General features: G+C 37.3%; 3 protein-coding genes and 2 non-coding genes across 15 annotated transcripts; 3 read left to right on the top strand and 2 right to left on the bottom strand.

Moving 5' to 3' along the window:
- Positions 1-20184: 20184 nt before the first annotated feature.
- Positions 20185-97014, bottom strand: SS18 (SS18 subunit of BAF chromatin remodeling complex). Of its 7 annotated transcripts, XM_032602610.1 has the most exons (12): positions 96789-97014; positions 93877-93953; positions 85021-85105; positions 76603-76677; positions 59030-59183; positions 54787-55008; positions 42246-42413; positions 41463-41567; positions 38529-38621; positions 37692-37814; positions 35030-35163; positions 20189-21959 (listed from the first exon to the last, which is right to left on the bottom strand). In XM_032602610.1, exons 1-12 carry the CDS (start codon positions 96855-96857, stop codon positions 21933-21935), a joined length of 1332 nt encoding a protein of 443 aa, XP_032458501.1. In that variant the 5' UTR covers positions 96858-97014; the 3' UTR covers positions 20189-21932. The 7 variants fall into 7 exon arrangements, 5 of the variants coding, with proteins under 5 accessions (XP_032458504.1, XP_032458506.1, XP_032458501.1 ...); XM_032602613.1 differs by lacking the exon at positions 38529-38621 and having other exon boundaries at positions 20185-21959; positions 96789-97004; XR_004345375.1 differs by lacking the exon at positions 96789-97014 and adding an exon at positions 96571-96646 and having other exon boundaries at positions 37692-38621.
- An 11582-nt stretch (positions 97015-108596) lies between these two features.
- On the top strand, positions 108597-139864 carry PSMA8 (proteasome 20S subunit alpha 8). Of its 3 annotated transcripts, none has more exons than XM_032602618.1 (7): positions 108597-108698; positions 122894-122906; positions 127958-128082; positions 131475-131597; positions 137021-137140; positions 137256-137318; positions 139551-139864. In XM_032602618.1, exons 1-7 carry the CDS (start codon positions 108597-108599, stop codon positions 139641-139643), a joined length of 639 nt encoding a protein of 212 aa, XP_032458509.1. In that variant the 3' UTR covers positions 139644-139864. The 3 variants fall into 3 exon arrangements, with proteins under 3 accessions (XP_032458509.1, XP_032458508.1, XP_032458507.1); XM_032602617.1 differs by having other exon boundaries at positions 122894-123020; XM_032602616.1 differs by having other exon boundaries at positions 122894-123020; positions 127913-128082.
- LOC116739397 lies at positions 115541-115642 on the top strand. Its single transcript, XR_004345572.1, has one exon. It is a non-coding gene; the product is annotated as a U6 spliceosomal RNA (small nuclear RNA).
- TRNAW-CCA lies at positions 118207-118279 on the bottom strand. The gene has a single exon. It is a non-coding gene; the product is annotated as a tRNA-Trp (tRNA).
- Positions 139865-160435: 20571 nt separating the features above from the next.
- Positions 160436-286424, top strand: TAF4B (TATA-box binding protein associated factor 4b). 3 transcript variants are annotated; one of them, XM_032603618.1, is made up of 15 exons: positions 160436-161288; positions 172536-172681; positions 174162-174269; positions 179300-179461; positions 179569-179691; positions 181589-181678; positions 184497-185111; positions 193076-193208; positions 193876-193978; positions 213528-213697; positions 217664-217794; positions 222698-222823; positions 228307-228363; positions 254222-254332; positions 273451-275172. In XM_032603618.1, the coding sequence occupies exons 1-15, from the start codon at positions 160946-160948 to the stop codon at positions 273616-273618; spliced, it is 2586 nt and encodes an 861-aa protein (XP_032459509.1). In that variant the 5' UTR covers positions 160436-160945; the 3' UTR covers positions 273619-275172. The 3 variants fall into 3 exon arrangements, with proteins under 3 accessions (XP_032459509.1, XP_032459511.1, XP_032459510.1); XM_032603620.1 differs by lacking the exon at positions 273451-275172 and adding an exon at positions 286329-286424 and having other exon boundaries at positions 160481-161288; XM_032603619.1 differs by lacking the exon at positions 273451-275172 and adding an exon at positions 264182-264249 and having other exon boundaries at positions 160481-161288.
- Positions 286425-288358: the final 1934 nt, after the last annotated feature.

Below are 288358 nucleotides of genomic sequence, written 5' to 3'. Positions count from 1 at the left end.
GCCGTGAGGAAAGGGATTTTTGGTTTTTTCGTCACTCCTCTATCCCCAGTTCCCCGAATAGTGCCTAGCGCAGGAGAAACGCTCTGTAAATATTTGTCGAATAAAAAAGGAATACAAATCCATAAACAGCATACATATAAACACAATCTCAGCCACATTATCTGTGTAAAGTTCACACTGTAATATTCACTTTTCCCCTAGACTTTGCCTCATTAGGACTGAGCCTGTACCTTTTAACCTGTTTTCCTCTCTATAGAAAGGTTTGAAGTGAGAGAAAATGCATTTCCTAAACTCTACACTTTACTGGAAGTAATTAGTTGAGCTCCTTAAATGACTAGTCTATGCCTTTATTTCAACAGGCTCCCTCTTCAACTCCCGAGTGCTGAATTCAGTCCCCACCACACCACATAACAACCCTGAAATTCTTCTCACTCAATCACTAAATCCAAGTGGATGAGTTTTCACTTTTGTGTGTGTCTCTCTCTCATGGAGACTAAGTGGCCTCCCTCATGGAGGTTACATGCTGGTGGGTCTTACCTCACTTTAATTCATTCTCCACAATGATGTTAGAAGGACGTTCCCAACTCTTCACTCGTCCTTCAGGTCTGAGCTGAAATGCCACGTGCTCAGGAGAGATTTTCCTCATCCTACAGACTGGGTTGGATGCCCAGGTCAGATGTCTTCCTGGTGTCCTGCCTTTCTTCATTATGGTCCTTACCACTCTTAAAACTGCTTAAGGATGAAGTTAAACCAAAGTATAATATGTGGCTTTTACTGCTCACTTCTGCCATGTGCTCACAATTCATCCCCATCGTGGCAACTTATCAAACCCCCCTCTCCCACCCAGTGCACTGCATGCTCTCAGCTCTCTGGGCCTTTGCTCACAACAGGAACTGGCATTTCTTGAGGCCTGTTATGAATCAAACATGGTAACAGGTGCTTTTAATATATTATCTCATTCAGGACTTAAAACAATCTAAGAACTTTTGTTTTAATGGCAGGGGACAGAAACCCTCACAGAAATTGACTTATGCATAGAGAGATTTGATTCATAATAGTAGAGTGCAGAAGCAAAACGGGGGTCAGGCCTGACCTCACTGGGGTGACAGTGAGGACCTTGGCACTCAGTTTCCCTGTTCTCACTTCTGAGATCTGCTTTCCTTATATTGGCATTTCTGTGGGATTCAGATGGCTGTAGAAGGTCTAGCCCAGTATAATTCTAGGTTCAAGCCTCCCCAGAAAAAGTAGCGAATCAAAAAAAGACTCAAAATTGAATCTTGCTGGCCCTCAAGTGCCCATTTCTGGACCAACCATTGCCATCGGGAGGACACAAGGCATTGAGTGGCCCAGGCTGAAGACACACATGTCTCCACTTGAAGCTGGGAGTGAACCCTGCCTCATGAGTCTCACCCAAAGATGAGAGACGGGTGGTTTCTCCAAAGCAAAATTAGCATACAGTTATAACAAGAAAAGGAGGTAAATAATAAATAACCAAAATAACTAACACCCAGTATACAACCCCACGATCATAAATAATGCTTCCCTCTTTTTTTTTTTTACAGTTTTGGCAATAAAGGTCAAGCCACTTGGCCAGGATCACAAAGGCCAGGTCTCTCTAGTATGACCAATGCTTCCTAACATCTGTCTTCTCCCTTCACCTAGAAGGTTCTTACCCTATTTCTTCACGTGCCTAACTCCAAGATGTGCTTTGAAACTCAGCTCAAGTGTGACTCTCTTTTGGAAGCCTTTAGAGATGCACCTTCTCTCCTACCCAAGCTGATAAACTGAAACTCCACTGAGCAATCCCCCTCCTCCCATAATTTCCTCTCTGTTCTCCTTAAGCCTTGACTTCTTATTTTTCTTCACCAGAAATCTGTAATTTGTTCATCTGTAGAACCCAGTGCTTGGAGAAGTGCTAAGTTTGTTGAATAAAATTGAGCTATCAGGGTACTTTAAATGTCACAAAACCAAATGAGATAGGTTATCAGCTCCATTCTATAGGAGGAAACTGGAGGCTCTGACAAGTTATGTGTAACTCGCATCCTCACAGGGTCTTGGGTGAGCCAGAATGGGAACTAAGTCACCAAGGATTGGTGCTAGGGCTAGATAACTTATAGTTCAAAAAGGCTAAGATTAAAGTGAGTTTGAATCTAGGTTCTAAAGAATGCTGGGAGTTAAGAGGGGAAAAAGATAGAAAATTAGGATACTTGGAAGCACATGGACATAAACCTAGCAAGAAGGGGTCTGGGTAATTGCCACACAACAACAGAGCTGTTCACATTATCTCCAAGATTTATATTTACTGGCTGTTGTGTGGGATTGGTATGAAAATGTTGAGGAAAGGACTCAAGTGGAGGTCCTCTTCCTCAAAGTCAAATGCCATTAACATTGCTTTTTTATGTTATAAAGCTTTTGGTTTCCTTAATCCATTTTATGGATTGTAGATGTCATTCTCATCTAACAGCTTAATTAATAACTTCCTTGTGTAGCTCAATCTGGAAAGATGATTAGGAATCAGGAATATTTACTGAAGTAATTCATCTCCATGTTCATGCTAGTAGCAAAAGGGCAGGGGAGGAAGAAGAGAATTAGGATGTGTATGGCTTCAAATACCACGGCTAACGGGGGCACCCTGTGTTTTCTGGAATTCAACAGGGCCATCCTTTGCTGTCTAGTCTATTTCTGGAAGAGCAGCTGAAGAGCTAGCTGCTAACGTCAGGTGCATTAGTCTTACCAGGCTTTCCAAGAAGGCACTGATGCAGTGGGCAAGAAGACTGCCTTCCAGGAACGGTGAGTTACAGAGAGAAATGACCCTGTGTTTCCTGGGAGAAGGTAAAAATGAGGGGAAACATGAGTAAATACAACACAACAATATTTGGGCCCACTAATAATGTGACTTGGAGGACGTTTATATGATTCCTGTTTTGGGGAAACTGTTTTAAAATCTTTCACTGGCCAAGGCAGACCTGGTACTGTTAGCTAGACCGGTTAATTTTACATCTGTTCTAACATAAATAGCCAACAGGCATATTATTTCCAGATTCCTAAAATTTGGTGAACATCAGTGGAATTAATTCTTGATTACACATGAGAACATGCTCTCCCCCTACTTAAATCCCATCGTGTTTTTCTCCTGTAGATGGCACACAGCAGAGCTTCTTTCACAGTCCTTGATATCTTACTAAGAAGACCTGATCCTTTTGAAAACTTGAACTAAAAAGTTTTGGAGTTTCTATTATATGATTGCTATAAAAATTGTGGAATTCACCAAAACTGTGATCCTGGATTTGATTTAGATAAGCTCCCAATAACAGAGCTAAAGTTATTAGCCCTGTTAAAGTTTGGTTTTCCTCATGGAGTTTACTCTGAGACTAGATTCTCTATCCAAGTCTAACCCAACTAGGGGAAGGGGATATATATATATATATATATATATATATATATTTTAAGTATTTCATTTTGTTTGTTTAGCATTGAATTGAACACTATTCAGATTGTAAGACTAGCAGAATATCACTGGAATTTAGGCCTTCAGAGAATATGAAGATGAATTAATTATAGTCCCTGCCCCCAAGATGTTTATAATCCAACAGGAGGATAAGACAGCGGGCTTACATAAGAGAGCTTCAGACAAAATATAATGTAGATTCAAAAAAAAACTATGGGTTGAGAGCTAGAGGTTGTTGCATTTGAGAAGGTTCTTGAAGGATTTTATGAGGAATTTATTGAGGTGAGGGAGAGGAATACAGAGTTGTGGAGGATATCTCAGGGAGCAGGAAAGCATGGATACTCCCATCCCATTGCCCATGGTCCTGAACATTGATCTATAAGAACTGCATGACTTATTCTTCTCTGAAAAACCAAACTGAGTGTTAAAACTGCTCCACAGACTTTTAAAATTTTACTCTGTTTTAATCATCACTGCCTTTGATCACCAATCAGTAAGCAAATTCTTAATGTGCTCTGGGCATAACAATCAAAAGAACCAGAATAAATCAAGCTAATTTAATGACTAATGTAAATATACTGGATCTTCTATTCATGATTCACTTTGTTATTTGCCAGTTGACTCCTAAGTTGTGGTCCAGGAACAGACAACAGGTAAGGAGATCTCAGAGTCAGAACCTGGCTCTCAGGCCATGCAAAGGTACTGTTTACATAAGGCCGCTGCCTCAGCTTGACCAACAGATGATGCAGCAACCGCTCCCTTAAGAAATATTTGGAGTGACTATTTGTGAAGTTCTGTCACCTGATGTTCATCTTTCCTTTCCCACCGATATATCTTTCCATCAGTAATGTGCAGAGTAAAAGCAAGCATAACATAATATACAAGATCGTAACCCAGTAGAACTAACTATAACCAAGGAGAGGGGCTTCATCTAGTATGAGAGATGCAAGGGCTTAACACTTGAACTCTGAGATCCTCAAGTGACCGCCTTCTATATCTCTCTGTGTTGCCCTCCCTATAAAATGGGGCTAACTCAGCTCACCTAGATAACTCACAGACATGAAAGGAAGATTAATTATTCAGGGTTCATTGAGTGCTTTCAATATGAAAAGCACAATGTATGTCACAAACAGAGGGCTGTAACTTCAGGGGAGGGGAGACAGTCAGCAGGCACAGATGAACATTTAAAAAACAAAGGCCCTATTCTCATGTAAATACACAATAATAAAGGCTATGGAAAGAAAGCTGCAGGAAATATAAACAGAATATTTTCCATGAGGAGTCAGCAGATTTTATCAAGTTAATAAATTATTACAATAGAGTATATAAAATCAAACTCATGCAGAATCAGACCAGAGAATATCATGTGTGGCTGCTGGGATTATCTGGTGGGAAAGATCTCATTGATTTTTGTAGAGCATTGGATCTGAGAGATTTTTAAATTAGGTAAGGATGATGACCCAGTTTGGGTGGGAAAAGCTTAGAGGTTCCCAAGGAAGAATACAGTCCAAGAAGTAGTCTCTGGAGGTACAGTTATTTTTAACCTTTCAGACCTGCATGACATGAAGAGAATTCTGAAAACTGAATGCAAAAAGGAAACATTTTAAGAACTTCTGTATCCATTTCTCACTCTCATGATCTGAGCAAAGATTTTAAAAGGACAAAGTTTATTTACAATTAAATAGGGATTTAAGGAAAATAAAATTCAGGTTGCTTTTTTTATATTTACCAGTATATGAGGGAACAAAGTTGGGTGAATTTTCTCTTGGCCTGTGATTTGACTAAGAAAGCCCTGTAGGAAATAAAGACTATAAGCATCAAATACAAAACGAGGTAAGTATGCCAAATTAAAAAATCAGTGGAGACATTACAGGAACACTAAAAACTTTAAAAAGACATTATTTATCAGTTAGCTATTGCCAAAATAATGCTGCATGACAGACAACCACAAAAACGAGTAGCATATAACAAGCACTTGCTCTCATGGTTCTTGGGCTGGTTCTATTTCACATATGAGGCTGGCCTGTTCCACATGTCTCTAATTCTCCTTAAACCCGTGAGCTAGCCAGGGCATGTCCTTCTCATGGTTCCAGACTTCAGAACTGAAACTTCCACTCTATTCTGCCAGCCAAAGCGAGGAATATTGCCAAGCCCAAAGTCAAGGAGCAGGGAAGCACACTCTTTGTGTTATGAGGAGCCAGGATGTGAATGCAAGGAAGGATGAAGAACTGAGCCCAAGAATTCAAGTAGAATTTTGTTCCAAAGTTATATATCAAAAAGCTCTGGAAAAAAAAAAAAGAAGTCCAGAGACAGAGATCAAGGTGGACCTGAGATACAGAAGTACAACTTTTAACAAAATATTTATGAAATGATGACGTGTTCAATTTCTTTTCCATCTATGTGTATATGTTCACTTGGGCATATAATTCTAATGGCTGACATCAATCAATTCTCTTCTTACTGATAAAAAGTCTAAGGCATTTTTCTTTTTAAACTTAAAGAACTTCATAATGGCTCTATAATATGGAGAGCTTAGCTTCTTTGAGAAGCATTCGCCACGTACTGAAAGGTTTTGATAGTGTCATTTCTGTATATCACAAGTAAACTCTCAAAAAGTGTTCTACCAAGATTCTGTCTTCAACCGTAGAGGTGAATTCCATCTCCACGAATTTTGGCAGAGTTTCAAACTAATGAGGAGTGGAGGTAGCAGCCCCAGAATTTCTAAACCATCTTCATCAACTCAATAAAATGTCCAACAGGCTCTCAGAAAAGTTAACTACTAAAGACATTTTTTAACTCAGCTACTGAGAGAATATTTTCCACTTGCAGTATCAACTGTCATAATGTCAGTTTTCATCTTTTATCACCAGAATTGGTTTTTTAACCTTAAAATATAACTTTAACCCATCAGATAGAAATAGTGATAACATTCTGTGTGGGTAAAGAAACAAGCACTCTTGTACACAGTTGACTGGGAAATAAACTTACGCAGATTTTTGGAAGGCAGTCTGGCAGTGTGTATTAGTTAATTAACTGGTATGTAAAATTATCAGACCCTTTGACACAATAATTCTAGGAACTTATAGATAACTTTGATAACTTCTAGGAACTTACCTAAAGTAATTAACTAAGTAGAAAAAGGAGTATATATTGGATGTTCCTTATCATATTGTTTATAGTAATAAAAAAGAATCTACTTAAATTCTTATCAATGGGGAATTTGTTCAATGTCATGGAATATTAGGTAGCTATTAGGGTAAAACTAATCATGTTAAAATATCCAAGATGTAGTATTGACTGAAAAGTAGTAGATTAAAGACCAGAATATTACATATAATATTTTGCACATATTCATATATACTCGTAAATTCCATATGTGCTAACGTATGCATGAAAACTTATATACCAAACATTTACCAGTGATCGTCACTAGGAGGAAAGAGTTGCTTTGGTGCAATAGGAAAATGGTTACCTTTTGTTTTTCTTCACACACTCCTACGTTATTTGAATTAGTATGAAGAACATGTATTACTTTCATAGCCGTATTCAACAACAGAAAAACCTTTTCAACTTTTTTTTTAAATTATTTATTTATTTTTGGCTGTGTTGGGTCTTCGTTGCTGTGCGGTGTGCACGGGTTTTTTCTAGTTGCCGCGAGCAGGGGCTACTCTTCATTGCAGTGCGCGGGCTTCTCGTTGTGGTGGCTTCTCTTGTGGAGCATGGGCTCTAGGCGCACAGACTTCAGTAGTTGTGGCATGCAGGCTCAGTAGTTGTGGCGCACGGTCTTAGTTGGTCTGTGACATGTGGGATCTTCCTGGACCAGGGCTCGAACCCGTGTCCCCTGCATTGGCAGGTGGATTCCTAACCACTGCGCCACCAGGGAAGTCCCTCTTTTCAACTATTTTCACTTTCTCTGGCCTCAAAAATGCCTGTTCTAGTGGTTTTCACTTTTTCTGGCCTCCATACCACCTATATACAGTCCACCAAAATCCCCCATTTGCAGAAACCAAAATATTCAGTTGAGCAAAATGTGTTACTGTAAAGTTAATGAAAGGTCAGTGGAGGCTGCACAACTAACTAGCCACCAGTAGTTCTGGGTCAGGTGCTGAACCCAAATGTGCTTTGGTTGAGGTCTGGTTTGTCTACTAGTCTAGACAGTGTCTACTTTTGGTTTAAATATCAATAGCTACAATTCTGGGTTCATGTCTGGCTAGGATTTCAAAGGCAGTGCCAATAACCCCAGTTATCTCCTACTTAATTGGTATCCATTTCACAGCCACAGAAATAAGTCTAAGACACTACTGGGATGTGGCAACACACTCTTTTTACCACCCTGCTTCCAAAGATGAGGTTACCTGCCACTCCCCTGGCCAGGTCTCCATCCCAAACCATTGCCACCCTCTTGCCCCAGTACAAGAGACTTGGCCTGCCCCTCTTTGAAAATGGGGCTGAGTGAGGACAAAAGCCGATGCCAACCACTCTACCTGATTTTACTTACTGTGGGTACCTTGTTGCAGGCTTTACCATACTTCTAAATCACAGGTCTCTAACCAGATTGTGTTCATGCATTTTTTTCTCCATGCTTTTCCTACACTATCTCCTTTCATTTTCCCTCAGGGAGGTTTTTCTCCCCACTGGCCCTTCAAGAGGCAGTTCAAATGCAGTCTCGTTCACGTGGAAGTCTTTACTGAAGCTGTAAAAATTTACATCCTTAACTCTAAGAAAACGCTTCACTTTCTTCTCTGATCTTGCCCATACTTTGTACTTCCGTCATTGCGTGAGAACACACTGTCTCGTCCTGTAATGTATTGTGTACCTTTGTGCCTTCACAAAAGGTAGTAAGAGCCTTCGGTAACTCTCACCATCATCCTCATGCCTCACCCTCTTCTGCTTGCATTACACTTACGCAGCAAAATCCCAACACTGGGTCAAGCCAGCCACCTGCCCTTGCACTCCTACACTGAGACTGCTGAGGAATGGTTAAATAGCAATGCAGAGTGCTAGTGCTGTCAGGGTCCAGTGCTGTCTCCAATGGTAACTGGATCCTGACACTGCCCAGGGCAGCCTCTCTCATACTGCCTACATGCAGTAGCTGCTCCAAAGCTTCCCACCCTAGTCAAGTTCTCTGCCCCCACCAGGATCCTGCCTACCCTCAGCAGTTAACTTGGATTGCTCTTAGAGAGAGAGCCCGCTCACCAGGACCCGTCTCAATCTCTTCTCCCTGCCATCTCTCCCCACCTTACACCTATGCATGGATCCACACTACAGTGGAGGCTGCGGTGCCCAGATCCGCTTACTGGCAGGTGCTTTTGTCCCTCAGCTGCTCTGAGAGCTGGTTGTTTAAAATTCACAGTTATTGCCTTCCCTGGAGAACTGCCCTCGGACCACCAACAAGACACACCTAGTCTGGAAGGCTATGACCGACTCCCCTGGTGGGCAGACCTTAACCGATGAGTAACTGGCACAGGGGGAAAGCCCAGTCCCCTGCCTCAAGGTGGGTAACCTTGTGCTGCAGCCCCTCCTTCCACGATCAGACTGAACATTAGTTTCCAGTCAAGATCACACTCTTGCTTAGCTTTCTTCCCTACCCCATAGAGAAGATGCAGAGTAGTATCAGAAGAGGAAAAGATTTTAGGAGAAAAATGAGTTCTGTTTTTGACATGTTAAGTCTGAAATGCCTATGATTATTAAACTTCAAATGTTTAGTAGGCAATTGATATTGAAGGTTTCAAGAAGTGATGTGCTGGTAAACATACAACTGGCTCTTGGTGGGGAAGGGGGAATACATGCACACATACGTACATAAGTTTTTATACATTTTCCTGATATGAAAGATGTGTGGTGCCTAATCTACAAGTAATAATAACGTATGTAACACTGTTGTAAATTCCGTACCACCAATCAATACTCACAAAATGTTTTTGTTGACTTTTACCAAGTGCTTGTTGTATCATAGACAGCCTATAAGTGCAATTGACAAATGACTGCAGTTATGGTCTATATTTATGTTTATTTTATTTTATTTTTTTTGTGGTACGCGGGCCTTTCACTGTTGTGGCCTCTCCCGTTGCGGAGCACAGGCTCCGGACGCGCAGGCTCAGCGGCCATGGCTCACGGGCCCAGACGCTTCCCTGCATGTGGGATCTTCCCGGACCAGGGCACGAACCCGTGTCCCCTGCATCGGCAGGCGGACTCTCAACCACTGCGCCACCAGGGAAGCCCTATATTTATGTTTATTTTTTTTTTATTTATTTTTTTTTTTATAAATTTATTTATTATTTATTTATTTATTTAGGCTGTGTTGGGTCTTTTGTTGCTGTGCACGGGCTTTCTCTAGTTGCGGTGAGCGGGGGCTACTCTTCGTTGCAGTGCACGGGCTTCTCATTGCGATGGCTTCTCTCGTTGCAGAGCACGGGCTCTAGGCACATGGGCTTCAGTAGCTGTGGCACACGGGCTCTAGAGCACAGGCTCAGTAGTTGTTGCGTACTGGCTTAGCTGCTCCGCAGCATGTGGGATCTTCCCAGACCAGGGCTTGAACCCGTGTCTCCTGGACTGGCAGGCGGATTCTTAACCACTGCGCCACCAGGGAAGCCCTGTTTATTTTAAGAGAAAGTGAAACAATGAAGATGTGGGTCAGAATTTCTCTTGTTCATCAATGATAGGAGTAATTTCTTTGCTGAACTGGATAATAATTTTTGAGTATCTCCTCAATTTTTTGGTGTTACAGCTATAGACATGACACACTATTAAGCTTAATCTGCATTAACATTTTCTCAATCACCTTCTTAAGTCTAGACAATCAACAAAACAATAAATTAAGCCCTGACTTGAAGTATTTCCCAATTTCCATGGCATAAATATTCTCACTGTGGCAGTTTTCAAGTTACCGAGATGATATCACTGAATGCGAGTTGGAAGAGATGTGCAGTGATACACCACTATCGAGTCCTTTCAATATACAAATACAACAGACATCCCAAATCTCAAGAGCATTAATAGTTTTAAAATGGAGAAAAATTGTTAGGAAGTAATGAGTTTTAAGTATTTACTACCTCTGTTTTTACTATAATTTATTTTATCATAAATTTACAATAAAGGCTGGGTTTAGCAGCTGGCTTACAAAATTCCTGAAAATTGGTAGTTCCCTGGCAGTCACGTGGTTAGGATTTGGCACTTTCACTGCCATGGCCCAGCTTCAATCCCTGGTCGGGGAACTGAGATCCCACAAGCCATACGGGTCGGCAAAATAAATAAAAAATAAAAATAAATAAAATCCTGAAAATTTAACAGTCGGCTCTCCTGAGGTAGCACAAGCTGGCTGCCGCACACCACTGGTTTAAAGTGAAGTTGAGAGGTCCGGGCTGAGACGTTAAGTGTACAGATAGTCGTCAGACCAGGGATATGGATGAAATTCCTCCAGGATGAATATATTTAATAAGAAGGTAAGGCAAAGTAGTGAGGATGAAACCCTGGAGGAAACCAGCGTTTAAAGGCAGGTAGTAAAAAGTGAGCATGGGGAGGAGATGAGAAACTATGAAGGAGTAAAAAGGGTAGGAAGCAGAGGGCGGTAGGGGCAGGGCAAGGGCGAAGAGTGACATAAGAAACGGGGTGGTCAGCGGTACGAGATGATGCCAACAGGTGATCACAAGGAATGAAAAGTACCCATTCATTCACGGGATCATTTGTTCACTCATGCACCACTGAGAATTCATTTTTGCTGAGCACTCTGGAGTGCTTGGAAATCTAATATATTAAAGTGGGATCTGTTAGCCTTACTTGAGGCTGAGGACCAAAACACACTCCAAATAAGGTGCTAGCCCCCTTAGACACGGTTGGGGGATGTAGCAGCCTGGTGGCTGACTCACGCCAGGAAAAAAGAGTACACGTGAGAGGCGGGCTCAAGTGGTCTACAGCCAGAGCAGGAGGCTATGTTTGAGAAGTAGAACCTCAGAACCATTGAATGCATCCTGAGAAGGTTCTGCCAGAGGGCTAGGCGGTCTCCGCAGAAAGGCTGGAGGTGTATGTTTGGATGCAGAGATTACAGCTACCCATTTACTGTATAAAATGTTCTTTCCTTAGTTTCTGTGACATTTCTCACATTGTCTCACTAATGCTCCGTATCCACCCACTCCCCCCCTCTGCTTACCTCTTTAGGAGTTCAGTCCTCCTTATGTTACTGAGACTCCTCCATAAAATTATCTTCAGAAAGAAATACTACTTCCTAGTTAGAGCGGAATATACTATTTTCATCTAATCTAAGACTCATCTTAGATCTGAGTGTCCAAACTGAAGTGATGTAATACGGCTTATCCTTTTCAGCCTGAATTTGCATACATCTTCCTATCTCCACTGTGGCAAACTTATTGATGCGTCAGCCCAAATATGAGTGTACAGATCCCACCCATGCTAACCGAGGTGCTCCAAGGAGCTCTTGCTATCTATTTTTCACAGAAGACAAATTATAAATAATAATAAAGCCACGTCAGAAGCCCATCACCCCTCATGTAAGGGAACTGTCTGCTAGAGGAAATGCTTAGAAGCCAGAAAATGTTAATAAAGGAAACAGGTTTAACAGGCAACTGGATTGAACATGGTTGAGTGAATATTACGCAGTAAGGAAAGCCATTTGGAATGTAACAGTATGTTTGTGGAGGGTGATACAGAGCGGGGGAGAAGCACGAGGAAATAAAAGGAGCGTTGTTAAGGTAGAATTGCCATGCAGCCAAGGCTACAAGAGAGATGTGAAGTGGAGAGGCCGAAGGAACACATGATGATAAGATCATTATATGTATCATATAGTTGGCTGTATGGGTGAAGGAGCAAAATAGCACATATTTTCCTAGCAAGTTGTAGAATCCTAATGGTTTAGCTCTGGGCACAGAATAGAGGATAACAGAGACCAGTGAGGAATATTGTCATCAGTGTCATTCTTCCCACAAAAATAGACTCTCCTAAGGAGACTTTTTTTTATTAACAAGGGGAAATAAGACAAAGTTAGCTTTGCTTACCGTTTTATAACTACAAAATTATTGCAATACTCTAATAATTCATTAATAAATCACCAGCATAACCAGGCAACTACCCCTAGCCTACTTAAAAATGAAATGTATCCTTCTGCTACACATCTTAAGTATAGACATTGAAACAGGTTCACAATCCCTTATCTGAAACTCTTAGGACAACATGTGGGCATATACAGTATCTTACATTGGCACCTCAAGCAGAATCTGAGTCAGATAAAGACAGACTATAAATAACCTCACCATAAGTCAGGCCAGGTTTTGCAGCCAGATGACCTCAGGATAGGTCAGGATGGGGGAATTGTGGAGAAGGCACTGTGGGTCTGTTAAAAACCTGACTTTTATTTTAACCCATCTGTTTTATCACTTCATTTATGATTCCTTAATTTCTGCATACATCCTAATTCATAACCAAAATTCCTGATACTCTTTCAACTAATATTTATGGAACGCCCATTACATATTAAGCATTATTCCACGTACCGTGTGACCAGCAGTAGATAAAACCAAAGTCTCTCACTTTGGGGAGCTGACAATGACTCCCTTTGGGCAATAGGAAAATTCATAGATGAGCTATAAGTGATTAAAGAATTCAGTTTGATTGTTAAATCTTGTCATGGCTCCTAAAGGGGCCAGAGACCACATCCCACATCACACCCATCATATTTTGTGGTATTAATGCCAAATGTAAGAATTTTATGATTAGGCTTGCTATACAGCTTTTTTATAGTATAGTTTTAGCAAACTATTTGGAATATACACATTTGTAATCATACTCCTCTCTTTCTAAAACTGCTTCTTGTGCCTTAGTATTTTTTCTTTGTCAGATTATAGCCTTATGTTATTTTCAAGAATGCAGATTTGGTTCTTTTAGATCATCCTCTATTTTTTGCCTTATTAGTTTATGATCTTATCTTTATTATTCCCTTCAAAATTCTTCCTTATAGTTATATTGTTTTATCTGCATTTAGTTTTGGCTTCCTCATCCATATTCCTGAGTTGAATTTATTTTCCTTTTTTTTTTGTTTTTACATGAAGGTACTTAAGGCTATCAGTTTCCTTCTAAGAACTGTTGTATCAACACCTCACGAGTTTTTGATATTGACAGCTTTTATTATAGCTCAGTTCTAAATGTTTTAAATTTCCACTGCAATATTCTCTTTAACTACAGATGTTTATTAATAAATTTTGAAGGCTCCTGGCACATGTACTGTTGTCAGATAGTGACTTCTATAATATTGATTCTTTAAAATTTGATCAGACTTTTGTAAATTAGCATAAGGTCAATTTTTGTAAATATTAGATGTACTTGAAAAAAATGTATACTCTGTCAGGTATAGGATTTTATATTTACCTATTAGATTTTCTGCATCAAGACTATCCAGCATGGTAGCCACTAACCAGCTGGGGCTACTGACCACTTTAAATGTGGCAGATGATGTACTGTAAGTATGAAATACAAACTAGATTTCTAAGACTCACTATGAAGAGAATGTAAAACATCTCATGAATCTCTTGAAATAGCATTTGGGGCAGTTTGGGTTACATAAAATATATTATTAAGTTTTCCTGTTTCCATAATTTTAAATGTAGCTACTAGAAAAAATTTTAATTACATATGGAGCTGACATTACATTTCTATTAGACACAATCGTTCTCTATACTTATTGTTGTCTGTCTGAGCCGAGATTAAAATCCTTTCACTATGGTTTTGGAGTTTTACATTTTTGCTTGTAATTCTCGGTTTTTGCTTTATATATTCCAAAGTTATTAAATCTTAAGTGGTTTTCCTATTTGATTAACTTCAGATCCTTTTTTATTCCTATTATTGCTTTTGCTTATAAATTCTACTTTGATATCAATATGCCTGTTTACTTTCTACCTTTTTGTTATATTTTAGTAATATCTCAATAGGAGTTTAGCAGGGTTTCTCAATTTAATGTCTTTTTTTTTTAACGTCTTTATTGAATTTGTTACAGTATTGCTTCTGTTTTTTGGCCACAAGGCATGTGGGATCTTAGCTCCCTGACCAGGGATCGAATACGCACCCCCTGCATTGGAAGGCGAAGTCTTAACCGTTGTACCGCGAGGAAAGTCCCTAATGTCTTTTAATAAATAAGCTTAATCTGTTTATACTTATCGTGATTGATGTATTTATATCTAATTCTATGATATTCTTTTGTGGCTTTTTGCCACTCCCCCCCCCCCGCCCTTTTTTCTTCCTTCATTCCTTCCTTCCACTGAATTCATACATTTTCTCTATTTCTCCTCACTTTTTCCTCTTCCTCCTTCTTTCCTGGCTCTTAAACTTATAAAATATATTTGTCTTTTTAACATGATGACTCATATTTTTTATACTAACACTTTTAACATTACTCTTACAATTTCACCTTAAAATTTTCCAACAAAGTCTAAAGTTTTTCAGTCTTTCTATTCCCCTGAACATGAAAACCACTTGCTTCCTATCTTGTATCTTGTTTTTGTATCAGCTACCTATTGTTACAACAATGCTGCCAAACAAAGAAACATACACACACACAGTCAGGGGCATACAACAAAAAACATTTACGTAGCTTAAGAGCCTGTGGGGTCTAGCTGGTCTGGACTAGACTTGCATCTGTGGTCAGCTGGCTGGTTGGCTGGGGGTTCAGGGTTGTTGGCTGGTGTTGTCTATGTTGATTTGGCTTTGCCTCTTATGTCTCTTACATTCCTGGGCAGGTTATCCTGGGCAGGTTTCCGTGGCAAAGCTAGAGGTATAGAGTGGAAGCAGAACTGCACCAGTGCTTTTACAGGACTCTGCAAGTTACATCTGCTAACGTCCCACTGACAAAATCAAGTAACATAGCCAAACTCAGAATCAAGGAGGAAGAAAATTAACTCTGCCTCTTCAGTGAGGAAGTGCAAAATCACATGGCAAAGGTGCATGAACTCAGAGAGGGGTAAAGGATTGAGATCATGACTGCAACCAACCTACCACGTAGAACTTTACCTTTCCTTTCCATCCCAAAAAGGGTGATGTGTTTCCTATGAATAAATATTTGACAAATTTCATGTAATCTTTTTTTCATCCCACACCTTCTTCTGAATTATTATTTTTTTGCTGAAGTACATCTTCCATGGATGATAAACTCTCTTGGTCTTCGTAAGTCTGAAAGTGTTTCTATTTTGCCTTCACTAAAGAATGCTAGTTTTAGCTGGGAGTAACATTTAGGCTGACTTATTTTCCCTCAGTATCTGACTCCTCTGTTATCTTTTGATTGTTGCAGATAATTCTCTTGTCTAAATTTTATTTCCTTATAGGTAGTAATGTGTTTTTTCTCTCAGGTAGTTTTTACATGTTTTGCTTTTTGAACAGGATGATAATATATCTGAATATGGATTCATTTTCCTCTGTCCTGATTGGATTTAGGGAAAATTAACAATCTGAGTATTAACAGACTGAATTGTGGAAAACTGTCAGCTTTTATTTATGTATAGCTTTTCCAGCAATCCCTCCATTGTTTTCTTTTGGAGCTACCTTATTAAAACTCTGCATTCACTTTCACATCTCGCCAATGTTCCTTCATTCATATATATTTCAATGTTTTTCTTTCTTTGTGTTTTGGGTATGAGACAATTTCTCACACTGTCATCTAATTCACAAATTTCCTCTTCAATTGTGTCCAGCCTACAGTTTACGCCAGTTGAGCTTGTTTCATGATTGTATTTTTTACTTGTAAGATTCCTCAGCAGATTTTACATATGTTTCATTTCTCCATGTTTTTGTTTTGTAATTTCATATCCATTTCATGATGTGACTGGATATATTTCCTTTAGCATCTTAAACATTCGTATTTTAAAATGTCAGACCGGTATACAAAATTTAATTTTATGTGCTGGGAATACATGTTCTGCCAAGAGATCCTGACATATTTTGAAATTTTAGTTCATGGGCTTAAAGTAGGTTTCAGTTGTATTTTTATTTTTCTCTCTTCCCCACCCTTCTTCCTGTACTTCCATTTGTACACCTGGACCCCTACAGGGAGTCCAGAACCAAATCTTTGAGGACTTCTTTCCCTTCAGTGATTGTTTCAGGACTATTTTAGACCTAATTACCAAGCTTTGGGATACCTTGCTTCTGCTCCATATTAAGATGCTAAATATGTATTTTCTAGCATCATTATGCTTAGCTTCCTCAAAAGGAGGCCCTAGGTAGTGGTCAGCAGCAGCAAGCCTTTATGTGTGAACAGTTGGGAAGAGTCACATTCTAGCTGCCTCTGATGTCAAGCAGTTAAACTTGGCTCCAGTATCCAATCCTGTGTAATATTTCTAGTTTCTACTACTTCATAGGAACCAATTTCTTAAGTACCGCTATCTGCTTCTAGACTCAGAACCCAGGTTGTCCATGGTTTCAGCCTCACTCACCGATTTACGTTTTTATTCTGTTTTTGGTTCCACAAGATGCTTAGTTTGTTTGAGCCTGGCTGTCTCTGCTTTGGTTCACTTTTTTATCTAATAGTAGTAGTAGTACTAGTGTGTGTTAGGAGACAGTACATCAAAGCATGAACTATGCCTTCTTGATCAGAAGTCTACATGGAATGTTCAAACAGAAACCCACATATACTCACACACCCCAAAACAAACCATAAAAAACCCCATACACATTCTTTCTGGCCTTGAGTGACTGATCTTGTTCATTTTCTATTTCCGAAGAAACTTTTAAGTCAAATGACATATTTAGTGACACTAATGACTAAACATAAACTGTTACCTTCCAAAGACTGCTGTAAATTATGGTTCAAAGCCATTTAATCATGGGAACGTTTAGGTATATTTTATGTCAAAGAACCAAAGAGTTAAGTGCCACTGATTTGCAGCTTGGAATTCAGTTTCTTCTTATGAAAATCCAGTTATAAGTTACTAAAACTCAAAATGCTTTTGGAGGGGCATGGAGGATGAATGACTTTCAGAATAGCCTGAGAGTCGTGAATAAAGAAAAACATTGCTGTGTTTATTTAGAGAGTATTACCCCTTGGAGCCAGCGTTTGCAGTAATGCATTTTACATTAGCATGCCACATCAGGAAATCCTGACTTTTTTTGGTGCCAAGGGGGTAATTAATATCAGTTCATGTTCTCAAAATAGTTGTGTTTATGTGGGAATGAGGACTGAGCACTAACATGTTGAGCTTGAAGTAGTAAAGCTTGCTGTGAAGCAAAATCTTGGAAAAGAATGGAATACTGAAATTAATGAACAGGAAACAGGATTTCTATGGATAGAATAATATTAGGACCGAAAAGAAAGCCACAGCCACACTTCCTTGTTCTTAATTTACTAAGCATTAACAGAAATAACTCCCTAGTATAGTCATATCAATAGAAGATAAAATCCTTGATAGCCATGAACAGTATTTTGATCCATGATATCAGGAGTCTTAAAAGTGAAAAAATTTGATGTGTATGAAAAAGTATATGAAAAACGATCACTATTCCAAAATATCCTTCCATAGCTAATATAGTTACACCTCCTGTAGATAGTAAATTCTTTATATTTGACCTGAAGCTGAATAATAAGAGCTACTATAGGTGTAAAATCAGAATGCTTTTACTATTATACATCTTTTTTTTCCCCCAAAAGAAAAGTTGGCATGGAAATTAGAATCAATGTACACACTTCATATAGTGAAAATCAGAAAACTAAGGAAATATCAAGAAAACATTAGAGAAAAAAGTCCAAAGAACAAGTTAAAGCAGAAGAAGCCAAAATAAAGTTAAAAACCCAAGAGATTTTATAAAGCCCTACCTAACGTAATTCTCAAAATAAGTACTTAGAAACTATAAAGATGCCAAAAAAATAATAGTATGTATATTTTTCCCAGTATTTTAAAATTAACTAAATCCATTGTTAATAAATACAGCATTCAATTAGTTCACGTGATGGAAAGCAGAGGATGATCTTAAAGGAAATATAATGGATTCTGTCCTATTTCATTAGTCAAGAATATGAACTGAATGACCATGAAGTACACTCCACACACAATACACTAATCTGTCATTCCTAAAAACTGTGACCCCAGACAGACTATGTCGTAGGGTAGTATGAACTGGCCCTCCACTACGTGACCCTACGTTAGAGTACGGGGTTTGCGGCTGTAACAAAGAGCCTAATGTGACAGAAGTGTTACTTCTCTCATGTCAACATCCAAGCAGATAGGCAGTAGGGAGATTCATGAGGATGGCCATTCAGGAGACTTTTCATTCTATCTAGCTGCACTGCCATTCTCTGGAGTATTTTTCTAATCTAGAAGGCCAGACCTCCCCACTAATATGTCATATGCCAGCCCTTGGGAAATGAAAAAAAGAATATGGAGCACACTTTTAAAAATGTAATCTAGAAGCTACACATATCACTCCAGCTCACATCCCACTGGCTGAACTTAAAGTCATGACCACACCTAGCTGCAAAGGAGGCTGTAAAATGTAGTCACTGGGTAGGCAGCCATGTGCCCACCCAAAACCTGGGGATTATTTTTAAAAGGAGAGGAGAATATTGGGGAATAATCAGTATTCCCTAACAGAGACCAAATATATTTGATATCTCTCAGAATATTTCAAGGTTTTTCATTCAGGTATTTTAACATCAAATAATTATTTATAATGTACCATCTCATGAAAAACCTCTCAGTAGGTTATCACAGTTAAAGATTATAGTCTCAACATAAATGCACTGATCATATCTAAGTTCTGAAACTAAACATCTCTATCAGGAAAAAGATAAAAAAGAATGTACAGGCAACACAAGATTGGCCATGAGTTGCTAAGTGCATAAATTAGGTTTCTGGTACATGTGGATCTTTATACCATTCTCTCCACTTTGATGTATGTCTGAAAATTCCATTAAAAAATTAAAAACAAAACCGAAAACAATCTGTCACCACAACTCTACAGAATAATGCTAGCATCTTCTCAAACAACTAAACTAGCACAGTTAAATACTTTTAAATGTTGATCAATAATCACCCTGCTCTCTTCTTAGTAATATTTTGCTTCTGAAATTTCATGGGATGGTATGATATTTCTTCGTAATAATACATTTTGCTAAAATGAAACTTCCAGCTTTGGAATATATGTAGTCTATATGGCAGTGTCACACTTGGTAGAAAGCTATTGGTAAAGTTATTCTTCTTACGAGGTGTCAAAGGAGTAAGGTAATTTTTGTCACCACCAATTAAAAACTTTTACGAAACAGGACTGTTATAGAACAATTAAACCTTGCAAATGCACTAGTCTCCAGGAAGAAAGTCCTGGAGGAAATTCTGCTTATTAAAATTGCAATTTTAGTTTCCATTAAAAGAGAATAAGACAACAGAAGATGGGCTGGCAAGACAAATTATTTCTTAATGTCAGTTGAGCTTATTTCAAATGAGATAGCATATCTACACCAGGTTGGGTTCAGTACAATTTTGTCTCTTCAACTCATTTATCTAATTCAGTCATCTTGATTATGGCCTCATGGACTTCATTTTCAGAGAAAGAATTCTGTAACAAACAGCCCACACACATGCTGATTACTGAACAGTTAATTCTAATTAACTTGGGCATGACAGGAGAATTTTGATAAAGTCCTAGAATACAAATATAGTCTGCTTATACTAGGCTAACTTATATAAAAAACCCACAGCATAGTCTCCAGACAAAACAAGAGAGTCAAAGAGATCTAATTTAAAAAAACAAATGAGAAAATTAAAATCACAAATAATTTATTCTTCCGTTAGAGTTGATACAGTTTTAAATAGCAACAAAGTACACAGTGGTGGAAAATTGGCACAGAACCTAAAAGCGTTTCCATCACAATAAGGCTGTCCATGCTTTATGTGTTCAAACTTGATGTCCATTTTCTACTGACCATGTTGAAAAAAACCCTATTCTGACCTTAAAACACACACACACTCTTTCATACACACACAGAGACACATTAAAATTTCTCCTCTTGATTACAGTATGTTGAGAACAGTACATTTTGCTTATTCAGATTTATCGTACCCCTTCTGTTTTGTTTCCAGTTAGAAGTGGGGAAAAAACAATTCAATTATAAAGAATATACCTTATTCCCTGGGCACAGGCAACTGTGATGAAAATAGCAACTTACCTTTGGGCTAGATCTTTTCAGATTATGCTTAAGTAACTGTGGTTATAAACTTCTCGATGCATGATTTCCTGCCCAATGCAATATCCCTGAAATCACCTAAAACAGTCAGGCACAGGACAGCCTCAAATAGGATTAAGTATACCATGCTAATAAACAAAGTGATCTGAAATGCAACCTCTGTGCTTTTAATACAGATCAGAATAAACATCATCAATAAGCGTCTTCCTAAACATCTCTATATTAACCAACATAAAAAAGGGAAAAACTTAGAAGTGTTCCTTCCTTTATAAATGGCATTATTTCCAGTCAATAAGGGTTTGTAAAGTCTCCTGAACTATTCTTATCATACAAACCAATTATCCTTCTAATGTTAAAAAATAAAATTACTGAATCAACGTTGACTCTTCTTTGACATCATTTATAAAATGTTTTGATATTACTAAGTTCCCTGATTACTCAAATAAGGTAAAATTAACACTTTTCATTTTCAGTTATTGCTCTTTTAGGAGAGGATTACCACTTCATTTACATGAAACTGTTAGCAAGATTCTTCAGATCCAATATGAAGTAATTCTTATTGCCTCACATTTTAAAACTGTATTATAAATGATCTTTTATAAAAAGGTTTTAACCCACAAAACTGGAAAGCTTTTAAAAAATGTCTTTTTACTTAAAACTGTATCACAGTGCCCTTGATTATCTAACACATAAAAGGGATCTGAATTTTCTCTAAAGAACGTAACAGTGGACATATGGTGTGCTTTGTCTTCTCCCTCACCTTCAGCTTCACAGAACACCACTTTGAGACCAACACAATCAAGCATCCACCATGCTCCAATCCCCATTAACAGAGGACTTCTGATTCTGTCCAGTGCGTAGTGTACCTCCTTGCATATTCACCACATGAAATAAACATAATATACAAAATATTGCTGCTGTAAAAATTGTACATTTCCCTCTTCCCCTTACAAAAGAATCTGTGGAAAAGTATTAAATTCCCTTAACCTTCATAAACATACAAAGCTGTTCACACCTTTCAGTCTGTAACAGTCCATTTGAAATACTGTTCCGAAATCATTGCAAATTGGTTATGTCATTCTATTTTCTGTCCAATGTTGCCATCTAGAGTAGACATGTGAAATCAAGAGTATTTTTGCGCTACTAAAGCCTTTTGTAACTAAGCCACAAAGGCTGTTTACTGATGAAACAGCCACTTATCCACAAGGTTTTTCCAAAAACTAGATGGAATGGAAGGGTCTCTTCACAGGGAGGTGTCCACAGTGCTGAGGCGACAATATGGCTGCTAACAGATTCTGGCTATTGGAATGTAAGTACTTTTCACTGCTGGTAATTTCCATACTGTCCCTAAAAGATAAATTTAAAAATATAATTAGATCATAGTTTGCCCATAACAGTTTGGCACAGAAAATTACAAATCAATCTTAACACTGTCATACTGCAAAAGCAACTACAATCACAACAAACAAAAACCGTTACATATAATATTTAGGTACAGAGTATCTCTGTAATTTCTTCTGATATTACAGTCAACTGCAAATGGATTTCAAAGTCTATGAGCCTAGAACAGCACCTATCAGAGTGAGAACTTAGATGTTTGGTGAATTTTATTGAACTGAATCAAGAATGAGTGAAGTTCTGGTTCTAAATGCTGGCATCGCATATACTAGTGTGTCAATTATATTCTAGTACAACAAGTTTGTGACTGTTTAGATTATTATAGTGACTTATGAATTAACACCAAGGGTATCTGAGATAAGTAGCAAGGATGGACAGATATCTGGGAGGTAAAGGAAAAAGAACCTTCCAGCCACACTGTGGAATTTGGGCCTCTTCCCGAGGCCAATGAGGTATTCGCAGAGGTATTCAGACAGGCAGCTGGTACATAAAATCAAAGAAAGATTGTTTTTGATTTTGTTGCTTTTAGTAAGGTAGACTTGAAGGGCCTGTAGGCTGACAGGAAGGGAAAGAAAATGAAGCACAGGTATAAAAGAGGTAATGAATGAAGTAACAAAATTCTACAAGGGAGGTAAACAGTGTCCAGTATACAGCTGTTAAGGCTAGCTTTTGGAGAAGAGAAGGAACATCTTTTCCTTCAACAGAGAAGAAAGGTAGAAGAAAAGAGGAATGTACTAGAAAAAATTTATTTTAATAACAAAAATGTCTTAAATGTGTTTACAATAGATGCTCATAAGAGCACTTGGGCACATAATCAGTTAACTGTTTCCTCTGGCTAAATATCCCCCTCTAAGTCAAATTAACTATTTTATATCAAGAAAGTATTCTATAGTTGAAAGCCTTCTGTACAATAAGAAACAGTACCCTAAAAGTTTACACTTCCACAGAAGTAAGATATACTTCAAAATTTGTTGAATACCACTGTATCTAATGGAATAATGCACTATAAGTAGAATTAAGGTATTTAAAAAGTATTGATGTACTTTACATAATTATATTCAGAAAAATTTAAAGTCAATGCTCATCCTGAAATAGCTGTAGGTAAGATTTGCTTTAAAATACTCAATAAAATAGGGTGTGGGTATATAAAACAACATTGGTAAAATGCCGGTAATTGTTGAATTTGGTTGGTGGGGTACACAGGGATTCATGATGCTCCTCTTTTTGCTGTCTTTCTTGAAAAATTCCTATAATACCACGTTTAAAATAAGAAATGCTTAGCATACAGGAACTTACTGTTCAATTGTTACATTATCTAAATACTGAGTTTAAGTCCCAACTCTACTGTTGCCTTTTCATTTGAGCCCAAGGAAAGCTCTTTGAGATTTTCTTCACCTATAAGGTGGGACTGTAACATACCCATCCCTGGCTCTCAATTTTCTTTCTGTTTAAGGTTACACTAGTTCTACCTCATTTATTTGTTAGGACACTTAAATAAGAGAGGACATGAGAAAGAGCTTTCAAAAATTATAAATAAGCAAGCCTCAATGCTGGAAGGAAACGCTCCCGCAGTGAGTATGTGTGATGAGATATTAACAATGAAAGCGAGTTGCACATATTATGAATGATGTGAAAGCAGAAGAGAGGTTAAGAACTGGTGTGCTATATAAATAAAAGCTATAATGTATCTACTATAGCATGAATTACTTGACGATAGGGACTAGGTCTTATCCATTCTTATGCCCCAAGTATTGAAGAGTGCCTGACACATAAGACTTCTTCAATAATGTACACCAAATATGATATTCAAGCAATTACAAACATTTATTGAGCAAATACTATATGCTCATCACCATAATAAATTTGAAAAACAGGGAAGGTAAGACTTACAAATAAAGTATAATTGCAGAACAAGGTCTACAAGAGTTCAGAAAGGAAAAGGCTATCGCGGCTAAAATAATTTGAAAAATATTTCAGAGACTGTGAGAGCCTTAAGAAAATAGTAAAATTTGAATGGCAGAGAAAAGAAAAGGGGCACTTCAAATAGAAGAAACAGCTAAAGCAAAAGAATGGAGAAAAAATAGGTAAAAAATGCTTAGGGAATTGGAGAGTAAAAAAGAATATACAACAATCAGGACTAGAAGCTATTGATTATTTGTTAGCACAGAGCTTGAAGTAATGGATACGAGAAGTCTGGCTAACATCAACAATAGCCGACTCTTAATATATCTCAATAATATATCTCAACAATATATCTCAATAACTCTTAATATATCTCAATAACTCGTACCATGTGTCAAACACTGTAACAAGTGTTTTGTGTCCATCTGTTACCTGTGCAGTAAATATGATATCCATTTTATGGATGAAGAAATTGAAGCACTGAGAATTTAAGTAACTTGACCCACACCAGATCACTTTGCTAGGACAAAATCAAATCACAAGCAAGCCTAAAAAAATACTGTATATCTGCGACCATTAGCAAATTCCAGGGTTAAAAGTATGGGTTTGGGAAGCAGAAATCAATGCCTAGTTTTAATTCTCCCACTTACCAGTTTCTTGTCCTTGAGGCAAGCTATCTACCTTCCCTTTCTTGACTGTCTCATCCAACAAGTGAGGATTTCTGCTTCAAACAGTTGCTCAATAAGAAAAGCGCGACAGCACTCTGCAAAGTGCTGGTGTGGCTGGAGGCAGGGGCGTCGTGAAGGGCCCAGTCCCTGGGTCTTAGCCACTCAGCTCGGCCCTGCTTACCCATCATCTTGGGTGGATCACTCCAACTCTCTAAGCCTCCGTTTCTCTCTCTCTCTCTGCTTCTTCAGCTTCTTTGTAAATTACAAAATTCCTCTGACTAGAGTAAAGAATAAATGGGAAAGGAGGCAAGACAGCATGGGAGGATCCTTCATCCCATCATGAACTTAGGAGATGTTAATGGTCTAAACAAAGATAAGGCAGTGGTCAGAGAGAAGTGGATGGATTCAAGAATGTTGAAGGACGTCAGGCTAACAAGATTTTGTCATTTATTAGATGGGGAGAGGGAGGAAGTCTTAAGCATTAAATGTGGCACATGGCATTCTAGCTTGGCGATAGTGCCCCTCTCTCTAAGAGAGAGCATAGAAAGGAGGAATGTGTGGGTACAAAAACTATGAATTCATTTTGGTTATGTGAAATTGACATGATATTTCCAAGTGCAGATGACTACTAGGCACCTGACTTTCAGAAGAGAAAGTGAGACTAGAAATAGAGGTTTGAGAGTCAACAGCATGGTAAATTAAAACCATGTGCATAAATGAGATTTTCTAGGGAGTGTATGGAGTGAAGAGTCCCTAGACTGAGCAATAAACTTCTTTCTTAAAAGTATTCTGTCCCAGTACTTTTTAGGGGTTTCTTTCTCTATTCTTACAATCACCATTCAAATTTAATAAGTGAAGGCCCTACGTATTCACTCACCAGTATTTATTGACTACTCAATGTGTTCTACTAGGTGATGGAGACTCAACAGTGATAAAAAACAGATGTGGTGATGTCTTTAAAGAACTGACATCCTAGGGGAAGAGGGTACGATAATAAACAATAACTACATAATCTGTCACATGGAAATAAATGCTATGCTGAAAAATAAAAGCATCTAACACCATGTTTCATGAAATTTTCCTTCTAAGATCAGGAACAAAGCAGGGATGTCCCCTTCTCACCACTCTTTTTCTACACTGTACTGAAATTCCTAGTTTATGCAATAAGAAAAAGAAACAAAGGTAAACAGATTGGAAAAGAAGAAATAAAACTGTCTTTGTTCACAGATGACATGATTGTTTAGGTAGAAAATCCCAAAGAATCAACCAAAGAAACTCCTGAAACTAATGAGCAAGGTTGCAGGATACGAAGTTAACACAGAAAATTCCCCATACACTAGCAATGAATAAGTCCAATTTGAAATTAAAAACAATACCATCTACATAAGCACCCCCCAAAATTGAATACTTAGGTATAAATCTAACAATATAGAGAGAACTGTATGAGAAAAACTTAAAAAGTAATGAAAGAAATCAAAGAACTAAATAAATGCAGAGATGTTCCATGTTCATGGATAGAAAAATCAATATTGTTGCGACGTCAGTTCTTCCCAACTTGATCTAAAGATTCAACACAATCCCAATCAAAATCCCAGCAAGCAAGTTATTTCTAGATATTGAAAAAGTAATCCTAAAATTATATGGAGAGGCAGAAGACCCAGAATACCCATACAATATTGGAGGAGAAGAACAAAGTCAGAGGAATGACAATATTCAACTGCAAGACTTAGTATAAAGCTACAGCAATCAAGACAATGTGATATTGATGAAAGAACAGAAAAATAGATCAATGGAACCGAACAGAGAGCCCAGAAATAGACCCACATAAATATAGTCAACTGATCTTTGGCAAAGGAGCAAAGGTAATACAATAGTGCAGAGATAGTCTTGTCAACAAATGGTGCTAGAACAACTGGATATCCGTGTACAAAAAAATGAAATTTAGACACAAATCTTAACAATGAAAATTTTCTTCATTCAGAACATAAACTCAAATAGGACATTTACCTAAATGTAAAGTAGAAAACTATAAAACTCCTAGAAGATAACATGAAAAAAAATGTAGATGACCTTTAGTTTTGGAGTGACTTTATAGATACATCACCAAAGGCGTGATCCATGAAAGAAATAACTGATAAACTGGACTTCATTAAAATTGAAATCTTCTACTCTGAGAAAGACAATGTCAAAAAAATGAGAAGACAAGGCAGTATTTGCAAAAGACACGACTGATAAGGACGGTTACCTAAACTATGCAAAGAACTCTTACAACTCAACAATAAGAAAATGAACAACCCTATCAAAAAATGGGCCAAAGACCTGAACAGACGCCTCACTGAAGAAGATATAAAGATGGCAAGTGAGCATACTGAAAAGGTGTCTACATCACATGTCACTGGGGAAATGCAAAGTAAAACAACAACGAGATACCCCACAAACTTACTGGAATGGCCAAAATTCTGAACACTGATAACAGCAAATGCTGATGAGGATGTGGAGTTAACAGGAACTCTCATTCATTGCCGGTGAGAATACAATATGGTACAGCCACTACGCAAGATAGTATGGCAGTTTCTTACAAAACTAAATATACTATTACCATATAATCCAGAAGTCATGCTCACTCCTTGGCATTTATCCAAATGAGTTGAAATTTTATGTTCACACAAAAACCTGCTCATGGAAGTTTATAGCAGTTTCATTCATAATTGCCAAAACTTGAAAGCAACCAAGATGTCTTTCAGTAAATGAATGGTATATCCAGACAACAGGCTACTATCCAGGGCTAAAAAGGAACACTTTATCAAGTCATGAGAAGACTTTAAATGCATATTATTAAGTGAAAAGCCAGTTTTGTCATGCACATGATTCCAACTGCATGACATTCTGGAAAAGGCAAACTCTGCAGATCAGTAGGAAGGATAGAGGGATGAATAAGGGGAGCACAGAGGATTTTTAAGGAAATGAAACTCTTCCGTATGATATTATAATGGTGGATACAGGTCATTATATATTTGTCAAAATGTACAGACTGTACAACACCAAGAGTGAATCTAATGTAAATTATGGACCTGGGGTGGCAGGTTTATTGATTATAACAGATGTACCACTAGGGTGTGGGATGTTGATAATGGAGTAGGCTATGTATGTGTAGGGGTAGGGAGTAAATGGAAACTCTCTGTACTTTCTTCTCAATTTTGCTGTGAACGTAAAACTGCTGAAAAAAAAGTCTATTTTTTAAAAATTAAGTAGGTTTCTGGTCAAGACAGATTTATACTCCAGCCTGAAAAACACCGCAGGGCTTCCCTGGTGGCACAGTGGTTAAGAATCCTACTGCCAATGAAGGGGACACGGGTTCAAGCCCTGGTTCGGGAAGATCCCACATGCTACCTTGTGCCTGTGCGCCACAACTACTGAGCCTGCGCTCTAGAGCCCGTGAGCCACAACTACTGAACCCGCATGCTACAACTATAGAAGCCCATGCGCCTAGAGCTCATGCTCTGCAACAAGAGAAGCCACCACAATGAGAAGCCCGCGCACCGCAACGAAGAGTTGCCCCTGCTCGCCGCAACTAGAAGAAAGCCCATGTGCAGCAATGAAGACCCAACGTGGCCAAAAAAAAAACCCCCAAAACTACAAAAAAATATATGAAATACTTGTATTCAGGACACAGGACAGGAGGTAATAAAGAACAGCAATCTGTGAGAAATGGGAAACAAATGAGGCGAGCACTCTGATTACTGCATCTTACTGCACTGAGAGTTTCCACACTGCAGCATATGGAGAGGAAGTAAGGCTGGGTTTGAGGTAAGAAGATAAAGCTTAGAGTCTGAAGAGAAAAAAAGGAGCTAGAGTTCACAAGCCATAGTACCAAAGAGGAAAAAAATGCACAGAGAAAAGAAATGCACTGTGGAGATCTGCAGAGGAACCTCTTGAGTATTCAGCATAGCACTGATATGCAAATGCATGCAACGAAAATACCCAAGTCTAAGGAAAGAAACACCCCAACGGATTAGAGGAAACAATTCCTGCACTCACAGAGGAATGGAAATAGTGTTTATTCCCACCAGCCAGAGTGGAAAACCTCATAATTCCAGGGCACTGGGTTGAGTACCCAAAAGGGTCTTATCTTACTAGTGGGGATATTTAGCCCAGGACTAAACACTGTCTGGCCCTGCCTAACAAATCTTCAAAGCAATCCCCAAAAGATCAAGCTGTTTTCAAATTACTAAACTGCATCCCAAAACAAAACTCAAGAATGTTTGTAGGAATACAAATATATCCATCACTCAACAACATAAAAGTAATATTTGCAATTTCTGGCGTTTAATCAAAGATCATTGCACATGGAAAGGATGAGGTAAATATGACCCAAAGCGAGGAGGGAAAAAAACCAGTAGATCAAAACTGGCCCAGATGTTAGAATTACCAGAAAAGGATATTAAAGCAGTTAACATACTTGTTATTCCTCATGTTCAAAACTTTAGGCAGAGACATGGAAGATATGAAAAAGACCCATATCAAACACCTGGAGATGAAAAATACAATGTCTGCAATGAGACACATCTGGGAGTGGATTAAAAGCTGGTAAGACAATAAGCAAGATAAGATTATTGAACTTCAAAACACAGCTACAGAAACTACCCAAAATGAAACAGAGAGAAAAAAAAGACTTAAAAATTAAATAAACAAACAGGATCACTGAATTATGGCACAACTCTAAGCGGTCAAATACACATGTAACTGGAGTCTGGGGAAGAGAGATAGGGGTACAGGTGTAGAGAAAGGAAAAATATTTGGTCAGAATTTTTCCAAATTTGATGAAAACCATTAAGTCACAAATTTAAGAAACTATACAAACCCCAAGCATAAGAAAACACTCAAATAATTTGATAAGGGGAAAAATCTTAACAGTCAGAAAAAAACAAAATACACTAACAGTTTATCACCAGGAGACCTGCATTACAAGAACTGTTAAAAGGAAATCCTTCTGGCAAAAGAAAATGATACCAGATGGAAATATGGATTTATCATAGAATGAAAAGTACAAGAAACAGTAAGTACATTAGTAAATATGTGACTCTTTTCTTATCATTTAAGTATCTTTAAAGGATAATTGATATTTTAAACAAAACTAATTCCACATACTATGGGGTTTGTAACATATGTAGAATTGGAAATTATAACAATAACACAAAGGTTGAGAAGAAATGAAAGTAAACTATTATACTTTATATGAAGTGGTATAATATCACTTAAAGGTACTGATACATGATACAATATGGATGAACCCTGAAAACATTATACTAAGTGAGAGCATCCAATCACAAACACCACATATGCATGACTCCACTTAGCCTAAATGCTCAGAATAGGAAATTCCATACAGACAAAAAGTAAATCAGCTATTTCCTAGGGCTGGGTGTTTGGAGGGAAATAAACATACTTAAAAAAAAAAAAAAAAGAATGGTACATCTTAAAATGATGAATGGTATGTGAATTATATCTTAATAAAAACCATTTTTTAAAAACAGAAAAAAATTTAAAATAAGAAAATGAGGAAAAAGGACAAAGAACAGAAGGGACAAATAGGAAAAAATATCAAGATGACAGATTTAACCATTATCCATATTCACATTAAACATAATGTTCAAACTCCCTCCATTAAAAGGCAGAGATATGGGCTTCCCTAGTGGCACAGTGGTTGGGAGTCCGCCTGCCGATGCAGGCGACATGGGTTCGTGCCCCAGTCCAGGAGCATCCCACATGCCGCGGAGCGGCTGGGCCCATGAGCCATGGCCGCTGGGCCTGCGCGTCCAGAGCCTGTGCTCTGCAGCAGGAGGGGCCGCGACGGTGAGAGGCCGGCATACCGCAAAAAAAAAAAAAAAAAAAAAAAGGCAGAGATAGATTGGGTAAAGAACAAAAAAACGCAAGTCCTAAGTATACACTGCCTTCATGAAACAACTTAAACATAAAAATACAAATGTGTTAATAAAAGATTAAAAATATATTATCATTCTAGTACTAATCCAAAGAAAATGATATTACTATTAGACAAACATATTTCAGAGCAAAGAATATTACCAGGGATAAAGAAAGTTATTACATAATGATACAGGAGAAAATTAATCAAGACATAAAAATCCCTAAAGCATATGCACCTTAAAAATGTAGCATTGGGACTTCCCTGGTGGTGCAGTGGTTAAGAATCCGCCTGCCAATGCAGGAGACACGGGTTGGAGCCCTGGTCTGCGAAGATTCCACATGCCGTGGAGCAACTAAGCCCGTGCGCCACAACTACTGAGCCTGCGCTCTACAGCCCGCGAGCCATACCTACTGAGCCCATGCGCCACAACTGCTGAAGCCCACACACCTAGAGCCCATGCTCTGCAACAAGAGAGGTCACCGCAATGAGAAGCCCGTGTACCGCAGCGAAGAGCAGCCCGTGCTCACTGCAACTGGAGAGAGTCTGTGGGCAGCAATGAAGACCCAACGCAACCAAATAAATAAATAAAATAAATTTTTTTTAAAAGTCACATTAAAATACATGAAGCAAAAATGAATAGAACTGCAAGAAAATATAGACAAACACACAGATATAGCCAGAGATTTAATATTTAATATCCCTTTCTCAATAACTAATAGAACAGAAAATCAGCTAAGTCATAGGAGACTTGAACACCACTATCAAGCGGCTTGATCTAATTGACATTTACAGAACATCCCCACAGACCATATTCTGAGCCATAAAAGAAGTCTCAATAAATGCAGAAGAATTCAAGTCATACCAAGTATGTTCTATCAAGATGATGAAATTAAATGGGAAATTAGTAACTGAAAACTATCTGGAAAATCCCCAAATATTCAAAAACTATATACACTTCTAAATAACTCTTGGGTCAAAGATGAAATCAAAAGCGAAATCAGAAAATATTTTGAACTGACTGCAAATAAAGACACAACAGAAGAGGGAGCGGTAAATACAAAGGTTCTGAGCGAGAAACATGCTGGAAACAGGCCAGTGTGACTGAAGCAGAATGAATGAAGGCGGCTATAAATACAGAGGTGAGGTGGTGGGGTAGGGGCTGGGGACATGAGCTGAGCATGGCCTTCTAGGCCATTATATTACTCTGGGCGGAAATGAAGTCGCCACACGGTTATGCGCAGAGGGGTGGCCTAATCGGACTGATGTTTTTAAAAGATCACTCTAGGTCCTGTGAGGAGCACATCCTGTAGAGGAGCCAGGAGGAAAGCAGGAAGACCAGGAAGGAGGACAGTGCAACAGTCCAGATGAGTGAGAGTTATGACTGTGACTTGGGTAAGGGCAGGAAGTTGTGAAAAATGACTATAGATACGGCATGTATTTTGAAGGAAGAGGTGATGAGATTTGCTGGCTGACTAGATGTTTGATTTGCAAAAAGAAAGGAGTCAAGGATGACTCCGGGTTTTCCGCCTGAGGAAGTGGAAAACTGAGCTGCTGTTCATGGAGATGGAAAGACTGACCCGGGTGGGGGTGGGGCGCAGCCCCTAACAGGATTCTCTCTGCCCCTCTTTTAATTCATCCTGCATACTGCCACAAGAGTCACCTGCCTAAACACCACTATAATTAGATTTCTTTTCCATTGCCTTAACTATCTTGAAGAGTTGAACAACTTTCCCTAAAACGAAGAAGCCAACAGGTGTTTGGGTTGGGGGAATCCATGAGATAGATGTGGGGAAGCTACTAACACTAGAGTAGCTAGAATGGTCCCCTCCTCATAGCCTTTTCTAATGGGGAAGAAGATGTGGCTGGCAACTACCCCAACATCATGGGTCTTTTTCTACTGTATAGTCCCCAAATTCCTGAGGACTTTAAAGGGTGGAATAATTATCATGATAAAAGAAGAAACATATTATATATCTATTATATATGCCAGCCACTGCTATATACTTTAGATACATCATTTAAAACACTTTAAAGGCTCCACACTGTTATCAGGATAAAGCCCAAGTTCCCCAACGTGGCTTACAAGAGCCCTCCTAATCTGGCCCCAATTCACCTCCACTCTTGCCTCTCCTTCCCCACACTCCTGCTTTACTGAGCCACACATCTTAACACGAGTCCTTTGTGAGTGCACTTCTTTCTGACCAGAATATCCTTCTCTCCTCCACAACCAGCTGGCTAATACCTACTCATCCTTGGGCTCTCGCACTTATATAATACTTCCCAAGGAACACATGTCTGGGTTAGGAGCTCCCTTCCACAAAAATCTTGCCTTTCCTCATCCAAGTACTTCTCACACTATATCGTATCATCTGCTTACTTGTCTGTTCCCACCTAGACTTAATTTCACAAAGGCAGAGTCCATGTCGATCTTATTTCCCAATATAGCCCCATCTTAGGTACTTGGCATAAAAATGTTGCTCGAGAAACATTTGCTTAAGGAATGATGTTAAGTTTAGGAGACTTAGAAATATGCTGATCTAGAGAGAAAATGATGAAGCTGAGGAAAATGACAAGACATCCAAAGAGAGATGTTCTGCTCACAGCTGGAAAAATGGAGCTGAAGTTGGGTTGAGAAGAGTAGGCTAAGGATACTGAAAATGTAAGACAGGGTGAATATACAGACTGCGAAAAACACTAAGCCAAGGATTGATATCTGGGGAAAAGAAGATGAGAAACAAGTAAAAAATAAAGAAGGAATCACTGAAAATGTAAGAGGAACAAAATAGTACAGTAATATAGAAGCTAAAGAAGACCACTTAAGAATGAAGACAGGAACAGGTGTCAAATGCTAAAGTGAAGTCAAGGAAGATCCAGATAGTTGCTCCATAAGCCATAAGGACCAGGTCTGTTTTACTCATCTAGGACATAATATAGTATCCAGCACACACAGAAAATTAATAAATATTTGTTGAATTAGGGAGTAAAGGACCACTTTTCAGCAGTTAACCTGTGGATGTGAAGGAGCCTACATTTTATCTGCTCAAGGATCTTGTCCTTAGATACTCACTAGTCAACACTTATTTTACTTTTAAAATTTAGATAAAACTTCTGCCTACTCCTTTGATTTAGTTCTAGTGTATTTTTTTAGTATTACTTATCTGTCCATACTTTTTTTTTTAATTAATTAATTAATTTATGTTTGGCTGTGTTGGGTCTCCGTTGCTGTGCGCGGGCTTTCTCTAGTTGCGGCGAGCGAGGGCTACTCTTCGTTACGGTGGGTGGGCTTCTCATTGCAGTGGCTTCTCTTGTTGCGGAGCACAGGCTCTAGGTGTGCGGGCTTCAGTAGTTGCAGCACACAGGCTCAGCAACTGTGGTGCACGGGCTTAGCTGCTCTGCAGCATGTGGGATCTTCCAGGACCAGGGCTCAAACCCGTGTCCCCTGCACTGGCAGGCAGATTCTTAACCACTGCACCACCAGGGAAGTCCTGTCCATACTTTTAAGCCTCTTATATCTCTTTTATATTTTCCACTTAACTAGAACGTGTCAGTACAGGGGGTTGTAGACTTGAGAGAGCATCGATGAGAGAGCTGCTTATGCCTTAGAGTCTAATCAGCACTGCATACGCGTTGTTTCTCAAACCAGATCATCCCCACTGGTCCTGGAACCCTAACATTAAAAAGTAACCTATTTTAGGTAGCTTAAGCAGTGAAGAGATCAGATTCTCCTCACTAGAAAGTCATCAGACAAACCTGAAGTCAATTTAAAAAAAACTGCCAACATAATAAATCATTTTAATAATAATTTAGAGTATGTATGAGAAGATTCACAGAACAATGACTGTGGCACAGATTATTAAGTCTGAGAAATTTACTGATGAAAAGAAGGTAACACGAGGTTCAAGAGAATATAGTCATCTTAGGACGAGATACACTTATAGATATCTGAAGGTAGTAGAAGGAAAGATAACAGGGGAGAAAGAAAGATGATTAATATCTGAGATAATGGATATGTGTATGGAAGGAGGCAACAGAGACAGGTGGTGAGTATGAGTTTAAAGAGAAGGGATATCGTGCATGTGAGGGGAGTAGGGTGAATATGCTGGAGTGAAGACGAGAGCCAGGAAGAGCACTGCCTCAGATGGACTCCACATTTCCATAGGTCAAAGCACAGTCTTGAACAATAAACGTGAGGGACATCAGAGAAATTAAGGGCTTCAGAACACGGAATAATGTTTGGGATAGCGAAGGGAAGTATGCCTAGGGGGTAAAGCCCAGGGAGAGACTATGAATGAACAAACATGAACGAATGCTGGCGCTTAGAGATACGCCATGTTTTGCAGGCTACAGCAACGATGATTAACTGTGTCAGCATTCTATGAAGAAGACTCAAGAGTAAGTAACCACCTTTTTTCGGTTAACACTATAAACAAGAGGCGGGAAAAATGAATCTTCAGCTGAGAAACGTGCAACCTAGTCGAGAGTGAGCAAACAACAGGGCAGTCCCGGCCACCCGGGTAACTCACCTGGTCATACCCGTAAGGCCTCTGCTGCGGGGGCTGGGGTGGCCCAGGCTGGGCTGGTCTGTAACCTCCATACTGCTGCCCTTGCCCCTGTGGGTAGTTAGGGTACTGAGGACCTGGACCACCCTGCGAAGGACCTGTAAAATAATCAGCACACACAAAAGCCCAGGAGAAAATACAGTAAGTCCCTAGAATTCCAGAAGCGGTTTAAGATTAGATGTTACCATATTCCCTTGCAGTCTGGTATGTCGATTTTTCTTAAATGCGTTTTGAAATACATTCCAAAAGTTATAAGAAGTAAAAATACTGTTAAGGACACTACCATGTACCAATATGCTCTGATTCAGTATAACTATTGTGCTACGTGTTAGCCATTAAGATTTTATATGTCAAAATGAGTAAAAGAGACTCAGGAGTTGTAAAGCAAGTTAACACCATGATGTTAAGGAAATTCATCTATACCTCTAGTAGGAAGTTAACCAGTATAATAAGCAAGCAGTGGAAAGAAAAGGCAAGAAGCTGACTCAAATTGAAATACTGAAGTAATTTCTGAATAAAGTTTGGAAATCAGTGATAGTTACAGCTGTATAACTCTAAGATTTATACTTGCAATCACTAAAAGAATCACAAAGAATGATTTTACATGTAATTTCTAGATTTGCATTTGCAATCACCAAAAGAAAGCTTTATGTTCTGCACTGACAAACTCATTATCACAATATTTTCAAACAGAAATTAAAGAAGACTTGAAAAGCCACAGGCTGTATGTGGAAAAAACATGATTCAAAAGTTACACTCTGTGTACCCATCACCTTTAATACTTAACCCATATAAATGAATGATTTCAACTTCCAGAGATGACAAGGGACTAATTTGGCTTGCCAAACAAATACGTCTATTTCAACTCTACTCCTGTCTATTGTAAAGAATGCTTTATAAAGCATAAGCTGAAAAGCTTTGATACTTAAATATTTTCTATCACAGCCATTCAAATCCTGTTATAAAAAACACTGCAGAGGGCTTCCCTGGTGGCGCAGTGGTTGAGAGTCCGCCTGCCGATGAGGGGGACACGGGTTCGTGCCCCGGTCTGGGAGGATCCCGCATGCCGCGGAGCGGCTGGGCCCGTGAGCCATGGCCGCTGAGCCTGCGCGTCCGGAGCCTGTCCTCCGCGACGGGAGAGGCCACAACAGTGAGAGGCCCGCGTGGCGCATTAAAAAAAAAAAAAAAAAAAAAAAACACTGCAGAGAAAGATGTCAAAGAGAACAAGAAATTTTCAAGCTTAAATTCCACCAGTCTATTATTTTGTTTATTTAGTTATTATGCATCCAATTTTTAAAACTGTATTTTTTATTAAAAGCAAGTCTGACAGCTGAAACCTACAGATAAGCAAAATGGGAACGTCTCCTTTAGGGTGCCCAACGATGTCTGACACAACAGCATTTAACTACTTAAGCCAAAATCACTAAATTTCTTTTACTCTCTCTTTCCACTGAAAATAATATTTCTCTTAAATCAATAAACTTACCTGACTGATCCACATAATATTTGTTTTCATGCAAACACAATAAAACCAGAATACTCTATTTATTCAATGTACAAATATTTAATGGTCATGAAATGGAAATGCCATTTGAGAGGAGCAAGAAAGTCCCTTTGTAAAGACAACAAATGCATGGAGTATTTCTAAAGTCATAGCTGGAATTTGGGAACCAGAACTGATCATTTTGGGGAAAATTCCTGACACCCAATACCTGGCTGAATTCCAGTGCTTCTGTTGAAGATGCAAGAGAATTTCAGCCTGATCCTGGTTCTTAGATTTGTTATCACAGGTGGAAAGAGGTGCCCATAATAACAGCAGAGTTTAAACCAATTAATAAAAATAATAAGACACTACTAATGTTAAAAAAGAGGCCATGTTAGCAAAAGATGATGTCAGATTAAGCAGCTACTTCTCCTATCGTAGGAATCATATTTTCCTATATCTAAAATAGTTATTATAGAAGCAGAAAATTTAAGACTGAGACATCAGGTCTGTATTATTCCCCCCCTCCCTATCTAACAGTCAGATAGCCAACTAGTAGACATCATAGTGAGTATATAATAAGAAAAGATGGCTATACTTCTCCCAAAGTGTAAGATACATACCTGCAATAAATATACTCCTATGAATGTGTAAACTGCTATTTTAACAGAGAATGACAAAGGCATTTTATTTACGTGTTCCAAATAGATTTCCCTTGTACACTAAAAGATCAATGTTACTTTTCATGGTAACAGTCATTAGTTTTAGAAACAAATTTGCCAAGCAGATTATGTACATGTTGTTAATCATCACCCAACTCATCAGTTTTCCAAGCACATACAAAGCTATTGGCTGGTTGTGGATGCCAAATAGGTTTAAGAATTCATTAAGGATTTCATTTTGAGTGACTACATACCTTACCTTTGGTCAATGAACCATCTCTAGTTTATGTTTCTTTTTAAATGGATTACTAGTTTAAGAACAACACTTTAAATATAAACACTCCAGTAACAAGCTAAGCTAAAACTGTGAATTTTCAAAAATAATCCTTAGAAAAATAAACATTAAATATCCACGTCTGTATTATGAAAGAGTAATCATCACATTTTTTGGTGACAAGAATAAACTGCAGTAAGCCATTACCGTAGCCCTGCTGCTGTCCTGGGTAGCCCTGCTGCCCTGGGTACTGCTGCTGCTGGGCTGGATATCCCTGTTGGGGAGGTGGTCCTTGGTAAGCATCTTGCTGTTGGCCATACTGTGAATTCCCTACAGGATAATTGGAGAAGAGGAAAAAAAAAAAAAACTGAGAAGTTTGCTTAATTAACTTTTTTCCTCTAAGATGCATAGCAAACAACACAAGAACAAAATAAAATGCCATATTGATTTTTAAAAGTTAACAAAACAAAGAAAAAACTCAAACCAAACAGAAGGATTTCGGCCAAACAAACTGCAGTTAAAGCCAATTGTGCAAGGTTGAACTGCAGCATTTTCAGCGTCTCTGCCATACGAGCATTACATTTACTGGAACATCACAGTCATAAGATCATGACTATGCTAAATAAAATAAAAAAGACAAAATTAAAGACAGCTACAAGAGCACACACTAAGCTACACAAGATCAGCAAGCTGTTTCCTAAAGGCACTAAACTTATATGTAAAATTATACATATGTAAACACACACAAGAAAAAAAAATTGGATTGATGGATTTATGTTCAAATAGAAAATTTCCACTGAGGAAAAAATTATTTTAAAATGTTTTAGTCTTTTTATTGTTGTTAGAAATGGCAAGTCATGGTTATACATTTTAAATATTTGTAAGGAAATTATTTTGATTGTTCTAGGCTCCCTGCAACTTTCAAGACAGCCAGCAACTAGTATTCTACGAGAGCTTTGCGTGGGTAGAAGTTGCCTTATGCAAGAATTTTTGTTCCTGTAGAAGGGGATATATATGTGTATGTGTGTGAAGGTATATAGATACCTCCTTCGTAGTAATGTTGTGAGGAATCCTCATAAGGCCTATCGTAGCCTTGTTCAGGATACGACGGTTGCTGATAACCGTAATCATTATGACCTACATCAATTCGACAAGAGACAGGAAGAAACGTTAATGGCCACTGAGTGAAAACCCTAAATATATTTAAACTTTCAGATAAAATTGAAAAAAAGAAAAAGAAATGGAAATACATAAAAAATAATTTCAATTGCATTAGCCAAATATTTACCAAATGTGATTGTTTTCATATTGAGATAACGTGCAAATTTTTTTTAAAGCAAAAAACAGTTTTAGAAACATTACACTTAGTCTTAACTCTGACAGTCCTCATCAAGGAGGGAAAAAAAAACTTTATCTTCAATTAAAAAAAAAAAGAATGAAAGCATTTAGGACTTTCACATGTAAATAACTTGAATTAAATTAGAACGAACAAAGGAAGCAATTATATTTTGTCAAACACCTGTTCTGCTGGTCGCCAATTCCACGGCATATGCTAAAACAATGCAAAATATAAAAGAGCTCCATAAGTTTTTTTCCCCTAAAAGAAACTGAAACAAATTTTTCACATTTTCTATTAACTTGCTTAAAGTATACGTATCTCAAAGTATTTTCAGATGCAAAAATATATTGCTTAATCCTGCCATTCTAGGAGCCTTTAGAAAATATTTCTAGAGTATCATAAACATACACCTTCATAAAATTAATACTGTGTTAAGTGCTAGAGTACACCTTTAATTTTAAGGCACGATAAATTTACACCTGCAAGATGACCAGACTTTTAATGAAATCAATACTCTAGTCCTTTTAACTAAGATGCTCAAAGAAATCGCAGGAAATAACTTTTCAGTTAGGTAAAATCTGAACTAAATTTTAGAAAAATACCTAATTAAGTAAGGAGGAATATAGTTATAAATAAATGTAATACTCATTGCTCTAGTATTCCAATGTTCCCAAACCACCTCATAAATATCTATATTATGGATTGGCAAACTATGGTCTGCAGTCTAAACACAGCCAGTGGCCTGTTTTTGTAAAGAAAGTTTCACTGGAACAGTCATATCCATTCATATTTTCTATAGCTGTTTTCATGCTACCACAAGAGTTCAGTAGTTTAGACTGCGACCACATGATTTGCAAAGACGAAAATATTTATTTCCTGGCCCTTTACAGAAAAAAGTTTGCCAACCCCTAATCTACATATTTATTGACATAGTATCTAAGTATAATAACAAAATATCCAATGCTGTTTAAGAAAATTAATTGTTGTTATAAATGGAATAAATACTCTATGTAAATGTCAGACAAATATATTAATACACAGCTATGCAAAAATGATACCACTGAAATTTTAAAATTCCATTATGTAATAAAATGAATTATTTATAGCAACCTTAAAGTTCTGCTATTTACAAAAATAACATCTCTATTTTGAATAGAAAGTTCATATTTATAACAATACAAATTTCACATTTCAGGAAATACTCAGGACCAAAATAACAGTGTTAAATTCAACTCAATTACTTAAAATGTATTTTTAAAATTAAACAAAACAATCATTTATTTTCAGCAGACTTCCTAACGTATAATATTTAACAACCTAGAGTTCATTTCTTTAAAATATCTATAGTCTATAAATGTAACTAAAGTTTTTCATTAAAAAAAAACTTAAATAATGTCTACATGTGAAAGGAAAAAGAAAAAAAACTCCAACATTCTAAATAATTCAGGGCAAGTAAAACATTAAAAAACAATGTTGTCTTCTAACCAGAATTATCCATACATATCACTGCCACTAACAGATTTTGTGTGCAAAATTCTACAGGTGTTTGTTCTGCTTGTGTAAGCAGAATCTTTGCAGGAAAAAGCCAACGTCCCCATACCACTTATGCTTTATACACTGATAAAAAGTGGTGGACAAAATTATTTTTTAAATACACCAAATTATATCTTCTTGCTAGCTTACATTAGCTTCTAGTCAAATGGTCCCAACACTTTAGCTTGAAGTTCTTAGTTTGCCCAAGTTTTCTGTTAAGCAGTTTACCTTAAATACATCAAGGGAGCTTAAAATAAATGAAGATTTTGGCAAGTCCTTCCAAACAAGAAAAATCTAACCACCTCTATATGATCAATTTTATTTGTTTGTATTATTTTTTCTTCAACATTGTATCATAAAGTTTTCAAACATACAGGAAAACAAAGAACTGTATGATGAAAGCCTGCTTGTATGCTTGTATTACTACTAAGCACAGTACATCTTTTACTGACCACTTTTTCACAAGCCACCTTCCCACTAAAAAATAAACATACCATTAAACTAAGTAACTAAAGTTAAAATCTGGTTTCCAAATGCCTTTCTATTCTAACTCTATTATAAACAGCTATATTATGGATATGATTCAGTCTCTAAAATCTTTCTCAAGTGCAAATGCTAATGTATATAAACATAGTTCTGTTCTTTGAGACATATGCAACATTAACGAACATGATGAAATTTGGAAGAATACTCAAAACTATATTCTCTTCGTATTTATACAATGCATAAAAGTAAACCAGTGGGTGAACTTTACGGTATATGAATTACCTCAAAAAAGCTTTTATTTAAAAAAGTAAATCAGTAACACTTGCTTTGGTTCAAATGAACAATTCCAAATATAAAAGGATCCTCTTTTATATAAGAAAGGATTCCAATGACAGAACATGATTCCTGATGGTACTAATATGGAATAACCAAACAAAATATACTTTAAAATAGATTATAAACGAATGCTACCATTGATGCTTTAGATTACTGAAGTGTTTCTAAATTTGGAAGAAACACATTGTTAGTTTCTTCATTCTGATTAGAATGTTTTGAGTAGCTACCCACATTAATACTGGGCAGGGATAGAAAATGGGAAAGTTAACATTAGGAGAGATTACCATCAGGGTAATATTGCTGGTTCATGCCTTCTGGAGGACCTTGTCCACCATGACTGTACTGGTCCCCATAATAGTCTTCCTGGCCTGAGTACTGCTGTGGTGGGCCTGAAAAACCACAACCAGTCAAGATGTAAATAATTTGTTCTCCAGGTCATTCAAAGGCTTTCCGTCTAATCTGGTGTTATGAGAGATGATTTCTGTAGATTCCCCTCCCATGCTTTGGGGCATTTCAGATACTTTTGACTATTCGTATACACACACATACATAAACACACAGCAACACCACACACCACATTTCACAAAAATTAATGTTAAGACCATACATGCAGTATCAAACAATACCAACTCAAAAAAACAAACATTAACTTCCTAAAAAGAGATTCAAACTGGAAGAAAATTAATTTCTTTTTTATTTTGATATTAGAGCAGTTTGAAATAAATTAGGGTTTGTTTCTGATCATATATTTAGTAACTTCTCAAATTTAGTAACTTCTCAAAAATAAAACAGTATTTTCTGCTGTAAATTAGTAAGCTTTCGATATAAAATTTTGACGTAAACTTTTCCCAGAAAAGAATAAATAAAAGAAAGCTATAAACCAGGAAGTTCATATCCACTTTCTGTGACCCTTTGTACCTACTATACCCACTACCTTTTAAGAAAAATAATAAAATATGATTTTTAAAAATCAAGAAACAAAAAGCTCTGACTTTGCCTGTCTGAAAAGTTCATTAAAATTTAAAGCCTTTCGACTACTGTTAAAAATTTTCCAAATGGAATCGTACCCTGTTGTGGTGGTCTATAGGGAGGAATCTGTCTCTGTGCCATCATATGATTGCTCTGGTTAACTTGACCCATCATTCCCATAGGTGGCTGCTGGCCTTGGTAATGCTGCCCACCTCCCTGCGGCATATTGTACTGTTGAGAAGGAGGCTGCTGGTGCATCATTGGACCTGAAAACAGACAAAACATTATGCACGTAATTTTTGGCATATAATTTTAACATCTTAAGAGAAATACAAAAATCTTTTATCATATAATCCCTAAACTATATAATTTATATATATATATTTATATATTTATATATATATAATTGCAAGATAAACTGACTTCAAGTAATAAAAACAAATCTTTGAACTACAGTTCACATGCCTAAAATAATCTGCAAACAAGGGAAAACAAGTAATCCATGGTAGGTGATTTGAATTCCACTGGAGGAATACTGTAACAATTTCTAAAAAAAGAGTGGATACAATATATGAACATCCTGAAAGTATATATTTTTTTATTATGTACTATATAGTATTTATCTATGCAATCTTTCTAGGAAAGATAGAATCCTTATGCTACATAAGAACATATACCAAAACAAAGTAAACCACAAAATCACACAGCAAATCAGTAGTCGAACTAACGGAAAGAAATCTAATTTCAGTGTATCCATTTTTTTTTTCCTTTTTCAATGCCCAGTCATTATATAATGGTAGACAGGGAAACTACAAACACATTTATGAATATACTCCTTATACTGGTGGAATTTCATAAACAATTTTAAAACAAAAATCTAAGGGTCTTCTTTCCTTTTTCCAACTTTAAGATTTATAAACTAAAAAGGTCTTCCTGAAATCAAGACTATACAGTGCTTCTTAATAAGCTCTAACACACACATACACAATCAAAAACACCTAGGCAGAGAACTACACTAAGCCATAGACTTAGAAATCAGAACTATGCGGTTTCCAAAGCGAGTAATATCGAGGTAGCCCAACGACCACTGCTATAGTGTCACATTGGCAACAGTAAAAATATATCATATGATATAATGAACAATGGCCATAAAGTTCTGTGTTGTCATGTAAACATGTAAGCAGCTCTTCAGAGGTTCCCCAGGCTAAGTTATGGTATGGGGAGCTCATCATTCTACCATTATAACCATTACTATCTGAGAAGTATGTATGAGTCATCCCCCAGTTTACCGCCTAAAGAGCTACATACTCCCCGCCTTTACTGACTTGGGGAAAATTTAAGAAGAAAGTACAAAAGGCAAAGAACTAGAAAACTTTTACAGGCAAAACTGCCCAGATGAGCCAAAAGCTCATTATTTATATAAAAATTCAAAACAAAACATGCCCACCTCTTTAAATATGTTGCTGACCTACAATAGCAGCAACAATGTAAGCAGAAAGAACTCACTCTTCCAGTTTGAAGAACTGGTTATCTAAAGAAGTATTTTATCAGAGCTAACTCTTTTTCTCCTACTTGCCTTCTTCTGTTCTTCTACTTCTTTTTAAATTCCTTTTTCCTTCTAATTTTGACATAAATATAAACCTTTCAAAGGTTACTCTGGGACTTTTTTTTTCAACAATAAACTCCTAATAGTAGGGATAAGGTGGCTCAGTGGAGAGTGGAGGGGAAGAGAACTTGACACAGAATGCACTTAACACTACCAGACACGCTTTCACATTTATTTAATGTAAATCACTAACAACTACCAAAGGCAAGGATACTAATTGTCAAGTTTTTAGCCAAAGAATCCAAAGATCAAGATCATATAAGCTAATAGATATCAACTGGGAATCAGGCATAACTCAAGTTTGACTTCAAAAGCACATTTATTCTACTGTTCTTCATTGCCTCTACTGAAGCTATAGCAAACTTAGTAGTTCAGAAACAAATTATGCAATTTAAAAAGTTCCAAAACACTACTTTAACTGAGGTTACAATTTTTAAAATGTATTTTGTATATAATAAAGTACTGAATACTAGCATTCATAATATAGTAGGCAGCATGATTGGCCATTTATAGAATTCATTTTCAGTAAATGAAGGTTTTGCCTTGTCTTTCTTCTCCATCACTGATTAAAGACCTCTTGTCTTAAGAGAAGATAACTATAAAATTAAAGCATATAATATGCACTGGAAGCAAAATTAAAAATAAAGGAGAAAGAAAGCAAAAACACAATAGCTGGGGGGAAATCCCAAAGGATACAATAACAACAAAATTCCAAGCTCTGCTGTAAAGGAGAAAAGTAATTCTAGTTTAAGCCCTAGATAGAAAAGACCATGCCACTTGTGCTTTATCTTTGGGGACTGTCAGCACTTCCAATCCCAAAGAGCTCAATTACCACCCTTCTTTTATTCTCTGTCACTTCTCTCCCTCTAAGGATCCCTGACATCATTCAAGATCAAGCCTAAAACGGCAGAGAATGGAGGAGGAGAGCACTGCTAAAACATGGTACTTTTCATCTTTTCCCTTGAAGCCTTATCCATTAAAAAAAAATTCGACTTCAATTCTGATTGTTTAGGAAGCATATTATTTTTCTTATGATAATGAAATATGCTACACTGGCAAATAAATGTGTGTTATCTCTTGAGATACTAATGGAAATAAGAGAGCTAAATCTCAAAAGGTTACCCCCAAAATAAGTTCTAAAAATTTGTGCTACAGAGTGAAGATTATAAGTCTATTAAAATCATTTTCTACAAATAGTGACCTCACACATTACTGTATGCTTAAAGGTTACTCTTTATCTTTTACATAAATCATTCTGATGCTAAGATGAACTAAAAAGTGTGATACAAAGATCCTACTAATGTCTTAATTATAATATGGTTTTGTAAAAGTGTTTTAAAAGGACATGTCACAAATGTACATCACCACATTATTTCTTTCCATTTTGAGTTTCACACCCTAACAGATATTCTATGGAAACAATGTCCTATATCTTAAACAGATGTAAAATATTCCCAAATCACCATATTTTACATTACTGGAATTCTTTGCTCCAATGAGACAGTTAATACTTAGTTTTGTCTCAAGTTACTTGTTCAAAAAGAAGAATTTTTTTAAGACTCAACTATAAAGATAACAATAAGCTTTGCACAGCAACGGAGACCCAAAGCAGCCAAAACTAAACTAAAATAAATTAATTAAAAAAAATAAGCTTCAAATAATCTGTGAAGAATTTAGAACTATATAATTTTTAAAATTCTATATACATATAATATATACATACATGCATATATATTCATATCTTGAGATGCAAACCAATACACTAAAACTCTGTAAATCATACCATTAATCTATGAATTATTTTAAGTGAAGGTTAAAAATGACAGCTAACAGTTAATGAGCACTTATTAAGGGCCAGGCATTAAGCTAAGAGCTTTTTTTTTTCTTGTTGCAGAGCACGGGCTTTAGGTGTGCGGGCTTCAGTAGTTATGGCACATGGGCTCAGTAGTTGTGGCGCACGGGCTTAGTTGCTACACAGCATGTGGGATCTTCCCAGACCAGGGCTCGAACCCATGTCCCCTGCATTGGCAGGCGGATTCTTAACCACTGTGCCACCAGGGAAGCCCAAGCTAAGAGCTTTATGTCTATTATTTATCCTCCTCGAACCCTATGAAACATGTAGTATTGTTATCAACTTCACTTTACAAGTAAGAAAACTTAAGGCATACAAGCATTAAGAACCTTACCTAAAGTTGCATAGCTAGGAAATGGTGGTGAGAACTCTAAAGCCATGCTCTTAACCATTACGTGTACCTCTTCTTCGAAGTCAAATCATACTTCTCCCATGTAATATCTCCCAGGAAAACAGTTCTATGTAACATCATCACTCTAATAATAAAATCCTAGAATACAAGAAGTTTCTTCACTTCATCTATTATCTCTGTTATAGTGACCACGAAACCGCGTAGATAATACCTACTCCAAGCCTATTTTCTTGTTCATGTTTCATCATCTACTGCTCACATTTTACTACTTGTTCCTTAACCATTCAGTCTCAAACTAAACCACTTACAGCTCTCATTTGAATGTATTACTAATGGTTTATTTGCAAGAAAAAAAATCCCTGTATTCCAGTAAATTCAATTAGCTCACCCACCTATTAAATAGCCACTTAAAGCGAATAGGATTCTTTACTTACCAAAAACGTACATCTGTGCTCATCAAGAGTTTCAAGCAGTTCATAATACGACATTTAGATATAACACCAAGGATAAAAGAACATGAGCCAAGTAACTAAGAAAATCCCAGCAGCTTAGTAAAGTCACTGTTAACTAGTACAAACTTAGCTGAATTTCCTAGAAACCAATGAAGAAATAGAACCATGATAGATTTTATCTAGTAAAAAGAACAGTTCACTAAGAGATACAAACTTTTCATAACATGAATTTTTTAGAGAAATCTCATGAAAGTATTCAAAAGTACTGAAACATAATAGTATCAATCAGTAACTTCTGTTATTGTTAGTTTCTTCAGTAGCACAGACAATCCTTACATGTACTTCCTTACAGTAATTATTTCTTAAGGCTGTGATTTTCAACTGTGGGTGATTTTGTCCCCAGGGGACATTCAGTAAAGTTTGGAGCCATTTTTGGTCGTCGCAACTGGTGTGGGGGGTTGCTACTGTCACCTAGTGGGTACAGGACAGAAACACTGCTAAATATCTCACAATGCACAGGACAGGCCCCAACAACAAAGAATTATGCAGCTCAAAATGTCAATAGTGCTGAGTTAAGAAGTCCTGGATTCTCAAGGGCATAATTCAAAATCACAGGCATCTCTACAAACTAGTCTGAGAATTAGATTATGTATTCAGTTTTCTGGTGATTGAAAATTGGAAAAGGGATGTGTTGTGGCTTAATAAATCCAGCAAAGTAAAAAGCTAGGCAATCTCTTAGCCAACTTCTCTTAATAGTTTCAACTATACTATACAATATTAATTCGAAAACAAAGTCACTGTTAAACATCCATTGTAGAATGAAAGGTATTCCAAAAGCTCTAGATTTATGGGACACAAGTGACAATATGTTGTGAAAGTAAGGTCCTATCTTGTCCAAGTAGAAAGCCATGGAGATGGGCTATATTAGAACATATAGCTTTGTGTCACTTAGCATGAAAGCTGAAAAGTTATGAACCATCAGGTACAGAAGAAATGATCCTGCCTAGAAAAAACTTCTGAGGGAATGGACTGTAAGTAAGTATGAACTTGGAATGTTTGTAAAACGTAATTTCTAAAATTTACCCCCAGAGTTTCTGATTTAGCAGGTATGGGGTGGAGCAGACAAATCTTGTTTTAACAACTACCCCAGATGATTCTTATCCCGGTACTCTTAGGATCACACATTGAGACAGAGGTGTAATGGAAAAGAAGTAACCAATTGTCCCCTTTTACCATAAAAGCAACCAGATTATAGTTCATGCAAAATGGTTAAACTGGATTAGAACTGCATCCCATAAGGGCACCTAGGATGTTAGCTGTAAAATGAATCCCAAGGAGTAAATGTTACAAATACGTCAAAACCCAGTGAATGATACACTTAAGATTGGTACACTTCATTGCATGTAAATATTACCTAAAGAAAAAACTATTAAAAGAAAAAATTTTAAACGTTGAGCTCTAATGATATGCAGACTAAAGTATTCATGGGTAAAGTGTACTAACATCTGCAAGTTACTCTGAAATGCATTCTGAAAAAGATGCTATTAATGGATGAGTAGATGGATGGACAGATAGACAGTTAAAAAATAATTCAACTAGAAAATGGGCAGGAGACATTTCACTGAAGAGGATATAGAGATGGCAAATAAGCACATGAAAAGATGTCCAGTATCAATAGCCATTGGGGAGATGCAAATTAGGACCACAATGAGATGTAGCCTACTACACATTTTTAGAACAGCTAAGATAAAAAAGAAAAAAACTGACAATACCAAATGCTGACAAGGACTTGGAAAAAGCAGATCGCTCACTCATTGCTGGTGGGATGGTAAAATGGTAGTTACTTTGGTGATCACTTCGGCAGTTTCTAAAAAAACTCAATATATAACTTATGATATGACCCAGAAATAGCACTCCTGGTTATTTATCCCAGAAAAATGAAAACTAATGTCCAAACAAAAACATTATCATGTACACGACTGTTCAGAGCATCTTTAGTTGTAAAAGCCAAAAACTAGAAACTGAAATGTCCCTCAATAGATGAATGGTTAAACAAACTGTGGTACAGCCATAACATGGAATACTACTCAGCAACAAAAAGGAATGAACAACTGATACATGCAACAAGTCAAATAAATATTAATCATGCTGAGTAAAAAAAGCCAATCTCAAAAGGCTGCACACTGCATGATACCATTTATGTAGCATTCTGAAAATGACAAAATAATAGAAATGGAGAGGAGAGCAACAGTGGTTGCCAGGGCTTAAAGATGATTGAAAGGAGGATACACAGGATCTCTCTATATTACCTCTGCAACTTCCTGTAAACCTACAATTATTTCAAAATAAAAAATATTTTAAAATGAGTCATAATGAAACTAAGTTTATAATCTGTTGAATATAAATTCATCTGGATTCTGTCTCCCAAACCTGAAAGGTTTTGGTATAACTGACAATCATCTGCTTTCTCTGACAGTACGTGACAGGTTCCTCCTTTGGTTCATTCATGGAATGACAGCCAATGGATGACAATACAACAGACAAGGATGCTAGTTTTCTAATTTGTTACAGCAGCAGGAAATCTAGCTAATCTATCAGTTAACAAATAGGATAAAATAGTGAACAAAAACATGACACAGTTCCTGAATTCATAGAACTTAAAGAGTCTAGGGAAAAATAATAAAAACAGATATTTACAAATAATTATGTAATTACAGGTACTCAAACTGTTGCTACAAAGAGCCTAAGTACAGGTTACTTACTATCCATAAGTGGACTGTACCCTGTCTGTGGAGTAATTTAAAACTTATAGTGCAAGATTATATAGGTGATTTTATTTTATGCTCTATGCTTTTCCTTCTTTTCCAAATTTTTCATATTAAATATTTTATAACCAGAAAAATGTCATCAGTGGGGAAAGATTACAATCTTGAAAAACCCATCCAATATAGGAATAATGATCAAATGTTTAAACAAAGCATCTAGTCTGAACTACAATGTAATGGTTGTGTATACCTAAACTGTAACAAAAAGAAACTTGCCGTATTACCAATGTTGATTTACCATTTTTTTTTTTCCCCCGTACACGGGCCTCTCACTGTTGTGGCCTCTCCAGTTGTGGAGCACAGGCTCCGGGCGCGCAGGCTCAGTGGCCATGGCTCACGGGTCCAGCCGCTCCAGGGCATGTGGGATCTTCCCGGACCGGGGCACGAACCCGTGTCCCCTGCATCGGCAGGCGGACTCTCAACCACTGCGCCACCAGGGAAGCCCAATTTACCAATTTTTACAGTGAAGAAAGATGAGTGTATGCACAGTTCTCACTCAAATCCACTATGGAGGTACACATGATATTTCTATGGAATAAAATATTTGAAATAATTCTTTCATTTGTAGATATTCTATGTTGTACTTAAAATTCAGTATAATATCACAGTGCTTTTTTATATTGAAGATTTACTAAATTTATTAAACTGAGGATTCCTAAAGCTCCTGAACCTGGTTGGCGGGAGCTCTGAATCATGCCCAGAGGGACCAGAGACTGGAGACTGAGACAGACACTGTGAACAATCAATCAATCAATCAATCAATCAAATCTACATAATGGAGCCCCAATATAAACTCTGAACATTGATGGAGGTTCGGGTGAATTCCCCTGGTTACCAATACTCTGTGTGTCACACACTGGACCAGGAGAGCAAAGCATCCTGACTGCATGGGAAAGAAACTCTGCATTCATACGTCTTCTGGATTCTTCCCTTGGCTGACATTAATCTGTATCCTTTCACTCTAATAAATCATAACTCTAAGTATAACAACTTTTAGTGAGTTCTGTGAGTCTTTCCAGCAAATCACTGAACTTGAGAGTAGTTTTGGGAACCCTAGACTTGTAACTGGTGTCAGATATGAAGCCAACCTTGGGGACTGTTCCCGGTAACTCTGCAGTGGGCTAGACTCAGGTGACAGAAGTCTTGGGGACTTTGACCTCAAACTCCTCCCAGCAGCTCAAATACATTGCTCCTGCAATTGTTCCTTTCCTCACTCTCTTGCAGCATCAATTCCCCTCTCTCCAATGGATCATTCCTATCAGTATACAAACATGATTTATTATCTTCCCATCTTTAGTTCGAAAAGATGCTAGCTCCAAATTGTCATGATGTAACTGATGATTCGGAGCTAGCATCTTTTCTATAGCTTGGCAAATTGGCATATTCCTTTTTAAGTATAGACCAACTTCCAGGGCTTCCCTGGTGGCGCAGTAGTTAAGAACCCACCTGCCAATGCAGGGGACAAGGGTTCGATCCCTGGTCCCAGAAGATCCCACATGCTGCAGAACATCTAAGCCCATGCACCACAACTACTGAGCCTGCGACTAGAGCCCGTAAGCCACAACTACTGAGCCCACGTGCTGCAACTACTGAAGGCCACGTGCCTAGAGCCTGTGCTCCATAACCAGAGAAGCCACTGCAATGAGAAGCCTGTGCACCACAATGAAGAGTGGTCCCTGCCCGCTGCAACTAGAAGAAGCCCGCGTGCAGCAACAAAGACCCAATGCAGCCAAAAATAAATAAATTTTTAAAAAAGAGAGCAGATCAACTTCCAACGTTTTATCCTTTGCGCTTTCAATGTTATGAAATGTCTCCAAGACTTTCCTTAATACAAAATATTTTGCTAGTCTCGCTTTCTCTGGGACATCTTCGTTCTTTCATCACAGCCAGTTTCCTCATTTACATCAGCAAGTTCACCTTCACTGAGGACCTGCAATGCAGATCTAGAGTCTCTCAAATGGCAGCAGTGTCAACATTCCCAAGGTCAGCAATTCCTTCTCTAATTCTACTTACAAAGGACTTGGATTTATTTCCCGCAGTGTTACTTTTCATTTCTTTGTTAGACTTTTTTTAATCTTTGTTGGCCAAGGCCCTCTTTGAATTATCTATTTTTATAAAATAACATGTATCTCTGGGAGCCAAGGAAGCAACACAACTCCATGCTTTGCTGTTATGTGCATAACGGATGGATGCACAGTGATCAATCACTGACAGAATCTGAAAGTGACGTGAATGGTCATCGATCATGACAATCATAAATACAGTGATTTGTGGACTGAGGAGACAGCAGCCAAGTTTGTGCTTTATGCAACTACTCACAGTTAATATACCATGGTAAGTGAACTCTGAACCACGTTGTTCGGCAACAGGTATTATTTAACTAAATTGTGGTAACAGAAGTTCATGCATATCAGAACTTTGCAACAGCAGGCCTGCCTGTATTTCCAAAGGATGTGTTTCCTCATGCACGGAATGAGGATAATAACAGTAGCTACTAACCCAAAGATGTGTACAGCTCTGATCAGATAATAAACCACTGTGTAATAAGAGTAAATATAACAGTCCTGGCTATGGTAATACATACTTTTTGCCCTTCATATTTACAATAATAAAGGTACTGAAAGAAAAATTTCCCACTACTCTAATTCCAAGCCTCTAGATCAGATCATTATCACTTGCAACTTATTAGCTAAATGAATCAAAACTTTCTTAATACTATTCAAACAAAATTAAAGCCAGAAATAAATTAGATCTTATGGTTAAAAAAGACAATAGCCAATAAACTGATCTTGAGTTTTTATTACAAAAAAAAAAAAAACTACCTTGTTTATTCTAACTGATTTTATGTAAACTATACAATTACCAAATTAGGATTTTTAAATGCTATCATCTCACTTAATCTTACTTAAAGAAACTGAGTGAGTGAGTCAAAGATCCCACACACGGTAATCTATGGGGCCAATACTTGGATCCAAGTCTGAAGAATTATATACCATACCCGGAACTTGTGAAATACATGCTTTAACACAAATATAACAATTTGTGAAAATCCTTATATTTGAATATGGAATAAGTAAGTAAAATGGTGTTAAATGTGGAAAGCGATAATCACTAATGCCTGGGAATGAAAACTGCTGATTCTACCAAATGCTATCTGTTGGTCCAGAAAGCCTTACTATTCCAATTTGACTTTTAAAGAAACATCTTTAAGGCACTAACTCTGTCTTTCCAGGTTATCATATAACATCTGGTTTCAGTTCCTATTCACTGAAGAGACAGATTTGTATGCCTACCCTCAGGTTTTGTTCTAGGCACCAGAACAAAACAGTGTGAACAAAAGAGGCAAACTTCTCCCTTTCTGGAGCTTTCTGAATTCCAGTGGAGCTTACACTCTCTCTCCATGAGTGAGTAGATCCAATACATAAGAAGACAGTGATTCACTCTGAACACTTTGAACTTTTACTCCTAAAGTTCAAAGTGATGGTCACTGAACTTTATCTGGATAACAGTGAGAATAACATGGAAAGTTTGCTGGATTGACTATTTACAACATTTTCCTAGCAATTTAAGAAAGAAATTAACATTAAAAACTTGCTAAAGCTTTCACCTAAAAGCAGTAGTCCTCGTAAGAAAACTTAGAGGGAAATATTCTGCTAAAATAATAAACCTAAATGCTGAATTAAAAAATATTTCAGTTTTCTCAATTCACAGATATAAAACCACAACTAAAAAAAAATAAATAAAACTACAACTAAAAGTAGGCACCAATTACAATGCCACTGTCATCTAAACTCATTTTTCTTTTAAAGCTAAAAAAATAGTAACTGTTGAAATTTTTATAATGACCATGAACATAGTAATATATAATCAGTAAATTTAATAGGGCCAACTTTTTGAGCAGCTTTTTGAAATGACATGTTTTGTGTGGTAGGTCTACATGTTTTTATTATATTAGCCTTTGCATTAATACGTTTTTTTTTAATTTTTCACATAGGGAATACAGTCAATAATATTTAACAATTTTATTCAATGACAGTTGGTAACTAGACTTATGGTGATCATTTCATGTGTGAAAATATCGAATCATGATGTTGTACACCTGAAACTAATATTGTATGTTAATTATAACTCAATAAAAGAAAAATAATTTTAGTTAAAAAAAAATAGAAAGACTAGTTGGTCCCTATGTTTTGAACAAAAAATTCCTATAAACACTTCAAGTCCTTTCTCCAAAAACAGTTAACTATTTTCTACATACACACTGCTGCATGCATTATTTTTTCCTTCTTCAGATCTTATAATGTCATATCAAACCATGCTGCAGCAACATCCATTTTTGCGCACATCCTACCTTTCCTTAACTATACTTTCTAAGAAGTGTACCATAACTACGGCAGTTGCTGTAAAGAATCACTATCGATTTTTCTGCTTTTTCCTGGTCACCAAACTGTACAGAGGAACATCTGAACCCCCTTCTGATCTAGCACTGACTGGATCTTGCTGTTGTTTTGAACCTTTAATTGACAGAATAAAAAAAAAAAAAAAAATACTCCACCATGGGCACTGAACAACTTTTGCGGGGAAAAATGGAGCAAGTGCCAGTTGTGAAGCTGCATCCATTGACAATTTGTTCTATTATCTCCCTTTGTTTCCGGTGTATTTTATCTAAATTACAGAAAATATCTTTATTAATATTTTAAAATTACAATATATTATTTCATCAAAAATCATGATCAACAGATTAACTTCCTTTTTCTGGGTGTACTCTGGTGATGTGTTTTTCATAAGCAAAATCTAGGAAATTTTATTGCAAATACATTTAATTCTATCTTAGACTCTTAACCTCACCGCATTTAGTAACTGAAATAGCTTTAGGCTGGCAAAAGGCCAAATGTTTTCCCAGGCAATTAGCAGAACAGAGCGCCGCTTACTGGTTTTTAGTTATTATTCACAAGAATACTTAAAAGAGAAACATGATAACAATTTCATTCTCTGAGGCTGGTAATAAACTTTAATAGACTTCACACCACTCTAAGAATATAAGAATACAGCAGCACCTCCACTGAACATTCTAATAACAAATTATGTTAAAATTACCTTTAATGCTGAAACACAGCATCAGAAAACATTAAATCAAGGGAAATTCATAGAAATTAATGTATTCTTCACAAGTAAAATGAACCACAGAACAGATGTTTTTTAAGGAGTGTACTTACAAAGATAAAATTGTATTTTCTCAGTTTTCTAGCTCTAGCCAAATGTTTGGTTATTCATTGATTAGCTTAAAAATCCAAAAATATAAAATCTCAAACTGTCCAAAAGACATAAAAATAAATAAGCTTAAAAAGCTAAATTGAGCATTTTAATTTCTAAATGTAAAAGGAAAAAATTATTTTAAGTTGGTTTCGAACTTGATGTTCCTTTTCTATGGGTATTATTGTTCCTCACTTCAAACTTGTAATTTTGCAAATCAGCTAACATTTTGAAAAAACTGTTTGATTTTCAAAGGCTAATGGAGCATCCTAGTCAAGAATTTTATAAAGCTTACTTACCTTGGTTTGGTTGAATATTCATATTTGGTCTGGGGCCATAGTTTCCCATTGGCTGCCCTTGACTCATGGTCATCTGGTTCTGTACCGGCATGCTCTGGGACGATGGCACGGAATGGCTGTAACCTCCCATGGACCCGTGGCTACTTGAAGGCATATTCATGGAACTGTTTGTCATATTGAGTTGATTGGGTCCAGGTCCCTGCATAGGCATATGGTTAGGCCCTTTGAAGAAAAGTGATCAGAACCAAAATATGAAAGTTAAACAGATGATCTATACAAAAGTACCTTAAAAAGCTTATTTATTTTTTTGCATTAATGTAACAAGAGCACAAACAATAACTTGAGTATTTAATCAATAGCAAACAAAGTAAATGCTTTACATGAATGATAGCAAATACTGTGAGGTAGACATTATTATCATTTTACAGATTAAGAAACTGTTGCTTTTGAAAAGCCAGGAACATCCTGGAAAAAAAAAAAAAAAGAGTAATGAAGGAGGACTTGCTTTGTAACAGACCAAAACATATAAAGCTGAATTAAAACTATGTAGTATTAACACATAAGTGAACTGATTAACAGATCAATAAACCTAGAACACAGTCTGAAAGTGATGGAAATGCATAATTTGGTAAATGACAATGGCACTGACATTAAGTATCAATGAACAAAAGAAAAGATAATTCAATAAATGATGTTTAACAACTGAGTAGATATCTGGAAAAATACAGGTTGGGTTCCTACCACATTCCTTCTACCAAAACTAAGTCCAGATGAATAAAAAAATTAAACATTAAAAAGAAGAAAAAGCAAAGAAATCATAACAGAGTATTGCAAAACGGAGAATTTTAAAAATAATCTTGGACTGTAAGGGCCTTTTTAAGTATGCCAAAAAACCCAGAACCATAAAAGATTTATAAAGTAGAGTACATAAAAATAAAACATTTGCCCATGACCAACAAAACAAAATTAAGTAATAAAAAGATAAACTGGGAAAAAATTATTTACAAGAAATATCACAGACCAAACTACTTACTTAACATATAAAGCAAGTAAAAGACCACCAGCAGTAAAAGGGCCAAGTATATGAATGATCACTTCACAAGAAAACTACAAAAGGGGTCATAAAACATGAGAAAATTGCTTGCTTTATTTAATATAATAAAAAGGCAAATTAAAACTATGAGATCCACTTTTCACCTTTTAGATTTACAAAGATCAAAAGTTTTGTTCCAATTATATTATGAAGAAAGAAGCACTTTCATACTTTGTTGAGAGAATATAAATGTATAAATAAGTCTACTATAAATTGGTCTACTATTTTTATGTAAACCAATATGGTAATAACTACCATATTTTAAAATACATATACCTTTAGGGCTTCCCTGGTGGCACAGTGCAGGGGAAGTGGTGCTAATGCAGGGGACACGGGTTTGAGCCCTGGTCCAGGAAGATCCCACATGCCTCCGAGCAACTAAGCCCATGCACCATAACTACTGAGCCTGCATGTCACAACTACTGAGCCCGTGTGTCACAACTACTAAAGCCCGCGCACCTAAAGCCTGTGCTCCACAACAAGAGAAGCCACCACAATGAGAAGCCTGCGCACCGAAATGAAGAGTAGCCCCCTGAAACTAAAGAAAGCCCGCATGCAGCAACAAGGACCCAGCGCAGCCATAAATGAATGAATGAATGAATGAATGAATGAATAAAAATAAAATGCATATACCTTTAACCTAGCAATTTCAGTTCTAGGAACTTACCCTATAAATATACAAGTTTTTGTGTGTACGTATATGGATGCAAAATTTTAAGTTTATGTTTACTTATTTATTTATATTGTACAGGCATAGTCACAAGAGCATAATTTTTAACACCAAAAGACTAGAAATAACCTATATTTCTATCAGAAGGGAACTGTCCAAGTAAATTAGAGGCATCCATAAAAAAGAATGTAATGCAGTCATCAAAAGGAATGAGGCAGCTCTTTATATACCGACTGGTCTCCAAAATATATGTTTATATACTCATGGTCTCCAAGAGAAACCTTTAAGAGGTAAAAAAATGATATCTAGTAATATCTACTATATGCTACCATTTGTGTTTTTAAAAAAAGAATAAGAAGAAAGAAAATAGAATGTATACATGCATATGCATGTTTTTCAAGGATAACTGGGTACCAATGCCTGTCTCGAACAAAGAGTCTGGGTAGGTAGGGGCTGTATGTGCCTTTTTGTACCTTTTTTATTTTGGTGCCATAGATACGTATTATCTAATTTTTTTAATCAATTTTTTTTAAAAGGAACCTAAGACTAAGAGGATATACGAACAAATCAAACAGCATATAAGAAGCACTACAACTTACATTATAAAATAAAATATTAAGAACAAAACTAAAATCGGAAATTAAAAGCCTAGTTACAAATTTGTGTGCATAAAGAGGTTGGCTAAATACTATACAAAACTTATTAAATAAAGACAATATAAGTAACTGGACTTCCAATTTCTCCTACACCTAACTGTAAACTCTCTAATTATAAATTGTTTTAGAAGCTCTACGGTATTCTGGACAATCTAGGTCATAAGTGGTTGAAAATCTCTGGCTCATAAAGAGTATATCTTATTCCAGACAGCCTTACACAAAAACGAAAATGTCACGTTAACAATAATTATATTGCTGCTGCTTGCTTCCTCAGCCTTAGGCTTGAATATTATCTGGAGAAGTTGAGTCAAAATCCTAATTAAAGATACCACCGGGCTTCCCAGGTGGCGCAGGGGTTGGGAGTCTGCCTGCCAACGCAGGGGACATGGGTTCATGCCCTGGTCCGGGAAGATCCCACATGCCGCAGAGTGGCTAGGCCCGTGAGCCATGGCCGCTGAGCTTGCGTGTCCGGAGCCTGTGCTCCGCAACGGGAGAGGCCACAACAGTGAGAGGCCCACGTACCACCAAAAAAAAAAAAGGTACCACCATAAAAAGTCACAAAACTCCTCTAACATGCTAACCTGCATTAGCACTACCCCACCAGTTTTAAAAACAATGTGTCCTAATGAGCTAGATGTGGATTAAGCAAGAAGCTTGCTTCTGACCACAACCAGACAAGTAGTTACCTCTTTATTCCTACCTCCACATGGTGGAGGGCCACTGGGCCATGACCGCGGAAGCCTTGGCAGGAAAGAGAAGGTTGCCACCAAGACACCACAGCCCTCCTACATGACCCATCACACATCAATCTCCTATAAGCCAGGCTATCTGGCCTCTTTTGCTCTGTGCTCTCTTTTGCTTCATTTTTTACAGCCATAGTCCCTGGACACCAATGCTACCAACCAACATAATCAGTTAAGACAACACTATCCTAAGGATGCTAATATTAATAATTTAAAAAATAAATTGCTCTGTTATTTTAACTTACTCTCTTTACTGCTATTTGTTTAATACTTTCTTTTTGTTAATGAAAACAACCTTTGTCTTTAGAAAGTAAAAATATGAATTATAGGTATGGGTGTGACTGATGTTACAAAAACAAAATAGTTTAAAGATACTGATACTTTTCAGACTAAAAATTCAAACCAGCAAAAGGTAACTAAATAAGCATCCAATGGTCTCAAGGATATTTTAAGCAGCTCTAAACTTAAAATGGATAAATAGTAAATGGTTCATTATATAAGAAACCTGACACTTTTCAGCTTTTAATTTTGCTTCAATATCAATTTCCATATTTCTACTATACTATAAACATGTATTCATAAAAATGCATACTCAGTTTCAAAAGACCAATGAGGAAATACTAAATACATGAGCACTTTAGAGCCTGTTTTGTTTTTTTCCCCATGTGTCTTTTCCAGCAATACTGTTTCTGAGACCAATAAATTTTTAAGTAAATACGAAACTCAGAGAAATGTTACACATTTTTATAAACAGATCTTAATTCTTAAGCTATGGCACAATGCCTTTTTCCCCCCAAAAGCTTCTAAAGCCAGCTGTATTGCATAGTTTCAGACAGACTAAATTTAGCCAGTTCTGTTCATCAGAGGAATGCTGTGTGTCAGCTACATCAAAGCCCAAGGGCAGCCTGATAAACACTGAATACAGGTCACGTAGCTCTGTAGCTAACAAACTCTAAGAGAGCTTGGACTCGGGGGCATTCAAAGCAGTTTTGTCATCAACAATCTAGTATCCCTTGAGCCCCCACGTCGTTTCAGTTGCTAAGCAACTCCGGTGTTAATGTCTTAGAGGAGAAAAACTTACCAGGCATCTGGCCGTTCATCTGGTTCTGCATGTGTGGTGCAGGAGGACCCCCAGCTACCATTCCATCTGAAGGCATGTTGTGTGAGCGTGGAGGTGGGGGAGGGCCGCTCTGATTCATCCCTCCAGGACCCATAGGCATATTCTGTGTGGGTGGCTGAAAGAAGACAGTTTAGTAAAATAAGAAAAACAGTCAGACTAATATACTAAAGATGCATATGGTATAACAGTTGCCTATACTATTCAGTTGAATAGGGACAAAAACACAAATGCATTTCAACTTATTCTAATGCATTTTAATCATGGACTTAACAACATCATATTTAATATGCTTCACAAGATTCAAAAGACTTCACAAGATCGTCAGCATGAATATATCATCCGACCACCTTACACCAAAAGAACACCATGATTCAAGTATATTCTACTTTACAGTGAAAATTAAAACTTATAACATTCTGTACAAAAAGAATTCTTATTCATTTATGTATAAGGATTTCTAATGTGCCCACTATTGTTGTTATTTAAATTATGTTTTAAAAATTAAGTCTCCTTTCATTATTAATATATTTGGATATATTTACTGTTAATGATGAATTTTACCTGAAAAGATATAGTAACAAAAGACTAAGGACCAAAAGCTTCAAAATGTGATATATTTTATACTGTTTGAGGAGGGGGAGTGGTTTTGGAGGGGGAATGTTTTAAACCGCAAAGACTCAGCTCAGCCCAACATTTTTGTGCCGACTACTCCTATGGATTGGAAACATTACTGATGGCCTCCAAGGGTACAGAGACAGCTGCCTCAAAAGGATGCCTTTGGCAAATTTCCTAATGAAAGTGTGAAAAAAATCACTGACTAACCTTGAGAGTTCACAAAAGGGCGAAAGGAAAAACACAGATACAAGGTGCTCTATAACACCTGGCTCCCTTCTTGAGAATATTTGGGTAGAGAAAGCACATAGTTTCTTTCCAAACCCCAGTTTTTTAATCCTACAAGAGGATATGGAAGTATTGTTCTTTACAAATCTATTTCTGCCTTCTTTCCCTACTTGTCTACATTTTAAACATAATGTCCATTCCTAGAACTTCAGTCATTCTCTTCCTCCCGTATGTTTACTGCGTCTACACCCAGATTTTGTGTTTACACCCAGATTTTGCGAACGCAATCCTCCCTGGCATACTTACCAGATATACATTGTTCTTTAGACATCACAGTAAACACTCAAATCTCCAACCACCTAATAACCACTAACATTTACAAAATTAACCAAGTACTACTCTAATAGCACTCGTTCCAAATTCATAATCTTTATTTCTTCACTACTAAATCCAATCCAATAATGGCTCATTAAATATTTTCTCTTCAATTCTTATCTTAAATTCTTCATCCAATTTGTATTCTTTAAACACTTTGTTTCATTTTCAAAAAACTTACTAAATATCAACTTAGTGTCACATATCTCACTTTAAATCATCCTTTACCATCCTTCAATATGGCTGACTTGGCCCTCTTGCTTGAAAATAAAATTCCTTTCTCCTATATCCTTGTCCAGATTTTCTCTTGAAAATTCATGCTCTCACTCTCAATAGGTATTAGTTTTTCATTTTCTTGTGATTCAATTCATGAAACATCAGTATGCGTGGTTCCCATCATAACAGACTAGCTTGTACCAAACCAACCCTCTTGCTAATAAAAGTTATAAAATCTAGACAAATGTAGAAACCATTTGAAGGCACTGAAGAGTAATGTACACAGAGAGGAACAAGAGGGGCTACAACTCTTTAAAGAATGGAAAAATAGAAAATCAGCCCCATAATCAACTTGGCTTTTCCTTTACTTTGCTGTATAACAGGAAAATAGAGTCCAAGTAGAAAGTGGCAGTCCTACTAGACGGAGAGAAGACAGAATTTTTGGCTAACAGAGAGCTGGAAATTAAAGAACCAAGTTCCAGAGAGGAAGAAACACAAAGAGGGGTAAATTCAAGAAAACGAGCAGAAAACAGCAGTTCGGAAGCAAAAGAGCTGAAAAGAGATTTCAGCTTCTGCCCAATTCGAGGGAGACAAAGATTGGAGTGTAGGCCCCACCAAATCAGAAGGGCCTTCAAAAACAATTCAGTCTCTCTGTTGAGACTTCAAAAAAGCCTCTCCTTGGACTAAGGTAAAAATTGAAACAGATCAGCCCTAACAAGTCAATAAGCCCTCAATTAAAAGTTACAAGGCATTCTAAAAAAATAAGAATAAATGGCCAACACCCATTAGGATGGCTATAATAATTAAAAAAAAAAACTATAGAAAGTAATGTGTGTTGGCAAGAATGCAGAGAAAATCTCTTGTACATGCTGATGGGATTGTAAAAGGGTGCAACTATTGTGGAGAACACTAGCAGTTTCTCAAAGAGTTAAACATAGAGTTACCATATGACCTAGCAATTCCACTCCTGGTATAGACCCAAGAGAACTGAAGACGTACATTCACACAAAACTTATATGTGAATGTTCACAGCAGCACTATTCATAATAGCCAGACGGTAGAAAAAAACCTAAATGTCCTTCAGCTGATGAATTGATAAACAAAATGTGGTAAATATCCACACAATGGAATATTATTCAGCCACAAAATGGAATGAAGTAGTGATACACGCTACAACATGGATAAATCTTGAAAACACTACGCTAAGTGAAGAAGTCAGACTCAAAAGGCCATACATTGTATGATTCCATTTATATCAACTGTCCAGAATAGGCAAAGCCGGAGAGACAGAAAGTAGACTGATCAGTCTTTGCCAGGGGACGGGCAGAGGGGAGAATTGAGGTTGACTGTCAATGGTCATGAGTTTTCTTCTTTGGGGTGATGGTGTCCTAGAATTAGATAATGGTGATGGCTGCACAGCACTATGAATATACTAACACCCACTGAACTGTATACAGGGATTCCTCATTTTATTGTGCTTCACAGATACCATGTTTTTCTACAAATCAGAGGTCTGTGGCAACCCTGTGTGGAACAAGTGGATCGGCACCATTTTTCCAACAGCATCTGCTCATTTCGTGTCTTTGTGTCACATTTTGATAATTTTCACAATACTTCAAACTTTTTCATGATTATTATATATGTTATGGTGGTCTGTGAGCAGTACCCTTTAATGTTACTATTGCAAAAAGATTATCACTCACTGAAGGTTCAGATTATGGTTAGCATTTTTTAGCAATAAAATATTTTTTAATTAAGGTATGTACATTGATTTTTAGACACAGTGCTACTGCATACTTCATAGACTACAGTACAGTCTAAACATAACTTTTATATGCTCTGGGAAACTGAAAAATTTCTGTAACTAGCTTTATTGCAATATTCACTGTACTGTGGTGGTCTGGAACTGAATCCACAATATCTCTGAGGGGTGCCTGTACTTTTAAAGGTTAAAATGATGAACCTCATGTTATGCGAATTTCATCTCCATTTAAAAAAAACAAAAGAGTAGATGGACAACAAATAGAAATAATAGAAAACAGGAGAAGACACATAGGTCATTCACATTTTAGAGTTATCTGAGAGACTTTAAAAATGACTGATTGATATATTCAAGGCAAAAAACAAACAGGACAAATGGAGAATTTCAGCAAAGCCTAGAATTCTTAAGTCAAAGGGAGCAACAGACATATAGAAAATACAACACATCAAAAAGATATAAAGGAGAGAAAATATGAGCAGAAAATGTAAAGAAAGACATGTACGTCATGGTGAAAAGGCCTAAAACACATCTAACTGGAGTTACAAAAGTAGAAGAGAGGGAATTCCCTGGAGGTCCAGAGGTTAGGACTCCGTGCTCTTACTGCCAAGGACATGGGCTTGATACCTGGTTGGGGAGCTAAAATCCCACAAGCCATGCAGTGCAGACAAAAAAAGAGAAAAAATGTAGAGAAGAGAAAATAACACATAAGCAATAAGAATACTGCTCAAGAATTTTCCAAAGCTAACAAAAGACATGAGTCTCTAGCAAACGTATGAAGCGCTACAAACCTCAGCAGGATATGAAGAAAACCATGGCTAGATACTTCAAAGTCCTAAAAACCAAAGTCAAAGTGAAAATCTTAAAAGTAGCCAGGGAAAATAAAACACATTACCTTCAGGTGAATGGCAATTAGCCTAAAAACCTATTTTTTATCAGAAATAATAGAAATAGAATATTTTAAAAATGACATCTATAAAGTGCTAAGACAGAAAAAGAAAATAATCAACAACCAACCTAGAATTCTATACTAAGAGAAAATAACCTCCAAACACAAAAATGAAACAATAATAGTTTCAGATGAACAAAAGCTAAGATAACCTGTAACAAATGAAGAGAATTCATCCAGCTAAATGAAAACGGCACAAAACTAGAGGGATTAATAGGAATGGAAAGGTAAATATGTAGATAAATAAAAATACTAACATATAAAATAATAGTGGGACTTTCCTGGTGGCACAGTGGTTAAGAATCTGCCTGCCAGTGCAGGGGACATGGGTTCGAACCCTGGTCTGGGAAGATCCCACATGCCGCAGAGCAACTGAGCCCGTGCGCCACAACTACTGAGCCTGCGCTCTATAGCCCGTGAGCCACAACTACTGAGCCCACGTGCCACAACTACTGAAGCCCGTGTGCCGAGAGCCTGTGCTCCACAACAAGAGAAGCATGCACACGGCAACAAAGAGTAACCCCCGCTCGCCACAACTAGAGAAAGCCCACGTGCAGCAACAAAGACCCAACGCAGCCAAAAATAAAGAAATTAATTTAATTAAATAATAGTAACAATGAATAGTATAGTTTAAACATATGTAGAAGTATAAAATATGACAAGACTAACATAAAGGACAGCAGAATTCATGAAGTTATATTGTTGCAAGTTTCCTGTATTTTTCAGCAACTGTTAAAAGTACAAATTTGAGCGGAATCTAATAAACCAAGGATGCATATTGTAATCTGTTAGGCAACTACTTAAAAATGCATATGCACATATAAAAAATGTATAACTGAAAAACTAGAAGAGAGGAACAAATAATGCTTGACTAATTCAAAGAAGGACCAGAAAGAGACAAATAGGAAACTAGTATCAGGGTGATAGACGGAAAGCCTACTATATCATGTTCAACGTTAAATATATATAGACCCCTCATTTCAATAAAATAACAAAATTATTTTTTAAAACGCTCAACTATATTCTGTTCACAAGAGATCCACTTTAAACTTAAGGACACATATGTGTTAAAAGAAAAAGAATACTATGGGGGCTTCCCTGGTGGCACAGTGGTTGGGAGTCCGCCTGACGATGCAGGGGACGCGGGTTCGTGCCCCAGTCTGGGAAGATCCCACATGCCGTGGAGCGGCTGGGCCCATGAGCCATGGCTGCTGGGCTTGCACGTCTGGAGCCTGTGCTCCTCAACGGGAGAGGCCACAACAGTGAGAGGCCCGCGTACTGCAAAAAAAAAAAAAGAATACTATGTAAACTCTAATCAAAAGTATGGTGATGGGGCTTCCCTAGTGGCGCAGTGGTTGAGAGTCCACCTGCCGATGCAGGGAACACGGGTTCGTGCCAGGGTCCGGGAGGATCCCACATGCTGCGGAGCAGCTGGGCCTGTGAGCTATGGCCGCTGTGCCTGCGCGTCGGGAGCCTGTGCTCCGCAACGGGAAAGGCCACAACAGTGAGAGGCCCCCGTACCGCAAAAAAAAAAAAAAAAAAAGTATGGTGATGTAACCATACATTAGATAGTTGACTTAAATCAAGACATATTACTGAAGGAATTCCCTGGCAGTCCAGTTAGGACTCTGTGCTTCCATTGCAGGGAACTAAGATCCCACAAGCCACGCAGTGTGACCAAATAAACAAATAAATAAAATAAAAAGGAATACTACTAGAAATACTAAAGGGATAGTTTATTATAATAAAAGGATCGATTCAACAGAAATGTAACAATCATAAATTTGCATACATCTCATAATTGCAGTTTCAAAATCTATAACATAAAAGGAAAAACGGAATAATCCATAATAATGGTTGGAGATTTTAATATACTTCTTCTAGTAACTGACAGAACAAGGAGACCAAAAAAACAACAAACAAATGAAAAAAAAACCCTGAGAATATGAAAGATTTGACATCATTATTAACAACTCGATGTAATTAACATGCATAGACTACTATATTCAACAATTGCATAATACACATTCTTCTCAAATAAGGAATATAGACCAAACTAGGTCATATACAGGACCACAGGGCAAGTCAACAAATAACAAATGATTGAAATCTTATGCTGTATGTTTTGAGCACAGTGAAATTAAACTAGAAATCAATAACAAAACCAATAACCTGTTAGTTAATGAAGAAATAACAATGGAAATTAGAAAATACGTTTAACTGAATGGTAATGAAAATGCAACATCAAAATTTGTGAGATGCAGCTACAGCTATGCTAAAAGGAAAATTTATAGCTTTAAAATGCATATTTAAAATTCATTTTTAAGAAAAGTTGAAAAATTAATGATATAAGCTTCTACGTGCAGTAGCTAGGAAAAGACATCAGTCAAACCCAAAGTAGTATAATGAAGGAAATAAAATAGACAAGTACTCAATGAACCATATACAATCTTCCAGAGAACACAAAAATGCAGAACAATTCCCAATCCTTAATGAGGTCACCAAAACTCTGACACCAAAACCTCAAAATGACATTACAAGAAAGAAATTTACAGGCCAATATTTCTCATGAACAGACATAAAAATCCTAAACAAAATTTTGCAAATCAAATATAGACTGTATTAAAAAGACGATACATTATATAACCAATGGAATTTATTCCAGGAGTGCAGGCTGATTTAACTTTTGGAAATTGATCATTGTAACTCACCAAATTACCAAAATAAAATTCATATAATCATCTCAATAAAGGAAAATGATGTGATAAAATTCAACACCCACTAAAGACTTTAAAAAACTAACAGGAGCATCCTTAATCTAACAAATCTAGTTTACAAAAAAAATGTATACTCAATATCATCTTACTGATGAAATACTGGACTTTCAGGAAAGAAAACAAGAATTCAGGAACAAGACAAGACTATCCATTAACACCAAGACTATTCAACAAAATAAATAAACCAATAAACAAATCAGTAGTATAAAAAAAAAGTAGGAAAAAAATAAGAAGGAATAAAAGATTGGAAAAGACATAATTATTATTCAAAGATGACATGATTGAATGCATAGAAAACCCCAAGAAAATCTGTAACAAACTATGAGAATCACTAAGGTAACTAGAGACAAGGTCAATATATAAAAATCAACTGTATTTCTATATATTGCCAATAAACTAGAAAATTAAAATTTAAAAGATGATACCATGTATAATAGTATCCAAAAAAACTGAATAGCTAGGAACAAACCTAGCAAGATATGTGCAATACTTCTACACTGTGACAATGTTGAGAGAAATTAAGGAGTTTACTAAACAGAGGGATATGACATCTTCATTGACTGGAAGACTAAATATTGTGGAGATATCAGTTTCTCCAATGTTGACTTAGAGATTCCATGTAATCTCAATCAAAATCCCAACAGGCTTGCTGTAGAAATTAACAAGCTGACTGTAAAATTTATATGGAAATACAAAAGACAAAATAGCCAGGACACTCAAAGAACAACACTATCTGCTGCTATAATTAAGATATTGGTTGGTGCAAGGACAGATAAACAAACCAAAAGAATAAAAAGACCAACAGAATAGAGTTGAGGAACAGTGTAACACATACAGTCACGTTACAACAAAACGACTTATATTCAATGGGTAAAAACTGATCTTTCCAATAAATGGTACCGGATAAGTTGAATATCATATGAACAAAAATGAACCCTGACTCCTAGCTCAGATCATAAACAAATTTAATTTGCAATGAATCATGGATAGACAAACTTTTAGAAGAATGCATAGGCATATCTTCATGACCCTGATACAAGAAAATATGTCTTAAACAAGATACAGAAAAGAAATAAAAAAGATTGATAAACTGGATTTCATTTAAATTAGAAACTCTGTTCATCCAAAGACATCATAAAGAGAATAAAAAAGCAACTTTCGAACTGGAAGAAGGTATCTGCAATATATATAGCCAATAAAAGATTTATATCTAGAATAAAGAACCCCTACAAATAAATTTTAAAAAAGAAAACCCAATGGAAAATGGGCAAAAAACAGGCATCGGAAAACTTTTCTGGAATGGCAGCATTGTTCTATATCCTGATTGTAGTGGTGGTTACATGGATTTGTCAAAATTAATCCATCTATACAATTTAAATGAATGAATTTTATTCTCTGTAAATTATACCTCAAATGTCATTTCCTCAAGGAAGACCACCAGAATCATCAGCCCCCAATATCTGCTCCCTTAGTCCTAGATGCCCTTCCTTCATAGCATTTACAATTGGCACTTAAAATGTTTGTGTAATTACTTAATTAATGTCTGCCGACCACACTGTATGTTAATTTCTGTTAGGACTCAGTCCATAATTATATTTGCCTATCACTGTAGCCCCCAATCATCTAGTGTAAAATATGGTACTCAGTAAAGATTTGTTAAATGAAGAAATGATTTTAAAATATAGCATTTCAAAATTAAATCAGAGGCCAGTATCTTTGTGGTAATTTTCATGTTTTTTAATTGTCAAAATTCCCTATTCTACCTCATCTCCATCTGGAAGTCTATCAGACATCTCAACTTAAAATCTACAACACTGACTCCCTGATATCTCTGCCTCAGCCTCAAATCCCTTTACCCAACAGTATCAGCTGATGGCAATTTCATCCGTCCAGTTGCTCTGAAAACCATGGGGTCATCTTTGACACTTTTCTTCTTACACTCTGCCCCCTACGTCCAATTTTCAACATATCCTTTGATCTCTACCTTTAACATATACTCAACAGTTTGACCACTTCTACCACTACGTCTTCTGCTACCACCCTGCTACCAGCCACCATCACCTCTCTCATGTTGATTACTGCAAGGGCCTCCTTACTGGATTTCCTGCTCTGACCCACACTTCTCCATAGTAAATTCTCCACGCAGTAAGCAGAATGAGCTTATTAAAATATACCAATTCACTCTTCGGCTCAAAATCCTCCAAGGGCTTCCGATTTCAGAGTGAAAAAGTCCTTACAATAGTCTACACAATAGGTTCTGTTCATATAAGCTCCTTATTCTGTCCCAGCCACAACAGCCTTCATGTTGTTCCTTCAACAAGCCAGGCACAGTTTCACTTCAGGAGCTTTCCACTGCTTCTTTCCTCTGCCTAAAACATTCTTCCTCAAGTCTTAGCTCAGATGTCACCTTCTCAAAGAGGTATACCCTGACCAGTCTACTTCATATTACAAATTCCATCCCCTGCCTCCAGTATTCCCAGTACACCTCTCCCTCTCCTATTTGTTTTCCTTTTCCTTAGCTCTTTCCATTGTCCAACAGACTACGTGATTTAATTATTTGTTATGCCTGCCTCGTTTGCTAGAATATAAAACCCAAGAGAGCAGGAATGTTTTGCTCACTGACGTTTCAAAAACTATTGCCTGACACACAGCAGGCACTTAATACTTAGTAAATAAATGAAGAAACCATCAAATTTAAATGATTTACTATAAAACTAAAAATAATTTTGACTATAAAATTATCTTCAATATTTCTTTAGAATATAAAAAAACTGAAAAATACAAATTTTAGTTTAACAATTCTTCATCTGTATAACTATCATTAGTATAGCTGTCATTAAAATAGTTCCCCAAAGGAGGCACTAAAGTGACATGTAGAAATAGATTTAAAAATAAATTATTCAAAACAGGTTATACATATTTTACATATATAGATACATATACACAGATAAAATACTTCCAAAAGTTGATAAAGAGATGATCCCTATACACACAAAAGACTCTTGATTAGTCAACCAAGACTGGATCCAAAAGCCCCATCTGTATCATATTTGCCTTAGTTCCTAGTCCTAAAATCAGTCTCCCCAAAATGAATTTTACACATATCTGAAACAGTTTAGGAAGGTCTCCTCGATTCCTCATTCGTGCCTACAAGAAGTTTCAGGATGCCACCATGGGTAGCCTTGAATTTATGCTGGCTTTTGACCTCACCAATTGATTTCTTCAATTTAACAATCTCATAAATTGTCATATGGCACCTTGTTCCAAAGAAGACAGCTAATATTCAGTCCTATCGTAAAATGTGATCAGTTTAACTTTCATAACTAATAATATCTCCCAGTTATTTTCACAGCATTTTGATTCTTCAACTGTCCTAAAGGCTTAGGCCCCAGAATGACTGACCTACTAAAAATACTCTCCCCAGTTTTAGTACTAGGTTCCCCACTAAATTCAACTTTATGAAACAGCAAACATTTTTACCATAACAAATCCAACATTACACTTTGTCTCAGCTCTGAAAAACCAAGTCTTCCAGACCCTGATGATGTTAACCACTAAACAATCACTCCAGAACCATATAATCTAAAGAACAAAAAGTAAATGTCTTTTTCTTCACAGACCAGAAGATTTCTCTAGAGTATTCTTTCAAAAGAAAAGAAAAAAATAAATAAACTAATCTACTCCGGAAATACTGGGAGACAGGACCCTAAGCCTTTCTTTTTTTTTTTTCGGTCTCTCACTGTTGTGGTCTCTCCCATTGCGGAGCACAGGCTCCGGACGCGCAGGCTCAGCAGCCATGGCTCACGGGCCCAGCTGCTCCGCGGCATGTGGGGTCTTCCCGGACCGGGGCACGAACCCGTGTCCCCTGCATCCGCAGGCGGACTCTCAACCACTGCGCCACCAGGGAAGCCCTAAGCCTTTCTTAAAGTTGTAATAATACCACCCATTAAGAAATATATATTTGGCTTGGGACTTCCCTGGTGACGCAGTGCCAATGCAGGGGACACAGGTTCAAGCCCTGGACCGGGAAGATCCCACATGCTGCGGAGCAACTAAGCCCATGCGCCGCAACTACTGAGCCTGTGTTCTAGAGCCCACGAGCCACAACTACTGAAGCCTGCGCACCTAGAGCCCGTGCTCCGCAACAAGAGAAGCCACTGCAATGAGAAGCCCGCACACCGCAACAAAGAGCAACCCCTGCTCACTGCAACTAGAGAATGCCTGTGTGCAGCAATGAAGACCCAGCACAACCAAAACTAATAAATAAATAAATACATTTTTTTTTAAAAAATGAAGAAATATATGTTTGCTTGATCTTGAATTTTTTAAATATTGTTTTTGTATCTATACCAGCCTGGCTAAATTACAAAAATAATGTGTAATCATTATAAAAATAGAAACAATACACACGGGAACCATTGCTAAAAGCTTGGTATGCACATCTCCAGAATCTTTTTCAAAATTCATATATATAAACATATATTTAGCTTTTAAAAGTAGGGTCACACTATCCTGTTATTAATTCTACTGTAGGTATTATCCTATATCAGCATATAATTCAATCTCATGCAAAAGTACAGAACTCAACTGAATAAGATATAACAGTTTTTAACCCATCCTCACTACTGACAGTTTTTCCTTATATTGTTTCATTATTTTGCCAATAAAAATAATGCTTAAACAACCCTGTACAAATACTTTTCTGTACTTATTCTGTGCAAATAAGAATAAATTACTTAATTTCCAACATTTAGGTTCTTTACTTTCTTAGCTATATGGCAAACAAATTCTGCTCTTTATAGAGGTGAGCTAGATACATTATTTTCAATTAATAACAAAGGGACAACCTTTAGGTTCTCTAGTACATTTATAAGCTTCATTCACTAATATAGTTCTGCAAGAAAATTACACACACATTTGTATTTCTCGCAGTAAGAGATATATCCAATTTCTTTACATATTTGGACTCAGACAGTCTTCTGAATTTTATATATGCTATCCAGCAAATAGTTAACATGATTTTTCCTAGGATTCTAAAAAGACAAGATAGGCAACAATGTTGGCAAAATGCTCCCTATCATACATTAATGTAGAGAAATGTGCCCCCATAAATCAATTCTCTATGAAATACAGGGTTACCTCCTTTATGAAACCTTCCCTAATCCTCAACAGAACTAATTACTTCTATGTTTCAAATGTACTTTAAATATACATAATTCTAAAATAGCTTTTAAGTGTACTATAGAATTACTATCTGCTGTCTTTAATATCATTTATAGAACTTTTTGGCATATAAGATACACATTTCAAAAGACCATTTCACCTGTAGTCTTGCTTCTGTTTTTAATACCAAAATGTCTTAATTAGACACCTTTTATTTTGCAGCACTTTATTAGGTAGAAGAGAAAGAAGACAGCTGTGGCTGGTGAAAGAAAGGGGCGTAGTCTGAGATGATCACTATGTTTCTGACTAAAAGAACTCAGTGCTCTCACTACTCACTTGAGATAGGAAATAGCAAAATGGCTGTGCACTTTTTTTTCCTTTAACAGCAAGGAACAGAGGGGGAACTGAGACGGATGACTTCTGCCTACATTGTGTGGAGAGGCCTGTAAAATATCCAAACTGGTTATGTCAAGTGGAAGCTACATTCATGGGGCACACTTGGGCAAGAAGATACATATTTGGGAGCCAAGAATATGGAGGGGAACATCAAGTCAAGAATATAAAAAACCAGGAGTGTGGGTGAAATCTCCCAGGAAGGGTGTGTATAGTAAAAAGTTGTTCAAGTACAGATCATCAACATTTGATAGGCAGGTAAAACATAGGGAGCCGAGCAGCTAGAAAGGTAAAAAAGAAAACTATCACAGAAGTTAAAGAATACAAGTTTCAACATTATCACACTGACCAAATAAATATGATCATGTTCATCAAACACTTAAGACATGCTGAAAATGCTGACAATATTGAAGAAAAGTTCTTTCCATAATTCTAAATAAGAACTTAAACCCTTTCATTAAAAAAACTGTAATAAAAAGACAAGGTACAGAACAGTGTGTATGGCAAGCAAGGTTCTACCTGCCTAGAAAAGAAGGGGAAAGTATGTATTTACATTGGCTTTTATTTGCATAAAAAGCAGGTATAAGACAGAGGTGGGAGTAGGCTTCTGTATGACTTTTTGTAGTTTTTAATGTTCTAACCACATCAAAGTATTACCTGTGCTAAAAATTAAGTTAAAATTTATAAATGGGGCTTCCCTGGTGGCGCAGTGGTTGAGAGTCCGCCTGCCGATGCAGGGGACACGGGTTCATGCCCCGGTCTGGGAGGATCCCACATGCCGCGGAGCGGCTGGGCCCATGAGCCATGGCCACTGGGCCTGCGCGTCCAGAGCCTGTGCTCCGCAAGCGGGAGAGGCCACGGCAGTGAGAGGCCCACATACCACAAAAAAAAAAAAAAAAAAATTTATAAATGAAATAAACTCTGCTAATCTTTAAAATGTTCCACAACGCTAACGACGTGTTCCCACGTGTTCCTTCATTTCACTTGGATCACACCTGTAAACAGTAAATCCTATAATATCAAATTTTAGTCAGTGAAATACCTTAACAGATGGATGCTCTGCCAGCACAGTCACTGAACCTGAAGACAAATATATTATCGTTTTTACTGACACTTGTGTAAGGAAAGGCTGATCAAGTGCCCAATGCTAACTCAAAACATCAAGTGTGGTATCACCAAAAAATGAAATTTAGGAAATAAAAAATATATAAAATGTAAGGCTACTCCCTCTAACCAATTTTCATTACTAGTTAAGACTTTTATTTTTTGGACAGAACACCTATTAAACAAAAATGATCTTTAATACTTTTAAAATTCAAGTGTATCTGATTAAATTAGAGATTTCTTTAAACAATGCTCATATGAATTAAGTGAAAAGCAAGACAAGTAATTCCAATCAACTTTCAGCTTTCTTTTAAAATTAAATGCATACCATAAAAAGAAATGAAATTGAGTTTATTTGTAGTGAGGTAGATGGACTTAGAGACTGTCATACAGAGTCAAGTAAGTGAGAAAGAGAAAAACAAATACCGTATGCTAACACATACATATGGAATCTTACCAAAAAAAATGGTTCTGAAGAACACTCAGGCAGGACAGGAACAAAGACGCAGACGTAGAGAATGGACTTGAGGACACGGGGAGGGGGAAGGGTAAGATGGGACGAAGTAAGAGAGTGGCACGGACATATATACACTACCAAATGTTAAATAGATAGCTTGTGGGAAGCAGCTGCATAGCACAGGGAGATCAGCTTGGTGCTTTGTGTCCACCTAGAGGGGTGGGATAGGGAGGGTGGGAGGGAGACGCAAGAGGGAGGGGATATGAGCATATATGTATACATATAGCTGATTCACTTTGTTATACAGCAGAAATTAACACACCATTGTAAAGCAATTATACTCCAATAAAGATGTTAAAAAAAAAAAACTTGATTCTACAAATATATGCTTTGCCTTCTTCCATACTGACAAAAGAAAATTAAATGCATACATACTCAATCTTAGGGAATGGCATTAATGTCACTCGAGTCTCCAAACTCCTTCCTTATCCTGCATATGTATTCAGTAACTGAAACCTGCTAATCTTCTTTCAAATTCTCCTTAATCTGACTTCTCTTTCCATTTACACATTCCAATTGCGTACTACCTTCATCTTCATCACCATCAATATTTACTGAGTACCTCCTATATACTGGACACCATGAATTGTCTGAATCAATCCTTCATTTAACAGCATTACAGAATAAGTATTATCTTTCTCATACTGTAAAAATGGCCATGGTACACATCAAATGAAGGTGATACTACAGAAATAGGAATCATATTTTTCCAAAGTTTTGCATATCCTCAAACATCACTGGATATTCCATTTAAAATGCTTAGCAATATAAAATCCTCAATTCCTAGTTACACAATAGAATCACCTGAAAAGCTTTTAAAATGTGCAGCCAAGGTAAAGAAACACTAGACTATGTGATTATCCAAGCTCCTTCCAGTTCTAAAACTTTTAATTCTGTAGAAATATTTCTAGACTGTATGCCTTCAAAATGAACTACCACAATAAAAAGACTATTTTCTCCCCAAAGAAAAATTAAATCAATGGATAAAAGCTTTTTTTTTAAAATTGTTCTCTCATAATTCTTTCTTAAATCAATGGTGCTTACTACTTCATAATACTAGCAGAAGACAAAAATAAACTAACAATAGCTAATATTAGCCTAAAACTTAGAAATGCAATTTCTTCAAAGTACATTTGTAGGAAGGACTTACATATACATAATATAGTCATATTTTCTACTGGCAAAATTGTTCCTAGTTCATATAATGAAAATAATTATGTCAATAGTTCATGTTGTTTCAGAAAGTATACCAACTCTGAAAACCAACATTCTAATCATGCCTCCAACAGTTACCAAGGTAGATAGGACCCTATATACCTCTACTAAATGGAGTCAGAATAGTGTAAATTTTGAATTATGTCAGTTTTGTACAAATATTTGGTGTCTTTCAATGCCACCTCAGCTGTCAGGTACACTGCTTGTAAGTATGCCTGCCTATGGAATACACTCTCCAAGTTCTGATGTGTGATTTGCTGCTTTTTGGCTATGGGCTTAAAATTGAAAAAGCAAACTTGTTCAAATATGTGTAAGACTAAGAATAGTTTCTGTTACAAACTTACAATGCCTTTGAAATAAGAAAAGAATACCCAGGGCCCAAACTAAGAAGCAAAATGCCTAAGTGTTAGTACACTGGCTTTATAAATTGTTTTTCTCCTTTTAGGTCTTTTTCCATTTATTCCTGGTTTTTTAATTCTCGACTTTCTTTCAAATAGGAGAAGTTTGCTAGATCTGGTCTTGTTCCAGATACATGAAATATTACTATAAATATATAATTCCTCTTTTGGGAGGACATTAAAAAACGTAAAAGTTGAGCATACGTATAATCATGAGCACATTACTAACCAGTTAAATAAAGTGAAAAACGCCGTTCTGGAAAACTTCAGTAAAATCACCCTAAAACATACAGTCCTTTTTCAGGGTCAAAATTTCTCCAACTACAGTTAGTAAGTAGTATATTTTATCCCTTTTGGCAGATTGGTAGTATGTATTCTACTATTCTAGTTTTCTCAAATTCACCTTTCTTCCTATTTCATTTCTAATCCAACTGCTTTCCTTCCTGCTGATTTCCCCCCTCTTTAGCCCCGCTTTTATTATTGGTCCAACTCTCTGTTGTTACCCCTACTATGAGGATCTATTTATTTCTAGGCTTTCTAAAACCCCTCTTCCTTTGTTAACTTAGCTTCCCAAGCAACCTAATCTTCAAAATACCCATTTTTTAAAATGAAAATGTGATCACATATTTTATTTATTTATTTTTGCGGTACACGGGCCTCTGTTGTGGCCTCTCCCATTGCGGAGCACAGGCTCCGGACGTGCAGGCTCAGCGGCCATGGCTCATGGGCCCAGCCGCTCCGCGGCATGTGGGATCCTCCCAGACCGGGGCACGAACCCGTGTCCCCTGCATCGGCAGGCGGACTCCCAACCACTGCGCCACCAGGGAAGCCCTGATTACACATTTTAAATAAAACTTTGAGCAATATTAAAAAGGAAAATTTTATTTCAAAATACACATATGGCAATAACTATATTCTTTAGTAAAATATGATGTAAAATAGTAACTGTGTTAAATGAATCTGAAACAATGGTAGGTTTGTAATGAAATGTGGTCTTTCCTTTGTAATGGTTCTTAACCAGGTGACGGTAAAATAACATAATACTTTCCCTGAATATAAATAATAATAATTTTTACTGTCCTATTTGATTGGTAGGGAAAAATGTAAACTCTATAAAAAACAAATGAAAAAAAATTCAATAACAGTGTATAACTTAGCAACAGATGAGAATGGAATAGTAAATTCTGAGTTAGAGATTTTGCAGTACCTTAATGAATATCTATGGGAAGCTAAATTTTACCACACTGGCTTCTCAATAATTACTACCTCCTTGAGGAAGGGCAAGAGAAATGAGTAACTAAATCTCAAGATGTGTGGTATGACCCAACATTTTTGTGTTCTGCATAAAAGCTGGAGAGAATATGGGACATATCTGAGAAACTGTAATGTTTAAGACTTTAAGACATTTCCATATATTATGAAGACAATATTTCAAATCAAGACAAACTGACAAAATCCAGAATTGCACAGTACTATAAGTCACATAGAGACTCTCAATTGGCTGGGTAGAAGGGATACGGAAGGGTTAACAGAATCACCTGAGAACACTCTGCAAAGTACCCTCATTCCCCAACCACCCACGAGACTCTAAGACTATCTGGAGGAGAACGTCCCCTCTTCACACTCAGTGCCCTGACTTGAGAACCCCTGCGCAATGCGTTACTCTTTTGATGAGAACATGTTCACAATGTGTCACATCTTTCAGATGTACTAGAACAGGAGAAAAAAAAAAAAAAAGAGGGCTTCCCTGGTGTCGCAGTGGTTGAGAGTCTGCCTGCCAATGTAGGGGACACGGGTTCATGCCCTGGTCTGAGAGGATCCCACATACCTCGGAGCGGCTGGGCCTGTGGGCCATGGCCGCTGGGCCTGCGCATCCGGAGCCTGTGCTCCACAACAGGAGGGGCTGCGGTGGTGAGAGCCCCACGTGCCGCAAAAAAAAAGAAAAAAAAGAATCACTGAGTTATAGGTCACCATGGTGATAATAAGCTAAATTCTTTTTTTTAACATCTTTATTGGAGTATAATTGCTTTACAATGGTGTGTTAGTTTCTGCTGTATAACAAAGTGAATCAGCTATAAGTATACATATATCCCCATATCCCCTCCCTCTTGCTTCTCCCTCCCACCCTCCCTATCCCACCCCTCTAGGTGGTCACAAAGCACCAAGCTGATCTCCCCATGCTATGCGGCTGCTTCCCACTAATAAGCTAAGTTCTTAACCTGCCTCTTAAATCTATAGTATAGTCCCCAAACTATAAGCAGATTCATTCATTTAACTTTATTTTTTAAACTTAACACCTGAGTACAGGAATAATGATAGACAAGAAACAAAAATGATCAAGGCATTCATTTCCATAACAACACAGTAGAACAATCAAGACACTGCAGGTTGTAAAATTTAGATTCAAGCTCTTGAAAAATCTAGCCGCGTCCTACCCTGATACACAAACTTAAGAGCAAATGGGTCAGACTTTAATTTCTATTCCATCCTAGTAGCAACATGACTTGGTATCATAATGCATGAACTGCTTTCAGTAAGGCCTGGGTTCAAATGCCATGCTACCACTTAGCAACTACAAGTCTCTAGATGCATTAATCACCCTGAGACTCAGTTTCCTCAACCACAGAATGGGACTAATATCTTAAAAAATTCTAAGGATGAAATAAAGTACTGAAAGGACCCAATACTTAGTAGTCCTTCTGCAAGTGTTTGTTCTCTCTCCAGTGAAACAGTCATATCTAAGAAGCCTTAAAAATAACTAATATTCTATGGATAGCAAAACAGAATTCTATTCCAATACTAAGGAATCACAGGTTAACAGCAAATTAGGTCATTCAAACCCTCCACTGCAGACAACAAAAAAAGCTGGAGAAAATACTTTTAAAATATGTTTAAAGATATGGAAGAGCAGACAAAGTAGTTAGAAATGAACAGGCCAAGATCCAGAAGAAAAAAATTCTAGAGACATGGGCCCAAACTTGGGGGCTACATTTGCTGTGGGCATGTTAGCCAATATAGAAAGCCAGTTGAGAATTTTCCAAAACTGATATCAATCCACAGATTTCAGAAATCTCAACAAACACCAAGCAGGATAAATAAAAAGAAACACACACCTAAAGAGATCATAGTAAAACTGCAAAAAACTCTAGACAAAGCAAAAAATCTTCAACACAAAGAAAATAGTCAAACTGCCTTCAAAATAGTAACGTTTACACTGACATTCAACTGTCAATAGATAAAAGCCAGAAAACAGTAGAATGATTAATTTAATGTGCTCACATGCCAACCTAAAACCTGTCCCTGGCAAAAACATCTTTTAAGAATGATAGTGAGGGCTTCCCTGGTGGCGCAGTGGTTGAGAGTCCGCCTGCCGATGCAGGGGACACGGGTTCGTGCCCCGGTCTGGGAGGATCCCACATGCCGCGGAGCGGCTGGGCCCGTGAGCCATGGCCGCTGAGCCTGCGCGTCCGGAGCCTGTCCTCCGCAACGGGAGAGGCCACAACAGTGAGAGGCCCGCGTAACGCATAAAAAAAAAAAAAAAAAAAAAAGAATGATAGTGAAAAGGCATTTTTAGATCACCAAAAAAAACAAAAACAAACAAAAAAAGACCTGAAGGTATCTGTCACCACCAAACCAATGCTAAAAGGAAATACTGAAATATGTTCTCTAGGGAGGAAAAAAGAAATGATCTGAGAGAAAAGGTTGTAAATGAAGGGAGGAATGAAAAGCATCAAAAATGTTAACAATGATAATCATCTAATGAAGACTAACTTTAAAAAAAGGAAAAATCACTTGTGAGTAAACATCCACAGATTTAAAATGTGTAACACAATGGATAAGTCATTGACGGAATGAATTGAAATAAAGTATCTGAGGGTCCTTGAATTGTTAACTATATAGTAACCTCTAAAATAATAATAAGTATGTAAGTATATAATTTCCAAACTAGTGGGGGAAAAAAATTCTTTTAAATAATTATCAAGACAAAAAGAACAGAAAAAAAGGAATATAAACAGATGAGACAAAAATAAAGTGCATTCTATGATGGCAGGTTTAAATTAAGATACATAAGCAATTACATTCACTGTAAATGGATTTGATGTTTCAAGTAAATAACAAAGATTGCTGGATTGGATTTTTTTAAAAAAAACAACATGCTGTTCATAAGACACATATCTCTAACACAAAGAAATGGAAAGGTGGATACACCATGCAAATGCTAAAGAAAGCTGACTCAGCTACACAAAAACCAGACAAGTAGACATTAATACCAAAAGCATAATTAGAGATAAGGAGGGATACTTCATAATGACATGTTACAAAGAACCAGAAAGCTATAACATTTCTAAACATACATGCATCCACTACAGTGCCTCAAAATGTAATAAACTCAAAAGAGTTACAAGGAAAAACAGTCAATCCACAACTATACTTGGACATTTTAAACATACACCTCTCAGTAACTGACAGAACAAACACAAATGAAACATCACAAAGTTAAAAAAAAAATCAGTAAGGCTATGCAGAAGATTCAAACAAGATTAACACACTTGAACTAGTGAACATATACAGGACTCTGCACTCAGGGGCTAAAGAATACATGGAACATTTGTAAAAACTGACCATATGCTGGATTGTAAAACAAATCTCAAAGAATTCCCAAGAACTGAAATCATACAAAGTGTTACCTACCCACGATGCAATGAAGTCAGAAATCATTAAGAAAAAGAAAACAATAAAATCTCCCTATGTTTGCAAACTAATATATTTATCAACCTATGTAAAAAGAAGAAATAACAATGGAAATTATAAAATATTTGGAACTGAATAAATATGAATATACTACATAACAGAACTAATTAGACAGAAATTTACACCCTTCAAATGCATGTATTAGTATGGAAGGATTAAAACTGATGAAGAAGGCATTCATCTTAAAACTCAGAAAAAGGACAGCAAAATACACTGAAGGAAAATAAAATGAAATAATAAAGATGAGATCAGAAATTAATCATATCCAAAAACATACAAAAGAGTAATGGTCACAAACTCTGCTTCTCAAGATTCTTTTAGGGAATCTAAAAGGTCAAAACTATTTCCATAATACTACTAAGATGATGTTTGCCTTTTAGGCTATGTTGATATTTACAACATCATGGTGCAAAAGCAAAAGTGGATGTCACTGATGGAGCCTTGGCATATATCAAGGTATCAAATAAATCATCGTACTATTGACTGCCCCAGACTAGCAGTTAAAGAAAGAAAAAGTCATTTTCACTTAAGAAAGTCCTTGACGAAGCAGTAAAACTTATTCATTTATTAAATTCTCCGTGTCAGTTAAATATTCTGTGTGACAAAATGTGAAAATAATAAACACATCTGCTGCAAATCAAAGTAAAATGAAAACACTTTGTGATTGTGCTGCTTGCTGATTTAGGCACTGTTTTCATGGAACACCAATTTTACTTAAAAGAACAATATCTAGGGCTTCCCTGGTGGAACAGTGGTTGAGAGTCCACCTGCCGATGCAGCGGACACGGGTTCGTGCCCCGGTCCGGGAAGATCCCACATGCCGCAGAGCGGCTGGGCCCGTGAGCCATGGCTGCTGAGCCTGCGCGTCCGGAGCCTGTGCTCCGCAACGGGAGAGGCCACAGCAGTGAGAGGCCCGCGTACCGCAAAAAAAAACAAACAAACAAAAGAACAATATCTAGACAAATTATACTTATCCAGGCTTGGGTATTTGGCAGACATTTCCTCAAAACTGAACACCATGAGCCTGGAAAACAACTGATGGCATTTTCTGCGAATGATCAAATTTGACTTTTCAAGGAAGAATTGGGAATTTGGAAAACTTATATTTACTGTCTTGAGCTTGACAACATCCCAGTACTTAAGAGACCTTTCTGATTAGATTGGTGGTGATTTCAAAAAATCACCAATTTTTTGGTATCATATAATGAAATATATCAGTATTTGGAAAAGGTGCATAACTAAGTGAACTTATTATTTTCCAAATGACCAAAGCATGATGTTATGAAATCACACTTGAGTAAAAGATCCATACAGAATGCAAAACAGACCAATGAACTTTAATGTACCAGAATAAGAAAAATGTACTGATATAATTTCAGATTCCATACTGCAACTAACCTTTAAAAAACACTTGCTGAGATCTGCTATACTATCACAGATTATCCACAACCTAAAAAGGCTAAAAATATTCTTCCCTTTTCAAATTCCACATCTGTGTGAGACTAGATTTTCTTCTACTTCAACCAAAACATATGCTAGATTGAATCCAGAAGTAGATATGAGAATACAGATGTTTCCTATTAAGCCAGTTAAAAGAAATTTGCAAAATTATTAAAGTGTCATTTAACTCACTAAATTTTTTTTCAAAGATAGTTATTTTTCCTTTAAAGAATGTTATTTATATTAACATGCAATGGGTTTACTGTTGTTCATTTTAAATGAATATTAGCATAATAAGTAAAATATAGTCAATAATATCAGTGTATATAACTGACATGAAACTCCTCAGAGCGCTCAGTAATGTTTAAGTATAATATAATGGGGTTCTGTGAACAAAAAGTTTGAGAAATGCTGCAACAGAGAAAGATCAAAGTCAAAAACTGACGCTTTAAAGACTAAAAGAAGAAAATACAATAAATACGTGGCAACAGTGATCAAAAAAATTTTTTAACGAGGAGACACAAATAAACCACATTAAGAATAAAATAAACTATCGCTACAGATCCCACAGACATTAGAAAAAGGAGATTATTTCACAAACTTTATGTCAATAAATATGAAAATCTGGATAAAATGTTAAAAAGCACAATTTACCAAAATAGCTACCTCATAAGATATAGAAATGTATAAACTGTCCTATAACCATAAAGAAATTGAGTCAGTAAATAAAAGCCTCACAAAGAAAATTTCAGATCCAAATGGCTTTTCTAAAGAATTACACCAATCATTTAGGAAATTGTTATACTCTGCAAATTCTTCCAGATAAGAAAAAGTAGGAAAATTCTGCAGGTCATTTTATGAAGCCAGCATAACCTCAAAATAAAAAACAGACAAAGGCATTATAAGAAAAGAAAATTAAAAATCAATGACACTCATGAACAGCCATAAAAATCTTGATCAAAAATTTAACAAACTGAATACAGCAATTTTTTTAAAAAGACCATGACCAAGTGGGTCATGAAAAAGTAGGTTAATTACAAAAATCCAAGGCTGACTGAGCATTGAGAAGTAAATCAATGTAATTCACCACATTAACAGATTAAAGAAAAAACTATGATCACCTCATTAGATGTAATAAAAGTATTTAATAAAATTTAACATCCATTCAATATATAAACTATTATTAGCACAACAGAAACGAAAGGGAACTTCCTATCTGATAAAAGGTATCCACAAAAAAAACTACAGCAAGCATCATACATAATGGTCAAACAGTGAAAGCTTTCCCTTTGTGATCAGGAACAAGATTAAGATGTCCTCTATCACCACTTCTATTCAGGAATGTACTGGAGGTCCTAGCCAGAGAAGTAAGGCAAGAGAAAGAAATAAAAGGTGTAAGGATTGGCAAGAAAAAACAAAACTCATTATTCACAAATATGTTCGTGAATATAGAAAACTGGAAGTATCTACAGAAAAATTGTTAGAAGTAAGAGTTGAACAAGGCTGTGAGATTCAAAATCAATTGAGTTTCTATGTAAGCTGTAATCACAGTTACAAAATAAAACTTAAAAAACAACGATTCCATTTCAAATTGCCTCAAAAATACGAGGTACTTAGCAATAAATCCAGAGAGATGTGTAAATCTCTCTGCAGGAGAGAGATGTATAAATTTCCTTTTCAGGAAAATCACAAAACTTTATTGACAGATAGTAAAGGACTAAATAAATCAAAATACATGCAATGATCATGATTTGAAAGACTCAGTATTGTAGAGACATCAATTCTCCCCAAATTGATTTATAGTCAAGTTCACCTTAATGAAAATCACAAGCGGATTATGTGGGACATGCTGATGTTTGAGTGTATATGGAAATGCAAAGGATCAGTACACAAGATATTCTTGAAAAAAATAAGGAATATAAGGAATAAGTAAAGAACTTCTCTAACATACATCAAGACTTACTGGACTATGACAACTGTGACAAGATAGTGGAATTTATAAAAACTGGCCAATGGAACAGAATAGAGAGATTAGACACAGACCCGCACATATATGGACACTTGATATATAATATCAAGCGGCATGACAAAATAGAGAAAAGATATTTTGTTTTATTTTTCTAACAGATAATGCTGGGAGAGAATTATCTACCTGGAAACAAATGAAATCAAATCTATTGCTCATACTAGCTGATAATGAAATCCATGGCAAAAAAATCACATTAACATTCTTTCAGATTCAAAACTAAATTTATTCATTATATATCCCTAGTGAGATATATCTAAGGACAAGCATATTATTGTTAGCGGCAATCTTGGTATTGTTATATTGAAATTATGTTACATATATAGTAGTATAAAGCAAACAAGTGACTATAATAATGTCATTGAGGTATCAAGATTTTTAGAGTAAGACAGAAGAGATACTAATACATAAAATCAAATCTGGGTAAAAAAACTTTTCCTGAAATGGCAATATCACTAATTTAATATTTTCTTTCTTTTTAAAAAGCGTGTTTACTACCTCTGTCTGCTGAAAATGCCAAGAAAAAATGAAAACTCAGTAATAATGAATGCCCCAAACATCCAAATTGTGGTTTCTAAATACCAATTCCCATAGGAAAAAGGCTGGTTGGAAAAACAGTTGGGGCAGAATAGTTCTGGGGCAGAAAACATAATCAGTCTGATCTCTCTCACAAATTCTGAAGCGAAGAAGCTATACAATACCAAAATCATGTCAGAAGGACACAGGAGCCAAATGAAGGGGTACCCACTGACCACAGGTGAGAAAACTTGAGTATCACAAAGAATGACTCAATGGATTTAAACACATTAAAAATATAAAAACGTATAAGTTCAGATAATAAAAAAAAGACAAAATCCTTGGTCATCTTTTGCAGGTTGCTAGAGACCAACTGGTTATTCCGAAAACTGATAAAGGAATAGAATCAAGCCTTTATCATGACTTTCCTATAGAACTCTCTATTTCAGGATAACCAAATATTTGATTAAAGGAAATTTTCCTTTTTAAAAGAAGTACATTGCAGGAGGAACTGTAAAGTTAGAAACTCATTGTTCTTAGATCCTAAAATGAAACAACGAACCTGGTCAACAAGCACCAATGACTGCTAAAACCAATAACTGAAAGGTAGATGGGGAACTTTATAATGAACTGATCAGATCAGTACCAACTGTGTGCACTGATTAATCCTGACATCACTAAAAACGGGACAACAAAATATGTCCCTGCTAATGAGATACAATAGGCAACACAAACACGGGGCCACCAATGAAATAACATAAAACTAAACCTAATTCTAATGGAGCCTCTCAATCTATAAATTATCAGTTTAGAGGAAACAGATGAGATGGAGGAACACATTAAAGAACCACGAGGATACAATCAGCCAAATCCAAAATGTGAGAAGTTCTGCAAAATATATGACCCAGTTTCTTTAGCAAATAAATGGAGAATAAAAAATATAAACTGATACAGATTAAAAAAAACTTAAGACACAGATCAACGAATGCAACAGGTGGACCTTGTTTGGATTCTGCGGCAAACAATCATTAAAACATTCGAGTTTTTTAGATAATTGGTGAAAATTGAAAACATCCTGGGTATTATAAGACATTAAGAGATTCTGGTTAATTTTGTGGTGTGGGATAATAGTCCTTATCTGCCAGAGATGCATATTAAATTACATATATGATGGCTGGGGATCTGCTTTAAAATATTACAGATTTGTTCCTAAATAATTTGTGCAATTACACATTTAAATAAATAAATAAATAAATAAATAAATAGGTGGGTTAGTGAATAGATGGATGGATATAACTTCTTCAGTCAGGGAATCAATTCCAGGTGAATTAATTCAAATTAAATATGAAGGCAAAATAATAAAGCTTGTAGATCATATAGGAGAATATTTTCATGTTCTCAGAAGAGGGCAGGATTTGCTAAACAAAACTCAGAATCACCAAACAAAAATGTGTTATTCTGTAAAGAACTCTATAAAAATTATCTACTTCACACTATTTTAAAGGTACTTACTGCTGGTAAAAGAGACTGCATGTTTTGATTAGAATCTGCTATTGTAGCAAGGTAGACCAAGTTTGTATGCAGCATCTGTTGATACCTATTAAAACAAAACAAATATCAATATTAAAAAATAATTTTCTTCCTATCTGCTTACATATTGTACAAACAGCATTTTATTCCTCAAGTTTAATGAGCGATTTCTGTTACCTGAACATCAACAGCACTTCAATTTTTCCTAGTTCCTCTGCAAAATAATTCCAAATAAGTATGTTCAAAGACAATAATAAACACGGAGCTCTTACCATGTGCTAGATATTGCTATAGTTGTTTTACATAAACATCCGATTTAATCCTCAAACCAACACTATGAAGTGAAGATTCTTATTTTCTCCATTTCACAGATGAAGAAATTGAGGTTTAGAAAGGTTAATAACTTGTACAAGATTGTACAGCGTAGTAAATGGAATAACTGAGACAGGTACTGGCTCCCCACATATAACATATGCAAAGAGATCTAGAATGAAGGAATCAACAAAACTGATATGCTTATTCCCTTCCCTCTGCCATTTTCGTGTTGCCAAAAACCTCAAAGCCAAGTACAGTCAACACGCTCTGCTAAAATGTCAGAAAGGAGGTGGAAACCACACATTTTTTCCCTTCTCATTCCTGCAGCAGTGACCAACAATCTATGCCTGCCGTGGTTATGCTGCCCATCTATCAGGACGTATAGAGAGGACAATAAAGAGGCATCTCCAATTACAAAAAAAAGAAAAAAGTTATATGCTAAAGCACCGGGATGGAGGAAATAATAGGACACCAACAACACTGCAAATTAACTTTAAAAAATAAAGCAAATTCTCATTATCAGAGTCAAGTGGTTAACATGTTTATTGTGATCTTACTTACCTATGAATTATTTTTGCTAAGCCTCTCTTCATAATTTAAAAAATTAACTCAGATGAAACCAGACTGAAATTAGTAGTGATCCAATTACTACTGCTGGTAAACCCACAAAATAATACAAACGTAAAACGTGCATCAAATTAAGCTTTTAGAATTTCATTTACTAATAAATACTATACAAATTAAAATAATGAAAATAAGTCAAAAGAACTTTATTCAGCTAAACAGAGTCTTCTAATATGGATCCCAAATGAAGTAATTTTCTAAGACAGACACCGTTAAGAGGAATCCTAGTAAATTCTTCGCTGCATTATTTATATCCTGCTGGAAAAACTGGTTTCACTACTGTTTTCTTATTAGGGAGGAAAAAACTTATTTCTCACTGAACTTAAAGTTTCTTCACCAACAAGATCATACTTTTGTAGTTTGCTTGTTTTTTTATAAATTTATTGAGATATAACTGATATATATAAAGAACTTCACGTATTTAATGTGTACAATTTGATGAGTTTGGACATACATGAACACCAGTGAAAACATCACCACCATGGAGGTAACAGATATATCCAACACTTCCCAAGGTTTCCTTGTTGCTTTGTTTTTGTTTTTTTGTTGTTGTTTAAAAACAAGTCTAAGTTCTTAATGCTCCTCCTCACATATACACTATGTTGCTCAATCAGACATGATATATTGTTATAGGGATCCTTAAACAAACAAGGACCAAGAATTATTATTTTGCACTGAATTATTCATAATGGTTAATTATGTCATTGAAATTCTTCAAACAGCACTAACAGGCACCACTAGCTGGAACTACTTCATTATTCCATAGACATCTTGAATGGAATTTAAGATACAGGATTCTACAATCTTGCCATTTTTAAAAAACCAACCAGCCATTAGAACATGTAACCCATTTCAAAGGCTGCTCTTTCAAGTTTTTCTTTTCTTCTGAATATTAGTATGGCTCTATCACATGTACTCAGATATGAGATCTGCTGACTGCCCTATCAAAAATAAAAATACCAACTTTACTCAGAGACTATGGCTTACTCATGACCCTTTAAGAAAATTCTAGTCATGCTTATTGGTCCTCGGTAAGCCAGTGTTAAAATACTGTTTAATCTGCCACACGCTTGAGGCCTCATTTAAAAAATAATGGCAGGAACTTCCCTGGTGGCACAGTGGCTAAGAATCCGCTGCCAATGCAGGGAACACGGGTTCGAGCCCTGGTCCGGGAATATCCCACATGCCGTGGAGCAACTAAGCCCCTGCGCCACAACTACTGAGGCTGCACTCTAGAGCCCGCGAGCCACAACTACTGAGTCCGCGTACTACAACTACTGAAGCCTGCGCGCCTAGAGCCCGTGCTCCACAAGAGAAGCCACCGCAATGAGAAGCACATGCACTGCAACAAAGAGTAGCCCCTGCTCGCTGCAACTAGAGAAAGCCCGTGCCCAGCAACAAAGACCCAACGCAGACAAAAATAAATATATTTAAAAAAATAATAACAAAATAAAATAATGGCAGTGAGGGTAGATCTCTAAAGTCCTTGTGGTTCTAAATATCTATAAATATAGCAACTTTTATGAATACTTTAAAGACATTTCCCCAACTATCAAATCTTAATTTTTAATCTTGAAATAATCTCAAACTTACAGTTTCAAGAATAGTATGAAGAACTCCCAAATATTTTTCTCCCACGCTCCCCAATTGTCAGCATCTTACATCTGTCTCATACTATCTCTAAACACCTACACCAACATACACGTGCATGCAACGACACACTTTTTTCCAAAACCATCAAGAGTCAATTACCGGCATAATACCCCATTACTCCTAACACTTCAGTGTCAATTTCCCAAAAACAAGGACATTCCCCTATATAACTACAATACAACCATCATAACAAGGAAATGAATACTGATACAATATCACCATCGAATCCACAGAAACCAGTCAAATTTCTACAATTGTCCCAAAAGCCCCAAATCTTTTTACCTAATGTAAGGGGGTAAATAAAAATGATCATTTTTAATGGTCTTTTGTAACTTCAGTAGGGTTTCTTTTTGTAAAAACTGCATTCTTTTTACAGCACTCATCAAATAAGCTTATTCTAAGATTCTTCTAAAATATTAAACATTTTCCTGAGAAACTTTTTAAAAATTCTATAAATACTATTAATTTGTCACTGAAGCAGTTTTTATATGCTTATTATTTCTAAAAAGTATACGTTAATAAAAGAAAACAGTATGTAAGCAAAGGGAAGATATAAAATATATTCGACATTTTATATTTCATGATGGTAACTTCCTCATAAATACTGGCAGATACTTCCAGATACCCTTAATTATTAACCTATTAAATGAGAGGCAGTTCACTTCCCAAAGATTCCACTAAGAGCCACTACATGAATTACCTCGAATAAAGTAAAATAACCACCATTAAATTTATTGATATAATTACAAAATGAATCCAAAAAAGTCAGATTTCATTTTGAAAAAGAAACTTTTACCTAGAAGCTATGAACAGTGTATTTTTAGGTCAACACAAATACAATTTATAGAATAAAAGTTAACTTCCTAACTAGAGATTTAAAACTAAATTCATTTACACTATGATGAACAAAAATTTTTCACTTGAGAACTGTTTATAACACACTCTGAAATAGGTGCACTCACCCTGAAATACAAAAAATAAGGGCTGATTTAAGCAAATACATGGGATGATTTAGAAAATGCTCAAACCAAACACCACAAGAGAGCAATAATATATTCTTACATATAAGTTGTCAGAATTTAAAGGGAAGAGGATCTGGGCATATGAGCTCTACAAGTGATTCACTGACTTATATGAGAGTGAGTGTGAGCGTGTGTGTGTGTGTGTGTGTGTGTGTGTGTGTGTGTGTGTGTGTGTAGATAAGGGTAGAGTAATATATCCAAAGATGTTACCAGTGAAAAATCTTTGGGTGGTGAAAATATGGTGTTCGTTCTCTAAATTTTAAATATCTGTGTTTTCTAATTTTCTACAATGCCTATACTGCTTTCATAAAAATAAAGTTACTTTCGATTTTAAAAAACATTGCTTCAGGGCTTCCCTGGTGGCGCAGTGGTTGAGAGGCCATCTGCCAATGCAGGGGACACGGGTTCGTGCCCCGGTCCGGGAAGATGCCACATGCCGCGGAGCGGCTGGGTCCGTGAGCCATGGCCACTGAGCCTGCGCGTCCAGAGCCTGTGCTCCGCAACGGGAGAGGCCACAACAGTGAGAGGCCCGCGTACCGCAAAAAAAAAAAAACAAAAACAAAAAACACTGCTTCAGGCAGTTATCACATCTTAAGGAACTGTTTAATTAAAGTTGAAATTGGGCTTCCCTGGTGGCGCGGTGGTTGAGAATCTGCCTGCCAATGCAGACGACCTGGGTTCGAGCCCTGTTCTGGGAAGATCCCACATGCCATGGAGCAACTGGGCCCGTGAGCCACAACTACTGAGCCTGTGTGTCTGGAGCCTGTGCTCCGCAACAAGAGAGGCCACGACAGTGAGAGGCCCACGCACCACAATGAAGAGTAGCCCCCACTCGCCGCAACTAGAGAAAACCCTCGCACAGAAACGAAGACCCAACACAGCCAAAAATATAAATAAATAAATAAAATTGAACTATCAATTCCCAGATGGCTGTCAATGATGTTTCTCTTTATTCTCCTTTCACTTCTCCTGTGAGAAACAAGAACATTTATTAATGTTGAGAGGAGAAATTTTTTTTCTTCACTCACAAACCAATTCTGACAACTTGAGAAAGAAAGAGTATATGAAGAACTCTAAGAATGAAATTAAATGCAACAGAAAGGGCAAAATTTAAGATTCTACCTAAATCAATTTAAGCCCCATTTATACATATATGTGAGCAAATGAGGTCTATGCTAATAGGCAGAGAAGGGGAAAATGATCACATACACAAAAAAGCTAAGACTATGAAGAATAAGACAGTATAAACTTTTGCCGACAAGTTGGAAAAGTGGGTTCTACATCTGAACATGTCTTATCCCTGTCACGTACTGCTAGGGCCTATAGGAAATTGAACCAGTCCTATGCCCGTGGCTTTACCTGGCATTTTAAAACGCCACAGGTGTGATGACCATTTTGTAACATATAGATATGTCAAATCACTATGTTGTGCACCAGGAACTAGCATAGTGATGTAGGTCAGTTATACTTCAAAAACAAACGGACAGGGACTTCCCTGGCCGTCCTGCAGTTAAGACTCAGCGCTTCCACCGCAGGGGGCATGGGTTCGATTCCTGGTCAGGAAACTAAGATCCCACACGCTGCACAGTGCAGCCCCCCAAAAAGAATAACAAAAACAGACAAACTCACAGAAAAAGAGATCAGATTTGTGGTTACCAGTGGTGGGGGCCGGGGAAGAGGAGGAGCTGGATAAAGGTAGTAAAAAGAAGAAAAAAAGCCGTAAGTGAAAATAATTGTTCTAATCAGTGCCTCTCAGTTGTTATTCCATGGCTGACATGAGGTAGTGATCTCCTAACCACTGATGATTATCCACTGTTGTAATTTCTTAAAAGAAATTTTCACATATAAACAGACAAGATTCATCAAAGAAAATATACATAAAAGAAGTGGCAATGGTCACATAAAATGCAAAATGTACAAGTGATTAGAAATTAAGATATCCTAGCAACCAGATCTTAATTTCTAAATATTATTCTCCAAAAAAAGAACTAGGGCTTGGAGAAATGATTCCAGACTAGGGCAGAAAAAAGTACAAGAGGAGCCTGGAACATTCTGTCATACAAGAAATTTTTTAAATGCTCAGAAAATAATAGAGACAAGTCAAGAAACCAGCATGAGGGGCTCCCAGTGGCCAACATCTGGGACAATTTGAAAAAGAAAATAAATAAATAATAGACTAACAAATTAAAACCCAGAGAATACAGTAAGAATCCATAAGTTCATTCAGATATAAATCAATGAATGAATGAATGGGACAGGGGCTGGGAAATTTGTTCCTTACAGTAGGATTCCAAATAACTGTAGAAGGAAAGATGGGTTCAGTCACCTTCTGGCAACTGCCACAGTAATAACTGTTTTAGTCCAGAATCACTGGTGGATGTTAAAACGAATGTGTGGAAATAGGCTAAGAAACAGGGTTATGTGTGTCTCAAGGTATCTCCCCAACACATACACAGAAATAACAAAGGAAGAAATAGTAACTTTACAGTAGAGATCCTGGCAGGCACCACCTTAACAAAGTAGCCAAAGTTACCCTGAATATTGGGACAAACTGCTATCACACGGTTACTGAGGATGCACTGAGAAGGACGCAACATCTTGTCTGTGGTACTCCTGCCAAAAGTGTATAACATGAGTCTAATCAAGGAGAAACACCAGTCAACCCAAAATGAGGGACATATAACATGACAACTGGTCTGTACTCTTCAACAATGTCAGCATCACGAAAGATAACAGAAAAACTGAAGGACAGTTACAGATTAAAGTATTCTGAAGACACAGACCTAAATATAACATCTGATCCTGCACTGGATCATGGAACTGAAAAAATACACTAACGGGACAATTGGCAAAATTTTTGAAAGGTCTGAAAATATGATAACAGTATTTAATCACTGAAGCACCAGAGAAGTCCCTGAATTCTTGATTTTAACAATTAGACTCTAAGAATTTGTGCTTGTTTTTATGAAATACACATGGATGTTACAAAGATAAGAGAGATGTTACAAAGATAAGAGAGAATCATGCCTGCAAATATTTCAGAAAAACGACATGGGGAAGAAGTGAATGACATGGTGGACTAATATGTTAACATTTGAGGCATTTCAGTGAAGGGCATACAGCAATTTCTTCTACTATCTTTGAAACTTTTTTATAAGAGAGAAATTATTTAAAAATAAAAGGTTTTAGAAAGAGATACCGCTTTTCACCAATCAGATGTGTAAAAAAATTTTAAAAGATGGCCAGTATCCATTGCTGGAAGATATGGTTGAAAACCAGGACTCTGAAACCTAGTGGGAGGAAAGCAAACCAATACAATCTCTTTGCAGGGTAATTTGGAGATTTAGAACGGTCTTTGACCCAGCCATTCCATTTAGAAAACCTTAATCTGTGAAAACTAAAATACCTGTCTAAATGTGTTTAGATAAATGTGAGCACATATTTGTAAATGCACAGAAAAATGTTTTGAAAGATGGGTACTAAACCATTGTAAGTAATTACCTCTGTGGAGAGAAGACAGATTTAAGAGTGAGAAGTAAAAAAGCGACTTTTATCCCTACAAACTTTTATGGTTTATAAGTTTCTTAATTCAAAAACAATTTTAAACAAAGGGGAAAGAGAAAAAGTCATGGAGAGGGACTCAAAACTAGGTAAAGAGTTAATCGGATGACAGCAGGCGACCAGCACAGCATGAAAGCCACGCAGAGAAAAAGCCAGGGTTGCTGAAAAAATCTTCCTGAGAGCAGACCAATGAGATCTCTAGGAAAGATAGATGTGTCCCAAAACAATGGTGAGAGTAAAATATTCAGAGCTGAGTTGTCCAATACGGTAGCCACTAGACACACTGAACTTGTGGCTAGTACAAAATGACATGTTAATAGGGTAAGATGCACAATAGATTTCAAAGACTTATTATGAAACAAAAGAACAAAATAACTCATTAGTATTTTTATACTGATTACACATTGAAGAGATATTATTTTAGAAATAGTAAGTTAAATAAAATATATTATAAAAATTAATTTCATGTTTCTTTTTACTGGTTTAATGTGCCTACTAGCAAATGTAGAATTTACTTATGTGGCTCCCAATATATTCCTACTGATAGTGTTGTTCTAGAGACTTTTGATAAAATATTCAATTTGTTCCACTATACCAGATTCTATTAGGGGATACCGTTTACTTCAGACACATCATCACTTCAGAGTAAGGAGTTCAGTTCTTATGAGTGGTAATCAATTCTGTACTAGACATAAACTTTGCGTTCTCAACCACATACAGCTGACCTTTGCACACAGTGGTAGGAGGGACTGAGCCCGGCGCAGTTGAAAATCTGAGTATAACTCTACAGTCTGCCCCCAGTATCCATGGTTCCGCATCCACATATTCAACCAACCGCAGATCATGTAGCACTGCAGTACATCTTTACTGAAAAAAATCCACATGGAAGTGCACCTGTGTAGTTTAAACCCATGTTGTTCAAGAGTCAACTGTACATGGATGTAACTAAATACCTTATAAATGTGAAGATCTAACTTTTCCACAAATCAGACTATGCAAATTTGAAGTCATTATTTTATAATGCAGGATAAGAAGTATTAGAAAAACACTGATATCCACTCCATCCCAAAGAACAAATTTTTTTATAAAAAATAAAGAAAAGTCACACAAAAAATTGCACACGAATGTTCACAGCAGCATTATTCATCATAGTGAAGAATTGGAACCAACCCAAACAACATCACTGATGAATAAATAAAATGTGGTATAGCCATGGAAGATTATTCAGCAATAAAAAGGAAGGAAATACTGATACAAGCTTCAACATGGATGAATCTTGAAAACACTATGCTAAGGGAAAGAAGTCGGTCAAAATAAACCATGTATTGAATGAATCCATTAATATGAAGTGTCCACAATAAGCAAATCTACACAAACAGAAAACAAATTAGTGGTTAACAAGGGGTGTAGGATCGGGAAGTGAGAACAGGGAGTGACTGCTAATGGGATACGGTTTCTTTTGGGAATGATGAAAATGTTCTAAAATTGATTAAAGTAATAGTACGACTCTATGAATATACTAAAAACCACTGAATTGTACACTTTCAAATAGGTGAATTATACGGTATGTGAATTATATCTCAATAAAGCTGTTCTTAAAAAGAAAAGTAAAAAATTAACCAACACAGAAAAACAAATACAAAAAAATTCGTATCAGTCTTACTGAGAACACTCTGAGGTCTTTCCTTTATTCTGATAGTCCATTATACACTGAATAAGATGGTTATTTTCATCCAACATCTGAAATGAGAAAAAGTTTATTGTAAATCTAGTGCAACAATTAATAAAAAATTCAGATTTCTAGAAACATTTATCTCTACAGGAACTGAATTCACAGGACTTTTTTTATACATAGTATATAGCTCAGCACAAAAGATCTTATTTTATACCTTTGGAATGTTATCATGTTTAATCAACATTTTTAAATTTTTTTTTTTTTTTGGCAGTGCCGCCCGGCTTGCAGGATTTTGTTCCCTGACCAGGGATCGAACCCGCGTCCCCTGCAGTGGAAGCGTGGAGTCTTAACCAGTGGACCACCAGGGAATTCCCTAATATTTCTATTTCAATTATTCTCCCTCTGAATTATTACCTGAAGCTCAGCACAGAAAATTTGGAGTTTCTTTTCTGTTCAAACATTTAATTACCTCTACTATCTGAAATAGAAGTGTTAGCCTTACTAAAACTAAAAGTTAAGAGGGAATTCCCTGATGGTCCAGTGGTTAGGACTCTGAGCTTCCACTGCAGAGAGCACAGGTTCAATCCCTGGCAGGGGAGCTAAGAGCCCCCAAGCCGTGGGGTACAGCCAAAAAAAACCAAACAATAAAGACTGAAAGTTAAGAGTCCAAGTTGGCTTTGCATCATTGTAATGCTTTGTCTTAGTGAAAAAAAATCTGTCTTTATCCAGAATAAGCTCATGAAAACTTCAACTCAGGAGGCTTAAGGAGATAGCTGGCTAGTTTCCAAGTTATATACAGCATGGTTTTGTGATTCTCCAAATATGCAATAATCAATTACAATAATTTCTAGGTAAGTACTGTAATATTTATCGCAGACTCTATGAGCCTACCTTATAATTTAATTGTACCAAAAGTTTAAAAATAAGAAGCATATCAATTTATCATACTATCTTCTTATAACAATTCAAAGCAAAACTAGCTTTAAGGGTTAAATAATTCATCTAAGCAAAGTGGCACTGAGGAAAAAGCACTGATGTAGCAATTAAAAGGCCAGTTAGTTTTAGTGCCAGCTTTGCTACCCTGTGAAAACCACTTAAGATTTCAGGGTCTCAGATTTATCAAGTGACAGGAGTAGATGTTCCTCCTAAAACTGCCCCACCCTTCCAGGATTCAACGAAAGCATGAAGTATACCATAACCACTCTTTCTCACTAATTTAGTTAATGTAATTCTTTTAACTGAACATGAAAACCCATTGAACAGTATGACTTTTCTGCATATGATTCATATCGCTGGAAAAAAATATTAACATGCCCTTCTAAAAAATGTAGTTTTCTTCTTAATCATCAGATGCCAAAAAATCTGTCTTTAAAATGTGTTAATACAATCTCCACTCTAACGGTTTCACAACCTATCTTCTCGGATTCTTCAACCTAATAAACTTCACCATTAGAACATTTGTCTCATACCTAACATCAATCCCTCACACTATAGAATGAGGCACTTAATTTGGAATCCTTTTTCTCTCCTCGGCTGAGGATGAAAACTTTAACTGATCAGCATCTCCTGAATTAATCACCCATGGTAAATATCTTTAGATGTATGTAAGAAAAACTCTTTACAGAAAAAAAAAAAGAAAAACTCAGAACTTTTCTACAGGCCAAAAATAAAAAGTGAAGCCTTCCAGAAACACGTTTTGCCTATGTGTACTTGGAGCTGTTTGCCAGGCCGCAGACTTAACCCAGTACGCTACACGAAAAGCACTGCATTTTCAGGCACTGCCAAGCCCGTTTGTTCATAAAAATAAAGCAACAGTTGGGCAAATGTCAAATGCCACACTACAAAGAACCTGAGAGTCAACAGAAGCCAATTAACATAATCTACCGGCGTAGGATGGTACCCTGAGTGGTACTAGAAGTTGACTTCTCTTCAATTTTCACCTTTGTTCCGGTGCATAAAACAAAACCGAAATATTTAAGGTAAACTGCAAAATTTTCTAAGTAACTTTTCAAAGTCTGGTTAACTAAAACTCAGAACGCTGCCTTGCTCATAGGCAACAAGGGGTAGAGAATAAAGAACCTTTGTGTCCCCAACTGGCAAGTAACAGCAACGACAGCACAGCTCCCTGTGTATTTATCACTACTTCTGCAATTGGTCACGAGAATCAGACTGTCTCCACTACTCGACTGTAAGCTCCGTGAAGGCAAGGACCATGCTCACCACTGCAGCCTCGGCGCCTGCTGTAGGCGATCAATGAGTATTCGCTGCAGCTGTAGAGGTAAGGGGTGCATCCGGAAGGGAGGAGGGACTCCGAGAGAACCCCGAAATCCAGAGGGTTCTCCCTCGCCCGCCCCTGAGCCTCGACTAAGGTTCCCTGCCGCGTCCCCCAAGTTCTGGTGAGAGCTCCCCAACTCGGCCGGAGTTTGCAGCTCTGCGCGGGGAGACAGCAACGCTCCGGCTTCCCCTCGGGCCCCCGGCGACCCTAGGTGAGGTCTGCACAGAGCCGCCTCGGCGCGCGGGGCGGGGCGACGCCAAAGTAACTCCGGAGCGACGCGCGGGGGGCGCGGGCCGCGGAAAACAGCCCTTCTCGCGCGGCCGCCACCGCCGGGTGCACGCGCCCCGCCGCGCGAACGCCGCCCCATCCCTAGAGAAATCGGGCGCCAGTTGCTTGGGCTTTTGTACCTGTAGGAAGGAGCCCAAACGCGCGCAGAACTCCTCGAGAGAACCGGTTCGCCCCCTTCCGCCACCCACTCGGGCGCAGCCCGCGGCTCGGGTTCCCACACCCACCCGCCTCCCAGCAGGCCCGCCTCCGCCCCCAGCCCGGCCGACTCCCGGCCCGGCCCCCGGGTCCCTCCCAAACGCGGGCAGGGCCTGGCATCTCCGACCCCACGCGGTTTCACCTTCTGAATCGCAGCGGGAGTGATCTCCCCCTTGCCGCGCTGCCTCGGGGCCGCGAACGCCACGGACATGTTGCCGCCGTCACCACTATCGGCAAGTGCCAAGCGCTCCGGGTGAACGGCAAACTGGGGGAAAGACGCCGGTCTCTCGGGCCGAACCACGTCGAGAGCGCGGGGAGGGGGGATGCTCCAGCGCCCGACGGGCAGCCGGCCGGCTCAGCCTGGACGGGGAACTCTGGCCCGTACTAGTCCAGTTTCTGCGCGGTACTTTGGAATCACAGACCCGGCAGAACTTCCCTGCTCTTGATCGCCCTCCCGTTCCTCCACCTTTCCTTCCCCGCCACCCCCCGGCCCCCTGCGCTTGTGGTAGGGCCGCGCCCCAGCCCTCCCTCCGTTTCAGCGATTCAGGAAATGGTCCCGCCGCCGCAGGAGAGGGAGCGGCTAGGGCAGCCCCTGTCACAGGAAATGCGAGCGCCCGAGCCGGCCCGCCCCTTTCGCGCGGGGCCGCTTTCCTCCCGCTCCGCGCGCCGGAGCGTCCCTCCGGCTGCGTTTCGGCGCTCTGCTGTAGACTGCGTTTAGTTTTTCCAACTTCATCCTTACCCCCTCCGGGGAAGAAGTGGCCTCCCCGAGCTGTCCGGGTACCCCGGAGATGGGAGGAGGGAGGTCAGGACCCGGGACTTCGTGCCAACCCGTGGGGCATCTGCCAAGATGAGGCAGAGTTGGGAGGACTAGGGGAACGCGGATTCGCTGGTTTGAATGGCTCAGCTACGCCCCCAGTGCGCACCTCCGAGTCCACGGTCTCGCGCGCACACAGTCGTTCTTAACAATTGGAAAGTAAGCGCGACGCAAAATCGGGAAACGAAGGCTGTGTCCTGCACTCGGGGGCAGTCGGCCAAGTTGGCTGGAAAGGCCACAGTTGAAGAGTTCACCTCTTAGGATAAACCCTTGTCAGAAATGTGGGTCGATTTCATCTGACTTGCATCTTCGGAATTAACTTTTGAAATAGGGCACCCTTGCTCTTTTCTTTTGCAATATTTAGTAAATTAGGCCCAAGCTACCAGGCTTCCAATCAGTGTGAGGCAAAAAGCCATAGCTTTCAAATTTTGTAAGGGACGTGGGCAAATGTGTGTAATGTGATGGTGTGGGGTTTACTACTATGGTGTAAATTTAAACTTCCATGTAACACAAAGGAAAAGTTTAAAAGTGTTACCCAACATTAATGAGGCTCAAAAATCAATCCCTTAGTTTATGTATAAACTATATCGGAAAAAATAAAGGAAATTTTCATATTTTAAAATTTATGTTTCAATTAAATGCTCTTCACAGAAAGGTCATGAGTTTCATTCATTCAGCAAATTTGGGTGCATTTTATGTGCTAGGCTTTATGCTAGGCACCTAGGGTACAGCTGTGATAGAGTTGAGAGACCAGAAACAAGTAAACAAATATGTATGTATGTAAAGCACTAACAGGGACTTCCTTGGTGGTCCAGTAGTGAGGATTCTGCCCTTCCACTGCAAGGGGCACGGGTTCTATTCCTGGTTGGGGAAATAAGATCCCACATGCCACATGGCACAGCTAAAAAAAAAATTAAAGTACTAAGAAAGACTAGCAAACAGGGAACTGAGAGAGAGTGACAGAGGCACTCGTGTGGGTTAGGGTGGGAAGTCCCCTCGGTTATATTTAAACTGAGGCCTAAAGGATGAAAAGGCTCAAGCCATCCTAAGAATAAAAGTAAGATGATTTGTACTCCTACAAATAGTAGTTACTCTTAGGAATTTAATTGTCTTTCACTACCCTAAGCCTTGACAAAAATACTCTGGTATATTTGGACATAATGTAACACATCAATTTAGAAAACCTATACCTATTGAATTCAGAACAGAAACGAAATCCATCACTAAGTCTTTCAACATGAAAGCCTGGCGGCCATCATCTTGTCTTGATGTTTACACAAACGTGCCTTAGTAGTTAAAAACAATATTTCAGTAGGAGAAATGAAAAATACTCTTACTGCTTCAGTTCTGTCTGCTAGGCAGATAGCACAGACATTTTAGAAGAACGACATGAACCAGTAGGAACACTGTCTGAATTACTATATCCCAGAAAAAAAAAAAATGTGCCAAGGGGACTCCTATTCCAAGGAGGTACCCAGAGATGGGTACATTTTTTGTCTAAATTACAGTTTCCCAACAGCAGGAAAGGAAATCAACAGAATGGGTAAGAGATCTGCTTAAGGGGTTTATTCCTTCAGAGTAGCATGCTAGAGCCTAGGGCACCCCAAGCCTCTAGGCATGGACCACAGTTTTCTCTGATACCATGTGTGCCATAAAAATACCAGTATTTTCTATGTGTCCATCACATGAAATACCAGTATTTTCTATGTGTCCATCACATGAAATCAGAGGGGTAGCACTGGTGTAAAGATCCATCCAAAAATACAAATGATCTCCCCAAGAGAAGACACCTTTTTTTTTTTTTTGAGAAGACACTTTTTAAAAGGGACTTTATCTTACTCTTAAGCGTCCACTGTAAACCAATCAATCAGCTTGACCTGGAAAAGTGGAAAATTCAGAAAGTGAATGGAACGTTCCTTATGGAACGTTGTAGCCTGGAGGAACTTTCTTAGAATTTTGGAGTCTTTGTACCTGTAAAAGCCCTGGGTTAGAAAAAAGATAGAAGCATCTAGTAAATGCTGTCTCACTTCGCCATTAAGAGAGAGGAATCCCAAGGTACAGATTGAGTGGTATCAGAGCTGGAAAGAAAAGAATAGAGTCCCCAGCATTTAGTTAAGGAGAAAACAGAGAAAGAATACGAGCAGTTGGCCCAAGTTTGAGAAATGACTCTGGGAACTTAAAAATGAGCTACCCAGGCAACCATCTCCCCAACCAGAAAAATCAGTCCCATTATTTAAATTGTTCTTAGATTGAGACATCTGAAAAAGGAATTGAGATCACATAATGAAGATGTGAAAGGTTTTTTAGAATATACAATAGCTCAGAGTAAATAAAATAATCTGGATGAACAATTAAGTGTTGATTATTCACACTAATGAATGTAGTACAAACCAAAAAAAGGTAATAAGGAAATTATCCATGCTTGATTTTCAAATATGCTTCAATTTTTTATTTGTTTTACATGAATTTGTATTCCTTAAATGTATTTCACTGAAGTGATAGCTTGAAGTTCTGTAGGAATATGCTCAATATTTAGTGAAACTATATAATCATGGCATTAGAATTACCTTAATCCACAAAAGAAATCATGAATTTGCAGATAATTGAGATTACTTTCATACAAACATTTCTTTAATACTTATTGTTTTATAATTAGTAGAATCTCTGTACTATCAAATTAGCTGATATTTTAAGCCCCAGTGCTGCCATAAATTCTTATAATACATTGGGAAGGCACAGACCAAGCCTGTCTGCTTGTAATTGGGCTCAGAGCAAAACCCCTCAGGTAATATCTTTCAAAACATTTCTCTGCTTACTGTCACCATGGCATTTGATGAGTCATTTTGAGTTGTGGCTTCCACAGATTTCAAGACTATAAGGTGAAGAGCATACATCTATATATATAATCATTATTCTAGGCAAGAACAAATCACCTTTCCCAATTCTTCATAAAAGACTTTATTTTCAATACTCCAGAAGATTTCATTCAAAGTAGACTATAACTTAGGCCTCTCTGGCGCATTTCCATTTCTTCTTATAGTATCAAATATTTAGTGAATTAAGAAGGAGCTGAATCAATTATATTTGGGGATTTAATGTTATAAGAAAGTATTGCTTCAAAAAAATTAGTTTCTACGGGAAGCTCTATGCAATTGTAACTCACTGTGATGGATGCCCAAGTTTGGAGTTCCCAGTTCGTCCACCTGTGGTATGATACTGGACAGGGCATTTCTGTATCTCATTCACCTTTCTAAAAAACAGTCGCCCTATTTAAAAGGCTATTAGAAATAATAAATTGTTTAATCATTTAGTTAGCATTTATTATGCACAGCCACTGTGCTAAGTGATAGTCTTACCTTAGATTCTTTAAGATTGTGTCAATTTTAACAGGTAAAATATGCAGAAACACGTGATATTGTAAATTACTAAACAAGGATAAGATTTGTACTTAATAATCTAATAAGAGAAATACATACTTCAAGGCTAGAAATGGTCCCAAATACTTGGTAGTCTATCCTTGAGATAGTTTCTGGCAATAATTTAGAGACCATATGATTTTTTTTCCTGTTTAACATGTTTCCTGACCTTGTGCATGATGTGCAGTTACTTTACCTTTAGTAAAAGAATATAACTGTTGAACTACTTCACAATTTATAGGATTTATAATTTCCCTATGAATTCATAGCTACTTTCCCTATGAATGGGTATGATAGGCACAATAATTTCATCCTCACAAAGATGACTACTTCCCAATCTTCAGAACCTGTAAATATGATAGGTTACATGGCAACATGGAATTAAGTTTCCAGATGAATTAAAGTGGTTTACCAGCTGACCTTAAAATACAAAGATTAACCTGAATTATTTGAGTGAGCTCAGTGTAATCACAGATATCCCTAAAAGGAGAACAGTGAGGCTGAAGAGTCGTAATCAGAGAGATGGCACCTTGAGAAAGAATTGACTGGACATTGCTGGCTTTGAAGATAGAAGGGGGTTATAAGCCAAGGAATGTGGGTGACCTCAAGATGCTGGAAAAGGCAAGGAAGAGATTCTCCCCTAGAGCCTCCAGAAGTAGCGAAACCCTGCCGACACCTTAATTATAGCCCAGTGAGACCCTTTTGGACATCTGACCTCTAAAACTGTAAAGTAATAAATTTGTGTTGTTTTAAGCTTTAAGTTTGTGATAATTTGTTCAAGTAGCAATAGGAAACTAATACAATGTTTATTCCCCATCTAACATTGATGGTTGAATTATGCAATGTGCACTAAAATATTGATGTTATTCAATACGTTACAAACTACTGTCCTAATTATATACTAAGCTAACTTATCAATCACATTTATTGTATATTTTCTATAAAAGAAAAATAATAGCATAATATTATAGTGCAGTCCTGTAGACACCATGATTTCAGCCTTCTGGCCTCCAGAATTGTGACAGAATAAATTTCTGTTTTAAGCCACCAGGTTTGTGGGAATTAATTATGGCAGCTATAGGAAACTAATACAGATGCCAAGGTAATTCAATAGAGAAAAGGTTGTTTTGGAACAACAATCCATGTTTCATCCATGTTTTTAAAAATGAACTTTGACCTTTTCCTCACATAGACACAAAAGTTAACTTGAAAGAGATTGTGGACCTAAACGTAAAAAATAAAACTATAAAACTTCTGAAACAAAAAATTGGAGAAAATCTTCATGACCTTAGGCTAAATATTTCTTAGACATAACCAAAAGCAAGAAGCATAAGAGAAAGATTGATAAATTGGATTTCAATAAAATTTAAAAATCTGCTCTTCAAAGGATTATAAGAAAATGTAAAGGCAAGTTATACTCCATGAAAACATGTATGAAAACAAAGAACCTGTATCTAGAATATTTAAAGAACCCTTACAACTCAGTAAGAAGACAAACAACCCTATTAACAAAAATGGACAAAAGATTTAAAGACTTCATAGTAATGAAGTGGCCAATACATACATGCAGGTTTATTATGGGTTTTCTAAGCTGAATTTCTTTCACTTATCCTGCTTGTTGTTAATAGTTTTTCCTGAATCTGTTGCTTGATTCTTTTGTCAGTTTTGAAAATTTCTAAACAAACTATCTTTACGTGTTTCTGCCCTATTTTTCTATCTGCTATTGTTCTGGTACTGAAACTATACAAACATTAGGCTTTTCAGCATATCCAAAATGTTTTAAATTCTTTTTCAGTGTTCTCTATCCTTTTACCTCTCTCTACTTTGATATGGAGGGGTTTTTTTCTTTGTTTGTTTTTTTTCAGTGCATCCATTAGTTTTTATTTTCTATTTTTTTACTTTTTTTTTACATCTTTATTCATTAGTTTTTATTTTTAATCATTCTTACTAGTAATTCACAGAGAAAACTTTGAATTTCCAAGATATGGAGATTTTATATACATATAAAACTATCTTCTAGTTCTCCACTTCTCTCTTCAACTATATCTACGCTGATTTTAAATCCATTTATTGAACTCTTAATCTCAATTAATGTAGTTAGTTTTCATTTCTACAATTTCCAATATGTGCTTTATTGATAGTTCTAGTCCCTGCTGAAAATCTTGATCTTGTCTTTAATCCCTTGAATATAATTATCTTATTTGTTTTAAAAATCTGCATCTGATAACTCCATTATCTAGATGCTATATTGTCTGCTGTTTCTCTTGTTCTTTGGTCACACCATTTTTTGTGTGTGCCCGGTTATTTTTGATTGAGTACATGATATTGCAAATGAGAAAGTGTAGTAATTATTTGAGCTTCTACATGATCTTATCTTCCTCTACAAAGGATTTACTTTTGCTTCTGGCAGGTAGCTAATCATCTAGGGGCACTAGCAATGCTTTTTCCCAGTGCTTCCCAACTTTTTGGCCTTAGGAACACTTTACCCTCTTAAAAATTACTGAAGATCTCAAAAAGCTTTGGTTTATGTGGGTTATATCTATCAATATTGATCGTATAAGAAATTAAAACATTTTATTTATTAATTCATTTAAAATAGTAAACTCATTACATATTGACATGTATGTTTTATATATTTCTATTAAAAAAGCTATATTTTCCCAAATTTGAAAAATTAGTGAGAAGAATGAGATTGTAAATCTCATTCATGTCTGGCTTAATAAAATATAGTTGTATTCTTATATCTCTTTCTACATGCAAACTGTTGCAATATGTTATTTTGGTTGAAATATAGGGGAAAAACTCACAAAGATAAGTATTAGAAAATAGAGGAGTATTTTTATAGCCTTTTTAAATCACTGCACATCAATCATTCAGTGAATTTCAATCATTGGGTCTCCTTTGATACTAGTCCAGTGCTCAAAAGGTGATAGTTTCTTAAAGTTGGTTGAAACACAATTTATAATCCTATGAGTGAACTTTGATTATTACATTAAAATCCATTGGTCTACAGCAATTTGAATGTCTTTTTTTAAAAAACAAATTTCATTTATTTATTTATGGCTGTGTTGGGTCTTCGTTGGTGTGTGCAGGCTTTCTCTAGTTGTGGCAAGTGTGGGCTACTCGTCATTGCAGTGCGTGGGCTTCTCCTTTCAGTGGCTTCTCTTGTTGAGGAGCGTGGGCACTAGGCACATGGGCTTCAGTAGTTGCAGTGCATGGGCTCAGTAATTGTGGCTCGCAGGCTCTAGAGCGCAGGCTCAGTAGTGGTGCTGGGGCTTAGTTGCTCCTCAGCATGTGGGATCTTCCTGGACCAGGGTTCAAACCTGTATCCTCTGCATTGGCAGGCAGATTCTTAACCACTGCGCCACCAGGGAAGTCCCAGTAAAGTTTTTAATTTAAAAAATTTTTATTTTATTTACTTATTTGGGGCTGTGTTGGGTCTTTGCTGCTGCACACAGTCTTTCTCTAGTTGTGGCAAGCGGCGGCTACTCTTTCGTTGATGTGCGCAGGCTTCTCATTACGGTGGCTTCTCTTGTTGCAGAGCACGGGCTCTAGGCACACAGGCTTCAGTAGTTGTGGCACACAGGCTTAGTTGCTCTGCACCATGTGGGATCCTCCCAGACCAGGGATCGAACCCGTGTCCCCTGCATTGGCAGGCAGAATCTTAACCACTGCGCCACCAGGGAAGTCCCAGAAAAGTTTTTAATTATGGGAAAGTTGTCAAGTTCATGGTGATGTATACAAGTCTTCCAAAATTCTAATTTTTGCTTAAAAGCTTGAATTTTATCTTTTGAAACACATACTGTTGTTTTCTTGAAATGACAGGCTAATTTTGTTCATTTTCAAGAAATGCCTGCCCAAATTATAATTCTGAATAACCACAGTGTGTCGGTCATTCTTTCAAGTATAAATGGTGTTCAACAAGAAAGGGGGCTGGTTTGGTTAGCAACTCAAATATTTTAAGAAGTGCTTTTTCTCAAGCTAACTATCTTACTTTGGAGGCAGCAGAGGTGCTTTATGAGTACTGCCCATTATGTCATTCTGAATATTAAAAAGACAGGTACTCAAGAGACAAGATTTAATAAAATTAATAATTTACTGCTTATTCAATGATACTCTAAAATGAAATTGGCATTTTTTTCCATAGGTGCTTAGTGGTAAAAAATACAATGTTGGGCTTCCCTGGTGGCACAGTGGTTGAGAGTCCGCCTGCCGATGCAGGGGACACAGGTTCGTGCCCCGGTCTGGGAGGATCCCGCAGGCCGCGGAGCGGCTGGGCCCGTGGGCCATGGCCGCTGAGCCTGCGCATCCGGAGCCTGTGCTCCGCAACGGGAGAGGCAACAACAGTGAGAGGCCCGCGTACCGCAAAAAAAAAAAAAAAAAAAAAAAAAATACAATGTTTACTAGCACAGTTTGGTACTACTGCCTTGATTTATTCTAAGGCTCTAGCAGTTTTACCCATTTCTTTTGCACTGTGAATGTAAATATCCACACCATGAAAGGGCAAATACTGTTTTAGTGTTATCACTATAGGCTTGACATTGTGAATCCCTTGAAAGTTTTCTGGGTACCTCCAAGATCTCTGAACCACAGTCTGAGAAACACTGCTTTATTCCAATCATGGATTGAGATGATTCAAAGCTCAATGTTAGTCCCTGTGAGAACAGGTCTATTTTTGTTTCACTCTTACTTCAGGGCTGTGGCCCCCTGAGTCCCAAGCAAAAGCCTAGGTGTTTTTCATCACCTCTATACCCTGACAGACTTTGAACTCCAGTTTTTGTTTATCAAAGGTCTCCTTCTCATCTAGTGAGTGCTTTGGAAATAGGCAAATACTTCCAAGGGAAGATGCTAGGCTTACTCTCTACGAGTTTTCCTTCTCTTCTGAATCTTGGCACCACAAACCCTAGTTGGAGTCAGCATACATAATTTTAAAAAAATACTTTGTTCAATATTTCTAATTGTTCTCAATAGGATATTTGGCTCAAACCATCAAGGCTGTCATTGCTGGAAGCCTCTAAGCATTAAACTTTCTCAATGTTGTTTTTATTGTTTAAGTATAAACTATGCTTGCTGTAAAATTTTTTAAATAATACAGTTATACATACAAAGTTTAGAAGAGTAACTTCTCTTTCCTTACCATGTCTCCCCATTCTCCTTCCAATCCCTGGCCTCCTGCAAAGAAAACCACTTTTGTCAAATTGGTATATGTTCTTTCACTCTTTTTTGTCTGTATACTTACAAATGTATATTTATACATATATACATGTTAAAAATATATAAATGGGTTCATGCTACATTTTTTTACTTTCCTAATTTCTCTCTTACAGAATAATCTTAACTTTTTAGTTAACTCAATGATTAGTAACAATAGTTAACATTTTTCAAGTGCTTATCTGTGTCAGGCACTGCCCTATGTGCACTAACACATTATGTCATTTGCTCTTCACAACAAGCTTATGAAGTATATTACCCTTGTTTTACAGATCAGGAAACTAGTTTTTTTTTTTTTTTTTTTTGCGGTACGTGGGCCTCTCACTGTTGTGGCCTCTCCCGTTGCGGAGCACAGGCTCCGGACGCGCAGCCTCAGCGGCCATGGCTCACAGGCCCAGCCGCTCCGCGGCATGTGGGATCTTCCCAGACCAGGGCACGAACCCGTGTCCCCTGAATCAGCAGGTGGACTCTCAACCACTGCGCCACCAGGGAAGCCCAGGAAACTAGTTTTTTGTGAAGTGCAATATACCTGCCCAAAGCCACACTGTTAAGCTACAGTGTCAATGTGAATCCCAAATGTGCCAATGAATCCTTGTCAACATTTTAATGCTATCATATTTGTGAAATAAATGCTAAAATACATCATAACACTTTCAAAATGTCTTTCAATCAAAGCTATATACATATTTTCTACCAACGTCAATTTCCTCATTCTGATATTGTACTATAGTCAATAAAATGTAACATATTGGGTAAACTAAGTGAAGGGTACAGGAGACCATTCTGTATTATCATTGTAACTTCCTGTGAATCTACAATTATCTTAAAATAAAAAGTTACATACTGTATGATTTTATTTCTATAAAATTTTTGAAATGACAAAATTATAGAGATGAAGAACAGATTCGTGGTTTCCAGGGTTGGGGGAGGGAAGTAGGATGGGTATGACTGTAAGTGAACAGCACAAGGGAGCTTTGTGGTCATGGAACAGTTCCGTATTTGATTGTGGTAGTGCGTATACCAATCTACACATGATAAATTGCATAGAACTATGCACACATACACAAATGGGTACATGTAAAACTGGTAAAAGCTGAATAAGTTTGTACCAATGTCATTTTCCTGGTTTTGATATTGTACTATAGTTATGTTAAAATATTACCATTGGGGGAAGCTGGGTGAAAGGTACAGGGGACCTCTCTGCACTATTTTTGAAATTTCTTGTGATCTATAATCATGTAAAAAGAAAAAGAAAAAATCATATTATTCAACAAGGACACCAAGACACTTTTTAAATAATAGCTTCTTGCAAATGTTGGTTTACCATAACATTGTAAATTTCAGAAACTCTTGAAACGTTAGTGTGAATTGGTTTGGTTAGGAATTTTTTTCTTTTTTAGTAAAACCAGACTTTTCAAGAGTTTCTAATATTAAAGAAGAAGATGGGGGGCATGGGGGGCTAAATACAAATTGCTTTTAGTAGTCAACTAAAACTCTGAATTAAGTATTTGGAATTGAGGGTATGGAGTTCTCCTCTTTTGTGGGCACCCTTTTTTCTTTTTTTAGTTAAGGTTGGTTTCACCAAGCTTAAGATCCTCCCCGATGGAAAACAACAAACATGGAAAGTAATAACAATACTTAAACTTACCTGGCTATTACTATCCACTAGGCACCATTTTAAGTTATTTATACCTATAAATACATTAAACCTCAGACGAACACTTTTCTACCAGTTTTTAAATATTCCCATTTTATTGATGAGGACAAAGAGACAAGAGTTGTTTCACAGGTAGTAATGTTGTACCAGATTATACAGACTTTATAGAACAGTTAAATTTGAAGATATCTTTCAAGTTAGCATAATTTGGGCTTTTAGAAAATTTCTTTGGTTAAAATAGTATTATCTTAATTCCTATCATTAACATTACTTTGATGGACTATTTGCTCATTTGCTCTATTTTGATCACAAGGCAGAAATGGACGAAAGAAATGAAAAGAAACAGCACGAGCAAGTGCAAGGACAAATGAAAATTCGAAAATTATAACTTATTTCTTTGGGTTAAAGTAATGTAAGATAACCAAGGATGGAGGGGAAGAGAAAGAGAGAGAAGGACATTTTAGAATTTGAATCCAAAAATAAGAGGTTGAAAATTAACTTACCACTGGTTCTCTAATAGGTTTGTGAAAACAAAAATACCTGATCTTTGAAGTTCTCACTATTAAGCCCTAATCTTTGAGGGTCATTTTAATAACCCCACTCCTGGAGCAACACCAGCGTGGGAAAATTGGGACACACGTGCCAGGCACTAAGGATACCGGAGGAACACAGTCGACTCGCACGCACAGCGGAAGGCCACGAGGACCCCTGAGCTGCTCCCGTGATCACTTCCGATGGCATCTTGAGCATGCGCAAGCACTTCCGGGTAGCATGTGGCCGCAGATGTGACTCCTCTGACCCCTCGACTAAGGCAGTGTGGGACTCAGCGGATATTGCGGTAGCCCTGCGCCAATGGCGTCTCAGTATGACCGGGCAATCACTGTCTTCTCCCCGGACGGACACCTATTCCAAGTGGAATATGCCCAGGAAGCGGTAAAGAAAGGATCCACCGTGGTGAGCGAGCAACTCTTCTTGACCACCCTTCTCTGCCCTCAGGCCTTCCTTACCCCGCTGCCCCAGCGCATCACTCAGTGTAGGGGGACAAGAAAAGAGTCTCCCACGTGTGAAAATTGCCTCCTTCCTTTATTGAGGGAGATGCTGTTCTGAAATGTGGGATGGAAGCGGTGGAGTTAAAAGTTGGTAGATTTCATAGGTTTCCGTTGTGCAACTGCCTTTAACAGTCGCTGTAAACGTTTAACTAGGGTGTGTGTGTGTGTGTGTATGTGTGTGTGTGTGTGTGTTGTAGCCTTGACTGTAGAAGAGATATTAATGCTGTGTCTGACTTGTAAAGAAAGAAAAGACTTCTTTCAGCCTGTAACAGCCTGCCTGAATGCACACTGCCCACTTCCTCAGGATTTGGCAGACACATAGAAAAGTAATAATTACAGTAAAAATCAAACATGGCCGTCCCTGAAATGTGGCTTAAATCGATGTAAAATTAAATCTTTGTTGAGGGAATGGTTGAAAATACTAATCTACTCCAACACTTTCACCTTTTAAAAATAATTGTCCAAAAATTTACTCCTGAATATTTAGCAGCCTTCTAGAGGCTTTAAGCCCAAGAATCTCCGCTCTTTTGCCATTTCCACTTGTTTTGGTTTGGTTTTAAAATAATACTGGAATTCCTTGAGAGATTATACCCTCCTTTAAATTGATATATCCACATTTGTGAAAAACTTTAAAACATTCAGGGCAGCAGTAATGCTCCTGCCAAGTTTTAATTATATTTAATAATCTTGGTGATTTATAAAAATTTAACAGGACAAAAGTGCCCTGGTGACCAAAGATATATTACCCCAAATCGTCCAGATCCTAGCCTTTGAATTCAGGAGGATCCAATTTTTTTAAATCTTTCAAATTTCATGAGCATGTTTGTTATGTATCTTGGAAATTGAGACACTAGCTATGACAATACGCAGTGCATTTCTAAGTCTAGTAGTATCTGTATTTTCTCTCACTTTCCCTACCAACTTAGTTATGAAAGGAAGTAATTCACTTTTATCATAAATCTATCAAATGTAAAGTGGTAAAAAAATAACACTAGAAAGAATCTTACCATTTTTTGAAGTATTTTTCTATTTAATTGGGCCCTCTAGTTTTACTTCTGTTTTGTAAATAATTCTTTTGGAATTGTAAATTTAAGAAAAGCCTGATGTAGCTTAAACCAAAAGGGTACCATTTTGATAAAAACAAAAATTATATAATCCCCAGCATGCCATGAAGCATATGGTTAGAAAATAATGCCCGAGTTTTAGAACCTAAAATAAAGGGAGTAATGGGAGAAGACTAAGGTGTAATAAGAAACCGCATTGGCTATTTAAAATGTTTTAAGAATGCTATAGAACTGATTGATGGTTCCTTTGTAATGAACTGTAAGAGGGTAAGGATATAAAAATACCTATAGTGGGCATTTTTAAAGACACATTGGAAGGATGAGACAGTTTTGTCTCAGGATTCTGAAATTATAATTTGCATCTTTGTATGGAGTTATTCATTGTGTTTCCTTGAGGGCACTATGACCTTTCACGTGGGGTAAAGTTTACAATGGCACTTGTTTATTAAAATATGGCACAAAATATTCTGTCTATAAATGACAGTTGATATGATGAGTTATAAATAAGCTGAGGTTGGCCAGTTGTGACCAGTGTGTAGATATATTATTTGGTAATACAAAAAGTTATATGGGCCACAATTAGAGTCCTTGGGTTCTGCTTCTTTCTTTTTTTTTTTTTTTTTTTCGGTACGCAGGCCTCTCACCGCTGCGGCCCCTCCCGCATCGGAGCATAGGCTCCGGACGCGCAGGCCCAGTGGCCATGGCCCACGGGCCCAGCCGCTCCGCGGCACGTGGGATCCTCCCGGACCGTGGCACAAACCCACGCCCCGTGCATCGGCAGGCGGACCCCCAACCACTGCGCCACCAGGGAAGCCCAAGTTCCCTTTTATATAAATGAAAAATATGTTTGAATAACATTTCGAAGAGGTAATTCTTTCTAGGGAAGAAAAAAATGAATCCTTCACAATATTCCCATGAAAAGGTTAAGGTTTATTATCCTTCCTCATTCTGTCCTTTCCCTGACCCCAAACTGTTATTAACTCCATATTTCCTACTTTATCAAATCTCAGCTCCACAGTCTGGCCATGAAAATCTTACACGATCCACATCCACGCTCTTTAATTAAGGAAGCAGTTTCATGGTTTTACCAATATATGCTTCTGCCTTGTAGGTGGGGAGAGTGAAAAACACCTCTCTGTCACTCTCCATCTTACTTATCCTCTAAGAGTCTCTGCACATTTCTTTCCTTTGTGGCCCTGTCTCTGATCCAGTCTAGTTATCATGGATCTCTTTCTTCTTCTGAATTTATCATCTGTACCACAGAGCAGTGTAGAGTATTTACTATTTAGCCTCATATTCTCTTTACCTTCAGGTATTCTTAATAGTCTTCTCACACCAACTGGATAGTAAGATCTTTGAGAATCTAGATGGTGTAATTCCTTTTGTGCTTCTACTGCAAGATATAGAGTGGATGAACTGACAAGGAAGTAAACTACCATTTAAGTAATACCTATTTTATACCATGTATTTCATGTACATTATCTAACGTTAAGAACAGTATTTAATCCCCTTTTTAATGTATGTGGAAACCATGATTCGGATGCTTCCATAGCTTGGTGAAGGTACCCAACTAGAAAGTGATAGAGTCCGTATTCTCACTTAAGTTTTTCTAGTTCCAAAGCCTCTGCTCTTTGCATTGCACCATGCAATTTATTTCATAAATTTTGTATATTACTTATCTGTCGACATCATGAGTGTGGAAGCTAGATATGTATCATGTAAAGCAATTCTCTAAGCTTCAGGGGTTTTTGTTTGTTTGTTTGTTTTGTTTTTTTTAATGTTGAGCCTTCTTTTAATTTATTTATTTTTATTTTTGGCTGTGTTGGGTCTTCGTTTCTGTGCGAGGGCTTTCTCTAGCTGTGGCAAGCGGGGGCCACTCTTCATCGCGGTGCGCAGGCCTCTCACTGTCGCGGCCTCTCTTGCTGCAGAGCACAGGCTCCAGATGCGCAGGCTCAGTAGTTGTGGCTCACGGGCCTAGTTGCTCCGCAGCATGTGGGATCTTCCCAGACCAGGGCTCGAACCCATGTCCCCTGCATTAGCAGGCAGATTCTCAACCACTGCGCCACCAGGGAAGCCCAGGCGTTTTTTAAATAGTAAAATAGGCCTCGAAATAGTGCCTGCTTCATAGTGTTGATGTGATAAATGAATGAGGTAATAATGCATGTTCAGCGTCTTGCGCAGTGTCTGGTTCACAGCAAGTACTTAATAAATGGTAGGTATTATTCTTTACTATCCCTTTGTTTTCTCCTTTTCCTTCAATTGGGTCTGTATTTCTTCCAGCACTTTCATTTATTATTTCAAGACATTTTTGTTGAACACTTACATCTGCCAAATGTGGTGCTAGGTCCTAGGATTTCACAGTGGACAAAATAGACTCAGTCAGTGACCTCAGAGAGCTTACTCTCTAGCAGGAACGTTAGATGACTATGAGTAGATAGTCCTAACAAGGCCTATCTGAGTATTATAATGAGAGAATATGAGGCATTGTGGGAACTCTAGGTGTTAGGTCCCCATGAAGATGTATGTAATATTTAAGTAGACACCTGAAAGATGAAAGTTAGCCAGGTGAAAAAGTGGAAGGGGAAAGAGAAGAGTATTTTAGACAAAAGAAATAGCGTATGGGAAGACCAAGAAGGAAAATATGACTATGGTTCACAAACTGGAAGGCATTCAGGATTGCTGAAGCAGTGGAAAAATGGGAAGAGATAAAGCTAGATACAGGAGCCAGATCACGGAATACTTTTAAAGTAATAAGAAGCCTTGAAGGCTTTTGATGTGACTATTGCTGTTCTGTCCTTCTAATAACAGACTGCATTTGTCCCACCAAAGAGGTACTCACATGACCCGAGCAGAATCATTCATAGTTTCTGTCCTCCTGTGATGAGCAATGACAGAAATCTGGCAAATAAGTCCATCCTCGGGGCTTTTCTAGCTAGAGATAGTGGCAGCTTTTTTCCTCTGGGAGAACTGTTGGGATATGAGTCCAAGGTTGCTGGTGGCCATCTTTTTTTCTGTACAGATAAAGCCTCTCTGCATCAAGAGAGCAGGAAGGCTGATATGCAGAAGTAAATATTATAGTCCCTAGATCCTTTTGCCCCTAATCCATCTCTGTATTGTCTTGGTTCGCCTAGTGAGAAATGTTCCCTACTAATACAGGTTTTAAGTAGAGGAATGCCACATTCAGATTTTCTTTTATTTTTTCTTCATATTTTTATTTTTCAAAGACTTCTCAGACTGCATTGTGGTCAGTGGATTAGTGAAATCAAGACTGGAAGCAGGGAGACCACATGGGAGTCTATGGAAGTAGTCTAGATGAAAGATGATAATAGTTCTCACTAAGGTTGGGCCCAAAATGGAAATAAGGCAGATTCTGGAGAAACTTAAGCAGCATAGTTGATACATTTGATGATTATTTGGCTGGTACTGGGGGTGGGGGAAGGAGAAGAGGAGGTACTGAAGAGGGAGGAGTTAGAGAGGGTGCCTCCATTTCTGGATTTAGCCTCTTAGTATATGGCACTGCCATTTTTTTAGGGAATATGAAGCACTAAGTATGAGGACAAGATAAGTGAGGTTTGGACTTTTTGAGATTGACATGCTTATAGAATCTGTAGTAGGCAGCCTCTAAAATGGCCTCTAATGATCCCCACCTTCTGGTGTTCATGCCCTTAAGTAACCCTCTCCCCTGGATGTTGGCTGAACCTAGTGACTTGCTTCTAAGGAATGGGATAGGCAAAAGTGATGGAACATCACTTCAGATATTACGTTACAGATGGTGACTTGCGTCTTGTTCATCCTCACTCACTCTCTCATTTGTTTACTCTGGTGGAACACAGTTGGCATGTTGTGATTTGTCATTTGGAGGGTCCTATGATGTAGCAAGGAACTGAGGGAAGCTTCTGTTAAAAGCCCGGTATGGAGCAAAACCCAGTATGGAACTGAGGTCCTTAGTCCAACAATCCACAAGGAACTGAATCTTGTTAACAACCATAGGAGTGAACTTGTAAATGGATTCTCCCCCATGAACCTTGAGATGAGTGCAGTCCTGAGGGACAACTTGGTTGCAGCTTTGTGAGAGACCCTGAGCCAGAGAACTTTGCTAAACTGTTTCCAGATTCCTGATCCACAGACAGTGAGGCAGCTGAATATGCACATTTGGAACTCAGGATACTGATCTGGGCTGGAGATAGTTATTGGTATTTTGAAGTGTATCCTTTCTCTCCCTTACTTAAAACCTATGTTGGGACTTCCCTGGTGGTGCAGTGGTTGAGAGTCCGCCTGCCGATGCAGGGGACGCGGGTTCGTGCCCTGGTCCGGAAAGATCCCACATGCCGCAGAGCGGCTGGGCCCGTGAGCCATGGCCACTGAGCCTGCGCGTCCGGAGCCTGTGCTCCGCAACGGGAGAGGCCACAACAGTAAGAGGCCCGCGTACCGCAAAAACAAAAACAAAAAAAAAACCTATGTTGAAGGTCAAGTAAATGAGTATTCTTGAGAACTCTTCTAAACTAGAGAAGACAAAATTTAGACTATAGACTATGTAGACTGGGGTAGACTGCAACCTTAAGGGACCTTAATGACTCTATGTGTAGTCTACCTTGGCAAAACACTGGGAGGAGTGGGGTAGAAAGCAGGTTACTATAAGCTAAGAGTTGATGACAGTAGTTGGCCTTGAAGTTGAGAGAGAGAGGCAGAATTGAAATGAAGTGGTCTTTAAGATTTTGTTTAAGATAAGAGAGACTTCAACATACATTTAAATGTTGGTGAGAAAAAGCCTGGAGAGAATGTTGAGGTTGATTTGTTTTAACTTCAAAAGGTTATTTAAATGGCATTGTACAATATGAAACCTTTTGGAATTTGGTTTCTTCCCTTGAGATTCATCCAAGTTGTTGCATATTATTGCAAGTAGTGTTCCATGGTATGGATGTACCACAGTGTTTAACTATTCATGTGTTGGAGAACATTTCAGTTGTTTCCAGTTTGGAGCTGTTATGAATAAAGCTGCATTCATAGCAGGCTTTTGTATGAACGTAAGTTTTTATTTCTCTGATATAAATCTCCCAAGTGTACAATTACTAGATTGTATGGTAATTGCGTGTTTTATAAGAAGCTGCCAAATTGTTTCCCCGAGTGGCTGTACCATTTTACATTCCTACCAGCAATATGTTAGTGATCCAGTTTCTACACATCCTTGCCAGCATTTGGTGTTACTGTTTTTCATTTTTGCTATTCTGATAAGTGTGTAGTGATACCTAAGTGTGGTTTTAATTAAATTAGCCATTAATGGCTAATAATGTTGAACATATTTTCATGTGCTTATTTGCCATCTGTATACCTTCTTCAGTGAAATATCTTTCATGTCTTTTGTCCATTTTCTAACTAGACTTTTTAGTTTTTTTACTGTTGAGTTTTGACAGTTCTTTATATATTCTAGATTCTGGTACTTTGTCAGTTAAGTGGTTTGCAAATATTTTCTCTCACTCTGTACCTTGTCTTTTCATCCTCTTCACATGGACATCCACAGGGCAAAAGTTTGTAATTTTAATGAGGCCAAATTTATAATTTTTTTCCTTTTTATGGTTCATACTTTTGGTGTCAAGTAAAAGAACTCTTTGCCTAGATCCCCAAAATTTTCTCCTTTTTTTTAAAGAGTTTATAGTTTTACATTTGACTCTATGATCCATATTAAGTGCTCACTTTGGCAGCACATATACTAAAATTGGAACGATACAGAGATTAGTGTGGCCCCTGCTCAAGGATGACATGCAAATTCATAGCATTCCATATTTTTCTAACAAAAATTAAATACAAAGAAAAATATTAAAAGCAACAAGGGAAAAGCAACAAATAATATACAAGGGAATCCCCATAAGGTTATCAGCTGATTTTTCAGCAGAAACTCTGCAGGCCAGAAGGGAGTGGCATGATATATTTAAAGTGATGAACAGGAAAAACCTGCAATGAATAATATTCTGCCCAGCAAGGCTGTCATTCAGATTTGACGGAGAAATCAAAAGCTTTACAGACAAGCAAAAGCTAAGAGAATTCAGCACCACCAGACCAGCTTTACAACAAACGCTAAAGGAACTTCTCTAGGAGGGAAACACAAGAGAAGAGAACAAAAGAGGAAGGGAAGAAAAAAGACCTACAAAAACAAGCCCAAAACAATTAAGAAAATGGCAGTAGGAACATACATATCGATGATTACCTTAAATGTAAATGGATTAAATGCTCCAACCAAAAGACACAGACTGGCTGAATGGATACAAAAACAAGACACGTATATATGCTGTCTACAAGAGACCCATTTCAGACCTAGGGACACATACAGACTGAAAGTGAGGGGATAGAAAAATGATTTGCATTTCCATGCAAATGCAATTCAAAACAAAGCTGGAGTAGCAATACTCATATCAGACAAAATAAACTTTAAAATAAAGACTGTTACAAGAGACAAGAAAGGACACTACATAATGATCAAGGGATCAATCCAAGAAGAAGTTATAACAATTGTAAATGTATATATGCACCCAACATAGGAGCACCTCAATATATAAGGCAAATGCTAACATCCATGAAAGGGGAAACACAATAACAGTGGAAGACTTTAACACCCCACTTATGCCAATGTGTAGATCATCCAGACAGAAAACTAATAAGGAAACACAAGCATTAAATGGCACATTAGACCAGATAGACTTAATTGATATTTATAGGACATTCCATCCAAAAACTGCAGAATACACTTTCTTCTCAAGTGCACATGGAACATTCTCCAGGATAGATCACATCTTGGGTCACAAATCAAGCCTCAATAAATTTAAGAAAATTGAAATCACGTCAAGCATCTTTTCCAACCACAATGCTCTGAGATTAGAAATCAATTACAGAAAAAAAACTGTAAAAACCACATACACATGGAGGCTAAACAATGTTACTAGAGAACCAATGGATCACTGAAGAAATCAGAGAGGAAATCAAAAAATCCCTAGAGATAAATGACAATGAAAACCTATGGGATGCAGCAAAAGCAGTTCTAAGAGGGAAGTTTATAGCAATACAATCCTACCTCAAGAAACAAGAAAAATCTCAAATAAACAACCTAACCTTACACCTAAAGCAACTAGAGAAGAGAAAACAAAACCCAAATTAGTAGAAGGAAAGAAATCATAAAGATCAGAGCAGAAATAAATGAAATAGAAACAAAGAAAAGAACAGCAAAGATCAATGAAACTAAAAGCTGGTTCTTTGAGAAGATAAGCAAAATTGATAAACCTTTAGCCAGACTCAACAAGAAAAAAAGGGATAGGACTCAAATTAATAAAATTAGCAATGAAAAAGGAGAAGTTACAATGGATACCACAGAAATACAAAGGCTCATAAGAGACTGCTACAAGCAACTATACACCATTAAAATGGACAATCTAGAAGAAATTCTTAGAAGGTACAACCTTCCAAGAATGAACCAGGAAGAAATAGAAAATATGAACAGACAAATTACAAGTACTGAAATTGAAACTATGATTAAAAATCTTCCAACAAACAAAAGTTCAGGATGTGATGGCTTCACAGGCGAATTCTTTTTTTTTTTAAATAAATTTATTTATTTATTTAGTTTTGTTGGGCTGTGTTTATTTGGCTGTGTTGGGTCTTTGTTGCTGCGTGTAGGCTTTTCTCTAGTTGTGGTGAGTAGGGGCTACTCTTTGTTATGGTGCATGGACTTCTCATTGCAGTGGCTTCTCTTGTTGCGGAGCATGGGCTTTGGGTGCAAGGGCTTCAGTTTTTGTGATGTGTGGGCTCAGTAGTTGTGGGCTCTTGGGCTCTAGAGAGCAGACTTAGTAGTTGTGGTGTATGGGCTTAGTTGTTCCACAGCATGTGGGATCTTCCTGGACCAGAGCTCGAACCCATGTACCCTGCATTGGCAGGCGGATTCTTAACCACTGCACCACCAGGGAAGTCCCCAGGCAAATTCTATGATCCATATTGAGTTAATTTTTATATATGGTGTGAGGCTGAAGTTGAAATTCATTTTTCAATGGAGTATTTTTTTTTTTCAATGGAGTATTTTAAAATAAATCCCAGATATTATGATATTTCCCCTGTAAATATTTCAGTATTTATCTCGATTGAAAAGGATGTTTTTTATTTTTATTTATTTATTTTAATATTTATTTATTTACTTTGGCTGTGCCGGGTCTTAGTTGCAGCACAGGGGATCTTTGTTGCAGCATGCAGGATCTTTAGTCGCGGCACGTGGACCTCCTTAGTAGCAGCACGCGGACTTATTAGTTGTGGCATGCGAACTCTTCATTGTGGCATGCGAACTCTTTGTTGTGGCACACATGCAGGATCTAGTTCCCCAGCCAGGGATCGAACCTGGGCCCCCTGCATTGGGAGCATGGAGTCCTACCCACTGGACCACCAGGGAAGTCCCAAAAAAGATGTTTTTTTTTTTTGCGGTACGAGGGCCTCTCACCGGTGCGGCCTCTCCCGTTGTGGAGCACAGGCTCCGGACGCGCAGGCTCAGCGGCCGTGGCTCACGGGCCCAGCCGCTCCGCGGCACGTGGGATCCTCCCGGACCGGGGCACGAACCCGTGTCCCCTGCATCGGCAGGCGGACTCTGAACCACTGCGCCACCAGGGAAGCCCAAAAGATGTTTTTTTAAAACCATGATCACTCCCAATGAAATTAACAAAAACTCCTTAATATTTTATAATAGTCTACATTCTAATTTTCCTTATTGCTTACAAAATATCTTTTTATAGCTCTTTTGTTTGAGTCTGAATCTAAAATCCAGGCATTGCAGTAAGCTGTTAGATATCTCTTTTATTCTTGAACAGCATCCCCCTTTATTTTCATGCCTTGGACTTTTTTTTTTTTTTTGTGGTACACGGGTCTCTCACTGTTGTGGCCTCTCCCGTTGTGGAGCACAGGCTCCAGACATGCAGGCTTAGCAGCCATGGCTCACAGGTCTAGCTGCTCCGTGGCATGTGGGATCTTCCCGGACCGGGGCATGAACCCGTGTCCCCTGCATTGGCAGGCGGACTCTCAACCACTGCACCACCAGGGAAGCCCGCCTTGGACTTTTTGAAGAGACTGGATTAATTGTTCAGTAGTATCCCCCATCTAGATTTGCCTGATTGGTTTTTTGGCCCTCATAGATTTAACGATTTGGAGAGGTAAGTAAAATGAATAAATAATTATAAATGTGTTGATTGCACGAACAGATAGGTTGTTTAGAGAATAATACAGAAGGACTCCTTGAGGTGAGATTTAAATTGAGACCTGAAATAAGAGAAGCATTCCAGACAGTGGGAATACCACATGTGAAGGCTCAGAGGAGGGAAACAGAATTGTGTTTGAGAAGTCTTGAAAGAAGGTAGTGTAGCTGGTGCTTGGTTAACAACCATTACATACTATTGTAGAAGTAGGCAGGGGTCAGATCATGCCCAGCTCTATTGGCAAGACTAAGGAGTTTGAAAAAAGTTTCTAAGGGCAGCGGAAGGATATTCAACTGGGGAGTAATCTGACCTTGTTGATGTTTTTAAATGCTCATGCTGGCTGCTTTGTGGAGACTAGATGGGGGTACAGTGAAGGGTGAGGCTGGAAGGAGGAAGGTGGGGAACAAGAGAAGAAACTGGAAAACCTATTAGGATATGCAGTAGTATGTAGTCCAGGCAAGAAATGATGGTTGCTTTTACTAGAGTGGTGATAGGAAGAAGTGGATAGCTTTTGCAGGTAAAATGGACAGAAACTTGGTGATTGATTGGAAATGGATAGTGTGGAAGAAGGAATGATAAAGGATGTCAACCAGATTTTTGGCTTGAACAGTTGAATGGATGGTGATTCATATTCTGAGATGAACCTGGCTGCTGGTTTGTGATACTTTTAACAAGCTTTGAAATAGTTTTCACAAATAATCTTCTTCCTGCTTTTCTAGTGTTATTTTTAATTTAGGTATGGATGTTGAATTTTATCACGTCTTTGTAGTTTTATCGTTTACTTTTTATTTTTACTATTTGATTGTTTTAGTTTGTACTATTTCAGTTGCCAGTATCAGAAATTCAAATCAAATTAATTTAAGCAAAAAAAATAAATCTATTGAGTCAATTATCCAAAGGGAGCAGCGGTAAACCTTGCTTTCAGGTTCAACTATATGGCTGCTAGGGTATCAAACGATGTCAGCAGAACTGGTGTGTCTCTTCCTCCCTTTCTCTCCTTCTCTCTCCCCTTCTGTCTCTTACTTCCTCTCCCAGTTACTTTCACCCTCAGACATAACATCTCTACGTGGTGGCTCCCAGAGAGCCCTAGGCTTCAGGCTGCCAGCTCTAGGTACAGCAGAAGGAATTATCTTATCTTCCAAACACTTCCAGTAAAACTTTAAGGATTTATCATTTGGCTAGGCTGGGTTACATTATAGCCCCACCTAAAGACTCAGTATTTTTTCAAGAACAATTGAAGTTCTGTTCTCATCAGAAGGCCAAAAATAACAGATCTCCACTTACCCAGTGTAACATTTATATTAAAAGATTTACTTTTATTGATGTTCCTAAAACTCTTGGAATGAACCATACTATTTATGGTATATTGTTATTTTTCTGTACCTCTAGATTCTATTTATGAATATCATTTTGAATGGGCATCAGGTTTCCTAAATGAAAATCATTAGTACTTTTTGCCAGATTTTAACATTGTCATGTAGCTTTCCCTAAAAGTATTAGGGGGACTTCCCTGGTGGCACAGTGGTTAAGAATCCACCTGACAATGCAGGGGACGCGGGTTTGATCCCTGGTCCAGGAAGATCCCACATGCTGCGGAGCAACTAAGCCCGTGCGCCACAAATAATGAGCTCATGTGCTCCAACTGCTGAAGCCCAGGCGCCTAGAGCCCATGCTCCGGAACAAAAGAAGCCACAGCAATAAGAAGCCCACACACCACAATGAAGTGTAGCCCCCGCTCGCCGCAACTAGAGAAAGCCTGCGCACAGCAACGAAGACCCAACGCAGCCAAAAATCAATCAATCAAAATAATTTTTTAAAAGCATTAAGAATATTTCAATTTTGATCTGCACCATAGAATAATTTAAATAGCATAGGAAGTACCTATAACAGAAGATTAGAAAGAATTTATCCATGAACCTTCTAGGTCTGACACTTGCTTTTGAGGAATAGTTCTTTCCTGAAATTATCCCATGTTGGTTAGTGAGAGTAAGACTTCTATCTTTTCTTGAGTAAGTATGAGCAACTTTTAATTTTTCTAATCTGTCATCTTTTTTCAGTCAGGTTTTCAAATTTATTAACTTAGAATTTTTAAATTCCTACTTTTTCACATGTGCATGTATTTATTTTATCCTTTCCTCCTCTTGGCTATATTAACTGAAATACTGCTTTTAATTATTTTTTTAAAAAAACATATCTTGAGGAGTCCGCTGGTGGTCTAGTGGTTAGGATTCAGCTCTTTCACTGCCGTGGTCCAGGTTCAATCCCTGGTCAGGGAACTGAGATCCTGCAAGCTGCTCAGTGCTGCCAAAAAAAAAAAAACTTTTTTTTTACATCTTAGTATTATTTATCAATTGTATTGTTTTCTCCCTAACCATTAATTTCTGCTTTTGCCTTACTTCGCCCCTTAAGTTTAGCTTAAGTATTTTTATTCCTTTTTGATCTTCTTGAATGAATTCTTAGTTTTTACTTGATTTTATAAAGTGAGATTATGAATTTTCTTCTGAGCTTAATTTCATCCACAGAAGACTTTAATATTAGGATTTTCATTATAAACATTTTCTAAATAGTCTGTTTTGACAGTTTTAATCACTTTATCAAGTCAAAAATTATTTAGGTGAGAGCTACATATTGTGTTCTCTTGTGACCAATGAATTGAATTGGATTTATTTCAATTTTGGGAAAACATTGAGATTTTTTTTGAGTCCTAATATATGTTAAAGTGTTATAATGTCCCATGGCTTGGTAGAAAGGCATATTCCCTGTAGGCTTTAAAGTTCGACATGTGTGTATTAGGTGAGGGTGGGATGTGGGGGGGAGGGTAGCTGATGTTGGATAGAATGGTAAGAGAAGGACTATTGGATAAACGGACAGACTTGAAGTAAGGGAACAATAAAAGCAAAAGCCTTGATAAATTGTCTGTGTTTTACTTAACTGGAAGATGTAGTCTCAGATCTAGTTCTATATATTTAACTTGTTCTATATTTTTACTTCAATAATACTAATTCAAGCACACCTTTTGCATAATTATATTGTATAAAACAGTACTAATACCACATTTGGTCACAAGGCAATCATAAAACACAAATGCCTCTCAAAATATTTACATTACCATTGTAATACAGAATTAAAATTCTCATAGATTACTCTTGAACCCCTGAGAAAAGGGTCATGTTTCCCAGAAGTCCCTATCTGAGAGCTACTACTCTTATACATTATTCTTTAAACTTTTTCCAACTTCCTTCCCAAGTGAAGGACTGGAGAGTGGAGCAATAGTGATTCTTCTTGTTATATTCATGTTTGCATTGAGGTTTTCCTTATCACTGATGTAGCGTGAGGGCATTTGGTCTTTCTCTTGGCTACTTATGCCCCCTATTCCTTATCCCTCCAAATTGTGAGATTCTTGGGAGAGCTTTCAGGATTTTTTCCACTTGACTTTGTATACTACTTCTCCTACCACCAGCACTGGTACTACCCATTCTATAAGGAATTCACATGTATTTCCAGCATCTTCTTTCATTTGGGTTAATTTTTTTCTTTATTGAGATAGTACTTCTTTAGGTGTACTGTATGAGATTAGGACACTCACGTAGTTTCAGCATTGGTGGTATATTCTTCTAGTTTATACCTATTTGTCTTTGCTTTGAGTTTGGGAAATGAACTTCAAGTAAGCCTATACCTATGTATCTATTTTCTTAGAAGTCTCCTTTTCTCATTTTTATTGAAGGTTAAGGAAAAGCCTTTCTCCATAAGTCATATGTTAGAATAATTTGATTTTAGTGTTAAAACTGACAACTCGTTATGTTTTTTTAATGACTCAACAGGTTGGAATTCGAGGTACTGATATAGTTGTGCTTGGGGTCGAAAAAAAATCTGTTGCCAAGCTTCAAGATGAAAGAATTGTGAGGAAAATTTGTGCCCTTGATGACCATGTCTGCATGGCTTTTGCAGGTACTTAGGGACCTACAATAATGATAGAGTATCTTGGTGTAGTAGGCTAACAGTTGGCCCCTCTGTAGCTGTTATGCAATATTTATACAACATATAGAGCTAAACTCCATTTCTTATTAAACATAAACAGTATGCCTTATATTTTTTGGGAAATCACAACTCTAAACCAGCATTTCTGATAATGAGCTTTAATAAAACATAAATGTTAAAAGAAATATATTACCTTAATTATAACTTTAGGTAGCTGTTTTCTTTTTAAACTTTTTACTTTGAAATAATTATACTTAGGAAGTTACAAAACAACACAGGGAAGTCCCCTTTACCCAGTTTCCTCCAAAGGTAACATCTTTAAAAACCAGTAAATTGACATTGGTACAAGCCACAGAGCTTATCCAGATTTCACCAGCTCTGTGTGCATTTGTGTGTGTGTGTGTGTGTGTGTGTGTGTGTAGGTTTAATAGATTTAACATGCGTACATTCATGTAGCCATCACCAAAATCAAGATATACAACTCTTTGGTCATCACAGGGCTACATCATGCTATTCCTCCTTCTTGTGTCTGACATCTGGCAACTACTAATCTATTCTCTATCTGTGTAATTTTGCATGAGAATGTTGTATGAATAAAATCACGTGGTATATAATCTTTTCATATTGGCTTTTCTTGTTCAGCATAATTCCCTTGCAGTTCATCCAAGTTATTGCATACGTCATTACTCCATTGCTTTTTATTGCCAAATAGTATTCCATGGTACGGGATATACCACACTTTGCTAACAACTCACCAATTAAAGGACATTTGGATTATTTCCAATTTTTGCCTATTACAAATAAAGCTGGTGTGAACATTCATGTATAGTTTTTTGCATTTTCATTTTTCTGGGATAAATGCTTGAGCACAGTTGCTGGGTCATATAATAATGCATGTTTAGTTTAATAAAAGACCGCCAAATTGTTTTCCAGAGAGGCTGTACTATTTTGCATTCTTGCTCACAATGTATGAATGATTCATTTTCTCTGCATCCTCATTAGCATTTGTGTTGTTACTATTTTTTATTTTAGACATTTGTGTAGGTGTGTCGTGAAATCTCTTGTTGGATTTAATTTGCATTTGCCTCATAGCTAATGATGCTGAACATATTTTCATGTGTTTATTTGCCACTGTATAGCAAACAAGACATGTTTCTTGTCTTTTTTTTTTCTTTTTGCTCCTTTTCTAATTGTTTTTTTTAAAACCAAAATTTTGTATTGAAGTTTAAAAACTTTATTGAGCAAAAAATAGCCTTTACCTTACTATCTTATAAAAGGAATCATTTGCCACAGAACAAGTCTTAATACATTTTAAAAGGTTGAAATCATACAAAGTATTTTTTCTGACCAAAATTGAATAAAACTAGAAATCAAGAGCAGAAGAAAAATGGAAAAATCCACAATATGTGGAAATTAAAGAGTACACCTAAAAAAACCCCATGAATCAAAGAAGAAGTCACAAGAGAAATCAGAGAATATCTTGAGACAAATGAAAATGAAAACACAACATACAAAACTTACGGGATGCAGCCAAAGGATTGCTAAGAGGAAAATTTATAGCTATAAATGCTTACATTAAAAAAAGAGGGCTTCCCTGGTGGCGCAGTGGTTGAGAGTCCGCCTGCCGATGCAGGGGACACGGGTTTGTGCCCTGGTCCGGGAGGATCCCACATGCCGCGGAGCGGCTGGGCCCGTGAGCCATGGCTGCTGAGCCTGCGCGTCCGGAGCCTGTGCTCTGCAACGGGAGAGGCCACAACAGTGAGAGGCCCACGTACTGCAAAAAAAAAAAAAGAAAGAAAGATTTCAATTTAGCAATCTAACTTTACATTAAGAACTAGTAAAAGAAGAACAAACTATAAACCCAAAGCCAGCAGAAGGAAGGAAATAATAAAGATTAGAGCAGAGATATGTAAAATAGAGAATAGAAAAACAATAGTGAAAAAGCAATGGACCCAAGATTTGGTTCTTTGAAAAGATCAACACTATGATAGTATTTTCAAGTTAAAGTTGTATAAATTTAAAAGCAACAGACTGAGGACTCATTTCTTCTATAGGTTGCCTATTTATAAAGTGAAATTGCAATTTTCAATGTATCTTTAAATAGAAATGGTTCTCTTTTTCCTAGCCATTTAGTATTGATTTGTATAATTGCTAGTTCTTATGTTAAAATCAGACACATATACACAACTATGTTACTCGTATGGTTTGACAAATTTATCACTTATTTTTTTCCTTGAAGTAGTTACATTACTACTTTCTAAGTATGATACTTTTATTTTTCTGTAGTTTTGGACCATATTTACAATGTAAAGGGGAAAACTGTACTTCAAAATCTCCTTTCTGATCATATTTTTAAGTTGAGTGAAGCTTTTAGTCTATAGGGTAGGATAAGTCAATCTGTTCCCATTTCTTTCTCTCAGATAACCTTTGCAAAGAGAAGAGAATCAGTTTCTCTTCTTTAACTGAGTATCTGATTATAATTCACACCCTACTCATGAATGTTAGAGTGTTCTTAACAGCGGCATATTCTGACAACGTCTTCATTGTTGGTTACTGTTAAGTATCTTCAGGAGCTGGCAGTTCTTCCAGGTTTGTAGAAACACGTTTTGAAGTGGTGTGGAAGGGAAACAAGAGTCTGCGACTGCAGAAGACTGATGGTTATGTGGGAAACGGCTGTTTCAGAGATTTTGTGAAAGAATTTTTGGGGCAATATGATATTAAGAGAGTGGAGAAAGAAAGAAAATGGTGATGGAAATGTTTGTAATTATTAGAATCCATTTTAAGTTTTTGGTCAGTTTGTTTTTCTTTTGATAGGAACACCTTCTATCTCCTTATTAGAAGTGTTGAGAATTCATCACATGATGTTTTGGTATGACAAAAGCAAGCAGAAGTTTTTTCTTTCTTTCTTTCTCTTTCTCTCTTTCTCTTTTTTGGCCACATGGTTTGTGGGATCTTAGTTCCCCAACCAGGGATTGAACCCGGGCCATCGGCAGTGGAAGCACAGAGTCCTAACCACTGGACCACCAGGGAATTCCCTTCTTTTTCTGTTTTAACATTCCTGATTTTCAAACCCCTAATCTTAGACAAAAAGCTGAGAAGTGACATGTCACAGTTATACTGAATGCAGATTGAATTCTGTTTGTTAATGAAGTAATACTCATTGTTTTCATAAGAAGAAATCCAGCTTACTTCATGGTTTAGGTAATAAGTATTTTGGTTCTGGAATTAGGATAGACCATCAACCTTTGAACAATCTGCCACTGATATCTTCTCAAAAAAGTTTTAAAACCTAATAATCAAACCAGCTACAGTAAGTCCCCTACATATGAACCTTCGAGTTGAGAACTTTCAAAGATGCAAACGGGTCTTCACATGTCCAATCACATAAGTTAGTTCACGTGTCTGGCGTACATTGTCATGTGCGTGCATCCTCTACAAGTGGTTGTGCTTTTATATACTTTACAGTACTGTATAGAGTACAGTAGTACAGTGTCTTTATATCAAGCCCAGGATATCTGGAAGCAAGGGTAAAAGCAGCAATGATGTAGCTGGTACTGCTGAAGAACTGAAGAGATTCTCAACGCAGGAAATGACAAGGGGATTTTCTTTATTTGACAAGGCGCTGTTAGTTTTTGAGGACAGGACCTGAACATAGAATGGTACACGAAGGTTGCAGCAGCCATTCAGAATGCAGTCCAGTGCTACCATGTCATCTATGACGAGAAAAAAAGAGCTACTACCCAGACATCACTGGATCGTTTTTTCAAGCATGTAGATAGAATTGAACCCAGCAAGGAACCAGAACCTGTGCCATCAACGTCAGGCATGAGTGAAACTGCAGCTTGCCCTCCATCTCCTATTGCTGACGATCCTTCAGCTCTACCATCTCCCACCTCCTCTCCCTCCTCCACACAGTAACTCTTCTTCCCTGTTCACTCGATGGCAGCCCCTGTATGCCAGCTGTTGTACTGTACTACTGTACTTTTCAAGGTACTGGACTGTAAGATTAAAAATGTTTTCTTTATTTTTAGTGTTTTTTATGTATTATTTGTGTGAAAAGTATTATAAACCTATTACAGTACAGTACTATGTAGCCAATTGTGTTCGTTGGGTACCTAGGCTAACTTTGTTGGACTTAGGAACAAATTGGACTTATGAATGCACTTTCGGAACAGAACTCGTTCGTATGTAGGGGACTTACTGTCCTGTGAATTAAACCGTTTTGATATTTGGGAAATAGGTAACTTAACATTAGTGTTTAAACATTATTCTTTAAAACAATTTTCTTTAAAAAGTAAATAAGAATGGATCAGGCCTTCCCTGGTGGCGCAGTGGTTGAGAGTCCGCCTGCCGATGCAGGGGACACGGGTTCGTGCCCCGGTTCGGGAAGATCCCACATGCCGCGGAGCGGCTGGGTCCGTGAGCCATAGCCACTGAGCCTGCGCGTCCAGAGCCTGTGCTCCGCAACGGGAGAGGCCGCAACAGTGAAAGGCCCGCGTACCGCAAAAAAAAAAAAAAAAAAAAAATGGATCAAGTGAAGGAAACTAATTTAGGATGAGTTATAGTCTATTTTATAAATCCTTTATTAAGAACATATATTGGAGGGCTTCCCTGATGGCACAGTGGTTGAGAGTCCGCCTGCCGATACAGGGGACGCGGGTTCGTGCCCCGTGCCGCGGAGCGGCTGGGCCCGTGAGCCACGGCCGCTGAGCCTTCGCGTCCGGAGCCTGTGCTCCACAACGGGAGAGGCCACAACAGTGAGAGGCCCGCGTACCACACACACACACAAAAAGAACATATATTGGAGAAAACAAAGGATGTTACAAGAAAAATATCATGGTGGCCAAAACCCTTTTGACAAGAAAAAATGTCATCCTTTTTTTCTAATGTATCGACTACTTTTATAGGACTGACTGCTGATGCAAGAGTAGTAATAAGCAGAGCTCGTGTGGAGTGCCAGAGTCATAAGCTTACAGTTGAGGACCCAGTCACTGTAGAATATATAACTCGCTTCATAGCAACCTTAAAGCAGGTAAGCCAGTATTCCAACAGATTTCTTCAAGTTTTCTTCTTTTCCATCATTATGGGTCCTGTCATGGGAATACTACAGTCACTCCAACCATTTAGTCTATTAAAACATGCTAAATTCCTTATTTCTCACACTTAACTTCAAACTCACATTCTTATTCCAGTGGAGTGGATTGATTTGATATCAGAAATCTCAATCAATGTCAATTCTGAGAATTATATTAAATTTTAAAAAATGAGTAACCTTTTAAGGAGATTTCTACAGTTGTACAGATTTCTACATCAGAGATGTAGCAGTAAAACACATGTTTTAAAGTTTTCCAAAGAAATACCCATGATTGTTTCACCTACAAAGCTAAACACAACTGATCAGGTTTAGATATGACTTCTTCTGAGTCCATGTGTAGAAACATGATTTGACATTTAGTATAATCATGATGTATACAAGTATTGTTTCATTTATTATCATTTTCTTTCTTCTTTAAATATGGCAACATCTCCTTATAATTACCATCCTTACGAACTATATAGTACTGTTTCTAGTTGCTATCTGGTAATTATTTAGGTTGTTTCCAGTTTCTTTCCTTTTCTCCTTTTCTCTCTGTCTCTCTCTCTCTCTCTCTCTCTCTCTCTGCCTTTCTCTCTGTCTCTCTCTCAATTTGCTGCTTTAATAACATTACTCTATCTTTGTCACAGCTTTTCTTTTTCTTTTTTGAATTATATTGTTAAATTAATTTTCAGTATGGAATTACTAGATTAGAGATTGTAATTAGTTTTAAGACTCTTGTTATACATAGCTAAATTGCTTTCTAAAAAGATTGAACAAATTTTTATTGTACAACTAGCAATGCATAAATACATCCCTGAAGAATCATCAGCATTGGATTTTTCATTTTTCTTTTATTTTGCAAATAAGTATAACATAGTACTGTAATAGTTGTTTTAATTTGTATTTTATAATTAGTAGTAAGGTCAATTTTTTTCCACATGTTGGTATGCTATTTTCATTTCTCCCAGTGTAAACTATCTTTCCTTTTGACAGGCACTCTAGTAGTTAAGAATGTACTCCCAGGAGCCAGAATTTTGGGATTTAAATCCTGGCTTTGCTACTTCCTAGTTAATGCCTTGGGAAAACTATTTAGCCTGTTTTGCCTCAATTTTCTTATTTATAAAATGAATGTTACAATAATGTTCGTTGAATTGCAGTATGGATTAAATGATTTAGTACATTTTAATGCATTTAGAATACTTCCTGGCATGGATTTTACCATTTGTCTACACAGAGATTTTTTAGTAGGTTCTATATATTCTAGATATTAAAGTTTTAGATTACATACATGTTTTTTTTTAATTTAATTCATGTTTCAAGAAAGTTCAACATTTTTATATTGTTCTGTTTTTCTTTTTTCTTTGCTTTGATTTCCCAGTAGTTAAAAGGTACTCACCAAAAAACAAGGTGTGGAACATTGTATATACAAGGTTCCCAAATGTGGATTTTAGGCTTTCTTTTGGAAATAAAAAGCTATTATGCATGGAACATTTATAGAAATATACATTGTGAATCTGTAACAGTGGGGTTGCTACTGAGGAGGAGGCTGAGGCTGTGGGACAAAAGAGTTATCCCCATGTACACCTTTTGTTCTTTTAAATTATTTTAAGTTGTGCATATGTTACTGTTTCATTAAAAAGTGGTTGATTAGGACTTCCCCTGAGGTCCAGTGATTACGACTCCACGCTTCCAGTGCAGGGGGCGCGGGTTTGATCCTTGGTGGGGGAACTAAGTTCCCACATGCAGCATGGTGCAGCCAATACAAAACGAAACCAAAAAAGTGGTTAATTAAGCAAATAAGGTAGAAGTTTCTCTCCTCGAAAGTATATTTACAAAACATCTACTTCATACCTAGGTGTGAACTAGGAACATTAGGAAATACAGAGAAAAAAGACAAACCCTATTCTTTAAGAGTTTGTATTGTGGACTTCCGTGGTGGTGCAGTGGTTAAGAATCCGCCTGCCAGTGCAGGGGACATGGGTTCAATCCCTCATCCGGGAAGATCCCACATGCTACCGAGCAACTAAGCCCATGTGCCACAACTACTGAGCCTGTGCTCTAGAGTCCGTGAGCCACATCTACTGAGCCTGCGTGCCACAACTACTAAAGCCCACGTGCCTAGAGCCTGTGCTCCGCAACAAGAAAGGCCACCGTAATGAGAAGCCCATGCACCGCAACGAAGAGTAGCCACTGCTCACCACAGCTAGAGAAAGACCGCGCATCAATGAAGACCCAACGCAGCCAAAAATAAAGATAAATAAATTTACAAAAAATAAAAGTATGTTATTAAAAAAAAGAGTTTATGTTTTAACTCACTATTTGCATTCAAAATTTAAAGTGGTTTGGGATTCCCTGGCTGTCCAGTGGTTAGGACTCCATGCTTCCACTGCAGGGGTCCCGGGTTCAATACCTGGCCTGGGAACTAAGATCCCACAAGCCATGAAGCCAAAAAAAAAAACCCCAAAAAACCCCGAAACTTAAAGTGGCCTATAAATATAATACAATTAAAATTTAAAAACAGATATGTAGACAAGTCCAAGAAGAAAGCTAGTATAAAGCTATCTCAAGCCATAGAGTTATATACAGTTCCTACAGTTGCCTACAAATGTAGTCCTGAGTTTTCTGCCAGGGCTGCCTCTCTGCACAACTTCTGTGGATGCCAGTCTCAGAATTAGTGTGAATTCCACTCCCTAGAGCACAAATTCAGAAAGTTCCTGGCACTAAAGTAAAAAGAAATACCATTGGTTTCCAGTGCCCCACTGTCAGTCAGGAAAAAACTTATTTTTTTCTTCAAGAGAAACAGAGGTTCCTTGTCTTGGTACTGAAAGAAGTGTCTTAGTTGGGTTTTTATATAGAGATAACTTGGTATAGTGAACAGAATATACTTGATACTAATAGTATCAAGTAAGAATACTTGATAATAACAAAGTGTCCCTCAAAGTAAACCAAGGACATGCTTCCAAAGCACAGCTCATTGAAATCAGCTTTATTGGGAACCAAAATGGTATGACATGCACAGTTCTCTGAAGTAAGAAAAAAGCTTAAAGTCTAGTTATGTTACCAAACTTACATAAGGCAACGAGAAAACAAATTTAAGACCATACATAAGAAACTTACGATTTTATTTTACATATCGTGTACATTTATTTCTCAAAATTTTCATCATGGATTGTGGTTAGTACAAAAAAAGGAAGAGGATCTTGAAGTCATACACAATAGGAATTAATAAAGATCATATTATCAGGAATACTTTACTATTGGAATTTGTTATTTGATAAGTAATAGTGTTGTCCTTTCTTTAAAAGGCCTCATATAGAAAGTAGTCATGAAAACATTTTATTTTTCAGAAATATACTCAAAGCAATGGACGAAGACCTTTTGGTATTTCTGCCTTAATTGTAGGTTTTGACAATGATGGTATCTCAAGATTATATCAGACGGATCCCTCTGGTACTTATCATGCTTGGAAGGTGAGTCATGAATTTGTTAATGTATTTTAGAATTTGAGTAGGTGCTTTATCTGTTTCAGGGACATGACAACAAATTATGTTGTACTAAAATATTGATGGTAGTATAAACTTTATGTAACAATTTAGCTAGTCAGAAACTATGATGGTTTTTGATGGATAAAGAAACACTTTGGTTTATTAATCACAGGATCTTTACTTTTGAAAAATGTGACAAACCAAAATGTATATAAATGGCAAAGTAAGATAAATACCCAGTTTCTTTTCATCATTCATTCCTCCATATTAGTAGGATGCTTGCTTTGAGTAGAAATAGTCTTTTTGTTTTCAGTAAAGAATTAAATGAGCTTTTAAATCTCATGGTGAAATCTTTAATATATCCTCTATTCTAGGAGAGTCAAAGCACCCCAAACTATGAATCTATACCTATGTGTCAGTACCTGGCAGTTGTATCCACATAATTCCTGGAACATAGTTTGTTTTCCAGATAAGTTGTTACTCTTGTTTTAGTACCCAACTGCTAACTTTGTTTAATGGTAAACTCAAATATAATACAAAAGTCTAGGGCTTAGGGAAACTAGTAACAGCTTGCAGAAGTGAATTTTTGTATATTCTCATATATAAGAATAAGACTATATATTATAGAGTCTAAGTGATTTTGACTTTATTAAAAGTTTAAACACTCAGGCTTTAAATAATTTTATAAAGAGCTTATTTTACTGTTATTAAGGGCCAAATAAATTCATGGGAAATACTGCCTTGGTCTTTAAACCTGTATTAACTAAAGGATTTGATTTTAGCTGACCATACTCATAAGACGGTTATGAGTTAACCAGGCCAGTAAAACAGTGGATTATATTCTTGCCACAAAGATCTGAATACTTGCGTTATTAACTGCACATCTTAAAAAGCTATCTGGACAATCTAATTGGTAACCAGAAACTATGAATTTACCTGATGCAAATGCCAGACTTTTTTTCTGCCGGCTAGAAATCTTTTACAGGTACTAGATTTCATGTGCCTCCCAAATCTATGCCCTAAACAAAACAAATTATTACACTCAATCTTTCTCTAAATATTTTGAAGTCTGCCATCTTCTGTTTACATTTATCATTACATCCTGACCTTTAATTTCAATATCATAACAATTTCCAAGTTTACATAATTTTCAATTTTAATTTGGTTGCTCCCTGGGGGTTATATAGAGAAGCATTTTTATTTCATTTCAAGGTCAGTCAGGAAAATTATGGAAATTTTTTTAATTGTTGGGGATTTCATTTATCACTCAGGTCTGAAACTGCTGCTGTGGTACTGCAAGGCCACGTGGTGGAGGTGGGGAGGGTGTGAACAGCGTGAGCACGTGCGCACACACACCTACACCCCGTTATCATCATTTTACTGATTTTACATGTTGTCCTTTCTTATAAGATTTTGGTTGAAGGAAGCATTATGCAGCTTAAAAAAATCATCAATAACAAAAAAGTCTTGAAAACTTTAATTTTACGTATTTGGTAAGACTCAGGAGTTAAGTGATTTTTTTTTTTTTTAAGTTAAGTTCACTAGTTAATAGCAAAACTGGAATTAGAACTCAGGGTCTTCTGCTTGTTAGTCCAGTATTCTGTCCACTACTTCATGCTACTTCCCTAGGCCAAAGGATTCTCTATACATTTTATATAAATTCTGATATTCAGTCTTTAGAGGTGGAGTAAAATCTTCCGGTTTTATTTTTATTTGTGGGGCGGCGCGCTATGGCACTTTAAACATAAGATCAAGTTTTTTTGTTTGTTTGTTTCTATGTTTTGTTTTTTTACTCTGACCTATTATACCACGTAGCCTGACAGGATGGTATAGAGGACTTGAGAACACAGCTCTGGTACCATGAGATGACAACACTGCAGTACTAGGCTGTAGTCTTACAGGGTACACATAGAAGACATGTGAAATAGATACTAGAGATTTTTGCTTATTAGAGTAACATGATCTGATTTATATTTTTAAAGTATCTATCTCTTTTTTTTTTTTTTTTTGCGGTACGCAAGCCTCTCACTGTCGTGGCCTCTCCCATTGCGGAGCACAGGCTCCGGACACGCAGGCTCAGCGGCCATGGCTCACGGGCCCAGCTGCTCCACAGCATGTGGGATCCTCCCAGACCGGGGCACGAACCCGTGTCCCCTGCATCCGCAAGCAGACTCTCAACCACTGCGCCACCAGGGAAACCCTAAAAGTATCTCTTTTATTGAGAACAGATTGTAGGGTAGAAGCAGGCAAACAAGTTAGGGGACTCTTAATAATAATTCAGGCAAGACCAGATTTAGATCAGGGGCAGTGGCCAGTGAAAGGTGGGGATAGATCCAGTCTATTCTGTAAAGGAGGAGAACCCAGAAAGCAATATCCTGGATCCTAAGTGAAAACAGTATTCTAAGAAGAGTTGATCAGCTGAGTCAGTGCCACTGATGGATCAAGTAAGAAGAGGACATGAAATGATTGAATTTGGTAACAGGCAAGTCATGGGTGACTTCGGCAAGGACAGCTTGGATGGAGCGATGGTGAAGAGCTTATAAGGCCAAGTGTTTTGCTGTTGTAGGTAACACTTTAAAACAGGAACAAAGTTAATATGTTGTATATTTCAGAGCAGTGTTTCTCAAAGTGTATTTCTTTTGATGTTAATAGGTGTAATGTAAACAAGCTCTTTAAAGCTAATTAACTTTGAGAGATGTTTTTCTAAAGAAATTTAATAAATTTTGTTACGTTCTGCATCTTCTAAAAGGCATTATAAATATTCTAGAAGCAGCTAAAGTAGTAGTCTCCAAGATTACTTGAATTTGGAACCCTTTTATCATAGATCCTCTCTCTACTCTGGTATTCTTTGGAAAATATTTTAAAGGTCATTTAACCATCATTTTTAGGAAGTATATTAGGAAGTGCTTTGGGGATCAGCATTTGTTGAAGGGAAGGGAACCAGATTAGGCTGAGGGAAAAGTTGGACTGCAGTGCAATCTCAATAAAGGCCTCATCAATCCCATGGGAAGCCCTGGATCTGGGGTAGCTCTTCAAAGTTGTTCCAAGTTGGGGTGAGGGGACTGGACATGAATAGCTCTTCATCAATCAGTCATTGGACTTGGGCCAACCCTAGATAGTACAAGACCTTAGATGAGGCAGCTCTTGTTAACAAAGGCACCTCTCAAAGAAAGTTAAGAGCTGAGGGCTGTGTGCCATTGGCACTTCCAGCAACTGTAGGAATAAGGCTTTCATTTCTGAAGGGGAGTGGGGCAGTATGTCACAAGATCTACTCAAATGTGTATTCGTGAGTTGTTGTTCTTGGCTCCTAACAACAGAGATGCGATGATTCTTCACACAGAAGGATTTATTTCTCCCACATAATGAGGTTGAAATAGGCAGTTGCTGGTGTTTGCCTCTTTTATTATCTTAGTCTTTTCTCATGCTCTCAAGGTAGTTACTAGACCTCCAGCCAACATGTCTGCATTACAGGCAGCAAGGATTACTAGAAGTTTCACCCAGTTACTTCCACTTGTATATACCTTTTGGTAACAGAGGGTAGGACATGACATTTTTCAGCAGGCACATTGCCTAGAGTTCTGTTACAAAGGAAGAATGGACATTGGGGTTGGCAGCTCATATTGTTTGCCACAGAAAATCGTCATTAATCTGGATAGGCAGGCAGGAAAAACACTGCAAACCCATCAGGGTCTGTTGAAGTGAGCTGGAGTGGGTGATCGGGTTGCAGGGAGGGTAGGGGCATGAGTGTGGCAAGAAGCAGCTAGATTTTAGGAAACCAGTCAAATAGGTTAAGAGTTAAAGAATTTTGACATCAGCAATCGGAAGAGGTGGACAGGAACGTCACCAGGAATTTACAAGGTGACTTTTAAAGGCTCAGTGAGATTTTTGGACAAACCACTACCTTATGTACTTCCTCTCTGGGCAGCAACCAATTAGTTAACCAAAACAAACTAGAAGCTGATAAACTCCAAAGTCATACCAGGCTGAAGGCTTTACCTTTGATCTTAATGAAATTTCAAGGCCACAAAATCTGATTTAAAATTTCACAGCTATTTAGTTTAATCTTCTGAAATATAAAGGTATCAAAAAAGTTCTGTCAAGTAGCAGAACTATATACTCATGTAGTACAAAAGGTGTGTTTTCATTCTCACTTCCTAAGAGACTCCTTTGAGATCTCTTTCCAGTAATCATTATACCTACCAGTTGGAACTGAGACATCCCCCATTTCGTGCCAGAATCCTTCAGTGAAAGGATGGGCCTTTCTGCTGGTTCTTTTCTCTCTCTAGAGACATCACAGCAAGGGGCATGTGGCAGCATGGGGTATAGAGTTCAAAGCTTGGATTGGTGATTCCGTCTACTTGGTTTCAAAGCTCAGATCTTCTACTTACCCGCTATATGATCTTGGGCAAGATTACTTAAGCCAGTGGTTCACAATGGGGGTGATTTTGTCCCATCTAAGGGACATTTGGCAATATCTAGAGACACATTTGGTTGTCACAGCTGAGGCCGGGGTGCTGCTGGCATCTAGTGGATAAAGGCTGCTAAACATCCTACAGTGCACAGGACAGCCCTCACAAGGGCAGAGCTATCCAGCCCAGGATGCCAACAGTGCTGAGGTTGAGAAGGCTCTTTTAACCCTGTATGAATTAGAGTAGTAACAGTTCCTATTTAATTGTTTTTGTGATGGTTAAGATGAGATAATCCATGTAAAATACTTAACATAGTGCCTGGCACATTAAGTGCTCTGTTAATATAAATTGCTGTTATCATCATTATCATTACTAGTACTGGATATTGAGACTAAATGGAAAGAACATGCCATATACTACTTGTTGTCATGCAGCCAGGAAAATGCATTTACCTCTTCCCTTCATTTGATGAAAATTTCTAAAGAACAAAGAAAAATGGGGCATGGAACAGAAGCAGCCTTTCTTGCTTATAGTCAAAGGATATAATGAATCAGTAATTAGTATACTTATATTCTAAGTTCTAAGAAAATGATGCACAGTCCTATCCACAGAAACAACTTTCTTCTTCACAGTGATGTCCTTTTTTTCTTTTCTTCTTTTTTCATCATATTGCAAAGTTATGTCTCCTTTCCTCTTCACATCTTTTCGAGTTTCAACTCTTTTAATCTTTTCTGACTACTAAGGACTTGGGAGCCATTAAGGAAATAGAAAGCACTGGCTAGGAAAGCATTGGTATATTTGAAAGTCAGCCATGCCATCACCACAGATTATTCATATAGTAATCAGATGAGCTGTTGAAATGTTTGCTAAATCTTCGAACCTACAATCTTCATTTAGTAATTATGCTAAGAAATATTGGAGTAAGCTCTAGACCTCACTTAGTAACCATAAGTTCATTCATATTGCAATGATATTAATAATTATCTTCTATCTTTCAAGGCAAATGCAATAGGTCGAAGTGCTAAAACTGTCCGAGAATTTCTAGAAAAGAATTACACAGAAGATGCTGTAGCAAACGACAGTGAAGCTATCAAATTAGCAATAAGAGCTTTGCTGGAAGTAAGTGATCTAATAAAGCATATACAGAAAAGCATGTTTTTTCCCCTCATTCAGTCGCCTTTTAAAACAGAGACTTTCCTGAAGTAATTCTAAAATTGCACTTGTTTTACATTAGGTTGTCCAATCTGGTGGAAAAAACATTGAACTTGCTATAATAAGAAGAAAGCAACCTTTGAAGGTAAGTCATTAACCAAAGAGGAAAAAATATCTGTAGCATCAAGTATTTTGACAAAATTTAATATGTTGTTGACACCTGTGAATCTTTTATTATAAGCCTGAAACATCCATTAGCATCCACTGACACTATGATGACTTCTGTTTTGTTTCTGTAGCCTAATAGTCACTAATTTGTACATGCTTATTACACTAGCCCTCTGGGAAGACCCAGATGTGCTGAGATCTATATATAGGCCTACCGCATTTAGTATATGTTCTTATAAGTAGGAACCCCTACTGAGTCAGTCCTATATAGGGTCAGTGTAGCATATTCCTTACAAAGATTCATTCCTGGCACCATATAGAGAACAGTTACTCTTCCTGTCTTTACATCTTCTGAAATCAAGATTAGCTTCTAGCCAGTGTCATTCCGCTGCCATTTATATAATTGTTGGCCCTCTAGGCTTCTAACACAATGTTATCCTTCATTATGTCAAAAAACCATCCTTGGGCTTCCCTGGTGGCGCAGTGGTTGAGAGTCCGCCTGCCGATGGAGGGGACGCGGGTTCGTGTCCTGGTCTGGGAGGATCCCGCGTGCCGCGGAGCGGCTGGGCCTGTGAGCCATGGCTGCTGAGCCTGCGCGTCCGGAACCTGTGCTCCACAACGGGAGAGGCCACAGCAGTGAGAGGCCCGCATACCGCAAAAAAAAAACACAACAAAAAAAACCCCCACCCTTTCTTGATTGCCTACTGGTTTTTATCTATTTTCTCTACTTTTCATTTATGAGTGCCTTAAGCTTATGTAAGACTTGCATTTTAATATCTAGTGTGATAATCTTTCCATATTTCTTTATGGCAAGTCTAGCATTATTATTTGTACACCTTTTGTCAGCCATTATGTGTTAAAACTGCTAGACTGCAAAATAAAGTATTCAGAACGCTGTGATAAATTGTTCCAAATATTGTGATAGAGGACTCATTGGCTAAAGAGCATTTGAAATGTGGTTCACTATTGTTCATTAGGTAGAGCTTCACACTGTTTGCTAACTAGCTGTCCTTTAGCTGAGAGTATACAAAAGCACTTGCATGGGAAACTATATGAAAAGTGCGCTAAAAAGGATTATTTTACATATAACTTTTGTTTTAAAGAAAATATTTCAAGGGGAAATAATGTTAAAATCAGTGCTGTGTGGAGTAGTGGTTTTTGCTTTTTTGTTTTCTTGACAGTTTTTTTGTTGTTGTTATTGTTGTTTTGACACCAATGGATGGGGATGCAAGGAGAGTGCAGGAGCAAGTTTCAGTGAATAAGAGAAATGGGGACAGGGTAGTTGGGTCTGCCTCTGCAAGTCTCCACATAAATAACCAGGGTGCTGAGCACAGAGTATGGAGATAGGAACTGGGTCAGGTTGTCACCCCTGCTGCCAAGGACTCAGGGACAGATGTGCCAACACCACAGGGACACAGAACCACTGAGTCCAGAGTCACCTCTCCAGCCCCATCACATACATATGTACACACCTGGACAGACACACACAGAGATATACATATAGTTTTATTTATGAGTGGTAGAATGGTATGTGTACTGGCACCAAAGTTACACTATCTTTCCACATGATATTTCACAATAGGCTGTGTAGTGAATAGAGCCTGTGCTTTGGAATTGGATAGATCTGGGTTTAATTTCCAGCAGATACATTTGTTTAACCATATGATCTGGAGCAAGTTGCTCCCAACTCTGATTTTAAATAAAATAAAATTGATTTAAATAAAATAAAAACTGTTTTGCTCTCTACTCAGTAGCTGTAAACAAAGCACAGTGTAAATCATCATTTTCCTGCCTTTGGCTAGTCCATGAGCTGATAAAATAGACAAACCTTTTCAAGAATCACACAGTGGGGTAGGGATAGGAGTTCAGTAATGAGTTATTTGCTCATGAATAGAATAAGCCTCGCATAAAAATGTTTTCAGAGTTATCAGATACAGGATATGTAATGCAATGTTGCATTTGCCCAGCTTTCTATATTAGCACACGAGAGTGGAAATGTCATAGAGTTCTGGTTTTGTCCATAATTGTTACAAGTATGTTGCTTTTGAACCTTGTGAAATATTTCATTATATATTTGAAGTTATAAAATATAATGTTATAAATAGAACATAAAAATTTATAAAATATAATTGGGTTCCTTCACATTATAAATATTTAGAAATTATTGCTATAATTGAAATTTGCTTTTTAAATTTTTTTCTCTTTTCAGATGTTTAGTGCCAAAGAAATTGAATTACAAGTAAATGAAACAGGAAAGAAAGAGGAAGAAGCAAAGAAGAAAAAATCAAAGAAGACTGCCTAATTCTTAGGATAAACCCTGGGAGCTTTTAATATTTTGTTGTGCTCCTTAGAATTATTTAGTGAAATTTTAAGGAAATAAGTTAATTTGCAACATTACATTTAGTAGTTACGTGTTGTTTTGAGAATGCCATATTTGTGGCTGTCTTCAGTCTATTACATGGACAAACATACATTAGTATGACGATTTTCTTTGAAAAGAGAGTTCAGTAGTTGTTGAAAGCAGTCAAGATTTTACATAAGCCCGAGACTATATAACTTGCCTTGTATGTTACTTTTTTCATACATGCAAATTTAATTAATAAAAATGTTTAATTAATAATTTAGTGCCATTTGAGCATAGACTGTCAGTTAAAGATAGCTATTCCAAAATAAACTGAATATACTATTGACTTGCATTTCTAGATGAATGATAAAAACATCCTTGTGTTGGTGAATTGCCAAAATTTTGTCAGAGCCTTTTAAAGAAATTTTAAAATATTTTGTTATATTTATTTTACCTTTGTTATTTTATAAGTTGCAGTACAGTCATCCCTTGGTATCCAAGGGGGATTGGTTCCAGGACCCCTTGTGGATACCAAAATATGCAGATGCTCAAGTCCCTTATACAAAATGGCACAGTATTTGCATTAACCTATACACATCCTCTTGTATACTTTATATTTTCTTCCACTTTTATTGAGATATAATTGACATACAGCACTGTATAAGTTTAAGGAGTACAGCATAATGATTTGATTTAGAAACATCATGAAGTGATTATCACAATAAGTTTAGTGGACATCATCTCATATAGATGCAAAATGAAATAAACAGAAAATAATTCTATTTCTTGTGGAGAACTCTTAGGATTTACTCTCTTAACAACTTTCATATATAACGTACAACAGCATGAATTATATTTACCATGTTGTACATTACATCCCTAGTACTTATTAATCTTACACCTGGAAGTTTGTGCCTTTTGACTGCCTTCATCCAATTGCCCCTTCCTCCAACCTCTGCCTCTGGGAACCACAAATCTGATCTCTTGAGTGAGTTTGTTTGTTTTTTCTTTTTTTTTTTAATTTATTTAGTTTATTTTTAGCTGCGTTGGGTCTCTGTTGCTGTGCACGGGCTTTCTCTAGTTGCAGCAAGCGGGGGCTACGCTTCGTCGCGGTGCACAGGCTTCTCACTGCAGTGGCTTCTCTTGTTGCGGAGCATGGGCTCTAGGTGCATGGGCTCAGTAGTTGTGGCTTGCGGGCTCTAGAGCGCAGGCTCAGTAGTTGTGGCACACGGGCTTAGCTGCTCCATGGCATGTGGGATCTTCCTGCACCAGGGATCGAACCCGTGTCCCCTGCATTGGCAGGCGGATTCTCAACCACTGTGCCAGCAGGGAAGCCCCTGGAAGTTTGTACTTCTTAATCTCTCTCATCTATTTCTTTCCTCCTTGTACACGCCCTCCCCTCTGACAATCACCTGTTTGTTCTCTGTATTTATAACTCTGTTTCCTTATTTTTTGTTCATTTGTTTTGTTTTGTAGATTACATATATAGGTAAAATGCACTATTTGTCTCTTCTGACTTCTTTCACTTAGCATAATACCCTCTATGTCCATCCATGTTGTTACAAACGGCAGGATTTAATTCTTTTTTATGGCTGAGTAATATTCCATTACACGCGCACGTGCATGCGTGCACACACACGTGTGTATATATTTTCCTTATCCATTCATCTACTGATGGATACTTTGGCTGCTTCCATATCTTAGCTACCATATCAGTAAATAATGCTGAAGTGAGCATAGGGGTACGTATATCTTTTCTAATTAGCATTTTTGTTTTCTTAGGATAAATACCCAGGAGTGGGGAATTCCCTGGCAGTCCAGTGGTTAGGACTTTCACTCCAGAGGGTCTGGGTTCAATCCCTGGTCGGAGAACTAAGATCCCACAGGCCATGCAGTGTGGCCTAAAAAGAAAAAAAAATACCCAGGAGTGGAATTGCTGAATATATGGTACTTCAATTTTTAATTTTGTTGAGGAATTTCCATACTGTTTTCCATAGTGGCTGAACCAATTTACATTCCCACCATCAGTACACAGGGTTCTCTTTTCTCCACATTCTCACCAACACTTGTTATTTGTTGTCTTTTGGATAATAGCCATTCTAACAGGTGTGAGGCGGTATCTCATTGTGGTTTTGATTTGCATTTCCCTGGTGATTAGTGATGTTGAGCATCTTGTCATGTGCCTGTTTTCAATCTCTATGTCTTCCCCAATGTCTTTGGCCCTTGTTGAACATTATAGTGATGGGAAGGCGCCACATAATTGTTGAATATATACTGCATGCAGGGTCCCTGAAAGTGGATTCAGACACTGGTTAAGTAAAAATGGGGGGACCTCCAGGAAGAGAGGGATGTGTTGCGATACCACACATGGCCCTGGGAAGCCTTCTCACGAAGGTGCATTCACCTACTCCTCATCCTCATAGAACATTCTTTTCGTGCTAAGTACCAGAAACAAACGATATGGTCCTTGTCTTGAAGACATGTTTCCTATTTGGGGCGAAATAGGGACACACCATCCAAATGATATGGTTGTAATTCCACCCCTTATTTTTATTAAACAACCACTCACATAGTGCTTACTACATGCCAGACACTGTTTTGAATTCTTTATAAACATTAACTCACTTAATTCTTATGAGGCACATTGTATAGTTTATGCCCAAAGTGCTGATGCTTATAGTGTTTACACCACAGCTATCCATCGAAATGGACACATTTCTGCCTAAATCTTCCTCACAAGGCTCTATCATAGGAGGCAGAAGCTTTTCTATCTCATTGATTTTATTCTTCCTGTAACTGTCATGAGAGTCAGATTATTTTTGACTCAATTGCTTTGTTTTACTTTGGAAATCTAAGTATTGTTTTGGTCACGTTTCGCTGATCTATACAAAGTGATTTTTTATTTAATGTGAAGTTTTAGCCAAAATATATTCAAACATTATTGCTATTTAAAATGTCAGTTTTACCTCTTTTACTGGAAAAATGTAATATGCAAGCACTTTGTGCTTGACTGGAAAAATGCAATATGCAAGCACTTTGTGCTTTTCCTCCCTTGTATCCTCAAGGTGAGATGATCACAAACATTTGTTTTTGGGAATCAGCTAAACAACTTCTCTTTCCATCATTAGGTTATCATTAACTATATAGTCTGCAAAAAATCTCTCACTACAGGCAAAGAAATGCTGGATAAGATCTAATACACATAACATATGCCCTTTAAATGCATAACTGAACTCACAAGAAGTAAGGGAAACCCCAGAGGCCAAAAACAGAAAGGGGTTGAGAATCAGAGAAGGCATTAGAGCAGATGCCGGTGCTGCCCAGGAGAAAGCTGTACTGGCACAATAACCAAAATAAGAATGAGACGATAAAAAGCCTAGAAACACAGCCACCCTCATTGGGATACTTGGGTTATGGCAGCTAGCATTGTGTATCTGTGGGTAAAGAATAAGTGCTTCAATAAATGGTGATAGGACAACTGGTTATCCATTTGGAAAGAAAGAAAATAGGACAACTGGTTATCCATTTGGAAAGAAAGAAAATGGAAACTCTACTTCACACCATTTTTTAAAAAGTCAATGTCAGATGAATTAAAGACCTAAACATAAAAGGTAAAACGTTTAGAAGACAATACAGGAAAATATCTTTAAGACCTTGTATCTAAACAAGCTACAAAAAGTGCTAACACTTAAGGAAGAGATTGATAATTCAACTCTGAAAATGTAAGCTTCTCTACATCAAAAGATACCATAATGAAAGTGAAAAGACGGGCCATAAATGGGAGAAGACGTGTAACATATAACTGATAAAAGGTGTGTGTCTGGAGTTTATGTAGGACTGTTGGTTCAAAGGAATAAAAAAAAACAATGCAACAGAAAAATGGATGGACCATTTAAACAGGCAGTTCACAGAAGAGAACACCTGAATGATTTTCTCTTTATGAGGAGCTTATTAAGTAATGCTCTACCACACTAATCCAGGAAACACATATTAAACTATGATAAGACACTACTTCACAGCCATCAAGTTGGAAAAAAAATGACTGTGTAAAATTTTTTTTTAGACTATATAAAATGTTGGTGAGCATCTGGTGCCCAAGAAACTCCTATACTGCTATTGGACTTTAGGACACCTGCTCTGGGCAACAAGGTAGTGAGATCTAGAAAGTCAAAGAGGCAAGTGTCCTTCAGCCAGTAATTCCACTCTGAGGTATACAGCCTACAGAAACTCTAGTATATGTGCATAAAAACAATCACCTATAAAGGCATTGCTTGTGATAGCAAAAAAAAAAAAAAATGGGAAGTAACCTAATGTTCATCAACAGGAAAATGACTGAATAAACTATGACTTATTCATACAGTAGCATACCATATAGCAGGGAAAAAGAAGGCACTACAGTTACATGTACACAACAGGTATATGTCTCCAAAACACTGAGCAAAAACTAAAGCCAATTGTGAGAGAGTATACACAAAGGAATGTTTATAGCAAGCTTAAAGACCTACAAAGCTAAATATAGTGTTTAACAGATACAGTGAGGTAAAACTGAAGAAAAGCAAGGGAATTAGTTGTTGCAAAAGTCAGGACATGAGTACTTCTGTTGGGAGCTGGGGAGAGAAATGCACAAGAAAGGTAAGGCTTTTATAAAGCTGGGTGGTGAGCATGTGCATGTTCACTTCATTATTCTCTAAACTGTACATGTCAATTATCTATACTCTATTATGTATCTTACAATTATAAATCCAAAAAACATTCAATGCAGAAAAAGTTTAAGAAAGTTTAAACATGCATACCTTGCCCTCAAGAAGCACACTGCTTAAGAAAACTTAAAAGCATGCATAACTATAATGTATTGTGTTGTCTATGTATGTATCCATATGTAGTAAAAATAAAAAGCAAAATCAGGATGGTTGGAAGAGAAGGGAACACACGGGGCTTCGACTGCACTTGACACATCATATTTCTTTATTTCTTGAATAGTGGATGGTATAAGAGTGGTCATTACAATATTCCCTTGTCTGACAGAGCCAGAGACAGCTTTGCTTCATTACTAAGGTTAGCACTTATTCCTTTCTAAAAGTTTTTTCCCTCATTCCTGGTCATCTTGAGGATGATGACCAAGTGAGTGAAGTAATGAAAGACATGACAATCTCACCATCATCTGAAGTGAAGTCATGACGAATTCTCTTAGGAAGCAGATCTGCAGTTTGCACAGTAAGTTTTAAAAGACACTTGGAAGCAAGTAAATTTCTAATTGATCTTTGGAAAAGGATGTGATTGAAATAAATACTCTCCAAGTTTGCAAAAAAACCCACTTAATCTCATATTTCATATTTCCTTAGGGCTCTTCATTCCAAGTATTCCCATGCTTTGTCTTGTTTAATTGAATACATATATAAATATATCTATATATGTATATATATTTCAAACATTGACATTCCTTTAGAAAGAAATTAAGCAGTTACTTTATCATAACTCCATATACATTTTCATTGGTTATTGAGGGCTCATAAAAATGTCTCATCTAATTAAAAATTATAAGAAGGCTTTTCACTTTTTTTTTTTTTTTTTTTTTTTGCAGTACGCGGGCCTCTCACTGTTGTGGCCTCTCCCGTTGCGGAGTACAGGCTCCAGATGCACAGGCTAAATGGCCATGGCTCATGAGCCCAGCAGCTCCACGGCATGTGGGATCTTCCTGGACCGGGGCACGAACCCATGTCCCCTGCATTGGCAGGCGGACTCTCAACCACTGCACCACCAGGGAAGCCCTTCACTGTATTTTTAATAGAGTTATAAAGGTGTACTGTGCTTCACCTATCATAGAGAAAACAGGTCACAAGAATATTTTCTGTAAGACCTTGATTTCAAGAAGCATATATCAGAAATAAACAGAAGAAATGCATGTAACAGTCTCATTTAAAGGAGACTCTCATTTTTAATAACTGATACATTCACGTGGTACACAAATTTTTAAAAAATTGTATAAATACTCCATCTCATTTTGGTCCCCCAGTAACTAAGTTTCTCTTCTTGAAGGTAACGGATGTTATCAGTATGTTTCTACTGATATTTTCAGTATACTTCTATTGATATTCCATACATATACAAACATGAATATATCTTTTAATGCAAGTGGTAGCATACTGTACACTGTTCTGTATCTTGATTTTTTCACTTAACATATCTTTGAGGATCTTCCCATGAGAGGATCATTCTTTCCAACGTACAGATATAAGGTTAAATTCTTAACCAGTCTTCTATTGATGATCATTACTGTTCATGGTGTTGCTACTGCAAATAATGTTGCAATGCATAAACTTTTGTTTGTCATTTCCCATAGTTAGAAGTATATTTACAGGATAAATCACTAGAATTAGAATTTCAGGGTGAAAAATATGTTATACAATTATACAAATTTATGTTTCTCCTAACAGTGAGTGAGGGTCCCTCTGCTATACCTTTCCCATTGTAGTTGCATTGGCTTTGTATGGTATCAACTCAGCTAACCTTGGAACTATTTCCCAGAATTTTCTTTCCTATATGGCTGCAAGTTTGAGTTGGCCACAAGAGAAATTTGCACAGTATTTGAAAGGCAGAAGAGAAGTAGCTCCATGTAGGGCACCAGCACTGTAGCAGCTCGCAAAGGATGTTGGTTTGCTGGCTCACTTTATTGGTGTGGGGAGGCATCCAGGCCCATAGCTACTCTAGTTCCTCCAGATCCTACCGGATCTCCTCCTTCATATTCTTTGCTAACAGATTCTTTGCATGCAGCTTTATGGCAAAGGACACCAGCTTTTCCTGCAGGTCACCAGCATTGCCAAGGTTGCAGATGGTGAAAGATACAGATGGTGAAAGATACAAGATACTGTTTGTCCCCATGGGTTACAGTTTATTCTCACCCTCCCCACTTCACATCCAACTTTCCTTCCTGACTACCAGAATGAGCTGACACCAGCGACAACAACCTTGCACAGACTTCTCCATCAACTCCCACAATTGTGTGAGGTCTAATTCCTAGAGGAAGAAAATTGCTTATTTGATACCACAGTGGTTTTGCTTCTCTAATTGAACTCAAACTAATAAAACAGTGCTTCAAACTTTTTTGCCAATAAATAGGTGAAATCTCAATATATAATTTCATAGCTATTTACTTTGTATTTTTAAAAATTTACCCAAATAATTTTGATTTGCATTTCTTTTATGAATGATGTAGAACATCCTTATGTTTGTTTAAAAGTCTTTTGAATTTTCCTCCCATTGATTGTTCATATCCTTTACCTAATTCTTCCGATAGGTTTTGGTTTTTTCCCACATCAATTTGTAAGAGCATTTACTATATTTGGGAAATTACTTTTTGCTTACATGTTAAAGCAATGCTAGCTACTATAGTAGATAAGCCCACACAGTTTGCTTCTCTTTTTAAATTAAATTTAATTTAATTTAATTTATTTGGCTGTGCTGGGTCTTAGTTGCAGCAAGCGGGATCTTTGTTGCCACATGGGGGATTTTCAGTTGAGGCATGTGGGATCTAGTTCCCTGACCAGGGATCGAACCCGAGCCCCCAGCATTAGAAGCGCAGAGACTTAGCCACTGGACCACCAGGGAATTCCCCAGTTTGTTTCCCAATAACAGATCCCATTGTTGATTGCAATCCTCCAAGCGAAAATCTAGGAACTAAAAAAAAAAAAAAAAAGTCTAGGAGCCAAGACTCCTCCCATTTTGTGTCTCTGCCATCTTCAACATGCCATTTTCAAACACTCCCAAGACTTCTGTGTCCATTTAAGCTACCAAATGGGAAAGAATCTGAAGTATCAATTGGGATTTAAAAACAAAATACTCAGTATACTAGAAACAGAAGGGAACTTCCTCAACATGATAAGAACCCAAAGCTAACATCATATTCAATGGTGAAAGACAGAAAGCTTTTCCTCTAAAATCAGGAACAAGACAAGGACACCTACTCTCACCACTTCTATTCATCAGTACATTGGACATTCTAGCCAGAACAACTGAGTAAGAAAAAGAAATAAAAGGCATCCAATTTGGAAAGGAAGAAGTAAAATCATCTTTGTTCACTGATGTTTAGTAGTTCTAACATTTTTTAAATGGAATCTTTGGAGTAGAAAACAAAGTTGCAGGATAAAAAAATCAACAAACAAATATTAGACGCATTTTATACACTAACAATGAACAATCCAAAAAGAAAATTAAGAAATTCCATTTACAACAGCATCAAAAAGAATAAAATTCTTAGGAATAAACTTAACCAAGGAGGCAAAAGACTTGTGCACTGAAAACTGCAAAACATTGCTGGAAGAAATAAAAGAAGACATAAATAAATGGAGAGACACCCTGTTTTCATAGATTGGAAGACTTAATATTGTTAAGATGTCAGTACTACCCAAAGCCATCTACAGATGCAATGCAATCCCTATCTAAATCCCAGTGATTTTTTTTGCAGAAGTAGAAAAATCCATCCTAAACTGAAAATTAAAGAGAAAGTGCTGATTGTGGTTTCCTATGTCTTTGCTGACTAACATAAGCTAAACTAGTGTTTCTCATACTTTAATGTATATATGAATCTCCGAGGATCTTTTTAAAATGCAGGTTCTGATTCAATCAGTCTGAGGTAGAGCCCATGAGTCTTTTCTGTCAAGCTCCCAGATGACGGATGCTTAGGATGCACTGGCATCACCTAAGTACTTGTTAGAACTCATTAGCTAAGTATCTAGGAGACATCTACACGTAGCCCCTACTATGGTCTGTGTGATCTCCCTTCCCCCACCTTCCCCATACCTCTTTGCTTCATCTCTTGCCATTCCTGCCATTTCTGCCATCCTTCATTCACCTCAAGCCATGCTGGCCTCCCTGCTGTTCCTCATAAACACTAAGCAGGCTCCTGTCTCAGAGCTTTGAAACTAACTGTCCTCTGCCTGCAGCGCTCTACCCGTACTCTATGTGGACATGGCTTGCTCCTGTACTTCCTTCCATTTGCTGCACAAATGTCACCCTATCAGAGAGGTTTTCTCTGACCATCACTTATAAAATAGGACTCCCACGCCCCAAACACCTAACACCTGAAATATGTGTTTGTATGTGTTTACTGACTGCCCCGCCCCATTAGAATTGTAAGTTCCACGTCTATTTTATTCGTTGGTGTATGGCCAGTGCCTAGAACAGTCTGAGCTTACAGTAGGTAGTTAATAAATATTTACTGAATGAATATTAGAGAGCCATTCATTTATATTACAACTTAAAAATCCAAAATCAGATACCAGTTGTTTCCATGTTTCTTACTTAAAATTACTGGCTAAGATGAGATTGTTCTTTGCTTATCTTATTCTAGCATAATATCATATTTGTTGATAATGGATAAATTAATAGGAAAGAGGTTTTGAAAAGTTCTCCAAATGATGTGTTTGGTGAATTATAATTCTGTCTTTGAAATACATATAACATGTGAGTGGATCACGTATATAAGGCTGGCCCACCTGCACTAGGAATTCAGGGACAATTCAAGGCCACCTTTTTTCAGACATGATATTTGCATTTTGATTGTGTCATGTTTTCTCTATGCCCATTTCAGTTGAGATCTTTTGGTTAAAAGAAACAAAGGTTCACTCCAGAAAGGATTCAAAGAAACAAGGGCTCTCATGGGGAATTACAAAACTGGGAAAAACACATCATTTTGCCTCCTAGGAATGGCCGCGTTAGAAATGTCAGCATCAGGAACTTTTGGATCTTAACTCTAACGTTGAAGCAGTAACAGGATCAGTTCCTTTCAGCACATCTGTTCTTCTCTCTTTACTGTCTGACTTTCTCGGTCTCATTTTCTTTCTTTAACTTACGGTTTATGCTAACTCATGGTTTCTTTTCCCTTATAACCTTCTAGCTCATACATGTGCATTATGGCCTCTCTAGCTTCTCTTTCCATTACAATCATGTAGCTTCAGCTTCCACAGTTAACTTCCCTTCTCTTTCCAAGGTTTCCAACTGCAATTCTGCACGAGTAAATATGTTTGGACCAGCTGATATTTTTGCATCAGGCCTGGGTAGGGTCATTGTGGCCAAAGGAGTGGCTGCCCTTGGGCCAGCTTCCTGTTGCTTGTCCAGTCTGTGGTGGCCAGCAGCTTGGGGTCAAGTGGTTCCACCCCATGATGCCCTTTTTGTCAGTAAAGCAGCTCTATTGCAAGGGGCTGCGTATGTGACTGACCTGGGGAGCACACACATGCTTCCTCTCACAGAAAAGACTTTTCTCCTCCTCCTTTTCATCGATTGAGCTGACTCTGGAAACTTCTTATGACTCACCACAGGTAGCCCTCTCCAAGAAGCCTTTCCTCGGGCTTGATTAGAGGCCCAACCTCTGTGTCTCCAAGGTTCTTTGTTGCGACCTGTCTCATACTGTCTATAATTGTTTCACACTTGTATCTCCTACTAGAATGTGGGCATCTCTGGCTGAGAAAACTATAGTTATTTTTCATTTAAAATATTTATGAAATATTATAAAATATTTATGGTATTATGTGTGCTAATTATCAATTTCTTGACTCTCAGCTACAAATCTGCCTTTCTTTGCCCTCTTTTGTGATAGCAGAGCTGGACCCTGGTAACATTTCTCCTTTGCCAGCTAATGAAATGTTACACTTCGCCAATAGAGGGCACTGAAGTCACACTGCAGAGCCACAGCAACAGGTAACTATCTGGCTTACGGATTCTGGTACTCCGCTGTTATGAAGTACAGATAACTCCAGTTACACCCGCAGGCCATGCTTTCCCCACCTTCAGGGGCTTTATAGACCAGCAATGGCCCATTTCATCTGGCAAGTTTCTTCATCACTGCCAGGCTGTGTGCTCCATGCCCCCTTGGAGGAGGTCTGAATCTCAGCCATGGGGACTGTTCCTCTCCTAATTAATCCCTGGTTCTTTTAATGCCCACTCTCCCTCTAGCTGGAGGGTATAGATGCTTTTTTGCATCTGCTACTCTAAGGATGCCTTAGAGTCAGTCCTCTTCTACTCCTTTCAGTATCTAACCACCTTCTAGTAGCTAACAAATTTTTATATTAAATTTTAGCTCTTCAAAAAATTGATGTGGTATCTGTCCCCTGAATGGACCCTAGCTAATATAACATGTAGTGAGGCTTTTATTGGTATTTTTAAATGGACCCATAAATAAATAATTTATACTTTTCTCAGTTTTCATTTCTAACATGGCAAATATTGATAGATACAATCCACACAGACAAAAGATTTTAGGGGTCCTCAGTAAGTTTTAATAGTATTAAAGTTTCCTGAGATAAAAAAGTTTGAAAACAGTTGCTTTATTGCAAGTCTTCTAAGAGTTTTGATATACAAATGCACATTGCAAATCTGAATTTAAACCCAGATCTAACATACCTAAAGCTTTAGGAGATGGTGAGGTCGACAACTTTTAAGTCCTGAAAACCTGAAACTTTTTTCTCATTCAGAAGTTTCTTAAAAAATAAAAAAAGAAAAGAATCACACCTTATCAGTTAACAATGGAAATACATTAGTTGGGATTACTTGACAGTATAGGAAAGATATAATGAAGAATTTGTTGAAACTTAGAAGACAGAGTCTGTGGGAAGAATACCTGGAAACAGAGAGGTGATGGTGGGTGAAAGGTTTTAGCTGTTTTGCCTGGGACCTTGACTTCCTTCCTTCCTTCCTTCCTACCACAAAACCTCACGATACTGTGTCAGAAACTGCAGGTTAAACAGTAAAATAACAGACCTTTCTGAAAGAAACTTATAGAGTCTCAAGAGAAACAGGGAAGTAAGGAATATACTAGGAGAATCTACTAGGAGGATCACCCAAGAGGAAAACAAACATAATGGGGGGTTTTGCTGGGGAGGGGGTCAAAGACTTCCTTGGGAAAGTTCTTCCCCCACCTCTTTGCCTGGCAAGAGGAGCATGGCACCACAAGAAGATGTGGGAAAAGGGAGGTGGTGGCCAGAAGTGATGCCAACCAGCGGTCACATCACGATGGGACCTCTATTCTACATTTGGGTTACTCCGGAGACACTGGGGGAGAGGAGGGGCATATGGTGACGGGGTGGGGGGCATGGAAACTTACTAATGATGCAAGAAACCACAAATTTTTGTTTTGGAGAGGCAAACATCAAACAATTAAACCACTTGAGGAAACATTACATCAAGAACAAGACTAGGAACTCAAGGGGAGGTGTAGCTCAGTGGTAGAATGCGTGCTTAGCTCAGAATGCGTGCTTAGCATGCACAAGGCCATGGGTTCAACTCCCAGCACCTCCATGTTTGATGGCAGCAAAAAACAAAAACAAAACATGGCCCTGAGCTGATGTGACATCAAAGCCTTCATCTTGGGACTTTCCTGGCAGTCCAGTGGATAGGACTCCTTGCTTCCACTGCAGGGGGCACGGGTTCAATCCCTGATTGGGAAACTAGGATCCTACAGATCTGGCATGCTGCATGGCCAAAAAAAAGAACAAGACTAGGAAGCATATCATTGTTATTATTCAACATTTTCCTGGACATTATATCTAATCAATGTGATAACACTACAGAAACACATGATCTACAAATTCATTCATTCAGTCAAAAATATTTATGAAACACCTACTATGGGCCAGGCATTGGCCCATTTATATGGGTATAGCAGTGAACAACAACAAAAGATCCCTGTCTTCATCAAGCATCATTCTAGAAGAGGCAAATTGAAATGTGACCTCTCAGCATTTCACCTAGTTCAACACTTTTATCTTGGCTTCCTGACTTCACCTGTTGTGATTTTTTTTGCCTTGGCTTCCTGACTTCACCCTTTTTGTTTTTTCCCCCTATCTCTCCAGCCTCTCCTCCTTCTCTAGTTCCTTTTATTGGCTTCTTTTTCTATGCTACCATGAAATGCTGAGGTTTGATATGGGTTCTTCTCTCTTTACTGCACCTGCTCTCCTTCCATCATAACATTTACTCCCATTACTTCAAGTATAATCTATACTGTCAAGAAGTGCAGGTAGAAAGGTAATATAAAGCCTAGTTTTTGTTTCACTTTCAAGTTCCATTTGATCTTTCTTGAACTCTTGATCTTTTCCATCAGAGCTGCTCCATCTCCAATCTTCCCCATGACTGTGAATGCAATCACCATCCACCCAATATCTCAAGCTAGAAATGTTAGTCATTCTTAACACCTTCCACTCCCTAAGCTACTTTACTCAATTTACCACTAACACCCACAGATTTTTACCTCCAAGATATACTTCAAATCTGTCCACCGCTACCAACTTATTTCAAGCTGCCATCATCTCTCACCTGCAAGAGCCATCCAACTAGTTTCTTTGTTGCTTCTTTTGCCTTCCCCAAGTCCATTCTCCATATAATAACTAGAATGGTCTTTTAAGAATGTACATTACTCAGAAAATGATGGGGGTACATCAAAAGGATACAGGAAACAACTTAAAAAGGAGTTCTCACTGTCCAAATCTCGGACAATTTGAGAATCAAAATAAGTCATGGCAATTACTGATCATAGCCCATTGACTAAAAAAGAATGCATGAATCCATGCTGATACATACATAAGAGAAATGGGAAAACTATTTCTTTCAGTAGAATGTCAAACAATAATGTAGAAGAAATGAGTTTTAAAAAATCACTATTTTGTGGCCACCATAGTAATAACTGATTCAGCCAAGTCATTAATGGATGCTAAAATTAATAAGGTAAAGCTTGATGAAGAACAGCATATTTATATAGTCTCAAAATATGTCCCACCACATTGCTTATTAAATACAAAGAGGAAAAACAGTTAACTTTATGGTGAGAAACTTGGCGTATACCAACACAGACAAGTGATCAAATTTAAGGTAAACAGTAATAACGTAAACTTACATAATGTATCTCCTAATGTGACACAGAGGACATAACATCACTCATGCAGTATTCCTGTCAAAATGCATAACCTGAATCTGATCATGAGGAAACAACAAACAAACCCAATTGAGGACATTCTACAAAATAAAGGGCCTGTTGTTTTCAAAAATGGCAATATCATGAAAAAGAAAGGCAGAGAACTGTTCTCCACTGAAGGAGACTGAAGAGATATAAAACTGTATGCAATGAAAGATTCTGGATTGGATCCTGGATTAGAAAAAAATTTGCTATAAAAAACATTATTGGGACAAAATGGAAAAAGATCTGTTGATTAAAGATCTGCTGACTAAATAGTTGTATCAATGTTAGATTTCCTACTTTTGTTAATTGTACTGTGGTTATATAAGTCCTTGTTTTTAGGAAATATAAACTGAAGTATTTGGGGGTAAGGGGTAAGTCTGCAACTTGCTTTCAAGTAGTTTAGGGGGAAAGTGTATATAGAATTGATTCTCATTATTTGTGGTGATTGTGTTCTATGAAGTCACAGAACACTGAATTAGCAAATACTAAAAAATCGTGACTAGGGGAAATACAGAGTTAGGTTCCTCTAAGCCTCTGGTCATAACATGTTTTTTTTTTCCACCCTTCAATGTATCAACATGTCTTATGTGTTTCTGTTTAAAGATACCTTATTTAATATATATTGTTGATTCATTAACATTGAACTCACAACCAATAGCACTACAACTCATGCCTGAAAGAAGCGTATCTAACACATACATTCTCTGTAAGGCATGTAACCTAGGAACACTAGACAGCACTTCAGCACTGTGCCTGAGCACCATTTTAAACAGTGACATCATCAACAAAAAGTACAAAAATATGAAAAACATGGCACTAAATAGGCTGCAAAAAGGATACTTGTTTACAGTATGAGAGCTAAAACAAGAAGGTAGAGCCTTGTTTGAGCTCACCTGGGAATGTGCACATTTGGCAACTAAAATTTTCCCTCCTCTGCAAATGTCTGCAAAAGACCTTGCAAGTACCACAGGGCACGAGGGGAGGAACAAATAAATTTTAGGTAGGGGGTTTGGTAGGGGGTTTGAATTTGAATTTGCAAATACAGAATGTGTGAGTAATGAGGATCGAGTGAGTATGTTTACTATATATGTATAGACACACATACACAAAGAGACAGAGCAAGTGATGAACAAATCAAAATGTTAAAACTGGTGAATCTGGATGGAGAGAATATGGGAATTTTAAGTACTATTTCTTGCAGCTCTTCTCTAAATTTGAAATTATTTCCAAATAAAAAGTTTTCAAACGTAAATTGATTCATTTTTACTCCTCTGCTTAAAATATTTCAATTGCTTTCATTTGCACATCACATGACCTTTAAGCCCTGAAGGTGGTCAAGCCCCTTTTGGCCTCTCCAAAGGTCATTTAGGCCACCCTTCCCCTAGTTGTCTCACAGGCATTCTTTTAATTCCTGGAACACTTCCATATCTCCATAGCGAAATTAGATCCTATCCATTACCCTCTTTTGAAGCACCTTGTTCTTTTCTTTCATAGCATTTATCATAATTTGTAATTATACATGCAAACAACTATGTGTTTGTATTTCATAAACGTGTAAAATGATCATTATGAAGACATTTTAGAAGTATGGAACTATGCAAGTGCCTTGCTTTAAATGTTTAAGCATGGAAAATTATTTCGGCAAAGGTAAGTTCTATAAGTTATATACAAAATCATACTTCACAAGCAAACAATGGACAAGGATTAGAAAGTAATATGCAAAAATTAGAATTCAGCCAGAATGATAGAATTACAAATGGTTAAATATAGAAATTGTTTTCTTTTTAGGTTCCTTTCAGTAAGAAAGAAAAATAATCCTAAATCAAAGAATGATGATAATAACTCGCATGTTAGTGCTTAAAGGAACATTTTGGAAAAAAAAAAAAAGTCTCTCTAATTGCAGACGGCAGAATAGAATGGAGGGGCAAGGCTAGAAGCATGGACACAGCACAGTTAGTATAATTTAAGTGAGTGCACTTGGGTTGAACTAGAAGAGTGATGGTGGGAATGAGAGAAGTTGATGGATCACAGAGATATTACAGATATGATGCTGGGATTGACAGGATCTAAGGCTGACTGAAACGGGTGAAAAAGAGGGAAAACTCAAGGTCAGTTCCTAATTTTACATCTTAGGCAACTGGAAAGGGGTTCATTGGTTCACTGAAATAGGATCATAGAAGAAAAAGCAGGTTTGAAGATGGCAGAATAAGTTTAGTTTGAACCTGTGGGACATCCAGGTGAAGACAGTAGGCAGCTGTCTACATAAGTCTGGAAACCAGGAGAGAAACTGGGCCAAAGATAGACAGATCTGGAAGTCATAAACATATAGATAGAAATTAAGTCATGGAAGTGAATGTTATCACCCAAGGAAAGTATAGACTGAGAACAGAAAGCTGAAATATTACCCTCCTATTAGACACCAGGAATACACAGACAAGATAGAATTCCTGCCCCTGGTAGCCAGTCTAGAGGTTGGGATTGGAATAGGAGTCGGAGAAGTACTCTTTGTCTTTCTAATATGTATTAGATTCTCTCTCCTGGTTCTGAGATGAACATGACACAGTCTCAGCTATCAGGGAGTTCACAATTTAGTGAGAGAGGATAGACAAGAAAAACAACTCAGATACTACAGTGTGCTATGAGAGACGAAAGAGGCACTGAATTCATCCAGTGTCGGCTGTAGCCTGTTGAAGGCCAAATAGGAATTGGCCAGGTAGAACATGTTTCAGATGCGGAAGGTCTTTGAAGGGATGTGAACCAATGTATGAAAAGGCATAAAGTTGAGAGAAAGTTTGGGGGTATTTGGGAAATTCCTGTAGTTACATATGGGCCAGTGGAAGGTTCCCAGCTTGGTGAAGTTCAGTGAAGTTTCTTGGATGCTATGCGAAGGAGACTAGGGAGTACTTAGCTGTGTTTACAGATTTCAATTGTTACTAAGAATACATATTTTAAGAAAAAGCTTGTGTTAATTTTTGACTATGTAAATACTATTCATTCATTGTTAAAAGAATTAGAAAATACACAGAATTTCTTTTAAAAAGGATCATTTAGTTAACTAATGAGAACCTACTGCATAGGACAGGGAACTCTACTCAATGCTCCATGGTGACCTAAATGGGAAGGAAATCCAAAAACGAGGGGATATATGTATACTTATAGCCGATTCACTTTGCTGTACAGTAGAAACTAACACAATATTGTAAAGCAACTATACTTCAATAAAAATTAAAAAAAAAAAAAAAAAGGATCGCTTAGAGTATCTCCAAATAGAGATGTCCTCTGTTAAGGGTTTGGTGTATAATCTAGATTTTCTTCTGAGTATATATCTAATCTGCTTATTGATTAAAAATTTGTTTTAATTTACAAAAAAATGGAGTCATACTTTGCATACTGTTTTATAACCTTTTAAAAATTTTAACAATATACCATGATCATTTTTCCATAAATGTACCTCTAAATGTGTAAATCTCTTTTTTTAAAAAAATTAATTTTATTTATTTATTTATTTATTTTTGGTTGAGTTGGATCTTTGCTGCTGCGCGCGGGCCTTCTCCAGTTGTGGCGAGCAGGGGCAACGCTTCGTTGTGGTGCGTGGGCTTCTCATTGCAGTGGCCTCTCTTGTTGCGGAGCAGGGCTCTAGGCATCTGTAGTTGTGGTACATGGGCTCAGTAATTGTGGCCCGCGGGCTCTAGAGCGCAGGCTCAGTAGTTATGGCACATGGGCCTAGTTGCTCTGCAGCATGTGGGATCTTCCTGGACCAGGGCTTGAACCAGTGTCCTCTGCAGTGGCAGACGGTTTCTTAACCACTGAGCCACTAGGGAAGTCCCTAAATGTGTAAATCTTAATGCTAATTAATATTCCATAGTGTGAATGGATCTCTTATGTTAGGATCATTCAGCTGCATTCACTTTTTCTAAGAGCAAGATTTCAAACACTAAAAATGTTAAAAAGTGTCTCAAACTTCACTGAATCTTTAATGAAGCCACCAAAACTGGAAATCATTCATAAAGTCAAAACTCTTTAAGAGTCTGGACCACCGGAATTCCCTGGTGGTCTAGTGGTTAGGACTCTGTGCCGGGAACCCAGGTTCGATCCTTGACTGGGATCCTGCAAGCCACGTGGCGCAGCCAAAAAAAAGTTCGAGTCACATTCCTTTAAGAGGAAGGGAATGACAGAGTGGTGTTCTGTTGCAGAAAGTATTTAAATGCTCTGATGCAAAACATAGATACTGGGACTAGGTTCAAGGTATAGAACTTGAAGGCACACAGTTGTTCCTGGCTCGTTTTGAAGCTGAGGCCATAGCCATCTTAGTCAAACAGTTATGTTTTCTCCGGCAGATTTTTCAGCTGGTCTCATTTCACTGATAAAGAAGGCTTCCTACTTAAATTCTAGAGTAGTAAACTTTTATTCATTTTGTGAAGAGACTGTATGTACTTGTAAAATCAAGTGGACAATAAGAAAAACTTACATTGTCCACTCGATAACTGTACCCTAGTTAAATTATGTTTGTGTGTTTGTATGTAAAATAGTAAAATATTCAGAACATAAATTTTCTATTTGTTCAATTTTGTTTTATTACCTGAGTTGATAAGCAGAATATTTGGACAATTAATGACTGAGTCCATCATTTAGAAGTCGCTATAATCTGAATGTTTGTGTCTCCCCAAAATTCGTATTTTGAAATCCTAACTCCCAAAGGTGATGGTATTAGTAGGTGGGGCTTTTGGGAGGTGTAAAATTATGACAGTGGAACCCTCATGAATGGGATTAGTACTCTGGACTAAGACAGAACGTAAATGGATAAGTATTTTTCAACATCTTTAATTTTACAAATATTTTAACAGATAAATCTAATAAAATCAAGATATAATCTTCCCCCTACATTTTTTCTTTTCTTACATAGAGATAAAATGCATTTTGCCTTCCTATGTATCCTATTTTATTCTTATAAGTTTCTATAGGAAGGAAATGTACTAAAAATAATTATTGCTAAACTCCAAATATCAGGACAAGTGCTGGGTAAGGAGGAGTATATTTTTTTCAACTAGAAAATTAAAGTTCCCATTAGCAAGGCGAATTATAAAGCAAGCATAAAAGAAAAATGTTCAAGGTCACCTTAAAAAGAAAGTATACTTCCTCAAGTCAAGCCTCCTAGTAACTTGATAGAGGTTATTTACATACCTAAATAAAGTATGTGAGTTGGAGGTGGGGTTTAATGGAAGTTTAGAAAAGGGTAGTTCTCAGAGCAAACTTCGGAGCCTTCCTTCCTCTAGCATTCACTGAACTATACTACACGGAGAGAGAAAAACCAAGGCTAAACAATTTGCCTATCTAGTAAAAAGCAGGTCTAAGATTCAAATCCACTAGATGGCTTTGCTTCACTGAAAATGTTGCATGGCTCCATTTAATTCATTCACTTAGCAAATTATTTATTAAATACCTTTTCTGTGCAAGGCATTTTGCCAGTGGCAATGGAGGATATAAGATGAATCAGACATTTGTGGAGTAGTGGAAAGAGATGTACTTTGGCTTCATACAGACTGGTTAGATTCCCAGCTTCATGGATAAATTACTCTTACAGTTTTTAAGTCAGTAAAATGAGGTGGTAAAGAAAGAAAGAGAGGGAGGGAGAGAAAGAGAGAGAAAGAAAGAAATAAAAAAAGAAAGAAAGAAAGGTATCTCCTAAGACCAGCACGCAAAAGGTGCTCAATAAATTTAGTTTTCCTCTCTTCAACTCCACTTGGAGGGGTTTTCTGTAAGGTAAGTGATCAAGTAAGTCTTCATAAAATGGGGAATGTTGCGATTGATTTGGGTCATGAGATGGGTTCTTGATTTGGACTGGCTGAGATGTGGGAGATGGCAAATGCAGTGACGTGTGAGGACTGTGAGTAGATCCTGTCTGTTGGAACATACAGGGAGGGACAGAACTAGAAGCCGTAAAGGTCACGTTGCCTGCCTACCTGCATAATCTATCTCATTCAGTATAGTGTCAGTTCCTAAAATATATAATATTAGGACACCAGCCTTAAATCAAGGCATCTTCTCTGATTAGATCTCTAAGGGGCAAGTTTTCCCATATTTTACTTGTATTATTGATTCATTTGCCACACTCTTTTCACTTATTCAAAGAATATCTAGCATTGCACTTAAAATCTAAGCGCTAGAATCTGAGGATGTAGGAATCAAAAGACACTGTCCCACTTTTCTAGCAGACAGACATGTAAACAACTTAAATAAGCTCAGAGGTGACGGAGACATCTACAGCAACGCCAAGGAAGAGTTTTTCCCTTGGGGCAGCTCAACCCTAAATTATACGAAAATAGGCACATTCTACAGACTGTAAAATTATACGCCATGCTTAAACATTTAAAAGAAAGAAATGGAAGGGTCTTTTTCACAGTGTCAAATGCAATGCTCATTCTAACGACGCTATACAGCCAAGCCCGCAGAAAAACAGTGAGGAAGCGTGATTGAGTTCTTACTTTGTTACCGTTCTCTGAAATCGGTCTTCCACACTGTTTCCTTAAAAAGTAGAAGCCTGTGGAAAGTATAGTCCGGGCTCTTCAAGGAACACGCAACTGGGGATACCAAGGAGAGAGCAGAACGCGGATACCGCAGTTTTCCAAGCGCTGTCTGGCCTCGCCACGTGCTAGATTTTTGGCAACTCGCCCCTCTTTCCTCAGGATTCAGAGGCGGATTCTAACGCCCTCCGGAGCCGTCCCTACTGACGTCACGAGCGCGATTCCAGTCTGTGGCCAATCACGCGGCCGGATTCTGGGGGAAGCCCGGGGCAGCGGCGGCAGCTGGTGCGCGTGCGCGAGGTCTCCGCGTGGCTATATAAACATGGCTGGCGTGGTCGCGCAGAGGGGCCGTGCAGAGCGCGCGTAGGGGGCTTTGGGCAACTCTGGGTTTGTAGTTTTGAAATTTCTGGCGGGGGAATCCGCCGCGCAGTTTTGGTGGAAGGTGGGAGCCGAAGTGACGCCCTTCCGGGAGCCGCGGCGCCGGGCTCCGCTGCATCTGGTCGCGAGACTGAGGGGCCGGGTTGAGCCGGCGCACGTGTGAGCGCCGCTGAGGAAGCGGCGAGCGGCCGAGCAGGTGTGGCTGCCGGCGGGGCCGCGCGGACTGGAGGAAGGTCCGGATCGCCGGGGTCCCGCTGTCCAGCCGGCGCCGGTCACTGACTCGTGTGGCGGCCCCGGCGCCTCTCCCTAGCGATGCTGTGGAGCCGGAACTGCACTGGAGTCGGCTGCCGCTTGTCAAGCGTCCCCTCGCCTGTGCTCCCGGAACGGCGGCGCCTCAGCTGCCGCTGATCCACCTGGGGATGCCCGCGGGCCTCACAGAACCGGCCGGCGCCGCTCCCCCAGCTGGTGTGGGCGCCTCCGGGACCGTGACCATGGCCCCCGCCGCGGCTCTGCCAGTCCGGGTGGAGAGCACTCCGGTGGCCTTGGGCGCCGTGACTAAGGCTCCTGTCAGTGTCTGCGTGGAGTCCACGGCGCCCCAGACGCTGCGGTCCCCCGTGGGGACCCTGGTGACTAAAGTGGCTCCTGTCAGTGCTCTTCCTAAACTCAGCAGCGGCCCTCGTCTGCCAGCTCCTCAGATTGTCGCTGTGAAAGCACCCAACACCACAACAATCCAGTTGCCTGCTAATTTTCAGCTTCCTCCAGGTATGTCGCTCACCTTTTCCGGCTTATCCCTCGGGCCGGCCAGCGGTGACACGGGAAACGTCGCAGCCCGGGATTGCGCCTTCTCGCTGGGAGTTCTAAAAAACTCAGCCAAGAGAACCTTTCATAATCTTGACTTTGCGGGGCAGTGATTTGGCGTTACAATCAAGATAGCATCTTTGAGTCCTTACTGCATAGTTTTTCTTTTCCTATTTAAAGGGAGCATCTTTTCCCTTAAGTGACACAGGAAAAGCTGGAGCAGCCTATTCAGGAGGGCCTTTGAGGCACTGGCTCTTAGGTGCGGGAGGATAAAGAGTATCGCTAAAGTTTATTTTCATATGGAGAAAGGATCAATTTTTATATCCACACGCTTAGATTACTATGTTTAAAAAAAAAGTGTTTTTAAAAGGCTCTTGTGTGTTAAGACCGAAAGTGAATTTTAAATTTAAACAAGCCTAAGTAAGTTTACTGCTTAGAAATGAATAATGTTCCTTCCCGCACAATTTTCAGATGTGTGATGATTGTAAGTAACTTTGAGTTAGAAGGAGCCCTCTCACAGGGAGCAAACGCCAGAGTTGACAGGTCAGAGCCATGAGGTGGTTATTTGTGAAGCATTGTGTGAATGCTACCGTTAATGAGCCTGTGACTACTTTTTATACTGGAGTGTACTCTGTGGGGCTGTTTTTCATGACTGAGACGAAGGTTTTGCTTTGTGATCATTTACATATTGTAAATATGCAGAATGGTGTTGGAGTGTTCTACCTTGTTTTCTTTCCTCAAATGAAAGTCACTTGGAATTTCAGTGGGGAAAAAAAGCACGTGCTATCTTCTTTGGGAAAAAACTCTACTCATAATTTGATGATTTTCTATGTATTTTGCTGAGCAGCAATGGGAACTCTGACCCCCAAAGGTGGTAAAGAAGTGGAAGCATTTGGTTCACGTGATGTCAGTTTCCCCTAGCAAAATGAGGGTGCCTCTTTTGTACCTAATATTCTGTTGTAGCTGTGTTTTACTTTTGTATTGTACACGAGGTACCTACACTTAAGGCTGTGTGCACCACTGGATACATTTTCTGCTGGTTCTAAATTGTCCTCCTACATGCACTCTTATAAAGTAGCTATGAATGTGTTTGAATGAAATTACTCCTAATTTGTTAAAAACAAAATTCCTATCTAGTCAGTGAAGTTGGTTTAGAAACAATCAAAAAAGTATTAAGAGAGAAGAACTTTCAGGAGTGGAAACTTGCTGGTAAGTGGGAATGGATCACTTATTGAGGGCGTACTGTGCTAAGCCCTTTTTTAAAAAATTGAGCTACAATTGACATACAACATTATATTGCTGGGCACTTTTCATCCATTATTATTTTTATACATTATTTATATTCTTTTGTTTGCTGGTCATAATAGATAGATAGCAAATAAGGAAAAAGGTCTCTGAGGGTAAAGAATTTGCCCAATGCCAGACAAGTCATAGATGTCAGAGGGAATTTGAATTCAGGTCTGTTTATTCTTTCCGCAACACTGTGCTTACCACTTGGTGTGTGTATGATATGCCTCCTTGCGTAGCAATGTTAAAAGGCGATTTATAGCATTTTAGAACCTGATCTTTTTATTACACAGAGAAACAAAAACTGAAACTTGCTAGAGCAAAACAGCAGCAAACCGGGACCACAGCCTAAGTATGCACTACACTATAACTTGTTATGCTGTCGACCATGGATAAACTCCCACAAAAGAGAGGAGATAAATTGCCTTTAGTTGTTATTTAGAGAGGAGGTGAGAAGTTACGTTGAAGAGCAGCTTTTGGAATTTCTGCTGAGGTGTGGCAGAAGAACATACTCATATTTGTGCTCTCACAGATGCACAATAAGATAACCAATACTTGAGGAATGACATAGAAACACTGATTAAAATAACATTTTAAAAAGGTCTTGTTCTACTTCTTTTATATACTGAGGATTAGCAGAGGATTGCTCAAGGATGCTTAAATTACATAGGAGTCAGCTCTGATTTTCCCAAGGTAATGAATACTTTAAGTATTTGATTTCTCTTTACTTCAGAATTTCCTCTGTGAACAGAACTAGTTTTAAAAAAATATACATATGCACCACAGGTTTTTCTAGGGAGCAGGAGCTGGAAACAAAAAGGGGGGCATTGTGAGGAAATGAAAGAAACTGTAGCAAAGCCCTGAAGATTATTCTGTTGAATATTTTTGGCAATCTCTTCAGTCTTCTTTTTTATGAATTTGTGGGATTTAGACCAGACTGTGGCTCTTTCCGTTTTTGGTATTCTGTGTCTCTTCTATAATGTATTTCAGAGTGATGAGTAAGGACTTGATTGCTTCTTTTATATCATAGACTGTGCTTCATAAATTCTGCTTCTCAGTCTTACTGTACAGAAGTTTGTGAAAAGTTGCTTATGAAATGGTTCTGGTCCTTTTTCATCAACTCCTTCATGCTGAGACATGGTATAGGTTTTGCATTTCTCAAATTCCTGAATTAGTTCCTGGATAATCTTCGTGGTTCTTGTTTCCACCCTAGCTTTATCAAAGGAATATTACATGATCATCTGCTCCCACAGTTGTAACAGTGCTCCTGGACGTCGTGAAATGAGAGGCAGTTGTCTTCAGTGCTCACCATATGCGCCCTCCACAGTTTGGATTTCAAAGGCTGTGAAGTCGCTTTAACTCATATTTGAGTTAGAAAGACTCAAAGGTTGTGGACCTTAAGGCATTAATAACAACTACCACCAATAACTTTAAAATTCATAAATTTGCTCATATTGTCTCATTTGATCCCTTTAACAGTCCTGCAGAGTAAGTATAAGTCTCTCAGTCCACAAACGTGGGATACCTTTCCATTTATTTAGATGTTTAATTTCTTTCAGCAACAGTTTGTAGTTTCCACAGTATTGCTTTTGCACTTATTTTGTTAAATTTATTCCTAAAGTATATTATTTTTGATGCTATTGTAAATAGAATTTTTTTATTTCTTAATTCCATTTATAGTTAGTCATTGGAAATGTATAGAAATACAGTTGATTTTTTAAAATTGATCTTTTTTTTTTTTTTAAATTATTAATTAATTAATTTATTTTTGGCTGCGTTTGGTCTTTGTTTCCGTGCGAGGGCTTCCTCTAGTTGTGGCAAGTGGGCGCCACTCTTCATCGCGGTGCGTGGGCCTCTCACTATCGCGGCCCCTCTTGTTGCAGAGCACAGGCTCCAGACGTGCAGGCTCAGTAGTTGTGGCTCACGGGCCTAGTTGCTCCGCGGCACGTGGGATCTTCCCAGACCAGGGCTTGAACCCGTGTCCCCTGCATTGGCAGGCGGATTCTCAACCACTGCGCCACCAGGGAAGCCCTAAAATTGATCTTGTATCCTCTTCCTAGCTGAACTTGTTTATTAATTTTAATGGCTTTTTTCATGGATTTGTTTGGATTTTTATATAGAAGATCATAATATATGTGGATAGTTTTACTTTCTATTCTGGATGCCTTTTATTTTATTTTCTTGCTTAATTTCCCTGGTTAGAACTCTCAGTATAATGTTAAATAAAAGTGATAGTGATTGTAGGCATCTTTGTCTCATTCCTCATCTCAATTGTTCCTGATCTTAGGGGAAAAGCATTTAGTCTTTCACCACTAAGTATGGTGTTCGCTGTGGGTCTTAAACCAACCTTGCATACTGAGATAAATATCACTTGGTCATGGGGTATAACACTTTTTAAATGTTGCTGGATTCAGTTGGTAGTACTTTGTTGAGAATTTTTGCATTGGTATACATAAGACATTTTGGTCTCTAGTTTTCTTGTGATGTCTTTGTTTGGTTTTAATATCAGGGTAATACCGACCTTACAGAATGAATTGACACATGTTTCCTCTTCTGTTTTTTAGAAGAATCTGTGAAGGATTTATTTTTCCTTAGATGTTTGGTAGAATTCATCAGTGAAGCCATCTGGAACTGAGCTTATCTTGTGGATACTATTTTTGATTATTAATTCAATCTGTGTTTGTTAGAGATCTATTCAGGTTGCCCATTTTCTTAAGTTAGTTTTAGTAGTTTATGTGTTTCTAGGAATTTGTCCATTTCATATTATTTATCCAATTTATTGGTTTATAATAGGTCATAGTATTCTATTATAATCCTTCTTTCTGTAAGATTAGTGGTCATATCCCCTCATTCATTCCTAATTTTAGCAGATTGAGCCTTCTCTCCTTTTCTCTTAGTTAATCTAGGTAAAGATTTGTCAATTTCGTTGGTCTGTTCAGAGAACCAACTTTTGTTTTGATTTTTCTCAGTTGTTTTTCTATACTCTATTCTATTGATCCCTGCTCTAATCTTTATTAATTTTCTTTCGTCTGCTTGCTATAGTTTTTATTTTGCTTTTTTCCCCAATGTCTTAAGATAGGTTAAGTTATTAATTCAAATAATCGTTCTTTTCTTTTATTTTTTTTTGAAATGCAAATATAATAATGTCTCTCCTACTTGAAATCCTTCAGGGCTTGCCACATCTCCTCAAATCTTTTTTTTTTAATATATAAATTTATTTATTTATTTATCTATTTTTGGCTGTGTTGGGTCTTCATTGCTGCACGCGGGCTTTCTCTAGTTGCGGCGAGCAGGGGCTACTCTTCATTGTGGTGCGCGGGCTTCTCATTGTGGTGGCTTCTTTTGTTGCAGAGCACGAGTTCTAGGTGCGCAGGCTTCAGTAGTTGTGGCTCGCAGGCTCTAGAGCGCAGGCTCAGTAGTTGTGGTGCACGGGCTTAGTTGCTCCGTGGCATGTGGGATCTTCCTGGACCAGGGCTTGAACCCGCATTCCTTGCATTGGCAGGCGGATTCTTAACCACTGAGCCACCAGGGAAGCCCTAATCCTTCTTTTAAAATAGAGGGATTTACAACAACAGTTGACCTGTGTACGACACAGGTTTGAACTGCACAGGTCCACTTATACTCAGATTTTTTTCAATAAGTGCATCATACTATGCTACTACATGAGCTGCAATCAGTTGAATCTGTGGATGCGGAACTTCAGATATGGAGGGCCAACTGTAAAGATACATGCAGATTTTCAATGGAACAGGGGTGTGGGGCATCAGTACCTCCAACCCCCACGTTGTCCAGGGTCAGCTGTATAAATTTTCCTTAAACACTACTTTAGCTGCATCACATAAATTTGGGTATGTTGTGTCTTCATTTTCATTCATCTCAAAGTATAGTCCAGTTTCCCTTGTGATTTCTTAACTGACCAACTGGCTACTTAGCAGTAATTAATTTCTACATATTTGTGAGTTCCCCTAACTTCTTTTTGTTACTGATTTCTAATTTCACTCCATTGTAGTTGGAGACCACACATTGTATGATTTCAGTCCTTTTAAATTTATTTAAACTTGTTTTATATCCTAGCATGTAGTCTATCCTGAGACTGTTCCATATACACTTAAGAAGAATGCTGTTGTTGTGTGGAGTATACTATTGGTGTGTTTTAGGTATGGTTGGTTTATAGTGTTGTTCAAGTATTTGATTTCCTAGTTGATCTTCTACCTAGACATCTATCTTTCATTGAAAGTAGAGTGTTGAGGTCTCGCAAGTATTATTGTTGAATTCTCTATTTTTTTCCTTCGTTTATGTCAACTTTTCTTCATGTATTTTGGGCTATGTTGTTTGGTGCATGTATGTTTGTAATTGTTAAATCTTCCTGATCCATTGGCTGTTTTATCAATTATAAAGTACCCCTCTTTATATCCAGTAACACATTATGTTTTACTCTATTGTCTGATATTAGTATGGCCACTCCAGTTTTCTTATGGTTGCTGTTGGATGATATGTCTTTTCTGTCCTTTTACTTTGACCTTTTTAGTGTCTTTGAGTCTAAAGTGTGTCTTCTGTAGGCAGCATATAGTTGAATCCTATTTTATAATTGGGTCTGACACTTTTTGCCTTTTGATTGGATTACTTAATCCATTCACATTTAATGTTACTGATATAGTTGGGTTTAAGCCTGCCATTTACTTTTGTTTCTATATATTTTCTCTTTTTTGTTCTTCCTCTGTTCCGTCTTTCCTTTGCAAGTGAATATTTTCTAGTGTAACATTTTAATTCTTTTATAATATTTTTTAAGAATATATATATTTTGGGCTTCCCTGGTGGCACAGTGGTTGAGGGTCTGCCTGCCGATGCAGGGGACACGGGTTTGTGCCCCGGTCCGGGAAGATCCCACATGCCGTGGAGCAGCTGGGCCCGTGAGCCATGGCCGCTGAGCCTGCGCGTCCGGAGCCTGTGCTCCACAACGGGAGAGGCCATAACAGTGAGAAGCCCGCATACCGCAAAAAAAAAAAAAAAAAAAAAGAATATATTTATTTTTTAGTGATTGCTCTTGGGCTTACAATATACATCTTATTAGAATTTACTTCACATTTATATTAACTTGTTTCAGTGAGATGTAGAAACATTTTTCCTATTTAGCTCATTTCCCTCTTTTTTATTTTTGTGCTATTATTGCTCTGCATATTGCATCTAGATATGTTACGAACCCAACAATACCTTGTTATAATTATTACCTTATGTAATTATATGTCTTTTAAAGATGCTGACAGAAGAAAGGAGCACAAGGATATATTTGTAGCATTTGTTTTATTACCTTCTTATTTACCATTCCTAGTTTTCTTCATTTGTTCCTATAGATTTCAGTTACCATCTGAAGTCATTTCCCTAGTGCAGTACAACTTTGCTCCTGACCACTTTCTTTGTGTTATTGTTCACAAATATGTTACATTTCTAATATGTTATAGGTTCAAGAATACAATTATATATATTGTTCTATATAGTTGTTTTTTAAGCCCATTAAGATAAAGCAGTAATATGCATATAAATTATATAATTAACTTTACCAGTGCCCTTTTCATGTGAATTTGAGTTACTTTCTGGAGTCTCTTGTTTTCAGCCTGAAGAACTTCATTTAGTATTTCCTGTCTGGTTTGTCTGCTAGCACTCAGTCCTCTAAGGAGGATGTCTTTTTTTTTTTTTTTACGTTTTTATTGGGGTATATTTGATTTACAATACTGTGTTAGTTTCAGGTGTACAGCAAAGTGAATCTGTTTTACATATACATATATCTACTCTGTTTTTAGATTCTTTTCCCATATAGGCCATTACAGAGTATCGAGTAGAGTTCCCTGTGCTATATAGTAGGTTCTTATTAGTTATCTATTTTATATATAGTAGTGTGTATATGTCAATCCCAGTCTAGGATGTCTTTATTTTGTCTCCTTTTTTGACAGATATTTTCAGGGAATGTCTGATTGTTGGTTGATAGTTGTTTTTTTTTTGTTTTTTCCCCAGCAAGTGGAATGTGTCATACCCCTGCTGTCTGGCCTCCATTGTTTCTAATGAGAAGTTAACTGTTAATCCTATTAATGCAGCACTCTTGTACATTTTTCTCCTAGTGTTCTCAAGATTTTCTCTTTGTACATTTTTATCATATTGTGTCTTGGTGTGGATCTCTTTGCATTTATCTTACTTAGAGTTTGTTGAGCTACTTGGATGTTTAGATTATTTTTCATCAAATTTGGGAAATTGTCAGCCATTATTTCTTTGAATATTTTTTCTGTTCCTATCTCTCTCTCTCTCTTTCTCTCCGCCCCCCTTCCCCTCCCTCCCCCGCTCTTTCTGGTACTCACATTATGCCTACGTTGGTGTGCCTATCATTGTCCCGCGTTTCTATGAAGCTCTGTTCATTTTTCTTCATTCTTTTTTCTCTCAGTTCTTTGGATTGCATAATCTCTATTGAACTATCTTCAAGTTCACTGACTTATCTTCTGTTCATTCAAGTCTGCTGTTAAGCCTCTCTAGTGAAATTTTTATTTCAATTATTGTACTTTTTTTTTTTTTTTTTTGCAGTACGCGGGCCTCTCACTGTTGTGGCCTCTCCCATTGCGGAGCACAGGCCCCAGACGCGCAGGCTCAGCGGCCGTGGCTCACGAGCCTAGCTGCTCTGCGGCATGTGGGATCCTCCCAGACCGGGGCATGAACCCGTGTCCCCTGCATTGGCAGGCAGACTCTCAACTACTGTGCCACCAGCGAGGCCCTCAGTTATTGTACTTTTTAACTACAGAATTCCTTTTTTTATGATATTTATTTCTCTAATGTTATTCTCTATTTGTTGAGATAATCATCATCATATCTTCTTTAAGCATGATTTCCTTTAGCTTCTTGACATATTTATAACAGTTACTTTGATGTCTTTGTTAAATCTAACATCTAGTCCCTCATAGGTGGTTTCTGTTGCCTACCTTTTTCTGTGTCACACTTTTCTTTTTCTTTGTATGTCTTGTAATTTGTTAAGCAAAACTAATATATATATATATATATATATTTTTTTTTTTAAAGAAGATGTTGGGGGTAGGAGTTTATTAATTAATTAATTTATTTATTTATTTTTGCTGTGTTGGGTCTTCATTTCTGTGTGAGGGCTTTTTCTAGTTGTGGCAAGCGGGGTCCACCCTTTGTCACGGTGCACAGGCCTCTCACTACCGCAGCCTCTCTTGTTGCAGAGCACAGGCTCCAGACGCGCAGGCTCAGTAGTTGTGGCTCATAGGCCTAGTTGCTCTGTGGCATGTGGGATCCTCCCAGACCAGGGCTTGAACCCGTGTCCCCTGCATTGGCAGGCAGATTCTCAACCACTGCGCCACCAGGGAAGCCCCAAAACTAATATAGCAAGTCTAGATACTGGTCTTTACTCCCCTGAGTGGGTTATTGTTGTTTGTTTGTTTATTTTTTTAAATGGCTGTGTTATTTTAGTGAAGTCTATTTTCCTCACAGGGTACAGCTTTGGGCATAAGCACAGCCACCCTGGGATGACAGTGGTTTTAGCAGGGCTCTTTTTGACTGTTTCTTTCTCTGATCTCTCTGTTAAGATTTCTGCTTCAGCTGGTGTCATGCATAGCTGTTAGGCTCCACTCACTGCCAGCCAGTTACCCTCTTGTTTTCAACAGTGCCCTAGAGTCTAACTTCCTCCATAGTCTGATTCAATTAAATGTGGACTCCTTTACAAGGGGTAGTTTTTGAGGTCATTGCTTGAGGTTCTCACCCCAGAAGGGCCCTTCTTAGTTGTTTCTTTATCTTGTTCTCTCTGATAAACTGGAGATATGCCTGTGACTTAGCTTATATCTGTCATGAAGATACCAGAAACCTTTTAATTGTTCTGTTGTACTTGAGAGTGACCTTAGCCTTGACCTTTCCCACACTCTGTTGGAAATAAAGTCAGTTTCTTTTGGGAGATGTTTGGAGCAAGTACCCAGGGCTGTGGCATGTTTCTTTCTGAGTGATATCCATGTTTTAGGAGTGGGGTACTGGGCATGGTGGTAGCCTCTGGTCTTCTCTGCTTACCTCTTCCAGTATGGGACCTCCACCCTATGAAAGAACTGGGGTGAGGGTGATTGGGCCCCAAGTATTCTCTGAGCCATCCCTGGGGTAGAGCCTTCCCTTTCTGAGTAGGGATGGGTGAAACAAGAAGCCTGGAAACTCTTGGATGCACTTATTTCAAATTTGTTCTCTTCTGTATGCAAGTTGGGGTGGCAGAGATGGGAAATGCTAGTGGCCTGCTTCTCCCAGGGAGATACCATAGCCCTCAACTGGGAGTTTGGGAAAGACGGAGGCCTTATGTTGTCCACAATGCCTGAACTGAGAAGGGAGAGGGAGTGGGTCATGGTTCAGATGCCACAGATTCTTGCTGTTCTGAGTTTTAGTAGATTCTCTTTAATAATTGTCTAGTCATTTTCTGTATGCCTTAGGGCATTTCCAAAGACTTTAAATGGTTGTTTTTAAAAATAATTTTCACGTTATGCTTGTTTTGCTGGGGAGTGGCTTTATTGAGCTCTTCATGCTGCCATTCCAGAAATGGAACTCCAGCTATGAATATTCTTGTTTGTACCTCCTACTTACATGGACAACAATCTCTTTACGTTAGAAATACTGGGTTAGAGGGTATGCAAATTGGAACCAGTTTGGCACAACAATGTAGAGTTGAACAAAGCAGTTGTACCAAATTACACTACCAGCCTAAAGATGTTGAGAGTTTTTGTTGCCACACATCTCTCTAACACTTAATATTGTCACTGGACTTCTTAATTTTTTTCTCTCTAGGTAGATATAAAGTGATATCTCACTGTGGTCTTAATTTACCTTTCCCTGTCACTGGTATCTGTGTTTCTTTTTTGCATTTTGGATATTTGTTCTTTGAATATACGTGAACTAAAATTTTCCCCAATTTTTTATTTTAGTTTATTTATTTTTAAAAATTTATTTATGTTTGGCTGTGTTGTGTGTTTGTTGCTGCGCAGGGGCTTTCTCTAGTCGCTGTGAGCAGGGGCTACCCTTTGTCGCAGTGCGTGGGCTTCTCATTGTGGTGGCTTCTGTTTGCAGAGCACAGGCTCTAGGCACATGGGCTCAGTAGTGTGGCGCACAGGCTTAGTTGCTCCACGGCATGTGGGATCTTCCTGGACTGGGGATCGAACCCGTGTCCCCTGCCTTGGCAGGTGGATTTTTAACCACTGCGCCACCAGGGAAGTCCCCAAATTTTCTTCAATTTTGTGGTTTGTCTTTTTACCTGAAGATATCTTTTGCTGAACAAAAGTTTTTAAAATATAGTTGTATGTATCAAACTTTACTTATTTAAGAAATTTTTCCCTATCCCAAGTTCAGAATGACAGTTTTCTACATTGTCTAAAAGTTTAAAAGTTTTTACTTTTTATCCTTGTATCCTTAATGCCCTTGGGTTTTTGTGTATGGTGTGAAACTTTTCATCTTTTCCATTAGTTAATTGAGCAAGCCCTATTTATTGAATAGTAGCTCTTTTTCTCACTGATCTGCAGTGCTTTTAGAAAAATTTGATATGACGTATCTGCGGGCTATTTGGGGTCTATTTGGGGGTTTTCTATTCTACTCCATTGGTCAGTTTGTGTAGTCTTGTGCTGTTACCATACCGTCTTACTGTAGCATTATAAATAGTTTGATGTCATGAGGAAAAGTGTTTTGCCTTCTTCAGGAGTATCTTGTTCATATGTTTAGACTTTTAATATTTTAAATAGCTTTGAGTGACAACATTTTTTCCATATTATATATCTTAATTAGACATGGAATTCAGTATGTACTAACTAACCACTTATTCAGAACACTTTATAGCACTGAAAGAAGGGGAAGAAGAATATGTGATGATTATACTTTATTAGCTCACATTTTGTTTCCTTTTAACTATAGGAACAGTTTTGATCAAAAGTAACAGTGGTCAGTTGATGTTGGTATCTCCTCAGCAAGCTGTAACAAGAACCGAGACCACAAGTAACATAACTTCAAGGCCAGCTGTACCAGCGAATACTCAAACAGTCAAAATCTGTACAATGCAGGTAATGTACATTAAAGTTTTTTTCATCCTCCTCAGTTTTCCAGCAGTTATCGTCATATAAATTTGTATGTATTTGCCAGTAAAAATATAGAAGAGATGATTCTGCTCGACTTTTTGAATTAAGCTACTTTCTTTGAATATGTTAATTTAATCTAGGTGTTTGGTTTTGTCGTTTGGCAAAACTAATAAGTTAATCTTCGTACTCAAAGATTTTGTCGTCCTCAAGGGGATGTTCAAAGGGCTATGTGCATCTCTAAACGGGAAGAAAATAGCCATTCTGCTTCAATTTTAATTTGTGGTAAAACATTAACACTACAATTTATAATATTCTTTTTTATCCGTATCATATAGGAATTACCTTTAAAAAAATTAGAAATCTGCTGTAATATTTCATTAACTTGGCATTGTTAGGAGATGATTTATTTTACATACGTGATCATCTTTCTAGGTAACTAAAGCTTATCCTGTGTGTGCCAGAGTTAAAAAGTATATTTTTATGAGCATCTTTCTTTGGTTAAACAGAAAATGTGGAATGTAGTATAGTATTTTCTTGATGAAGCAGGCTCATCCTAATAAAAAGTTTCATTGTATTCTGTGGTAATATCATTCTTTGCCAGTTTCCACCAACCCAGTCTCTCATAATTTGATTCTAGGTTCTCAGCCACTCATTTTCTCTATTTCTGTATCTGTCAATGATAGCTGCTCCTTCCCTTTCTTGTTTGCTATGGGTTGAGGAGATAGATTAGCAGACTTTTGTTTATAATAATATATTAAATAAGAATCTAAGGGGGAGGGGCAAGATAGAGGTAGAATTAAGAGATACAAACTACTATATATAAAATAAATCAGCTACAAGGATATATTGTACAACACGGAATATAGACAATCTTTTAAAATAACTATAAATGGAGTATAACCTTTAAGAATTGTGAATTGACATGTTGTAAACCTGAAACTTATATAATACTGTAAATCAACTATACTTCAATAAAGAAAAATGATAATTATGTGATGTGATATAGTTGTTATGGTGGGAATCACACTGCAATATATAAATATATCAAATCACACTGTACACCTTAAATTTACGCAATGTTATATGTCAATTATATCACAAAAAATAAAGTTTAATTAAAGTTATTTTTAAAAAAAGACTAAAAGGATACCAGCAATAGAAATGACCAAAAAAAAAAAAAAGTATCTATATGTTTTCTGTGTGAGCCAAAGAGTAAAATTCAATATTTTAATGCAGAAATACTGTGATATTTATCTGTTTAATCAGTTGCCTCTTTAGGAATAAGAAATGGCCAATTGACCAGCTAGGTTAATAGTAGAAAATATGCATAAAATTCATGAGGTTATAAAAACAGTTATAACAAAGAAGTTTGCTGTGGTAAAGTGTTTTGATGTTTGCCATAGTACCGATTAATTTTAAATTACTAATGCTGATGACTCTGTACTATCTCCCCCTCCCCCACAAGAATTCTAGTTCACAGTTAATCAAGAAGGTGGCAGTGGCACCTGTTAAACAACTGGCACAAATAGGAACTACTGTGGTAACCACTGTTCCGAAGCCTTCCCCAGTGCAAGTAAGTTGTGACTTGTGGCCATGTGCGCACTGGTTATTTTCTCATCTTTTGTTATTATTTATTGTTAGCTATTTCCTGAAGAGAGCAATTCAATGATATATGAGGACACTTATTAAACTGGGAGCTGTTAGAAGTATGGGAAACACAAGATGAACATGGTGTATATTCTTGGAATATCAGATTTATTTGAATGTATTAAATTAATACAAATGCATCTAATGTTCATGTGTCACAGTGTCTAGAAGCAGGTGCTGGGACAGAATTTTGGTGTATGGGATATTTATTAGGGATTCATACCTGTGGAAGGGAAGGAGAGTAAGAGTTTGAACTAGATGCAGGTCCAATAAAGCCTCAGCCAACCTGATGGAGAGCTTTGGAGCAAGTGTAGCACGTCAGAGTTGTCCCACTGTGTGCCAACATGGTTGGCTGAGCCATAATTTCCCCTCTGTGATCAGTCGTAGGATGTGGACTCTCCAGGGAGAGTTGTGCTCATGGGCAGGTAATTCTCTGTAGCTGAAGCAGACTCTGAAGGAGCTGACAATTGTCGTCTGTCTAAATAGCATTCCCAACAGCTAGGATAACACAAATCTCCCTTTGTGATGGTGTATCACAGTCTACTCCTTGAATTGCTGGGATCTACTTCCTCATATGTGTTGGAAACCAGCTCTCCTTGGATTTCTATAGGTTTCTTCCTTGGAGAAGCAAAGAAGAGGTTAGTAGGATGAACTACAGTCCCCAGTGCTGCAGCTGATACCATCATTTCCTCCTCCACCATCCATTCTAGATTCCTCCCACACTCAACTACCAACTCTTCTGGGTCTTAACTGGTAGTGTGATCAGACTTTTATCCCTGAGGGATCCAAGGTCCAAATTGCCACAGTCCTTTGAGGCAAGAGTTGTGTCACTTGTCCATTTATCATCACAATTGGGCAAGGAAATACCAAGAGGCACTTAAGTGGATCACCTGGATTCACTGCATAAACTCCTCTTGGCCTTCATTGTGTAAAAGCTACCCTACCTATTCCAGTTGTCAGGTCAGTTACCCCTGTCATGATAATGACTCTTCTCTTTCCTGTTGGTCACTGGACACAGGGACCCTGAAGTGTCCAAGAGGCAGCCATGATGTCTAGTTTATAGGGACTCTTGCTATGTTCTTTGGTGAAAGCGTGCCCACTATTGGCAGGAATGGGAAGCACAGGATCCCCCAGTGGATCTTTGGGAATAATGATAAGTGGAGCCGTTCTTCCTTCTACTCTTTGATTCCTTGGTTCTTCATATATTTGTCCTGTTGGGGACATAGTACCATATAGAATTTTTTGATTCAGTGAGTATGCACTAAGTCTTAGAAGATGGAGGATAGAATTCCATCTTCATAGAGTATTGTCTCTGAGTTTGCACTTCACCTGTGTTTTCTGAACACTGTCCTAATACTTTACTAGGCAGGCAGCTTCTGGATCATGCCATATTTGATATAATCAGTGGATCCCATGATCATGGGACCACTGTTGTACTTCCTTTGCTGTATAGAAGGTACATCTTCTTGAAGCATGTTATGTGAAATCCCATGCTGTGGATCAAACATGGTGTTTGGTGTTTCAGAATTACTTAACCGTATTACTTCCTCTAACAGAGATGGTGATCAGTGAACCTGATTTTAGACATAGTTTTTGTTGTTGTTGTTTTGTTTTTGTTGTTTTTTTTTGCTAATAATGGCTACCATTTATTGAGCACTTAATGTGTTGGACACTTTTTAAGTGCTTTACATCCCTCATCTCATTTCATTTCATCCTGTGACTATTCTGTAAGGAAGTGTTATCTCTATTTTATGTAGGTGAAAATCAGTTTAGAGAAGTTAAGAAATTTGCATGATTTCTGCTAATATGTAGCAAAGGGGGCATTTGAACCAAGGTCTCTATCTGACTCTGGAAACTATATTCTTAATGACCTCTGTGCTGATTGTCTCAAACTCTAGGTTCCACCTCCCCCCTGCCCCCCTGCCCTTAGGTTATTCTCGGGAGATCACTGGGCCAAAGGGTATGAATTTAGGCCTACTGATAGCTGCTATGTGTTGTAAGAAATAATTATGTTTCTTAAAATGGGATTTTTTTTTTTTGTTTTTGATCAGTCAGATGTGGACACCAAATAACACCACAGGAAGGTATATGAAAGTGAAAGAGACGTCCTATACTGACAGGTCCTAGAAGAGGGTGGCATGGAACGACATGCAGGGGGCCATATGGGAGGAGCACCGGGGCAGACTCAACCAAACAAATGGGGATCTGAGAGGGAATGAGGACCTGGGGGCAAGTGCCTTTGTTGAGGGTTGGTATGGAGTACACAAGTAAAAGACGTGAGGGGATTTCATTGGTATGTTTGAATGTCATTATGTCATAGTTGGGAGAGCAGAAAGGGAACTTGTGGCAGGGACCAGCCTTATCACACTGGTGCACCTGGTAACCTGGGCAAGGCGTTCACAGCCTGTTTGTAGGGATGTTGAGGCAACAGAAAAATACGAAGTTTGAAGAATTTACAATACAGTTATTTTATGAAAGGGGTTTCAACTTCCACAGTATTTTGAGTAAATCAATTTTTTTATTGTATCTATTTATTAAAGATTTAGTACATATAGTTGTACTAAAATGGTATATATGTGTTGTTTAATTCTTTTCCTTGGGTTATTTTTCCATATATATGTCTACAGTTGCTATTTCCATGCAGGGTGTGTATAACTTTTCTTAATTTAGATTGATGCATTTTTTAAGCTGAGTTGCTCCTTAGTGGTAGGCTAAGGCAGTAGAAATTATCAGTGAAGTTAGTGAATAATTTCTGTGTCCACTTTGAGAGGTAAAGCATCTCAATTTTAGACATTTCTTGGAAATAAGGAGCTAGAACTTGGATGACTCTCCTTAAAAGGCAATTTAGTCTGTTAAGTTTGTATACAATTAATTTCACTGACTCTTGTGTATTAATATAACTGATTTTCACAATTTACTTCACATGTACCCCAGGTCTTTTCTCTCCTGTCCCCTAGACATGCCTAATCAGTGCCAGTGCAGTCTTGCAAAGCATGGAAATAGCGTTGCCTGGTCTAGAATATTGAGATTTATGATTGAGTTTAAAACAGTCCGTCCATTACGGCAGTGTGATTATATACATAGAGTAAGACCAGGATTGTGTATTTCTCCATGCCTCTTAAGAGTTGCAGGTATCTGGTAAGGTATACGTAGTAGCTATATTAAAAAGAGTTATGAAGGACAAATTTTGTGCTGGAGACAGAATAAAATATTGACAAGGAAAGTAGGAGTGCCACAAATGCTTCTTCTACTCACAAAAAATAGGACTTTTTTCCTGAGCTCACATTTCGCTGGGCCTTATTTTGCTTCATAAGGAAGAGGGACAGTACTCGCCTGAGGAACCCCTCCCATCAGTCCTGTGAGGTAATCATAGTCAACAGCTAAAGTTCGACATTACTTTCTTAAATATAGTAGTACAGAGAATTAATGGTAGAGTATAAAACATACTCACTGAAAAAAGAGTATGTGTTTACTGTACATAAACCTAAGAATGTTTATTAGAAGATCTCCAAAAGGATTCAGAGGGAACTGTACAGTACTTGTCCTTGAAGAGCAGGACCAGGGATAGACTAAGAAGGAGACTTCATTTTCATTGTTGTCTTTGAGATCTGTTAATATTTAATAAAACTACTAATTTAGGTATGATTTTTAATTTCACCTTTTTTGCTTAACATTTCATAAGTTTTCATCTTCATCATTATCAGTGTTTTAAATTTCTTTCCCATTTTTTTACCTCCAAAACATTCTTGTCTAATATATGCTTCAGTCTTTCTGAAGTGGAAATTTTTTTTTTTTTTTTTTTTTTTTTTTTGCGGTATGCGGGCCTCTCACTGTTGCGGCCTCTCCCGTTGCGGAGCACAGGCTCCGGACGTGCAGGCTCAGCGGCCACGGCTCACGGGCCTAGCTGCTCCGCGGCATGTGGGATCTTCCCGGACCGGGGCACGAACCCGTGTCCCCTGCATCGGCAGGCGGACTCTCAACCACTGCGCCACCAGGGAAGCCCTAAAGTGGAAATTTTTGATGTATATTTGAATTCACTTATATTAATTGTTGCAGAAAGAAAGTTTCTTGAGGGTAATAACAACCTGACCTTTTTGTGTTTTATGCCTGTAGAACACAAGTATTTAAATTAAAATGATGGTGCACTGTTCAGTTTTCTGTGTGAATTGTAAATACTATTCTCTCCCCTACCCTCAAACTTTACTCATGTTCTGTAACTTTTAGTGTTTGTCTTTAAAGTAAGATTCTTGCTTTATCTCAGTCTGCTTGTCTAAATTATTACCCAATTTGCGATTTCTTATATTAAACTTTTTATCCTGCAGGTGGTGCTATAATCACACCTCACTTAATAGAGGATAGAAGAAACAACCGGAATTCTTTTCAGTGTGAAAATAAGATAATCACATTTTGTAATATTTGTTATTACAAATTACAAAGCTATTACTGTTTTTCTAATAGTCTACATAAAAGCAGCTTATCTGAATATGAGACGATCAATAGATCTCTCAGATTTATACTTAATAAAAAGCAGAATATTATAAAATAAGAAATTCTATATTTTCTTACAAAAACTTACTATTTCAAATTTTTTTGGAGAAGTATTAATAATATTTGAGGACTACGTGCTTGGCACTGTTTTTTAAAAACAATCCCAGGATAGTAGGTACCATTGCTGTCCTTGTTTTTTACAAACAGGAATCAGAGGGTTAGGATAAAGTAACTTGCCTGAGGTCAACACTTGGGTGTCAGTGATAAATAGGTAGGTAGGTGAGAATGAAACCCAGAGCTGCCAGAGTCCAGAGCTGGTAAATGGTGTTACATTGCCTTAGACTAGTAGAGCGTAATATAAAAGCAAGGATGTCAAGATCCATTTGTAGTCTAAGTGTGAAATGAGGCACTCGCCATGATGCATATCATAGTAATACATCTCTCGATATCTACCGCTTTTACTTTCAGTCTGTGGCTGTGCCAACCAGTGTTGTCACAGTGACCCCTGCAAAGCCGTTGAATACTGTGGCTACCCTGAAGCCTTCAAGTTTGGGAGCGCCACCCACCCCCTCAAGTGAGCCCAGTCTCACAGCAGAGAACTCAGCCACTGCTCAGACTAGTCTTTCTCCGGTAACGCTCTCCCTTGTACCTTACATAAATAGAACCCTTTACAAATTTTCTTTAAGTGTATTTTCTAGCTAACATTTGTGAGTGTTTGTTTATACTTCTATATTTAGACGATGCTAGAAAATGTGAAGAAATGTAAGAACTTCCTCGCAATGTTAATAAAACTAGCGTGTAGCGGATCACAGTCCCCAGAGATGGGGCAGAATGTGAAGAAGTTGGTGGAACAACTTTTGGTAAGTTGGGACTATAAAAGCTCTGTAAGCAGCCGTAGAACACGTTTTAAATGAGAAATAAATATTTTTAAATGAGATTTATCTTAAGTGCATTTTTGGATAACCTTTGCTTTTGCTTATTGAAAGCTTTGTAATGATTATAAATCTTAGACTAGTAAATCTAGTCTATACAGTCGTCCCTCGGTATCCATGGGGGTTGGTTCCAGGACCGGCCGAGGATACCAAAATCCATGGATGGTCAAGTCCCATAGTTGGCCCTCCCTATCTGTGGGTTCCGCATCTGTGGATTCAACCAACTGTGAATTGTAAATATAGTACTACACCAGCCCTTAGTTGGTTGAATCTGCTCATGCAAAACGTGGGGGGGATATGAAGGGCCGACTGTATTACTTTATGTTTGCTAGTCTTGCTTCACTTAGCCTAAAAAGAGCTTTGGAGAGAAGGTTGACTACTTGGTCAAATAAAAACTTATTCGTATTTGGAGAATATTTGGCCTCATGAAAAGAGGTGGTTGGAAAAGTATTTTAAGAGCTTTTCTCCAGATCATTATGGATATTCTTTAGAGTACACTGGTTTGTCTTGTACCCTGAATGGATCTTTCACCCAAATGTAACAGCTCACATTTGGTTGTCTGGAAAATAATTGGTTCGCTGAGTTGTATAGATCTTCCAGATGTTGACAGATTTGTTCATTAAGATATCGAAAAATCATACTTGTAATCTAACAATCGCATCAGAAAATTTTTTCAGTACAGGGAAGCTGTACCGAAGCTTCAGGATTGTGGTTACAAATTTTCCAAGGATCAAGCTCAGGATTGTGGTTACAAATTTTCCAAAATTCTAATTTTGGCTTGAGAGCTCTGATTTTTATCATTAGCAACAAAAACCATCAGTTGTTTTCCTTACAGTGACAGGCTTCGGTCGTTTGTTTTTTGAGAGAGTGTCTCTCAAAATACCCCAATGTGAATAACCACAGCTGGTTTGATATTCTTTCCAGTAAATGAAAAAAAGCAGCTAGCTCAGCTAGCAACTCAATCACAAAGTGCTTTTCCTTGAGTATCTTACTTTGGTCTACTGTATGTATGGTTCCCATTATTTTGCACACAGTATTTTTAAAAGATGTCTACTAAAGGGTTAAGATTTAGTAAAATTAAATTTTACTGTTCTGTGAAGGACATTTTAAAGTGGAACTGGCTCTATTTTTTTTTTCTTTTTTACCACACATGCATAGCAATGCAGAGTATGACGACAACTATTTAAATTTTTTATCAATTGCCTTTCTTGCCAGCAGTTGCTTTCGTACCATTAGTGCAAATCTCAGCACAGTGAAAAAGGCAAAAAAATGATTAGTATTAATGTGAAAATAATTTAGACCTCATAGACCCCTGCAGTGTTTAGAGTCCAAACCAGTATGGAAGGGTTCCTAAGTTCTTTGGAACAACAGCATATCTATTATTGTGGCCTTATAATAAAATACAGTCTAACCTCAGTTAAAGTAATTTAAAAATTGAGAAAAGAAAACAAAAAAAATCCAAGGCCCCCACACCAAATACCTTCCAATTTCCTACCCTAAGAAGTGTAGGACTCCTGTGTCTTTACTTCTTAATTGTTCTTAACAGACTGTAGTACTATCACCTTATCCAGTCAGCCAGCTCTTCTCTCACTTTGCTTACTGGGATCTTAAAAAATAATAATAATAATCTCTTCATTGTATTCTGTATGAAAAAACATCTCTATGTTTATTTTGTAGGGGACATGAAAAAACTGCCCCTATTTAATGATAGACTTTGACTTTATTACTGTTCAAAGTTTGCTATGTCTACAATCATGAACCACACACTTTTCCTCTTGTAAAATATTTGTAGACCTAAAAGTGTTTTCTTTCTTCCATTCCTCAGGATGCAAAAATTGAAGCAGAAGAATTTACTAGACAACTGTATGTTGAACTCAAGTCTTCACCTCAGCCTCACCTAGTTCCTTTCCTTAAGGTAGAGTTATGTGTTACTTTGAAGAAATAGTTTGAATTAGATTACTTTAAAGTAATTTAAAATTTGAATATTTCAATGTGACAGCAATTTAATGTGAAGATAGTAACAGTAGAAGAAATCTCTCAGGGCTGTTGTAATCTGTAAAGCACATTCATAATTCATATTCTTTGCATTGGAACACATTGAGAAAACAGAAGTAACATCTCATTCATGAACATAACTTAATGATTATATTATTTGATGCTTGTATTCTCAAAGATTCTTAACTTTAAAAAAAATAGTGTCTCTGCTTTGTCCTGATGACTCTTATTCTCTTAGAAGTAGTAAACCACATGGTACCAAATTTAGTGGGAAATCTATTATTATTATTTTTCTTGGAGGGAGGAAGCTATTATTTTTAAAAATTAATTTATATTGTTAGTAGACACACTCTTCTCTAAGATTTATTGAATTAAATAGATTTTGATGGAGAACAATAACTTTGATAACAAGAGCTCTGTTTGGCAGGCTGAAAAAATATATTCCTTTTGGATATTTTGAAGCTGAAAAGGAATTGAATTGAAATTTATAAAGTTATTAAAGACCTGAGATTTTAGTGAACCAAACACTCATCCCATATATTTTGAAATAATGGAACGAACATTTGCCTTTAGAAAAATTTGGCTTAATTATCTAGGGGAGATGAAAGAGACTTCATAGAGGAAGACTCTTTTTGATGCCTCATGAAAGAAGAGTGGGAAAGGAGATGGGGCACCACATTTTCAGAAGGCTATTAAAATAACTGGAAATTGTCCCTAGGAGGCTGACCATGTTGATTAGGAAGATGCCAATCATGTGATATAATATGTGGCTAAAAAACTGAGAATGTTTTAGCCAGGGAAGACTTAATCTGGGGAAGGGAAGATTGAAGGGTTAGTGCAGTACCGAACATCAAATGACTAGAGGCCTGTTTTCGGGTGACCCTCTTGATTGAGAAGTTAGCTGCAGTTCTTCTTGGGTCCTTTTCAATGTAAAAGTTCTGTGAGCTGTAGGTGCTCTACGTGACACTTGACAACTCTGTTTAGTGTATCTATGTTTCATACTCACTGGAGACACTGAGGGGGAGAAGGAGGGAAATAAGAAAGTACCTACTATGTGTTCTGTGCTTTGCTAGCTACTTCACTTATAATTTGCATTGTTTGGACTTAATTTTCATATCAGTCTTTTGACAATAGGTGCTAGATGGTATAGTATTTTCCATTTTGGAGATGAGAAAATTGTTTAAATTGACTTAACTTTTGATCAAACACACAGGTCTAGAATTTAGCCTGACTCTACTGGCTATGTAACACTCCCTTGAAGTTACTAAATATTACCATTAAGTACTTGCATTTTGTATCAGTTTTCTGAGGACTATTATTAAGCCTTATGGTTTTTTCTTGAGAATATTTTTTTCACATCCTTGAGCGCTCTGGAGGTTGGACTTTGCATAGGGATAAGGGATTCGGCATTTAGACTTAACTCTGGCCAGGTGATCAAGAGATAATTTAACATACATGTTTTTATTGTTGTCTCTTTAAGTCTTATTACTTTATCATTTCTTTCCAGTTGTGTTTTTTTCAGGTCTCCCCCATCTTAGATTTCTTGCTTAAATTTAATTAATCAAATCACTTCATTTGTTCATGTATTTCCAAAGCAGCTTGTTTTCTACCTTTTTTTTTTTTTTTGCGGTACGTGGGCCTCTCACTGTTGTGGCCTCTCCTGTTGTGGAGCACAGGCTCCGGACGCGCAGGCTCAGCAGCCATGGCTCACGGTCCCAGGCTCTCCGCGGCATGTGGGATCCTCCCAGACCGGGGCACAAACCCGCGTCCCCTGCATCGGCAGGCGGACTCTCAACCACTGTACCACCAGGGAAGCCCCTGTTTTCTACCATTTTTAAAGTTTGGGAAAAGAGCGTGAAAGACTTTTTGTTTCTTTCTTTTGATACTATTTATAGATACATATAATTGAAAACCTTCAGATTAAAATATTCTCAATCTATTTAAGTAAAAAAAAGTAAAAAGTAACTAGAAGGAAAGGGAAGAGAAGCAATAGTTCTCATTTGCTTCTTAAGTAAAGGCAATCTGACTGAATTTAAGTATCAAAACAAGGAAATCTTCCAAAACAGCTCATGAATTCACTGAAAGATAACCTACTAACCACCTCCTTTTTCATCTTGTTTTCTTACTCAAAAACAAAAGTAGATAAAAACCCCAGGGATGAAAAGGCAGAACCTTCTTTATAGGTTAAGCTGTTTTTATTTTTTTAGCAAGATACAAAGGTAGACTCCAACTTAAAACCCAGTCAGAAAATATTCTAGCTCAATTAAGGAAATTGACCTTCTTTCTATTAATTTTATTTTGATGTAAAGGCTGTTTCTACTCAAAGTTTGGAAGTTATTTAACAAAAACTTTTTTTTTTAGATTCTGCTGTCCTGTAAACAAACTTGTAAATACTGAAGTTATGGGTGATCTATTATGGGGTTTAGATAAATACAAATAAGTAGGATACAGTGTTTTATTTTACCAAATTAATATTTGATACCAATTTGATACTGAAGTATATAAAATAAGTTTAATACTGAGACATAATAATTATGAATTGAAAAATGAAGCACTTCGGGGCTTTAAATTATATCCTGGATATTGACAGAACGTAAATGATTGATAACAGATTTCCTCAACTGAAACGTTGGTATACTTTTAATTTTATGTTGTAAAGATATGACATACAAAGTAGTTCTGTTTTACTAGAGCTCATTTATTTAGTTTTCAGTGTTTTTTTTGTCCTGTGTTTCTAGAAAAGTGTGATTGCCTTGCGACAACTGATGCCTAACTCCCAGAGCTTTATTCAGCAGTGTGTTCAGCAGACTTCTAGCGAGGTGGTCGTTGCTACCTGTACCACAACAGTAACGCCTTCTCCTGTGGTGACAACAGTAGTTTCCTCAGTCCAGCCTGAAAAGCCCATAATTGGTTCTGAAGCAGCAACATCTGGAACTGTGTCAGTGCAAACTCTGAATCCACTTGCTCCAGGGGGAGCAAAAACTGGAGTTGTGACACTTCATTCTGTGGGTCCAGCTGCTGTGCCAGGAGGAACAACAGCTGGAACTGTTGTGCTTCAGACTCCAAAACCGCTAGTGACATCTCTGCAGAACACAATGACAGCAGTCTCACTTCAGCCTGAAAAGCCAGTTGTCTCTGGGACAGCAGTGACACTGGCCCTCCCCTCGGTAACTTTTGGAGAAACCTCAGCAGCAGCTGTATGTCTTCCGTCTGTGAAACCTGTTGTTACTTCTGCTGGGACCACATCTGACAAGCCTGTCATTGGCACTCCAGTCCAAATCAAACTTGCACAGCCGGGCCCCGTGCTTACACAACCAGCCAGCATTCCACAGGCAGTTAAAGTCAAACAACTAGTGAGTAACATTTCATTTCTTCCTCCATTTCTTCTTTTGAAAATTTCAGACATTCAGAAAACTGGCAAGACTAGTAAAATGAACCCCTGTGTACCCTTGACCAGGGCTGACCAGTTGTTAACATTGTATCATGTTTGCTTTGTCTCTCCTCCCTCTATTCACATACACAAACACACATGTAATTTTTTCCTGAACCATTTAAGAGTTGGTTACAGAAATTGACTTTGTGCCATTAAGTACTGTATATCTCTTAAGGAAAAGGATTTTTTTTAGCATAACTGCAAACGTACTTATTATCACACATGGGTAGTTAATATTGGCACAATATTTACAGTTGTCCCAACAATGTCCTTAATAGCTAATTTTTTTCCTGATGTTTCTAGTAAAGAATTGCATATTACACTTGTCTTTTTTTTTTTTTTTTTTTTTTCAGGCTCCGTTAATCTAGAACAGTTCTCAGCCTTTTGTGTTTGTTCATTGTGTTGTACTATTTTAAGTGCCTGGGCTAGTTGTTTTGCAGAGTGTCCTTTATTTTGTTTTGTCTAATCATTTCCTCAAGACTAGATTCAGATTAAATATGTTTGGTAAGGTTATTACATAGGTGATATTATGGTAACATTTCTTTTAAAAATGTGCTGAAGGAAGAGAGAAGTGAGGGGAGTAGATGAGTAAGAAGTTGTGTTTCTTCCTAAACCCTATAGATTGGGAAGTTCTTGGGTGGAAGAAACCTGAAATTTTAGCTGTTTATCTGTTAGTGTTTAGATTTACTTCACTCAAGACGTGTTTTATCGGAAGACTGAAAGTATTGTTATCCTGTGGAAGATAGTACATGGTGAATTAATTAAAAATCGCATTTTTAAAGTAAAGTTCTCCCCTACCTTATACTGTAACAGAACTAACTGTTCTTTTGATTTTTGGTGATTGCCCTTGTTCTTCTTTGAAAACCTTCATGTTAAAGGCTGTGTTTTGAATCTCTTTGTTTTAGTTTTTTCTGCTTTTTGGAACAGTAAAATCTAAGTAAACTTCCCAGCCTTGTGTACGTGATCAGGAGAAGACATTAGTATCTGTGAATGATTGTCTTTGAGGCAGAGGGCAAGCTTTAGGTGTAGAATGAAAGAGGAAAGATCGGTTTGGACAACAGTCAAAAAACTCTTGGGTCGGTGGGAAGTAATAATCATTTCCTGGGTGTTGATCTTTTTTCATCCCTTCCTACTCTGCGTCTGATTTTCAAGTGGAGAAATGTACCTGCCTTGTGGCGTTTCTCTTGGGCGTCTGCATTTAATCTCAGAGACGAACCTTCTTTAGAAGCAGTGATTCTTAAACATCGATCTGAGTAGCCAGGTTTGGGAACCATTGTAACTGTAATTGCCTTGGTGAAAGGTCTCTTTTGGTAGCACTTAAGAGTATTGAAATCCTCTTTATGGGTCATAGCTGATTCTTGAATAAATGCTAATCTTTATTGAAAATCTATAGCATATCCACCCCTAAGTGAAATAATACTTTATAGCTACATAGAGTCTTAAAACATGTCTTGTATGCAGTATGGATTTTGAAATAATTTTGATGAAGACAAGGCAGGGAGAAAACTAAGAATCCCAGAAATTGTGAGGGACCTATCCACTGGCACTCAACAAGTAATAGATCTCAGCCTAGAACCCAGCGTCTTTCCCATTAGATTCTGGCACTTATGGCAAGAACTTCTAGGTTTCTAGAGGGTCCTGAAATGGAAAACTGTCAGGTAATAACATCTTGACAGCATTTACATTTTATAGGCTTACCTTGTTATACATTAGAAACAGTTTCAATCAAGAAAAACATGTAACAAAATCCACTGGTAAATTTTAGGGATTTTTAAACTTCCTGCTTTCATTCTTAAAAGAATGGGGAATATATTTTCCTTGTGAATTCTGTTTTCTTGTTTGGCCTTTGTTTCAATTTTAGTCAACAAATGTGATGTCAGTATTCATATCTTCCTGTTTAAAATGGCAGAAACAGAGCAGCTAGACACCGAAGATGCATTGTAATCTGTTTTATAACAAATTTTTACCTGGGGCACAGAACAACATAAGCTGTTCTTTCTGTATGGTGATGCCACAGAGAGGATTGAACTAGGACATTCTTTCAAATCAGCTAATTTAGAAAATTAATGTTACTTAAGTTTGAATTAGTATTACTCAAGTAATTTAAGAATATCATCAGTGAGTTCATTATAAACCATAGTCCAGTTTAATCCTAGGTCTGTCTAAGTGAGGAGGAAAACACTCCGGGTGCTAGAAACATAAAGTATTCAATGCAGCTTGTAAGAAATTTGGTAAATAATTATTTAAAATACGAGAATTGCCACGCTAGTTCAAATCTGTGGTCCATGTAACTCAGGATGCAATCGCCAAAAGTGGTCTGAACAGTAGAAGTATGGCTGTGTTTTTCAATGTTAGGTATAAAATTTGTGTGATTTATTTCCTTTAATAATCATGAATTTAAAAATCCCTGTTAATACTTTATCTTTTTCTAGCTTGTCTAGTTTTCCTAAAGAGTTGTATAGGTTTCCTGCCTTCTTGATAAGATGTTTTAAATATCACACTTTCAAGGTATGAGAATCCTCTTAATCTGCCATTGCAGGGTTTAGATTTTGTACAGTTATTATTTTATGAAGTATATGTTTTCATTCCAGATTAAAGAGACCCCCCCTCCCAATTTTTTAAAAAAAATTTAGATTTATGACCACATGTTATCTTTTCTATCTCATGGATTTTTTTGTATGTTACCCTCTGGGGATCTGCTAAAGTTCTCATCAAGTAAATTAGCTAGGATTGTTCACACTTTCTTTAGGTGTAAATTTTTCATTTTGTACCAGTAGTTCAACATAGTGCTTTGTATATCTTGGTCCTCAAATGCTTGAATTGTTGAAATATGGACCTAATCAGTAGTTCCCGGATTTCATCTAAGAATCTAATTCTTTTAAATGATAAATCTTATTGGTTGTCTACCAATTCTGGCATAGCAGCTATTATAGGATGTTATATACTACAACTAAGCAGAGCTTGACATTTTTACCTTTTTTAAAAAGTTAATGAAAGAGAGTGGATGAATTGGATTAGAATCTACCAGTGGTGGATAGATAATAAGTAGAAGCTTTCAGGAGTTTTGATGCTTAAAATTTTCCTTACGATATTGGTGAAAAAATTATTTTACACATAATTGAGCAAAAGCTAAATTTAATTTAAATTAAACATTGTCATAGTAATTCAGTTTAAATGTAATTAGAAAAGTTAATTTAATTTAAAAGAGCTAAATTTTAATGTCTCATCATTTTTTAAATTAAATTTTGATAAATTTTAATAACTAATTTTAACACAAAAAATTAATAAGCTTCTCAAATCCACATGTGTGAACAAAAATGAATGAGAAAGAAAATTCTGGGTTTCTTTTTTTAGAAAAAAGGTGTATAGTTTTAGAGAGTAAACTGAATACTGTTACTCTTAGTAATCGTGTGTGTGTGTGTGTGTGTGTAAAATCTTTAAAAAAAATTTTATTTGGAGATAGGGCAGGAAGTTGTAGTATTATCATAGATATTTTCCTTATTTCAGATATATATTTCCCCAGGTGACTATTACTTGCATTTCTTTCTTAACAGAATTGTAGACATTTGATAAGTAAGTGGCCAAGTACGTTCAATAATCATTCTCCAACTATTACTGTTTTGTGGATATAAGAGAAAAACAACTAATTATCAGTATATTATTAATGTAATTTTCAGTTTCATCGAAGTAAAACTGATCTCCTAAAATAAATTGACCCAGAATATTAGAAAAAATTTGTTGTTGTTGCATCATATTTTTGTCTCGTACCTAATTATTTTGAAGTAGGGAATCATTAAAGAATTTCAGAATACACATTTTTATATGAAATGCTCTGTGAGGCTTAACTCTGCTGATTGTCTCTGTCTTCACTTCTCACTGAAGGAGAAACATTTTCAAGGTATAAATTTCAGTCTCTGAGTGTGCTGGTGGCCAGTATTTTTGTTAAAGAAGTTGAAATTAAAATTGAGTGGGAAACAAAACAAGGATTATTGTTTTATTGGGTCAAGTAGTTCACTGTCAGTTTCATATTGGACTGATCTACTACGATCCAGACTTAAGTAATCAGTTTGTCTTTTTTTTCTTCTTAGCATGCTGTTAAGAGTGACAGGAGAGGTAGAATTCAGTTGTTGATTGTCAAATAGGACAAATGAAAGATTTGGTAAAGAGGCTGAATCCAAGTAAGGCCTACTACCCTTTATTTTCCATATATAATCAGGAGTTACGTCGAAAAATCTTCATGGACTATAATTTAGTCAGGGTTCATATAGTAGTCTTAATATATAGGTTGATTAATGCCAGTTCATTTAAATTTAATTGAAGAATATATTTTTTTAGGTTTTAGTTTGGTGAGGATACATTAGAATTTATGGAAAATAGACTATTTAGAGACAATATTTACGGTGTGTACGTTGTCTTATTTTTGCCTTATTCAAGAAAATGTTTTATTATGAAAATTTCCAAACATAGCAAAGTTGAAGTTTATAGTGAACACGCATATACCAACCACCTAGATTCCACTATTTACAGTTACTATACTTGATTTATCCACCTATCAATCTTAATTTTTGATACATTTCAAAGGTTTCTTCCTAAAAAAATTAAACAATTTTAATGCATGCATATCATTAACTACCAATCAATATTTGTTTACTGTATTCTTCCTTTTAACTAAAATTTATATTCAGTGATGTGCACAAATTTTAAATGTAACATTGGATAAGTTTTGACAATGCTTACCTCTGTGTAACTCAAACCCTTTCAAGATATGGAGTGTTACCATCACCTTGCAGTTAGTTCCCTTTTGTCCCTTCCCAGTCAGTCCCCACCTGTGTACCTCCAGAAGCAATGACTCCCACAGATTAGTTTTGCTTGTTGTTAAAGTTCATATAAATCATCATACAAATAAGCACATTTAACTTTTTTAACAGAAATTTATAAGTTCTCGATTTGAAGCAGCATTTACTGATTTCTATAAAAGCTGGTAATATAATTAAGAATTCATTTGGGCAAATTTTAAAAAGTGGTTAGAAGGCCCTTTGAAAAAACAGCATATTCTGAGGTTGCCAAGGTTGAATTTTAATCTAGATTGGGCATGGCAAATACATTTCAACTCTCAGTATAGGATTTTACTGGACCTCTGTGTTAAGAAAGATTCTAAGGCTGCATGTGGGTATATAGAAATGGTGGTATTTAGTGATGTATGCTTGTCCCAGAATATGAGTAGTGGCACAAGAACCACACATTGGCTGTTCCTAAGAAATAGTGGCAACTAACATGTATTTCCTGACTTTTTGGGGTGGGGGGTGCCATGCTGCGCAGCTTGCGAGGTCTTAGTTCCCCGACCAGGGATTGAACCCAGGCCCTCGGCAGTGAAAGCACAGAGTCCTAACCACTGGACCACCAGGGATTCCCTATTTCCTGACTTTTTATACTACAGTTTTTGTTCATTTGGGGCCCTATGTTTTCTAGAACTCAACCTCAGTGAGTGTGTGCCAGTAGTCACATATTGAATACTATATAAAAATTAGAGGAGGTATTACCCTTTAGTAACTTTGTGTGCATGTACTGCTTGAGTTATTAGAGCTAAGTATCTGATTGCTGTGTATTTATGAACAGAGGAGTTGGTGGGGTCGAAATATAGAGAAAGCAGAGTGTGAAGGGTGTTTTCATCTACTAGTTTAATCTGTACTTGTGTTTGTTTGCTTCCTTTCCTTATGGAATTTAAGAACAGTTCCATGTCAGATATTCCAGATCATAGTTAGTGTAAAAATCATAATTAATGTAAAAAAAAATAGCTGTCACCTGAAGAATATTGTGTAGCTCTAGACCTGCAGTTTCTATAAACTATAGAACATTAAATTAACATCCTAGTAAAACATCAGAACTTGACTTGTCAAGAGAAAAGGCTAAGGTATGTACTATTTACTCTTCTTCTTTTCTAGTGGTTTTTTTGGAGGGAAAGTAAATAAAGGACATGTTTTTAAAAATATAATAGCTCTTTGTTTTGCTTGCCAAGTAAGAGCAGATGTATCATCTTTGGGCCAATTTCCATCTCTCTAATATCAGTGTCCATAAGATGCCTAATATTGTGGTCTAAAAATGGTACTTTCTTTGAAAGAAGACTACTGAACTGTTTTATACTTTCTCATTGTATTTTATTTTGCTCAGCAAGTGTGCAGGAATATACTGCACATGTGATCCCAAGTGTATTAGGTGCACTTGGTAGCATACATCCTCATTGGTACATCCTCATTAGGATGAGGAGTGATGGGTATCCAGGATTATTAAATCAGTTGCCACATTTGCCTCCTGCTCCCTGCATGAACTTGCCCTGGAGTGGGCTGTAGGCTGAGCCACACACATCCCTGGCCTGGGAGCCCTCCTGCAGGCACCAAGGCTTGCCTTCCCCAGCTTGTTCTGTGCTAGGGCCACATGCTGATGCTGGGGTCTTCTGGCCTCCATGCCCCCACCCCTCCTGGCAGGACCCCAGGAGGCATAGAGCCTCCTTCCACCTCAGGGGCTGGTCTCTAGGCTGTTACTTTTTTTTAATATTTTTGAGTACCCATCAAAAATGGTATGAAGACTAACTCATAAGCAAATTTCTAATAACATTTTATTACTATCTTTTGTAATTAAAATACTGAAAAGAATACCAAATAAAAGATATCAAGGAAGAAAATATGAACAATAGGGAGGTATGCCAGAATTGTTAGGAGTGTTTCTGTTTTCTTTTGAGTTTCAATCTGAATGCATAAATGGGACTCTGAATGTGTATTACTTTATAGAATTTAAATCTGTTTCCTAGGACTTTACAATACATAAGTATGATCTCAACTGAAATATATCATTGTTTTCAAGAGTTGTTTCTCTCTTTCAAGAGTCTGTTCTCATAGAATCATGGCAATTGGATTATTCCAACTTGTATTTTTTCTCTAGGAACATTGGTTCCTATAAGATTATTTATTGGGACATTTTGGATTTCTTGTAAGTTACTTTTGTTTAGTAATATGCACTAGACAATTTTATTTACAAAAAATTAGAGTATAGAATAAATTATACCTCCAGAATTCCATTATGAAGTCTACCTCCTAGATCATTTATATTAGCCATATATGAGTTTGAGGACTTATAAATAGTTCGCTCTCAATAGCTGGCTCAAATACATGGTGACTGTTTTTTTTCTTTGAAGTGAAAAAATGAAACTCTGCTATTCTGTTTTTTCTTCTTTGAAGCTATAAACAAGGCCCTGCTATTACTTTAATTTCTCTTCCTTTATCCCCAACCCTCACCCTCTGGATTTCTTGAACTGTTATCTTGGAGAATGCCTGTAGCATTGTTATCTTTCAGATACTTTTAAAAAAACAACCGATTGAAAGTCATCATCTTCTAGAGGTATATTTTGAAATATTTATGGATAAAAAGATATATCTGGGATTTGCTTTAAAATAATTGAGAGTGGGGAGAAGTGGGTAAGGATATAGATGAAATAAAATTGGTCAAGAATTAATCATAGTTGAAGCTGGGTAATAATGGTATAGGTGGTTTCATTTTATTGTTCCCTCTGCTTTTGTATGTGTTTGAAATTTTCTGTGTTAAGTTAAAAGATGAAAATAGGGTCTATTTGGAGATTTAAATTTAGCAGAATATAAATTTGAATTACACTCTGAAAATTATAGTGTGAGATAGTCATGTTTTTCACTTTTGAGTAAGATAATTTTGCTACATACAAATTTAAATTTTAAGTAGGCTTTCTTGTGATGCTACGATAAAGGTATATTTAGTTAGGTGAGCCTAATCATTTGTTCTATTGTTACAATTGAAAGCTTGTTCTTTCCTAAAGCAGGTCTAGTTGAATGACTGTATTAATAATTCTCATTGTTTCAGGTAGTCCAGCAGCCTTCAGGAGGCCTTGCAAAACAAGTGACCACACTTTCCCATTCCTCAGCATTGACCATCCAGAAATCTGGACAGAAGGTGACAGTGGGCACTGCAGTACCTACCAGTCAGTTTTCTCAAGGTAGACTCTGGCTCATCCCTTGGGTTTGGAACATGATGGATGGGTTTCCGTACTTTTCTTTTGCACTGTTAAGAGAAGAGAGATTTCTTTTAAGTTGAGGCCTGTGAGAGAAGACTGAAAGATAACTTTATTATATTCTTTGTACATAGCCACTTTTTAAGGGTGTATGTTGTTTTAGATTAAAGAAGCACCACTCATGGTGTTTTGTAACTAGATAAAACAATCTACTAGTAAATAAAGTACTTTTTTTAACTTATAAAATTTGCTATTGTCTTATTTCTTTTTAAAATGTGCTTCTTTCCCTACGTTTGGAAGTCAGTCTTACAAATAAAAGAGGTTTTATGTGTTTTTTAAATCTACCACTATAAAGGATATATTATTAACATGTTTCTGTCACCTTTTCTGCATAATATTTTTATAATGCTGGTAATTTTCTAGCCAATTTGAGGACCATATAAAAAGAAATGGGAGAGGTCTTAATTTTATGATTTCTTGTGCAGGGAATAAATTCATTGTCATGTTTGAATTTAAACATAGTTCTAGGGCAGCTTGAAATTTTCTTTGATTATTCTATATGCATTAAACATAACTTGTCCTGAATTTTTCCTAATGTAGTGTGATTGCTTTTTTTAAATTTTACCTTTTCTTTCTTCTTTTGATTTTATAGCTTCCATTCTAAAGCAAATTACCCTGCCAGGAAGTAAAGTTCTGTCACTTCAGTCATCTATTCAGAAAAGCAAAATAAAAGAGAATGGAACAGCATCCTTCAGGTAAAGAAATTAAATAGTTAAAACTTGGTCTGGTTTAAGAAATTAATAATTTTTTAAAAAACAGGAAGGGGATGACAGAATAATACTTATATAAAATAAATTTAATGATGCCTTTTTAAAAAGCTAACAGTACTTTATTGAGTATAATTTATAAGCAGTAAAGTGCACAAATCTTAAATGTAGAGCTCAGTGAATTTTGACGAACATATGCCTGTATAATCATAATTCAGACCAAGATGCCGAACACATCCATCATCTCTATGCTCCTTTCAAATCAATGACTTCCAACCCTTGCCTTTGGCAGCCACTGTTCTTATGTCCATCACCATAGATCATTTTTGTCCATTCTTGAACTTTACATAAATGGAAAATTACATTATATACTCTTTTGCATTTGAATTTTTTCACTCAGCATTGTTTTGAGATTTATCTACATCATTTTGATTATTAGAAGGTTGTTCTTTTGTACTGGTGAGCAGCATTCATTGTCTAAATGTAAATTTGTTTATCCGTTTTCCTGTTGATGAACATTAGGATGTTCCCAGTTTTTTAATGATTCTATATAAAGTTGCTGTAAACATTTACATACAGATTTTTATGTGAACATAGGTTTGATTTCTCTGTAGTAAATATCTAAGAGTATTATTGCTGGGTCATTAGGTAAGTATGTGTTTTACTATTTAAGAAACTACCAAAGTTGTTTACTTTGTTTACTTTTGCATTCCCACCAGCAGTGATGAGAGTTCCAGTTGCACTCCAACTCTGTCAGTACTTGTTATTGCCAATTCTTTTGATTTTTACTATTCCAATAAGTGTATAGTGGTTGTTATTATTGTCATTTTAATTTTCACTTTCCTAATGACTTAAGATGTTGAGCATCTGTTCTTATGCTTATTTGCTATCCTTATACTATCTTCTTTGGTGAAGTGTGTATTATTCAGATCTTTTGCCCATTTTTCCTTTGAGTTGTTTTTTTTCTTATGATTGAGTTTTTAGAGTTCATTATATATTCAAGATCCAAGTCCTTTGTCACATAGTGATTAGGAAGTATTTTCTTTGTGGTGTGTTTTATCATTCTTTTACCAGTGTCTTTCACAGAGCAAAAGTTTTTAATTTTGCTGAAGTCTAGTTCATTAATTTTTTTCTCTTATAGGTTATGCTTTTCATGTTTTGTCTAAGAAATGTTTGTGTAACCCAAGGTTTCAAAGATTTTCTTCTATGCTTTGTTCTAGAAGTTTTACAGTCTTATGTTTGTCCTTGGATTGATATTCTTTAATTTCTACCAGTTGATTATTTAAAAATCAGTGTGTGGATATTCTATTTTCTTTTTTCTCTATCTTCTCCCATTTTTAGTTGCATTATTTGTCACAATATATAAATATTTGTACATTAGTCCTCCTTCCTCATCCCCACCTATATTTTAGTTGTAGTTCTACTTTTATATTAAAATGCTCACCTTCAATCTGTTCTCTGAAGTTTTCCTAGTCATCTCTTGTTTGGATGAAATTAATTGAATGTAGTCCATACTTTGATCTACCAGGACAACCATTATTTCATCCTTATGCCTGCCACTAGTTCTCTGGTGTCTCTTCTGCAGTTTTTATTTAGTCTCCTTTTACCCAAAGCCTTTGAGGTGGGGGTGAGTGGGTTGGGAAATTGGTCGCAATAGGACAAGAAAGTATGCACTGGGAATTGTTTTCCTTTTTCACTTATTCTTGTTTTGAAGTTTGGGTATTCTTTGTCTTCAAGTTATGCTGAGGCTGTGGTTTTTGTTGTTCTGTATTGTTTTGGGGAGTAAATGTTGGAAGATGGTGACCTAGGAAGTCATCATTGTCTTCCAGTGCAGTGAGTTTTGACAAAAGGCTAAATTCATGTACCCAGTACCTCAGTCAAGATACATAGAATACTTTGAATACCTCAGAAGCCTCCTTTGTGAGACTTCCCAGCCAGTCCCCCCATTATACCTTAGGCAGCCACTGATTGGCTTCTTATCATTGTAGATTTGTCTTTCCTGGGGTTTCAAATCAACAGAATCATATAATTTGTATTCTTATGTTTGGTTTCCTTTGCTCAGCATAATGTGTTTGATATACATGCAGTGTTGTTGCATGTATTAGTAATTTGTTGCTTTTCATTGCTGAGTAGTATTCCACTGTATGGGACTACTGCATTTGTTTGTACTGAATTGTCTCTATATCCATTGGTGGACATGCGGGTTGTTTCCAGTTTTGGGCTATTATGAATAAAGCTGCTAGGAGCACCTGTATCCAAGTCTTTGTATGGACATAAGTTTTCCCTTTACTTACATAAAGATATGAATGAAAATGCTGAATCATTTAGTAGGTGTATGTTTAACTTTATAAGAAGCTGCCAAGCTGTTTTCCTTTGTGGTTGTTCCATTTACAGTCCTACCCGCAAAGTATGAGAATTTGTTCCATATCCTTGCTAACAATTGATAAACTGCAGCTTTTAAAGTTTTAACTGTTGTAGTTGGTATTTAGCTGTACCCTCATTCTTCAGTATCTGCGGTGGGATTGGTTTTAGGACCCATTGCAGATGCTCAGGTTCTATAGTCTGCCCAACATATCTGTGGTTCTGCATCCTCGGATTCAACCAGCTCCAGATCATCTACTACTGTGTGTATTTACTGAAAAAAATCTGTGTATGAGTGGACCCATGCAGTTCAAACCCATGTTGATGAAGATGCTGAGTGTATTTTCATGTCCTTATTGGCCATTTGTGTAGCTCCTTTTGTGAAATGTCTGTTCAAATATTTTGCCCATTTTTAAATTGAGTGATTTTGTCATGCACTTTTTCTTCATCTATTTAAGATGGTCATTCATTTTTTAAATAATACAAGGTATTCTGAATTACACTGATTTTTAAAAAAATAGTTTGAATGTTAGTATTGCTGAAGTATTATTATCCTTTTTATATATTGCTGCATTTGATTTGATTAATATTTTAAGGGTTTTATATGTATGTTCTTTAGGGATACTGGTGTATAGTTTTCTGTTCTTATGGTGTCTTTGCCAGATTTTGGTACGTGGTTATGCTGGTCTCAAAAATGAGTTGTATGATGTTTTTCCCTCTCCTTCATTTTAAACCTTTGAGTAGAAATTATTTCTTCCTTAAATATACGAATGAATTTACCCTTGAAACTAAATAGGTCTTTTGTTTTCTTTGGGGGGAAGGTTTTGGGTTTTTTTGTTTTTTTATTTATTTGTTTGCTCTGGGTCTTAGTTGCGGCAGGTGGGCTCCTTAGTTGCGGCAGGTGGGCTCCTTAGTTGTGGCTTGTGGGCTCCTTAGTTGAGTCATGCAAACTCTTAGTTGCGGCATGCATGTGGGATCTAGTTCCCTGACCAGGGATCGAACCCAGGCCCTATGCATTGGGAGCATGGAGTGTTATCCACTGCACCACCAGGGAAGTCCCCTGGGGGAAGGTTTTGATAAGAAAGTCAGTTTCATCTATAAATGATTTTCTCTGTCATCTTAATGTCAATTTCAGAAAGTTGCATTTTTTAAGGTTTTTGTACATTTCATCTTACTTTTAAATTTGTTGAAATGAAACTGTGCTGCTACTTTCTTTTCCTTTTAATATTTGTAGATTCTTTAGGGTAACATAGTATCATGCTTTTTTTTTTTAAAGGATTTTGTGTATTTTATCTTAGTTGTTGACTTTTTTGGGCATATAGCTGTTCATTTTATTCCCTTATCCTTTTAATATCTGTAAGATTTGTAGTAATACTCTCTCTTTTCATTGATATGTTTCTTTCAGTTTTGTTTAGTGTTTTTAGAAAGTTAATTTTTGATTTTACTTTTTTTTTTAATTAATTTATTTTGGCTGCACTGGGTCTTTGTTGCTGCACACAGGCTTTCTCTAGTTGCGGCACGCAGGGACTACTCTTTGTTGGGGTGCACAGGCTTCTCATTGCGGTGGCTTCTCTTGTTGTGGAGCACAGGCTCTAAGCACATGGGCTTCAGTAGTTGTAGCACGTGGGCTCAGTAGTTGTGGCACCCAGGCTCTAGAGCGCAGGCTCAGTAGTTGTGGTGCACAGGTTTAGTTGCTCACCGGCATGTGGGATCTTCCCTGACCAGGGCTTGAACCCGTGTCCCCTGCATTGGCAGGCGGATTCTTAACCACTGTGCCACCAGGGAAGCCCGATTTTATTGTTTTTATCTGTTCATCTTTTGTCTATTTTATTGACTTATAAAAAATATTCCTTTCTTTTCCTTATGTTGGGTTTTAGTTGCTTCTCATTTAAAACTATAAACCCCCTAAGTACTGAGTTAGCATCCAGCCAATTATAGTGTTTCATTTTCATTTTTATTCATGTCAAAATATTTTCTCCTTTTCCTTTTATTTAATAGTACAAATACTTGGGGCTTCTCTAGAGATTTTATTCATTTTTTTCTAACGTAATTTTGTCCTGATCAGAGAATATACACTGTAAAATATCAATCTTACTAAATTTGAGACTCTTTATTGTGGTCGAACTTGATGAATATCTCATATGCCCTTGGAAAAAATGTATTACTCAGTTTGGGGGAGTAGTTTTTTGTAAGTGCCATTCTGGTGAAGGTAGCTAGTAGTGTTTATATCTATTTCCTGGCTTTCTTTTTTTGGACTAGTTCCATCAGTTACTGAGAGTGGGTATTAAGTCTCCAACTATGCTTATAGATTTATTTTTTCCTTTAGTTCTGCCAGTTTTTACATTAATTATTTGAAGCTCTGTTATTAGGTATACACATATTTATAATTGTTCTGTTTTTCTAATAAATTGGCCCTTTTATCATAATTACATGTCCTTTTTTATTATTTTTTAAAATTTTATTTATTTATTTTATTATTATTTAAAAAATTTTTTTGACCATGCTGCGTGGCATGTAGGATCTTAGCTCCCGGACCAGGGATGAAACCCGGGCCCCCTGCAGTGGAAGCACAGAGTCTTAACCACTGGACCACCAGGGAAGTCCCCACATGTCCTTCTTTATTTGAAAATATTTCTTGTATTGCTGTGTATTTTATCTGCTGAATATAAACACTTCAGCTTTGTTACTGTTTGCATATTCTATCTTTTTCCTTCCTTTTTTTCAACCTACATGTGTCTTTGTATTTAAAGAGTGTCCTTTATACATTGCATATAGCTAGGTTGAGCTTTTCTTATGAAATTCAACAGTTTCTTTAGGTTAATATTTTGCTATTTTATTCATTTGTTTTTTTGTCTTTTAGGGTAAGTGATTATTATTTTATATTTCATTTTAATTCTTCTGTTGGCTTCTTATCTATATCTGCATTTTTTTGTTTTTGATCAACAGGGATTACAATATGCTATAACATGTATTTTTAGTATACACTCTATTTGGAGGTAATATAGTACTACACATAAAATATGTGAACTTTGCAACAATATAAGTCCATTTACCTCACTCTCTTCTTCTGTGCTATATATTTTTATTTTCATATGTGTTAGTTACATCAGCATGCATTATAAATATATGTATGTATCCACAGTGTTATGGTTTTAGCTTTAAAGTCCTTTTTTTTCCTTAAAATATTCTTTCTTTTCTTTAAAACATTCCCAGTGCTCTTCTTTTTTTTCTGTAGAGTTCAGTTTTCAGTGGTATTTTTTCCCTTCAGCTAAAGAGCTTCCTATAGCATTTCTTGGTCTGTAATTCTGGTGACAACTCTTCTGTTTTCCTTTTCCTGAGAACTATTTTTGTTTACCTTCCCTTTAGAAGGGTAGGGTTTTTTGGGTTTTTTTTTTTCCAATTAGAAATTGTAGGCTGACCCAGTCTTCTTTACTGTGAAGACTTAAAGATGTTATTCCATTGTTTTCTGGTCTCCATTGTTTCTGATGAAAAGTCAGTTTTCATTCATATCATTATATATATTCATACCATTATCTCTCCTGTCCTTTTATGAATCCAATTATATATGCATTAGACTTTGATATTTTCCTGCATATACCAAGGCTCTGTTATTTTCTTTGATCTTTATGCTCCTTTAAATCTGTCAGCATATTTGTATGCTTCCTTAAAAATCTTTGTCTGCTAATTGCAACATTTGGCTCATTTCTGCCAACTTTTTTTTTTTTAACTCTAGGTCCCATTTTCCAGTTTTTCATACGTCTTATAAGTTTTCATTGTGTTCAGAACATTCAGTGACTTTCTGTTTTTTCACATCTCTAGTAATTATTGACTCTGGATTCAGTTATGTTCCTGAAGACTGATTTTTAATTTAGTAGACTTTATTTTAGTTTAACTTGACTGTTCTTAAATTCCAAACTTAGTCTTTCTTTGGTTGAGTAGCAGCTGAAATATTCACTTGGTTCTTTCCCCTTCCTATTGCTGTTTTTGTTAGGCTGCTGGGGTGTCCCCTGGGGCATATGTAGTTCTTCCATCAGTCAATGATTAGGTCAGATTTATATGCAGATTTGAGGGATTACTGCTCTGTGGAGCCTTACATTCTGGTGTATCTTCCCTAATTGTCCAAGTGCTCTTTCAACACTGAAATCTGACCTCTGACACCAAGAATACGGCTGCACAGTCTGGAGAGTGCTTTCAGGCCAAAAGACATAAACTCGCAAATTTTACCCATCGTTGTTACCATATTTCAAGGGTTGACTTCTCTCTAGTTTCTGGTTGCCTTTTTCCCATTTTTTAAAGTGGTTGCCTTTTTAAAAAGTTGTATGTTGATTTTATAATGATTAATTAAGCTACTCTGTCATTACCAGAAACCACACCTCCATTTCTTTTTAATAGATTTTTGTTCTCTATTGGAATTATCCTCTGCATTCTTGAACAATTAGTCATAGTTATATTAAATTTCATACCTAATATTCTCAACATCCAGGTTGTCTGTAAGTCTGTTTCTGTTATTTGGCTTTTTAGTCCTATTTCTTGGTATGAACTTAGTAATTTTTGAGTCAGTGTCAAATATGTGTAAAAAATAATTATAGGAGTTTTGGATTAATTACCTCCAGAAAGAGAATTTATCCAGTTTGCTGGTTGGCAGGAGAGGAGCAGATTGCCTTCATCTAGTCAGTAACTGAATTCAAATCTAGGCTGTAATCTTTCCAAGACTCCATGTCCCTTTGGTTCTCCCTGACTATAGGATGTAGTACCTCAGGTATTTCAACTAAGACTTAGGGTACTTTTCTTTGCTGGATTCTGAACCCTAATTTTAGGATTTTCAGAACGGTAAATGAGCATTGGCTTCAACTTAAGATCATAAGCTGCATTAATCCCTAACAAGAGAGTCAGCCTGACCTTTGAAGCTTTGAAGCCAGGGGTTGACTTCTCCTCTCTACCTATGAAAGTCCTGATGGTATCTTCTTCCAGTATAAGCTGTTTTGTCTACATTAGAAGTATGTTGTTTAGTGTAGCCACTTCTATTAATTATCTTAGGTAGATCTTCTGGATAACTTGCAGTAGTTTCTACATCAGCACTTGCTGCTTCACCTTGTACTTTTATGTTACGGAGGCAGCTTTTTTCCTTAAACCTCATGAACCAACCTCTGCTAGCTTCAAACTTTTCTTCTTCAGCTTTTGTATCAATAGAATTGAAGAAAGGTAGGACCTGACTTTGAATTGGGCTTTGGCTGAAGGAAATGTTGTGGCTGGTTTGATCTTCTGTCCAGAACCACTAAAACTTTCTTCATATCAGCAGTAAGGCTGTTTCACTTTCTTATCATTTGTGTGTTCACTGCAGTAACACTTTTAATTTCCTTCAAGAACTTTTCCTTTGCATTCACAACTTGACTAACTGGCACAAGAGGCCTAGCTTTCGGCCTATCTTGGCTTTCTGCAGGCCTTCCTCATTAATCTTCATCATTTCTAGCTTTTGATTTAAAGTGAGAGATGAGTAGCTCTTCCTTTCACTTGAACACTTAGGAGGCATTGTTGGGTTATTACCTGGCCTAATCTCAATATTGTCATGTCTCAGGGAATAGGGAAGCCTGAGGAGAGGGAGAGAGACTGTGGAATGGCTGGTTGGTAGAGCAGTCAGAACACACACAACATTTACCTATTAAGTCGGCAATCTTGTATGGGCATGGTTTGTGGTGACCCAAAACAATTACAATAGTAACATCAAAGATCACTGATCACAGATCACCATAACAAATAAAATAATAATGAAAAAGTTTGAAATATTGCAGGAACTGACAAAATGTGATGAAGAGTCACGAAATGCTATTGGAAAACTGGCGCTGGTAGACTTGCTTGACCACCGGGTTGCCACAGACCTTCAATTTGTAAAAAACACATTATCTCGAAACACAATAAAGTGAAGTGCAATAAAAGGAGGTGTGCCTGTATAGGCACGGTCTTTTCTGGGCTTATCTATTCTGTTAATCTTTTTTTTAAATATCTATTTTATCTTACTGTTTAATTTATTTCCAATAGCATACTGCTCAATTTGCTATAACTTCAAAATAAATTTTCCCTCTGTTAAGGCATGTCTCCTACTTATCCCTCTTTATTTTTTTATTTCCTCTCCTTCCTCTACTTTTACACCCTCCTTCCTCCACTTTCATACCCGCTTCCCCTGCTCTTCTTGATTTTTTTTGCCATTCTTGGGATTTTGCTGTTCATATAAATTTAAGCATCAGTTTAAGTTCCACAAAAAACCTGCTAGAATTTGACCAACATGGCCTTGAGCCTATAGGTCCATTGTCCTTCAGCTGATTTCTTTATAATTTTGAACCTTCTATCTATGAACATGATTTATGTCTCCATTTATGCATGCTTTCTTTAACATCTTTCAGTAAAGTGATATAATTTTATCTATACAGGTTGTACACCATTTGTTTTGTTTATCTGTTAAGTTTATTCCTAGGCACCTTTTTGTTGCTATTATAGGTAAAATTTTTGGTAATTGCCTTTTCTGTTCCTAGTATATAGAAATGTAGGTCGCTTTTTATTTATTTATTTATTTATATTTATTTTTGGCCACGCCGCGCAGCTTGTGGGATCTTAGTTCCCCAACCAGGGATTGAACCTGGGCCCACAGCAGTGAAAGCCCACGTCTTAACCACTGGACCACCAGGGAATTCCCTAGGTTGCTTTTTTTAAAAAAATTATATGCCAACCCCCTTGTTAAGTTCTTATTCCTGATAATTTTTAAATTACGTTGTTTATGTAGACAGTGATGTCAGGAGTGAGATTAGAATTATAGGTTGGCTTTTCTTTTTTTGCTTCCAGCACTTTAATAATGTCATTTCATTCTTTTCTGGTATATATGCATGTGTTCACTTTCAAAGATAAAGCCTACAAGGAAAGGTCACCCCAAGCAAAGGAAACATCAACACAGTTGTAATGCCACTGACTTCAAACATTGGGTGATCAAATATTCAGTATTAAAAACTCTCATAGGGCTTCCCTGGTGGCGCAGTGGTTGAGAGCCCGCCTGCCGATGCAGGGGACGTGGGTTCGTGCCCCGACCCGGGAAGACCCCACATGCCGTGGAGCGGCTGTGCCCATGAACCATGGCCGCTGAGCCTGCACGTACGGAGCTTGTGCTCCGCAACGGGAGAGGCCACAGCAGTGAGAGGTCCGCGTACCGCAAAAAAAAAAAAAAAACTCATAAAATGGTTAAAAATAAAATGTGGAATCACAAAAAATGAGCAAGTAACAATTATCTATTAAAAAATGAATACAAAGATTTGATAAAGAACCAAATAGGACATTTAGAAGTGAAAAATGTAATTGTTGAATTTAAAACCTCAGTGGATGGGTAAATCAGATTAAATCTGGTGACCCAAATTGAGTTTGCTTTACTCCAAAGAAGATTTGTGACTGTGTCCCATAGGAACCAGGGATGACTATTGACTTGGGACCACGTTAGTACCTGTTCTAGAGAACCTGAGTTAAGAGTTTCTCCACTTTAACAGAGGTCCGAAAACTAGTGCTAGCCACAGGCATTTGCCCCTGAGGCAGTTCTACTTTTAGAATGTGCTCAGTGCTTATTTTTACTGACACCTTTTTGACAACTTCTGTGCATCCAACACTGGAATGAAAATAAGCTGGTCTAAATTAGAAGAATGTCATGTAATTTCTCATGGATAAGTCCAGTTAATGCCTGAAGCAAAAGTGTCACCATTAGTATTTTCTTTAGGTAGTTTCTAGCTTACTACTTTTGCTCATTTAGCTATTGAGTGCTTATTGCTTTCTAGACTTGTATATTGGAAAATAGTTTTTGTTTTTTTTTTCCTGGCCGCACTGTGTGGCTTGTGGGATCTTATTTCCCCAACCAGGGATTGAACCCGGGCCCTCAGAAGTGAAAACACAAAGTCCTAACCACTGGACCGCCAGGGAATTCCTGAGAGTAGATCTTCATTGTGTATGTTATAAATATGTGTATGTTATAAATATTTTTCTCCCAATCTTTTGTTTAACTTGTAATTTTGTTTTTAGTGTCTTTTGTTATTTGAAGATTTTAAATCACAATATTAACTTTATTAGTCTCTTCCTTTATAGCTTTTGACTTTTGCATTATTTTAAAAAATCTTTCCCTATCCTTAGCTCATAATGATGTGCTCCTATATTTTCTTCCAGGTTATCTATACACACGTCATATATGCAATAGACCTTTACAAAATCTTCAGTAATTCTTGATTCTATCTTTGTAAATAGCTTAAACAGAAATTACCTTTTCCCAGTTGGGTTGCTCATCTTAACAACAGTTACTGAAGATTTCATCATCCTTACTTTTCTGATTTGAAATGCTACTTTACCTTTTAGTAAATTCTCAGTTATACAAGGGTACATTTCTAGATTTTCATTTTAGTGCTGTTTTTGTTTTATTTCTGTGTTAATATTTTTGCATTTTCAGTTATCTTTCATTATATGTTTTTATATCTGTTTAGATAAATCCTCTCTCTTTATTCCTTTTTCAGTCATATCTGCTGTCTTGAGGCACTATCTAAAGTTACCCTATTCATCTATTTACCCTTCTTTATACGCCCCACTCCTTTTTAAATCTCTGAGAGTTTACAATAACTTTACCATTGTATATTTAACATTTAGAACAATGCCTTGTTCATAATAAGCATTCAGAAATTTGTTGAAATAATGAATTTTGAAAAAGAGAACAGGATTATCTATAATCTTAGATATAATCTATTTTTAAGATATATTTTATTTTTGCACAAAGATACACTTTTCATTTTTGTATAATATGTTCTAGTTATTTGGGTTATATGTGGTTTTATGCATATCTTTTTATAGTAATGTCTTTCAGTTTTCTTTCTTGGATACTTAATATCACTTCAGTTATTGTTAAAATGAAGCTTAAAATAGACCCTTAATATTGACTCTTGTTAAATAAGAGGAGGTAATAGTGTATGGCATTAGATCCTGTCTTAACTGGATGAGGTTTAATAACATAGAGTGATATCTTCCTGTATTTTCATAACTACCTGTTTAACTGAAAAGAACATTTTTGTGACTTTTTCCCAGTGTAAATCATATTTTCTGTTGTGCTTGTCAGTACATCTGGGATGAATAAGGGAAGCTATATAGTGTTTAAACACCAGAGGGTGCCAGAGATTTGTGTTTTATTCTTCGTACTTAAGAATCAGAAGTGATAAATATTACAGTACCTGTGCATGTTTGTAGAGTTAACTCTATTTAAACAGACTGGCTATTTGATGGTAATAAGGAATTATTGTTGATTTTTTGAAGAGGTGATAATGCCTTATGGTTAAGGTCTTCGTTTAGAGTCCTTATATTTTAGAGAGAAATTATAAAATATTTATGGATGAATAATATATATATGTATATTAATATATACTTACATAACTTAGAAGGTATTTTACCAGCTAGGAATTAATAGGTTTTTTAAAAATTTGCTTTAAAAGACACTTAGAAAATAATATAGGACAAGGTAACATGCCGTTTGCACAGATAATATTATTCCACCAACTTTAATGTCCCATTTTTTCATATTGCAGGAATCAGATTCTCTAGTGTAGATTAAACATGTGCTCTACCTTGATTCATATGTAATTAATTGTTTCATTATGTATTTATTAAGAGTCTGTCCTTATATATACAAGTGTATCAATGATATATACTTGTTATATAGAGTATGACATAATATAGATGATTAATCATTCAAGTAAGGACTTAAAGAGAGAGAAAACAGTCTCTGGTGACAAAATCTTGGAAAGTCAGGAGACGGAAGAAACATCCTTCTGAGCTGTGCCCAGATAAACTCTAAATCTAGGGTTAAAATTCAACAACAAAAAAATCTTCTTGAAGGAGTCGCTTTATGCTAAATCTTGTTAGAAATTAGGTTCTTAAACATTCCTCACAGCGAAATTACATGAATGAAGACTTAGAGATGAGATTGTGAAGTCTTTCATAGTTTTTAGGCAGATTTTTTCATAGTAAAATGTGATTTAGAAAAAATTATCTTTGTGCTTACATGCTGAATGAACTGCAAAGGAATATACTCGTAAGTAGTTCCTACAGTCACTGAAGTTTGAGAAATACTGCAATATCCTATGCTGTGTTTGAGTTAAAAAGAGGAAAGGGAATTTCCCATGAGGAAAGATACCTTTAAAAAAGTCATAGAAGGAAGAAAGCAGGGTTTGTAAGCTGGCTGTGGTAATGTAGCGAGGTTATGCCCAAGGGTGGTGAAAAAAGAATATTGAAGGTAATAACCTTATTTAACCAGGGATTAGTAACCTAAAGGAAGAACTTGATCTTCTTAAAATAAAAATTTTTTGTTTATACCTTTTAAGCGAATTATTTATTTATTTGACTAGATAATACATACATTTTGTATAGCATTCGAAAGGATATACAGTGGGAAAAAAATAAGGTTCTCTCTTGCATCATTTTCCCTCTGCTGCCCAGGTTCTCAGCCTAGAGCCAACCACTGTTATCAATTTCTTGCATATCTCTCTAGATAGAATCTTTTCAACATAGATGGCAGGATACAATATATGATGTTTTATTGGGTTGGCCAGAAAGTTTGTTCGGGTTTTTCTGTAAGATGTAATGGAAAAACCCAAATGAACTTTTTGGCCAACCCATTTTGATACTTACAACTTAGTAGTAATAAATCTTGCAGATTATTCTATATCAGTATATAATCATTGTGATTTGATGTTTTAAACAAAGTTACATAATGATAGATATTTAGGTTGTTTCCAGTGTTTTGTACTCAGAAAACAGAGTTGCAATGACTATCGTTTCACATAATTCCTAGAAAGAGCAGTTTATTCATTTTAAATTAGATAATGTCAAATAACCCTCAGTGGAGTTGGCTTAACAAATTATACTCTGAGCAACAAAGCTTAAGGTATCATATTTCCACATGTTCTCGTGAACTTTACCAATCTAACAGGTGAAAAATTGTGTCTTACATTTTTCTTATGAGTAGGGTAAAACATCTTATATTTGAGTCATTTAAAATTTTTCATTAGCTGAAGATTTCTATGTTTCGTCCATTTTTCCAAGACCTAAGGATTTTAGGTCTTTTCCTTAGTTATTGGTAGGAGCTCTTTATATATTAAAGGGACTCCTTTTTTTCATGATATGATTGCTTCCTTCAATCCTCAGTCTCAGATGTGGGGATTGTTATTTGTCTCCACTTTACTTATGATGCAGGCCTAGAGAGGTTAGTTAATTTGCTTTATTTCATATAGACAGTAAGTGGCAGAGTCAGGATTTCACGGTAGGCAGTTTGACTCATCTTTTTTTACCCACCATTCTTCTACTTCCCAATACATTGTCACAGATAAACAGCATGCTGTTCTGAGCACATACAAATTCCTCAAATATTTAAGTACCATTTATGACTACTCTGCTAGAAATGATAGGTGATGAGAGTGATTAATATGATCAATAAAATTAGTCTGGTTGAAGTGTAAGGCAAATAGTTGACTATTGGAAGACAGAGTAAGACCTACCATAACAGAGACAAAATGTACCCTTGGAAGTTCAAAAGATGTAGCAATTGGACAGATGCTTTAAAAGTATAAAGATAAGTTAAACCAACATTTCCAAAGTAGGCATTTGAAATAGGTCTGGAATATAGATAAGGCACTGACAACTGAAAGATAATAAAGCAAGAGGAGCTAAAGACTAGAACAGGAAAGCCAAAATCAGTAGGAGCTATTTTATGGTGAGGAATGGGAGGTAAGAGTGCTAAGTTAAGGTCATTACTTGGAAGGCCTTGAATATCAGGTTGAGCTCATAGGATCATGAAATGTTTGTTTTTTGTTTTTTTTGCGGTACGCGGGCCTCTCACTGTTGTGGCTTCTCCCATTGCGGAGCACAGGCTCTGGACGCGCAGGCTCAGCGGCCATGGCTCACGGGCCCAGCCGCTCCGCGGCATGTGGGATCTTCCTGGACCGGGGAACGAACCCGTGTCCCCTGCATCAGCAGGTGGACTCTCAACCACTGCGCCACCAGGGAAGCCCCATGAAATGTTTTTGAATAGGAAAGTAATGTGATTTTCTCTACTATAGAAAAATTAGTCTGATGCTATTATAGATCTTAAAAGGGTAGAAGAGATTTAAGAAGGTAGGTACAAGCAATGGTTAACTTTATAAAAAGCTGAAGAATTAGATCAGTTTCAGAAACCAGAATGCAAGGTATTAATGATAATTGGGTAATGCTACTTTAATTTTTGCATATTAACCTATTACACCCCACAAAATCTTGAGTTGGAAGCCTTTTTCTACTGAGGCACTATTAAATTTCCTTTTTGTATGTCTTTTAAAATGAAACAGGTTATCTTTCACAGCACCTTCATTAAAAGACATACTGCATTAGACCAGAAGTCTTGAAGATGCGATTTGGAGGTTCTCACTTTCTTTTCCTTTAAAATTGAGCCAACCCAGAATCACAAATACGCCTCAGCATCAAAGCCTTTATTACTGCCTTGGCCTATCTTACAATATTTAGCCTTATCAATAATGCTGCTACAACATTGTGTTGTCTTTGCTTTCCTTTAGTCTGTCTCCTTTCTTAGAGGAAGTTTTAAGTGGTTCAGGTACTGTTTATTGTGGTACCTTTTCCTCTTCCCTCAGTAGGGGTCTTCCTCTATTCCTGCTACCCTCTGTAACCGTAGCAACTGGCAGCTGAAGTAGAGGGAGCTGTGTTCAGCTTGGGGCCAAATTGGGGGGTTGGGTAGGCAAGAACAAATCTTATTAGGTGTTTAGCTCCCTTCTTAGTTCAGAGAAGGGCTGCAAGAAGATTCTAAAAGACATGGGACAGTCTCCTCATTGAACATTGAGTTCTGTTCAGTTCTAGTACTGTGCATGGTACTGGTAGTAAGGAGGCCTGGTACTGGTCTCTCCAGTCTGTATGTGAGATTTCAGCAGGGGCTATGTGGGACCTCACCTATGGAAGCAGGGTGCAGTTTACAGGGCCTGTGTACCTAGCAAACAGCTGAGATTGTGAACAATCAGTGTTGTGTTTATGTGTGTAAAGGCCATGTGCTGTGTACCTTATACAATTCTGATTTTTTTTAAAGGAAAGATGAGGCCATATGTCTAAACTTCATAATATTTTTCTGTCTCCAGTTTTCTTTCTCTGTTTATATATTTTTTTTTTTTTTTTTTTTTTTTTTTTATGCGTTACGCGGGCCTCTCACTGTTGTGGCCCCTCCCGTTGCGGAGGACAGGCTCCGGACGCGCAGGCCCAGCGGCCACGGCTCACGGGCCCAGCCGCTCCGCGGCACGTGGGATCCTCCCAGACCGGGGCACGAACCCGTGTCCCCTGCATCGGCAGGCGGACTCTCAACCACTGCGCCACCAGGGAAGCCCTATATATTATTTTTTAAAATATCACTAACCATTTGATTGGGTAACCTGTGTATATACTACAACATTCAAAGGGTAGAAAGGAGTATGATGTGGTATAAATGAAATCTTCTTCCTATCCATGCTTCCCTGTTTCCCTCTCCAGAGGAGAATTTCTTGTGCATCCAGAGATATGTTATGCCCGTGTGTGTGTGTGTGTGTGTGTGTGTGTGTGTGTGTGTGTGTATTTTTTTCAAGGTGCAGTCTGTTCTATACCTTGTTATGTTTTGTTTAGTTTTTTTCCCACTTCACAATACACCTTGGCATTTGTTCTGTGTCTGGCCAAAGAGAGCTGCCTCATTCTTTTAAGTGGCTGAGAGTGACCTTAGAAAATACCTAATCTAAGTTATTCATTTTTTAAAGGAAGAAAAATTTGAGTCCTAAAGGTGTTAAGTAACTGGTTGGTATTTTCTTTTGGAGTGACCTGACTTTTCATCGATTTGTACTTGGCCTTTTTGTTTTAAATAGACTGTTTCTTAGAGTAGTTTTCGGTTCATAGCAAAAAATTGATTTGGACGTTGTAGAAAATGGCAGCACATGCACAGCCTCCCCCATTATCCGCATCCCCCACCAGAGTGGTCTGTTAGTTACAATTGATGAACCTGCATCGAGACATCATTATCACCCAAAGGTCATAGTTTACCTTACAGTTCACTCGGTGTGTGGTACATTCTGTGGGTTTTGACAAATGTGTAATGACATGTATTGACCATTATAGTATCATACAGATACTATATATTTCACTGTCCTAGAAGTCCTCTGTTTTCTGCATATTCATCCCTCTCTGCTAACCCCTGGCAACCACTGGTCATTTTATTGTCTCCATAATTTGCGTTTTCCAGAATGTCATATAGCTGGAATCATCAGTATGTAGCCTTTTCAGATTGGCTTACTTCACTTAATAATGTACATTTAAGGTTCCTCTAGTCTTTTCATGTTATGATACCATTTCTTTTTAGGACTCAATACTATTCCATTGTTTGGATTTACCACAGTTTATTTATCCAATCACCTGCTGAATGACATCTTGGTTGTTTCCAAGTTTTGACAATTAAGAGTATATGTGCTATAAACATCCATGTACAGGTTTTTGTGTGGACATAAATTTTCAGCTCCTTTGGGTTAGTACTAAGAAGTTTAACTGCTGGATCATATGGTAAGAGTATGTTTAGTTTTGTAATAAACTGCCAAACTGTCTTTCATAGTAGCTGTACCATTTTGCATTCCTACCAGCAATGAATGAGAGTTCCTGTTGCTCCACACCCTCATCAGCATTTGGTGCTGTCCGTGTTCAGGATTTTGGCCATTCTGATAGGCGTGTAATGGTATCTCATTGTTTTAATCTGCATTTCCCTGATGACATAGGATGTGGAGCATCTTTTCATGTGCTTGTTTGCCATCTGCACATCTTTTTGGTGAGGTGTCTGTTAGGTCTTTGGCCCATTTTTTAATCTGTTTGTTTTCATATTGTTGAGTTTTAAGAGTTCTTTATATGTTTTGAATAACAGTCCTTTATCAATATGTCTTTTACAAATATTTTCTCCCATTGTGTGGCTTGTCTTTTCATTTTCTTGATACTTGGGGGTTTTTTTAATATGTTTTACTCAGACCTTTTAAAATACTTTTTTTACTCAGACCTTGGTCCATCTTTAGGTTTATGGTTTCTACTGTTCTTATGCTTTAGATTTTATTTATTTTTTTAACATCTTTATTGGAGTATAATTGCTTTACAATGGTGTGTTAGTTTCTGCTGTATAATAAAGTGAATCAGGTATACATATACATATATCCCCATATCTCCTCTGTCTTGCATCTCCCTCCCACCCTCTAGGTGTCACAAAGCACTGAGCTGATCTCCCTGTGCTATGCGGCTGCTTCCCACTAGCTATCTATTTTACATTTGGTAGTGTATATATGTCCATGCCACTCTCTCACTTCATCCCAGCTTACCCTTCCCCCTCCCTATGTCCTCATGTCCATTCTCTACGTCTTACACTTTAGACTTTAAATGTTTAGATGTTTCTGGAATACTTCTTTGTTTTCATAGTTGGTAAATTGATTCTTAGAACCATTCTCATACCATCCCTCTGACAGAACCTCTGTGACATTTGATGAGGTGGAGTCCAACCATTTTCATATAGATTTTTTTTTTTTTTTAATATTTATGTATTTGACTGTGCCAGGTCTTAGTTGCAACACGTGGGATCTTCATTGCGGCATGCAGGATCTTTAGTTGCGGCATGTGGGCTCTTTAAGTTGTGGTATGTGGTCTCTAGTTCCCTGACCAGGGTTCAAACCTAGGCCCCCTGCATTGGGAGCACGGAGTCTTATCCACTGGACCACCAGGGAAGTCCCCATACAGTTTATTTATATTGCGTGTTTCATTTGGTTGATTTGAGATACTAATTTAAATTTTTTTCTTTTCTCCATTACACAGACATACCTTTTAATGTTAGGTCTTTAACTATAGTGTTCAGATTGTGAGACCTTTGTTCTTTCTCTCCACTTGCAACTGCTATGTCCAGCACTTAACTTTCTTTCATTTAGTTTGAATCTCTCATACCTGTGTGAGTAGGGGCTCTTTCCTTCTCACTCCTAGCATGCTGCTTTTTTTTTTTTTTTTTTTTTTTTTTTTTTAGCATGCTGCTTTTTAAAGCTGAACACCAGAGGCCTTCGTATCTTGAGCACTTGACAGTTATACTTTATATCCCTTTTTTGTGCATAAATGCATTACCACAAGGAGGTTCATAATTTAAATCTGTTGACATGAAACCACATGATATATCTTTCGGCCCATGCAATAAATAGAAACAATATGTTTTTTATATAATCATGTTAGTGTAAATTATGTTATGCATTGGTACATGAGTTATGATCAGTAACATGCTTGTTATTACAGAGTGTTAAGAATGCCGTAAGGGAATTTTAGGTTTTTGTCTCTCACTTCTCTATCCTGAAACATATATACTCATCTTAGTACTATAGCCATGTAGCAATTCTGTTAGATAAAAGCAACTATTTAATTTTGCTGGGACAATGCAAGGAGCTCAAACATATTTTGTGTTTTTATATGTATGTCTTTTGCATATGTGTGTATAAAATAATTTTATATTTTAAATATAAGCCCTTTGCAGCCACTTGCTTGAGGAGGTGGTTTAATGAATTCAATTGGTACAGGTGGAGCACACCAAAAGTCTGAAGCGGAAAAACAAAACTACTTTTAACCATATGGTTTCAGAATAGCTAGTCTAGAAAGCTTCTTTTCAAGAGCTTTTACATGGGTATGGACCTTTCGGGATTGGGGGATTTCTCCTCCTCAGTGGAACAGTGGACTGCACTGGGGATATCTGAGGGGTTTTTAAATCATCTTGGATGAAAACAAATTTCATTCTTTCATTACCCTCAATTTGTGGATAACTTAGTATAACTTCCAAATCCTTCTTAGACTATCTTATTTACTAAACTGAGAGTGGGAGAGATGGGCACTAGGAGACAAAAGTTGCTTCTGATTCATCTTTCTGATATTAAATGTACACTAGTGGTTAGAAACACCAGTGAATTTTAAAGGCTGACAGGGAAAGATAGCCATGCTTTACTTCTCTTGCTTGGATAAATTGAGTAAAATAATGTCTTTAGTTATAAGGAGAGATCTATAATTCTTTGCTGTCTTAAATCACTCATTCACATACCACAACCACTGAAAGCTTTCTTTTTTTTTCTATTAGAGATGAAGATGACATCAATGATGTGACTTCCATGGCAGGGGTCAACCTCAGTGAAGAAAATGCCTGCATCTTAGCAACAAACTCTGAATTGGTTGGCACACTTGTTCAGTCATGTAAAGATGAACCGTTTCTTTTCATTGGACCTCTACAAAAGAGAATTTTAGACATTGGTAAGTATGATTATTGACCTGATAGGACTGTCTCTTCCAAGGAAAATGTTATCAAAAGAGATAGCCTGGGTTGGTTTTTCTGGGAATTCTGAGGCTTAAAAAAGGCTCTGGAAGTAATCAAGATTTCATGGGTGTTATAGAAAAAAGTATTTTATTTTAAAAGTTATTAATGTAACTTAAATCATGTAACCTATGGTTTCTGGTGTAGATAATAGACGTTAATATTTTATTCATCTTAATGGGAGAATAGATGTGTAAAAAATGAATATATGCTTATGATATACTATTTTTTTCTGTGCTGTTCTTCCTTGGTTGGGCTTTAGGCATGTAACTTATTACAAGTTTGTTTTTATGAAATAAAGAAACAACCAATGAGAATTAGTCCCTTTTTCCTCATCTCAACACTGAAATTCGAACCCATCCTTACCGTAAAAGAACTGAACTAGAATATCAGAGTTCTCTCTGGCCAGGAGTAGTTGCTGGGTGGCCTGAAGTATGTGAAAGGAAATGGAAGAGAACATACCAGTTTTATTCTGGAGGCAAACAGCTTTTTTGTTGTTGTTTAATACCAAGCTTGCAGTGATAACTGAAAAAAGAGACAGATTGGAGAGAGATTGTTGCACGTGAGTTACCTCACTTCTTGTGTCCTGGCACAGGGACTTACTGGAGTCTCCTCTAGCTCTCTTCCTTCACCCATGTCCAATTTGAGGGGCCAGTACCAGTGACCTTTTAGTATGCTTGACTAAGAACCTTTACATTCTGTGTTGAAGGCCTAACACAAAAATGTGAAGGTTTCAGATTTTTGATACATCCATGGTATATTTAAGGACTTCAAAATGCATTACTATTACATATTCTAAGTTTACTTCACAATTACTCAATAAAGAAATATGTGAGCTCCTACTGTATGTTATTCAAATTATCACTTTTTTCACCTCTAATTTAAGTTGGTTATATGTTATCCTTCTTTTATCTTGAAAAACTAGAATTTACAGTAGTTCAAAGGGATAGAAATTCAGAAGAGCTAATTGTAAAATGTTTGTTTGCTGTTTGCTTGTGTTTTGTTTGATTTCTCCCTCCTCCTCCTCCTTCCCTCCCTCCCTCTCTTTCTTTCTCTTTCGTTTTCTTCTTGCATTGTATTTTGTATTGTATAGGAGACGGTTCCTTAATTTTGAAATAAGCCTAAGCAAATATCTTTCTGTGATGGCTTGGAAAATTTACTGGTGTTTTAACTCCTTTTAGCCATATAATTATTTAGAACTGGTGGAGTAGAAGTAGATTCATACTTAGTTTTAGCAATTCCCTGCCCCCCTTCTAAATTTTATTTCTAGCTTGATTTAAACCTCGATTATATGATAGGAAAACTTTTAGTTTGACAGAGCATTTTCCATCATTTAGGACAGGGATTGACAATATTTTTTCCTGCAAAGGACCAGATCGTAAATATTCGCCACTTTGTGGGCCATATAGTCTGTGTTGCAAACGCTTACCTCTGCTGTTAAGTTACAGAAGCAACTGTAGACAGCATATGAACAAATAGAAAAGACTGTATTGCCATCAAACTTTATCTATAAAGAGAGACTAGATTTAGTTTGCTAACCTCTGCTTTCGAGGAGAATTCTGGGGAGAACTTTTTGTATTTTCAGTTCTTGATGATAAAACAACAACTTGTCATTTAATATGATGGAAAATTGCAAAACTTCTTCCCTCTAAATTACTTAAGCTTTTAAAACAAAAACAAAAACCATAGAGTGAATGGAGTTATATATTTCTAGGAATTTTTTCATTTACAATAAAATGTTTTTTATTTAATACAATAAAATTTTTTCATGTACAATAAAATGTTCCATGTTTACAGAACAGATCAGAACCAAGACCATTTCTTAATAAAAGGAATTATAAAGTAACCCAAAGAATTTGGGGAGGAAGATTTTCTTACTTGAATATGTTAGGGGAGTAACATGCCAATGTTCTTCCTTTTTTGCTAATTACCTGAATTAAATTGCACAGACATTCTGTAAAAATCACATAGTAAGCTTGCAAACACCTACTAGATGGCCTTAAACAGTCAATGGTGACTTTACTAAAGGGAGTGTTTTATTTTAAAGTGAGACTTTAACTTGTAACTCTCTTATGTGTTATCATCAGTTTAGTGAAGATATTAGAATGTTTGATTGTTCACTAAGCCCTGGAATTGATTGCAACTCCCAGTACTTGTTTACTTTTAGTATTTTAAAAATATGGATATTTCTTTAGCGTAGGTTTCTGTTTTGTAAATACATATGAAATTATTTTCAAAGTTTCTCCCCAAACACTATTATATTCTTTTTTTATTTATGGCTGTGTTGGGTCTTTGTTTCTGTGCGAGGGCTTTCTCTAGTTGTGGCAAGCGGGGGCCACTCTTCATCACGGTGCGTGGGCCTCTCACTGTCGCGGCCTCTCTTGCTGCAGAGCACAGGCTCCAGACGCGCAGGCTCAGTAGTTGTGGCTCACGGGCCCAGTTGCTCCGCGGCATGTGGGATCCTCCCAGACCAGGGCTCAAACCCGTGTCCCCTGCATTAGCAGGCAGATTCTGAACCACTGCGCCACTAGGGAAGCCCAACACTATATTCTTTAATGTTCACTTTCTTTAGGCATTAACTGGCATGTCATCCTCTATATACTCTATGTTTACTTATAATTTTAATCACTGGATTGTTTTGAAATTGCATTATTCCTTCTGTAGAAGGCCCCCACTATTTGTTTATGCTGATGTTTTAGTAAAGTAGATTTGACTTTTCAGTGTTTTTCCCCCCCTTGAATCATAACTTGGTGATTAATTCATTTTTGCTACAAAGTAATGAACTGCTTTGTTTTGAAGGTTTGTTATAGGAGAAGCTGAATCATTTTATATCGTTTTCCTGTGTGATTTACTATAGCCCACATTTTGAATTAAGTTGAACATTTGTTATAGAATAATGTCAAAGAATGTGTTTAAGAATTGTTAGCTTTTAATTAAAGCTTGTTTTTTGCAATACTCATTCACACTTTGAGTATATGAGTATGTTTCAGATAGAGTGCAAAATCAAACAATAATATATTTTAAATTTCTATAAATGCATATGTTAAAAACAAACACAATAGCACTATTTAAAAGCTCATTTAAATGAGATTACCTAATTACCTGTATCTTTAGAGTTAGGTCTCTGATGATACAGGTAGTTTCACTGAGCTGGAGAATTACTATTTAAAAACTGATAAGGTTGATTTATAAATGAGCTTCTGCTTTGGGGTATGTGGTCCAAATTGTTTTCTTGAAACTTTCCTCCTAGTTAGCAGAAGGAAGAATAGAAGTTTGGTTTATTTATGGAAAGAGATATAGTGAAAGAGAAATTTTTCAAATTGATGGGTAAAATGATGAGGCTTTGAACCCATTTCAACTTGTAAATTAATTACCAGGTCAGCTTATGGAACATGAGTTAGTGCAAAATAAGCATGATTGGTAATGGACAAAAGGTGTATAGGTGTGTCATGCAGACAAGTTATTAACAGAGACTCACAATCTGAATTAACTGAAATAAATGTCATAAATTGTTAACAGTGTCAAACGGCAAAATGTAATTTTCTATTTTTTTAATGACTAAAATTAACAGAATATAGCACTGATTTCTGCAGTTACCATTTTCCTCCCTGAACACTAGACTTGATTTGTGTTCTTATTAACTTTGTCCTATAAATGACCTTGCAAGGAGAATGAGTCTAGAGGCTAAGTGAAACAATGTCTATATTTTCTGAGGCTTCAGGCTAGGTTTTATTAATGTAATGTCTAAGATCTTTGAAGTTGTGACTTTACCAGGAAAATCATAATCTCCAAACCTTTATTCATAATGGGTATGACTTCCAGGGGGAACAGAATACCTGCTGTGCTAATTATTTCAATTATCAGCCACTACTAAAACACGTAATGGATTTTCTCTGCTTCCACAGGTAAAAAGCATGACATTACAGAACTTAACTCTGATGCTGTGAACTTGATCTCCCATGCAACACAGGAGCGATTACGAGGCCTTCTAGAAAAACTGACTACAATCGCTCAGCATCGAATGACAACTTACAAGGTAAAGGAAATCCTTAAAGAAGAACAAACTCTTCTGTCTCTTCTTTGTTGTGTTAAAGGTAGTTTTTTGATGTGGATTCATATTCTAAGTATATTTTTTCAAGGAAATGGTCGAGACATATTTCATATTGGTAGAAAATAAAAGTCTCATTCCTAACTTGCCTTATTTAGATACGCTTACATGACAAATAAAATAGGGTTTCAAATGGTATCCAAAGCTTCTATGTCACTCTACATTGAAATTTGCATCTGTTCTGCCTGAGGCTTCTCCTCCTAAAGCTCTTGACTGGGAGGGAGGATATGTTAGAAGGGATAATGTATTGGATAGCTGTGTTCTCTTCAGTGATCCGTTCTCTGCTAGCACTCCTGTTCCTTTTAATAAGTTAAATGATTGCATTGAGTGCTAATATTGGTGCCACTCATTATTTATATTGACCACTTTTATAAAAAATTAAATACAAGAATAGCCTATCTTATCCCTAGTAGTGTGAACCAAATCACTTGCCATCATCAAGATGAAAGCATTAGATTTATTTGCATTATGGTTTGGATGGAGAACAAATGTATTGGGTAATGAGGGTTGAAAAAGATAACCTTTTCCCCCTATATCAAGAAATGTTCATAGGTAGATTTTGTACAGTGTGGTATATGGGTAACCTTATAAGGTTTTGAGTTTGCAAGAATGGTCATTGTCATGATGTCCTACACATAGGTTAAAAGCAATCTAGGGAAGATCAGCCACTCTACCACCGGTAAATTTCCTGGAGGAAATCATTCTGTTTTCTCTCCTTTCTGCTTCATTTAGAACTTTGGAAGAACTATTTATAGTTGCTGAGGTCCTCACTTGTATAAATCTTTGTGAGAATTTGCTGGACTGACTTAAAAATATATGATCATCAGAAAAAGCTGTGAAAAAACCCCTACTATCAGTATTTATTTTTGTGTGCTTCTGGAATTTGTCCATTTCTTCTAGGTTATTTAATTTGTTGGCATACAGTTGTTCATAGTATTCTCTAATAATCCTTTTTATTTCTGTAAGGTCAGTGGTAATGATCCTACTTTCATTTCTCATTTTGTTTCCTGAAGATATAAGGTTGGTTACTGATTTAAGATCTGCCCTTTTAATGTAGGCATTTATTTATTGCTATAAAATTCTCTCTGAGCACTGCTTTTGCTGCATTCTATACATTTTGGTACATTGTATTTTTGTTTTCATTCATTTCTTAGGTATTTTCTAATTTCCCTTGAGATCTCTTTATTTCATTGGTTATTTGAGAGTATGTTGTTTAATTTCCACATATTCGTGAAATTTCCAGTTTTCATTCCGTTGTTGATTTCTAGCTTCATTCCATTGTTGTCAGAGAATATTCTTAGCACAATTCAATCATTTTAAATTTATTGAGGCTTGTTTTGTGGCCTAACATATGGTCTGTCTTGGAGAATGTTCCATGTGCACTTGAGAAGAATGTGTATTCTGTTGTTGGGGAGGAGTGTTCATATATGTCTGTTAGATCTAGTTGGTTTATAGTGTTAGGTCCTCTATTTCCATATTGATATTCTGTATAAGTATTCAATCCAGTATTGAAAGTAGGGTATTGAAGACTTCAACTACTATTGTAAAACTATTTCTCTTTAGTTCTGTCAGTGTTTGCTTCATATATTTGGGGGCTCTGTTGTCTAGTGTGTATATCTTCTTGTTATATCTTCTTGGTGAATTCACTCTTTTGTCAGTATATAATGTCCTGTCTCTTTTAACAGTTTTTGACACAAAGTCTGTCTTGGCTGATATTAGTATAACCACCCCTGCTTTCTTTTGGTTATTATTTGCATGGAATATTTTTTTTCCATCCTTTGACTTGCAGCCTATTTGTGCTTTTATCTAAAGCCAATATCTTGTAGACAGCATATAGTTGGATTTTGCTTTTTATCCATTCTGTCAGTCTTTACCTTTTGATTGAGGAGTTTATCCATTCACATTTAAAGTAATTACTGATTAAGGAAAAACTTACTTCTGCTATTTCTGTTTTTGTGTGTGTCTTACGGCTTTTTTTGGCATTCCTTTACTACTGCCTTCTTTTTTGTTTGATGTTTTTCGTTGTATATTGTTTTGATTCCCTTTGCACGTGTGTGTGTGTGTGTGTGTGTGTGTGTGTGTGTATTTTTTAGATATTTTCTTAGTGGTTACCTTGGGGATTACAATTAGCATCCTGAATTTGCAGTAACCTAATTTAAATTGATAACAATTTACCTTCACTTTTGGGATGTGGGGGGATTAGTCTTCCTTTTTGTCTTTTTACTGTAACGTTTTAAAGAGCCTTATAATTTTTCACATCTGGATTCTCCCCTTTTCCTGCCTCAAGCACCCTGTTGTTTCAGATATACATGAGTGCACTTTCATTTACAGTAGGCAGTTTCTATACAAAATGTAGCATGTGCATTTAGTATGGAATAGAATTTTTCCAAGTAATGTTTACTATCCAGAATGCCATCCAAAGCTCTATTATGTGTAGCCTTCAGGTGGAGTAGTTCTTCTAGTGTATATCAATAACACATATTCCAAGGGTTTAGTTGCCCCAGGCAAAATGGATAGTATCTACCCCACTTAGAAACTCAGTAACTTAGCTTAAAGCTAACACCTTCTTAACCTTCTGTCTTGACACTGCCTATCCTGATTGATTTTCCCCTGTCCGCCTTTCCCCACACTTATTCCTTAATACAGCTAATTCACAGCTGTGTGAATTTGCACATATAGAAAAGCAGCTACACGATCATCCTTCTTTAAACAGAAATAATAATCATTTAATTATATTTGGATCTAGTTCAAAATTATATACTTATTTTGTAGACTTTGATTGTAATAATCTTTGTGTCACAGATTGAGCCCTGTCCTTACATTTCAGTTCATCCCTGATAGGATTTATTTTTATCTGTACAGTATGGGAAATTTTACTCCATGAATTTCACAAAAGTGAGCTACTTTTATTAAAAGCAAAATCCCACCATCTCTTTCCATTTGAAATCCCTCTACTTTTGATAATCTTTCACCTGGTTAGACATAATTCTCTAATTAATCATAGTCCATAAACTGAGATTTAAGTAAACAAGTAGAAAGTGACACATGTGATACAAAGCTTTTGATCTTGCTGCCAGGTTTTTTCCCACTGAAGATATGTTAGAGTCTTCTACGTGCCAGTGGCTGTGGAGAAACTTCATGTTTTCCAGTTGAAAGGGGCTGTAGTACTTTCTTTAGATGGGATTCACTTGATGATGTTATTGTTTGGTCTGAGTCCTTATATTTTCACTGCTAAACCACCTGACTCTGTGGTGCAAGAAGACTTCAGTTAGACCAGCTGGGTAGACAGGAAGCATCATGATAAGATTGGGGTACTGTTGTTTAAATAAAGTTGGAGACTCAGTAGAAGTAGGGAAGACACTCAGCTGTTTAGGACTGGAAGAGTAAAGGAAGGATGCATTAAGCAAGAGGCAGTTGTACTGAGTTGGAAGAGAGAGAAGGAATCTTAGCATGGAAATGAGATTGGGTTCAAATTTAGAAAGTCTGTGCGCCTTTTTAATTTAGCATTTGCTGTCCTTTTAAATTAAATCCTGTCAGTAAATTATCTCCAGGGTATATGAACACAAAAATGGTAAAAATGAAGTATTTAAGAAACCACTGGTTATTATGTTTATGCCTGTATGGTTGGCTTATAATATATTCCATATTCTATCTTGTATTATTTAACTTTAAAAACATTTGAGAATTCTTTTTGTATTAAACACAAAGTAAAATAAGTAGCACTAATACATCCTTGTTCATTATTCTATGTAATACTCTTTTGATCTAGTTAAATACCAACAATAAAAATTTAATTTAAAAAGAATCTTGGGCATATGAAATCTCTCAGTCCCAGTTAATTGAATCAACCATAAGCATGGGATAAAACAAAGATGGGAATGGTGCTGTACCCAGATTTCCAAGCTACGCACTGACCGTTGGACTAAACGTTTAAAAACATTCAGTTTTCCTATTTTATAGTCTCCCTCCTATAGCTTGGATGTCTGAATTACTGAAATGAGTAGATGGCAGGAAGTCACCCCACCCCCAACAAGCATACATGTATTAAAGGAGGAGAGATAGGTGGTCATATCAGATAAAATTACAAAATATTTAGATTGTAAAGCACTGTTTTACACTGTAGAATATCAGAATAAATGAAACAGTATAAATTTTATCATTTTACGGAATATTGAAGATGAATAATTATATTTGTCTATTATGACTCTCATTTATACATTGTATACTTAATTTCTTTGACTATAGTTTCTGCCCAAGTCCATAGCTTAAGGAAATTCTTACAACAGGGTTTAGGATTTTAATGTTTGCCATTTTGTCTTATGTCGTATTTTGGTAGAAGTTGTCTTCACTTGGCATGGTTAGACCAATTCAACAATAGAAACAAGGGTGATAACTTTCATCTTAGGTATATTTTTCAGTGAGATGATTGTTTTTTATTTTTTGTCTTTCACAGTCCTACGATTTAATTAATCATTAAGGTATGCTGAGATGGACGATAGTTTAAATAAAAATATTTAGATTATAGGTAAAGGGTGCACTGTCTTGCTTTCTACTTCCAGTTATTAGGATCTGCTTGGCTTAATTCCTTTTTCCTCCCCTCTGGATGAAGCTTACTAGGAAAGCTCTTTGAAATTTCAATGCTTAATCACCTCTCAAATTTTAAGGATGATTAAAGTTCTTATTTTGTTGTTGTTTGCTTAACAGAAATAAGCATATTACCTCCTGTAAATTTAGTTCCCTATGTTTGTGTTACTGTCTTTAGCTGATTTATAACAAGACTTAATGTAGAATGTGTTGCCTAGGATCATCATAAAACTTTTTTTTTCCCCAGGCAAGTGAAAATTACATCCTGTCTAATGACACCAGATCACAGCTCAAATTTCTTGAAAAGCTAGATCAACTGGAGAAGCATAGAAAGGATGTAGAAGAAAGAGAAATGTTACTTAAAGCAGCCAAGGTAAGGTCTTATGTGATTTATGAGTGAACACAGCCTGGCAAGGAGGTCAGAATTGGCTTTATCATTTGTTGACTATCTTGGTTTTGTTAGGCCTTTAGATTTCTCTGAAGGATTTCTTAAAATGAAATTACTAATAAATTCTCTCACAGCCACAGGATGGTGTCGTACAGTGGCTTTCAGTTAATTTAGTTTAATGAGACATAATCTTTTGTCTCCTCATTCTCAATTCCTGTGTGCCTAGCATCATACCACTTCCCCCTCCCCAAGTAAAAATGTTTTTAAATTTTTCAAGGTCTTTTCAGGGATATGATTTAATATGTGCCAAGTTGAAGTTGAGAGAGGAAAATTTGGAAAGTGGACATGAATGTTATAGGTAAAAATTAGGAATAATTAGGATTATATGAAACAAAATAGAAGATGAGCAGGAATGGGTTAGAGAGATACTAAAAGAGAGAACAGGTAAGGCTATTATTGATTTTCTTTCTTCCTCCTTTAAGCATTTTCCTGGACCATTAGTGCCAGATGGAGTGAGAGCTAGTTCCATTATAGTTTGCGTTTTGTTGCTGCACATTTCTTTGTAGGCCTTGGGGAGCAGTCTTAAGGGTTGGATACTAGTGTTATTTTTTGTTTTAAACGCTTCAGTTTTGATTTCCAATGTTACTGGAATCCTCCCCTTTTAGAATATTTGTTCCTAGTCACATACTAATCACTTTTTTAAAAATTCATTTATTTTGAAATGATTTCATACTTACAGAAAAGTTGCCAGAACTATACATCTCCTTTTCAGTTGGGGTTCCCCATTTTTAACATTTTACTGCATTTCCTCCATCTATCATTTCTGTACACAGGTGCACACTCCCGTTATCATTATTCTCTTTCTTTTGTTCTTTCTTCTTTGGATTCAGAGGTTTCTCGTACATTCACAAAGGTGTGGAACTGTTGTCTCTAATTAGTCTTTCTCTGAACCTTTTGAAAGCAAGCTTCAGACATGATGTCTCATCATTCCTAAACATTCTGGCATGTATTTGCGAAAGCAAGGCCATTCTCCTGTATAAGCTTCCAAGTCAGGATGTGAATAACATGACACTACCATCTAATCCACAGACCCTATTCAGATTTAACCAGCTATTTCAAGCCTCTTTTTCCTTCATGGTCCATTTTCCCATTCAGGAATGTGTGTCTATTCAGTTGTCATCAGATTCCTTCAGTCAGATCTTCTCACTCTTTTTCTTTCATGTCTTTGACAAGTTTCAGGAGTACAAGAGTACAAGCCTTACCTTCTGTAGGGTGACTGTCAACCTGGGTTCATCTTATGTTTCCTTACAACTTGACTTGGGTCATGCATTCTTGGTGGGAATGCATAGAAATGATGCTTCATTCTTCTCAGCTGATTCTATCAAAAGGCAACCTTGATCAGTTCTCTCCATTTTAAAGTTTCCCTTTCCCCCTTTGTAATCAATTAGTTTTCTGTAGGAAGGTATTATAGCATTATACTAATATCCCATACCTCATCAAACTCCACAGAGCAACTTTAGCATCCATAGATGATACCTGTGAATCGGATACCTCTGTGATGGCTGCCAAATGGTGATTCTTTATTCTCATCATCTCGTCTATGTTTATTAGTACTCTACTTTGTGGAAGAGCTTTCCTCTCTCTCATTCATTCATTCATACATTCATGCATTCATTTATACCAACATGTGCTCGTGGATTTCTGTTTGATGCAACAGGTTGTAACCCATTACTATCATTATTTATTTTGTTGCTCAAATTGCTCCTGAGTGGGAGACCCTTCCAGCTGGCACTTCTGTCCTTTAATCATGTTTCCATCATTCACTGAGCATGTCCTTACTTTCAGGCACAAGATACTCCAGGCCCAGCTTTTACTAATCCTTTCCCAGCCCTGGAATCAGTCAGTTCATCAAGGAACCATATACTTTTTAGTTGAGGATGATATCCAGAAATCAAGATTAGAGCCTACAGTGTGCTCATTGCTAAGAGAGTATCATTACATGTAGACCCTGTCAAATGGACAGATCTAGGAAACATGTATGGTATGTGATATGTACACATATCTATATAAACACACAAACATAGATCTATAACTATTTTACTGTGTGTGTACATTATAAAACTATAAATTTATATGAATATCTCTGATATCTTAGGGTTCTTCCTAGCTTTAACCTTTCCATGTTTATAAGTACTTACTCTGAAGTCAGAAACCTGACTCTCATTATCCTCGATATATTTGCTTATGTTCTCAATTTAGTTATTTGATCAATGTAACTAATCTCCCAAGCAACCATGCTGACTGACTCTTCTGTCTGCTACCACTGTTACCCCTGCCCTCATTTCATTGCCCATGTAATTGGCCGCCATGCCCACTGGCCCATGCCTTGGTGGGTCTTCCCCAGCCCTTCATCACCCTGCATTCTTGACCTCTGTTCTATACCTTCATGTGCCAAGGCGCCCCACAACCTTGTCACTGTGCAGCTTCTCACTGTCGCACGGTCTCAGTCCCCATTCTGACCCCTCTTGCACTGGGAAAGAAGATGCTCTTTCTCGAGCCCTTGAGTATTATAAGCAAGCACACAGCCAATGTAACGAGGTGGTTTATTGGTATTTTATTCCCAATTACTCTGCTGTAAACAAGGTTATAAACCTTTAAATACTTGTTTAGTTATTATCCGGTGTAGTATATTATAGTTGCTCTCACTTTCTCATAGTTTTACCTTCTACTCTTACAGATTTTCTAACTCAGTAAATGACATCATTATTCACCCAGATGTTCAAGCCAAAAAAACCTAGGAGTCATCTTTAAGTCCTTTTCCTCTTTTCTCTCCCTACATCCAGTTCACTTTCCTATTCAGTTCCCAAAATGTATCCACCACCTTCTCTTCATCACTGTTGTCATCACTCTGATCTGAGTCATGTTTCCCTTGGACCTTTATAATGTCTTCTAACTAATGTCCTTTTCCTTCTACAATCCATTTTTCATACTGTTGTCAGGATAGTGTTTTCGTAACAAATCATGTGTGTCTCTGTTGCTTAAAATCCTTCAGTGACTTCCTCTTGCCTTAAAATAAAATCCAAACTTACTACCAAATTTTTAAACACACCCCACCTCTCTCTCTGAACTTTCCTCATGTCCCTCCCTTCTTCACTCATTCTGCTCCAGTCACAGAGCAGACTTGCTTTGTGCTCCAAGTTTGTATCCTAGGCTACTAATGAAGCATCTAAAACTGAACACTGAGTTCCCTTTCCCCAAATCTGCTCTGGTCTTTACCTTCTTGGGAAGTTGGAATTTTCTATCCTTCCAGTTACTTAGGCCACAATCCTAGGCATCATTCTTGATTCCTCTCTTTACTTCACACCCTATATCCAATCCATCAATAAATCTGGTTGGCTCTACCCCCAACATGTATTTCAATCTAGTTATTTATCATCATATTCTATGACGCTGGTTCAAGTTGCCCTCATCTTTTTCTCAGTCTTGTATTTACAGCAGTTGTTTTAGAACAGCTTCCTAATTGCTGTGTGCCTGTGCCTCCAGTCTTGGATCCATACAGTGCGTCATCTATACGGCAGCCAGAGTGACCTTTCAAAAGTGTCCTGCCAGTGGCATCTCACACCTGTGCTCCAAACCCTCCAGTGGCTTTTTGTTACAACTAGAATCAAAGCCCAACTCCTCATCATGACCTACAAGGCGGCACATTGTCTCCAGCCTTATCTCTCAACTTTTCTTTATGCTCCAACCACACCAGCCTTCTTTCTTTCCTCAAGTATGCCAACCATATTCCCATTTTTTGGCTTCTGCAGTGACTGCACCTTCTGCTTAAGAGTGTTCTTCCCCCAGATCTTTATATGACTGCCTCCTTCTTGTCATTCAGATCTCTACTCAGTTGTCACTCCTCAGAGATGTCTTCCATCCCGTTCTGGCTACAGAAGTACGCCCCTCTTTCTATCACGTTACCCTATTTTATTTTATTTATAGTACTTATCACTATCAGTCATTGTTTTTTATTTTTCCCCATTGTAAATGTTTTACATTTCACAACTGTGTTTAATTTCTATAAAATTATTTTATTTTTCTCTTCTTAAAATGTAAGTTACTCGAAGGCAGAGACTTTGTCTTGTTACCTCATTTCTATATCTCCAAGGCCTAGAACAATGGCACACAGAGTAGAATATATACTATGGATAGTCAATAAATATTGGTTGACTGACAAAGACTTGATACCCAAATGTGCCCATTTTATACTGTGGCAAAAATTATATACACACACATATACGTACACACATACATATACACCCATATTTTTATGTGAATACACATATACTCATTCTCTCCTAACATAAGTAGAATGACAAGGGAGTTTTCTTAGTTTGGGCTAGAGTGAAATTGTTTTATTAGATTGGAGACAAAATTAAGAAAAAATGTATTAGCTTTCGGTAGAATCTTATGTAGGTATTTAATTAAGGTGTTTAAAATTAGAAGGCACTCAGATATAAACAGTTTCTTCCTTGTGTTTTCCTTTAACAGAAGTACTGATAAATCAGTGAAAACGTTATCAGTTAAACTAAGTAAATAGGAAAATACTTTTTGCTTTTATTTTGTTAGCTATCTTTAGTTAGCTGCTATTGAATGTTGTGGAATATTCAGGTTTATAAGGAGTTAGGTGACTATTAGACTAAGAAGAAGAATACACCTATCTGCAGCATATTTTTCAGTGGACAAATGTCTGTAGTGTCAGAAATATTGTTCTTTCCTTACCTTTGGTTCCATCATAGCATTACATGTAGAATGTAGCTCTTTTCTTATAGCAGTCCTGTAAGATTATTCATTTTTTGAATGTTAAACTGAATCAGTATGGAAAGTGACATTCAATAAACATTTATTGAACATTTTCTTGGGCACAGCATTCTGTTAAGTGCTATAGAGGACCCAAGGATGGTAAGATACTCTCATGAAAACATTGGGATGTATTTCTTAATTTTAAAAAATTACACTTTTGAAGAGAGAGAAATTTGGTTCAAAGTTCATCACGTTCTTGTTTTCAATAGTCCTTGAAATACCATATTTTTTACCAAAATGGCTTCACCTAAGGATTAGCCAATGTTGATTGTTTTCATTCATTCGAGCCAACAGTTATCCTTTTCTTTTCCTTCATCTCTACCATCCATTTTTCAGTTTTTAGTGTTCCAACAAGACCAACGTCATGCCTCAACTGGACCTGACTGACATTGTTAGCATCATTTTCTCTATAAGCTTCCTCCAGGCTAGAACTGCAGCAGCCAGCCCAGATGATGAGAGGGAGGGGGAGGTGGGAGGGAGAGCACAAGACTGGATTGAGGCATTTTCCCCTGGAGCTAAGGTTTTCAATCACAAGAGAAAATTGTCATTTATTAAATATTTAACGGCAACTATGGTGTTTAGATGCTAGTAATTTCTATTAAAATTTTCTTTTCCTTTGATAGAGTCGTTCCAATAAAGAAGATCCAGAACAGCTGAGATTAAAGCAGAAAGCCAAAGAGGTAGGACTTTCAAGTTACCATGCTTGTCTTTGTGTTTGAGGGAAGGTTGGCAGCTCTCTCCTGGCAATTAGGTCAGGGTTTATTTTGCTGTTGCATACCATTTGCCGAAGCCTTGGGGAAGGACAGGAACTGCTGAAGGCAAGGGCAGTACTTCAAATGAGGTCAATGAGTTATGTGCTCTCTTTTTAAAATTTATTTTCAAGGCTTAGGCCTGTCTAGAAATGGCTCTTTGTAAACTACAGCAGCACACTTGGAGGAATATAATGTGGGATTAAAAAAAAAGAAAGAAAAGAAACTTCTGAGATTTAGCATCTGGGACTGTACAATAGGCTACATTTTTCCAGGGTAATTGTTCGTTTTGTAAATCTGATACTGCTTATAATTCTTTGGCTGGGAGGTGGTACTGGGATTTAGTTTTAAATGGAAAACGCCTCTGGCTTTTAATTTTCTGGGCCCAGCAGTTTTCTGTTCTGGAATGGAGCCCTTGTTTCACACAGTTCATGTTTAGCTGCGGGGGTTTTAGTTTATAGCTTAGACTGGTTAAGCTTTTACTCCCAGAGGCCTCTGCATAGCAACTGTAGAAATCAACAAATAAGTTCATTTATGTCTGCAACCTCCTCTCAGTAGCTGACTTTTTACATTTCCCAATATCCATTTCCTGACTTTTCTAGCCCCAGAGAAAAAAGCTCCACTAATTGGAGCTTATTTTAATTGAGCCTTAATATTGGATCTCACTGGAGTTGCCCCCAGAGCTGCTGAGAACAGAAGGAAATGAAAGTACCTAAGGTTGAAGACATGGTGTATGTATGGGTGTGTGTGTGAAATTTTTCACTTGACCTACAGATTCTTTTCCCTGCTGAATAAATCATCAAGCCTGTTCACATTTCTGATTAAGGATCTGACAGCAGACGATAATAAAGACAATTGAGGTGTGAGACGTGTGATATGGAGCTGAAGAAATTGGTTTCTATAGTTACTTGACTGATTTCATGCAATTTTTAAGGATCTTTGTGCTAAATAAGAGTGATTTCCTGAGCAACCTTTTTCCTTAACTGTGCCTCTTGAACTATGAAATTTGTTGTTGCTTAACATTGCTGCGCTCGGCTTCTAGGTGCCAGCAGCAGCAGGTTATTTATGAATGTTTTAAAGGCCCTTATTGTTTGGATTAATGTAGGAGCTGAGGCAAAGCAAATGGAAATCTAGTAAGATTCTTACAATCAATGTGGTGTGTTTTCACTAAAATAGAAAAGGAAGAAAACATGAACTCTGGATGGAGGGGTTTCTGGATTGAGGTGAAGAGAACTGGGAAAGGAGAATATTAAAAAGGATTTGAAACCGAACCATTTTATTTCAACAACAAAAAATTTCTGTTACTCATTTCCAGAAAATTTGTCTAAAAATATTATCTAAAAAAGTTAACATGAGAACTGTACCTATAATCTTACAGCAAGCCTAGCTTGATGATAGATTGATTGGTTGCTTTGAATCATGAGTGTCCCTCTTTGTTTTCATTTAGGACTGATAGATGCTTATCTTACTTCTAATCCCACCCACTTTTTGGAAAATAAATATCAGAAAACTTACCGCTTTATCCTTAAAGGTCTTATCCTGTCTGTTTTTCTTTCATATACCTTCACAAACATCTGGATCATAGATTAATTTTTCCTTCAGGTTTGTATGGAATGCTTTTGTTTGTTTGTTTTTCTTTTAATTGTGTTTTTTATTCCCTGAAGGATGAATAGGTGGACAGCATTTTTTGAAGAAAATTCTAAGAGCAAATGTGAAAAGAAAAAAAAAAAAACCTCTCAATGAGAGCAGGTGTGCTGTAGCAAACCTGTTTTTTTTTCCCCACTGTTTTTGCACCTCCATTTATTTATTTTTCCTAGCAAGATTAAAAAAACTGTATATTTTCCTTCCAAAATATTTCAAAAGTTTTCTGGTTGCTTCCTATTCTAAATCATCTTTGATTTAAAAAAAAGTCAAATGCATTGGCCCAGTTCCAAGAACAGAGCCACTCTTTATTAGTTGCAAATGTTGGATGAAAGTAAAATATTGTCATTTTTGTCATCCCCATGCCCCCTAGAGTTCTTAATAACTTTAATATTCTAAGGGGCTCTAATTTAGAATCAAACACACCATATTTTGTTTGGTTGCAAAATCATTGACCCTATCTTTATATAGAGTTGAATTGTTGTCTTATATGGTAATTTGTAAGGTTATCATTTGGGATATACTAATTGTTGTCACACTGCTATAAACTATAAAGCTTTGGTTTGTGATTTTTTGGTATTTGGCTGTTTAGGAAATTTTCTTTGTCCGATTGTGAAAATTAGTACAGATTCCTTACTGTTGCTCAATATAAAACTGCTTTGCTTTCCTTTTTCCGGTAACTACCTACCTACCAAGCTGGGCATAGGAAACAGATTAATGACAGTATCTTACAAATATAGAACTCCAAAGAACTGTTTAGAGAAGTTGTAGGCTTTATTGATCCTGAGGAATGTTTCAGCAGTGATGTTTGTCATATAAATATTAAATCACAACTTGAATCCCCTTCATACGTAGTCTTATAGTCCATGGTTGCTTTCAACTGTTAAGAACTAGAGTTTTGGGGGGGTTTTGGGGGTTTTTTTTTTTGCAGTACGTGGGCCTCTCACTGTTGTGGCCTCTCCCTTTGCGGAGCACAGGCTCCGGACGCGCAGCCTCAGCGGCCATGGCTCATGGGCCCAGCCGCTCCGCGGCACGTGGGATGTTCCCGGACCCGGGCACGAACCCGTGTCCCCTGCATCGGCAGGCGGACTCTCAACCACTGCGCCACCAGGGAAGCCCAGGACTAGAGTTTTGATCTTGGTCATTTCTCCCATGGGTTTTCTTCTCTCTAATACAGATTTAGAGTCTATGCATTTCTTCTTTGCATTCTGGTGTAAAGCCAAACTGTTAAATTGAGCAGATTTTTATAAAGATGTCTAATTTCTTTTCATCCTTCCTATTGACTTCTTCCAATTTTGTCATTCTCACTTGGCACTTAAGAAAGTAGGCTGCCTTTGGGTTTGCCTCCAGCCTAGTCTGAATCCGTTGAAGCAGCTCCTGCTGCATACTATTCTTATTGATCTGACAGGTTATCCATCTATTTGAAAACATTGTTGTCTGGCTAAAATGTCTGTGGATATCAAACATTTTAGTTCCAACTTTGGGGCCATCTTTTTCCTGTTTTCTATCTTTGCCTTTAAAAAGTCATAAGTGTTCTCGCTCTCTGTATTGTAAGTTTATATTTTAAATATGGACACTTTTAAATTGTGATGGCTTTTTTCCCCTAGATACTTTTACTGAAATGTAAGTACTGACATTCTTCCATTTCACCATCAATGTGTGAAAGGTTTTAAATAGATTACTAATTGCCAAATTCTGACTTCAAACAAGCAGGCACGTTTTTGTTTAATACATCTGCAGACTTGTCTGAAATGTGTGCTGTGTGTCCTAGATTACCATCTAGCCTTCAATGTTTTCCTTTCTTATAACATCATCCAGAGTTCTGCAGAGCAAACCATCTGACCTTGGAGTTCAGACATCCTAATTCCTTAAACATTTGTTATATATATCATGACCCTTATTTCCTTTGAATATCTTCTTTCTCCTTTGGGAAATGTGAGTTTAGTACATCTGTGCAGAGTGAGACAAAGAATTCATTTACTTTCTTTTTAACAATTCCTAGCACCCCCACTTTCATTTTTTATCAGACATTAGAAGAAAGAAAAAGGAATGCATGACATGTACCTGCTGGCACATTAGTTTCACAGTGCATCCTGTAGAAACTGGGCAAAAATAAGTATTAAATAATTAAAATGCATAACAGATTAGAAAACTTGTACCCTGAAGGACTTTGGATTTTTGTTTATAGAAAATATAGGATATAAAAACTATAAGTAATACAATTCTCCATGAAGCATTATTGTACAATAAATAAAATACTGACTCATAAGGCTCATTACTGATTAGAAGATATATCATTTAGGTACAAGAAGGGCAAGGGATTTTTTTTAATGAAATTTTAAAAGATATGGAGTCAGTGAAATATGATAGTTAAGGCTAACTATTAAATTTATAGCAACTTGTATTTAAACTTTATACTAGTTCTGCATGAGCCAAAACTCGTGGAACACTGAACAGGGAAAATTGAAGTTTGTTATTAAAAGTGCAGTCAAATTAATGTAGTATGGAGAAGATGTTCTTAAAATGGCAAGTTATAAAGAGCTTGTATACATAGCAGAGAAACAGAAATGCAATGTTTTCAAAGCATTGATAGTCTAATAAGATAGTAGTTCTCAAACTTCGATATGCATAAGAATTATCTGGAGGGCTTGTTAAAACACAGGTTGCTGGGTACCACCCCAGGAATCTATTACACAGTAGGCCTGGGTGAAGTCTGAGAATTTGAATTTCCAACAAAATTTTCGGTGATTTTTCTATTGCTGTCACTGTTCTGGAGATCACACTTAGAATCTAGGAGGGGAAAGAAGGGGGCCTTTAAAATCTATCACTTTTGTTTTCCCATTGACTAAATGTTCATAGAAAGTTAAATAAAATACTGTGATTTGGGAATCTGAGAATTGGCATCTTGAACTGGCATAGTTCAGTTACCATCCAATTACCATTCACTAGGTTCTCTCTTTGGAAGCAGGAAAGCTACACTAGGTTTTTTAATGGATATTTTCTCAAGAGACCTTTATTGGTTGTATCTCTTGATAGGTGGACCTTACATAGAAAATATAACATTTTATTTAGAGCTTCTTCAGAAGGTTGTACTCATTCTTTAATTTTGATGTATAGGATCTGTGTGTCTTGAGATATGTATTATCCTTTTGATAGAAAAGGTGTGTATTATAGAGGAAATAGCATTGAAGTAGAAGTCAGGAGTCGTGGATGTTAGATTCAGCGTGCCATTATCTAGATTTCACTTTGGGAAAGTTACTTGACCTCTTTGAACTTACCTGTTTCCTTGTATTTAAAATGAATGTAACAATACAATCTCTGCTTGTATTACAGAGCTGTCATAATTTAGGGAAAGGTGAGGTATTACAGGGAAAACCAGTAGCTTAAAACCATTAGCTAAGATACATTTAAGAAAGATGCCATCAAGCTCTTAAATATAATAATCTTGAGATTGCCTATGGGTATGTCAGTTTCCAAAAACTAATATGTCAGTTTTTTTGGTTTCTTTTTTTCCTTCCAGAGGAATGAAAAGAAGTTTGGGAATAAAAAAAAGGATATAAGAGTAAGAACTAGAAAAAAAATTATATAATCTAATATGAATACAGCACATTATATTTCTTTTTAATAATACATAAATCAAGTATTATGTTTGCATGTAAGGGGAAAAGTGTTCAAGTGAGATTATGTGGAATATACTATTTTCCTGAAAGGTAGAGATGGATTAGAAGGGCTGACCAGCAGGTATACATTTCAGATTCCAAGTATATCAGGTGGCAACAAGGATTTACTGTATAACACAGGGAACAATATTCAATATCTTGTAATAACCTATGATGGAACATAATCTGAAAAAAATATATATATACATGTAACACTTTGCTATACACCTGAAACTAACACAGTATTTTATTTATTTTTTAAACATCTTTATTGGAGTATAATTGCTTTACAATGGTGTGTTAGTTTCTGCTGTATAACAAAGTGAATCAGCTATATGTATATATAATATCCCTGTATCTCCTCCCTCTTGCATCTCCCTCCCACCCTCCCTATCTCACCCCTCTAGGTAGTCACAAAGCACCAAGCTGATCTCCCTGTGCTATACGGCTGCTTCCCACTAGCTATCTCTTTTACATTTGGTAGTGTATATATGTCCATGTCACTCTCTCACTTCGTCCCAGCTTACCCTTCCCCCTCCCCTTGTCCTCAAGTCCATTTTCTATGTCTGCGTCTTTATTCCTGTCCTTCCCGTAGGTTCGTCAGAACCTTTTTTTTTTTTTAGATTCCATATATATGTGTTAGCATACAGTATTTGTTTTTCTCTTTCTGACTTACTTCACTCTGTATGACAGTCTCTTGGTCCATTCACCTCACTACAAATAACTCAGTTTCATTTCTTTTTACAGCTGAGTAATATTCCATTGTATATATGTGCCACATCTTCTTTGTCCATTCATCTGTCGATGGACACTTAGGTTGTTTCCATGTCCTGGCTATTATAAATAGAGCTGCAGTGAACACTGTAACACAGTATTTTAAATCAACTATACTTCAATTAAAATAATTATCAGTGGAGGAAAAAACTTCAAGCCAAGTATCTCAGGTGTTCTGGACAGTGTCCTGATATCATTAGCCTTAATGGTTGGGAGAAAAATTAATCAGACCCTGTGACTGTTTGATTTGGTAGAATGCCTGCTTAATAATTGTCTTTAAGGGGTTAAAAAGGATTCTGTGTTTGAATTGTGGTATCCTTGAATTTATGTAAGGTAGGGAGATGATTTTTTTGGGAACTTGTTCCAAAATTTTTTTCCTTTGGTTTAAGATTATGTTAACTGTAATTATGAAATCTAAGCAGGACATTCTTTTTTAAAAATATTTATTTATTTATTTTTGGCTGTGTTGGGTCTTCATTGCTGCGTGCAGGCTTTTTCTAGTTGCAGCGAGCAGGGGCTACTCTTTGTTGTGGTGCACATGCTTCTCATTGTGGTGGCTTCTCTTGTTGTGGAGCACGGGCTCTAGGCGCACGGGCTTCAGTAGTTGTGGCACGAGGGCTCTAGAGCACAGGCTCATTAACTTACCTCTCAATTCCTTCCTTTGCTTTATACCTTTATACTTTCTGAAAGTATGTAGCAAAATCAGACTGAAGGTGACACTACTTCATATTTTTGGATCATTTGTTATGAAGGACAGCTCTGCTGTCATCTTTTGTACTCTCTGTGCCTGCATTTTCCCCCTATATCTTGCCTTCCTTGAGCATGAAAAAGAAACTCATTTTTGGATTTCCCATTATGTCACTGTCATAATTATCTAGATAATTTAGCCCTTTTTGTTAAATATGTCCCTGTATTTATTGAGGGAGTTAGCTGTAGGACACTAGCTTATTCATTCTTCATGTAACTCCTCTGATTCTGCCTAATAAGCTTTTGGTTTCTGTTTTCATTAATTTTCATTTTTTCTATATCTTTTGTTTTTTTAAAATATTATGTCCTTAACATCAAGAAGTACCTCTACTGAGTTTTACCTCTGAGAGCTTGTGTGATTTTTTAAGGTAATCTGTTAATGTGGTTTGGCTCTTGATTAAAGTCAGTACTACCATAGTTATACTTTTAAGGAACAGAGACAAGTACTAAACACCAGAGATAAAATAATTTTCAACCGTGATTGCTCTGTTGCTCTCTAGGGCACTGACTTGAATTTTAGGGGACTTCTACTTGATATCAGAGAGACTATGATAAGGGAGATGAAGACTTCTGCCTTTTTCATTAGCCATTAAGGAAGGAATGAGGGTGCCCTTAAAAGAAAATCTGCCAAGCCTGTTAGGTCCTTTTGGACGAAGTTGAGAGAGTTTGCTGGTATAGGTGAGCAAGCAGGCTTAAGTTTTATGAAGTAAAAGCTAGTAGGAATATAATATAACAGAAGCCTCCTGTCAGAATTCTGATTAAACTAGCTTTTAATGGTTTCAGTTAAGATGGAGTAAAAACATTCCATACTTTTTCTGCCACTGAACACAGCTATAAACGTGGACAGAATGCATGGAGCAGCTATTCGAAGGCTTTGAAAAGTAAATAGTAGGCAAATTGGGGAAGAAGATGAGAATTCAAACTGACTTCTGAACCAGCAGTGAGGTTGCCATCTCACTTTTACCCCACTCCCCACCCCCATTTTTTCTTGCTGCTTGACCCTAAGCATGGATGTAGTCACAGAACTATGTGGCAAAGAGGAGTAACTAAAGCCCCAGCTTTCTGGCCAGAGGGCCAAAGGGAGGAGCTCAGGAAACCAACCCCATATTACTATGTTTAATTCTTATTACCACTCTTGAGCTACAGGTTTGTTATATGTGACTCTGATCTAATCAGCATACCAACGAACACTACAGACCAATATGCTTCATGAACATAGATGTAAACATCTTCACCAAAATATTAGCAAATCAAATCCAGTGCTATATAAAAATAATAATATATCTTGACCAAGTAGAGTTTACCCTTGGGATGCAAAGCTGGTTCAATATTCAAAAATTAGTCAGTAAAATCTAACATATTAATAGTCTAAGAAGGAAAAACCATGTGACTATATCAATTGATGTAAAAATACATTTGGCAGATTTCAACATCCATTAATAATAAAACTCTCAGCAATCTTGGAATAGAAGGGACTTTCTCAGTCTGATAAAGGGCAGCTGTTAAAACCCTACCACTAAAAATCATTCTTAATGGTGAAAAGTCTGAATGCTTTCTTCCAAAGATTAGGAAAAAGGCAAGGATGTCTGCTTTCTTCACTACTATTCAACATTATATTGTTGGTACAATAAGGCAAGATAAAGAAAGGCATATAGCTTGTAGAGAAAAATTAGTTTGTTCTTTCATTCTCTTAACTGTGTCTTTTACAGAGCAAAAGTTTAATTTTTATGAAGTCAAATTTGTCAATTAAAAAAAAAATAGACCTGCCTTTGGCTGTCATGTCTAAGAATTCTTTTCTGGGTCCCAAGTCACAAAGATTTTTCCTTAAGCTTTTTGCTAGAAGTTTATAGTTGACATTTTGAGTTAATTTTTTATAAGGTGTGAGGTTCAAGATTCATTTTTTTGCATGTGAATGTTCAATTGCCCCATTTGTTGAAATGACTGCTTTCTCAGTTGTTTTCCACCCTGGTCAAAAATAAATCGGCCATATTTATGTGGATCTATTTCTTGATTCTCTATTCTGTTTCATTAACCTATGTGTCGATTCCTTCATCAATAACACATAATTTTGATTACTGTAGCCTTATGTAAGTAATTCTTAAAACTGCATGGTGTAATTCTTTTCATTTTGTTCCCTTTTTCTCCTGAAAATTGATTTAGCTTTTCTAGTTTCTTCGGTTTCCATGTAAGTTTTACAATCAACTTATCCATATCCACAAAAAATTTTTTTTGGAATTGTGTTAAATCTGTAGATGAATTTGGAGAGAATTGAGATCTTTACTATGTTGAATCTTACAATCCATGAATGCAGCATGTCTCTCCATTTATCTGTATTTTCCTTTATTTCTTTCATCTGTGTCTTGTGGTTTACAGCATACAGATACCTGTACATGTTAGATTGATACCTAAGTATTTCATTTTGGGGAAAGCTATTATAAGTGGGATTTTTAAAAATTTAAGTTTCAGACTTTACCTTAATGATATTTAGAAATACGATTATTCTATGTATTGACCTTGAGTCTTATTGCCTTACTAAACTCATTCATTGGTCCTAGGAGTCTTTTTGGTTTTGTTTTTTTTTTATCTACCTTGAGGTTTTCTGTGTAGATAAGCATGCCACTTGCAATCCCGTTTCCACCAGCAAACCTCTAATTCAGTGGCTGTTTTTACTGAACTGAGCTTGCATGTCATTTTCACCTACTGTGTATGCCAAGTCCACATTAATGCCCAGAACATCCTCCTGTTCCAGTTAAAAGTGCATAGTTTTTCAGAGACCTTCAAGATGGCAGAAGAGTAAGATGTGGAGATCACTTTCCTCCCCACAGATACATCAGAAATACATCTACATGTGGAACAACTCCTACAGAACACCTACTGAACGCTGGCAGAAGACCTCAGACCTCACAAATGGCAAGAAACTCCCCATGTACCTGCGTAGGGCAAAAGAGAAAAGAAAAAACAGAGACAAAAGAATAGGGACAGGACCTGCACCTCTGGGAAGAAGCTGTGAAGGACAAGCCTCCACACACTGGGAAGCACCTTCACTGGTGGAGACGGAGGGTGGGCGGCTGGGAGGCTTCAGAGGAGAGCACAGCAACAGGGGGGCAGAGAGCAAAGCGGAGAGATTCCCACACAGAGGATTGGTGCCGGCCGGCACTCACCAGCCTGAGAGGCTTGTGCGCTCACCCGCCGGGGCATGCGGGGACTGGGAGCTGAGGCTATGGCTTCGGAGGTCAGATCCCAGGGAGAGGACTGGGGTTGGCTGCGTAAAGACAGCCTGAAGGGGACTAGTGTGCCACAGCTAGCCGGGAGGGAGTCCGGGAAAAACTCTGGACCTGCCTAAGAGGCAAGAGACCGTTGTTTTGGGGTGCGCAATGAGAGGAGATTCAGAGCACAGCCTAAACGAGCTCCAGAGACGGGCACAAGCCACAGCTATCAGCGCAGACACCAGAGATGGGCATGAAAGCTAAGGCTGCTGCTGCAGCCACCAAGAAGCCTGTGTGCAAGCACAGGTCACTATCCACACCTCCCCTCCCAGGAGGCTGTGCAGCTGGCCACTGCCAGGGTCCCGTGATCCAGAGACAACTTCTCCGGGAGAACACCCAGGCGCACCTCAGGCTGTTGCAACGTCCAGTCTCGCCCCGCATTCCGTACCCCTCCCTCCCCACGGCCTGAGTGAGCCAGAGCCCCCTAATCAGCCACTCCTTTAACCCCGTCCTGTCTGAACAGAAACAGATGCCTTCAGGCAATCTGCACGCAGAGGCGGGGCCAAATCCAAAGCTGAACCCCAGGAGCTGTGCAAAAAAAGAAAAGAAAGGGAAATCTCTCCCAGCAGCCTCAGGAGCAGCGGATTAAATCTCCACAATCAACTTATGTACCCTGCATCTGTGGGATACCTGAATAGACAACAAATCATCCCAGAATTCAGGTGGTGGACTGTGAGAGCAACAAAATATATATTTTTTCCCTTTTTCTCTTTTTGTGAGTGTGTATGTGTATGCTTCTTTGTATGATTTTGTCTGTATAGCTTTGCTTTTACCATTTGTCCTAGGGTTCTGTCTGTCCGTTTTTTCTTCTTTCCTTTTTTTAAATTACATTTTAATAATTTTTTGTTTTAACAACTTTATTTTATTTTATTTTTTCTTTCTTTCTTTCTTTTTTTCTCCCTTTCTTCTGAGCTGCGTGGCTGACAGGGTCTCTGTGCTCCAGCCGGGTGTCAGGCCTGTGCCTCTGAGGTGGGAGAGCCAAGTTCAGGACATTAGTCCACCAGAGACCTCCCAGCTCCACATAATATCAAATGGCGAAAGCTCTCCGAGAGATCTCCATCTCAATGCTAAGACCCAGCTCCACTCGAGTGCTGGACACCCTATGCCAAACAACTAGCAAGACAGGAACTTAACCCCACCCATTAGCAGAGAGGCTGCCTAAAATCATAATAAGGTCACAGACAGCCCAAAACACACCACTGGATGCAGACCTGCCCACCAGAAAGACAAGATCCAGCCTCACCCACCAGAACACAGGCACCAGTCCCCTCCACCAGGGAGCCTACACAACCCTCTGAACCAACATTACCCACTGGGGGGCAGACACCAAAAACAACAGGAACTACGAACCTGCAGCCTGTGAAAAGGAGACCCCAACACAGTAAGTTAAGCAAAATGAGACGACAGAGAAACACATGACAGATGAAGGAGCAAGGTAAAACCCCACCAGACCAAACAAATGAAGAGGAAATAGGCAGTGTACCTGAAAAAGAATTCAGAGTGATGATAGTAAAGATGATCCAAAATCTTGGAACTAGAATGGAGAAAAAACAAGAAACGTTTAACAAGGACCTAGAAGAACTAAAGAGCAAACAAACAATGATGAACAACACAATAAATGAAATTTAAAATTCTCTAGAAGGAACCAATAGCAGAATACTGAGGCAGAAGAACGGAAAAGTGACCTGGAAGATAAAATAGTGGAAAAAATTACTGCAGAGCAGAATAAAGAAAAAAGAATGAAAAGAATTGAGGACAGTTTCAGAAACCTCTGGAACAACATTAAATGCACCAACATTCAAATTATTCGAGTCCTAGAAGAAAAAGAGAAAAAGAAAGGGACTAAGAAAATATTGGAAGAGTTTATAGTTGAAAACTTCGCTAATATGGGAAAGGAAATAGCCACCCAAGTCCAGAAAGGGCAGAGAGTCCCATACAGGATAAATCCAAGGAGAAACATGCCAAGACACATGTTAATGAAACTATCAAAAATTAAATACAAAGAAAAATATTAAAAGCAGCAACGGAAAAAGAACAAACAATATACAAGGGAATTCCCATAAGGTTAATAGCTGATCTTTCAGCAGAAACTCTGCAAGCCAGAAGGGAGTGGCAGGGCATATTTAAAGTGATGAAAGGGAAAAACCTACAACCAACATTACTCTACCCAGCAAGGATCTCATTCAAATTTGTTGGAGAAATTAAAACCTTTACAGACAAGCAAAAGCTAAGAGAATTCAGCACCACCAAGTCAGCTTTACAACAAATGCTAAAGGAACTTCTCTAGGCAGGAAACACAAGAGAAGGAAAAGACCTTCAATAACAAACCAAAAACAAGTAAGAAAATTGTAATAGGAACATACATATTGATAATTACCTTAAATGTAAATGGATTAAATGCTCCAACCAAAAGACATAGACTGACTGAATGGATACAAAAACAAGACCCGTATGTGTACATGCTGTCTTCAAGAGACCCACTTCAGACCTAGGGACACATACAGACTGAAAGTGAGGGGATGAAAAAAAGACACTCCATGCAAATGGAAATCAAAAAGAAAGCTGAAGTAGCAATTCTCATATCAGACAAAATGGACTTTAAAATAAAGACTATTAGAAGAGACAAAGAAGGACACTATATAATGATCAGGAGATCCATCCAAGAAGAAGATACAACCGTTGTAAATATTTATGCACCCAACATAGGAGCACCTCAATACATAAGGCAAATGCTAACAGCCATGAAAGGGGAAATCAACAGTAACACAGTCATAGTAGGGAACATTAACACCCCACTTTCACCAATGAACAGATCATCTAAAATGAAAATAAATATGGAAACACAAGATTTAAATGATACATTAAACAAGATGGACTTAATTGATATTTATAGGACATTCCATCCAAAAACAACAGAATACACTTTCTTCTCAAGTGCTCATGGAACATTCTCCAGGATAGATCATATCTCGTGTTACAAATCAAGCCTTGGTAAATTTAAGAAAATTGAAATTGTATCAAGTATCTTTTCTGACCACAACACTATGAGACTAGTTATCAATTACAGGAAAAAAATCTGTAAAAAATACAAACACATGGAGGCTAAACAATACACTACTTAATAACTAAGAGATCACTGAAGAAATCAAAGAGGAAATCAAAAAATACCTAGACACAAATGACAATGAAAACACGATGACCCAAAACCTATAGGATGCAGCAAAAGTAGATCTAAGAGGGAAGTTTATAGCAATACAATCTTACCTCAAGAAACAAGAAACATCTCAAATAAACAACCTAGCCTTACACCTAAAGCAATTAAAGAAAGTAAAACAAAAAACCCCCAAAGTTAGCAGAAGGAAAGAAATCGTAAATATCAGAGCAGAAACAAATGAAAAAGAAATGAAGGAAACAGTAGCAAAGATCAGTAAAACTAAAAGCTGATTCTTTGAGAAGATAAACAAAATTGATAAACCATTAGCCAGACTCATCAAGAAAAAAAGGGAGAAGACCCAAATCAATAGAATTAGAAATGAAAAAGGAGAAGTAACAACTGACACTGCAGAAATACAAAGCATCCTAAGAGGCTACTACAAGCAACTATATGCCAATAAAATGGACAACTTGGAAGAAATGGACAAATTCTTAGAAAACCACAACCTTCCAAGACTGAATGAGGAAGAAATAGAAAATGTAAACAGACCAATCACAAGCACTGAAATTGAAACTGTGATTAAAAATCTTCCAACAAACAAAAGCCCAGGACCAAATGGCTTCACAGGCAAATTCTATCAAACATTTAGAGAAGAGCTAACACCTGTCCTTCTCAAACTCTTCCAAAATATGGCAGAGGGAGGAACACTCCCAAACTCATTCTACGAGGCCACCATCACCCTGATACCAAAACCAGGCAAAGATGTCACAAAGAAAGAAAATTACAGACCAATATCACTGATGAACATAGATGCAAAAACATCCTGAACAAAATACTAGCAAACAGCATCCAACAGCACATTAAAAGGATCATACACCATGATCAAGTGTGGTTTATCCCAGGGATGCAAGGATTCTTCAATATACACAAATCAATCAATGTGATACACCATATTAACAAGCTGAAGGATAAAAACCATATGATCACCTCAATAGCTGCCGAAAAAGCTTTCGACAAAATTCACCACCCATTTATGATAAAAACCCTCCAGAAAGTAGGCATACAGGGAACTTACCTCAACATTATTAAGGCTATATATGACAAACCCACAGCCAACATCGTTCTCAATGGTGAAAAACTGAAATCGTTTCCACTAAGATCAGGAACAAGACAAGGTTGCCCACACTCACCACTATTATTCAGCATAGTTTTGGAAGCTTTAGCCACAGCCCTCAGAGAAGAAAAAGAAAAGGAATCCAAATCAGAAAAGAAAAAGTAAAGCTGTCACTGTCTGCAGATAACATGATACTATACATAAAGAATCCTAAAGATGCTACCAGAAAACTGCTAGACCAAATCAATGAATTTGGTAGAGTAGCAGGATACAAAATTAAGGCACAGAAATCTCTTGCATTCCTATACACTAATGATGAAAAGTCTGAAAGAGAAATTAAGGAAACACTCCCATTTACCATTGCAACAAAAAGAATAGAATACCTAGAAATAAACCTACCTAAGGAGACAAAAGACCTGTACTCAGGAAACTGTAAGACACAGATGAAAGAAATGAAATATGCAAATAGATGGAGAGATATACCATGTTCTTGGATTGGAAGAATAAATATTGTGAAAATGACAATACTATTCAAAGCAATCTACACATTCAGCGCAATCCCTATCAAACTACCAATGGCATTTTTCACAGAACTAGAACAAAAAATTTCACAGTTTGTATGGAAACACAAAAGATCCCGAATAGCGAAAGCAATCTGGAGAAAGAAAAACATAGCTGGAGGAATCAGGCTCCCTGACTTCAGACTATACTACAAAGCTACAGTAACCAAGACAATATTGTACTGGCACAAAAACAGAAATATGAATCAATGGAACAGGATAGAAAGCCCAAAGATAAACCCATGCACATATGGCCACCTTCTTTTTTTTTTAATATTTTAATTTTATTTATCTTTTTATACAGCAGGTTCTTATTAGTTATCCATATTATACATAGTAATGTATATATGTCAGTCCCAATCTCCCAATTCATCACACCACAACCCCCAGCCCCCGCCTCTTTCCCCACTTGGTGTCCATACGTTTTTTCTCTACTTCTCTGTCTCGATTTCTGCTCTAGAAACTGGTTCATCTGTATCATTTTTTAGGTTCCACAAATATGCGTTAATATACGATATTTGTTTTTCTCTTTCTGACTTACTTCACTCTTTATGACAGTCTCTAGATGCATCCACGTCTCTACAAATGACCCAATTTCATTCCTTTTTATGGCTGAGTAATAGTCCGTGGTATATATGTACCACATCTTCTTTACCCATTCATCTGTCAGTGGGCATTTAGGTTTCTTCCATGACCTGGCTGTTGTAAATAGGGCTGCAATGAACATTGGTGTGCATGTGTCTTTTTGAATTATGGTTTTCTCTGGGTATATGCCCAGTAGTGGGATTGCTGGGTCATATGGTAATTCTATTTTTAGTTCTTTAAGGAACCTCCATACTGTTCTCCATAGTGACTGTGTCAATTTACATTCCCAACAACAGTACAAGAGTGTTCCCTTTTCTCCACAACCTCTGTAGCATTTGTTGTTTGTAGATTTTCTGATGATGCCCATTCTAACCGGTGTGAGGTGATACCTCATTGTAGTTTTGATTTGCATTTCTCTAGTAATTAGTGATGTTGAGCAGCTTTTCATGTGCTTCTTGGCCATCTGTATGTCTTCTTTGGAGAAATGTCTGCCCATTTTTGAATTGGGTGGTTTTTTTTTTAATATTGAGCTGCATGAGCTGTTTATATATTTTGGAGATTAATTCTTTGCCCATTTATTTGTTTGCAAATATTTTCTCCCATTCTGAGGGTTGTCTTATCGTCTTGTTTGTAGTTTCCTTTGCTTTGCAAAAGCTTTTAAGGTTCATTAGGTCCTATTTGTTTACTTTTGTTTTGATTTCCATTACTCTAGGAGGTGGATCAAAAAAGATCTTGCTGTGATTTATGTCAAAGAGTGTTCTTCCTCTGTTTTCCTCTAAGAGTTTTATAGTGTCCGGTGTTACATTTAGGTCTCTAATCCATTTTGAGTTTATTTTTGTGTATGGTGTTAGGGAGTGTTTTAATTTCATTCTTTTACATGTAGCTGTCCAGTTTTCCCAGCATCAATTATTGAAGAGACTCTCTTTTCTCCGTTGTATATCCTTACCTCTTTTTGTTGTAGATTAGTTGACCATAGGTGCATGAGTTTATCTCTGGGCTTTCTGTCCTGTTCCATTGGTCTATATTTCTGTTTTTGTGCCAGTACGATATTGTCTTGATTACTGTAGCTTTGTACTATAGTCTGAAGTCAGGGAGTCTGATTCTTCCAGCTCTGTTTTTTCCCCTGAAGACTGCTTTGGCTATTCGGGGTCTTTTCTGTCTCCATAAAAATTGTAAGATTTTTTTTCTAGTTCTGTAAGCAATGCCACTGGTAATTTGATAGGGATTGCATTGCATCTGTAGATTGTTTTGGGTAGTGTAGTCATTTTCACAGTATTGATTCTTCCAATCCAAGAACATGGTATATCTCTCCATTTGTTTGTATCATCTTTAATTTCTTTCATCAGTGTCTTATAATTTTCTGCATACAGGTCTTTTGTCTTCCTCGGTAGGTTTATTCCTAGGTATTTTATTCTTTTTGTTGCTGTAGTAAATGGGAGTGTTTCCTTAATTTCTCTGTCACATTTTTCATCATTAGTGTTTAGGAATGCAAGAGATTTCTGTGCGTGAATTTTGTATCCTGCAACTTTACCAAATTCATTGATTAGCTCTAGTAGTGTTCTGCTGGCATCTTTAGGATTCTCTATGTATAGTATCATGTCATCCACAAACAGTGACAGTTTTACTTCTTTTCTGATTTGTATTCCTTTTCTTTCTTTTTCTTCTCTGATTGCCGTGGCTAGGACTTCCAAAGCTATGCTGAATAATAGTGGTGACAGTGGACATCCTTGTCTTGTTCCTGATCTTGAAAGAAATGCTTTCATATTTTCACCATTGAGAATGATGTTTGCTGTGAGTTTGTCATATATGGCCTTTATTATGTTGAAGTAGGTTCCCTCTATGCCCACTTTCTGGAGAGTTTTATCATAAATGAATGTTGAATTTTGTCAAAAGCTTTTTCTGCATCTATTGAGATGATCATATGGTTTTACTTCTTCAATTTGTTAATATGGTGTATCACATTGATTGATTTGTGTATATTGAAGAATCCTTGCATCCCTGGGATAAATCCCACTTGATCATGGGGTATGATCCTTTTAATGTGTTGTTGAATTCTGTTTGCTAGTATTTTGTTGAGGATTTTTGCATCTATATTCATCAGTGATATTGGTCTGTAATTTTCTTTCTTTGTGACATCTTTGTCTGATTTTGGTATCAGGGTGATGGTGGCCTCATAGAATGAGTTTGGGGTTTCCTTCCTCTGCAGTTTTTTGGAAGAGTTTTAGAAGGGTGGGTGTTAGCTCTTCTCTAAATGTTTGGTAGAATTCAGCTGTGAAGCCATCTGGTCCTGAACTTTTGTTTGTTGGAAGATTTTTAATCACAGTTTCAATTTCATTACTTGTGATTGGTCTGTTCATATTTTCTATTTCTTCTTGGTTCAATCTTGGAATATTATACCTTTCTAAGAATTTGTCCATTTCTTCCAAGTTGTCCATTTTATTGGCATAGAGTTTCTTGTAGTAGCCTCTTAGGATGCTTTGTATTTCTACGGTGTCTGTTGTAACTTCTTTTTCATTTCTAATTCTATTGATTTGAGTCCTCTCCCTCTTTTTCTTGATGAGTCTGGCTAATGGTTTATCAATTTTGTTTATCTTCTCAAAGAACCAGCTTTTAGTTTTATTGATCTTTGCTATTCTTTCCTTCATTTCTTTTTCATTTGTTTCTGCTCTGATCTTTATGATTTCTTTCCGTCTGCTAACTTTGAGTTTTCTTTGTTCTTCTTTCTCTAGTTACTTTAGGTATAAGTTTAGATCGTTCATTTGAGATGTTTCTTGTTTCTTGACGTAGGCTTATATTGCTATAAACTTCCCTCTTAGAACTACTTTTGCTGCATACGGTAGGTTTTGGATTGTCGTGTTTTCATTGTCATTTGTGTCTAGGTATTTTTTGATTTCCTCTTTGATTTCTTTGGTGATCTCTTGGTTATTTAGTAACGTATTGTTTAGCCTCCATGTGTTTGTGTTTTTTACGTTTTTTTCCCCTGTAATTGATTTGTTATCTCATAGCATTGTGGTCAGAAAAGATGCTTGATATGATTTCAATTTTCTTAAATTTACTAAGGCTTGATTTGTGACCCAAGAGGTGATCTATTCTGGAGAATGTTCCATGCACACTTGAGAAGAAAGTGTAATCTGTTGTTTTTGGATGGAATCTCCTATAAATATCAACTAAATCTATCTGGTCTGTTGTGTCATTTAAAGCTTGTGTTTCCTTATTAATTTTCTCTTTGGATGATCTGTCCATTGGTGTAAGTGAGGTGTTAAAAAAGTCCCCCACTATTATTGTGTTACTGTCAATTTCCTCTTTTATAGCTGTTAGCAGTTGCCTTATGTATTGAGGTGCTCCTTTGTTGGGTGCCTATATATTTATAATTGTTATATCTTCTTGGATTGGTCCCTTGACTGTTATGTAGTGTCTTTCCTTGTCTTTTATAACATTCTTTATTTTAAAGTCTATTTTATCTGATACGAGTATTGCAACTCCAGCTGTCTTTTAATTTCCATTTGCATGGAATATCTTTTTCCATCCCCTCACTTTCATTCTGTATGTGCCCCTAGGTCTGAAGTGGGTCTCTTGTAGACAGCATATATATGGGTCTTGTTTTTGGGGAGTGTTTTGGGGTTTTTTTTTTCTTTTGCTGTATGTGGGCCTCTCACCACCGTGGCCTCTCCCATTGCGGAGCACAGGCTCCGGACGCGCAGGCCCAGCGGCCATGGCTCACGGGCCCAGCCGCTCCGCGGCACATGGGATCCTCCCGGACCGGGGCACGAACCCGCGTCCCCTGCATTGGCAGGCGGACTCCCAACCACTGCGCCACCAGGGAAGCCCGGGTCTTGTTTTTGTATCCATTCAGCAAGCCTGTGTCTTTTGGTTGGAACATTTAATCCATTCATGTTTAAGGTAATTATTGATATGTATGTTCCTATTACCATTTTCTTAATCGTTTTGGGTTAGTTTTTGTAGCTCCTTTTCTTGTCTTGTGTTTCCCACTTAGAGAAGTTCTTTCAGCATTTGTCTAGAGCTGGTTTGGTGGTGCTGAATTCTCTTAGCCTTTGCTTGTCTGTAAAGCTTTTAATTTCTCCATCGAATCTGAATGAGGTCCTTGCTGGGTAGAGTAATCTTCGTTGTAGGTTCTTCTCTTTCATCACTTTAAGTATATCTTGCCACTCCCTTCTGGTTTGTAGAGTTTCTGCTGAGAAATCATCTGTTAACCTCATGGGAGTTCCCTTGTATATTATATTTCATTTTTCCCTTGCTGCTTTCAATAATTTTTCTTTGTCTTTAAGTTTTGCCAATTTGATTACTATGTGTCTCGGCGTGTTTCTCCTTGGGTTTTTCCTGTATGAGACTGTGTGCTTTCTGGACTTGGGTGGCTCTTTCCTTTCTCATGTTAGGGAAGTTTTCGACTATAATATCTTCAAATATTTTCTCGCGTCCTTTCTCTCTTTCTTCTCCTTCTGGACACCTGTAATGTGAATGTTGTTGCATTTAACGTTGTCCCAGAGGTGTCTTAGGCTGTCATCATTTCTTTTCATTCTTTTTTCTTTATTCTTTTCCGCAGCAGTGAATTCTACCATTCTGTCTTCCAGGTCACTTATCCGTTCTTCTGCCTCAGTTATTCTGATATTGATTCCTTCTAGTGTATTTTTCTTTTCACTTATTGTACTGTTCATCTCTGTTTGTTCTTTAATTCTTCTAGGTCTTTGTTAAACATTTCTTGCATCTTCTCGATCTTTGCCTCCATTCTTTTTCCGAGGTCCTGGATCATCTTAAGTGTCATTATTCTGAATTGTTTTTCTGGAAGGTTGTCTGTCTCCATTTAGTTGTTTTTCTGGAGCTTTATCTTGTTCCTTCATCTGGTACATAGCCCTCTGCCTTTTCATCTTGTCTGTCTTTCTTTGAATGTGGTTTTTGTTCCACAGGCTGGATTGTAGTTCATCCTGCTTCTGCTGTCTTCCCTCTGGTGGATGAGGCTATCTAAGAGGCTTGTGCAAGTTTCCTGGTGGGAGGGACTGGTGGTGGGTAGAACTGGCTGTTGCTCTGGTGGGCAGATCTCAGTAAAACTTTAATCCTCTTGACTGCTGATAGGTGGGGCTGGGTTCCCTCCCTGTTGGTTGTTTGGCCTGCTGCGACCCAACACTGGAGCCTACCAGGGTTCTTTGGTGGGACTAATGGCGGATTCTGGGAAGGCTCACACCAAGGAGTACTGCCCAGAACTTCTGCTGCCAGTGTCCTTGTCCTCATCGTGAGACACAGCCACCCCCCGCTTCTGAAGGAGATCCTCCAACACTAGTAGGTAGTTCTGGTTCAGTCTCCTATGGGGTCACTGATCCTTCCCCTGTGTCCTGATTCCCACAGTACTTTGTGTGTGCCCTCCTAGAGTCTAGTCTCTGTTTCTCCCAGTCCTGTCGAAGTCCTGCTGTCAAATCCCGCTAGCCTTCAAAGTCTGATTCTCTAGGAATTCCTCCTCCCGTTGCCAGACCCCCAGGTTGGGAAGCCTGACGGGCTCAGAACCTTCACTGCAGTGGGTGGACTTCTGTGGTATAAGTGTTCTCCAGTTTGTGAGTCACCCATGCAGCAGTTATGGGATTTGATTTTATTGTGTTTGCACCCTTCCTACCGTCTCATTGTGGCTTCTCCTTTGTCTTTGGATGTGTGGTATCTTTTTTGGTGAGTTCCAGTGTCTTCCTGTCGATGATTGCTCAGAAGTTAGTTGTGATTCCAGTGCTCTCACAAGAGGAAGAAAGAGCACGTCCTTCTACTCTGCCATTTTGAACCAATCTCATGGTCACCTTATTTTTGATGAAGGATCAAGAATATACAATGGAGAAAAGACATCCTCTTCAATAAGTGGTGCTGGGAAAACTGGACAGCTACATGTAAAAGAATGAAATTAGAACACTCGCTAACACCATACACAAAAATAAACTCAAAATGGATTAAAGACCTAATGTAAGGGCGGACACTATAAAACTCTTAGAGGAAAAAATAGGCAGAACACTCTATGACATAAATCACAGCAAGATCCTTTTTGACCCACCTCCTAGAGAAATGGAAATAAAAACAAAAATAAACAAATGGAACCTACTGAAACTTAAAAGCTTTTGCTCAGCAAAGGAAACCATAAACAAGACGAAAAGCAGCCCTCAGAATGGGATAAAATATTTGCAAACGAAGCAACTGACAAAGGATTAATCTCCAAAATGTACAAGCAAGTCATGCAGCTCAATATCAAAAAAACAAACAACCCAATTCAAAAATGGGCAGAAGACCTAAATAGACATTTCTCTAAAGAAGATATACAGATTCCCAAAGAACACATGAAAGAGTGCTCTACATCACTAATCATTAGAGAAATGCAAATCAAAACTACAGTGAGGTATCACCTCATACCAGTCAGAATGGCCATCATCAAAAAAATCTACAAACAATGCTGAAGAGGGTGTGGAGAAAAGGGGACCCTCTTGCACTGTTGTTGGGAATGTAAATTGATATATCCACTATGGAGAACAGTATGGAGGTTCCTTAAAAAACTAAAATTAGAACTACCATATGACCCAGCAGTCCCACTACTGGGCATATACTCTGAGAAAAGACTCATGTACCAAAATGTTCATTGCAGCTCTATTTACAATAGCCCAGAGATGGAAACAACCTAAGTGCCCATCATCGGATGAATGGATAAAGAAGATGTGGCACATGTATACAATGGAATATTACTCAGCCATAAAAAGAAACGAAATTGAGCTATTTGTAATGAGGTGGATAGACCTAGAGTCTGTCATACAGAGTGAAGTAAGTCAGAAAGAAAAAGACAAATACTGTATGCTAACACATATATATGGAATTTAAGGGGAAAAAATGTCATGAAAAACCTAGGGGTAAGACAGGAATAAAGACACAGACCTACTGGAGAACGGACTTGAGGATATGGGGAGGGGGAAGGGTGAGCTGTGACAGGGCGAGAGAGAGGCATGGACATATATACACTACCAAACGTAAGGTAGATAGCTAGTGGGAAGCAGCCGCATGGCACAGGGATATCGGCTCGGTGCTTTGTGACTGCCTGGAGGGGTGGGATAGGGAGGGTGGGAGGGAGGGAGACGCAAGAGGGAAGAGATATGGGAACATATGTATATGTATAACTGATTCACTTTGTTATAAAGCAGAAACTAACACACCATTGTAAAGCAATTATACCCCAATAAAGATGTTTAAAAAAAAAAAACAACTAAAAATAGAACTACCGTATGACCCAGCAATCCCACTACTGGGCATATATGCAGAGAAAACCATAATTCAAAAAGAGTCATGTAGCACAATGTTCATTGCATCTCTGTTTACATTACCCAGGACATGGAAGCAACCTAAGTGTCCATCGACAGATGAATGGATAAAGAAGAAGTGGCACATATATACAATGGAATATTACTCAGCCATAAAAAGAAAAGAAATTGAGTTATTTGTAGTGAGGTAGATGGACCTAGAGTCTGTCATACACAGTGAAGTAAGTCAGAAAGAGAAAAATACCGTATGCTAACACATTTATATGGCATCTAAGAAAAAAAGGTTCTGAAGAACCTAAGGGCAGGACAGGAATAAAGACGCAGACATAGAGAATGGACTGGATCTCACGGGGAGGGGGAAGGGTAAGCTGGGACGAAGTGAGAAAGTGGCATGGATTTACATATACTACCAAATATAAAATAGATAGCTAGTGGGAAGCAGCCACATGGCATAGGGAGATCACCTCGGTGCTTTGTGACCACCTAGAGGGGTGGGATAAGGAGGGTAGGAGGGAGATGCAAGAGGGAGGAGATATGGTGATATGTGAATATGTATAGCTGATTCACTTTGTTATAAAGCAGAAACTAACACACCATTGTAAAGCAATTATACTCCAATGAAGATGTTAAAAAAAAAAAGTCCATAGTTTTTCTATATTGTGCTGGCCAAAATACATTGGGTTTTTTTGTTTGTTTTTTTGTGGTACGCGGGCCTCTCACCGTTGTGGCCTCTCCCGTTGTGGAGCACGGGCTCCAGACGCGCAGGCTCAGCGGCCATGGCTCACTGGCCCAGCCGCTCCACGGCATGTGCGATCTTCCCGGACCGGGGCACGAACCCATGTCCCCTGCATCGGCAGGTGGAGTCTCAACCACTGCGCCACCAGGGAAGCCCCAAAATACATTGGTTTTAAGGTAGTTCATTGTAAATACAACCAACCTATTGTCAGTTTCCATTTTTGTTAATAGTTTTGCAAAATTAAACGTCTGTGAGATTTCTGAAAACCAAAGTGTAATTTGCAGAGTGAGAGAAAATGTTTTCCTATATAGATAGTGGAATTTGATGACAGAGGTCAATTTTAAAACTATTTATTTGGTGTGACTATCGTGCAGATGCCATTTCTCTACAGGGAAAGACTAAAATATAGCTTGTTGTTTGATTTGTGCTGCAGGGTAGATTAATTAAAATTATATTTTGTCACCTACAAGTTCTATGTTGTGACAGCATCAGACTCTAAAACTATATTTTATTTAAAAGGCCAGCATTAACAAAAGATGGTTTATAACTCCTGAAAATAGTTTTCTAGCAATTTATATATAAGTAAATATACAATTTAAATGAAGGATTTCTGCTCTGTTATTTGGGGAACAAATGGAAAATGGTTCCTAGTTCATTTTCTTTAAGTGTTTTCTGCTTTGCTGGATTCAGTTACCTATGGCTTATTCTTTGTCTTTCCTCTGATATTATAAAATAATTTGAAGTGATCTTTATTTTGTGTCTCTCTGAGACTGCCTATTTCATCATAAATTGTTTGCTTCTTTCATCTAGGCTTTTTTTTTTTAATGTTAAAATTTTAGTTAGTGTTCTTTTAGAAAAATATTCTCCGGATACCTTTATGGTTCCCCAATAGGTTACTTTCAGCTGACTATCTTGGAGTCTGATCTTGTTTGAATATTTATCTAGCAACCAGTGCCAGGTTCTTTCTTCCTTCTCCACACTAATAAGATTTCGGTGGGAATTAAGCCTACTTCCTTTCCCAGAAAAACTTAGCAACCTGTGTAGTGATATTTTATTTTGACTTCTTCACCTTGTTTTTTTTAAAGAATACCATTTGACACTTACTTGCCTTCGTGAAATGATGCTATGTTTCATGCATTTATTTCCCAGTTTTAATATCTTAAATTTATCTACCTTAATGAGGCATCTTTGATGGGTGCCCCTGAATAGTTTAGTGCCCAAATACTAAAAAATTATACCTTGTAGATTTGGTCATTTGGGTTAGGCATAATGAAAGCTGTACAACAAAACAATACTAACTCACTTTCAATTGTTGACATGAAGATAGTTACAGAGTAAATCCATAAGAAAGTGTGATATATTGAAAAGGTTTATAATGAGAACACTTGGCTCTGCGTTCTGTTTCTACCACTCATTATTTGTGTGACCTTTATGAAGTTTTCCCAGTTTCTTAAAACCTCACTTTCTCCCTCAGTTATTAAGAAAAAAGTATATGTATAATTTTCATGTTATTATAGCAATTAATATATAACTTTCAATGTCGTTGTAAGAGCTAACTGAGTTAATTTTAAGGAAGTGCTTTGTAAATCATACAGCATAGAACTGTTTCCTGTAATATACAGAAACTATTTTTAAGTACCGCTGACCTTTGAACAACACAGGTTTGAATTGCGTGGGTTCCCTTTTATGCATGTTTTGTTCACTAAGTACCTACTACAGTGCTACAGGATTCTCAGTTAGTTGAATTAATGGATGCAGATACATGGATATGGAGAAACCTCCGATGTGGAGAGCCAACGATAAGTTACATGTGAACTTTCTACTGCATAGAGGGTCTGCACCTCTACCCCCCACATTTGTTGTTCAAAGGCCAACTGTAATTCTCTCTTATTCCAAAAAGTTTGAGTATATTTTGGCCACTTTCCCTCCAATTTACCGTTCAACTTATTCTTCAGGCATTTCTTAACCTGTGCTTAAACTAAGGAGAGCTTAAGCTCTGGTGGTGCTTCTTTTTCTTTTATTCCATACTTCTTCCTTACCTAAATTCTGCCTCTTCTATTTAGAGATTCAGGAATAAAGAATTTGTTAGAGGAAAGGGATCAAGAAATGATGTACTGTTGGCTGTTAGGGAAATCTGATATTTATTTTACACTGTCACGTATTTAGTAAAGAACAGAGAAGTGGGCTTAGTGATCAGTTTCTTTCCCCCTTTGAGCATCACTGTGTGTAAACGTTGATTTTTTTCTTTTTTTTATTCCATCTTCTAGTTACAACAGTTGGAGCTCGCGCAGATACAGCATAGAGATGCTAATCTCACAGCTCTTGCAGCTATTGGACCAAGGAAGAAGAGACCACTAGAATCCGGGTCTGGAAGTGAGGTATTGAAATAACATTTGTTTATTTTATTTTTCATGTCAAAAAAGCAAGCCTAAAGGAAGCAAAGAACGCAAATTTACTCTGCCTTGCACACTGTTGCTGTCAAATACTTGTTAAAACTCTCCTTTGCCTCTTTTATAAAATCTTAATTTTTGCTTGTTTTTTTTTTTTTGTTTGTTTGTTTGTTTTGCCGTACGTGGGCCTCTCACTGTTGTGGCCTCTCCTGTTGCGGAGCACAGGCTCCAGACACGCAGGTTCAGCGGCCATGGCTCACGGGTCCAGCCGCTCCGAGGCATGTGGTATCTTCCCGGACCGGGGCACAAACCCATGTGCCCTGTATCGGCAGGTGGACTCTCAACCACTGCGCCACCAGGGAAGCCCAATTTTTGCTTGTTTTTAAAAATATGTATCACATTGAACTTTACTCCTACTAATTACTTATTTTATACTTTTTCCTATCCCCCATCTCTAGTTATACTGAATCTCACTATTGCAGTTTCTTCTGTACACTCTTTCAGGCAGTTTTATGTAATTTTCTCCCCACTGTGTATCTAAATCCAGCTCATCTGTTAAAATCAAGTCTGCCCTCTCATTTCTATCATGAACCTTGACTCTACATACCCACACTGACTTCTCCTTTTCTCAGCACATAATGTGTTTGCACGGCATTAATCATTCTCTGCTCCTCGCGTGCGTGTTTTCTCTTCTGTGAGATTATGAATTTCTTGAGCAAGACTATAATCCTTTTCCTTTGTATCTCCCACAGGACCGGGCACATACATATTCAATAAATATCATTAATGTTTGATTAACACCAAGGAAGGATCTTACTTACATCTTTAGAGCAATTATTTGCTGTAGTGATAGATTTTCAGATCGGTTATCAGGGCTGAGATACAGGTTCGATAAGAGCCCTGAGCTAGGTCAGCAATAAAGGAACCACGGCTCGTCTGTTCTGCTCTGTAAAACTTAAATGTGCTTTGAGACAAGCTCCTCCCAGTGCTGACCCTAAACACTGATGTTTCCTAAATGAATGACAATCATCTCAATAGAAGAAGGATTTTAAAAGTCTAGTTCTTTTTATTAATACAAGTGTAATGAATGCAATATGTTCACATGCAAAAAAAATTCATAGTATAAAAATGTTTGAAAAAAATAAATGTTTCCTCCTCCCAGATTTCTAGTCCCCCATCTCCTGCCCAGCCAGATGTAACCACCATTAAGATTCTCACATATCCTTCTAGAATTCGTTGTGAATATGGGCATGTATCTCATGTGCCTTCACACATCCACATTTGATTTTGTTTTTACTAAATGCAGTCAAACTGTGTCTATTGTTCTGCTCTTGATACTTTTCCCCTTTTCCGTAATATCTCTCATATAATTTATCTCCATACTTTTTAAAGGTATATGACATTACTGTGTTTAGATAAAAAATGTATTCAACCAGTTCTCTAATGGAAATGTAGGTTGTTTCCGGGTCTTTGCTTTTATTGCCTCAGAGAATATCCTTGTACTTACCTTGTTGTGTGCTTGTCCAACGTAGCTATAGACTAAATACCTAGAAATGGAATACCTGGGTTAAAGGGTGTGCATTAATAGGAAAACCTTTCTGGAAAAATTCAAACATACTCAAAGCTAGAGTAGTATGAATCCCCTACACACCTACCATCCTGCTGCAACTACTATCAGTTTATGCCTAATTTTGTTTTATTTATATCTACACCAACCTTCTCAGGTAAGTTTTTCACTCCTCAGGTTATTTTAAAGTCAGTCCTAGACTTAATATCATTTTACCCATAAATATTATTTGTGGCTTTTCATATTTGATAAATATTTTAAAATTACCTCCTGAATGAGTTGTATCAGGCTTTATATCCATTAGTGCCTGTTTTCTCACACTCTCATTTAACACTGGGGATTCTCTTTGCCATCTGATGGTTGAAAATGCAATTTTTAATAGAGTGTTTAAATTATGAATGAAATTGAGCAGTTTTTTCATGTGTATATTGGCACTTTCAATTTACCTTTTCCCCACTGAGTTATATTTTTTAATAGATTAAGAAAATGGAACATGCCACACCTCCCTCTACTTTCCTTTCAGTTTGTCTGGGCTTTATTCATCTAAAAGTTTGTATTTTCTTAAATTAAAAAAATCAGTCTTCTGCTTTTGTCCTCCTGGGGTTCTATTGTGTTTAGAAAGCCCTTTCTTAATAATTAGACTTATGTGTTAGTATTTTATCATTTCAAAGATTTAAGTATAAATCTTTGGTTCACTCAGAATTTGTTTTGAATAAGAGTTGAGATCTGGATTTACCTTTACTCCCTCACTTCCCCCTCATTCTCCCCCAGGCTAGCAGATTGTCCCAACACTGTTTACTCAATGATTCTTTCCCCACTGATTTGAAATGCCACCTTTATCACAAACAATTTTGTGTCAAATACAAATTCCCATATGTATTTGAGACTGTTTCTGTATACTCTGACCCAGTGCTAGCTAATAGAACTTTCTGTGATGAGAAGGTGCTGTCTGTGTTGTTCTCAGCAACTACATATGGCTGTTGAGCAGTTGAGCTGTGGCTAGTGTGATTGAGGAAATAGTTTTAATTTTTTTCAATTAATGTAAATTTTAATAGTCACATGTGACTAGCAACTACCATATAAGTGCAGCAGGACCAGTCAGTGATGTATATCTGTTTATGGCTATTTATGTATTAGTACCCAATCTTTCTTTTTAACCATCTTAACCATTTTTAAGTGTACAGTTCAGTGGTGTTGAGCATATTCACATTGTTATGCACCACATCTCCAGAACTTTTTCATCTTGCAAAATTGAAACTCTATACCCATTAAACAACTCCCCATCTTCCCTTCTCCCAGCCCCTGGTAACCACCATTCTACTTTGATTCTATGAATTTGACTACTTAGATAGCTCATGTAAATGGAATCATTTAGTATTTGTCTTTTTGTGACCTCAAGTTTCCAAATCTTAGTATATTTTAAAATATGGTAACACTAGTCCAGTAGCGTTTTTTATGTTCCTACTTCTCTAGCACAGGACAACCCACTGCCCTTTATTTTTGGTCTGTTTGTATGTAAATTTGTAAATATTTTATTAAAAGTGGGGCATGCTATTTCATCATTAAGCGTATTCCTATAAATATGGCCTAGTTAGCATAGTTTTTTCTTTTTGGCAAGAACAGTTACTTGGAATTTTTTTTCATCCACATAAAGTTATTCTTTATAATATTATAATTCCTTTGAGAAGGAGCTACAGGGATGTCTAAGTTCCTGCCCTACTTTTTGATAATGGTAGCTTTATACAACAAATTCTGTTAAATGTTTGCTTCGTGGGGAAGCATCATAGCATCATAAGTACATAATAGTTTGGACTCAGTCAAATCTGGGTTTGGTTCTTGACCATTAAGTTTTGTAACCTTTGACAAGTTCTTTAAACCTCTTACCTCAATTATCCCCATCTGGAATATGGGTGTAATACCCGCCTTACAATGTTTTAAGGATTGGATTATGTAAAGTGCTTAATTAGTTCCTGGCCTCAAGTACAGGCCTAATAAATTGTCGTCTTTGTCATCATAGTAATAGTACCATTATTTTAGCTTTTAATGGAATTTTATAAGTAGTATTAATGACCCATAGTGAATTTGAACTGTTAATCATTAATCTCTTCAAAGCTTCATTTTTATGTCTCATTTGAGTTCGTCACAAATCTCAGAAACATTAAATGTTCCCTGGTTTCTAATAATCAGTGATTTTAAAGAATTTTTCATTGATTGTATGTTTGAATCTGAGAAAGTCCATAGGTTACAGGGGGGGAAATGAAATGTACTGTTGATGTTCAAAACAGTGATTTAAAAAATATCAGTTTATATGATTTATCTATTAGCATTAAAATATAAGCTTATTTAATTTTTAAATTTCAGAACAGATGTGTTCTAACTTGGCTATAAATACACTGAAGTGTGTGTTTGCTTGGTGCTTCTTCAGTTTTGAGAACTTAGGCCTGTATGTTTTCCCCTTTATTCCTGGACTTTAAACTTCGATCATTGTCAGACTTTTACTGAATTATAACAGCGAGTACTTTTAAGTAATGCCAACCTGAATTGAAAATATCCATTTCTTTAATGAGTTGGTAACATTTTAGTACAATCCTTATTTTGAAATTAGCTGAAAACTATTTTTTTGTTGATTTTTATTCATGGTGTTTTAACTTCAAAGGTAATTTTCTTTGAAAAATGGGAAACTAGAGAGAACCCTGCTGTATGCTCTTTCAGTGTTTACATATACTGCTGATTGATTTGCCCCTCCAGTCACTTAAATTGCATGAATCAGGATTGTTAAAAACCCTTTAACGATTCAGGTTTTTTGTTCTCTCACAAATAACACAAAATTGATGTATGAAACCATTTAGATTTTTAATATTCTATACCTTGAAGACTGAGGGTCTACTTTTTGTCTGCCTCTTTCTTTATAGATAGGAACCTGAAATCTTACCTGTTTGATTTGAATTTACTAGAATAAGCATATAATCCCAGAGGGGTGTGAGGTAGAGTCTTGCTCTTTGAAGAGTAAAATCCTTAGTTCAAATGCAGGTTTTTAGTACTGAAGGGAAGAGGTTTCAGTTTGGAAGATTGCATAAAACGGTGATTTTAAAAAATTCAGAGAATTAAACGTTCAGCATTCATAGATTATATTTTTGTTGATAGTAAATCAACAATAATAAATTTGGAGAAATTCGTTTTAGACCTTCTTCCTTTAGTATATTTTTCTATTATGTAAAACAAAGCAAAACTGGCTCTTATCCTTTAAAAAATCTTTCTAGTTGTACAATTTATACATTAAACTGTCCTCTGTGTAGATTTACATTGATATTCTCAGAAGTCTTGGTAGAGTTGAATAGCATCAGCTCCTGTCTCCTCGTGTTAACCTGGCAAAAAGCAACAAGTACCAATTATCATTTAGAACCAAATTATTTGTTTCATAAGCCTGTTGGCTCTGAGGGGTGGGACTTAAAATTTACTACTTTGGAGTATTTAATTTGTCCTTAATTTACTGCTGTGTGTTGAAGTTATATATAAGAATATATGCATATGAAATTAGTTCTTAAATTAACATAGGCTGTACAGATACCTATGCAGTAATCTAGAACCTACTTAAAGATTTAGAGTGTTTCCATGTGTATGTCATGTATGTATACGCTGAGGTGATGTGTTTGGGGTTCTTTGGAATGTTAAGTCATTAATAACTTTACTTCCTGCATTGATTTTAGGTCCTTGGATTATAAAGGCTCTATCTTTTCTCTATTAGCAATACTTTCAAATAGTTCACCTAACTTAATGAGCCAACCATCATAACAATATTTCTTTATTTTATTGAAAATAAAGATAGGTTTTATTTTAACCTTATAACATATTGGCTTGAAAATGCTGATATTTCTTTTAAAAGTAAATGGTTACAGTGCCAGATCAACTACATGATGCTTATAGTATTGATATACCTGGTATGTGTTGCTTAAAATAGTGTTCATTTGCTAACCAAAACAAAGAAATTATTACTATATAGATAAGTGTATGTCCTTTCTATCTAGAAGCAGGTTAAAGTACTACCCTGTAAAACTGTAAGAATTTTAGAGGAAGATAATGAGGAGAAGGGGCTTTTTTGAAACGTTTCTTAGCAATAAATAGAAAATTTGGTTGAATCAGAATTGCTTTCAGGCAAAGATATTTTTTTTCCCACAGCTGAATTCTAATTCAGAGATAAATGTTAGATATTGATGACAATTTTGCTGTATCTCCCTACAATTAAAGGTGCATTCCTAAAATTCATTTCTTCTTTATTGTACTTTTAAAATTTGTATACCTTGAAAACAAGGCATTTCAGTTAGGCATACTTGTAAATATTTTTAAAACAAACATTCTTTAAATATTATTAGCCAAGCAAATATTATTTGGATAGAACCTATAAAATGATTCTACTGCAGAACCCTAAATCTATATTCTTAACCATTTATGTTTAGTGGTCTCACTATAACATTAATAATAGAAATTATCACATTGCAGTATTTTATGAGTAGGCTTAAGAAGGTGAGAAAGGACCATTCTAGAATAATGTGTTGAATTCCATTGGCAAGAATATTTCATGCTACAGCTTACAGAAGAGTGATTTCTGAGAAAGTTTCATTAATTTTTACATGTATTTAGAGATGAACTTCTGAAAAAATCCTGTACCTCAAATAGTATTCCACAGCAGTTTGCTATAGATATTATTAGAACTTCTCTATATAGAACTTGAGGGTCTTGTGATATATCTATTGTAGCAACTTACCTTTCCCTTTAGCTCCAATTTGATGTTTAAAGTATTAGAGTACTTTGATTTTGGGGGGACAAGGTAGGGAGAGGGAAGGCAGTTTTCAGAAGACTGTGGGCAAACTGCAATAAAAAAATCAGGATAAAGAAATAAATGATGATGCTATAAAGGAAGCAATAGAGCTTTAAGAATCTTTCCATATGTTTTCTTTGTTATTTTAGCCTGTGTGTAGGTTCCCTAAAACAGAATGTCTCTACTCTGCTAGATGCCTAGTCCTCTGAAGGGCAAAGTACACCATGAGGGCCTAACCTGTTTTAGGTTAAAGATATCTTAGGGTTTGAAAATTCATTTATGTGAATTTTTTGGTACCTAGTATACAACTTTGAAAATCAGGTGGGAAATAAAGGTTTTTTTAGAAACTAAACTGAAATTGTTTGAAGAAAAATCACAAGTTACTATGAAGCAGTGTAAAAAGTAATAAAACGCATTGTGTTTTGAAAAAAATTTTTTTCTTGAGCTGTTATAATTTTCTTCTTATGAAAAAGAAAAATAATTGTAGTTACTTCATAGACAGCCAGAAATCACCTGAGCATTCTACTAATTTGAATATATCTGAGAAAAAATTTATCAGAGTCATAGTAGCACAAACATTTGCCTGTCCGCATGATTTAATACTATATCCTCAGTGTCTTAGGATGTCTTTGAGCGTTCAGGAAAAGAATTGCTTACTGGAGTCCAAGAACTATCTCTGAGATGCTGAAGAAGTCTGTGTGGTGGGTAGCCATTTTTTTCCCTCCATGCTAATCCTAACAACAGTATTCTCTATCCCTCTCTCATTATTTCTGTTCTTTGGTGGTACGCCCCTTCAAGGAAGTGGAAGTTAGCAAGTTAAGTGCCAGGTAATGATGTACCTGTTTTTTAAAACAAGCACTCGGCATTAGCTTCCTGCTCATAGACAAAAATGAAGTCTGCGGAAGATGGGATGTCCTGGAAAGGCAGTGATGGTACCAGAGAGTGTTCTGTCCAAGAACGGTTGGAACTTTGCTGGTTTGTGTGTGTCTGTATCAGATAAGAGGAAATATCAGGAGGCACAGTTAAGATGGATTCCATTGCTTTGTCTTCTTCAGAGGAAGATGATTAGGGAATTTCTGGACTTAATTATTTCCCCCATTATTACTTTTCCAAGAATCTTCAACATGGAGCAGGCTAGGGCTTCCAAAGCACTAGACGTCTGGTGGTCTCAAACACAGACTCCCCCACACGTTTCTTTGTACCGGCCAGAAAATATTATTTTGTTCTTATTTCTTGACTTTTCTTCTCTCTTCCCACCCACCTTTATATAAGGATAGTTGTATAGAATTATTAAAATCAGAGCTCTTTGGAATATAATATTTAGAATAGATTTCAGTGATAACTTTCTTCCATTGTTTGCCTAGGTATGGTAAGATCCTTTCCAATGCTTGCAAATTTCTTATGAAGTCTAAATTTCTCTGAAATGAAGAAGACTCAGTTTCTAGAAGAGTACTATCAGAAGGTAGATTATACATTCAACAAATGATTATTGATTTTGGGGGGAAGAAAAATGTCTGTTATACTTTTAAGATAGTACTGCTTAAAGCAAGGGGAATAGAGTAGATAGCTTTTTATTTGGGAGAGAAGAGTGTTTGTTAACTGATCATGTTGAAAATGTCAAAATAGTATAAAAGAGTATTACAAACAGCTCTTAAGTTTCTTGGGTTTTCCTTTCCAAAATTATCCATGCATGTATTAGGTTAAACCATATGAACTTGCCATTTTCATAGGTGAAAAACTATCAAGTATTGGCAATTTTATATAGTTCTACCTAATATAATCAAATATATATATATTTACAATTGCATATATAATAATAGTTTACTTTTAGCAAGCACTTAGAATGTATTATCTTGGTTAGTCCTTGTAACTCCTTTGTAAAATCATACTATTATTTTCCCTAAATGAAAAAGTTGAGGTATAGGGAAGATGACTTTTCCAGAGTTCCACAGTTAGTAAGTGGATGGAGAAGCCCAGATACACATCCAGAGAATTTGATGTTTGTCTGTGCTCTTAATTACTATAATGGGATCATCCTAAAAGTACTGTTTTACAATTTGTGAAGCACTGCACCTTGGACATTTTTCCATACTGGTACATACTTCTGTGCCGTAATTCTATGATCCACTGATAGACATTTAGAATATTTTCATTGGTTTATTATAAACAGTTAACATCCTCTATCTTCATGCACCCATTTATTTTGCCAAATTGATTTCTAGAAATGGAACTTCTGGGTCAAAGGGTATGCACATCTTAAATTTTAATAGATATTTCCATAATACTTTCCAAAAACTTTGTGCCAGTTTCCACCACTGTGTGAATGCCTATTTTCCCATTCCCTTTTAGCAACAGATAGGATCAGTCATTTCAAAATATTCTAGTTGCTACAATTTTTCCTTTATTGTATCTCTACCATTTCTATGTGTCCTCTTCAAAGGTTGAGGTTCTATTTCTGTATGGAAACGTGGTGTCGAAGTGTGAAAAACCTCTAAAATACCTTATGAGCGAGATACTTGGGTTTTTTCATTTTTATTTAAGCATTAAAATTATTTATGGACTTTTTTTTCATAACTTAGAAATGTGTGTATTTTGAAATAGAGAACTGAGTTGAATTCTTATGGGTATTTGAATGATTGATCTTACATAGATGTCATTTTGTTTACCGTATTTACTAGTTTTCATTATTTGAGGATCTGAGTAGATTATAATTGAAATATTAAGCCTGAAATGATTTGAGGAAACACAGCAGCTTAAAATCTACTAGGGAACAAACAGAATTAGAGATTTCAGATTACAGATTTGTTGTCATCTAACACCGTCTATAAATATCATATAGATTCATTAGAATTTAGAGCATTATTACTTTAGATAAAGAAGCAACTTTTTTATGTTTTGAGACATATTTTTCACATTTTATTTTGCTCACACTTCCATAAACAAATATGCCTCTTTTTTGTAAATGACTTAAACATAAATCTGAATTTTAGATGGATCTTTAAAATTTTCCAGAGATTTACAGTCTGACACCTTGTCAGCTATCTTCAGGGACCCCCTGTGAAATAAGTTGAATTGCACATTATGGGTTTATCTTCCCTCCTTCCCAAATCCCCCTTAAATGTTTGTAAAGGAGTGAAAATGACATAAATACACAAGAATAAAGAAGAGAGGAGAAATCAGCAATAAAATTATTTGGTAGTTTAAATGACAGTAAATTTCTCTCTGAAATATTCCGAAATAAAATGTTCAGATTTTCAACTAAGTTACCAGTGAAAATCCAGGTTTACATGTAAAACAATGTATCTGCTTTAAGCATTGCAACAGTACCTATTTAGAGTATGTTGTTGAATTCCTATTTATGCATTTTTTCCTGAGACTTGTGGAGAGTATTGAAAAGAATAAATATAAGTTGTTTTTGAAATGTTTATTTGAACTTGTTTGTTTGACTTACCAGACTGTGCCATTATTTGGATTTTTGTTGAGATAAAATTCACATACCACACCTCATCATTTTAAAGCGTGCAAGTCAGTACAGTTGGCCCTCCATATCTGCTGGATTCCACATCCATGGATTCAACCAACCATGGATTGAAAATATTTGGGGAAAAGAATTCCAGAAAGTTCCAAAAAGCAAAACTTGAATTTGCTAAGTGCTGGCAACTATTTACATAGCATTTACATTGTATTAGGTATTATAAGTAATCTAGTGGTGATTTAAAGTATGCAGGAGGATGTGTGGAGATTATATGCAAATGCTATGCCACTGTATATAAGGGACTTAAGCATCCACAGGTTCTGGTATCCATGGGAGGTCCTGGAACCAATATACCTAGGGACAACTGTATATTCACATAGCTGTGCAACCATCTGTCTCTATGGATTTACCTGTTCTAGGCATTCATATAAAAGGAATTATACAATATTTGGCCTTTTGTATCTAATTTCTTTGACTTAGCATAATGTTTTCAAGATCCATCCATATTGTAGCATGTATCAGTACTTCATTTCTATTTATGGTTGAGTAATATTCCATAAGTTGTTTTCTTTTAAATATAATTGTACATTTGTCTATGTTTACCTGTCGATTTTTGCTTCTTTTATTTGATGGTCTTACTAAGTGCAAACACATTATGTCTTTTCGATGAATTGCTCCCTTTTGTCATTGTGAAATTGTTCTCATTTCTAATATTCCTTGTCTTAAAGTTTCCTTTGATATTATTATAGCTACACCAGCACTTCTTATGCTTAGTATTAGCATGATATATCATTTCTCCATTCTTTTACTTCCAGCCTATCTGTGTCTTTATTTAAAGCTGGTTTCTTATGAGTAGCATGTAACTGAGCTTTGGATTTGTATCCAGTCTGAAAATTTATTTGGACTGTTTAGTCCATTTACATTTAATGCAATTATTACTATGATTAGATTTGAGTTTACCATCTTGCTATTTTCTGTTTGTCCCTCTGTTTTTTTGTTTCTCCTTTCTTGTCATCTTTTGAGTTAACCAAGTAGTGTTTTAGTATACCATTCTATATCCTCTTTTGGCTTTTTAACTATACCTCTTTTTTTTTTTTTTTAATGGTTGCTTTACAGATCTGTTTAAAGGTACAATATGTATTCTTAACTAATTATACTCAATCTTGAATTAATGCCACTTCATATATCATATAAAAACCTTTTAACTATATAATTCCATTATACAAATTCCTCCCGTCCTTTGTGCTATTGTTGTCACCTATTTTACTTATGCATATGTTTTAACCTCCATAGTACATTGTTATCACTTGGTCATATATCTCTTAAAGAACTTATGAAAATAAAAACAGCTTTTTAGGGGCTTCCCTGGTGGCGCAGTGGTTGAGAATCTGCCTGCCGGTGCGGGGGACACGGGTTCGAGCCCTGGTCTGGGAGGATCCCACATGCCGCAGAGCGGCTGGACCTGTGAGCCACAATTACTGAGCCTGTGCGTCTGGAGCCTGTGCTCCGCAGCAAGAGAGGCCGCGACAGTGAGAGGCCCGCACACCGCGATGAAGAGTGGCCCCCGCTTGCCACAACTAGAGAAAGCCCTCACACAGAAACGAAGACCCAACACAGCCATAAATAAATAAATAAAAATATTTAAAAAAAAAAAAAAAAAAAAAAAAACAAACAGCTTTTTAATGTTTACCATTTCTAGTGCTCTTTCATTTTTCCTGTAAATTCATATTTCTTTCTAGTATCATTTTCCATCTGTCTATATGCAATTCATCAACTCCAGAATTACCAGAGTTTTAATTAAATAAACCTAAAGCTACTATTAATACATTTAAATATACTGGTAAATCTACCTTTAGTTGTGAGGCACAGCAATCCTTACTGATGTTGTAGTTTTTTTTTAACATTTACAATCCTTCAAGGATAAAATTAAAGTTGGCTCTGAAAGAAAAATCTTTAATTGGCAGTCCTTTAAAGAAGTTAGCATAAAATAATAGATAGAACTTAGTTCTGGACATAGGTTACTTGAGTTTTCAAAGGACTTTGTGTCTTAATTAAAGGTAAAGAAAATTACGAGAGTATAAAGAGGAAAGTCCTGCTGACACAGGCTTTTCAACTTGCAGTAAGTTACTGCTTTTCAGAATTGACATTTATTTGGTTATTTGCTGTTCTTGTGTGTTGTATTACTTGGTGGGTTGAAGCACTTACCCACTGTTTGGAGAAAGTGGCAGAAAATAGCCTTTTGAGCAAATCCCATCTGGTGGCAGCTTGGTGGGGATGAGTAATGCTGAGGAACAAGTCATCAAAGGATTTTACCTTTCAGCTTTTCTCCCAAATTTATTTGGCTTAAAGCTAAGAACGACAGCAGGATCTTGATTTAAAATGTCCAAAGCCCATAATATGGCTCATTTTCACTATTTGGTCATTCATATAACTGATGATATTGGGTGACACTTGATGCATAATTGTACTACAAACGTTGATTGGATACCAGCTAAGTGCCATATATATAAAATATTCACAGGTACAAAATCCTTCCTTTCCAGTGAGTGAGAAAGTTAAAGAGGTTGTTGCATTGCACTGAATACATGTGACGGTAAAGTAGAGAGTACAGCTAAAATACACAGGAGTTGCACCTAATCTAGACCTGGGGTGAGTCTGTGTTTGTAGCATTGGGGAAACAGGTTACCTGAGTTGAGTCTTAAAGGACTTAGTCGAGTGATGTGATGTAAGGATAGGACAGAGAGATTGGAGAAGGAGTTCCAGGAGGAGTGAATTAACTGTCTAGAACAAAGAGGAAAAAACATTCTATGGCATGATCAATAGTTTGAGATAGGAAGAAAGGAATGAGAGATGAGAATGTGGGGAGAAGCTTTGGTATGCTCATGGTTGACTGTATTTGTCATGCTTAAATACTTGGACTTGGTCCTAGAGGAGGTTTTTAGCCACTGGAGCATTTTAAACAGGAAAACGGTATTATCAGATTACTTATTTTAGAAAGATCATACAGCAGTGTGAAGAATATTAATACTGGAAATAGTTTCTTAGAAGGTTGATGAAGTCATCTTAGGCAGAAGATAATGGAAGTGAAAATGTAGAAGGATGTAGATGATTTGGAAACTATTAAAGAGGTTAGAACTGATAAGAAGTGATAGATGGGGTTAGAAGAAGAAAGGGTTGAGGATGACACCCAGTTTTCTGGATTAGGCATTGGAGGTGAATGGTATTACCATTCCTTTAAATGAGAAAGAGAAGAGGAGAAAGGCAGGAGTAATGATTTGAAACATGTTGAATTTAGGATACATACTTTATTAGGAAATTGAACAATGAGGCCTAGAATTTAAGAAAGTGTTCTTTTGGAGATAAAGACGCGAGTGGTCATTAGCATAGGACAAGCAGTATTGTCTTCACAACTCTCATAATCACACAACTAGAATTAGAACTCAAAGCCCACGATTACACATCACATCAGTCTATTTAGACATATTATTCTATAAAGACTGTTGAAAAACGGATACTTAGAGGTGACAAAATTCTAGGGTGGAAGTTAATATGCAAGGTTGTCTGTACTCTGAAATAACTCAAAGGAATGAAATGAAGGTGATAGAGGTGAGGGATGTGTTACTTCATAAATTCTGCTTGTTGACCAGCAGAGGGCAGGCAGTCTCACAACTCAGTATTTTCTGCTCTGTGCTGCCCTTGAGGCCTAGAAGCTCAGGTCTTTCAAACATAGATTTTCAGTGATCTTATTACATTATTACACTAAGGCCAGGCATCCAGGACACTTTTATTTATCTTTGCTTCCAAGACTTAGAAGATGTTTGATTTTTGTTCTGGAGCCAGATTTTCTTTCCACCCCCTGTGCCCTATGTCTAGTTCTTATTTTTCCTTAAAGTTTGAGACTTGAGTCATCCCTTAAGAGCTGCCATGGTGACATGGGGTTAGAATAAATCAAGTAGAGAGTCTGAGAAATATAAAGGATCTTTGCCTTTTAGAGGTTAAAATGCCCAACTCTTGTTGCTGGTCGACTGTTAAGATTCAGGGACACGTTTGTGTTTTCTTGGTCTTATGATTCAGGGACTAGAATGGAAGGAATGAACATCAGCTCCTGCAGACAATACTGATAAGTGTGGTTGGTCCTCCACTGTTTGATCTGAGGAGCTTGTGAAAACCTTCCTGTCCCAGGATACATCCCTCATCCATTTGCCATATGTCTGTAATGCCCATTAGTTTACTTTTTAGCTGTAAACATTCAAAGCTCAACTAAAATTTAAAAATTTCTCTAGGAGGGACAAGGTTAATGTAGCAGGACAAATTATTTAAATTAGCCAGGACTTACGAGAATAGGGCATTTAAACTAGGGGATGGAAAAAAAGATCTGGAACTAGGATTATGCTGTTTCCTGTTTATAAACCGTCAATGCCTCCCAACTGACAAATGATATTTATAGACTGTATACTGTATGCCAGGCATTGTTCTCATTTAATCCTCAGGCCAACCCTGTGAGATAATTAGTTACTGTCCCTATTTTGCAGATTAGGAAACTGAGGCACAGAGAAGTTAAGTAATTTGTCTGAGTTTCCTTATGGAGGAGACAATGTGTATTCACCACCATTCAGTCCCCCTGTATATCTTATGCTGCCAGAACAGTTCCTTTGCCCATAGTAGGCGCCCAGTAACCCAGATAACTTTTGAATTGAATCAGTACATGGGCTAGCATGAACTAGTTAGTATAGCAGTAACATAATTTAAGGAAACATGGAAAAAGAAGTAGAGACGCTTTTAAAAGTTTTACCTCACAGCACCTGCTCTATTAAGTTGGGGGGAAATGTGAATAATTGGTTATTTTTAATTACTTAGTGTCATTCTTAAAATGGTGTCATTGTTCTGAAATTGGTAACTGACAGTGTTCAAGTTTTCCTTATTAGAGCAAAAGCGTTTCTCACAAGTTTCATTATAAAAATATGAAACTTTGTTTAGTGATGTAATTGAACAAATTGAGGGCTAACTTAATTGACCTGGCAGTGTTGAAGAATGTTTACATTTAGTTTCGGTTACGCTTCCGAAAACATCTGTTGTACACTTAGTAAGTGAATTATTTCTTTCATCTTCACTGAATTCCATCTCTATTTTACCCTCTATTCATCTAAGTGAAGAATTCAGATTAAGGAATATCTTCACATAGAAAGTTGATTGGGAAAATCCTCTATTTCAGAAACAAATAGTACATTGTCCCAACAGGTTTTTTTTTCTTCTTACAAATGGTCTCCTAACTACTTTTGTGTTCTTTGGCACTGACAGTATAGTGTAACCAGAAATCAGCCCTAGGTGACTTTGGGCAAAGGACTTGGTGAGGAAGAAAATAAAAACTGATGGTGAAGGCAGGTTTGAATTTTTATGGCTCTGAGTTCCACCCGCTTTACCATGGATAATTGAGATGTAGCTGATTATTCTGGCCAGGTCAGTATGAAGCTGAAAAGTCAGATTGTGGATTTTTTCAAATCATAAGCATAGGAATAAAAATGCTATATATTTGTATCTAAGTTCAACAAAGATTAACTTTCCAAGCCAGTCACTATTTGGGGGAAGAGAATGCTGTCACCTTCCTGAAGTTGTGAATTATAAAAGACATTTCTGTGGGATTACTGAATGTCCCTTGGGGTTTGTTTCATTTATAACATTGCCTCAGGCCTTGTGCTGCATCCTGTTGGAATGACCTCCTTTTCAACCCTGTGCTGGCAGCTGTGATGTGGCTCTTTCCCTGGGATCCTTCAGGCTTGTCACATGACAGACATGAACTGTGACCCCTTTGTTCCTTACCCAGATGGTTCGTTCTCCATAATTTTTTTCTATTTAACAATTTTGCCTTATCTTCTTTCCTCTTTTCCCTCTTCATTTCCCTTTGTATTTCCTACCTACACAAGACTTTTTTGGTAGCAGTTTAATTTTTTTTATTGAAGTAGGACATCAATGCAGAAAAGTACACAAATCATGAGTAAGCTCACTGAATTTTCACAGCAGAGCACACCTATGCAGACAGTACTTAGGTCAAGAAAGAGAACATCACCAGAATCCCAGAAAACCTCTACTATCCCCTTCTGGTTACCACTCTTCTCCCTTAAGGGGAATCATTATCCTGACTTCTATAGCTTTGCCTGTTTTAAACGTTATAGAAATGGAATCAAACCATATGTATTCCTTTGCATCTGGATCCTTTCATTTAATATTTTGTGACATTTGTCCATGTTACTCAGTTTGTTACTGCTGTGTAGTATTCCATTTGTATGAATAGTCCACAGTTTATTCTGCTCTTAATGGGCGTTTGGATCGTTTCTAGCTTAGGGCCATTATGAGTAGTAGTGCTAAACATTCTCATACATGTCTTTTTTTTTTTTTTTTTTTGCGGTACGCGGGCCTCTCACTGTTGTGGCCTCTCCCGTTGCGGAGCAACAGGCTCCGGACGCGCAGGCTCAGCGGCCATGGCTCACGGGCCCAGCCGCTCCGCGGCATGTGGGATCCTCCCACACCGGGGCACGAACCCGTGTCCCCTGCATCGGCAGGCGGACTCTCAACCACTGCGCCACCAGGGAAGCCCCATACATGTCTTTTTATCAAAAGACATGACATATTTCTGGATATTTACATAGAAATTAAATTGCCAAGATATAGTATGTCCAACTAGTCATTCAATTTAAATATTCATGTAAAACACTAAACGAGTGGTTTTTGGCAAACTTGGTAGGAAAGATCTATAAACATATATAGATTCAGCTTTAGCATAATATATCTAATTTTTGGCTAAGAAAAATGCCTCTAGTTAAATATACTGCAGTTTTAAATAGATAACTCCTATATACAGCAAAATTGCTGCTCAGTGCCTGGGACATTAACTTTCTTCCTAATTTGTCCTTTTATCCAGTGTTCCAAAGCTGAGTTGGTGGGCCCAGATTCTGTAAAAATCTTATGAGAATATTTTGATGGTGATAATTTACAAGAGTTAAGATTATATCTGTGTTACACCACCTCTAAGTTAGTCTTTTTGTCTTTTTTTAAACATGGACTTTCCAAAATTTGCTTCATGGATGCTTTTGAATGAGTCTGACCTAATGAGTATAGAAGTGGGATTGTGATATCATATCCCTTCAAAAGTGAGTAGTATCTTTGAAGGACATTTTATTCGACTGTGAGGTAAAGTCGAATGTAAGAACTCCCAGTCATTCTGTGAACATGTATGGAATTAAGTTCACTTGTTTTGACCATAGGGTTTTGGAGACCTTAAAGGGGATTTCCTTACCCTCCATTAAACTAAAACAAAGCAAAAAAAAAAAAAGAAAAATCCAGAAATGTAGAGGGAGTAATTAAAATTTGAAGGTTATTAAAAGATAGTAATGGAACCAGAAGATTCGCTTCCTGTGTTAGATAGATATCTTTCCTTGTGTAAGTCTTTTGGGTAGGGAAAGGAGGGTTGCCAACTCAATTGAGATGTTTTTGAAACAAAGTATAGTTAAAAAAAAAAAAATAGAAGAATAAAGGATTCATTTTTGCCAAATTATTCTATATCTGAGTTTTCTGTATTTTTATTTCTTCTTCCAAATCTTTTTTTTAAATAGTAGTGTATAGACATATTGATACCTAGGAAACTTAATATCTTAATACAGAAGTATTGGGTTTCATTCAATTTTGAATGACATTTAGAACTCATGTTAGTTGTTATGTTTTAAACTGGTGTATTCAATTGAGAAAATACTGCTGATGATCTGTGTTGTTCTGTATACTTTGCTAAGCCATAGAAGGTATAGAAATGATAGTCCCTGTCCTCAGAAAGCTTACAATCTAGTGGGTATGTGCTGGTGGTGGTAGCGTATACAAATTACTATAATACGATGTAAGATAATTACCACAGTAAGAATTCTTACGGGGAAGGGGAGGGTAAGTAGACCCATTTGAAATGGGTCTTAAAGGTTGAGTAGGTTGGCCTGGAATGGCCTTTTGCTGATCTCTGCAATGGGAAGTAAGGCTGAAGAGAAGCCAGGTAATGAGTATGTACCTGATATGATGTATAATATAGAACAGGCTAAGAGTATTCACTTTATTATTTTTTTAACATCTTTATTGGAGTATAATTGCTTTACAATGGTGTGTTAGTTTCTGCTGGATAACAGAGTGAATCTATACATATACATACATCCCCATATCTCCTCCCTCTTGTGTCTCCCTGCCACCCTCCCTATCCCACCCCTCTATGTGGACACAAAGCACCGAGCTGATCTCCCTGTGCTACGCGGCGAGCATTCACTTTAGATCAAATTAAAAGTTGAGTCCCAGCTCAGTGTTGCTGTGTGACCTTAAACAGGGTTGCTGGGCTTCCCTGGTGGCGCAGTGGTTGAGAGTCCGCCTGCCGATGCAGGGGATACGGGTTCATGCCCCGGTCCAGGAGGATCCCACATGCTGTGGAGCGGCTGGGCCCGAGAGCCATGGCCGCTGGGCCTGCGCGTCCGGAGCCTGTGCTCCGCAGCCGGAGAGGCCACAACAGTGAGAGGCCCCCGTACCACAAAAAAAAAAAAAAAAAAAAAAAAAAACAGGGTTGCTTTAACCTGTCTAAGCTCAGTTTCCTCACTTGATAAATGAGGACAGCACCCATGTAACGTGCTGCAGTGTTGTATGAAAGAAAGATCATGTGTGGAAGGTGCTTAACGTAGCTCTCAAAGTATAATAAGTGCTCAAGTAGCTACTCTGGACAGAGAGGAGCCATTGAACGTTTTTGAACCATGGAGTGGTGGGATCTGAACCATGTGAGGCTTTCACTTTTACTTTTATAATTGACAAACAGAAGACCGCACACATTTAAAGTGTGTAATCTGACAGGTTCTTACATATATACACACCTGTGAAATCGTCGCCACAATCAGAATTATGACCACAGTCATCACTCCCGAAACTTTTGTCTAAGACCTTTAAAGAGGACAGTCTGCCCTGTGATGTGCAGCAAAGAACGGATTGAAGTGGAGAAGTCAGTTAAAAGGCTGTGGCCATGGTCCAGGTGAGAGAGAGTGACTGAGGCCATGAACTAGGTGTGCTGGCCATGGGCCTCCCCCAAGAGCCTGGGCTGCTGGAGGACAAGCTGCATCATGCTATTACCTCCAGCACCTACCCCAGGGGCCAGAGGCTAGCAGGCTCTTGCTGAATTGACAGGTTCTCTCTTTATGAAAGATTGCTTATTTTAAACTTGCTTCTCCCTTTACTTTGTATAGGGTTTAAAAGACAACCTTTTTGCTTCTGGGACATCCAGCCTGACAGCCACCAAACAGTTGCTTCGTCCAAGAATCACAAGAATCTGCCTCAGGGACCTGATCTTCTGTATGGAGCAGGAGAGGGAGATGAAGTATTCCCGAGCTCTGTACCTGGCCCTTCTGAAGTGACCATGGCCCTCTCCATCCAGATCCTTGCTACTTACTGCCAAAGAAGACATAAAGAGCGGTGTCACATGGTCCTGAGATTTCAGTTTCTGGAAAATAATCACCGATAGGGAAGACCATTGTTTACAGTTATATACTTTTATTAACTCTTATGTATTCCATTAGGTTCTTAATGACTAGGAATCAGCTTCTAAAAATAGGTTGTGAAGTACGGTTTATTTACACAGAAGTAGGCATATGCCTACCTACGTGTTTAATTCCAGCAAGGCTCTGTTTGTTACTCCCTGCTTCATTTGCCAAACTATTAATAGGTAAGGCGTCTTTCCCTAGTACAGCCTGCATTGAGATGCAGGGGGAAGAAAAGAAGGGTCACCACTTACCAGGAAACTATGTATTTCACCCTACATGGAACCTGACTCAAAGCATTAGGTTTTCTGGACTGGAATCAGAAGTTGCTTAGCAAGTTATGACAGTTGCCTTCTGTGGTTGAAGGTGACAAGCCACAGGGTAAGGCCAGTGGTGGCTTTTGTCGGCTGAGTCCCATTGTTGTTAAAACATAGACAAATGGAGATAGTTTGTGCCTGAAGTTGCTGTTCCCTGGTTCACCTCACCACCAGCGATGGAGGGAAAATGAAAATGGAATCATAAAACAGGAAATATGCTGTATACACCTAAGAGGGGTCAGTGGTCGAATTGGAACTCCGAACCAACCAGTACATGTTTTGTTGACAGGAAAAAAATCACAGCCCAACCAAAAAGGAAAATGTATCAAACATTTTCAAATTACAGTATTTCAAAAGGAAGAAGTTATTCTTTGTTTTGTGTGCTGCTTTAAATCTCAAGAAGGATAGTTTTATAAACTCCTTTAGTTGCCCTAATTTTTAAGCATCTTGTTGCATTAAAAAAAATCATAATTGCTGATTAGAAATTTTTAACAATGGGATTCCATTTTGGATTCTGTACTCAAAAGGTAAGGTCAGCATCTTACTCTTGGAGATCTTGGCTCTACATATATTATGAGAAGCATGTTATATATACTCGTCTGAGGAGGAAGCTGACATTTTGCAACGCAAACGCTCTTTTTTTTTTTTTTTTTTAATTCCACTTTTGTGGTATGTAGCTGGTGAAAAATAATAGCTGTAGTTAGAATCACATACAGAAAGAATGCGTAAATCCTCCAAAGAAGGCTAAAGAAAAGAAAAAAGGGAAAGCTGTGCTTCTTAGAAAAAGAATTCAGGGGAATAAAACCTCAAGTATGTTATTCTTCATCCTGTTCTTCCCATCGGGACTGTTATGGCCGTATTCTATACTGTAGTAAGTTTCAAATTGGCCACATTTTCTGTTTCAGCGAGTTATTATGTAAAAATGCTATAAATTATGTGTATGTTAAAAGAGTCCTTTAAGAAGAGATCTATACCTAAAGTTGTTTTTGTATATTTAAATGCTTAGCTTTATTTTTTGGTAAAGTGCAGCACACTCCCATATTTGTGTGTAATCTTATGGATCAGATGTTTAAAATTATTTCAAATACTTCATTAAAATAATTATTTTATTATAAGAATAACTTTGCTCAGTCACTGACTTTGGAAATATCTCTGGAAGTTGGCCCCTGAAGCTGGGGGCAGGGCAGTAGATCTTTCTTGGCTGGGATTGTTACTTTGGAGTGTGAGCATTTGGGTTCCAGAAGCTCACTTCAGATCCAAGTTCCTGTATCACTTTCTTTGAAATAGTTGTAAACTTGCATGGTACTTGACTCACAATGAAAGCTACACATATTCATTACAAAAGCTTCTCTTGCCCATCAAGGTTTTCTTACAAAGGTATTCTTTTTCAAAATTTATCCTTAATATACATTTTTAAACTTTGTGTCCTAAAGTATATCTTACACACAAAAGAACAAACACAGTGGACCCAAGGTATTCTTCCACTCAGTTTGCAAAATGATGGCCTTGGGGCCGATTTTGATCTCTAAATGTGTTCTCTGTAACTCACATGGTGCTGCCAGTATTTTAATTCACAAAAATCTGTATTTCCACTTCTTTTGAAAAATTAGAAGATCTGGAGTCACTAGGTGTACCGTCTGTGTGACAGTCTGCTGGAGCCGACCAGTGGCTGTCCACTTCAGATGTGGGAGCGTAAGTTCACCTTCCCTTGCCTGATCCCTTTAAGCACTGAAGTGTGAGAGTCTGCCTTCAATGTTGATCTTAAGTGATGAACACTAAAAGGGGAAAGTGCCAGAAATTCTCCATCTATTTACTGTTTTTTAAGCAATTTTATTGAGGCATGTTTTACATATAAAATTCACCATTTTATCCATTTAATTTTAATATGACCGATGGACCTTTTAAATTGTTTCCTCCTGAATATCTGTAAGATTCTTCTCCTCTTAAAAGAAGCGAAGTTTAACATTCTTGTAAAGCCTATATTTCTTTTTCTTTTTCTTTTTCTTTTATTGAATGAAAGATTCTTTAAATTCTCTAGCACTTTAGTGCTTTACAATATTCAAGTTTCACACACATGATTTCATATAATCCCATACTAACCCTTTTTTCCCTACTCCTGTAATGCCCCTCCCTCCTTCCCTCTCCCCACTGGTAACCACTAATTTGTTCTCTATATCTGTGAGTCTGCTTCTTTTTTGTTTTATTCACTAGTTTGTTGTATTTTTTAAATTCCACATATAAGTAATATAATACAGTATTTGTCTGACTTATTTCACTTAGCGCAATGCCCTCCAAGTCCATCCATGTTACTGCAAATGGCAAAATTTCATTCTTTTTTATGGCTGAGTGGTATTCCGTTGTGTGTGTGTGTGTGTGTGTGTGTGTGTGTGTGTGTACCACATCTTCTTTATCCAGTCATTTGTTGATGGAAATTTAGGTTGCTTCCATACTTGACAATTGTAAATAATGCTGCTATGAACGTTGGGGTGCATGTATCTTTTAAAATTTGTGTTTTTGTTTTTTTTGGATATATACCCAGGAGTGGAATTGCTGGGTCATATGGTAGTTCTAGTTATAGTGTTTGGAGAAACCTCTATACTTTTTTCTACAGTGGCTGCACCAATTTGTTGGGTTGGCCAAAGAGTACCTTTGGTTTCTAAGTAAAAATAAAAGACACATTTTTCATTTTCACCAAGAACTTTATTGAACAACATATTCACCCTTTTGTTCCACTACCTTCTGCCATTTTTCAGGCAAGTTCAAAATTCCATCTTCCCCAAACCTTTTATCTTTTTTTTTTTTTTTTTTTTTTTTTTTTATGCGTTACGGGGGCCTCTCACTGTTGTGGCCTCTCCCGTTGCGGAGGACAGGCTCCGGACGCGCAGGCTCAGCGGCCATGGCTCACGGGCCCAGCCGCTCCGCGGCATGTGGGATCCCCCCAGACCGGGGCACGAACCCGTGTCCCCTGCATCGGCAGGCGGACTCTCAACCACTGCGCCACCAGGGAAGCCCCCTTTTATCTTTTTGAGCAAAGAACTGTTCCAGGTGCTTTTTACAGTCTTCCAGGGAATTAAATTTTCTTCCATTAAGAGAATTCTGTAACGACCTAAATAAATGGAAATCCGAAGGTGCAACGTCTGGTGAATACGGCGGATGAATCAGAACTTCCCAGACAAGCTATAACACTTCTTGCCTGGTCATCAAAGAAACGCGGTCTCGCATTATCCTGATGGAAGATTATGCATTTTCTTTTGACTAATTCTGGATGCTTTTCATCAAATGCTGCTTTCAGTTGGTCTAATTGGGAGCAGTACTTGTCGGAATTAATCGTTTGGTTTTCCGGAAGGAGCTCATAATAGAGGACTCCCTTCCAATTCCACCATATACACGACATCACCTTCTTTGGATGAAGACCGGCCTTTGGTGTGTTTGGTGGTTCATTTCGCTTGCCCCTCGATCTCTTCCATTCCACATTATTGTACAGTATCCACTTTTCATCACCTGTCGCAATTTGTTTTAAAAACGGAACGTCTTCATTACGTTTAAGTAGAGAATTGCATGCAGAAATACGGTTGAGGTTTTTTTCGCTTAACTTACATAGAACCCAAACATCAAAGTGATTAACATAACCAAGCTGGTGCAAATGATTTTCAATGCTTGATTTGGATATTTTGAGTCTGTCGACTATCTCCCGCGTGGTGTAATGTTGATTGTTCTCAGTTAATGTCTCGATTTGATCGCTGTCAACTGGTCTGCCCAACCGTGGAGCATCATCCAGCGAGAAATCTCCAGCACAAAACTTCGCAAACCACTTTTGACATGTTTGATCAGTCACAGCACCTTCTCCATATACTGCACAAATCATTTTTTTGCATTTCGGTTGCATTTTTACCTTTCTTGAAATAATAAAGCATAATATGCCGAAAATGTTGCTTTTTTTCTTCCATCTTCAATATTAAAATGCCTACACAAAAATTCACTAATATTGATGTCATTTTTTAAATGCATGCTGATATGACAGCTGTCACATACAGTCTAACAAAATTGTTTTCAATGAAGTTAAAGACAACTAAGTGCTACTAGAGCCATCTTATGAAAAACCAAATGAACCTTTTGACCAACCCAATACATTCCCACCAACAGTGTACGAGGGGGTCCCTTTTCTCCACATCCTCGCCAACATTTGTTACTTGTGGGTTTTTTGTTTCTTTGTTTTGTTTTTTGGATGATGGCCATTCTGACAGGTGTAAAGTGATATCTCATTGTGGTTTTGATTTGCATTTCCATGATAGCTAGTGATGTTGAGCATCTTTTCATATGCCTGTTGGCCATCTGCATTTCCTCTTTAGAAAAATGTCTGTTCAGTTCTTCTGCCCATTTTTTTTAATCAGTTTTTTTTTTTGATGTTGAGTTGTATGAGTTGTTTATATATGTTGGATATTAACCCCTTACTGGCCATATCATTTGCAAGTATCTTCTCCCATTCAATAGGTTGTCTTTTCATTTTGTCAGTGGTTTCCTTTGCTGTGTAAAAGGTTTTAAGTTTAATTAGGTCCTATTTGTTTACTTTTGTTTCCTTTGCTTTAGGAAACAGATCCAAAAAATATTGCTGCGATCTATGTCAAAGGGTGTTCTGCCTCTGTTTTCATCTAGGAGTTTCTTCTATGTATTCAGCCTTACATTTAGGTCTTTAATCCATTTTGAATTTATTTTTGTATATGGTGCTAGAGAATTTCTAATTTCATTCTTTTACAAGTAACTCTCCAGTTTTCCCAGCACCATTTATTGAAGAGTCTATCTTTTCTCCATTGTATATTCTTGCTTCCTTTTTCATGAATTAATTAACCATAGCATTGGGTTTATTTCTGGGATTTCTATCCTGTTCCATTGATCTAAGTGTCCGTTTTTGTGCCAGTACCATACTGTTTTAATTACTGCAGGTTTGTAGTATAGTCTGAAGTCAGGGAGCATGATTCCTCCAGCTCTGTTATTCTTTCTCAAGATGGTTTTGGCTACTTGGGGTTTTTTGTGTTTCCGTACAAATTTTAAAATTACCTGCTGTAGTTCTGTGAAAAATGCCATTGGTATTTTGATAGGGATTGCATTGAATCTGCAGATTCAATGCCTTGGGTAGTATGGTCATTTTAACAATATTAATTCTTCCAATCCAAGGACATGGTATATCTTTCCATCTGTTGGTGTTGTCTTCAGTTTCTTTCATCAGTGTCTTAAAGATTTCCGAGTACAGGTCTTTTACCTCCTCAGATAGGTTTATTCCTAGGTATTTTATTCTTTTTGATGCAGTGGTAAATGGAATTGTTTCCTTAATTTCTGTTTCTGATAGTTCATTGTTAGTGTATAGAAATGCAACAGATTTCTGTATATTAATTGTGTATCCTGCAACTTTATTGAATTCATTGATGAGCTCTAATTTTCTGGTAGCATCTTTAGGCTTTTCATGTCATCTGAGAAAAGTGATACTTTTACTTCTTCCTTTCCAGTTTGGATTCCTTTTATTTCTTTTTCTATTCTGATTCTGTGGCTAGGACTTCCAAAATTTTGTTGAATAAGAGTTAAAGCCTATATTTCTTGAAATCTGATTTGAGGTAAATTTTGTCTCATTAAAATTTTGGCAAAAGTTTATTTAGAATTAAAACCATTTATACTAGTTATGTCATAGTTGCAGCAAAAAAACCACAAGCAATATTAGGACATATTCTTCAGAAAAATAAGAAACCAAGATCTCAGGGGGATTAAGTTGGACCTTATACCTAGTTGTACAATGAACCAACTAAATGTTTATGACACTTTAACCTCAGCAAGACTCAGTGATTCTACAGGAAATAAAAGTATAATATATCCTATGTTTGTATATGACCTAGTAGCCAGTTTTTACCTTGTTGTTTTTAGCGTTATTTTTTCAGATACTTTCATATGCCTTGCTGCCCTGAAACAACTTTTTTTTTTTAACATTTAGGCACAGTTTACATCTGATATCAACTTCTTTTTCTCTGACTTTTTAACAACCTCTTGGTATTTTCACATGCATTTTAGCTGTATGGCATTGGTGCAATTACGTTTTCACCGAAGTTATTCCATCAGTTAGAAATTGTTCCAAGTAGAATATATTTGCCATAATTTTCTTTGGGAAACTTTGAGAGACTGCTGTGCATGCAAGAAACCTAAAGTGTTGGGCACTGTGTACTTGGACACTGACTGGTTGGGTGAGAGGAACAGATAATGTTAACAGTTATATGTTTAGAATTTGTGTAGACTTTGCACATTGAATATTTGTGGGAAGAAAATACTTCCAAGGAACTCACTTGAAGACTTTTGACTTTGTTGGTAAAACATGATGAGAGCAATTTTAATGGCAGCTCTTCTCCTTTCAAATAATAAGGTCAGTTTGATATCTTTCTAAGTTCTCTTATAGGTGGTACTGAGGCAATGTCGCCCTGGCTGACATTGTCAACATCTCAGTCTTGCCTCTTACCAGTTGTGTGACCTTGGGTAAACTATTTAATCTCTCTGCCTTTGTTTCCTCATCGGCAAATAAGAGTACCTACCGGTGAGGTAGTTGTGAGAATTTAATGAATTCTTAGAACAGTGTGTCGCATGTAGTAAACACTGTATTTGTTAGTAATGGTGGTTGTCACGGCTGTATCAATTCTGAAAGGCATAGTTCTACCTCCCACCCACCTCCAGTACTAGATTGTATTGATAAAAGTCACTAGTTGAATGCATGAACCTAGTATCTTATTTTAAATAGAATAATCTAAGCTCATGCAAAAGTCTAATGTATTGCATTGAGGATTGGAGGATGGGAGGCTAGAAGGAGAAAAGTATGATACTATAGTGGAGCCATTAAGCAGAGTAATTCTTATGTCCCTAGCTTTGCCTATTAAGTTTCTTGTAGGGTTGGAAGCAGTAATGAAGCCGTGCCGTTATTTTAAAATTTTTAATTGAAACTATTATAGATATTGTGAACAATCAAATCACATAACAGGGCATACCAAAGTAATTCTACTCACAGACCTCCTGAGGTCCTGAGCTCCCCTCCCTAGATTCACTTTTACCAGTTTCATATATCTCTTAACAGACATAGTTTGTATACATATAAGCACATAGTTGTAGGTTCCCCCTTTATTTGCATACGGGAGCATACTGATCTATCCCTTGCCATTCTCACGGTTTCATTATTCTTAATTCAATTTATACTGTGTCCCAGGCCAGGGGTCCTAGTAGAATCTTCCTGTAAATCTTTGGGAAAACAACACTGAATTTTTCCTTGAGGGATTTAGTCTCAGATTTTCTTACTGTTTTGTAAATTTTCTTATTTCACTAGGAGAATTCAGTCATACCTGAGTGTGTGTCAACAACGTTCCTCTACCAAACAGGCATCATGAAAAGCAACAAGGGGAGTAGAGGTTTCCTCTGGGAGGAAGTGGAGAGAAGGAAAGAGGAAAAATCATTTAAAGGAAGAACTGAGTATTCTAGTTGTAATTATAAAGTTTCACTGACAGAACCCTCCCACCGTGAACACTAGCATTGGAAGCCAACCTGAATTGAGGATCACTCCAACCTCTTTTTTGTAAGATTGATACTCTTCATTTAAATGTAATAAGTAGATCATAATAGGGATGATCTAAATTTGGGGTTCCTGAGAATGATCCATGAAGGAATGCCTGATACCAAAATATTCATTTGGCAAATTTGTAAAAATTTTCTGCACTATGGGGAACAAAGATGCATAAGACACAGTCCATGGCCTAGAGGGGTTTTCTAGTCAGAGAGATGGACTCTAGATACATAAACACAAAGTAGCATATACTCCTCCTAAAGAGAGGTGTAAATAGTTTCTTGTAGGTGCCTTTAGAAAAAAAGATGTCACTTCCAAATGGAACAATCGTATTCAATTTCTCACAGAAGAGATAGAATTTGACCTGTGCAATGAAAGGAATGGTTAAGATTTTTTCAAGTCGTATGTTTTAAGGCCTTCTAAGGCAAAAGGTTGGGAAGCAAAAAAAAAAAAAAAGGATAGAGTACTTTTAGGGAAGTAAATATCTAGATCTAGTTTGGCTGATTATGAAAGTCATGTAAGGGAGAAATGGAAAATAATTTTGGAAATTAAGATAGCGGCAACTAATATTTACAGTGTCCAAAATTCATAGATACAAAAGAATATAAGTTCCCTACCTTTGTCTTCTAGATATTTATAATTTTTATTTCAAAGTGATTATAGAAAAAGAGAGTGGTAAGAGTTCCCTGAAACGAACCCCTTACCCACCCAAAAGATTTTCCCTTGATTATAACAATGATATATTCACACTGTATAAAATTTGGAAAATAAAAGACTATAAGGAAAATGAAAAATATAATAATATTCGGTGCATTTCTTTCTATCCTTTTTTTTTCTGTGCTAAATCTGTAGATAGATGTTTTAGATCATGAAGTTGATCCAGCTTTGTATCCTTACCTACACACCATTGGAGACACTAGGGAAAATGAATTGAAACACAGCTAGGAGAATAAAACATCACTTTTTTGAGTTCTGTCTTTTCAAAGTGATGTTGAGGCCATGTTTCTGGTGCCCTCATATAGCATGTGGATTTGTTTAAAACAATTTCAGTCTGCTGCACTTCGGGGTGAAATGAGAGTACCTTTTATGTCTCATCATTACTTGCATTGGGCCTCTACATGAGAAGGTAATGTGGAGGAAGAATTGCCATAATTCTCTGTAAACTATTGAGCAGATTCAAAGCTAGTGTAGGAATGTTATCCATGAGGTTTAGGCTATAGGACTGATAACTTTCCTATTTGTAATCTTAATGGAGGCTCTGCCTGAAGATGAGGGGAAGGTAAGGATTTGCTGGTTGGCTTCTTGATGAAATCTCATGCCTTCGGTTTTCATGTCCCTAAAAAGAAGTGTGAAGTTGTGCCAGCTGGTCGTCAAGAAACCTTTAAACTTTCAGATGGTATGAGTATCTCACTGGGTGCTTCCTGGGAGTTTTAATTGCTATCAAAGTAGACAGTGGTTGCCTCTGCGGCTGAGGAGAGCAATTGAATAAATGGTGCATCATGCCTTTTCCGTGTCTTCTGCCATTATCAAAAAGTGTAAGTTGTGCATGGTGCTGGGCCAGACCCCAATCAAAGAACAATCCAAGCATCCTTCTTGAGGTATATCGAGCTAGTTGAATTTCCCACGGCTTCGAAAACAAATTGCCGCGACTGGGCTGCTTAAAACACAGTTAAATTCTCTCACGGTTCTGGAGGCCAGAAGTCTGAAATCAAGGTGTCAGCAGGGCCAAGCTGCTTCCAGAGGCTCTGGGGAGAACCTTCTTTGCCTTTCCAGCTTCTGGTAGCTTTTAATGGCCTTGACTGTGACAGCAGAACTCCAGTGTCTGCTTCCATCTTCACATGGTCTTCTCTGCGTCTTCTGTGTCCTCTCCTCTTCTTATAAGAACACCAGGCATTGAATTCAGAGCCCACTCTAATCCAGTATGATCTCATCTTGACCCTCAGCTAACATCTACAAAGACCCTATTTCCAAATAGGGTCCCATTCTGAGGTTCCAGGTGAACATGTATTAGGTAGGGGGACACTGTCCACCCCACTATAGGAGCATACTGTATATGATTATATATTCCTGATACTTTATTTTTTACCTCTGACTTCAAAAGTAGTGAAAAACTTAATGGTTGTTAAAATGTAAAGGGGTTGATTTTATGTCTCCCTAAATGGGTATCTTAGAATCTTGTGGTCTGTCAAGATACCTGTCCTCCACTTCTCCCCGCTTCTCTCCTCTTTCAGCTCAGAAGTTCCTAGTAGGTGGCTCTGTTCTGAGAAATGTGTCTTTGATGTGGTTTAGACTGTGCCATCCTGGTGTTTACAGAAGTATATTCAAGTGACTCTGTCTTCAGAAACCTTTTGAGATTCTGAATGCTATGTACATGTTGACTGTTCTTAAGGAAATTCTCCACACTATGAGCAAATCATAAGTTTATTTCTAACAAGTGTCAAGTATTAGAATTTTTTTAATAGAAGTGAACCCAGGTCCTCTCTGCAAGAATGTCAAGGGAGTACAGGCGTACCTCATTTAATTGTGCTTTGCTTTACAAATTGAAGGTTTGTGACAACCCTGTGTCGAACAAGTCTATTGGCACCATTTTTCCAGCAGCATTTCCTCACTTCATGTCTGTGTGTCACAGTTTGTTTAATATCTCGCAATATTTCAAACCCTCCACCAGCAAAAAGATTATGACTCGCTGAAGGCTCAGATGATAGTTAGCATTTTTTAGCAATTAAGTGTTTTTAAATAAAGGTATGTACATTGTTTTTTTTGTTTGTTTGTTTGTTTTTGCGGTACGCGGGCCTCTCACTGTTGTGGTCCCTCCCGTTGTGGAGCACAGGCTCCGGACGCGCAGGCCCAGCGGCCATGGCTCACGGGCCCCGCTGCTCCGCAGCACATGGGATCCTCCCAGACCGGGGCACGAACCCACGTCCCCTGCATCGGCAGGCGGACTCCCAACCACTGCAACACCAGGGAGGCCCCTACATTGTTTTTTTAGACATAATGCTATTGTATACTTAATAGACTACAGTATAGTGTAAACATAAGTTTTATATGGACTGGGAAACCAAACAATTTGTGTGACTTACTTTATTGTGATATTTGCTTTACTGCAGTGGTCTGGAACCAAACCCACAATATCTCCAGGGTATGCCTGTCTAGTCCTGAAATGAGAATGTGCCAGTATATGGAAAATGTCAGTAACTGTTCCTTTCACAATCTGCTTCCCAAGTGCCAACTGTGGACCCAGTCCCATTAAATCAATCAAGTCAGTTGATTTGACACTGGCAGTCTCACTTTTGAGGTGGGAATCTGTATTATTGGAAAAGGAAAGGAAGAAGCAAAGCCCAGAATTACTGGGGAGAGATGCATCACTGAGGAGACTTAGAAATTGGAGAAACATCAAGAATAGTTTTATTGATTTCATCACAGATGCCACCATCAGGCATTAGCCTCTGGACCTGGGAGTTGATAGCAAGTTCTAAATCTAGAGTGCCTAACAGGCAGTTCAGGTTTTTATCAGATTTCTTTTGCGATAGAATATTGAAAAGATCCTAACTAACTTTTTAAAGAATTTTTAAAGAATGTGTATTTTGCCTACTGCAGCTTTCAAAGGCCATCCTCTGTGTGCTTCTTATGGACTTACTGAATAACTAGGCAAACAGTTGGCAGGGGTTTGGGGAAAAGGCCCTTAGATGACGTCTGCATATATTCTAAGCAGAATCCCACAGAAAAGTCTATCGAGTGCAGTCTGTAAAGGTCAAAAAACAGCAGGCTGTGCCTAAAATGCTAACATAGGCTCAGTCATCTACCAGATTCTCAAACTTGTTTTCATGACATAGTCTGTAGTTATCTCAAGGGAGGACTCAGATCTCAGGTTCCCCAGATTAAGTTTTAATCCATCTGTTTGATAGATGCAGAGGCAGATGCAGAGGCAGGCATGGGGATAAGGAGAGAAAGACATCAAATCAAGCAAAATGATAGGACGTTGCATCTTCTCTCTGGTTACATCTGTTTCAGTGTTACTGAGAGATGTCAATTGCTGAGATGCAGGCGAGGTCACAAAGATGAGTGTCTGCAGAACAAGAGGTGATGTGGTCTAGTCTACCACAATTGAGTACAAATCCACTTAGAATCAAGCCACTTACTTGCAGCCCAAGGTTCTCGATATTTCTAAGGCTATTGGAAGGTTAGCTAGTCCAACATTCCGCTAATAAAGGAATTCCCTTCAGCATCCCTGAGGCCTAGGTCCTCTACTTGAATAGCTTCATTGATGGAGACCTTACTATCTTATCATGGAATTCATATTTGAACTATTATTTCTTTGTTTGGTCTTGGTTTGATTTGAAATCTGCCTTCCTATAATTTAACATTTGGGGCCTGCATTTGTTCTCCGAAGTTACATAATAACACGGGTTTGTTGAGCACTGACTCTGTAACGGAGACTGGACCAAACTAAGCATTCTACCGGCGCTGTCTAAATCATCACTCTCACAGTCAGAAAGTGGCTGGCTGTGCACGAAACCCATTTCCTCCTGGGCACGCGGCTAGACTATGTTTCTGAGTGTCCCTGTTGTTGAAAGTGGCCTTGTGCCTGAGGTCTGGCCAATGACATGTAGGCAGAAGTGATGTGTGACATGTCAGAGCTGGCTCATGACAGCCTGCCATGTATGACTTGTGTGCTCTTTCCCTTTCCACAGAGGCCCTGAAAGGCTCGTGAAGATGGCCGAGCCACCAGATGGAAGGAGCTGTGGTCACTGAATCATGGCTTGGAGCAAAACTGCCTGCTAATCAAGGACACCCATTTTGGACTATGCACAAGTGAGAAATAAACATCTAATGTGTAAATCACTAATATGATGTAACTACCGTAGTAGTTAATTGCTAATAACTATATATGTAATATAACTATGCTGTACATATTATGATGTGTAATATAACTATAGCAGCTAAATCAACTAACCCAGATAGCTACTGCTACTATTATTTCTATCTTACAGATAAACACACCGGTGCCTTAAGAGATTAGACAATTTAGTGGAAGTCACAGAGAAAGTCGTAGAGTTGGAGGTCTAACTCCAGAGCCTACACTCTTGATCCTTACACTGAGCTGGGGGGTTGTTGTGTCTTGTTTTGTTTTTGTTTGTTTTTTAATGCTTCAGAGCTCATCTCTGTCCCATGTGACAGCACTTTAAATATCTAAGGATAGCTACCGGTGTCCTTTCCTACACTTGGTATTCCCTTCTGTCAGCTGAAGCGTCCTAGTCCTTTCCATTCTCCCCACATAGATTCCAGATGTCTCAGAATTTTCATTGTTCTCTTGGTCACATTCTACTCTGCTAAAGGCCACATTAAAACTTGGTTTCCTATGCTAAATGCAACACAACAGAAGGGGCTGGGGGCATCGGAGGAGAGCGGGCCCATTCGTACGCTGGAAGTCAGATGGTGGTCGTGTGAACTTGTGGCTGACTAATCACCCCAGGGCTTTTTCACCCTTGCTACTCAGAGAGTAGCCAGTGGACCAGCAACATCGTCTTCACCTAGGAACTTGTTAGAAAAGCAGGAGCTGAAGCCCGCACTCCAGACCTACTGAATCAGAACCTGCATTTTAGCAAGATCCCCAGGTGACTCCTGTGCTCCCTGCAGTTTGAGAAGCACTTGTCTCTCAATTGCCTCTATCAGCCTAAAGAGAAAACATTGCTATGTTCTGCTTGCTTCATTTTGTTAGTTTTGGCCTGTTATGATCATTTAAATTTGATTCTGTTACTCAGTGAGCACATTTGAGTTCAAGTGACTCAGTCAACTCTGCAACCCATTATCCTGCTCAGCCTTGCATCACCCACACGTTTCATCAGCATGCCTTCTGTGTTCATTCAGTTTGCGCATGAATGTGTTGAACAAGACAGGGCTGCTAGGAAATAATGAAGCACGTTTCTGTCTCCACCATCAGTCTCTTAATCAGCACTGACCCTGCTCTGGCCGCCCGGGGTCGTATCTGACTGACAGTGCCGCTGCAGGTCCCCCAGAGTCTTCACGAGCAGCTCCGGTGGACTCGCTCCCTCATATGCACCACCCAGCGCGTGCTGGACCAGCCTGGCAGGCACCTCAAAGAACATGATGATGGTTTGGAAGGTCTTCACCTGCTAGCAGATTCCTAACCCCCAGCACTTCAGAATGTGGCTGTATTTAGAGATAGGGTCTTGAAAGAGGTAGTTACAATGAGCTCATCCGGGTGGCCCTAATCCAATGTGACTGGTGTCCTTATGAGAAGGGAAGATTGGGACACAGGCACAGGTACAGAGGGAAGATCATGTGAGGACGCAGCAGGTAGGCAGTCACCTGCAAGCCAAGGAGAGAGGCCTCAGAAGACCCCAACCCTGCCAACACCTTGATCTCTGGGCTCCAGAATCATGAGAAAATATTCTGTTGTCTAAGCCCCCCAGTTTGTGGTTCTTTGTTACGGCAGCCTTGAGCAATCTACCATCCCATCCCCTCCCCTCTTCTGCCACTGCGTTTTGGTAGAATTGATCATCTGGCTCTGGTAAGATGATCTGAGGTGGTACCTTTCTGTGTGTGTGAGAAACGTGGGCATAAAGGATGCTACCTTTAAAATGCCTCAGGGCTGTTTGTTCCAGTAACGTCCTGGGTGAAGTAAAGGATTGACTCAAAGGGCAAAATCACTTCTAGGGTTACAAGGTACAGAGGAATGTTCAAGGTGTCTGCATTCATG

Source organism: Phocoena sinus, chromosome 14 (assembly GCF_008692025.1).
Source record: "Phocoena sinus isolate mPhoSin1 chromosome 14, mPhoSin1.pri, whole genome shotgun sequence".
Classification (NCBI taxonomy): Eukaryota; Metazoa; Chordata; class Mammalia; order Artiodactyla; family Phocoenidae; genus Phocoena; species Phocoena sinus.
Note: the sequence above shows the minus strand (reverse complement) of the source record. Positions and strands in the feature narration are given on the sequence as shown.

Coding starts and splice junctions, on each gene's coding strand:
- SS18 (XM_032602610.1), bottom strand. CDS start 96,857: ATGTCCGTGGCGTTCGCGGCCCCGAGGCAGCGCGGCAAGGGGGAGATC. Junction 76,678..85,020: donor TGCAGTCTCTTTTACCAGCA/GTAAGTACCTTT, acceptor TCACCACCGCAG/CCCCTCCTGTTGTGGAGCAC. Junction 59,184..76,602: donor ACAGGCCCAGCCGCTCCGAG/GTATGTGGGATC, acceptor GTCTTCTTTCAG/CCACCCACACAGAATATGCC.
- PSMA8 (XM_032602616.1), top strand. CDS start 108,597: ATGGCGTCTCAGTATGACCGGGCAATCACTGTCTTCTCCCCGGACGGA. Junction 108,699..122,893: donor TAAAGAAAGGATCCACCGTG/GTGAGCGAGCAA, acceptor ATGACTCAACAG/GTTGGAATTCGAGGTACTGA. Junction 137,319..139,550: donor GAAGAAAGCAACCTTTGAAG/GTAAGTCATTAA, acceptor TTCTCTTTTCAG/ATGTTTAGTGCCAAAGAAAT.
- TAF4B (XM_032603618.1), top strand. CDS start 160,946: ATGCCCGCGGGCCTCACAGAACCGGCCGGCGCCGCTCCCCCAGCTGGT. Junction 213,698..217,663: donor AAAGAGAATTTTAGACATTG/GTAAGTATGATT, acceptor CTGCTTCCACAG/GTAAAAAGCATGACATTACA. Junction 228,364..254,221: donor TAAAGCAGAAAGCCAAAGAG/GTAGGACTTTCA, acceptor TCCATCTTCTAG/TTACAACAGTTGGAGCTCGC.